At 43.4% G+C, this 246,651-nt stretch overlaps 6 protein-coding genes across 16 annotated transcripts; 4 read left to right on the top strand and 2 right to left on the bottom strand.

Annotated features, from left to right (window-relative positions):
* The first annotated feature begins 8,978 nt into the window (after window positions 1-8,978).
* On the top strand, window positions 8,979-63,812 carry ESRP1 (epithelial splicing regulatory protein 1). Of its 4 annotated transcripts, none has more exons than XM_084864707.1 (15): window positions 8,979-9,173; window positions 9,691-9,819; window positions 11,248-11,361; window positions 14,286-14,400; window positions 27,857-27,955; window positions 28,080-28,134; window positions 29,543-29,653; window positions 29,798-29,930; window positions 30,023-30,065; window positions 34,789-35,090; window positions 36,991-37,212; window positions 39,474-39,660; window positions 43,406-43,574; window positions 54,253-54,403; window positions 62,285-63,806. In XM_084864707.1, the coding sequence occupies exons 1-15, from the start codon at window positions 9,042-9,044 to the stop codon at window positions 62,303-62,305; spliced, it is 1,983 nt and encodes a 660-aa protein (XP_084720833.1). In that variant the 5' UTR covers window positions 8,979-9,041; the 3' UTR covers window positions 62,306-63,806. The 4 variants fall into 4 exon arrangements, with proteins under 4 accessions (XP_084720833.1, XP_084720832.1, XP_084720835.1 ...); XM_084864706.1 differs by having other exon boundaries at window positions 39,474-39,672; XM_084864709.1 differs by lacking the exon at window positions 54,253-54,403 and having other exon boundaries at window positions 62,285-63,812.
* Window positions 63,813-67,464: 3,652 nt separating this feature from the next.
* On the top strand, window positions 67,465-97,599 carry DPY19L4 (dpy-19 like 4). The gene is made up of 19 exons (XM_084864705.1): window positions 67,465-67,699; window positions 71,726-71,836; window positions 73,672-73,796; window positions 74,937-75,027; window positions 75,492-75,613; window positions 75,717-75,862; window positions 76,485-76,608; window positions 78,167-78,301; window positions 79,061-79,192; window positions 79,297-79,395; window positions 79,937-80,010; window positions 82,403-82,561; window positions 83,515-83,634; window positions 85,636-85,756; window positions 87,714-87,770; window positions 88,400-88,482; window positions 89,380-89,512; window positions 91,193-91,351; window positions 93,062-97,599. The coding sequence occupies exons 1-19, from the start codon at window positions 67,537-67,539 to the stop codon at window positions 93,224-93,226; spliced, it is 2,319 nt and encodes a 772-aa protein (XP_084720831.1). The 5' UTR covers window positions 67,465-67,536; the 3' UTR covers window positions 93,227-97,599.
* Window positions 97,600-99,209: 1,610 nt separating this feature from the next.
* On the top strand, window positions 99,210-133,640 carry INTS8 (integrator complex subunit 8). Its single transcript, XM_084864693.1, has 27 exons — window positions 99,210-99,527; window positions 101,490-101,664; window positions 102,563-102,703; window positions 103,400-103,471; window positions 104,428-104,479; window positions 105,071-105,253; window positions 106,697-106,804; window positions 108,499-108,654; window positions 111,310-111,410; window positions 111,841-111,982; window positions 115,927-115,997; window positions 116,371-116,546; window positions 117,689-117,822; window positions 119,753-119,863; window positions 121,770-121,971; window positions 123,683-123,804; window positions 125,565-125,749; window positions 126,116-126,149; window positions 126,766-126,822; window positions 126,903-126,964; window positions 128,643-128,761; window positions 129,758-129,861; window positions 130,542-130,592; window positions 132,140-132,213; window positions 132,292-132,356; window positions 132,737-132,780; window positions 133,435-133,640. The coding sequence occupies exons 1-27, from the start codon at window positions 99,398-99,400 to the stop codon at window positions 133,549-133,551; spliced, it is 2,988 nt and encodes a 995-aa protein (XP_084720819.1). The 5' UTR covers window positions 99,210-99,397; the 3' UTR covers window positions 133,552-133,640.
* Window positions 133,641-134,878: 1,238 nt separating this feature from the next.
* On the bottom strand, window positions 134,879-146,579 carry CCNE2 (cyclin E2). Of its 4 annotated transcripts, none has more exons than XM_084864735.1 (12): window positions 146,558-146,579; window positions 144,791-144,826; window positions 144,579-144,675; window positions 144,429-144,485; window positions 143,418-143,569; window positions 142,468-142,603; window positions 140,177-140,323; window positions 139,406-139,501; window positions 137,914-138,048; window positions 136,332-136,443; window positions 135,675-135,832; window positions 134,879-135,018 (listed from the first exon to the last, which is right to left on the bottom strand). In XM_084864735.1, exons 2-12 carry the CDS (start codon window positions 144,802-144,804, stop codon window positions 134,905-134,907), a joined length of 1,218 nt encoding a protein of 405 aa, XP_084720861.1. In that variant the 5' UTR covers window positions 144,805-144,826; window positions 146,558-146,579; the 3' UTR covers window positions 134,879-134,904. The 4 variants fall into 4 exon arrangements, with proteins under 4 accessions (XP_084720861.1, XP_084720859.1, XP_084720860.1 ...); XM_084864733.1 differs by lacking the exon at window positions 146,558-146,579 and adding an exon at window positions 146,025-146,311; XM_084864734.1 differs by lacking the exon at window positions 146,558-146,579 and adding an exon at window positions 145,701-145,751.
* Window positions 146,367-239,547, top strand: NDUFAF6 (NADH:ubiquinone oxidoreductase complex assembly factor 6). Of its 4 annotated transcripts, XM_084864749.1 has the most exons (10): window positions 146,367-146,446; window positions 191,797-191,926; window positions 220,032-220,135; window positions 220,978-221,100; window positions 226,570-226,626; window positions 229,678-229,780; window positions 231,113-231,246; window positions 232,313-232,414; window positions 234,387-234,443; window positions 235,482-239,547. In XM_084864749.1, the coding sequence occupies exons 3-10, from the start codon at window positions 220,115-220,117 to the stop codon at window positions 235,608-235,610; spliced, it is 726 nt and encodes a 241-aa protein (XP_084720875.1). In that variant the 5' UTR covers window positions 146,367-146,446; window positions 191,797-191,926; window positions 220,032-220,114; the 3' UTR covers window positions 235,611-239,547. The 4 variants fall into 4 exon arrangements, with proteins under 4 accessions (XP_084720875.1, XP_084720873.1, XP_084720874.1 ...); XM_084864747.1 differs by lacking the exons at window positions 146,367-146,446; window positions 191,797-191,926 and adding an exon at window positions 217,493-217,700 and having other exon boundaries at window positions 220,032-220,131; XM_084864748.1 differs by lacking the exons at window positions 146,367-146,446; window positions 191,797-191,926 and adding an exon at window positions 217,561-217,700.
* Window positions 155,832-173,958, bottom strand: TP53INP1 (tumor protein p53 inducible nuclear protein 1). Of its 2 annotated transcripts, XM_084864765.1 has the most exons (5): window positions 173,775-173,946; window positions 166,492-166,748; window positions 165,546-165,903; window positions 161,426-161,463; window positions 155,832-160,368 (listed from the first exon to the last, which is right to left on the bottom strand). In XM_084864765.1, exons 2-4 carry the CDS (start codon window positions 166,601-166,603, stop codon window positions 161,442-161,444), a joined length of 492 nt encoding a protein of 163 aa, XP_084720891.1. In that variant the 5' UTR covers window positions 166,604-166,748; window positions 173,775-173,946; the 3' UTR covers window positions 155,832-160,368; window positions 161,426-161,441. The 2 variants fall into 2 exon arrangements, with proteins under 2 accessions (XP_084720891.1, XP_084720890.1); XM_084864764.1 differs by lacking the exon at window positions 161,426-161,463 and having other exon boundaries at window positions 173,775-173,958.
* Window positions 239,548-246,651: the final 7,104 nt, after the last annotated feature.

Raw genomic sequence — 246,651 nt, 5'->3', positions numbered from 1 at the left:
GGCTCGGTCTTCTGACGGGCCAGGGAGTCATCATCAAACCGTGTGTCACCAACCCAAGGCGGCTATGCAGGCCAACGCTGTCACTGTCCTGACCCCTTCATGGCTAGCAAGGGCTTTGGTGTGGGACCACAGGGAGGGCAGTTGGTCGGGAGAGGAGGAGGGAGCTGACCAGGGCAGAATGGCTGTCACACCAGGAAGGGGGGTGATTCCTTCCCTGCACCCGGGCAGAGGTGTGCCTGGGTGACGTGATGGCAGGGAGGAGGCTCTCGTTAGGGACTAAGTGAAGGACAGAAAAGGTAAATAGAGTGGGAAACGATGAAGAGAAATCGCTCTTCTCAAGACTGATTCCCATGGCAATAATAATACCCTACCTCGAAGTCCTAACAGGTTGGGTTCAAAGTAGAGGAGGAGTTTATCTTTGGGGAGGAATAGACAAAGGTTCACGGTGCTTAGTGCTCAGACCTGCACGTTCAAGGGTGTTATCTCCTGTGATCGTCACGGCAGATTAAATCATCTATAGCCGAAACCGGTTTGGCTCAGTGGATATAGAGCGTCGGCCTGCAGACTGAAGGGTCGCAGGTTCGATTCCGGTCAAGGGCATGTACCTTGGTTGAGGGCACATCCCCAGTAGGGGGTGTGCAGGAGGCAGCTGATGGATGATTCTCTCATATCAACGTTTCTAACTCTCTATCTCTCTCTCTTCCTCTCTGTAAAAAATCAATAAAATATATCTTTAAAAAATCATCTATACAATATCAATATCCCCATTTTATACCTGAGGACACTGAGGCTCGGGGAGGTTAAGTCACAAAGCGGCATGCTGGGCAGAACCAGCTGGGCTCGTCTGAGTTCTTCTTAGCAGCTTCCGAGCCACCCCTTATTCTGAAATCTGTAGCCTCGTATAGGACTCTCTTTCACGGCCCGCGTAGAAAGAGTTCCAATTCAGGGTTCAGGTTCTGGAGAAGGGCCGCACACAAATGAAAAGAGACTTGAAGAAATTCAATTTGGCGATATGGGGGGCCAGGCGGTAGTCCAACTCTAGTGGGAGAACTACTCCTGCTCTGGCCCTGCCATCCCTTTTATTGAGGCTTTGGGGAAAACATCTTAAGCAACATAAACAGAAATTTACATGTAGCCCTTAGGCAGGAAATAACAGAAACTTAAACAGGACAAATAAGGTAGATTCTGCTTCAGCTAACATAATCTCAACTAAAGGTTAGAGCAATTAAGGTTGTTGACCAGCCTTCCTGTCAACATCTCTTTTTCAGTGAAACTGATTTGGTTTCCTGCAGCCTCGCCTTGCCACTGACCATACCGTACACCATCGAGGGCTTGAAGAATGAAGCTTGGTCTTCATTTTGAGTCAGAAAATCCTGAATTTGAATCTGCCCCTGCTACGTCTGTGCCTAAGGGCAAGATACAAAACCTTAAACCTCAATATTTAAATATATATATATATATATATATATATATATATATATATATATACACACATACATATATATATATTCTATTGATTTTTTACAGAAAGGAAGAGGGACAGAGTTAGAAACTGGAATCGAACCCAGGACCTTTCAGTCCACAGGTCGATGCTCTGTGGACTGAGCCAAACTGGTTTCGGCTTAAATCTCAATATTAATGTCTTTAAAGTGCCTCACCCCCCGATCTAAGGCCCAATAACTGTTCCATTCTTTCCCAACCTTAATTTCCTCTAACTGTTGACTTAACAGCTTCCGATATGTCTTATATTTTTATTTTTGTTTAGAAAACTGATGATACTGTGATCTGGATTTGCTTCTTGATGGCAGCCAATTAATAAAATTGATAATACTAGTAAGCACAGTGATGGTTTATCAAAATTTTAAAAAGAGAAAACCTGCCCTGGCTCGTTTGGCTCAGTGGATGGAGCGTTGGCCTGCGCACTGAGGGGTCCCAGGTTCGATTCCGGTCAGGGGCATGTACCTTGGTTGCGGGTACGTCCCTAGTGGGGAGTGTGCAGGAGGCAGCTGATTGATGTTTCTCTCTCATCGATGTTTCTGACTCTCTCTCCCTCTCTCTGTCAAAAATTAATAAAAATAAAAATATATATATATATAAAGAGAGAGAAACCTAACAGCTCTTTGCTGCCTTGATTATGCACAGACAGGGACAGCTGCCCCTAAGACGGCAGATCTTCCTGTTTCAGTAGGGCCATTAGGAAAAATCATCCAATTAGAAGTAACAGCGAGGCTCCCAGCGGTCTTCCTGTAAGCCACGTGAACTGGAAGGAATCTAACCTATTCAAATCTCAGTCTCATCTGCAAAGTGAAGATAACACTTGCCCTTCTTGTTAACAGATTTGAGTATCAAGTCGAATAGTGCATATGAAATCCTTGAATACTGCATAGTTCTATGACATTCAAACGCAAGTCGGTATTCTCACACATTTACTAGGGCCTGCTTTTTAAGCTCTTTCTCAAAATTGTCACCTGGTGCCAACTCAAGGCCAACAGGAATCCCCACATGGTAGCCTCGTGAAGAAGGAAACTTGATTGGGTGCAAAACAGCTCAGTTGTAATACAGCCCAGTGCTACAGCAGGACTGGGAGACAGCTCTGTGGCCAAGCAGCCCTGAGGCCAACTCCTCTCCCTCCAGACAGCTCTGTCCCATGCTGGTGGGTCCAAAAAAAAAACACCAAAAAACAAAACAAAAACAGAACAACTGCCCAGAAACACTCTTTAGTGAAAAGGGAAAGTGCACGCTGAGAGAGGAGAGCTGGCTTATATAGACAAAGGTCCCCGCTCTGTTCCCTGATTGGTCGGTCCTTATGCAAACGAAGGCTCCAAATCCTCACAGTTTGATTGGTCAGAAAAGCACTGATTAAAATCGCTGCTCTCCGGCCAGGCCCGGAGCAGCCAGGTCTGGTGCGGCCAGGCCTGGAGCAGTGGCTGCCAGGCTGGGAGCGGCCAGGCTCGGAGCAGCAGCTGCCAGGCTGGGAGTGGCCAGGCCCGGAGCAGCCGGGTCTGGTGCGGCCAGGCCCGGAGCAGCGGCTGACAGGCTGGGAGCGGCCAGGCCCGGAGCAGCCGGGTCTGGTGCGGCCAGGCCAGGAGCAGCAGCTGCCAGGCTGGGAGCGGCCAGGCCCGGAGCAGCCGGGTCTGGTGCGGCCAGGCCAGGAGCAGCGGCTGCCAGGCTGGGAGCGGCCAGGCCCGGAGCAGCCGGGTCTTGTGTGGCCAGGCCCGGAGCAGTGGCTGCCAGGCTGGGAGCGGCCAGGCCCGGAGCAGCAGCTGCCGGGTTGGGTGCGGCCAGGCCCAGAGCAGCGGCTGCCAGGCTGGGAGCGGCCAGGCCCGGAGCGGCCGGGACCAGAGCAACCGGGCCCAGAGCAGCCGGGTCGGGTGTGGCCAGGCCTGTAGCAGCAACAGCCAAGTCCAGAGCAACTAGGTCGGGAGCGGCAGTGACCAGACCCAGAGCAGCTGGTTGTGGAACGAACCAGAGCAACAGAGGCCAGGCCCGAAACAGCTCGCTCCTCGCCTGTCCCTGCCCACGGCTGCCTCTCAGACATGGCTGGAAACTTTTGCGGGAACTTGAGGGTCTGCTGAATCAAGTGATGAAGGCTTAGATCTGGATGTGTTGAGTTAGTATAGCGCTGGGGTGTTGCTCTGTGAGTGCCTTGGGTGGGGCCTGGATGAGGCTGGTTGACCTATTTGGAAATGTCTTTTGTGTGAAGTGTATCATTGGGCATGTGGAGGTATTATTGATATGAGAAAAATGCTAAGTAACAGATTTACTATCTGAAAAGGGATTTACTATCGGGGAAAGGGAGGGAGGAAGAGACTGAACATAAACTGTGCACCTATGGATGAGGACAATGGGGGATGGGGAGGGGGGCAGAGGGTGGGGTGGGAACCTGGTGGAGGGGGGAAGAAATGAGGAACCTTTGTAATAATATGAACAATAAAGATTGATTTAAAAAAAATAAAATAAAAAATAAAATCGCTGCTCTCGAGTGGTAACTTTCCTGGTTTTCAGGTTTGTTTTAAGGAAAATGCTTTTTTTATACGTGTCCTCTGCCCTTAAAGTGCACATTACCATCATCCCTACTTTTACAGGCGAGAAACTGAGTGCTTAGGAGGTTAGAAGACATACCCAAGGCTGAGAGGCAGTGTAAGTGGCAGGGCGGATTAATAAGCCCATACTTTGTCCACAGACTGTCTTCAATAACTGCTATAATGAAAGCTCAGACCAGCAATTTGTTTAAATATGTAATGCACAGAGCAATTAATAGAAAACTACTAGTGTAGTGTATTTAGTTATCTTGACCATCACTTCTCCCTGCCACCTCGCTTCAAAGAAGCTGGACTTGTAGAATATAAAATGTGATCTCTCTTACAACTGCATCTAATACAAATAACAAAGAAACACCAATGGCTTGTGGCAGCCTCACAATTTTATTTAAAGAAATTTAAAAAGCAAATATAACTTATATACCATAACATCCACCTTTTTGAAGACAACTCAGTGTTGTTGTTTTTTTTTTAAAGTTTTTTATTTTTAAAAAATATATTTTATTGATTTTCCACAGAGAGGAAGGGAGAGGGATAGAGAGTTAGAAACATCGATGAGAGAGAAACATCGATCAGCTGTCTCCTGAACACCCCACACAGGGGATGTGGCCGCAACCAATGTACATGCCCTTGATCGGAATCTAATCTGGGACCCATCAGCCCGTAGATCCATGCTCTATCCACTGAGCCAAACCGGCTAGGGCTGAAGCCTCTTTCCTTCAGGGTACAAGAGAACTACAAGATAGATCCAGAGATCCCAGACACAACTGGAGCCAGCAAGTGTATTGCTGCTACTGTAGTCATAAAAAGGAAACTGCTCTGCAAGTAGTAAGAATGTGACATGTAAGGCCATGGCCGGAGAGCTAAGTTGATGAGAGTGTCATCCCAACATGCCAAAGCTGCAGGTTGGATTCCTGGTCAGGACCAATAAAAAGTCAATCAATGAATGTACACATATATGTACACTTTATCAGAATCATTCGAAAGTGTTAAGGGCATGATTCTCCCTTATTCTTTAATACTGGGTACTGCCTAAAAAAAAGGACAGTCTCCAGCCAAACCACAATATTACAAAATCAAGAAATTAACACTGATATAATACTGTTATCTTTAAAAAAAAAATATATATATATATATATATATATATATTTTATTGATTTTTTTACAGAGAGGAAGGGAGAAGGATAGAGTTAGAAACATCAACGACAGAGATACATCCATCAACAGCCTCCTGCACACCCCCCACTGGGTATGTGCCTGCAACCAAGGTACATGCCCTTGACCGGAATCAAACCCGAGACCTTTCAGTCCACAGACCAACGCTCTATCCACTGAGCCAAACTGGTTTTGGCAATACTGTTATCTTATTCTGGAACTCGTAGAGGTGGTTTCCAATGAAGACCATGGGTGAAGTGAACTCTCTTCTCAAGGTTCCTCTCAGCCACCTCAGACCGATTATTCTAATATGTATTAGAATTACTTACAGGTGGGATAGACAATAAAACATTCTGAATTCAGAATGGATCTGCCTGTACTACATAGATTTTGTTCTTGGCATGCCTGCATCTTACAAGAGTTGAATTTCTTCAAAAGTAGGGTCATCTCAAAGATTGAGCACCTATTCTAAGTAGTGAATTACCTCAGACTCCCATTTTCAGAAGCTCACCTTCAGTAGCTGAACTATGCCCTCAATCAGGAGACAAGAGCTGCAAATTGATGGGCGTTCTTTCTTAAAATCATTCAACAGGTATTTGTTGAGCCCTGACCAGGCAGTTCAGTTGGAGCGCTGCCCCAGTACCTGAAGGTCCCCGGGGTCAGGGCACTTACAAGAATCAACCACTGAATGCATAACCACGTCTCCCTCTCCCCCCTTTCAATAAATAAAAAATAAAAATATATATGTGTTGAGTGCCCAGGGTATGTCAGGCTCTGTTCCAAGCCCTGGGAATGCCTTCGAGAACAGAAGAAAACAAATCAAAACCCTCATCCTTGTAACCTAGCTGGGCAAATTAAAATTTAAATGAGAAGAATCAGACACCCAGGACCTGACTTCCTTAAACAGGAAGCAGGCAAACCCCTGTGAGAGGGGTGGGCGGGGGCCGAGATTGGATTCTAACGTGGACCGCCCTGCGGGATCCCCGGCCAGTGCGCCGATAATGAGGTTCAGTTTCTCCAAATCACCCCGCACGCCCGGGCCTGAGCGGGGGCGAGGCAGGACCCCCGAGCTTTGTGACCACCCTCTCAGCCCCCCGTGCGGTGCGGCCGGCACCTCCGGCTGCGGGGCAGGCACCCGGGCGCGCCCAGCCCGGCCCGCCAGCCCGGCCCGCACCCCACCGGGCGGCACCCCGGCCCGGGGAGGGCCGAGCACCTGGGAACCGGCTCCTCCGGCGGCCGCACCCGCTGCAATGCAATCTGGGTGGTTTTTCCAGGTCCCTCCCAGCCCCCTCGCTCCCTGCCCCCGCCCCAGCCCCCCGCGGCGCCTGCGGGCCCTCGAGGTTGATTAGGCGGGGCCGGGCCGCCGCTGGGAGCCAGCCGAGGGCTGCGGGGACCCTCTCGGACCCCGCACCTTGCAGTCCGGGAGGCGGGAGCACACGCCGCAGCCTGAACTGCAGGCGAGCGTGGTCCCGAGGCACCTCGCCGGGCCGCCCGGCCCCGCAGCGCCCGGCCTCCGCGCTGCAGCCTGGCAGCTAGGAGTTCCATCCGGCTCCCCCCCCCCCCGCCCTCCCCCCCCCAACCCCCTCCGGCCTCCCCCAACCCCCATCCCCACCCCCTCCGGCCTCCCCCGAACCCCCATCCCCACCCCCTCCGCCCTCCCCCCGAACCCACATCCCCCCTCCCCCATCCCCACCCCCTCCGCCCGAACCCCCATCCCCACCCCCTCCGGCCTCCCCCGAACCCCCATCCCCACCCCCTCCGCCCTCCCCCCGAACCCACATCCCCCCTCCCCCATCCCCACCCCCTCCGCCCGAACCCCCATCCCCTCCCCCCATCCCCACCCCCTCCGCCCTCCCCCCGAACCCCCATCCCCACCCCCTCCGCCCTCCCCCCGAACCCCATCCCCCCTCCGCCCTCCGCCCGCGCTCCCTCCCCGTCGGGACCCCGGGCCGCCAGGTCCCCGCACACGCGTCCTGAAAGCCGGTTTCCTGTGGCGATCGCTGTGCGGTTCCTGACTTTTTATCACGACTACAAAGGGACAGGCACCCGGAAAGGTGCTAATAACTTCAGACGGAGTCGTGTTTCCCAAAACTAAGGTGTCCAGACGTCCCGATTTTTAACAATTTGTCCCGCGGCGTTTTAAAAATAAAGTCCCGATTTTTTGGAAAGATTCTTTAAAATCTTTTGGACTTCTTTTTTTTTTTTTTTTTTTAACGCCGCGGGACAAATTGTTAAAATTCGGGGCGTCTGGTCATCTTACCCAAAACAGATCCGCTGGAAACCAGATTCCAGGAAACGTCCCCTCCAGCGCTTTCCTCTCCGAAATGCCCGCGGGACGCACCGCACCGCGCTGCCCGCCGCCCGACGTGGCCGGGCCGGAGCGGGGAGCCGGGCCCGGGGCCGACGGAGGGCGCGGGCCCGAGGGGAGCGAGGGGCAGGGAGGCCGGCACACGGGGCCTCCGGTGGCTGCACCTTAGTCAGGATCCGGGCGAGCCCAGGGAGCCGGCCTGCTCGGCGGGAGGTGTGGGTCTGGGGTAAGGTGACCAGACGTCCCAGTTTTAAACAATCTGTCCCGCGGCGTTTAAAAAAGCCCCGGTTTTTGGAACGCCGCGGGACGAATGGTTAGAAATCGGGACGTCTGGTCGCCTCAGTCTGGATGGGGCAGCCAGAACCTACGAGACCTGGCCATTACGGGAGAAAGGGTGTGTGTGTGGAGGGCGGATGGGGGTCCATGGTGCCCGCACGGCCAGCCGGGACCCCTGCCGCCCGGCGGGGCTCAGAGGCCGGCCGCCGGGACCCCGGGCTTCCCTTCCCGGAGGCGGGCAGCACCGGGGTCCGGCCCCGCCGGAGGGTCCGGCTCCGCTGTGCCCGGGAGGGTCCGCTGTGCCCGGGAAGGCGCGCCGGGCTCCGGGAGTGGCTTCTGGGGCCCGGCCCGGCCCCGCCACCGCGCGGCTGCCCGGGGCGGCCCCTCCCTCCCTCCGTCCGCGGACGCGCCCTCCCCGGGCCCCGCGCCCCGCTTCCCCTCCGGCCCCTTCCGCCTCCCCGCGCCCCCCGCGCCGCTCCTCCTCCTCCCGGACCCTAGAACCTCCGGCTTCGTTCCCCGCCAAATCCCTCCACCTCCCGGTTACCTCCAAAGGCGTGACCCCCGCACCCCCGCGCCCTCTCCCCCTCACCCTGCTCCCTCCAGGCTCAGCCAGCCTCCGGGTGCACAGCCTCTTCCCGCCCAGCGCGTCTCCCTCCCCCACTCCCTCCCCGGCGCCCGGCACCCCTCTCCATTCATCCCGCCATTGTCTCCCCTCCGCCCCTCCCGCGCCCTCCCCGCCGCTGCCACGTCGCGGTTTGAAGGAGCCAATGGGCGGCGCCGCCAGGTGCCTCTCACCTGCACCACGTGGGGGGCGGGGCGGGCAGGTAGGGCCTCCTCCCCCAACAGGGGCTTTCAGCCATTGCCGCCGCCCGGGTGCGCCCGGCTCCGAGCACCCGGCTCCGCGCACCGCGGGCAGGTCCCGGCGCCGCTCCCTGCCTCCGCCCGCCCCTCCCTCCCGCCCGCCCGCGGGGCTGAGCGCCGCCAGGTGTGCGCCGGGCGGCAGGAGCCGGAGCAGCAGCAGGAGGAGGAGGAGGAGGAGGAGGAGGAAGAGGAGCAGCCGCAGCCGGAGGAGGAGAGGAGGAGGAGGAGCAGGAGCAGGAGGAGGAGGAGGAGGAGGAGGAGGAGGAGGAGGAGGAGGAGGAGGAGGGGTGGGGGTGGGCGCACTTTGCTTTTTCCTTTCCGGAGAGGGTTCCGCGCCGGCCCTGCCGTCCGTCCTCCCTTCCGCTCCTCCCGGCCCCCCTCCCCGCTCCCCACCTGCCGTCATGACGGCGTCCCCGGACTACCTGGTGGTGCTGTTCGGAATCACGGCGGGCGCCTCCGGGGCCAAGCTGGGCTCGGACGAGAAGGAGCTGATCCTGCTGCTGTGGAAGGTGGTGGACCTGGCCAACAAGAAGGTGCGCCCCCTCTCCCCCGGCCCCGTGTCCGCCCGCGCGGAGCGGCCCGCCGTCGGCGGTCGGGGAGCCCCGCTCGGTAAACAAGCGCCCTCGTCTGCTCGCCGGCGAGGCGGGACCCGGGGCCCGGGGGCCGCAGGGGAGCCCCGTCCGGCGGCCCCGAACCCGGCGCAGGTGGAGAGGCGGGCGCCGCCGCGCAGGGGGCCCGCCGGCCGGGGGGGCGCCCGGCGGAGCCCTGAGGGACCCCCGGGGGCCCGGGCGCCCGCTTCCGACCTGAGGATCCCCGGTGGGGGTGGTGGGGGTGGGGAGGGCGTAGGATTGGGGGGGAGGTGCGGGGGAGCCGGGCCGACCTCTCCGCCTCCCGAGCCGCCGGCGGCACGTGAGCTTTGATTGGGCGGCGGGGACCCCCCGGAGGCGCCGGCCGCCCCCCGGGGGCGCGGGAAGGGGGCGGGAAGGGGGCGGGTGGGGAAAGGCCCCCCGCCTCGGAGGAGGGGGAACCACTCCGCGGCTTCCCCTCCAGGTGGGCCCGCTGCACGAAGTGCTGGTGCGGCCGGAGCAGCCGGAGCTGACGGAGGAGTGCAAGGAGGAGACCCAGATCGACGCCGACAGCCTGTCCGCGGCGCCGCAGCTGGACCAAGCGCTCCGGCAGGTGACAGCCCCCGCCGCCCCCCTACCCCGGCCAGGCCGCCCCGGGTCCCCGGCCCGCCGTCCCCTACCCCGGCCCGGCCTCCCCCTACCCCGGCCAGGCCGCCCCGGGTCCCCGGCCCCGCCGCCCCCTACCCCGGCCCGGCCGCCCCGAGTCCCCGGCCCCGCCGCCCCCCTGCCCCCGGCCCCGCCGCCCTCCTGCCCCCGGCCCCGCCGCCCTCCTGCCCCCGGCCCGGCCTCCCCCTACCCCGGCCAGGCCGCCCCGGGTCCCCGGCCCCGCCGTCCCCCTGCCCCCGGCCCGGCCGCCCCGAGTCCCCGGCGGCGCCCCCCGCCCGGCCGGCCCCGCGCCGCCGCCCGGCGCCCCCCGGGCGCAGTGACCGCCGCCGGGAGGCCCGGCGGGACCCCTGGGGAGGGAGGAGGCCGTTGTTCCTCTCCTCCCGGGCCCTCAGGGTCTCGGGCCACCATTCGGAGCTGCTTCCTGAGCCCAGTCCGGGGCCGGAGGCACAGGCTTCTCCCCATCGGGTGGGGACGGAGGTGGATCCCAGCGCCCCATCCGGCGGCCCAGCCCCCCGGGCGCCCCTGCCCTCCGCGGGGTTCGGGCCTGCGGCTCGGCCCCGGGTCCGGGGGCGCTGTGGGGGGGCCCCGGGGGAGGCCTCTGAGCTCCCCGAGGCTCGGTTCCGGGTCCGTGATGGCTGCTGAGGGCTGGCAGGCCCGGGCGTGCCGGGCGGGCCGCCTCCCGGGGCCCGGGGAAGGCAGAGGCGGAGGCAGCCCCTTCTGGGATCAATGGGGGGACCTCCCCGCAGGCCGCTCCGGGGTCCCGGCCTCGGAGGGGGAGGCGGGGCGAACACCTGGGCACAGGTGCTGCCCGCACCTCCTGGCCGGCTGCCCGTTAGCAAAGGGGAAGTCATCCTTTCTGAGCTGCGTTTCAGGAAGCGTGCTCCCCGGCTTTCCAGAGGTCTGTCTGTCCATCCACCACCCCCATTGCCCAACTGGCACCCTCCTGAAGCCCTAGCACATCCAACCATTAAAAACAAAACAAAAGAAAGAAAGAAAGAAAGAAAGAAAGAAAGAAAGAAAGAAAGAAAGAAAGAAAAGGAGCACCAGGGAATGATGTAATCGGAAGGCAATCTGCTGATGAAACGAGACTTCTTGATTTAAAAGTCTTGAATTTTCCGCAGACATAGCAAGGGGTCCCTCGGAGGGTAGGAGGCATTGACTGAATTCCCCGGGGAGGAGCCTCAGGTTGACTGGGAAGCTTTCAAGCTTTCCCAGCTAAAGGGGGGGCCGGACAGTGTGTGGGAGCCCTGTCTTCCTCAAGGTGCCCCCCACGCGGCGGCCCCTTTTCATAGGTAGTTGGATCGGCTCTGGTTATTATCGCCAAGGGGGGCCGCAGATCCTGCGTCCGTTGCATCCTGTGTCTTGTTCCTTTCAGTTTAACCAGTCCGTGAGCAATGAGCTCAATATCGGGGTGGGAACCTCTTTCTGCCTCTGCACGGACGGGCAGCTTCACGTGAGGCAGATCCTGCATCCGGAGGCTTCCAAGAAGGTACAAGTGCTGCTGGCTGGTGGCTGGAGGGGTTTTGTTGCTTTTTAATGGTTTTGATTTTGAAGAGATGGATAAAGGGAGTTATTGTTTCAGTTGTTAAAATGTTAAGTATTGTGTTATGTGTGTTTTACCACAATGCGGAATTCACAACACTTTTCATAGAGATAAAATTTGGCGACTCAACGGTATTTTTGTTTATGTGAAGCTTTTGAACCTCTCGACCTTCTCCCTTTTCCAATGCATATTAGCTACGTTTCTGTTTCTGACACTGAAAAGTAGCTACTAGGAAGAGAGAACTGTATTGTAATACTCTGTAACATTCCCATCTACATGACAATTGCTTTGTCTTAGGAAGGAAGGGGCAAAGGAAAAAAGTTCAATTAAACTTTGTAAGTTATAGTTCTCATAATGTCATTTAAAAGGTTGTACATCAAAAGTAAGACTTTACCGTATAACCAGTAAAATGTTAATTGTGGTATACTGAGCTTTCTCTGACTTAAAGTAAATGTTCAGAACTGATTGGACCCCGTATCAAAATAGTAGGGCCAGCCCCATCTTCACCTTTGCTTATCTTTCTGATAATGGAAGAGAGTTTGGGGTGCGAAAAGTACAGTGTTGTTGTAGATATAAGGTGATTTCTCTCCCAGGGAAGAATGAGGGTTTGAGCATAGATAGCCACCCCAGGGTAGTCAATATTTGCTAATACAGTTCAGCTGATCAACCTGATTAGCTTGAGTTCTAACTTGAAAGGATGGAAAGTAATATATTTTTAGGGAAACTGCATGAGGCAATTCTTGCAATGAAAGGTTTAGAATGACAGTTGATGTTGCAAAACTGAGTAGTCAGTGCAGATCTTTCTTTTTACTCCAGTAGGGGAGAGGGAAGAAATAACACGTATAATGATGATTTTTAAAGTTTGAAGGAGAAACTCAAGTTCCTGTATCTTGAGGATTGAGAAAAGCACTCCCTTTGTAGCAACCTTAGTAATTATTGGATTAAAGGGGGGAAGTATTTTTTGTTAATTAAATGCTAGACCAATTGCTATTCCCTTGATCCAGAGACATATATGAGGATTCTACCACTCCCCCCTCCCAACTCATATGAGGAGGGATAAAGCTTAATCCTTTCCCTGTTGGGCTGAAGAAAAACAGCTGGTTTTTTTATTTTAGTTAGGCTGTTTTGGATATGGGGAAAACCTCCAGAGGAAAATCAGACATTTTCCTGAGTCACTTGTATTAGGATTTTGATTAAAGACAGCAGAAACAATTAATTTAGCATAATAAAACAATTTAGAGTCATACTGAACATTATTCTATTTGTTAAGGAAAAGTAGAGAAAATGGTAAAACAAAAAGTAAATAATCCTGCCACTGAGAATATATTAAAGTATTTTTCTCTATTATGAACATATCTGGATATATTCTTTCAGATTTTTGTAAGAAAGCTTCAATTTTACAAGGAGCATTCACACTGCACAAACCTTCTAGCCTACTTTATAAATTCAACACAATATGAGTATTTTCTGTAAGCACTAAATAAAACACTCAGCATCTTAAATGGATGCAACTATTTAAACCGATATTTTATTGTTGAATATGGAAGTCATTGTCATTATAAATAACTTTTAAGTGAGCATTTTTATAAGCAATTGTGAGGATCCATGATTCTTTTGATAACTATTTTGAAAATTGGCCACGATACAGTGACAACCCAATTTCAAATATAGTATGAGCAGGTTACATGTAATAGAATCCAAAAAGGGAAATTTTTTTTTAATATATATATTTTATTGATTTTGTACAGAGAGGGAGAGAGATAGAGAGCTAGAAATATCGATGAGAGAGAGTCATTGATCAGCTGCCTCTTGCACCCCCCCCACTGGGGATGTGCCCGCAACCAAGGTACATGCCCTTGACCGGAATCGAACTCGGGACCCTTCAGTCCCCAAGTCGACGCTCTATCCATTGAGCCAAACTGGTTTCGGCCAAAAAGGGAAATTTATATAGAGACACTCATTATTGCATAAATGTTATGGGTTGCAAACATTAAAAAGGCTTTATTTCGTTGACTTTCTAATGTACAAATGAGAAATTCCTAGTAAGTAAACACAATGAGAGGTCTTGAACTTTTAAAGAAAAATCTAAGTTCAGTTTTAAAAAATCTTCAAGAGTTATTCAGTGAGGGCCCCCTCCCCTGGGGGTGAGAGGTGGGGGAAGAAGAAACAATAGTGTAATATTTGCCCAGACAGTTGCTTTGTATAATAAGCCCAAGAGTGGTGCTAGTGTCTAGGAATAGCAGGTAACTATATCTCCTTTGCCTTTGAAATTTATGATTTTTTAAAGTCTAATTAGTCTTCTTAGGTATAGCCAGAATAATGGTCAGGAAAACTAATGTGGCACTGTAATTTGGCACAAAAATAATTCTTTTCAGGTAATCAGGGATTCACTATCTTCATGTGATTTTGGTACAGAAAATATGCATTATTGGAACCCAGTATTTAAAACTATGTTTTATAACTGAATCCTATGTTTAGTTACACCTTGTGAACTTACGCATTTCTGTCAGAACTGAAGGCTGATTCGCTGTCTGAAAATACACGCGGACTAACATGATTACAAGTCGCAAAAGAGTGTAGTTTTATCAAACAGAGCATGTAAAACACAACCGCCCGAATGTATTACCGCTTCAGATGTAATTGAATGGAATGTAAGCACTGTAACCCATTGCCTTAAACTAAGATGAATTTTTCCCATGTGAGTTGTTTATAAGGTAAAATACTATAAGGGAAAGTAAAAGCACTCTCTAACATTCAATGTAAAAAATTGTGGTGCAATAGATTCACACTCAGTCCTTAGACTTGTGGTTATTAGGGAAACGGTAAACTGAATTCACCTAGTTAACAATGTACACCTTGTCCTTCCTCAGAATGTATTGTTGCCTGAATGCTTCTATTCCTTTTTTGATCTTCGGAAAGAATTCAAGAAGTGTTGCCCGGGCTCACCGGACATTGATAAACTGGATGTTGCAGCAATGACAGAGTGTATCCTTTCGGTGGCTCCCCAACTAGCATTTGAAAAGGTAGCTGCAGGGGGAAAATGGCAACGCAAAAAAAAACACACATTAAAACATTTTTTTTTTTTTTTTTAAATATATTTTATTGATTTTGTACAGAGAGGAAGGGAGAGAGATAGAGAGTTAGAAACATCGATGAGAGAGAGTCATTGATCAGCTGCCTCTTGCACACCCCCTACTGGGGATATGCCCGCAACCAAGGTACATGCCCTTGACCGGAATCGAACCCGGGACCCTTCAGTCCCCAAGCCGACGCTCTATCCATTGAGCCAAACCGGTCCCGGCACATTAAAACATTTTTAACTTCATCAGCGTATGGATGAAAATGGCATGTCCTAACCTTGTCTATGTGCTGTGGGAAATAGTACAATTACAAGCGTCTGTTAAAGTATTTATAACTTGCTGACTTTGAGTAGTGATTTAGTTAGATGGATCTTTGGGAGATGAACACATCCAGAGAAGGATGCAGTTTCATATTGTGGGAGTGGTTTGGGTCTTCTTGGTTGTTGATGGATTGAAGAATGTGAAGACTTGATTTCTTGGATGCCAAGTCCAAGGCCACTTGTTTTTGACTACCTTGAGTAGCCCTACTAGGGGTCATGAGCCATGTTTTGAGATAAAGTGAGGTTGCTTTTTTTACCCCCCAAATTTTGTATTTACCAAGGTAGCGTACCTAATGCATTATGTGTTTAAAAGTAAATCTAATAGTCACAAGTCTTGTAATCATGAGTGACCCATCATCTTTAATCCGGGGAGTCTTTAAAGTGCTAATTAGTAAGCAGTCATGTGCTAACGTATCGGGAATGGAAGACTGAGTAACAGAAGGGTTAGATGACACGCCCAAAGCCACTATGAGAATTGTCATGACGTTGGATTCATGTTGCTTTCAGGAGCTTGTGGGTTATAGATGTTTTTTCTTAAACTTTCTCATTCTTTTTCAGGAGCTAAAGCCTGGTTTTGTTTTGTTTTTCATCTAAAGCCTGGTTTTGTTTTTTTAAAATATATTTTTATTGATTTCATACAGGAGGGGAGTAGGAGAGGGAGAGGGAGAGAGAGAGAAAGAGAGAGAGAGAGAGAGAGAAAATCAATGATGTAAGAATTATTAATCGGCTGCCTCCTGCACACCTCCACCGGGGATCAAGCCTGTAACCTGGGCATGTGCCCTGACCAGGAATTGAACCAGTGTCCTTTTGGTTCATAGGTCAGTGCTCAACCACTGAGCCATGCTGGCTGGGCTAAAGCCTGTTTTTAAATTTATTTTCTTGAGTGAAAAAGGTTTGCATATTTTTCCCAAGCACTTGTAAGTGGGTCAAACTCATTTTTCTTTATTTGCCTTCTTCCTGGAACCAGTTAGCTGCAGTTTTGGTTTAGCTGGTTAGTAGCCAGATGTTGGTTAGCTGGTTTAGTTAGTTCCCTGTAGCGCTGGGAGAAGGGTGGAATAAGCACATTTTGTGGGAATTCTTTGTAAGAATTTCGTTAGAAAGTTGGGACAGCAGGAACATTCTTACTTTTTGTTCTGTTGGTTTGAATGCTTGCATTCGTTAACTCTGGCTGTCATAACAAATACCATAGACAAGGTGACTTAACACAATTCTGGGGTCTGGGGAGCCTAAGATCAGGATGTCAGTTCCTGCCTCCTCACTGTGCCTCACATGGTGCGGGGAGGACAGAGTGGGAAATATTTATTTTCCTCTAAGGCCACAGATCTAACAAATGAAGTCCTCTTCCTGTGGCCTTAACAGCCTCCTGAACACTCTGTCTCCAGGGACAGTCGCATTGGGGGTTAGAGCGCCAACATAGACGTTTTTGGGAGGGACACAGTTCCGTCCGTAGCAAATGCTAACCTACCTAGAGAACCAAAAATTCTAAAAAGCAAATGAACAAATAGTGGAGGGAAACGCTAATAAGTCATCTTAACTTAGAAAAAGACAGTTTGAGTAGGAAAGGCAGTTAAGAATCCTTTATCCCTGACTATTCAGTTTCCTCTTTTAGCAAAGAAATTTTCCCCCTAGTGCGTCTAGGTCAGATACTAGTAATATATTTAGGTATTTTGGTTTTCTTAATGTGTTGACAGTTTAGGGAAAACTTGTTAGAAGTTCATCCATTTTTTCTTCTTCTTGGTTTCTTAAGAGTTTCACATATATAAGATTTGGGTTTATTATTCAACATTTTCAATATGGTAACCTGGGCTTTTTACTTGTCCATGTTACTTTTTAAAATAAAACACTGCATTATCTGACCTTTAGGTGAATGGGTAGGATTCTGTGCCACTTATTTTTTTTGTCATTCCTTTTAATCCTAATTCTATAACTATTTTGTTGGTGGTTCTTTTTCAAATGCCATGGAGATGAAAATTATAACATGAGTTGTGAATGAAGAAGGTAGGGCAGGGAAATCACACCTGATTTCAGGCATGACACACGTGAATTTTTAGGAAGGCTCTCATAGCCATTAAATAATGCTTTCATTGAAAAACTAGGGCCCTGGCTGGTTTGGCTCAGTGGATAGAGCATCAGCCTGGGGACTGAAGGTTATGGGCTTGGTAACTAGTTGGGGATATGCAGGAGGCAGCCAATCAGTGATTCTCATCATTGATGTTTCTATCCCTCTTCCTTTCTAAAATCAATAAAAATATATTAAAAAAACAAACTAGGGACTTTTATATTTGTTTTGAAATAGCTTAATTAAAGCCTAGTTTCTTTTGGCTTACATTGGGAGAGTCTTAGATTTATAGTTTCATTACCAATCAGGAAGTGGATTTTAATCTTACATGTGTTTATTAATGCTTACTTATATGTTCTCTCTCCCCTCCCCTGCATTTAGCAGGTAAGAAATACTATTAAGATTTCCTAGGAGTGGCTTTTGTTTTACTTTGCTCCCTGTGATCAATTATTTTCTTTTCTTTTCTTTTCTTTTTTTTTTTTTAAATATATTTTATTGATTTTGTACAGAGAGGAAGGGAGAGAGAAAGAGAGCCAGAAACATCAATGAGAGAGAGTCATCGATCAGCTGCCTCTTGCACACCCCCTACTGGGGATATGCCCGCAACCAAGGTACATGCCCTTGACCGGAATTGAACCCGGGACCCTTCAGTCCCCAAGCCGATGCTCTATCCATTGAGCCAGATGCTCTATCCATTGAGCCAAACCGGTCCCAGCTGTGATCAATTATTTTCTGATTCCTATTCAGAGGAATCATTATTTCCCTGAGTAAGCCACCAAACCAATTCCTCAGGTCAAAAGCAATTATATTGACTATCAGCTTGCCCTTATCTACGCAAAGGATTTCTACTGAAGAGCTGTCCTGTGCTTTCAGACCATTAACATTCCCCTTTGTAATATGGAATCGGCCCTAAATTGGGAACTGGTAAAGAAGGTCATTACACATCCTTGGTGGTTTTGCCAAGTGGATGGAGAGTCACTTGCTCCTGAAGGATTTACCTGTTCTACCAGGCAAACCAGCAAGGGAGGGCGGCCCTTGCCAACCCTGGAAAGGGACAGCGCATGTGCAGCTTAGCTTTCCTGCGAGAGTCCCTGCCTCAGTTTTATCTCAGGTATTCCCGAATGAAAGCTTGGCGAGCTATCAGGTGCTGTGCAAACAAAAAAAGGGTAACCACTCTGATAAGAGAATGGGTTTTAGGAATTTCCTGAATGCAGTTCTGGCTCTTTTTTTTTTAGCACTTATTTTCCCCCTTTGTTCTGGTTCTAAAGCCACTTCTGGGGTTAGTGTTGGGCCTCTGAGTTTTGGCAGAGTCAGTGTTCCCTGCTCTTTGAGGTGTGCAGTCCCAGGGGGGAGAGAAGACTGACTCAGTAGGTGAGCTGTGGGTGGCGTTTTGTAAGGTTTTTAATTAATCAGGTGAGGTGGTTGAGGGTGTGGTGATAGGGCCTGGGGCCCCTGTGATTTGTTGGTTTTGGGGGAAGAAACTATCTTAGGTCCCTTATGGAAATTAATACTATTTGTCTCCTGATAAAAGGACACTTTGCTTGTGGGACTATTTACATAAATGAGTTACCCAGTTTTCAAAGAGTGGAACTGTACTGTATCCCCCTCATGTTGGATAGAATTAGTTTCTCCTGGTCTCTTGACCTGCTTTTTGTTAGCTTTGTTAATCCGTGAACTGATTTACTCTGGTCAATCCAGACCTCTCCTGTTCTGTTCACTCCACCTTGCCAAGCCTTTACTGAGGACTTGTTTTAATAAAGTGTGGCCTTGTGAGGAGAGCAGGTGAAAGAAGAGAACTGCCTGCTGAGTGCTTACTCTGCCCCATCCAGAGCCTGACAAGCGCCCAGTGGAGGGTGGTATCACTCCTTCCAGCTGGGGAGACAGGCTTAGAGGTTTTATCTTTGGTTACTTAGGAGCGCCTGCATTTGATCCTGAGTCTGATGTAAAAGTCCTACTCGTTAACGAGGGAGTGATATTCTAAAATGTATAAAGATCATTTGAAGGTGGGGCAGGCATTTTAAGTAGATGATCTCCCTTATAAAATTACGTTCTGTGTTTCCCGAGCACATATTAAACTAAGTCAGCAGGAAAAGGAAGTTGATTTTGTAAAAATTCTATCCAGGGGCAGGGTATTGCATCTGTAGGTATTGTTTGACATTATTAGCAAACTAGAGGTCTGGTGCACAGAACCGTGCACTGGTGGGTGGGTTTGGCATGGCCTATGGAGATAGGCCTTCTGTGGGAGAGCACTGACCACCAGGGGGCAGCTCCTGTGTTGAGTGTCTGCCTCCTGTTGGTCAGTGCGCATCATAGCAACTGGTTGGCTCTTCTGGTCATTTTGCCTTTTGGTTGCTGGACTTTTATATTGGATACCATTGTACTAGTGCAGCTTTTCATTATCAGGGTAAAAAAGTCACTAAACCACTCTTAACTGCCCATCCAAGGATTATTGGAGGAGTGAGCCTGTGTTTATATGTGTTTTACCACTTCTCAGTGCGGGTAAAGGATATGTGTGTGTGTGCGCACATGCCACTAACGCAGTGACATTGGCATGTTTTTTTCATATGTTAACAGTGTTCCCATATAGCCGCGTGCTTAAGAACATGAGCTCCAGAGTCGAATTCATAGGGGGCGACTTTACTGCACCTCTCTACCTCGTTTCTCCATCTTGAAATGGGCACGGCTGTGGTAAGGAATGATGAGACGGCGTATGCAGCGGCTTGGCCAGTGCCTGGGCTGCCGCACACCCTCTGAGGTTGACTGTGGCCCCTCAGACCTCACCAGGTTGTTGGGTGTCTCTGATGTAGAAAAACAGCCGCCAAAAACTCTAGAAAAGGACTTCCTTATTGATTTAAGACCATGTCTACATTACGCGGAACACTTCTTTAACTCTGTGTGAGACCGGATATAGACCTTTGAAAGCACCGCCTGCATGTTAATACAGGCGTTATCTGTGTTAACTGGGCCAGTGTCCCCTCTCTGTGTGCAGAATGCTGTGTGTGGTGAGTGTGGCTCACTCCGCCCTCACGTGCCTGTTGGTTCTGACGGATTGAACGGGGCCGTGGTGATCTCCCAAGGCCTCATCGCCCTGCTCGAAAAGTGAGTCCTCCTCAGTGCCTTTCAGCGTATAGGAAAGGGGTTTTTATTTATTTATTTTAATTTATTTAAAAAAAAAACATATTTTATTGGTTTTTTTTTACAGAGAGGAAGGGGGAAAGATAGAGAGTTAGAAACATCGATGAGAGAGAGTCATCGATCAGCTGCCTCCAGCACACCCCCTACTGGGGATGTGCCCGCAACCAAGGTACATGCCCTTGACCGGAATCGAACCCGGGACCTTTCAGTCTGCAGGCCGATGCTCTATCCACTGAGTCAAACCGGTTTCGGCTGAAAAGGGTTTTTAAATATTACCTCGTGCACAGTGAAGCTGGGTCGGTAGTGACCTTGTTAGCTTAGAGAGGGTAGGAAATGATCTTTGGCATCCATCGATACGATGTGAGCCAAATCGGCAAATACTCTGGTTTGTAATCTAATAAGTGAGGGACTAGAAACACTGTATATTCTTGGCCCGCACTCAGAGACATGTTGCTTTCCTGTGGTTTATTATAATTACAATTTACTTGTAAAGCACGAGTTGGGAATTCCAGGGTAATTTTTTTTGTGTTGGCTTTTGAAGGCTTGTTCGCTATCATGGAGTCTCCCTTCCCTAATTTGCCCCATATACACATTGCTTTTTCTTAAGCAAGATGTTCGTCTCTTTCGTTGCATTAGCCCCTATCTCCATGTTATTTCTTCTGGGATGTAATTGACTTGTCAGTTTTGTTAGACATTCACGTGGTGCTTCATTGCCATAACGCCTCCTGAAGAAATATTTATTAGGGTAGATGTCATTGTTTTCTTTCCTCTTGGAAAGAGTAAGCTTCTGACAATAGAATTAAAACTGTGGCGTTAGGTTATTTTCCCAGCATTTATTCTAGGTATAAAGGCATTCTTCTTACCTTGGCTCCTGGTTACTTGTATGTCCTCATACACAGGTACTCGTGATTTACTTCTTTTCAAGGTTCATTTTAAAATATAACAGGTTGTTTATAGAACTTGTTTTTAAAATCCCAGCTCTCGTAAGGGGAATTTGTCACTTGCTTCTCTCCTTTACAGAATGACAGGAAATTCAGTTCTCAGTTGGAGCAGTAGTTCAGCTTTTCTCTCGACATATTTTGTTTGCTATTCTTTTGTTCGCTGCCATAGGCATTTTATTGTGATATGCCTGGCAATAGAGTCAGTTGTGTTATACTACAAATAAATGAGGGGTCTCTCTGGCAGGGCAACATGGCTTGGAGTTGGAATTTTGAATTGGGGCGCAATTATAACGTATGGCATTTAAATTGCAGTATATAATTTAAAACATCATTATTCCACAGGGTGCTATTTTATATGTGTGATTCCCTTAGGTAGTCACTGAACATTTGGTTTAACAAGATATTTAGAAGTAAACCTTGGGTCTTCTGTAAACACATTTGTCTGTTCTCAGGCTGTCGGAGAAGGTAACTTTGGGAGTGGATAAGCTAATGCACTTTGTAAAATCGCTCTCTCCGAATTCTGCCTGGAGCTAATACAAGCGTGGGTTACATCCTGAAATCTGTGTCACTGAAGGTGGCCCTGAAGAAAACAACTCCCTTGTTCAAATACAGGCAAGGCCCCTGGACTGCTAGACTCCGTGTAGACGTGGCCCTGTGCTGGACGTTAGCCTGAGACGCTAGGGGTGTTCCCACCTGCGCGGCTCTGCCCTTCCTCGTTCCCTCCTCCTCCTCGGGGAAGCTGGCCGGGCCTGTTGGTGCTGTCGGAGCTGCCTCAGGGGCAGGATGAGTAAGTTGCATGACGAGCCATAAATCAGGAGGCACAGGCTCATCTCGCCTTCCCTCAAGATCAGACGTGCAGCCGTTCAATGTGTAATTACGCATCGATAGGGGAGAGGCCTGGCACTCAGGCTTCTTCCTCACTTCCTCCCATTTGCTCCTGTTAAATGCTGGTAAGGCTTAGGAATGGAACAGGCCTTCCCAAACTAGGAGGAAATAGCTCTGTGTGTGTGTGTGTGTGTGTGTGTAAGGGGGTAAGCAGGAGGTTAGGTGACTTTTAGAAATTAGGAGCTTAGAGCTGTGTGATGACTTGAGGAGAAACAGGTTGGCACATGCTATGCGGCACCAAGTTGGACAGATGTCTGGGACACGCCCCTCCCCCAATTACATTCTGCACTCAGCGTTATTCTGTTTCAGCTCCACAGCACAGTGGTTAGAAAACCACGTACTTTACAGAGTGGTCTCCCTGACCTTTCAAATGTCCATCTGGCCTCGAACATAGTCACTGCAATTTTTTTTATTTTTTTATTTTATTGATTTTGTACAGAGAGGAAGGGAGAGAGATAGAGAGTTAGAAACATCGATGAGAGAGAGTCATCGATCAGCTTCCTCTTGCACACCCCCTACTGGGGATATGCCTGCAACCAAGGTACATGCCCTTGACCGGAATCGAACCCGGGTCCCTTTAGTCCCCAAGCCAACGCTCTATCCATTGAGCCAAACCCGTTTCGGCGTCACTGCAATATTATCGACTGTATTCCCTGTGCTGTAACGTGCCTCTGAGAACACGCCCTTAATTAAAAAGTAGAATTCAGCAAAATAATTCTGTAGCTGCAAATCCGTGTCTACACAGGATACTTGACATTTTTACGTTTGCTCTCTGTTACTTGGCTCTCACCTGTACGTGTGGAAAGCTGCTCACCACGAAGTATTGCTCAAAACAAATTAGGCCAAGCGTCTTGGTGCAGGGAATCGAGTCCCCACAGTCAGCTCAGAGGAGTGCTGCAGTGCCAGCTCCCTTACTTACCAGCTGGGAGGCTGGGTGAGTTACGGCACATCTCCAAACTCTAGTTGGCTTCTTCACCGGTTTGGTGTTGCTGGTGGCAGGGCTATTGCAAAAATAGGAGGAAATAGCTGGTGTCTGGTCAGTGTTCTTTAAGATCTCTGTCCAGGAATGGCCTCTACCATGAAAGAGCTTTTTCGGACAGTTCAGTCCATGGGGAAGCGGGGAAGGTGGAGGAGCTATTAGGAACTGTTAGCTTTCACCAGAGGTTCTTACCCCGGGGGTGGGTTTTGCCCACCAGAGGATATTCAGCAATGTCTGGAGAAATATTTAATATGAAATATTTAATCATAATCAGCATACTACAGGAAACACTGGGGTACACAGGAAACCCCTTCCCCACAGAAAGGAACCTGTGCCCTACCTGCCAGCAGTGCCAAGGTTGAGAAACTGGCTCATCCAATAGTGTTGGTTTCCATCTCTTGGCTATCTTTCTCTCCATTCATTTCTGACAAAGCTGAAAAGGTGACTGTACTAGAATGGTAGGGTTCCAAATGATTATTCAGCAGTAACGAAGTTTGTGGGATAAACTATGGCTCAGCACAGCTGACCTTGCTTAGTTCTGTGAGAATCCTTCAGGTAGTCCTCCTGACGCACTGTTCCTCCACAGAAAATTGAGTGCTGTCATCACTTTAAAGGATCTTTATCTTTTGATTCTGGTTTTCTGTCCTGTTACCATATTCTTTGAAAGTGGCACAGAATTAATATATATATAGACTAGAGGCCAGTGCATGAAATTCATGCGTAAGTCCAGTCCCTAGGCCTGGCCTGTGATCAGGGTTATCTTCCCCTGCCCCTCACTACCCACCCCCAGTTTCCGTTCGCCATGGGGTGATCAGAGCCTGCCAGCTGGGAGGAGGGGCCAAGAGGTGGTCAGTGTGCCTCATAGTGATTGGTTGAGTGGTGGTTCTGGTCGTTCTGCCATTAGGGTCAATTTGCATATTATCTACCCTTTTATCATATAGGATAGTACAGCCTTTCCACAGTTGACCATTTTAGTGACCCCACTAGGTGGTCATTGCTCTGTTGCTCAGGTATCTCCTGGGATTGATCTTTCTAATCCTTCTATTGTTTCATCACTAGATGATGTAAAGGGAGTGATTGCGCAGGTGTGTGTTGCAGCAATTATTTACCATTTTAACCTGATGATTATCTTAGGAGTGTGCAAATAGGCATCTGGTGAATTCAGATTTTTTAGTCTTAAATGCGACCCTCAAAAAGTGTGATGAAGGAATGGGTTATAATGAGGAAAAGTTAGTTATCTCATGGCTCTAGGAAGAAAGGGGAAAGGTGTCTCTTATTAAATGCCTGCTTTGAGCTCTGGGCTTGCTTTATCTCATTTCACCTTTACCAAAAAAAACAAAAACAAAAACAAAAAAACAACCGCAGGGAACTAAAGATGATAACAATTTATGCTTTACAGATAAGCTGAAACTCAGTGGGGTTAAGGAGCTTGCCAAGACACATGGCTGCATTCGTCCACGTGGCCTATGTGACTGCAGAGGCATGCAGCTGGGGAGGGACAGTGGAAAAATGGATTTGCCCAGCGGGGTGGGACAGTGATGGAAGGTGTCTACTGGAGGAGGGAAGGAAGGAGGACACGGGAGGAGGGTTGAAATGGAAAGGGGATTGTGATTTGAGAACGGAAAAGGGCGTACTCATTGAATTAACTCTAGGTGATTGGTTGGCTCTAACGATTGGTGGAATGGAGCTCTCAGAATTTTTTTTTTTTTTTTTGAAAAAAAATTTTTTTTTATTTCAGAGAAGAAGGAAGAAGGAGAGAGAGATAGAAATATCAATGATGAGAATCATTGATCAGCTGCCTCCTGTTGGGGATCGAACCCACAACTCAGGCGTGTGCCCTTGACTGGAATAGAATCTCCGACCCTTCAGTCTTAGGCTGAAGCTCGAGCCAAACCGGCAAGGGCTCTCTGAATTTTTTTAACATTGTCTATGTCCTCTTCTGAGAACTTTTTCTTAATAGCTGCCTTCATATTTTATCCTTATAAAATACCAGTCAGAAAATGATAAAATAAGGTACATATGCTAATAGCCACCACCCTAAATATAGACTGTCTTCATTTTATTTCTTTTAGTTTTTTTTAATTGTGATAAAATTGGTATATAAGCCTATAATTAGTTCAGCTCTACAGTATTATAATTCCATATTTGTGCACATTATGCACATTGCAAAATGTTTACCACTGTGAGTCTAGTTATCACCCATCACAGTACCATCTATCCCCTTCACTCCCTTTGCCCTCCTCCTAACCCTTTTCCCTCCGGTGTGTTTCCCTGAAATCTATGGTGTTTTGTTTGCTTATTTGTTTTTTTTAAGATTACACAAATGAGTGAAATTGTATGATACTTGTCTTTCTTTGCCTGATTTATTTCACTTAACATGGTACCCTGTGCCCCTCCATGTTGTTGTAGATGGCAGGATTTCCATCATATATTGATTTTCCGAGAGAGGAAGAGAGAAGGGGAGACAGACAGAAACATTAAAGATGAGAGAGTCATTGATTGGCTGCCTCTTGCACTCCCCCTACTGGGAATTGAGGCCACAACCTGGGCATGTGCCCTGACCAGAAATTGAATCAAACCGCGATCTTCTGGTTCATGGGTCATCAATGCTCAGTCACTGAGCAACACCAGCTGGGCAAGATTTCTTTCTTTGTTGTGGCTGAATAATACTATGTACCACATCTTCTTTATCCTTTCATCTAGGTTTCTTCCATATCTTGGCTATTGTAAATAATACTGCAATGAAAATGGGTGCATATATCGTTTTAAATTGCTGTTAGTAGGTTATAGGATGGCTCTATTCTTAATTTTTTAAGAAATTGTCATCTAGTTTTGTATATAGTGGCTGCAAGGATTTACATTCCCACCAACAGTGTATGAGAGAGTTCCCTTATAATAGCTGTTTTGACAGATGTGAGGTGACCGTTATGGTTTTGATTGTTTTTTTACTTCAATTTTTCCAATAGTGATGTTGAATATTTTTTAAAAATATAATAAACTTTTATTGTTCAGATTATTACAGGTGTTCCTCCCCCCCCCCCCCCCCCCCCCATAGCTCCCACCCCACCCAATGGTGAACATTTTTTACATACCTGTTGGTCACTGTTTTCATTTGAAACTTGAAGAAAGATAGAGTCCCATTGTATTAGGGTGTTTTTTGTTTTGTTTTAAAGAATTTGTGCTTTGAGGGGAAGAGGAAGTAAGCAATATAAAAAGAAAAAGCTTATCTGGCTTTAATTGGCTTCTATTTCTCTTATCAAATGGGAGTGGGATTTTATTTGTACATGTCCTAATGGTCCTACATAATTTATTAAATCCTTACAGGGAGGAGCTTCAACCATCTATTGGGGAAAATCTTTTTTTTAAAATACGTTTTTGTTGATTTTTTTTTAAGACAGAGAGCAAGGGAGACATGAGAGCACATTGATTGGCTGCCTCCTGCATGCCCCTTACTAGGATGGAGCCCACGATCTGGGCACGTGTTCTGATGGGGAATCAAACCTAAGACCTTTCAGTGCAGGGGAAGATGCTCAACCAGCTGAGCCATACCGGCCAGGAGTATTAGGAGAAATCGTAATCAGGGAGTAATCGCTCAGTGTCGCCTAATTCTTTCCCTTCTGCTTCATGTGCCCTTCAAAGGAGGCATTGCCTGCGAGGGTGAGCAAGCCCAGCAGTTCGCGAAAAAGAAAGCTTTGTACGCCCACTCTGCCATCTCAGCACCGGTTCAGGTCCATTATTTGGCCACAGCCTTTTTGATTTTCTAAGAAAAGAAAATCCAAGGAATTCCTTTTCCATGAGTACTCTCAGGTTCTCCTTTGTTGAGTGGCCGTGAACCTCAGCAAACTCATGAAATGTGAACATCACAACTTCCATGGCGGGCTCCATTTGGGATGGCATTTCGCCGAAGTCCTGGCTGGAGGCGAGCAGGACTGCTGGGCCGGTTGGAACACGGAGCCAGTCAGTATTATTATTATTATTATATGACTTGCACTGCATTATAACATTGATGCAAATCTATGCATCATACAAGTGTGACTATAGCTTTGAAAAAAGTTAAAAAACCTAAACCCTTCAATGGTTGTTAGCTTCTAAAGGTAACTATCTTAACGATACATGCTCATTTTAGAGAGATTTCAAGTTCATAAAACTTGATTGAACTTTTCATTTGGGTTCCACCTTCAGACCCAAGGTGAGCCACGTATTTCTTTAAAAGCCACGCTTCTTGTCTTACGCAAACAGTCTCCTTTCTGGATCGAGAGCTAAGTCAGCGAGCGTTGGCTCTGAGGGCTTGAATTGTTTCCTGTTTACTCTCCAAGGACAAACATTTGTGGGACCTGCCGGTACCAACCGTGTAAACAAATGAAAAATACCTTTGTCTACACACCGCAGCGATCCTACGTCAACATGGAGGTCTCTGTCTGGCTTAGCACGGCCGTCTAAGTCTGATCTTTCCCCTCCACACAAGCTGGGAAAAAAAGAAAAAGAAAAAAAAGGACAAGCATTTGCTGCCATGCAGGACGGCCATGCTGGGGGACCCTGAAAACCTTTCCGAAGAGAAGTTTGGAGTAGAGGTAGAAATAGTGTCATCTGTAATTTGAGGTGTCTTTTTCCAACATGCGGCTTTAAAAAAAAAGGCAATTATGATCTTCACGGATGTAAGCATATCTTTGAATCGTCATAGTCATTGCCTTGTGTGTGCTGTAACGATAGGATGAGTTCTGTAAATTTTGTTGAGTACTTCATGGTTTGAGAAACTAAACAGAAGTCTCAGTGTTGGAGGCATTTACTATTCCACAAACGAATTTTGTTGCTGGTCGTACCTCAGGACAGGGTTTATTTGGCCATTTTTACGCAGGAGAGCGTGGGCGACTTCAGGAAGTGAGGGTGAAGTCCAGACTGGCGGAATGCAGGTATTCTGAGATTTCAAAGAATTGTCCACCTGGGTACATTTTACTTCGCTTCTCAGCTCTGTGTGTGTCACTTGAAGTTAGAATCAACCTCATTTTACCTCCCCCAAATGTGTCCTTGACTTAATCTGCCAGGTTTAAATTTTGAGAAGAATAGTTCAGCGTCCCGGTATGGAGCCTCTCAAGTTGAAGATATGGGGAATATAATTATAGCGATGATTTCAGAGCCTTATAGTAAGTATCGCTGTCGTCACAACGAACATTTAGAATTTGATCCTCACCTATACGCTTGAATTTCCTTCCACGGCCTTATCTCTCTCATCGCTAAAATGATGACGTGTGTGCTCTCATTTTTTAGATCACAGGTTTTCAGACCCAGAGAGAGTCCATTACAAATTTGAAAGCGGCACTTGGTAAGTGTTTGAGCCATTCGGTTGGTTTTATCATTTTTGTGACATGTAACTCCCTTTATACTTTGGCTGTCCATTTTTCTTTTTTTTTTAAATATATTTTTATTGATTTTGCACAGAGAGGAAGGGAGAGAGATAGTTAGAAACATGGATGAGAGAGAGTCAGCTGCCTCTTGCACACCTCCTAATGGGGATATGCCCGCAACCAGGGTACATGCCCTTGACCAGAATCGAACCTGGGACCCTTCAGGCCTCAGGCCAATGCTCTATCTACTGAGCCAAACCGGTCTCGGCTGGCTGTCCATTTTTTAATAGCAGGTCATTCAGGGAAGAAGGTTTATCGTTAAGTGTGCTTGGATGTCAGGATTGACATGTAATGAAATAAGACCCTGTGTACAGTAGCGTATGTGTGTGCCTGTGACTTTTGTGGCCTCTCTGAACTATCCAGTCTCTCCCTGGAAAACTTCCAAAGCGAGAAATCATAGGCTTTCAGAGAGTTCACAAGGTCTTTCCTGAGATAATTTCAAGTATGTCCTGTCGGCTTCTACTTTAAAGCAAAGGAAATAACCGGGGAGGAGTATGAGACGGCGGTATCTCCTTGCGATCACAGGCAGGCCGACTTAAGCTTGAAATCTTGGCGGTGAATTGTGTGAGATTGCCCGGTGCCCGACAGGAACAGGAACTTCTGGCGTCTCTGCCCACAGAGACACTCTGGAGGCCTATTAAGTTGTAGAGAAAGTGACTCACTAGGAAAATGTCCTAGGAGGACTGAAAGCATGAATGTGGGAGGACTAGAACATCAGAAGATGTCAAAACCTATCCTAGGTGATTTGCAAATGACTCATTAATGGGGTGTGGGCACTCCTAGCCTTTTCTATCGGCACTCTGTGCTCTGTGATGGCTCCCCTGTTTGAGAGAGGAAGTGTCTTAACGGCTGTGACCGTGCACGCATGTCCCAGATGGGGGTTAACTGCCCGCTTTATGGCACACCTTATATTTTGCTATCAAAGCGGGAGCAAAACCCGCTGGGGAACCGGCCAGTTCTGAGAATGAATGGACAAGCCATCAGGATATTGGGAGAGCTCTGCTCTCTGAGAATCGATCCCGGGCCCTTTGGAGCGGACGGCAGGCACGCAGCAACTCCGCGGACGGAGGGTTCACAGGGCGCGCTGGCTGTCTTTCTATAGTGAGCCACCTAGACTTCACTGAATTGTGTGCCTGGATGATTTTTGATTTTACACAGCAAATGAGGCCAAATTAAAAGTCTGTCCAAACTCCAAAAAATAAAAATAAAAATAAATAAAATAATAATTCATGTGTAACTAGGCAAATTGTCTTAATGGGGGGGGGGGGTAATGGATCAGACTCCCTCTCGTTAGTCATGCAACCTGAGGTTTTGCTCGATCCACAGCAGCAAGATGGAACTTGTTGATGACAACACAGTCGTCAGAGCCCGGGGTTTGCCATGGCAGTCTTCGGATCAAGATATTGCAAGATTTTTCAAGGGACTCAATATTGCCAAGTGGGTTTTCTCCAATCTCGGTTTTACTTAACAATCCCAAAGGGATCATGGGCTGCGTATCATCTTCCCCTGGCTGTATTTTTTTTTTTTTTTTTTCTCTCTCTCTCTCTCTCTCTACCGCTCCCTGTTCTGTTCTTTCCAAAGGGGAGGTGCAGCGCTTTGTCTGAATGCCCAGGGCCGGAGGAACGGAGAGGCGCTGGTGAGATTTGTGAGTGAGGAGCACAGAGACCTCGCCCTGCAAAGGCACAAACACCACATGGGGACCCGGTACATAGAGGTACGTCCTCACAGCCTGGGACCCTGACATCCTGAGTACACACACATGAGAAGGCTCAGAAACCACATCTTAATTTCCCTTTCTTTCCCTAGGTTTACAAAGCAACAGGTGAAGATTTTCTTAAAATTGCTGGTGGTGAGTGCCTTTTATAAAACGTGGCTATCATAAGAGTCTAAAACTTTTACCTATATGCCAAGGTTAGATACACAGTGTCTTGAATAGTTTTTAGTTCCCAATGAAACCTAGAAATCAACTTTTTTTTTTTTAATAGGAGGGAGAAAATGTCCAATAGTATCAGCAAGTGTAATGCATAACACTTGCCCTAAGGCTTGAGTCAACCAACTAAGAGTTAAATATCCATTAAAAAGAGGTACACACTGCCCTAACTGGTTTGGCTCAGTGGCTAGGAAATCAATAAAAATATATTTTTAAAAGTCGGTACACAAAATGAATGGGTCATATAAAGTTCATGTAAAAAGGGAAAGAGTAGTTCTTAAATTAGGTAGTCTGAAAACTACTTTATTTTTTTAATATATTTTATTGATTTTTTACAGAGAGGAAGGGAGAGGGATAAAGAGTTAGAAACATCGATGAGAGAGAAACATTGATCAGCTGCCTCTTGCACCCCCTACTAGGGATGTGCCTGCAACCATGGTATAATACATGCTCTTGACCGGAATTGAACCTGGGACCTTTCAGTCTGCAGGCTGACGCTCCATCCACTGAGCCAAACTGGTTTTGGCTGAAAACTACTTTTAAACAGCCAAGTAGAATACCTGCAATTCTTGCATATCTGCTTCTAGTTTTTCTCTAAATTTCCTTATTCATCAATGGCCATGACTATGGTAGATTTCTGGCATCTGGTATTTTAGGATATGTGCTTTAAGTCTTTATCCAATTCTTGGGTGACTTACAACTTTAAAACCTAAAAATAACAGATGCATAAAAAATGTTAACTTTGACTTGTCCAACAGATTTTTTTTCTATATGTATAACTACTCTGTATGTTTCTATTGCTCTGTTCAGATTGCTTTATAACTCCCTTGCTCCTTTTAGTTTAATGAATATTTTCCTGTGTTACTCAGTTTTCTTAAATGTTAATTACTATTCAGTATTATATGTATCATACATTTTTTTAATTTAATAAATCTTTATTGTTCATATTATTACAAAAGTTCCTCATTTCCCCCCCCTCCAACAGGTTCCCTTTCCCCACCCCTCACTGTCCTCATCCATAGGTGCACAGTTTATGTTCAGTCTCTTCCCACACCCCCCACTCCTCTTTTCCCCGAGAATTGTCAGTCCACTCCCCTTCCATACCTCTGATTCTATTATATTCAACAGTTAATATTGTTCATCAGGTTTTTTTTAATTCCCTTGGTTTTTAGATTCACTTGTTGATAGTTACGTATTTGTTGATCATAATTTTTATCTTTATTTTTTTCCTCTTCCTAAAGAACCCCCTTCAGCAATTCATAAATTCTGGTTTGGTGGTGATGAACTCCTTTAGCTCTTTTTTATTAGTGAAGCTCTTTATCTGGCCTTCAATTCTGAGTGATAGCTTTGCTGGGTAGAGTATTTTTGGTTGTAGGTTCTTGTTATTCATCACCTTGAATATTTCTTACCATTCCTGTCTGGCCTGCATGGTTTCTGTTGAGAGATCAGCTGACAATCGGATGGGTGCTCCTTTATAAGTAACTACCTGCTTTTCTCTTGCTGCTTTTAATATTCTCTCTTTGTCTTTTGCTCTTGGGATTTTAATTATGATGTGTCTTGGTGTGGTTCTCTTTGGATTCCTTTTGTTTGGAGTTCTGTGCGCTTCCTGGACTTGTAAGTCTATTTCTTTCCCCAGGTGGGGGAAGTTTTCTGTCACTATTTCTTTCAGTATGTTTTCAATATCTTGCTTTCTCTCATCTTCTGGGAAGCCCATAATTCTGATGTTAGTTCGCTTGAAGTTGTCCCAGAGGTTTCTTACACTATCTTCAACTTTCTGGATTCTCTTTCTCTTCTTGCTTCTGTGGAGGAGTGTCTTCTGGCTCTTCGTGTTCCAAATCTTTGACTTGATTCTTGCGATCTTCCATTCTGTTTTTAGGATTCTGTATAATATTTTTTATTTCAGAGAATGTATTCTTTATTTCTAGTTGATCCTTTATTATTTCTAGTTGATCCCTTTTCATATCTTCATAGGTCTTGTTTATTTTATCGGCCTTTTCTAGGAGATTCTTAAAAAACCTTATAAGCATGGTTTTGAACTCTATATCCAGTCGTTTTTTGTCCTCCATTTCTTTCGTTTGTGATCTGTTTCCTTGTCTCGGCGTTTTCGCTGCTTCCCTGAGTTGGTAGGGTGGGTGGATCAGCTGTATTTATGCCAGGAGACAGCCTTATTCGACTAGACTTGGAAAACTGCAAGAGCCTCAGCTTGGATGGGGTGGAGTTTCAGGGTGGAGCCTACAGCCTTGGCTTCCTGTTAGCTCCGCCCTATGAGGTTCCTGAGTCTCAGTGTTCCTCAGTGTCCTTTGGTACTTGCTGCAAGCACCTCTGAGAGAAAGGTGCCCTAGAGTTTCGCCCGCTACCAGACAGTCTAGTCTGTCCCCCAACGAGCCCCCAACTGGGGTGCAGTGCAGTTGGAAGTGGGGTTAAGAGCAGTGCGGAGCTTATGTCTCCTTCCCGCTAGGGCAATCCAGCGGCTCAATCAACAGTCTGTCCTCTGTGAGAAATGTGCGTGACTTGGGGGCTCTGCCTTTCGCCGCTCCCCTGAGCTTCCGCCTTACAGCGCAGATTCACTCCTTATGTATCTGGGTCCCCAGGGTCTCGCTCAGAACTGGGGTTCAGTGCTGTCAAAACTGGGGTTCAGCACAGTCCGGAGCTTTTATCTCCTTCCCGCTAGGGAATGCCAGCCAGGCACTCAGCAGCCCCTCCTTTCTGGCTCTGTCCTCTCTGTGCACACAACGTGTCTCTGTACCTTAGGCTTTTACAGCTCCTCTGATTTTCCTTCTCGTAGAAATTCCAATCAGTCAACTTTCCTGTAGTTCTGGATAATGTCCACTTTATATTTTAGTTGTATATTTTGAAATTGTTGTGTGAGGCTGCAGTTAGGCGGTTACCTATGCCGCCATCTTGGTTTCTCCGCTCAAGAGATTTTTCTGTATCATACATTTTTATTAAATATTCCTGTTGGGCATCTAGATGTCCAACTCTTCACTCTAAGTATGTTACAGTGAATATTTTTGTGCCTATGTCTGTGCCACTTATCAGGATGAATGTCTAAAAGTAGGACAGCTGAATCAAAGAATGTGGGTGGATTTTTTAAGAGACCTTTGACACCTTTTGACAAAATATAGTAGGGTGACTTTCACTTAAATACAAGAGGACATTTGCATCCCTACATTATGCAGCTCTAATAAATATTTTTGTAATTGTAGAACTTTTAGAAGCAGCATCCTATTTACACCATTTGCTGGTATAAGTCTGTTTTCGAACTTATTTCTTTCTTTTTTTTTTTTTTTAATGTATTTTATTGATTTCTTACAGAGAGGAAGGGAGAGAGATACAGAGTAGAGAGTTAGAAACATTGATGAGAGTCATTGATCAGCTGCCTCTTGCATACCCCCCACTGGGGATGTGCCTGCAACCAAGGTACATGCCCTTGACCGGAATCGAACCCGTGACCTTTCAGTCTGCAGGCCGACACTCTATCCACTGAGCCAAACCGATTTCAGCTCGAACTTATTTCTTGAGATAAACAATGGCTTCCAAATTTAGAGCTTCAAGAGTTTCCAGAGTTTCCAAAGTAATGTTTGATATAGGTTGGGGATAGAGTGTATTTTGAATTGATGTGATGCTGAGGTCCTATGATAGATAACATTGTAAGCTGTTGATGGCAAAGTCATGAATGTTCAATTTAATGCCTAGTATTTCATGGTATGTGAGCAGTATACGTAAGGGAAAATATTGCTAGTGTACGAGCTTGAATGATGTGTATTTGAGTATTTGTTACATGGCCGTATTGTACAAAATGCTCTGTTAGGCAGAACGTTAATAAATGTTGAAACTAACTGCCAAGTGTATTTATTATACTATCCTCTGTACTTGAGTATGTTTTAATTTTTCTTAATAAGTAACCAGAAAATAATAACAAAAATCACTGAAGTACTTTATATATAATAACTCATAATTTATGAGATAGTAATTTTCCCCTCATTTTATAGATGAGGCTCTAAGTCACAGAGATTAAATTTCTGTAAGTCCTATGTACCTTTGTAAAATGGTAAAGCCAAGATTGGACCCAGATATCCTAGCTCCAGGACCTGTGCCCTTGACCATCATGACGATTCATTGCCTCTCCATGAGAAGAATATGGTGGCTGGTCCATAACTGACTTGTCTGTGTGTCCTCCTCCTTGAGAAGGGCTTTATGAAAATGGTAGGGGGGAAAGTTTTAAGACTGTGGGACGAGAATTCTTTCTTCCTGGGTTGTTATTAAAAAGAAACTCAGTTGGGGCCAAAACCGGTTTGACTCAGTGGTAGAGCGTCGGTCCCGGACTGAAGGGTCCCAGGTTCGATTCCGGTCAAGGGCATATACCTGAGTTGCGGGCACATCCCCAGTAGGGGGTGTGCAAGAGGCAGCTGGTCGATGTTTCTCTCTCATTGACGTTTCTAGCTCTCTATCTCTCTACCTTCCTCTCTGTAAAAAATCAATAAAATATATTAAAAAACAAAAAACAAAAACAACTCAGTTGGGAGTGTGGGTCTTAAATTACAAATTCAAGACCTTGCCAAGAAGCTTCGCATTTCAGATTTGGTGAAGTTGACGTCTTAATCATTTCTCTCCCTTGCTTCCTAATATGTGTGTTCCCTAGGGACGTCCAACGAGGTAGCCCAGTTTCTCTCCAAGGAAAACCAGGTCATTGTCCGCATGCGCGGGCTCCCGTTCACGGCCACGGCGGACGAGGTGGTGGCCTTCTTCGGACAGCACTGCCCCATCACGGGGGGCAAAGAGGGCATCCTGTTCGTCACCTACCCGGACGGCAGGCCCACCGGGGACGCCTTCGTGCTCTTCGCCTGCGAGGAGTACGCGCAGAACGCCCTGAGGAAGCATAAGGACCTGTTGGGTAAACGTTACATTGAACTCTTCAGGAGCACGGCGGCTGAAGTTCAGCAGGTTGGTGTTTGAGAGCGTGGTGGTGGTTTTGCATTACTATTTCTACTTATTTCCGAAACCAACCCCACTCTGTTCGTTGTTAAAATAAAATCGTACTCTATAACGAAATGATAGCCACTGTTAGCTTGTGTGTACACACACACACACACACACACACACACACACACAGAGACAAATACCAGGTGTTTTTATGTAACTGGAATACTGCTATAGATATTCTTTTTTTTTATTTTTATTTTTTAATATATTTTATTGATTTTTTTTACAGAGAGGAAGAGAGAGGGATAGAGAGTTAGAAACATCGATGAGAGAGAATCTTCGATCAGCTGCCTCTTGCATACCCCCCACTGGGGAAGTGCCCGCAACTAAGGTACATGCTTTTTTTTTTTTTTTTTTTTTAATATTTTATTGATTTTGTACAGAGAGGAAGGGAGTGAGATAGAGAGTTAGAAACATCGATGAGAAAGAGTCATCGATCAGCTGCCTCTTGCACACCCCCTACCGGGGATGCGCCCGCAACCAAGGTACATGCCCTTGACCGGAATCGAACCCGGGTCCCTTCAGTCCCCAAGCCGACGCTCTATCCATTGAGTCAAACCGGTCCCGGCTAAGGTACATACTTTTGACTGGAATCAAACCCGGGACCTTTCAGTCCACAGGCCGACGCTCTATCCACTGAGCCAAACCAGTTTCGGCTAGATATTCTTTTGTATTCTGTTTCAAAAGCATCTATCTTGCCCGGTTGGTGTGGCTCAGTGGTTGAGCATCAATCCCTGTACCACGAGATCATCAGTTCAGTTCCTGGTCAGGGCACATGCCCGGGTGGCAGGGTCAGTCCCTGGTGGGGGGCTGTGCAGGAGGCAGCTGATCTTTTGCTGTGTTTATGCTTTGATTTTTGTTTGTTTGTTGGTCACCTCTTACTCGGCAACTATGACGGGTGAGTGAGGAAATTAGGGCAAAATTTCAGGAGTGTCTTGATTGCTATATTTTCAGTATATAGGATGATTAAGTTTGCAATGGTAAATTGTTCAGAAAACCCAGGGATGCCACACATGGCATCTGCACAGTATTACCAGATAATGGGCATGTTCTAAACCAAGACAAAAATAGGCAAGAGCTTTGAAGTTTGCGTGGGACCAGTTTTTCCCCTCCAAAATGAACTTGACATGATTCATTCTCAAGATAGCTAAATTTCATGTGTTAAAGGTCAAGATCCTCTGTCATCCCATGTGTAAATTTCACGTGGAAGCTAAATGGTTACTTTTATGGTCACTAATTTTTTTTTTTCTTTTCAGTTTTACACTGCCATCTATCTTTTGGCTTTATATATTATTTGCTTTGTAAGTGTGGCATTGTATTTTATTATAATCCAGAGTCACTGTTTTACCTGTGGTTCCATTACTGGGTTATTCTTATTATACTTCTTGGATTTGGAGCAATGTGAAGCAGTATTAAGGGGAATATTGTCCTTAATAAAATGAAACTAATGGATTGCTACAGTAGTCCATGATTAGCCATTCCGGATACTTACAAAAGTGATAGGCTTTAAGGGTATTTGTCCCAAGGCAGATAGAGATGTGTTTGTCGAGTAGACAAGTCCTTAATCCAAGCAGATTTGTGCTGTGTGCGGTATATACCTCAGCACACTTTTGCACAAGTGGGTCTCACACTGGCCCAGATGCAAAGCACGAAGCCCTTTCTCCTTGATTGCGTCTCAAACGTTAGTACGCTGTGAATTACCTGGGGACCTTGTTAAAGTGCAGATTTATATTTAGTACGTTCGGGTTAGAGCTGAGATCATGCATCTCTCACAGGCTCCTCCCCCCGCGATGCCAGTGCTGGTCTGCAGGCAGCATTGGCAAAGCGAGACTGAGCGCCTTCTGCTTTGCCTTGCGCACAGGTGCTGAATCGGTTCTCCTCGGCTGCTCCTCTCATTCCACTGCCAACCCCGCCCATTATTCCGGTTCTACCTCAGCAGTTTGTGCCACCCACCAACGTCAGAGACTGCGTCCGCCTCCGAGGGCTTCCCTACGCCGCCACCATCGAGGACATCCTGGACTTCCTGGGCGAGTTTTCCACAGACATCCGGACGCATGGCGTTCACATGGTGCTGAACCACCAGGTGAGGACGGCACTTGCTTATTTTTTATCATCACAGAGTCTCCATAAGAGAGTACAAATGTTTTTCAGGTTTACAGTTAGTCTCGCAGGGAAGATGTAACTATACATGGGAGAGGTCTTGAGGACGAACTCCAGAGAGGGTGCGGTCATCGTTATGGAAATACAAATTTGGGTCTGATTCAGCATCATCACGTAGTACGTACCAGTCTAATGCAACATCTTACTGTTGCAACTTCTGAGCTCTGCAGCTCTGCTTAGTTAGTGTGAAAGCAATCATAGACAATGCCTGCCCAGGAGCTTGTCTGTTCAGGAGGATTTTGCACAGCGCTGTTCGTGACCTGTGGCCGTGCTGTGGCTGACGGGTTCCATTCCAGTGCGACAGCAGCCCCACGGCCCCCACACTGACTGACTGATGGTGGCTGTCAGTTTCAGGTCTTGGAGACAAGCATGGGGGGTGGAAAAAGAGTATTTTGTATCCGTAGACTGCTTAGAAAACGTGTGTGTTTGTGTGTGTGTGTGTGTGTGTGTGTGTGTGAGATAACAAATTACATTCAGTAATGTACAAACTCAATAAAGACTAGTATCTGTACCACCTAGAATAGGATGTGCTCATAATAGGCACTCAAATATATTAATGAATTGATTATTTAATAGAAACTTATCAAAATCTAACCAAATTCTATGATATGCAAGTATACGTTCTAAGCACATTAAAAATCATTCCTGGCTTAGTGTCCCTTAATTTTGGGTTTAAATAAAATTAATCATCTTCGTTGCTGGACAGTATGCCAGTATTTTCTGTGCTGTCATAAGCAGGACAGAATCCTCAAAACCTATAAACCCAATAGTCCTAATTAAAAATTTTGCAGCTCTTCATTAAAAGCAAAGGTGTATTCATTTTTGAAAATGAGATGTTTCTGATTTCAGTGATGGGTGGAATCTAGGTTTGCATTGGAAATACCAACGTTCTGCTAGTGTCCCACTTTCTCCTTTCACATGGAGATTTGGTCATATTTAAACCATATCCTGCCTCCCTGGGAGGTGCATGCCACTGGGTCCAGGCAGTCAGAAAGTCCTGAACCCCAGCTAGGTGTTCACACCAGCTCACACTAGGTAGGCCCCTCTCATTGTGTTTCACGGGAGAGTCCTTTTGAAGAAAATTCCCCACAATTGCCCATAAATCACATCAGTGATTGGTTTGGTTTTTCTTTGAGTTGCCATTTCTAATAACCTAGGGGCTCTTATTACTTTTGAACTAATAACAGTAGAATTACCTGTCATTGACCCCCATGACCTATTGTGATTGTGCTGCTGAGATGGTGGACAGGCTCTTAGCGGTCTCGAGGATGGTGGGTTTCCCTCTCGGACTGGGTGTCCCTGGCTTCCCTGGTATGGCAGCTCGTAGGGTGACTTGCATGGTAAAGCATTGGCATGAAATAGTCCCTGGGAGGCTTGCAAAGACATCCATCTCTGTGACAGAATTCCTAGGAGCTGATTTTACCTTTTTTTCTCCCCTTGTAAAATGTCCATGCTAAATGTAACCGAGGCATTCCAGTTCTGAGGAACACATCTTACCAGCTTGGTTCTAAATAGGAGATTTTTAGCAAGCTATTTGTAATGGAGAAAATTACGATCCAGCACCTGTTTGACCAAGATTTCAGATGGAGATGGGTGGGCAGAGGCGAGAGAAGGGCTTCTGTGCAAGGCTGGCGACACTGCCGTCCCCAGCCTGTCCCGTGCTTGGCAGCTGCCCATTTCCTGTCTCCCTTCCTGGCCCCAGGCCGCATTCCAGCCTCAGGTGCAGGGGGCAGGGAAGGGGTGTGGCGGTCAGTGATGGACAGAGCACTCGTTCCTCCAGTTTCTGAAGGAGGACACAGAAAGCTCTAGTGGACACAGAAAGCTCTAGTACGGGTTCCGTTATCAGCTTTTCTCAATCAGACGTTGTCATTGGACTTTCCAGAAGGGCAGGACCCAATACCAGTGCACAGTCCTGTACTCTCAAACCGCGGTCCCAAGGAGGACCTGTTCACGCCTTCGCAAATCTGATCCTCATCAGAAACCAGGGGGGACCACTGTCTCCCCACAGACCCTCAGCACCGTTTCTCCCGTGTTCTGGGGGCCCCTCCGGTAATCAGGGGGTGACATGCAGGCCAGACTTCAGCCCCTCACACGGCCACCCGCATGCGGATGCCTGCAGTGTCTGTGCTCTGGGTGACGGTCGCTTTGTTTTTATCCTCCCTCCTCCCTCCCCCCCTCGCTCAGGGCCGCCCCTCCGGAGACGCCTTCATCCAGATGAAGTCGGCGGACAGAGCGTTCCTGGCCGCACAGAAGTGCCATAAAAAGACCATGAAGGACCGATACGTGGAAGTCTTCCAGTGTTCAGCTGAGGAGATGAACTTTGTGTTAATGGGGGGCACTTTAAATCGAAATGGCTTATCCCCGCCGCCATGTAAGTTACCATGTAAGTTTTTCTTGGGTCTTGGCGCTCCTCTACGCTGCGTGCTGGTAGGTGCTTGAGCTGCTTTCTGCGGGCCTGGTTCTCCCCGAGGCCGGCGAGGGTCACACAGGCTTTCCCAGGCTGGCGGCAGGATCTGGGAATCCCTGCAGACCTTGGTTGCGGACACCCATGATTAGAGATGGCTACAGACACCTCCTTTCCAATTATATTCTTGCTTTTCCAGTGATAAGCCCTTGATTTCTGAAGCTTAGTGTGCTCCAGATAAGCACTGACTCTGGGAGGCAACCTGGCTTATGTAGATATTTTAATACGCATTTAAAGGTAAAATAAGTGTGGCCGGATCTTTATTTTTTATTTTTTCTCCTGTAACCCACGAAGCTTTCTGTAGAAGGGTCATTGGATGCCCACTTTGCATTTCTAAGTTATGGAGCATTAAGCGTTTTTTTGGATAGGATAGTCTGGGGAGCATTTCTCTTGCTCTCCAGGGTATCTGGCATGAGCAAGTTAGCAAAAAAATAAAAATAAAAATAAATGTAAATGCGTAAATAAATTGGCCAAAGTTTCCATCGGATCGCAGGATCAGTGCTTAATGTCAAGCCGTGCTCTTGCTCATGGGTCCCGGGGTGCAAGCCATTTGGAATCCTGTTTTGAGAGGAATAAGCCCTTTAGTCTGAAGACCAAGTTCTGGTTAGTTAAGAATGTTAAAACTTGAATCTTTGGACGGTTTTCACTTTTGAGTAAAACATACCCGTCAGGAGGCTTGTCGGGTATGTTGAAAGCATGTAGCACTTGGAATACGGTCCAGAGGTAACGGAGATAGTAGAGTGGATTATGTGCTCGATTCCAATAAAATGGGGAGTGTTAGAGAACAGTACTCTCTAATACAGAGAAATCTGTATCAAGAAACCCATTTCAATAAGTAAGTGTTATTCATAGAATATTCAGTGGGGCTTAATCCTTTTTTTCCCTTGGAATTTCTAAATGCTAATATTCCATGTATCTGCTGCTTGCTGTTGGTGAAGAGCTAAGAGTTGATCTACTGACCATCGAGTTTTGAAAGTTTATGATTGGGTTTGAGTAGTTACATATATATAAAATATATTTCTATTGGTTTCAGAGGGTGAGGGAGAGGGAGAGAGAAATAGAAACATCAATGATGAGAGAGAATTATTGATTGGGTGCCTCCTGCATGCCCCACACTGGAGACCAAGCCTGCAACCCAAACATGTGCCCTTGACCGGAAACAAACGCGGGACCCTTCAGTCCGCAGGCCAATGCTCTATGTTCCTGCTTCTTTCTGAGGCAGGCAAGGTGGTTATATAGGCTGAGCCAAACCAACTAGGGCTAAGTAGTTATCTCAAAGTAATCTTAGTGATATGTACTCTGACCATAAACCACTGATTATGTCGGTAACTTTTGCAATTTCTCATAGTGATAATCTATCGAGCGTTATGAGATAAGGGAATTTCTCCTTCATGTGTAACCCAGTTTCTGCTGTGATGTCATTTATTTCTCTCTTCCTGGAGCAAAACTGGTCATTACACTTTCTTCATCAGACTTTCCGTTTCTTCCCTTTCTCCGTCACAAGCCCTAAAATAATAAACATGTTAAATATATTTTTTACATCTTTACTATTAATACTTTCCCAACATTTTAACTAAAATTTGGCCATTTGCCATTTTAGCAAAAGAGTTCACTTATTTTTTCGTTCAAGTTAGAATTTCAGTTTATGCTAATGTCATGCCTGTTCTTCTGGACTGTTCTTTTCCTGCCGACTTACTTTAGGTGATTGCCTATTTATACAGCAACCAAAAGATTGACAGGAATTGCATTGTTTTCTATATAATCTCAAGGACTAATACAGTTAAAATAGTGATCAGTTGGGCCTCACTGAGGAGTTTCTTACTGACCTTGTGAAAGAAGTGCTGCTAAAATATCATTGTTTCAAAGTTGCAAACTTTAATTTGTTTGTAAAAATTTAACTTTTCAAAAAGTTGAGCATTTTAATTTCACCTCCATTCTTTAGTCTATGAAAATATACTCCTCATTCTCTTTTAGGTATATGAGAATAGCTGTCCTTTCATTTGAGGGATACCCAAATCTGATGTTTAGTTATTAGAAATTACTACGTTTATTTGTTTTAAGGCAGAAAAGACTTATACCTACTACGTATATATGTCTTATTGGTTTGAGACACTGTCGTTAATGAATTGCTTGATAGTTTTGAAAGCAGGAAGTACACACAGGCTTTATAATTTTTCATATGACTGGTGCCTTAACTTGTCCTTTTAAGGCAAGGCATCTTCATTTTCAAATTCATCTACATGTAGCTCGATTTTCAGTGAGTATGAAGGAGCTATCCAAAACGTGAATATGCGGTTGATATGGGTACCAATATGACAGCTGCCCTACTCCTCTCCATACACATGTGGAAACACAAGACTTGCAGAAGACGAGAGAGATTTTCATGTGAAAAGGTTATCCCTTATGCCTCTGATATTTGCAAAAATTGAATAGGTTGTTCTAGGCGTTCAAATTAAATTTAGGAACATTGCCCTAGCCAGTTTGGCTCAGTGGATAGAACATCGGCCTGAGGACTGAAGGGTCCTGGGTTCCATTCCAGTCAAGGGCATGTGTCTCAGTTGCAGGCTCGATCCCCGGCCCTGGTTGGGGTCCTGCGTGCGGTAGGTGACCAACTGATGTGTCTCTGTCTCCCACCTCCCTTCCACTTTCTTTAAAAACCAATGGAAAAATATCCTCGTGAGGATTAACAAAAAACATAGTTTGGAACCCTAAATTCAGGCAACCTCTCAGTTACCTCTCTGCTGGGTACAGGTGGCCTGGATGGTGTTCATCTTCCTTAGTGAGTTGGGTAACCAGAAAAAAAAGGAATTTCATTCTTTCTATTTTCTATATGATCTGAGTTCACTTTTTATTGCTGAGTCTCAGGAAGACATACACTTCTATTTCTCAGGGCTAATTCCCAGGTTGGATTTTTTAAAAAACGTGTTTTTATTGATTTGAGTGAGTGAGAGAGAGAGAGAGAGAGAGAGAGAGAGAAGGGAGAGGGATAGACTGATAGAAATATTGATGATAGAGAAACATGTATCGATTGGCTGCCTCCTGCACGCCCCCCCTACCAGGGGTCGAGGCCACAAACCAGGCATGTGCCCTGACCAGGAAGCCATCTGTGACCTCTTGGTTCATAGGGTGACGCTCAACCACTGAGCCACATTGGCTGTGCCCAGGTTGGGGTTTTTTTTTTCTTTTTTTTTTTTCTTTACAAGTTTGAAAGTGTTGATTAGCTTCAAACCCCATCATCTGAGTTACCTTTAAAAGGTGGAAATCATGCCAAGTTAACCCAGCTTTTAGTTTGAAATGATATTAAATGTCAGCCCTGTGTTTCTTTCTTCAAACTTTTTGCCGTAACTGGCACTCGATCGTAGGGAGAAAATAAATAATCCCATGTCCAGAAATGGTTGAGCTGATGTTTGATGATACTGGCTTTCCCAACTTTTAGACCAAGAACGGTTCCGTAGGCTGATTGAGTGTGAGAACGGAGGTGACTTCTGAGTTTTGTCTGCATAACCCAAAGGAGGTTGCATGGGGTGGCGTAAGGATTTGCTCTCTGACTTTACCACGTGTAGATGCCATAGTAACCTCATGGCCTGAGGGCTAAGCACACGGGTGTCAGTCGTTAACCAGTGTCTCAAAGTGTCTCTCTCTGCTTATGCAGGCCTGTCTCCTCCCTCCTACACATTTCCAGCTCCCGCCGCGGTCATTCCCACCGAGGCCGCCATCTACCAGCCCTCGCTGCTGTTGAACCCGCGGGCCCTGCAGCCCTCCCCGGCGTACTACCCGGCGGGCACGCAGCTCTTCATGAACTACACGGCCTACTACCCCAGGTGAGGCTGCGAGGGGCGGGACCGGGGCAGGAACAAATGGCTCCTTTGACGGTGGGGCCTGGGCTCACAAAAGACCATTGTCTGCCCCGGGAAGGTGAGGTGACCTTGGGCGGCAGGAGCTTCTGGTCATCTCTGAGCAAGAAGGTCGTTTCAAGACAAACCAAAATAAGTTTGTTTTTTGTGTGTGTGTGTTTTTTTTTTTCTTTTTTCAAAACTATATATAAACAACATCTTTTAGGCTATTTTTGTATACAACTTCGATTTTCCCCCCCCTTCTCTATTCTTAGGGCCCTAAGTGAGGGGCACTGTGATCATGGCAATAGAGTGGCAATATCTTGTGACTGAATGAAAAACAAACAAACAAAAAAACACCAAGAAAATCCTTAAAGACAAAAATTATATTTTTAAATAGCATTAATTCCTGCTACCCCTCAATAAATAAAAACTGTTTTTTTCTCCCTCCCTCCTTTCCTCTCTCCCATCTAAAAACAGTTCTTTGAAGCTGTACGCAACTTGTATTCTTTCACCCCTAAGTCTTGACTAATAAGTCCAAAGTGAGATTTATTTAGAATTTTCACAGAATCAAATTTTTAATTTTTTTCTGGGTTCTAGGGAAAATTTTTAAAAGATTAGAGTTGATACACAATATTTTTCATTTCTTATGTACACCATCGTGATTAGACATTTGTAAAACTTAGAGTGTTCATCCTGATATGTCTAGTACCCACCTGAGACATAGGGGATTTATTACAAATTTATTGACTGTATTATAACAGCCAACATGTACTTCCTAATTCCTTCATGGTTTTCACCCACCCCTTCAAACCTCCTCCCATCTGGTAACCGTCAATTTATTCTCTGTATCTGTGAGTTTCTGTTTTGTTGGATCATGTACTTTGTTCCATACATGAATGAAATCATGCCATATTTGTCTTATGCTCAGTGAAATAAGTTAGACAAAGTCAAATATGGCATGATTTCAGCCATGCTGTTATAAATGGCAAGGCATTTTCTTTTTATGGTCAAGGACTATTTTATTATCCAAGTACAAATTTTTTATCCAGTCATCTATTGATGTACATTTGGGTTACTTCCATAAGTTGGCTCTTGTAAATAATGCTGCAATGAACCTAGGGCTGCATATATCTTTTTGAATTAGTGTTTTTATTTTCTTTGGATAAATATCCAGAGGTGGAATTGCTTGGGTATATGGTAGCTCAATTTTTTAAATATTTTGAATACCCTCCATACTGTTTTCTATAGTGATAACCACCAACTTGTAATCCCACCTTACAATTCATGAGGGTTCCTTTTTGTGCAAATTCTCATCAATACTTGCTGTTTGATGGTTTATTGATAATAACCATTCTGATAGATGTGAGGTGATGACCAATTGTGGTTTTAATTTGTATTTACCTACTGGCTAGTGATGGTGAGCATCTTTTCATATAGTACCTATTTACCTTCTGTATGTCATCTTTGGAGAAATGTTTGTTCAGGTCCTCCATTTTTAAAAAGATATTTTATTGATTTTATAGAGGAAGGGAGAAATAGATGATGAGAGAGAATCATTGGTTGGCTGCTACCTCCTGCATACTCACCTACCCCCACTCAGGATTGAGCCCAGAACCTGGGTATGTACCCTGATTGGGAATCAAATCATGACCTCCACGTTCATAGGTCAGTGGTCAACCACTGAGTCACACCAGCCAAGCTGTCCAATTTTTTAATTGGATTGTTCGTTTGTTTTTGATGTTGAGTTATATGAGGTCTTTCTAAAGTTTTTTAAAATATAAATTTTGGATAGTAACCCTTTATTAAATGTAACAGTGGTGAATATCTTCATTCAGTAGATTGTCTTTTTGTTTTGTTGCTAGTTTCCTTCCTTGTGCATAAGCTCTTTAGTTTGATGTAGTTCCCTCGCCCTAGGAGACCTATCCCAAAAAATATTGCTATGTAAGATGATGGGTGTTATAAATTTTCCTGCATATGTTTTCTTCTAGGAGTGCTATCGTTTAAGGTATTATATTTAAATCTTTAATCATTTTTATGGCTCTGGTCATTTTATGGTTCTTGGATATGATGGAGGAAAGTGTTTGAGTTCCTTTTTATTTTATTTTATTTGTTTGTATCTGTCTAGTTTTCCCAACGCCATTTATTGAAGAGACTGCTTTTACTATATCATTCAATACTTGTTTTATATATTTATGTCCTTTTGGTACTCCTTGGATGTGAATGTTGGCACACTTGATGGTTTCCCAAAAGTCCCTTAAACTATTCTCATTATGTAAATTCTTCCTTTTTCTCTTTTGATATTCTAGTTGGGTGTTTTCCACTCCCTTATATTATAGATCACTTGTACTATTGTTGTTCCATGTTAATTATTATTGATTTGAGAGAGAGATAAACATTGATTTGTTGTATGCATTCTTATATGTACCCTGACTTGGGATCAAACCAGTAACCTTGGAGTTTTGGGATGACCCATTATGTTTAATTCTTTTATAGGGTTTTTGGGATCCCTGCCAGGTCTAATTGCCCATGATTCTCACTTGAATATATAAGGACCTCTCATTCTTAATTTTATGTTTATAAAATTTATTAAAAACCTTTTTTAATTCAATAATCAGTTAAATTTGTTAAAATAAAAATTTACTTTAACACAAGCAATACTGCTCAGAATTTAAAAACTTACACCAGGTCTTATTTTTTTCTTTCCCAGCTATTAAATGTTTCGAGTGACTTTTAAAAAAAAAAAAGTGACTTTTTAAAAAAGTGGCCTGGAATGAACACATCTGATTCCTACAGTTGATGTGTTGAGTTGTATTTTTCTCTCCTCTCCATCTATAATATTTTAGTAGGAAGGAAGAACTTTGGAATCTCAGTAGCAGTGAAGCTTGTAGCCACATTATTGAAAATATTCTTTATTCTACTGGGGGGGAAAAAAGAATAAGGAGATAGCTATGATAATTGCTAGCTGGTCAGCTTTTAAAGGGTTGAAAAGACAGAGAAGCACATGTAATTAATTTTTCATCGTTGAGTACTGTGTCAGGCACCTCTCCCAGCTCCAATCTGTCACCTTCTGTGGACTCTGTGACAATCACTTGTCGGCAGTGGTTATAAAAAGATCTTTGTTTACCTTCCTTACATCATTAGAATGTCAGGAGTGGAATGCATTGTTTCAGTGCATACCTGGTGCAGTTTCTCATGCCTACGATACATTTATTTGCAGAATATCCAGTTCCTCCATTGACTTGCTCTCTGGGCGCTATTAAAAGAAGAGAATCCCTTAGAAATAGTTTTCCATCAAAGTGAGATGGGAAACTCTTGAATTGAAACCCCAAATGCAGGAGGAACTGACATGGATGGCTTAATAGCTCCTGTAATTCGGGGCCCCTGACTACGTTATTTTTTTTCCCCTTTACTAGTTTTAAAGTTTGTAATATCCTCATTATTAATTTTTTTTTTTTCCTAAAAATATATTTTATTGCTTTTGTACAGAGAGGAAGAGAGAGAGATAGTTAGAAACATCGATGAGAGAGAGTCATCGATCAGCCGCCTCCTGCACATCCCCTATTGGGGATATGCCCGCAACCAAGGTACATGCCCTTGACCAGAATCGAACCCGGGTCCCTTCAGTCCCCAAGCCGACGCTCTATCCATTGAGCCAAACCAGTCTCGGCCCTCATTATTAACTCTTAAAAGAGTATAAAATATAATGAGGAGAAAGATATTCCCATTTACACACTTCAAAATCTAGATGAACCACTATTATTAGTTTGGAAACATACACATTTGTATGTGCTTCGAAATAATGTGGCATATTTACACCTGTACCGTCTATCTGTTCTGTTCTATATTAACTTTCCAAAATGTCATTGGAGTTCTCCCTATTTATCTCATTCTTCTAACTTCCACATGATGTTAATATAATTGTAATTTAGCAATTTCTTTATTTTTAGACATCTAATTTTATTTTCTCTAGTAAATAAAAGTTTCTGTTGATCTTTTAGTACTTATATTTCTGCAGGACGGCTTAATGATAATTTATAAAATAAAGATAATTTGTAGGAATAATATAACCTATATAAATAAGATAAGCAAATTCCCAAAACAAGAATATATTTTACAGTTTTGGTAGAACACCAGTAATTTCTAACCTCACATGATTATTAAGGCATTTGAGGCTATTGGAAAACTCTGTTGTGTACATATACAAGCTATTTTGGCCAATTCTTTGATACATAGGCAAGTTTGAGATTGCACTCTCTAAGCTAAAAAGATATTAAATCAGAAGATTTGGAGTTTGTCTCTGAAAGTAACATTTTTTGTAATTCCCTCCATTTAAAAAAAATGATATGTGTCCGTTTGATTTCAGATTAATGCAGTGTATTAATCTGAAATCAAACCAGAACACTTCAAAAGCTAGGGATTGCTTCTTTGTATTGCTGTTTATTATGTGCCAAATATATCTTTAAATGTAATGCTTTCAGAGTAAGCAAGCACCTTACTCTTAAAGAATTAACATTCTAATTAAAAGAAAAGGAACTTAGCTAAAATACATGTGCCAACCTTGATAAAGAAAGTAACCCTGCCATGGCTGGTGTGGCACAGTTGGAGTGACCTCTTGTATGCTGAAAGGTCACAGGTTCAATTCCCTGGTTGGGGCATCTGTGGGAGGCAAACAATCCATATTGATGTTTTTCACATTGATGTGTCTGTCTGTCTGTCTGTCTGTCTCTCTCTCTCTCCCTCTCCCTCTCCCCCCTCCCCCCCTTCTTTTTCTCTTTTCCTTCTCCCCCCCACCAGAAAACAAATAAAAAATAAAATAAATAAAAAATAGTAAAAAATCAAAAGAAAATAACCCTATTTTGCATCTACTTTCCTATTTAAGCATTTCCTTGGTGTATCTTTAAGGGATTAAAGTAGGCCCAGTGGAAGAACTGACATTTGTATATGAATTTTACTTAACAATATAGGCTGACTTTTGATTTTCTTTATGCGTCAAGTATTTTCTTAAATACCTCTTTTTAAAATATTTTCCACTGAAAGCAAAACGTTGTATTAGCAATGTTTTTTATTTGCATACAAAATAATCAATCAGGTATCCCTGGAAACGTAGACCATAAATACTGCTAACCAAGGAGCTATAACAGGTTGCTCCTACAGAGTGGTTCCGGTTTGTTGGGGGAAGGAGTATGATGGAGTCATACCTGTGCCTTCCATACTGTACAATATTCCTATTCTAAAAAGGCAAAACTGTATTTTTTAAATGACCATTTTTTTTTCAAAAGTAACTTGTGAATGGACAGTGTCTTCTGCTGCTTTGCCAAGAAGCACAGATTCCCATGTATCACAGTGTTTTGCTGGTTTCTTCGTTCTAGTATTTAGCATTCTGTTACTTTTTTAAATGCATTTTTGTAAACATGTATCAGGATCAGTGGTGTTATGATTTTGTGCTTTCAGTCAAACAGCAAGATTACTTTCATAATAACACCTGGTGTAGGATTCAGTTTTCACAATTAAACATGGGGCGTGCCCCAGCCTGGCGGCTCAGTTGGTTGGAGTGATGCCCTGACAAAAAAAAGGGTTTCTGGTTCGATTCCCCGTCAGGAGGCACACGAGAGCGCGCGATCTGTGTTTCTCTCTCTATCTCCCCCTTCCTCTCTCTAAAGTGAGTAAAAACATATCCTCGGGTGAGAAATATTTTTTTTAATGGGGCTTCCTGGAGGCTCTTTGTTTTGAGTAACTAGCCTGTCACTTCACGATGCTACTTGAAACATGATAACTGCAGTGGCGGGCTGTATTCTATACCCTTTAACGTGGTTGGATTAAATGTAAGTGTAGTCACCGAACCATTTTGACAGTACATAAATTAGCTGACGAGGTGAAATAGATCCTTAGAAGATGTCTTGAAGCATTCTAAAATGTTTTCATATCCATTGGTTATTTCACGTTTCTTTGAAAGGTGGATGCATGTACATAAAGAAGTTTATACAGTCATGGCGCCACATTAAGGATGCTTCGGTGAGAAGTGGCAGTGATGGATTGCATATAGAGAGGCAGTTCCACAAGTTATAAGAGAGCTGAACGTTTCCCAACCCCTTCTCACATCCATCATAACCTCACTGCAGATACTTGTCACGCTGTTACACTTGTCTACAGCAGGGGTGGGGGACATCCAGTCTGCGGGCCCCATAGAAGGCCCATGAAATCATTCCGCGGGGCCCTGCCAGGGCATTAGGGGTAAGTTAATTAGACCTTTGAGCAAACAGAGCAGGCCAGTTTCTAAGTTGATTATGTTGTATGGCCCTCAAATGATGTTATACGTATGCAAATGTCCCATGGCAGAAAAAACGGTTCCTCACCCCTGAGAGTATTTAGCACTGTAACCACCTGCACAGGTTTGTAGCGTAAAAGATGCATGGGAACCGAATGTCACCCCAAAACGTGTCTTTGGCATTGGGATTAGTGTAGGCTGAGGAAGACACAGCACACAAGCTTTGTGCAGAGGCAGTGTCGTAGCCAATGAGGTTTATTCCAGGCGTGATTATTGCTGTTTTTTTTTGTGTGTGTGTGTGTGTTTTTGTTTGTTTGTTTTTAAAGAAATAGCACACAGGGAGACTCTCTGAAAACCAAGGTGAAGTTACTCTTTGTAAAAGCTATTTATGATTGTTAGGAAAATCTCTCTTAGTAAGAAGATCCCTTCTTGTGAAGAAGGGAATGATTTTTATGACAAAAAGAAACTCTTGGTGCTGAATACAACCATATTAAACCTGCAGGACAAGCTTAACCTTGTTTACTTTGCTTTTCCTGGTAACCTATTCCCCCCCGCCCCATGTGATACTTAGGTTGGTGGCTGCAGCCATTCTGGGGCATTATTCAGATCTCCTAAATCTCTTCTATGCTTACAGAAAGTATACATGTCATTAAGCTTTTGTTTTTCTCCTGCTAATCTTTTTTTTAAATTTTAGTATCCAGTTATATCGATAGTAACCAGTCCATGAGAAGTCAGGGAATTAAATTTCCAAAGAGTACTGAAAAGTTAACCTTGCTGAAATGTTTGATTTCAGATAAAAATTTAGAGTTAGTTCAAAAAATTTTTTTATAACACCCCGCCTGTATAGCTCAGTGTTTGAGCGTCTTATCTGTGAATCAGGAGATCATGACTCAATTCCAGTCAGGGCACCTGCCCGGGTTGCAGGCTTGATCCCCAGTGGGGGACGTGCAGGAGGCAGCCAATCAATATTCATTCTACTTGATGTTTCCATCGCTCTCTCTCTCTCCTTCTCCCTTCCTATCTGGAAAAAAAAATTATAATAATTTTTTTAAAAATTTCCTATATGAAAACAGTCATTTTCCAACTAAAAGGTCTTTATAACCCTTTGGGATTTAACGAATCTTAATCCACAAGGATCTGTGTAGTAATTTTGTAAGGCAGTGGGAACCAGGTGTCTTTCTGCAGGACTTCTCATGTTTCCTAAGCTAATGTGTTATGCACATCCGGAGGGGAGAATTTGTTCTCTAATCTTTTTACTTAACCTATTTCTTTATCTGATAGATAACGTTGTGGATCCTCTCTTCTCTAGAGAAATATGGCAAGTCCTCAAATGATGAATACTGTCATGCTATGACTGTACATTTTAGAATGCCACCCGATAACATTAATCAGTGTCACCAATGTTTAGTAATTTGTAATCCTTTGTAATAAAAGGGTAATATGCAAATAGACCAAACAGCAGAACAACTAAAGTGTAATATGCTAATGACATGCTAAGGCTGCTTAACTGCTTGCTATGACGTGCACTGACCATTAGGGGGCAGACAGCCGACCAGTCACTATGATGTTCACTGACCACCAGGATTGATGCTCTGACCAGTTAGGTTAGCTTGTTGCTGGGGTCCAGCCAATAGGGACTGAGCAAGATGGGCTCGACACGCCCTGGAGCCTCTTCCGTGGTCCTTCCCCTGCCCGATCATGCTCCGGTGGGGTCCCTCCGCCTGACCTGTACCCTCTTGCAATCCAGGACCCCTTGGGGAATGTCCGAGTGCGGGTTTCAGCCCAGTCCGTAGGCCACTCCCCTTGGGCTCATGGCTGGCAAGGAGTTTCTCCTGATCTGGATTGATTGGGTGTGAGCCTGCTACAGGCATGGTGGGGTCAGGATGAGTGGGAGCAGCAGGTCAGAGCTGCAGGCCAGCCAGAGGGACCCACCTGTGCACAAATTCGTGCACCAGGCCTCTAGTATTAAATAAATGAATAAAGGGTATGTGACATACCCTTCTTTTTCTTAGAGTGTGTAAGTGTCTTGGAATCCTAGCCCTCAATTCACAGAATTTTGAATGACTCATTAGGATACATTGAACATTATGAAATTAAATGATATAAATTAGTATCTGGGAAAATGTAGGATGGGAAGCATGATTGAATGGTCTCACAGTAGACTCTCAAGCAACTAAATTAGAATTTCAAAACTTTAAAGGAAACAGTTTTTCTCTACTTTGGGGGGGTTCAAAAAAAATTTTTTTTTTTCCTCCTAAATATGTATAAAGGACGTGGAATACTGCAGAGGAGGAAATCTGGGACAACTTTATGATACATGCATTTGTGCGTTAAATTCAGTGATTTCTTGACACGTGTGGCTTGTGAAGGAGCCTCAGCCACGTCATAAGGACTGTCTGTACGGCAGCAATGCTCCATGGTGCTCCCGACGCAAACCTTTGGTAAAGCCCCTCGCCTGCTGTTTTCGCTTCATTTCCTCTCACCCCACCTCAGTTCTTTGTTCAGGCAGCTCAACAAGGTTTTCTACCCTCTCAAGTGCAGTGCCCTGGTTAATTTACACGATGCGGTGTGATCTTCCAGCACGCGAGACCTTTGAATTCATTGCTATATTGACTTGTGGAAGTTACATTATTGACACTGTGCACGAGAGACACTGATAAATATTGACACTTGAGAATCTGAGACCTAACTAAAAAGACAATGGATGTAAGCAAGAACCAAAAACAGTGACTAACAATTGAGCATAAAGATTAGGATGAGCTTCTGGTATGGTCTGGCTTTGATGGACAACTCTTACATGTGTTTTTGCTGGTTTTTTTATTTTTTATTTTTTATTGATTTCAGAGAGAGAGAGGGAGAGTGAGAGAGAGACTTTCAGTGATGAGAGAGACTCATTGTTTGGTTGTCTCCTGCACGCTACCCACTAGGGATCCAGCTTGCAACCCACGCATGTGTTCTGACTGAGAATCAAACCGTGACCTTCTGGTTTAAAGGTGGACACTCGACCACGGAGCCACGCTGGCAAAAAATATATATTCTTTTTTTCAATGTTTGGTAAAAGTCACCTGTGGAGCAGTGTCTCCAGCTGACTCTAATAGGCAGACAAGTTGAGGATCACTGCTTTAGACACTGGAGCTGGTAAAGGCAGCTTGATGTCCAGTACTACTTTCCGGCTCTCCCATATTTTCAAGATAGTGAAATAGAACGATGGTTATGGGAATAGCAAAGGTGAAATAACAAATGATTGCATCTTATGGTTTATGGAATAACTTGGTATGTTTGATCACTGAATCTGCAGAATGAGTCTGTGGAACTCGGGAGGTGCCATCATCCCCATTTACCAACTGATTTAATTGACGTTAAAAGAAATCAAGTGACTTGCTCAGGGCTACTGCGCCAATAGGGAAACTGAGTCTGGAACCAGATGCACATCTGATATCATTCCTATTGATCATCAGTTAGGATCATGTAGGCTACAGACTCTCAAAGATTTTTAGTCCCTTTCATTTTTGTGTTTGCTTGTCTTTGAAATGGGATAATCATCTCCTTAGAAAGATTTATAAAGGTTAATAATCGAAAACGGTGGGTCTTTAAGCTAATAACAACTTATTTTAAAATTTCTCCATGGTCACTGACTGTGGTGGAAAACCGGTTGGTGGTGAATCGGATGGAGCTTATTTTATGATATGGCGGTTACTGAAGTTGCCATCCAAAGAATGAGGTGTTCACTGGGTCTGTGCTCCCTGGGGGTGACGGCAGAGGGTCTACCTGGAGGAACCGGTGCGCCAGCTCTCCTGTTGTGCTCATGGTGATTGACTTTCCTTTGCTGGCAATCTTTTCCAGCTCACCTGCCACCTCTCCTCCTGCTTTTCAGTCAAGTGGGAAGGGATGTCTCCAAAGTGCCGTAGTATTTTTGTGTTACTGTGCTCACTTCCTGTGCTGCACCTTGGCTTGTGTGTACGGGTAAATTGGGAAAATCACTTCAAGTGCTTTCTTTCGGTGGCTGTGGCTATGGCTGTGGCTCCTGTTAGTCCTGCATATTCTAGCCTTAGTATTCCTGACGACGAGCCAGTTAATCATCAATGAGCGGGTTGTGGCGGTGGTGCTTTGTGCTTGAGTGACCTTACAGGCTTACCTCTCTCCTTCCTGTCGCTTTAAGAATCTCAGCGAGAACTGAGTCTGAGGAAGCCCTGCACTGAACTCTCTGCGCTAACCCTTCTACCTTTTACCTTTAGGCTTTTCTGGAAATACGGTGTTCTTGCCTGGCTTGGGGGAGAGAGCTCGGGTGATTCTGAGATCACCTTGAGAGAGCCTGTTACCTTATGTGACTCATGTTTTTGGGGTGAATATTCAACGTTGTCTGTTCCTATTGGTTCACTGTACTTTCTCTTCCTTTAGCCCCCCAGGTTCGCCCAATAATCTTGGCTACTTCCCTACAGCTGCTAATCTTAGCGGTGTCCCAGCACAGCCTGGCACGGTGGTCAGAATGCAGGGCCTGGCCTACAATACTGGAGTTAAGGAAATTCTTAACTTCTTCCAAGGTTACCAGGTCAGTAGCTTGAAGAAGAAAACTATTCAGTGCCCTTGATACTTGAGTTGATTTGCCTAAAGAATGCAGCGAGGAAAGAAACCTATTCGCTAAAGTTCATGTGTGTACAAGTGCTATTCGATTGCTGATGGAGGCAACACACAACCCAAGTCTGTCAGTCAGTCCGTCGGGAGGACCAGTGTGCGTGCTGACTTCAAGCTCATCCCTCTGACAAGATGAGGGCTTTTCCACGCTATGTTTATTCTATTTAATCTGTTGGTGTTTTTTTTTTGGCACATAAGCAGCGTGATTCTATCCATCTAGGATAGGACTGCCTTTTTTTTTTTTTTTTTAAATATATTTTATTGATTTTTTACAGAGAGGAAGAGAGAGGGATAGAGAGTTAGAAACTCGATGAGAGAGAGTCATCTATCAGCTGCCTCTTGCACACCCCCCATTGGGGATGTGCCCGCAACCAAGGTACATGCCCTGGCCGGAATCGAACCGGGATCCTTCAGTCCACAGGCCGACGCTCTATCCACTGAGCCAAACCGGTTTTGGCAAAGGACTGACTAAAGAGTTTTCCTTGAAGTCAAATTCTTTTTTTTTTTTTAATCCTCACCTGAGGATATATCTGTCCTTTATGTGTTCATTTCTTTGTTTTTATTGGAGAGAGAGGACAGAGAGAATCGTGAATCTGTTCCTCCTTCTGGGGATTGAACCTGCAACCTTTTGGTGTACAGGAAGACACTGTCACCAGCTGGCCACCTGGGGGGGCCAAAGTCAAATTCTTGATTAACAAAAAAAAATAAAAAAATAAAAAAATATTTAAACGTGGTGTTGAAATGGAATATTTACAAAGTTGTCAGAGGGCTCTACGCCTATCCTGAAAAGACAACAACAAAGGAAGCTCAATGAATCTTTCGTTAAGAACCCCTTAAAATGAGCTATAGGATATTCATTGAGCCTTTTGTGTAATCATCCGCAGTTAATTCTTGTGAAACTAGTATTACTCTTGTCACTCTACCACGGCCTGTGTCCATCGTTGTTTTCCAACTTCACCTAAAGATTGAGCTTTTTCTTGGTAAGATCTCTTTAACATTGAGCAAAATCCCCTCATTGCCATCTCATCTGAGCAGGTATCTTTCCTTAAGTCACATAATACTTAGAAGTGAACTTTTCTTTCTTGCAGTAATTAAAAATCATTATCCGACGGCCTTTTAATTGCATTAAGAGCAAAAATTGTCTTTCTTTATGAAGTTGAACTTCAGTCTTTAGAGTTGGGAAGCCTTTATAGGCATGATTGTCAAATCCTAAAATAGCCCTTGATCATTTATAGCATGGCATTTTAAGGGTTGTGCCTATGGGGGGGTTTTTTGTGTGTATGTTTTGTCAGATAGCAGTAGATGCTTTGGTTTTCCCCCTAAACGATGAAGCTGCCTAACAGAAGCCCTAGCAGAGATGACTCAGTAGTTGAGCTTCAACCTATGACAACCTATGAGCCAGGAGGTCAGGGATCAGTCCCCTGTAGGAGGGCTTGCAGGAGGCAGCCGATCAATGATTCTCTGTCATCATTAAACTGATGTTTAAAAGTTACTTTCTGGCCGGGACCGGTTTGGCTCAGTGGTAGAGCGTCGGCCTGCGGACTGAAAGGTCCCGGGTTTGATTCCGGTCAAGGGCATGTACCTTGGTTGCGGGCACATCCCCAGTAGGGGGTGTGCAAGAGGCAGCTGGTCGATGTTTCTCTTTCACCGATGTTTCTAACTCTCTGTCCCTCTCAATTCCTCTCTGTGTAAAATCAATAAAATATTTTAAAAATAAATAAATAAAAGTTACTTTCTGAATTTCATATCTGATTCATTAGGTTATGTAAAGAATAGAGAATTTTATCAAAGGTTATTACAAAGGTTGCCTAGCCCTGGCTGGTGGTTTTCAGTGGTTAGAGCTTCAGCCCACACACCAAAAGGTCTCGGGATCGGTTTCCAATCAAGGGCAAGTACCTGGGTTGCAGATTTGTTCCCAGGCCTCAAGTCAAGGTGCATGGGGGAGGCAACCAATCCATGTCTCTCTCTCTCTCTCTCTCTCTCTCTCTCTCTCTCTCTTTCCCCATCCCCTTCCATTCCATCGAAAAGCAATGGAAAATCCTCAGATAAAAATATATTTATTTTTTTGCTTAATCTCATGGAGTAAACATTTGAGTTTTGTATTTCCCCCCATTGTTTTTCAATTCTAGAAAGTAACAAGCTTCGGGTAAAGTTTTAGGTTTTAGTGGTCAGCTGAATTAATTTGTTATTTTGACTGATCAACTTTTTACATTCACACTGAATAGAATTAAGCAGTCATACACATACGTTGGTTATGAGATTAAGCAAAATTGCTGCTATTTTGAAGAGTGCTCTGGCTGGCTTTTGTGGGTATTTATTCTACCACAAATAAGTAATAACAATCATTTCTAGATTTTTGGCTGAAATACTGGTGTGCTTCTGAGTTGTGATAAAATAACTTCAGTCTTCAGCAGTTTGTCATCAAGATTGGGGTAGAATTATCTGATATCAAAAGCAGAATGGTTGCGCAAAATGAATTCATCTCTAGGCATTTTGGCCTTCATTTGTGAAGTGCCTGGAATTTACGATCTGGCCCAATGAATGAGGAGTATGCAGGGACCTGGATTTTTCAATTCAGTATATCAAATTATTGCAGTGTCTTTCTTTAGTAGTAATTTGAGTTCTAAGATAGTTTCAATGCATCCTTCAAAATCTTTTCTATTTAACCTAAGTTCTTATCACTCTCACATAAAAGCTCCTATTTTCTACTTTCTCTTAGACTTCATAATTTTTAAAAATAAATTATTTTTATCTCAATTAAGAACTGAAAATAACAGCCATGCTTTTGAGCAGCTGTGAAGCTTGGGAGATCGGGCCGGGCTGAGTACATAGGATCGCATTATCCTCTCAGCGATTCCACCCTCCTGCGAAGGCCGTCCATAAAAGAGATTGATCCTAAGAAAAAGTAATAGCCACTAGCTAGGGGATTTCAGATTCTTTTTTTAAAATGTATTTTATTGATTTTTTTACAGAGAGAAAGGGAGAGGGATAGAGTTAGAAACATTGATGAGAGAGAAACATCGATCAGCTGCCTCCTGCACACCCCCTACTGGGGATGTGTCTGAAACCAAGATACATGCCCTTGACCGGAATCGAACCCGGGACCCTTCGGTCCGCAGGCCGACGCTCTATCCACTGAGCCAAACAGGTTTCGGTGGATTTCAGATTCTTTAGATACCATTTTGTCACAAGACCAATCAATCAGAGGATGACTTATTTTATCTTTAATTACAGTGTATTTCTTGCTGGTTGCTGATTTAATAGTTATTCATTTGATTTCTGGTTATTTAGCATTTATTATATGTAATTATATAATTTACTTATATTAAGTAAATACTTGATAATAATTGGTTGAGAGAATGAAATCTCTCCATAGCTTGATTTTAGTTTTAAAAAAATCATATATCTGCCAAAACCGGTTTGGCTCAGTGGTAGAGCATCGGTTTGCCGGCTAAAAGGTCCCAGGTTCGATTCCGGTCAAGGGCATGTACGTTGGTTGCCGGCACATCCCCGGTAGGGGATTTGCAGGAGGCAGCTGGTCGATGTTTCTCTCTCATCGACGTTTCTAGCTCTCTATCTCTTTCCCTTCCTCTCTGTAAAAAATTAATCAAAATATATTTTTAAAAAAATAAAAAAATAAAAAAATCATATATCTTGCCCAGCCGGTGTGGATCAGTGGTTGAGTTGTCGACCCATGAACCAAGAGGTCTCTGGTTTGATCTCAGCCCAGGCACATGCCTGGGTGTCGGTTGTGGGCTCAATCCCCAGTGGGGTCTGTGCAGGAGGCAGCTGATCAATCTTTCTCTCTCATTGATGTTTCTATCTTGCTCCCTTCCTCTCTAAAATCAGTAAAAATATATTTGAGCCCTGGCCTGTGTTTCTCAGTGGATAGAGCGCCCACCTGGAGATGGAAGGATCCCAGGTTTGATTCCGGCCAAGGGCACATGCTCAGGTTGTGGGCTCGATCCCCAGGAGGGAACGTTCAGGAGGCAGCTGATCAGTGATTTTCATCATTAATATTTCTCCCTTTCTCCCTGCCTCCCTCCCTCTCTTCTTCTTTCCCTCTTTCTTCCTCTCTGAAATAAAAATATATTTAAGATATATGTTTTTGAAAATACGTATGTCTTGATATAATAACGGCATATATCATTCTCTATACATACATTATTTTTAAATACAGTTTTTTGAATTATGTTTCACCCATTCAGCAAAATTCCTTCTATAAAACTACTCCAACTTTTCCATACTTCATTAAGGGGGATGGGGGAATGTAAGGCTGGAAAAGGCAGGGTTTCCACAAAAGACGGGATTCTGACGGCCTCGGCAAGATGCAGGGTGCGGGTTCTGCTATGGAATTTGAGTCTCATAAAGTTAAAGTTCCCGAGTTAGGCCCATTCTGAGGAATGAGATTAATAGAATGAGGGCTGCATTTATGAAAATAAAACATTTGATGATGAGAATGTCATTCTGACAATGAAAACAAGCCTGTATTTATATTTTAGTTGATGTGTCTATTGTTCTGAATGGACTCTTGAGAATTCTTATATTAATTCCTTTTAAGTTTTTCATTTGCTCTTTGCATGATCTTTTACTGTCCATGATTTTGCATTTCCAGCAAATGCTAGACTTTTTTCATGATCTCTTTGGGCCTTTCACTGCTAAGATTTTTACTTGCTGTCTTACTGAGGGATTAGAGCAGTATTACAAATACATGGAATACTATTTAAAGTTGACAGGGTTGTTAGGACACGTTTGGTTTATTTTAGAATATGTTGCAAATAGTTGGTGCTCAAATATTTGCTATCGAGTGGTATCATGGAAACTGTACTGTTAGCAGGCATGAAGTATTTGGAGATGTTTACTGTGCGGTGGTGGTGGTGGCGGTGGTGTGTGTGTTTAATCTATGTGTTCAATCAAACTTCCCTCCCAGAAGGGATTTTTAAGGTATTCAGACATGTTAAGTAACAAATGAAGACTTGGGATTAACAGTTATGTATATGGCTGTACCAGTTTTAACTTGTTTTCTGTCGTCTAAATGCCCAATAATTCGGTTGGTGGATCTCTTCAGTTGAAATACTAAGCATTCGTAGTGACAGTGTGTCCATCTTTTGATCCTGTTTGTTTTAACTTGCATTTTAGTATGCAACCGAGGATGGACTTGTACACACAAATGACCAGGCCAGGACTCTACCCAAAGAATGGGTTTGCATTTAAGGGTCCCAGCAGGTAGACCGCCCTCAGAAGAGAAGGTAAGGCTCTGTGATATGAAAGGTCAATTATAAAGGGCTAAACAAACAGAGGTCAGGAATCAGAACGTGTTTTCTTAGGAATCAGGTGAGAAGTTTCCTCTTCCCCCTAGTGTGATGGAAGCGAGTCAGAAACACGGGAAGGGATGGAGACCACAGTTAAGATTGTCATCTCAGTAGGTGGTACCTAAGCAACATTTGTGGATAATAGTAGGTTGCTTGGGATAACGGGAAACCTTCCCATTGGGAAATTCTCTTGCTGTATCTCATGTGGACTATTGGTTAGCATTTGCCTCTTCTGGGTATTTCGTATAAGTGGAATTCTATGTGACCTTTTGTACCTGGCTTCTTTCACGTCACATGTTTTCGAGGTTCATCTACATTGTCGCATGTATCATTACTTGATTCCTTTCTGTGGCTGAATAATACTTCATTGTACAGATATAACACATTTTGTTTATGCATTTATCCACTGATGGACATTTGTGCTGTTTCCATCTTCTGGCTGTTGTGCATACTAGCATTTTTTCTAGCATTTATTTACACGTATTTAAGTATTTGTTTTTCCTTTTGGGACATATGTGTCTAAGAGTAGAATCGTTGAGTCATTCTATTAAGTGGTAAAATATAACATAAAATTTACCATTTTTAAAGTTTATAGTTCTGTGGCATTTAAGTACATTTCACATTGTTGTGTAAACATCGCTACTACCGTGTTTCCCTGAAAATAAGACATCCTCCAAAAATAAGACCTAGTGCATGGAAAGATAAGACATCCCCTGAAAATAAGTCCTAGCGCAACTTTGGAAGAAAAAATTAATATAAGACACTGTCTTATTTTCAGGGAAACAGGGTATCTAACCCCTAACTTTTTTCTTTTCTCCAACTCTGTTTACACTAAATAATAAATTCCCATTTCTCTCTTTCCCCTGGCTTCTCCCACTCTTTCTATTTTAATGCAATAGACTGTTTTGGTTACTTCATAAGTGGAATGACACAATATCTGTCCTTTCATAACTCGCTTTTCACTTAGCATAATATTTTAAGGTTCATCTAGGTATAATTTAAATGTGATTTATTCCAAAGTGATTGCAAGGTTTTTGTTGCACATCTTTTCTCCTTTTCTAAAACTAAATCTAGAGGGAAGGAACCCTGATAAAGTTCCTTTGAAATTAATTGGGATTTTTTGTTTGTTTGCTTTTTTGTTTGTTTTCTATTAACAGATAGCCTTTTCTTGAAGGGTGATGCATTCTGGGTGAGGCTCCTGAAGAGGTGGAGTTGTAGGAATATGCTCAGGCATTGGGGTGGTTTATTTCTTTTTTATCATTATGTTTGCTGAAATTGGCTTGCTGACATGTTGTTTTCAAATTTTGTCAACATTTTCATGGTTGAGGACACTGTGGGCTTCAACCATATGGATTATAAATTGAAATTGATGTTGCCAATAAAATGTTGTCCTTGAGAAACCACAATTGGGGACCTATACTCTCATTCTGAAGTTGTAGAGACTCCAGTTCTGAGTTGGAAGTGATGGATTCTCTGTCATTTTCGGTGAGGTTTCAGAAAGCATCATGCCTAAATGCTTAGCAGTGGGACTATGGAGGATTTTCTAGTGTGGTTCAGAGTGGTAGGAACCCATTCGTCTAGCCTCTTGGTACTCATTTTGGTTCATACTTTGTCTTTCCAAATGTTCTTAATTCAAGCCCTTAATGCTGTCTATGAATTTGGTAAGTCTAATATCTTGTAAAATGAGTATATTGAATAAGAGATGATTATAAAAGGAACCTTTTGATATTACATTAGAAATGTTCTAAATTGACTTGGTATATAGGAGGATCCTCTCACCAGCTGAGCCACACCAGCCACACAGTGCTTTTATTTTAAAGTTTCTGTGTGGTGTATAACTGAAATAGTATAGTGGAACCAATACTGTTTTCGGATTTTGAATCTGCCAATTATTCAGCATCTATAGGATTAATTGCTCTGTGCCTCAATTTTCTCATCTGTGAAATAGGGAAAACATGGTAATCTAAAAGGGTAGTTGTGAGGGTGAAATAACCAAACTAAAGGTTCCTAATCAACTACATGCTAGTCTTTGGCATGTAGAGCTCATGTTTGCTGCAGTGTCATGCTTCCGTGCTTCTTATTGATTCAGTTATTTTTGTTTGAAATTAATGGTTTTATTTCTTTTAATAATGATATTAATGTCTAAAATCAGAGGGATGCTATCATAACTTGGGGGCCCAGGCTAAGGAATGAATAGAATAGTCTCTTCACAAAGGAGTTGAGTCAAGTAGGGAAATGGAAACATACAGTACTCTATGCATGATAATACAAAGGGTAGGTAATGGTTGAAATTCAAATTATTGCATAACTTTCATTTGCCTATGCTGTACTCGCCAAGAATTTGCTGTATAAATGCCAACTATGTGAACTACCTTAAGGCTTTTTTTAGAGCTTTTAAAATTGAAAATTATTACATTTTTATGGCTGCTAAGAATTTAAGATTTTCGAGACTATAATATTTCCTTTTATTCATTTCCCCACCTCAGTGTTTGAAAGATGTATGGTGATCCTGAAACCATCAGACACCTCATCAACTTCAAGCAATGTCAGGGGAAGCTCGTCTACACTCAGGCTGCAGTATTTTCAGCAAACATGATTGGACAGTGGGCCTGCGCCCTGTCTTTTGGTGGAGTGGAAAATTTGAGCCAGTGAAGCCAAATCCTTCTAGAAGCAGAATGCCTGGCTCCTTGCTGATTGCATTTAAAATGTGAAATGGAAATTGGATGTCTCCATTACTTCCAGCCGATGTGGCATCATAGGTATTCCTTAAGTTTTACGTCTTGGGAGGAAAAATACTCCACTTACATGTCTACTATCTCCACCAAAAACTGTTATGGCAACTTCATTTTTGTGTGTTCACACTCTTCTCTCCATCTCCCTACTTGATACCCAATTATGTCCTCTTATGAAGTAATTCAAGAAAAAGGTCTTGGAATACTTAAGTCACAAACTTAGAAATAAAACTAATATTTTCTTAGTTTCTTTGCCATCATGACATAGTTAAAAAAAACACACACACAATGAAAACATTTTAAAAATACCTTGGGGGAAAAAAAAATCAGAAATGGCGCATCCACCACAAAACATACATAGTTTAAAAGTTGGATCTTTCCCCCCCAGCAGATATCAGATGTAAATAAGAATGAACTCTAGGGGCCAAAATGCGAAACCAAAAATGAAGCAGCTACATGTAGTTTGTAATTTCTAGTTTGATCTGTAACTGAACAATGTGGCTTTCTATGTATTATTTTATACTGTACTTTTCTCATTACTAATGGCCTGGACTTGAATAAGAGTAATTCCATAGTTTTAAATATGACAAAAACGAGAATATTTGGACTGTGTGTTCTGAAAAGCAATGTACTAACTGAAGTGAATGCTTGTGTATATATTAAGATAGCCTTAAACCTTCTCTAATGCCTTAACTGTCAAATAATAAAACTTTTAAAGCCTAGGATTATTATAGTCAGCATGCTAGACTGAGAGGTCAACACTGGTGTGATTAGAGCAGGTACTGATGCTGTCAGTGTTTAGCTGTGTTTATGCTAGCTACAAAAGTGCAATATTAGACACTAGCTAGCTAGTACTGCTGCCTCGTGGAACTCCAGAGAGGAAAACAGGATTTGATTAATCCCAGTGCACGTTTCTTTAAGTTACTCACATTGTCCTTTGCTTGAATGCAACGCCATGCAGATTCTCGTGGCTGCTAATTGTTATTTACTTTGCATTACGTTGACTAACGCTTACAGAACCAAACAGCCCCTCTTCAGCTGGACAGGATTAGCCCTTTAACTGCAGTAAGAAAATAAAAAACAAAAAACAAAAACCATTTTGTGTGAATATTGGTGATAACTGGCACTTAAGATCAGAAAAAAAGGTCTTTATACTTGATGCCTTAAGATGCTGTCTGTCCAAAGTTCTGAAAGACTTTGATAGGCAAGTAATATTACAATGCTACTGAGTTTTTGTAGAATAATGCTTACATTTGATAATAAAACTCACCTGTTTAATCTCAATGTTTCCATTCTTTTTTGGTTTTTAGAAGAGCTACTAGTATAATGGTTGAAGGGCATTGGGTCAGCCATCTTTTCCTGAGGTGGTAAGATTTTCCCTTAAGTTTACTATCATAAGTATTTGTAAAAGCGATTATACATGCACTCCAGATAGAGTACAACCATCCCTAGAAGGTTAGTTATTGGAACTTTGTGACATGTTTAACTTGTGGAAGTTAGAGATATTAATATTTGGTCCCTCCTGCGTTTACTGGAATTCTGTTTGCTTGACAACTGGAAAACCTGTTTAAGCCACATAAAGTAACACAATTAGAACTTCAGTGTTTCTGAATTCCACATAGTTTCTTTTTCTAATCACTCCTCTTGCTGATGTTAAGTTCTCCAATATTGCCTAGTCCAAATTCTACCCATTTTTGGGGGGAGGTATGGTATAGTCTTTCGCCTGACTTCTTCCATTTCAGAGCTACATATATATATATATATATATTTTTTATTTTTTTATTTTTTTTTAATATATTTTATTGATTTTCTTACAGAGAGGAAGGGAGAGAGATAGAGAGCTAGATCGACCAGCTGCCTTTTGCACACCCCCCACCGGGGATGTGCCCGCAACCAATGTACATGCCCTTGACCGGAATCGAACCCGGGACCCTTCAGTCCGCAGACCGACGCTCTATCCACTGAGCCAAACCGGTTTCGGCCAGAGCTACATATATTGTCATTATTACTTATTTGACATAAAATCTTTTAAAAAAATATTTTTATTGATTTCACAGAGGAAGGGAGAGAGGGATAGAGACATCAATGATAGGATCATTGATCAAAACAAAAGTCATTGGAACTAAACAAAGCCAGCGCCATCATTTTGCAGTGTCCAACCAAACTTCTTTTTGTGGAGATTTATAGTCGAGAGTACATTGCAGTTTTTTGGTGGATGACCAGAAAATTTAAAATCAAGTATCTACTGGCCTTCTGGACTCTGGGCACACCCTATTAATCTCCTACATTTGTTCTTCCTGGGAATGTCTGCATCTCTCTACATTAATGCAATTTCCCTCTCAAAATTAAAGATAGACACTACTGTTTCTGATACTTAGACATCCCGCGCAAAGCCTCATTGGACTTTTTTTATAATATATTTTATCGGTTTTTTTAGACAGGAAGGGAAGGGATAGTTAGAAACATCTATGAGAGAAAAACATTGATCAGCTGCCTCTTGCACACCTCCTACTGGGATGTGCCTGCAATAGAGGTACATGCTCTTGATCGGAATCCACTGAGCCAAACCGGTCAGGGCCTCATGGGACTTTTTTCCTTTTTTTTTTTTTTTTTTCCCAAATGAAAAAAGCATCCAACAATCAAGTTTCTAAGAAGGTGTCAAGTGGGGAATGATAATGTTTAATAATCCAGAAATGAATTTACTAAAAGGAAGCGGAAGCATTGTCCATTTTTCCCCCCTGAGGAAGGAGTAGAAATCTGTGGTGACCAAAACAGATTATGAAGCCTTAAAAAGCAGTATTCTCATAAAGGAATCATATTTTTTTTAAGCCCTCAGACTTTAGAGAAACGGAAAGATTTTATATGTTGTGGGTTGTTTTTTTTTAACCTAAAGATTGAATAAGATCTCATATTTCTGTAAGAAGCTATTTTCTTCACTTGATCCAATACTGTATAGAGCAGGCAAATTTATAATTAAGTCTATCAGTCACCCTGGTGATCTTGAAGGAACAACAGAAGGAATAGACATCACCTCAACAGTGGTCCTCATGGTCACTGTATTGTTATTCTCTGAAGTGGAGCTTTTGCAGAAGTTCCTCTAGTCATCAGGACACTGGTATCTTCTGCCCACGGATTCATCCTGCCATAGCTTGAAGTTTTCAAGGTCCACACATTGTGTTTTTTCTGTTTTGACCCAGGTCTTTTCTGGCCCACTAGTACCTGCCATGGTATTTCTAACTTGTGTCCAATGTTGCTTGACACCAAGACATGTTCAGGCAGCCAAAAGCATAAAGAGTTCCTGGAACTGTTTTTTGCACAGTACTGAAAACTGACAGCTGCTCCCCAAACAGCCTCACATGACAAAGGTGCTATTAGGAGATTCTTGCTGCCTGCTAAGAATGGGGCATCCATAATTACCTCATGACTTCAGTGAATTCGAATGCTTTTTTTACTCTTGCTGTAAAACTGGCGTTTTGTCAGTCCTCAGGAAAGTTCCTGGTGTTTAAGAACGTCATCTATATACATAAAAGCCTAAGCCACTGAACTACTGAACCACCGGTGGACTGGTCGCTATGACATGCACAGACCACCAAGGGGCAGAGACTCACACAAGAGCTGCCCACTGGTGGTCAGTGCCTCCACAGTGGGGGTGCTGCTCAGCTGACCTGGATGAGAGGGGCGGGATGAGCGGAGGTGCTCCCAGGCCGCCTGCCAATCGTGCACCAGGTCTCTAGCACCTAATAAAATTGAAGACATAAACAGTTTGACGAGTTAAAAATATGTTCAATTGTGAATACCCCATCATGCACAAGGACCCCATCATGCACCAGGCCTCTAGCAACTAATAAAATTGAAGACATAAACAGTGACGAGTTAAAAGTATGTTCCATTGCTGTGGAATACCTTCTAAGTGCATTTTGCCCCCTGCATAGATGATAGTATGATTGTTTTTAAAAATATCATGAGCCTGGCCAGTGGCTCAGTGGTTGAGCCATCGACCTGTGAACCATGGTTCCATTTCTGGTCAGGGCACATGCCTGAGTTGCTGGATGGGTCCCCAGTAGGGGGCATGCAGGAGGCAGCTGATCAATTGATGTTTCTATCTCACTTCCTTTCTGAAATCAATAAAAAAAATATTAAAAATAATATCATGAAATACAGCTTTACTTGGTTAACTAGTTTGGGTGGTTGGACACACTGAGCTCCAAGTACAAGCTTTTTCTTTCTTTTTTTTTTTCTAAATATTTTATTGATTTTTTAGAGAGGAAGGGAGAGGAACAGAGTCAGAAACATCGATGAGAGAGAAACATCGATCAGCTGCCTCCTGCACACCCCCTACTGGGGATGTGCCCGTAACCAAGGTACATGCCCTTGACCGGAATCGAACCTGGGACCTTTCAGTCCGCAGGCAGACGCTCTATCCACGGAGCCAAACCGGTTAGGGCCAAGCTTCTTTCTTGTCACGGTCCAGAGGCTTACTACACCCAAGCTCTCACCCCTGTGGGTGTTCTGCGCTCTGAAAACACGAGCATGCAGACGGGCGGCCCAGGTCAGGCCCAGGGGTCCCTCTGCCCCGCTTCCCTTCTGCCAAATGGGCGGGGGACCGGGTCCGGGACCGGATCTGGAAGGTGTACCTGACGGTACCCTCGAGCTCCCTGAGTCGAAACTCAAAAGTCACGAAAAGCACGCTCCACCTCCCGCCTTCTCCGTCCGGACGGCCCTGGGGAGGGGCTGCCGCGGGGCCATCAGCCCTGTCTCCCTCCCCCCCCCCCCCCCGAGGGGGCGGCGCCCGGGCTCCCAGCCGCTTCCCTGCCGGCGCACCCGCCTAACGCGCCCGCCGCTCCCCGCTCCCCGCACTCTGGTTCCGGGCCGCCCGGGGACGCGATTGGCGGAGACGCCGGAGGGGGCGGGCCCGGAAGTGGGGGCGCGGCGGCGCGCGCAGGGAAGGCGGAGCCTGCCCGCCGCGCGGGAGCCGCAGGGAGCCCGGCCTCTGCTCCGCGGGAGCGATGGCGGAGGAAGGCGGTGACGGCCCGGGGCCCAGCGCTCCGGCGGGCGCCCCCGGTCGCGGGCAGGAGGGCCCGGGGCGCGCGGCGCCGGCGGCCTGGGCTGCGGACGGCGGGGCGGCTGCCGAGGGAGCGGAGCGGACGGCCCGAAGTTTGGCGGGCGGAGGTGGGACGCTCGGGGGGCGCGGGAAGTTGGGAGCCGAGCAGGAAAAGCCAAGCGGCGGGGGAGTGGCCGAGGGCGGGCGGGGAGCAGAGGATGCTTGGGTCTCAGTAAATTACATCTGTAAAGGGTTTGTTTTAGAAGCTTAGGAGCGTCCGTCCACCCATGAACCCGGAGGTCACGGTTAGATTCCCGGACCGGGCACAGGCCCGCGGTGCGGCTCCGTCCCCGGTAGGGGGCGTGCAGGAGGCAGCCGGTCAGTGATTCTCATCATGGATGCTTCCCTCTCCCTCTCGGAAATCAACAAAAATTTATTAAAAGTAAAAAAAGAGAATGGCGTTACGAAAAGTAGCACAGCCGTTCCCTGGCTGGTGTTGCTAAAAAATAAAATAAAATAAATAAAAAATTTAAAAAGTGTAGGTAGGCACTCAGTGGCTGTTTGAAAGCGATCATTTAAAAAAATATATATGTATTTTATTGATTTTTTACGGAGAGTAAGTGAGAATCAGAAACATCGATGAGAGAGAAACATCCATCAGCTGCCTCCTGCACACCCCCTACTGGGAATGTCCCCTTGACTGGAATCGAACCTGGGACCCTTCAGTCCGCAGGCCAACGCTCTATCCACTGAGCCAGACCGGCTAGGGCTGAAAGAGAGAGTTCTTTGACCAGGTGCGCAGGTGAGAGGCGGTGGAGGGGGAGAGGGGCCTCCGACCACGGCCCCCAACAGAGACAGGAGTTTGGGAGGCGGTGAACTAGCGGAAACTGAACTAGGCCAAGTTCACCTTACAGGGTCGGAGCGGATGGCTAAGGTCGTTGGAGATTAGGAGGGAGAGCCGGGAAGAGGGATGTGGGTGGGGTGGAGACCGCGTCCCCCGGCCCCGCAGGGGGAATGCCGGTAAGTTAGTTCTCTGCAGTGTTGAAGCTTAGGAAAGGACCGGTATGGGAGAAATGGGGAGCTGGGAGGCATGATCGGAAACATGCACGCCATCATAACTTCACGATGCCATACTAGCTTCAGGAACAGGTGTGTAATAGGATGGTGTCACTTGATGGAGCGGTTTTCATTTTGGTGGCAAACATGACCTTTTTTTTACCCTATTGGCTGGAGCTGGTATTGTGATCTATTTAGAGTTAAGTCTTATTGGCCCAAGAAGTGCAAGGAGGGCGCGTCAAGAAATCAGTGAAAAGCATTTTTTAAGACATAAATTGTAAGACTTGTCTGCTGTCCTGTGTCTTGCTGTTGGTCCCTGTGCTCACAATTGGCTTTCATCGTTGCCTTCTCTTCCTTGAGTTTCCAGAGTGTTAAAACTGATCTAAATGTAAGACAAGACACTCTACTTAAAAACAGCTTCAGAAGCAAGACTATTTGTGGTCGGTGAGGAAGAATCTAATTTCATTTGTTGCCTTGGTTTATTTTATCTTCGGCTGCAGTATATTTAAAGCATGTCTTGACTTTTTTTTCCTTTTCCTTTTCTGACTAATTGCAAAGCTGTGGGGGTAGGTTGATGAGCTAGTTTATCAGTTTCCTTGAGCAGGTTCACGCTCGAGTTCAAGCAGCAATTTTCACCTGGTGTGCTGCAAGAATTTTTAAAACGTGCAATAGCTGACCTTCTTAGTCAGCGGCACTGACTGCTTTCCCCCTTAGGTTGTCAAGGAAAAAGAATGACAACAGCCCACACAATAATAGCCGTCTGGTGTGAATGAATCAAAATTATACCTATTTTTTGTCAGATCAGCAAAAATATGTATTTTTGTGTGCGCCACAGAATTTTAGTAATTAGTTTGTGTGTGGCATGAGGTGAAAAGGGTTGAAAATCGCTGAGTTAATACTCGAGGGAAGGGTGGGAGGGAAGGGGTCAGTGGAGGGAGAAGCGGGGGGGGGGGGGGAGTCTGTTAATACTTTCAACAATAAAGATAAATTAAAAAAACTAATACAGGGTACTAAAAGTCTTTAATATTATGCATCACATAAAATGACAATATAGTCACACAATTAAAAAGACCATACTGCCCTGCTGGTGTGGCTCAGTGGTTGGGCACGGACCTGTGAACCAGGAGGTCATGGTTTGATTCCGTGTCAGGGCACATGCCCAGGTTGTGGGCTAGATCTCCATTTGGGGGCATGCAGAAGGCAGGTGGTTGATGATTCTCTGTAATCATTGATATTTCTATCACTCTCTCCCTCTCCATCTCTCTGGGGGAAAACAAAAAACAAAAAACACCATACCATTTTGTAAAAATTAACTTATGTGATATAAAGTAAAAAATGATTTTTGGTTATAGAATTACAGGTATTTCAAAGCAATACATCTTATATGAAACAATCGATGCAGTTTATTTAGAATATAGTTTCACTCAACACATTGTTTTTAAAGGGTTGCTTCTCTTTTTAAATTTTTATTTTATTTTATTGATTTCAGAGAGGTAGGGAGAGGAAGAGAGAAAGAAACATCAGTGATGAGAGAGAACCACCAATAAGCTGCCTCCTGCATGTTTCCCACTGGGGATCGAGTCCGCCACCCAGGGATGTGTCCCTGACCGGAATCAAACCCGGGACCCTTCAGTCCTCAGGTGTCAGACTCTATCCATGGAGCCAAACCAGCCAGGGTAACACATTTTTAAGTTACAGAAATAATTGGATCCTTATTGTGGTAGGTGCTGGGGTAAAATGGTCACCGGTGAATAATTGAATTCTTATTTATTATAGTAATGCTATTTATAGCAGGCATGTCTGTATGCCAGGCATTCTGAGTGTTTTACATTTACTTAGGACTCAGTCCTTTTCCTCCCCCAAAACACATGCTATTTTGTATTCACTTGTGTTAAAATTAGACTAAGTTTTCTTGTATCCCCATGTACTCTATATCTTCTTTTTTTTTTTTTCTTTTTTTCTTATTCACTTGGATCCTCTTCGTTGTCCCACTTTTTCTCTAAATAAATTCTATTTAGGAATCTCATCTTCCAAAAGGTGTCTTCTTTGCTGCTAGGGGTCAGGGTGTTTATGCTTCCTGAACAAAATGTCAGAGCAAAGAAAGAAGTGACAGCCTTGAGTAGAGCAGTATGAACACCTCACGTGGAAATTGCTATATTCTGGATGGACATTTGCAGGCCTCTTTGTATTCCTACTATCTCATGTAAAGATCACTGCACCAGAAATAGCAGGTTATTTTTGTGGCTGTTACTTTCATTTTTTTTCTTCGCAATGCGCCACCGGTGCCTCAGTTGGTTAGAGCATTGTCCTATGCACCAAGGTTGTGGGTTTGTTTCCCGGTCAGGGTACATGCAAGAAAGCAACCGATGATACATAAGTGGAACAACAATTCCACATTTCTCACTGTAGAAATCAATTAATAAAAAGTAAAAAAATAAGATGCCCAACTGGCATGGCTCAGTGGTTGAGCGTTGACCTATGAGGTTGGCCAAGATATCATAGTTCAATTTCCGGTAAGGGCACATGCCTGGGTTGTGGGCTCAATTCCAGTGTGGGGTATACAAGAGACAGCCGATCAATGACTCTCTCATCATTGATGTTCTTATTTCTCTCTCCTCTGAAATCAGTAAAAATACATTAAAAATATAAATAAAAAATGAGCCAGGACCGGTTTGGCTCGGTGGATAGAGCATCGGCCTGCAGACTGAAAGGTCCGGGGTTCGATTCCGGTCAAGGGCATGTGCCTTGGTTGCGGGCACATCCCCAGTAGGGGGTGTGCAAGAGGCAGCTGGTCGATGTTTCTCTTTCATCGACGTTTCTAGCTCTCTGTCCCTCTCAATTCCTCTGTGTAAAATCAATAAAATTAAAAAAAAAAAAAAAAGACTCTGAAAGCACTTGTTGAAGGTGGAACCGATACTGTCCTTTTTGTTTGGAGGAAAAACAGTTTCGTGATGAGTGTTAAAATAATTATTAAAACGTTATCTTTGGTACTGATAGGTGTTCGTGTGACTTTCACCTTAGTATAATGAAAGTTAATCATTTGGGATACAGTCAGAATAATTTGATACACATTGCAATAACTTTTCAAATATTTTAAGGACCAGCTATAGAACTGCGCCAAAGAAAAAAGCCAAAATCTTCAGAAAATAAAGAATCTGCCAAAGAAGAGAAAATCAATGACACTCCAGTTCCTGAAAAAGCTCCAAAACGTAAGTTAGATAGATTTGGAGTTTTTGCACTATTACAAAAATACAGTTATAGTAGGTAGTATTTTTTTACATTAATATTTTAAATGTAGAAACATTTTGTGATTAAGATGTGGTGGTACCAGTCAATTTCCATTAGGTTTTACTATAGAACAACCTCTAAAGCTCACTCATTTACAACACACTTTAATACAGGAAATTTAAGGTAGAAACACTGTAAGTCAGGGAGTGTCTGTATAAGATTTGGTTGAATGTATTGTTTCTAATAGTACTTGATAGGATTAGCTTGCTATTGTCTAAGACTTAATAAAAAATAAAAAACACACAGGAAAAGATCCACGTTTAGAAACTTTGAAGAACTTTTGCCAAACTGCCACAATAAATAAATTTTTTTTATGTGTTTCCATTGAGTTCTTACTATCTGCCAGGTGCTTTACACATACTATTGTAAACAGTAATGTTAAAATAATTGTATCATACAGATACTAATATTTGGATTACTGGCTATGGTTTTTCAAGCATTTTTATTATAATTCAAAATAATTTAGTGATATCTAAATAGGCTTTAATGTCTCTAATATCCTGTGCAAATTAACATTTATGAAATAATATATTGAAAATAGCTATGATTTTAGTTTATCTAAACAAATAAATCAACAAGTTGATTTTTATAAATTTCCAGTCATTCAGTAGCAGACCACTAGGCTTTGGGCCTTAGGCCCATGCTTATATTTAATCTTAATAGCTATAGCAGGACTAAACCATCCTGTGTGTAGGAAATCCAAATATATTTTATGTGATCTCATCAAGAAGTTGTTACATATACATAACAGTTGTATATGAAGTTTTAAATACATAATCATCAAAAGTTATTGAATTGTACATTTTATTTTCTTTTTTTACAATTTGAATCTATTTTTTTCTTTAGATATTTGGTATGGTAGTACATTCTATTTATTTCTCTTTTAAATGAATTGAATTGAATTTTTAAAAATATGTTAAATTTATAGAAGAAATGAGCAGCCAGTATAGAATTCCCAATGGAGTTTTCCTTATTATTATTTAACTAAAGGCCTGTTGCATGAAATTTGTGCACAGGGAGGGGTTCCCCTCAGCTCAGCCTGAACCCTCTTACAATCTGGGACATCCCTATCGCAACCCGGGACCGCTGGCTCCTAACTGCTGGCCTGCCTGTCTGCCTGATCGCCCGTAACCACTCTACTTGCCTGCCTCATTGCTCCTAACCACTCGCCTGCCTGCCTGATCACCCCTAACCACCTCTACCTCAGCCCTTGCCACCGTGGCTTCATCCGGAAGGACATCCAGAAAGTCGTTCGGCTGTTTGGTCTAATTAGCATATTAGCTCCTTATTATATAGGGCATTAGTAAGGTATGTTTGTTACAATTAATGAACAAGTAATGATACATTATTTTAAACTAAAGTCCATATTTTATTCAGATTTTTTTGAGTTTTACATAACGTCCTCTTTCTGTTCCAGGATCCCATCCAGGATATATTACATTTAGTTGTCACGTCTCTCTAGGCTCCTCTCGGCTGGGACTGTTTCACAGGCCTTGTTTTTGATGACCTTGGCAGTTTAGAGGAATAGTGGTCAGGTGTATTGTAGGATGCCCCTCTGTTGGGATTTGTCTGCTGTTTTTCTCAGAATTGCACTGGGGCAATGGGTTTTGGGAAGGATGACCGTAGAGTTAGAATGCCATTTTTATCACATCATATCCAGGGTGCATACTAACTTTTGATTACTTTTTCTTTTTTAATAGAAGTTCATAAATAAAAGTATCATCTACATCTAATTACTTTTACTATGCTTTTTCAGATGTATTATTTCAGCGCTTTGCAAAGATTTTCATTGGCTGTCTTGCAGCAGTTACTAGTGGTATGATGTATGCTCTCTATTTGTCAGCATACCATGAGCGGAAATTCTGGTTTTCCAACAGGCAGGTAAGAAGAAAGAATTTTGAGCATATGCGAGTTATTTTAGTATTTAATATTAATTTAACTAATTTGCTTTTCCAGGGAGCCCAAATCGTGTGATAATTATGACAGACAAGTGTTTTCTTATTTATAGCCATTAGAAACAAAATGGTGTAAAAGCTGTTTTGAAAAAACTCACAGTATCAACCTTGAAATTTTTTTTTAATTTTATTAAAAAATATATTTTATTGATTTTTTTACAGAGAAGCAGGAAGAGGGATAGAGAGTTAGAAACATCGATGAGAGAGAATCATCGATCAGCTCCCTCTTGCACACCTCCTACTGGGGATGTGCCCGCAACCAAGGCACATGCCCTTAACCGGAATCGAACCTGGGAGCTTTCAGTCTGCAGGCCGACGCTCTATCCACTGAGCCAAACGGGTTTCGGCTCAACCTTGAAAATTTTAATGTAACATATTTTAAGGCCATAGAATAGAAATATGAAGATGCTTTCCTTCATGCAATTAATTTATCAGAGACTTTTGGTGGCAGTGAAATGATGAGGCGTTTACTCAGCTTTTTAGTTTTCAGAAACAATCTGAAAATTTCAGGATCAAAATATATTTTTAGCCTGACCAGTATGGGTCAGTGGTGAGCGTCGACCCATGAACCAAGAGGTCATGATTTGATTCCTAGTCAGGGAACAGGCCCAGGTTGCTGGCTAGATCCCCAGGTTGCTGTTTAGAGCCAATCAGTGATTCTCATCATTGATGTTTCCACCCCACTACCCCTCTCTTCCTGTCTCTGAGATCAATAAAAACATTAAAAAAAACCAAACAGAAAAACAGCAGTAATTCAAAGGTCAAAGCTGATGTCTGTGGGAAGAGCAGGACAGATTGATTTATGGGGCCTGGAACTGAAAATGTGGTTTAAGAATGACAATGAATAATAAAACAATGTGGCTTTGTTGACTGTAAAAAAAAAAAAATAAAATAAAAAAAATAAAAAAAACCAAACACCCAAAACTTTGACCTACTTAAAGGAAAATTCAAACATATCTTTGAATAAATGGATAAATAAGTACTATTAGTTTAGAAGATGAGAGAGAAGGAAGATAGCGGTTGAAATTTAGGACACTGGTATTTAAATAATCATATTTTCTTTTAGGAGCTTGAACGAGAAATCACATTCCAGGGTGACAGTGCCATTTATTACTCTTATTATAAAGATATGTTAAAGGCACCTTCATTTGGAAGAGGTATGATAACTACATTTATATTTTTAATAACAATATTTTTATAAAATAAAAGATCTTTTTTTCCCAGCCAAAGTGGCTCAGTTGGTTGAGCATCATCATTCTCACCGAAGGGTTGCCGGTTCAGTTCCTGGTCAGGGCACATACCCAGATTTTGGGTTCTGTCCTGAGTTGGGGCATGTACAGAAGGCAACCACTTGGTGTTAATCTCATGTCAATCTCTCTCTCTCTTCCTCCTTCTTCTCTCTAAGCATGTCCTTAGTGAGGTTAAATAAATAAATATAAAGTAAAACATTGTTCTTCTGAATTGTAGCCTTTGATTGTAGAGATTTGCCTCAGAATATAGATATTGTTCTTCCTTGTACTTAATAAAATAATTGGAAAAATGAGACACATGTTTCATTTGGCATGTTTAGTTATCATAAAAACACAATAAATAACCTAGAGAAAAATGTTTCTGTCCTTAGGTGTTTACGAACTGACACATAATAACAAAACTGTATCTCTGAGGACTATAAATGCAGTGCAACAAATGTCTCTATATCCGGAACTTATAGCCAGTGTTTTATATCAAGCAACTGGTAGCAACGTATGTGCTTTTCTTTTTATTATAATGTTTATTATCTCACATACTTATGGATCCTCAAAATTAATTGATGGAATTTTGTTCTTCTCTATTTTCTTTCAATTAGGAGATTATTGAGCCAGTATACTTCTATATTGGTATTGTTTTTGGATTGCAAGGAATATATGTTACTGCTTTATTTGTTACAAGTTGGCTTATGAGTGGAACCTGGCTAGCAGGAATGCTTACTGTTGCATGGTTCATTATTAACAGGTAAGAAAGGTGTTTTTAATTAAGTTTTACAACTTTCTGTGTCTGTGGTAGTCAGTTCTAGAAATGCTCTCCCCCTGACCCTTATATTTTTATATGCACTGTTGACCTTAAGGAGGAAGATTACCCAGTGGGCTTGATCTAATGGTGTGAACCCCTAAAAGTGGAGAGCTTTTTCCTACTAGTGCAAAGATAGTTTGAAGCATGAGAAGGGTTTGCTGTTCTGTTGCTGGATTGAAATGAGGAGGAAGTGATTTTTCCCAATAACCACTGAGCTCATAAAAGGCTATAAATACGGATGAGAACTGCAGCCCTAGCTGATGGTTTGATTTTAGCTTAGGGAGCCTCTGAGGAGAGAATCCAGCCAACTGCTTCTCTGGAGCAGAGTGTTAAAGATTTTACGCACTAATTTGTGAGTTGAGGGACAGTGGTAGAACCTTTGGAACAGGGATTGCTGGATTAAGCTTCCCAATTTTGGGCTGATGGAGTGGTTGGCTCTGTCTGTGTCTATGTCACAGGATTGTTATGGAGAACAATGAGATGTGTGTGAAATTATTTTGAAAAGTATAGTTTTACACAAATATAATGTCTTGCTATTTTGCTCTTTATCTGTGGTTTATTTTAGGGTAGATACAACAAGAATTGAATACTCCATTCCTTTAAGAGAAAACTGGGCACTACCATATTTTGCATGTCAAATCGCTGCACTTACCGGCTATTTAAAAAGCAACTTAAATACTTATGGAGAGGTAAGATAGAATTTTGCTGTTTTTGGTCATAAGTTGGGATTTATTTTCATTAATCATACAAATAATTTTGGGGGGGTAAGATACAAATTTATTTCTCACAATTTTGACATATTACAAATCTGGTACATACTTTAAAGCTAATGATGAGTTAAATTCAAGGAAGCTTAGCTACTACATAATAAATGATATAGTTAGATAGTCTTGATATAAATTACACTGTTATTCTGCATTCTAATTGACAATAAATTATTTTTAGGCAAAAGGAGATATATTGTTTTAGTGCAGTTACTTGACAAATATATGAATAATATCTTATTTTGAAAATCGCATTGTTATTTTACAATTTCTCTCACCTCTGGAGCACTAATGGCCTTTGGTCATCACAAGTTAAAGAAATATTAATGAAATATAAAAAGTGTCTACAAATGACAACAACATTAGCTGTTATGGTAGCTCTGCACATCTCTGTTTACCTTGGTTTTCTGTGATGGGGTGTAGGTGGGTTAGTGAGTTTCAGGAGTCTGTCCCAGACAGTTCAGGTTTTTTCTTTTGTTGTTGTTGCCATAAACCCTTTTGGCAGCCAGAGGAAGCTTACAGACTCACACAGTAAAGATTTTAGTGCATAGACTGACAACCTGCCTGTCTTGGGTTAGAATTCCTACGTGGAAAAAGAAATCATAAGGACCAAGGAAAGGCCTCTATTGAACCTGATTGGCTGGGAAATAAGATGCACTCTTTCTAAGATTTCAAAAAGAAGTAAAGTTTCTCTGAGATTTCTTTTTGAAATCTCAGGAAAATGTACTGTGTTCTCTTCCACGTTCAATGATGACAAATATTCTGAGCACAGGAAACTTCTAATTTCTTTTTTTTAACTATAGCATTTTCTTTTTTATGTAAAACCAGAAGCCTGATGCACGAAATTTGTGCACAGGCCTCAGCCCTCACAGCTTTGTCTGGAAGGTTGTCCAGAAATTCGTTCTGCCCTTTGATACTTAGCATATTAGCTCTTTATTATATAGGATAACACTAACGCATTTCAGATTTGTACGTTTTGTTTTGCTGTGTTTGTATAAATAGCTCTCTGAGCAACAGTATTCTTTCTTCTTTATGTTATTTTTTTTAATGCAAAGTCAGTGTTTATTAACATACAACTCATTTTCAAAAATTAAAAGAATCTACAGAAGAAAAAAACATATTCCCTGAGGTTTTGCTTTAAAATATTACATAATAAAGAAATTCAGTACAACTTTCTTTCATCAAAGAGGTAAGGTAATGATGAAAGAAAGTTGTACTGAATTTTATTTTATTTTTCCCTTTGTCTTCTGAAATTCTCAGTGTGGTGTTGAGCTTTGAAGGACTGTCATTGATTTTTCTCTCCAGTGCTTTAAGATCTTACTGTTTATGTAAGGATTTACTGATAATTACGTTTAGAAACAAAATTTCAAGAATGAGCTTAAAGTTGAACCAGTAACAGAGCCCCACTTTGAGGTAACAACCTCAGAGATATTTATAGCAATAGTGCTATTGATGTTTAGTTTCTTTCTTTTGTTTTCCCTAGAGGTTTTGCTACTTACTGATGAGTGCTTCAACTTACATGTTCATGATGATGTGGGAGTACAGCCACTACCTCTTATTTCTTCAAGCAATAGCTCTGTTCTTGCTAGATAATTTTTCACTGGAGCAAAGTGACAAGGTATTAATGGCATTTTGAAATTGTGATTTTATAATCAGAGGAATAAATGTTTTTATAGTGTTGTATCTAAAACCATCAAATATGCAGGAGGCAACCGATCGATGAATTTTTCTCATGGGTATTTCTCTCTGTCTTTCCCTGTCTCTAAAAATCAATGGAAAAAATATCCTTGTATGATGATTAAAATAATAATAAAAAAAATAAAGTGAATTAACTTTAGTTAAATTATTATACTATTGAATTTTAGAATTAAATCTATTAAGACATATAACTTTCTTGCAAGATCTTCTATTAAAACACTGAATTTAACTTTCTTATGCTCATGGTTAAGTAGACCAAATGCAAAAATACTTTTCTCTGGTCCTGCATGCTATGGCTGTATATTTTCATTAGGTACATTTTGGGAACTGCTGCTAAAGGTTTGTGCAGTTCGATGTTGCATTGACGTATTTTAACAACAAGGTAAGCCATGTCAAATTAAGTCAAAGCTTGGGACTGCAGAAGGTTCTTCCAGCAGATTTAGATGTCCTTAGTTTTAAAACTTTTAGCTTTGTTTGCAAGAATTCTTTCCAGAAGGATGTGATAAATTAATTACATAGCATAACCTTAAAAAATGGGTAGAACATTTGCACAATATTGTCCTAAATGATAATAGAGTACTTATCTTGTGATTATATTAGTAAAATCTAAACAAAACTAATGAAAATGTGGACAATAAAATTCATTTTGCTTTTATTCATTTTATTTTTGTCCCTACAGATTCATGAAGTTTATAAAATCTATATATTTTCTCTGTTTCTGGGATATTTACTGCAGTTTGAGAATTCAGCTTTATTGGTGTCGCCTTTATTAAGTTTAATAGTAGTCTTAATGCTTGTTAAGTGCCTTCAGGTAATTAAAATGGCCTTTTTATCATTCTTATGGTGAATTTTTAAAATGTTAATTTTTTTATGCCTCACTTCTTTGTTCATTTTATTCCCTTCCTCCCCCCACAGCCAAATGTGAAGAAAAGAACTTTTGTAGCTAAAATAATGAAAGTTATTAATTTTCATTTGGTGTGTACTCTGACAGTGACATTGAATATTATGATGAAGGTAAGTAACTCTGTGTCTTTATGTAGCAGAATAAATGAAGTAATGAAATAGAGTAGACCTAAATTTTAATGAGGATAATGAGATAGCAGGATAATTGTACAGTAAAATTTTGAGTTGACCAATGATCATGCCTAGCATATTAAGTTAGAAAATAGGATTATGGTTATTTTCCGGCTGTACTTTAAAAATTACATCTACTTTATTTTCCATTTAGTTTGAAGAGTCATTGTTATGCAGTTAACATTAAGTAATACATGGAATCAATTGAGATGAGTCAAAATATTTGGAAGAGTAGGTAAATTACTTAAGCCAGATGGGATAAGGTTGAAAACTTATATTTCATTTTAGGCTTGAGTGTTAAGTAATGTGGTAAACCTATGCCAGTGGATCTCCTTGCTTCACAGTTACACCATGTATTATTTCATTCCTGTTTATTGTTTTGTAGTCTTGCTGTGTTTTCTGTGTGTAATATTGGACAATAGCATATTACTGTAAGTATAGCAAATTGTTTTTTGTGGTAACTTGTATTTTTCTCCTCCAGGCGTTTGTCCCACACAAAGAAAATGAGCACATGCTGAAATTCCTTGAAGTGAAACTTGGACTAAATATGACTAAGTAAGTTTTAGATTATTTAAGTTTATCTAACTTTATACCACTCAGAAGATAAAGAACAAAAATAATCAAAGGAGGAAGTACACACCTAACTAATACCACTTAGAAAAATAAATAATTTGGGATATTATATCTAGAAAATAATCTGAAAATAATCTGACATTAATCTTTTCTCTCATTAAAAAAATTCTCATTTAGGTCTTCTTGAAATTAGAATCACTTCAACCTCAATATCTTCAAAGTATTTAGAGGTTACTTTCTCCCCTGCTAAGGAACAATGATGTCATCTAAGGTCAGAATAAATGAAAGATTATAAAGAACCACAGTAATTTTAACTACTATATTGGCAAAATGCTTACATGAAAAAGGGTATGGGGCCCAGCCGCATGGCTCAATGGTTAGCCTGTGAGCCAGTTAGCGCACATGCTGGGCTGCGATCTGTCTCCTGTGTGGGGTGTGCAGGAGGCAGCCGGTCAGTGATTCTCCTTATCATAAATATTTCTCCCTCTCTACCCCTCTCCCTTCCTCTCCGAAATCAGTGAAAAAGATAGGTTTTTTAAAAGGGTATGGGCACAAAAAGGGGTTAGACAGTAAGATATTTATTTCATAACGAAGAATCTCATCTTGGTGTTAAAATGGGATTGGAGGAGAAGCTGACTTTTTAGGAGTCTGACAGGCTGCCTGCTCCAATAAGAGGACAGCTAAGAAGCTGATGTTTTTTAAAATTCAAGAATAGTGTTTTGCCTTTTTTTGTTTTTTGTTTTTTTGTTTATCAAATGCATTTTTAAAGCCTAAAATGAAATACATGCGTTTACATATTTACAGAGTATTTGCTTAACAGGAAATTATTTTTACCTGCACATTTCTCTAATTCATATAATATTCCTCAGAACTCTATTATCATTTGCTGCAATTACATGGGATTTTAGATACTATGCGTGTAATTTCATGTTGTGATATATCACAGTTAATAAAATATTTGACATGGTTTAAACTGGAGAAATCTTCTGAAGTGTAAGACATATATGTATGTATAAGATAAAATGATCTTTTAAAAGGCTATGTTCTATATTAGAAAGCCCTGATTCATATTGGTATTTATGGGCCTTATACATAGCAAGCAATTAGTAAAAATTGGTTGTAGACATTTGTAATTTTCTGCCAGTTTCACTGACTTTCTTTCCTTTTAACCTTGGAAAACTCTAGAATGATCTTAAGATTAAGGGCTGCTTTTGTCATTGTTTCTTAGTTGATATTATGTCAGCCCCTTAATTTAGCATGTCAGCTTCTAGACTTACTTCACAAGGTAATATATTATATGTTTTAAGAAAAATACATGGCCCTAGCTGGTTTGGCTCAGAGTGTCGGCCTGTGGACTGAAGGATCCCAGGTTCGATTCCGGTCAAGAGCATGTATCTTGGTTGCAGGCACATCCCTAGTAGGGTGTGTGCAGGAGGCAGCTGATAGATGTTTCTAACTCTCTATCCCTCTCTCTTTCTCTCTATAAAAATCAATAAAATATATTAAAAAAAAAAAAAAAGAGGTTGCAGTTGAGTTACTTTTGTTAAACTCAGGCTGTCTAATAATGTGAGCTACATAAATAATTTTCTAGTAGTCATATTTAAAAAGTAAAAAGAAAAAAGTAAATTTAATTTTAGTAATGTATTTTATTTAATCCAATATACCAAAATATTATTTTAATGTATAAACAATTAAAAATTAATATATCTTGTATTTTAAAATTCTTTTTTTTTTAAAAATATATTTTATTGATTTTTGTACAGAGAGGAAGGGAGAGAGATAGAAAGCTAGACACATTGATGAGAGAGAGTCATCGATCAGCTGCCTCTTACACACCCCCCAATGGGGATATGCCCGCAACCAAGGTACATGCCCCTGACCGGAATCGAACCCGGGTCCCTTCAGTCCCCAAGCCGACGCTCCATCCATTGAGCCAAACCGGTCTTGGCTTAAAATTCTTTTTTGTCTTTGAAATCCAGAGTGTATATTGGCCACATTTCAAAAGCTAATACCCACATGTACTAGTCGTTAGCATAGTGGATAGTGCAGATGTAGAGGTAAACAGCTGAGTTTTTTACTGTCTTCAAGATGAAAATGGAAAGTGAAACTCCCTGAGAACTGTTTTGTGCTCTACAGATGGTAGCATTCCTTGGGAACAGGAAGCCGCAGTTTTACATTGATTGGAGCAGTTTGTAGCGGAGAGGTCAAATGCTATTGTCTTCACTTGTAGAGGGTGGGGTCAGGCTGTTATAAGTGAGTGGATTTAGGAAATGTGTTTTGTCTTATCTAAGTTTCTACCGAGATAAAAAAAAATACTCTTATGGTCAGTAGTTTAAAACACCTGTTATTTTAATGTGCTTTGTGTCTTCTATAGGAATTTCACAATGAATTGGCTCCTATGTCAAGAATCCCTACAGGCACCATCTCAAGAATTTTTTTTGCGATTGACACAGTCTTCTTTACTACCTTTCTATGTTTTAGTGTTAATTATTTGTTTTCTTTCTATGGTGCAAGTTATTTTTAGGAGATTTAAGTAAGTACCAATGAGAATCAATCACATTTCTAATATATTATGGGAATATAGTATATAAAACACTTATTTTTAATATTCTTCCAATATTTGTGTATTTGTTTTAGAGCTTCTAATTCCATTCTCTCTTCATTAGTATATAAAAAAATAACTATAACTATAAGTTAACCAGATAAAATTTAAGTTTTTAAATCTAAACATGTAATATCCAGATTTAGTATATGAGGAATATTTAAGTAATCAGGTAAGCTTTCACAAACTTGATAATTTACTCAGATTTTTACTTAACATAAGAATAATTTTTTTCTATTTAACTTCAATGAAGCTAGTAGTATAAGTGATTTTAATTATAAAGTTTGATGATTTTTTAAAATGTTTTTCATGTTTAAAAGGGGACTGTGTGTGGCATCTTGATTTTGAGAGTTGAGTTGTTTAAATTACAACTTACTATATTGTTTTAGCAGTGATAACTGATCTTGGAAAGGATCCTAAAACACTTTTAAAAATATATATATATTTTATTGATTTTTTACAGAGAGGAAGAGAGAGGGATAGAGAGTTAGAAACATCTATGAGAGAGAATCATCGATCAGCTGCCTCTTGCACACCCCCTACTGGGGATGTGCCCACAACCCAGGTACATACCCTTGACTGGAATCGAACCCGGGACCTTTCAGTCCGCAGGCTGATGCTCCATCCACTGAGCCAAACCGGTTTCGGCCTAAAACACTTTTTACATTACATTTCTGAACTTTCATTTTTAGTCTTCTTTGAGTTGATTACATTGAGGTTCTAAAAGCCATTTTTCAAAGATTTGGAGATAGAAAATTAGTATTCAACTAGCAGAATATACTTAAAAATGATCAGAAATACCGATATTTCTTTTTATGAGGAAATTTAAGATCATTTATTTTTCAAATATATGTTTTAGTAAAGAACACATTTTCTTCCTGTAGTGGCGAGTCCCTGGAAGAAACTGTTACTCTTGAAGACGGACGAATTGGAGAAAGGCCAGAAGTAATTTATCATGTGATTCACACCATCTTTTTTGGTTCTCTTGCAATGATTATAGAAGGGTAAGTGTACTTTATTTTACCTGTTTAAAAAATGTATGTTTTTATTTTCTGGCCGATGTGACTCAGTGGTTGAGCATCAACCTATGAACCAGAAGGTCTTGGCTTTATTTCTGGTCAGTGCAAATGCTCTGGTTGCTGGCTTGATCCCGAGGAGGAGGCATGCAAGCGGCAGCCAATCAATGATTCTCTCTCTCTCTCTCTCTCTCTTTCTCTATCTCCCTCTCTCCTTTTCCCTCTCTCTCCTTCTCTTTTTCTCTCCTCCCTCTCTCTCTTTCCCCCTCCCCCTCCCTTCCTGTCTGAAATCAATAAAAATATATTTTAAAAAGTTTTAAAAGTATATTCTTATTGAGTTTTTAGAGAGAGAGGAAGGGGGAAAGAGAGAGAGAGAAGAAACATCCTTGTGAAACCAAGACGTTGTTTGGCTGCCTCCTGCATGCCCCTTACCGGGGATCGAGCTTGCAATCTGGGCATGTGCCCTGACCAGGAATAAAACCGGCCAACTTTCAATACATGGATGATGCCCAACCAACTGTGCCAGAGCATCCAGGGCTGACCTATTTTCTTAAATAAAGAAGTGTGCTTTCCAGTGGTAATAGGTGGATACTTTCAAGAATACATTTGCAAAACTTTATATAATAAACTCAAAGTCTATAAACTTTCAAAAAATATTTTATTGATTTTTTTACAGAGAGGAAGAGAGAGGGATAGAGAGTTAGAAACATCAATGAGAGAGAATCATCGATCGGCTGCCTCCTGCACACCCCCTACTGGGGATGTGCCCGCAACCAAAGTACATGCCCTTGACTGGAATCGAACCTGGGACCCTTGAGTCCGCAGGCCAACGCTCTGTCCACTGAGCCAAACTGGTTTCGGCTCTATAAATTTTTCTAACCTCACTGGAGTTCACAAAGGCATTTACTGTTAGTTGTGGAGGTGGGGAGGAGAGGGCAGTTTCAGGAACATTTCCTAAATGGGGTGACAGTATTGAGAGAGAAATAGAGATTGGCCCGGCTGTCACTCTCCTTGTGTATATGTAATTTGGGAAGAAGTATTTTTTGGGAATTATAAGAGATAAGTAGTAAGAGATAATGTCTAGAAAAAGAAACAGAGACCAGATTAGGTGGTTTAAAGCCAAAATTTGACAGGATCAGATTTTAGTAAGATCTCTCTGGCAGCAAAAATTGAGAAAGATTTGAGCAAAACAAGATTAGGAGAAAAGAAACTATTAAGAAGGTATCACAGTAGAATTTAGAGGAGAGTAACAATGGAGGAAAGGGGCTAAAAACTAAAGTATTTAGGAATTGGAAACTACATGAATAGTAGTAGGGACGGTGGTGGAGGGACCATAGGAAGAGCTGCAACTCAGAGCCAAAGGAGGACTTTTTAAAGGAAGATGTGATCAGATAGAGTAGAAGATGAGAAAAGAAAGGTGAGTGTGGATTTCAACAAGTCCGGCTGTAATGGGAATCAGAGTCTAAGGCAGAGGGGTACATTTGTACATATAAGGGCAACACATATGCATTATGGGATTGCAGCATTAAGAGTGTTCTGCAAATTGTCTGGAACACTAATCATATTTAGAGATGTAGTAGGAGAAAAAACTGGAAAGACGAGTCAAGGCCATATTTTAGAGGGTCCTAAAAACTATTTAGGTGAGTTTTCACTTATTTCAGTAGGCACTGGGGAGCCATGAGAATTTTGAAAAGGAAGTCATAGTTATGTTTCAAGAAGATTCATTTGGCATTTGGTTGAGCTGGAGGAGAGTCTAAAGGTAGAGATTTTAATTGATAGGCTCTTGCAATAAAATAGTGAGCAAGGGTTGGATTCAGAGAAATCCGTGGATTTGCATAATGGTCTAATCTCTAGAGCAGAGAGTTTGTGTTTGAGGGGATATTCTATACATATAATTCAATGTGCATGATATCTCCTGGAGTTAGAAACCAGATTGTAATATTGATGTTCATGTGATATTTCATATGTAACTCCTTTTGTCTTTTCCAGCTTGAAATACCTCTGGACTCCTTATGTATGCATGTTAGCAGCATTTGGTGTGTGTTCTCCTGAACTTTGGGCGACACTTTTCAGGTGGCTTCGATTACGGACTGTCCACCCCGTGTTGTTGGTGAGTCATTATTATTTCAGGTTCAGTACTTGTTTCTCTTGTAGTTAATGTAGATGGAAACCACATTGAATACCATTGAAATAGCATGAGTAAATCACACTATAACTTATGGGCAGGAAGAGATCCTGTAAATACATTTTTAAAATAATTTCTAAGTATGAAAGAAATGCATTTTAATGCAGACAACTTAACACATAAAGAAAGTAAACCAGTAATGTGACAGGCGATCAAGAATTAATTTTTATCTCTCTCTCGGTTTGATTGAGATCTCTGGTATGTTTTCAGTGTGAATGGAGCATTTATACTGCCTGCTGTGTGCAATGTGCTTGGAGTACAAAGATAAGAAAAACATAATAATTTCATCATGTAGATTATGGTCTCCTGATCATAAAAGTAGGTAATAAAAAATGTTGATGCACCTGCCTGGTATAGCTCAGTGGGTTGAGTGTCATCTCATGGACCAAGAGATCCCAGGTTCAATTCCCGGTCAGGAGCATATACGTGGGTTGTGGGCTCGATCCCCAGTAGGGACATGCAGGAGGCAGCTGATTGATGTGTCTCTCTCATTGATTTTTCTTTCTCTCTCTCCTTTTCCCTTCCTCAATAGAAACATTTTTTAAAAAGTATTGATGTTATTGGAACATAGAGAAGGGATACTTATTTCAGTTTTTAAGACTTCCCAGTATGACATTTGAAAGATGCTAAGTTATTAATTAAATGAAGGGGGAAGAAAGGTTATTTGTGGTAGAAGGAATAAACACAGATAGGCAAAAAATGATGTAATCAAAGGGTATGAAAACAGGAAAAGAAAGAGCATGATACATTCAGTTTTGTTAGCACATAAGATGTGAGGTGAGGTAGGGCTGGTCAGGAGATGATCCCGGGGAAGTTGAAGAGGGTCCTGCTGTGCACCAGGTCTCGTCCTATAGGTAGTAGGAAGGCATTAAGATTGCAGGCAGGGGTATGAGACAGACCTACAGTTTTCTCTCCGCTCACCCTTACAGTTCTGTGAATGACAGACTTCCGGGTGACAGATTGGAGCCAGGAAAGATGCTGTCACTCAGGTACAGGCAGTTGTAGGTGAAAGTAATGGAAGCTTGAATTCACTGAGTGCTCAACATGTGGCAGGTATTTTTCAAAGCATGTCACATGCTACTCAACCCCTACAGACACCTGTTAGCTAAGTTTTATTATCAGTGTTTTATAGGCAACTAAATAAAGCCTAAACTTATAAGGCTGGAAATAAAGATTCACATCTAGGTTTTTGTTATTGCAAAGTCCATTCAATTCATACTGTGCTATATTGGAGGGAAAATAATAGGTAGAAGATTAATAAGATTTGGTGCCTGTTAAGTGTGGGAGAATGAGGAAAAGGGAGAAATTATCATTGTTTTCTATGTTGCTGGTTTATGACTGGATCAAGGGGTCACCAATGAACATGGGACAATAAGGAGAAAGACAATGAATAATTACCTTTAATATTAGTCAAGTTGTAATTTGCCAGTTTTTTCCCAAGAAATTTATACATTCTTATTTTAGCATACTAGTATATTGATGTTTATTAGCTATTTTGTCTGTGTTATGTATGTCATTGTCTTTTTGTTGTTATTAGTGTTTTAGGTGGCAGTTCAGGAACCTTTTTGTACTCTTCATAACTTAAATTCCTGTCACAATTGCCAAATATTGATCTGCTATTTGAAATACATCTGTGTTACTGTTTTTATGTTCTGCCTCAAAATTATATAGTAAATGTATATGTTTCACTTTACACTTCAAGTTTGATATGTCTTAAATTTATCCTTGGTCTTCAGCCATCTCATTTCATGAGCTAGGCTTCATGCAAACTTAAATTTGTATAACTATATTGATAATGTGCTTTGTCACAGAGTAGTGTCTAGTACTTTAAAGTACACTCTGAAATAGATTTATTCATAACCCTTTTGCTTTCATATTTTAGGCTCTTATTCTGAGCATGGCTGTGCCCACTATAATAGGTATCAGCTTATGGAAGGAGGTAAGAAAATCAGATTTTTGTATTAAAACTTTATAAGGTAGATATGTGTGTAGGATATTTATATTGAAATACTATCCTAACAAAATAAAGTCTGTTATTAGTAATGCTTAATTTTTTTTTATCATTAAGAACATGATAGAAAAGCTAAAATATGTTTAGAATGCTATCTGATGCAATTTTCTGTTGTATAATACTGTCATTAATTCAATTTATAATTGGCAAAGGAAATTGCTGAATAAACCAGTCTTTATATTAAAAAGTATTTTGGCAACTCCAAATGTAAATATTTATAAAATAATATAAATTCTTTGGATTATAATATAGCATGAAACTAATCACCAATAAACATGTGAACTATTTGACTTCAGATTAATTAATTAAACTATTTATGATGTGTGTGCATAAAAGACACAACTAGTAATTACTTTGGTAATTATAAAATTACTTATTGAATCTAGACAATAAATTAACCATAAAATAGTTGATTTGGGTTGAGAAGATTGAGCAGGTCCCTGTCAGAACAGTGTTCTAAAATTGTTTGTTAAAAAAGTCTCTTTTCAAATACTCTGGGAAAGTTTTAAACTTTCTAGATACTTATACTTTGGGTGGGTTTTGTTTTTGCATTTTAGTTTTTTCCAAGATTAATGACAGAATTAACTGAACTACAAGAATTCTATGACCCAGATACAGTGGAACTTATGACCTGGATAAAGTAAGAACTGAACTGCCCAATATTGTTGTTAAACTATTAATTAATCATTGTGTACTATCTTATGGATTCAGGGTATATAATAATGTTTTTGTCAGATTCTCATAAAATTTTACATTGTATTTTTAGGGATATTTAATTTTTTTATTGGACTTATAATACTAATTTTCTGTCAGTCGACTACCTGTAGCTCTGGGCAATGTCCACTCTACATTTTAGTTGTATTCCCTTGAAATTGTTGTGAGCTGCTGCGGCTAGGTGTATACCCGAGCAGCCATCTTGGATCCTCCTATAATACTAATTTTCTAATTGAACTCATCTCCTTTGAAAATATAGCATTGATAAGTCTGAAATTTCAGACTCTGCCATCAAACACCTAGAAATATGAAATAAAAGGGACAAATACTCCACGCTTCACCACCAACAGGCCCAACACCTTCTTTTATTTTTTTTAACTTTTTATTTCTTTAGATGTATTTATTGATTTTTTACAGAGAGGAAGGGAGAGGAATAGAGAGTTAGAAACATCGATCAGCTGCCTCCTGACACCCCTTACTGGGGATGCGCCCACAACCAAGGAACATGCCCTTGACTGGAATTGAACCTGGGACCTTTCAGTCTGTAGGCTGACGCTCTCCACTGAGCCAAACCAGTTCGGCAATAAAATATATTTTAAAAATATAATAAAATAGCTGAAACCGATGTTTCTCTCTCATCGATGTTTCTAACTCTCTATCCCTCTCTCTTCCTCTCTGTAAAAAAATCAATAAAAATATATTAAAAAAATAAAAACATAATAAAATAAAATGTAAGTTGCCTGGTATTTCAGAGTTTATATAAATGAGTGATCTAAGTAATATATTTACCTTTCAGTGTCTAAATCTCTATGGTTCTTTGCAGAAGGCAAGCTCCAGTTGCAGCTGTGTTTGCAGGGAGTCCACAGTTGATGGGTGTGATTAAATTATGCACTGGATGGATGGTGACAAGCTTGCCTCTTTACAATGATGATGATCTTCTCAAGAGGAATGAAAATGTAAGGCATTTTAGATTCTATATTTGGATCTCTTTTGACATCACTCCATTTTAGTATAGTTTTGTAATGATGCATATGTTCCTGATTAACTGGGGAAATCCAAATAATTTTTAAAAGGTTAATTAGCTTTAAATTTTAAAAAGCTGCATAATATCATTGTTCTCAGATTATTGAAAGAAAGAAGTCAATTAATTTCTTGATACACTTTGTATTTCCAAGCTAAAAATCTATTACACTGTGGTTTATGTTTCAGTGTGGGCTATTATACTTAGTATAACGTTAGAATGGTATCTAGTTACTTAATGTTCAGAGACCATATCATTTGAATTAGACACATATCTATAATTCATGACATGTGACTGATTTTTGTCTGATCCCCTGTGCCACTGATTTTCAAACCTGGGACAACTATGCCCGTAGGGGGCATTTTTCAATGTCTGGAGACATGATCTAATTAGAGCAGGTCCCCAGTCAGGGCTCATGGAGGAATCAACTAATGAATGCCTGAATAAGTGAAACAACAAATCAATGTCATCTATCTATCTATCTGTCTGTCTGTCCATCTATCTATCCATCCATCCATTCATCCATCTATCCCTTCCTTTCTCTCTCAGATAAATTTTTTTTTTTTAATTCAAAAGAAAAATTGAAAAATGCATAGTAATCAAAACTTGAGTTTTAGGCATTCTTGGCTCATTCAGTATTTTGTGACAATGGTCAAGTTATTTTTAACCTTGCTGTCTTTATTTTATGTATAGAATGAGTATAAAATACTCTGATATATAATAATATAAAAGATTAAAGGAACTATTGCAACTCAATGATAGAAAGATGAATTAATTTAAAAGTGGACAAAGGCCATTTGCAACAAAAGGGATGAATCTTGAGTGCACCATGTTAAGTGAAAAAGTCAGATAAAGACAATATTGTATTATTTCACTTATATATTGAATTTTTAAAAGCCAAATTCATAGAATCGTGGAGTGCTTACTAGGGTCTAGAGGGTAGGAAATTGGGAGATGTTGGTCAAAGGATACAAACTTCCAGTTATAGGATGAGTAAGTTCTAGGGATCTAATGTACAAAATGGTGAGTATAGTTATTAATGCTGTATTTTATTCATACTTGAAAGTTGCTAAGGGAGTAGGTATTAAATCTACCACAAAAAAAGGAATGGTAGTTATGTGACATAATGGAGGCTAACATGATGGTGGCAATCATTTTGCCATATTTAATATATTAAATTAGCGCATTGTATACTTTAAATGTATGTGATGTTATGTGTTAATTATATTTCAGTAAAGCTGGGGGGAAATGGGCTAAGGACTTGAATGTAGCCCTAGTTGAGTAGAGCATCATTCTTATATGAAAGGGGTGGGTTTGATCCTGGTCAGGGCAACCAATGAATGAATAAATAAGTGGAACAACAAATCAATGTTTCTTTAAGAATATAAAAAGACTTGAATGTACATTTCTCCAAAGGAGATATACAAACGGCTAATTGCATAGGAATACTTTTATAAACTTCCTGAGGGCAGGAATCACGTTTCAGTGAATATCTTTATTTCCCACAGAGAGTACTCGGTACTAAGAACATAGTAGAGAAAAATTAATGTGTAGTTTTGATTAACAAAAGTTTTAAATGTCCTTTAAAATAACTGTTTTAATTATATTCTTTCAGATCTATCAAATCTATTCAAAGCGATCTGCAGAGGATATTTATAAAATACTGACGTCTTACAAAGCAAATTACCTAATTGTAGAGGATGCTATCTGCAATGAGGTGGGAACCAGGAGAGGCTGTAGGGTTAAAGATTTATTAGACATTGCAAATGGCCATGTAAGTAACCATTTGGAAATGAATTCTTTTTAATAAAAATGGCTTTATTTAAACTTGTAATCTTCAAACATAATTTGGGAACTTAGCTAAGAATATAACGAAAAGTTATATAACAACTAGAGGTCCGGTGCATGGAGTTCAGGCACTGGGGGCCAGTCCCTCAGCCCGGCCTGCACCCTCTCACAATCCAGGATCCTTCGCTCCTTACCGCCCGCCTGCTCACTGCTTCTTACCACTCAGCTTGTCGCTCCTTAGTGCTGCCTGGAGAGGCTCCCCCACCACTGCTGCGTTCGCAGCTCTGAGCCTGGCTTCTGGCTGAGTGGCCTGTGGGGGCACGCTGAGCACCAGGGGCAGCTCCTGCGTTGAGCGTCTGCCCCCTCGTGGTCAGTGCACGTCATCATCATAATTCCGCCATAATGGTTGCTTGGGCTTTTATTATATAGACTAGAGGCCCAGTGCCCACATTCATACATGGGTGGGATCCAGTTCCAATCAGAAGACTGGGGCAGGGCCTGCCAGGAGGGGGAGACAGTGGGAGATTGGCTGGTGGGCCTGCCTGACTGGGCCCCAATCTTTCTCTTTCTTCATGACCCCTTAAATTTATAATACAAACTTACTCTGTTTTCTGCTGCATGTATTTTGAATTTTCTCTGTTTGTGCCTGATGTCTGAGGTCTTTTGCTTAATTGATGACAAAATGAAATTTTAGTAAACATCACAGGTATTCAGAAATTATTGTATTGCTATCTGCTATCTGAAGCCTTTTTATTCTGCTTTTAGCTACTTTATGCTCCCTTTCAAAGATCAGGTTACTTGCATATAATGCCAGGCATGGACTTAAAGCTAATCTATCATTTTACTCTGAAAGTTGGCTCTCTGACATCTTTCGTTGGCATTAAAAGAACATTTAGTGTTTTAGTATAGAAAATCCTTCAAGCTAGCTAAGCTATCTGAGTGAACATCATTAAGGTGGGAATGTAAAGGTGTGCACTGGATAAGTCACGAAAATTTACTTGTTTACTAGATAATTGTAAGTCAGTTCTATACCAGGAGGAATGTTTGAATATACATTAAGAACATATCCCTGAGCAGTGTGGCTCAGTTGGTTAGAGTGTCGCCCTCTGAACCAAAACACAGTCGGTTCAGTATTTGGTCAGGGCACATGCCCAGGCTGCAGCCCAGTCCCCAGTTGGGTACGTGTTGGAAGGAGCTGATAGACATTTCTCTCTCACAGTGATGTTTCTCTCTCACATCAAAATTTTAAAAATACAGGACTAAGCAAAAGTAGTTTATACTTGTGAGTATGGAGAAACGAAGTTTATTCTTTTATTACTTATTAGCATATTATTTTCTATATGAACAACTGTAAACCTATTTTTGCCCCACCCTGATGTTCATTTCTCAGCCATGATAAGGTTCTCGGTGGACTATGGAGATACAGCCTTCTACATTTTAGGATTAAATATTTTAAAAATTAGAAACACTTTATACTGGTTTCTCAGTCTCAATGGGAAGCTCAGAAATTTAGTGTATATGGTTACTCTTAATGAAGAGGCTTCTCTTCACTGAACAATATGAGATGTTCACTGAACAATGTGAGATAGTTCATGTTTAGCCTACTATATTCCCAAATGTGGTCATTTGTAGCTTGACTTTATTTATCCTGTAACCTTAATAAGCTTTTAATATTATGTTTCATATCTCTTGATAGGTGGTTTGTGAAGAGGGTGACAAGTTAACCTACTCAAAATACGGGCGATTTTGTCACGAGGTCAAAATTAACTATTCTCCATATGTGAATTATTTCACTAGAGTGTATTGGAACAGATCCTATTTTGTATATAAAATCAACACTGTGATATCCTTTCAGTCTTGAAAATAGCAGAGACTTGGTCCATCTGAAGTAAAACGTTAATTTTCTTCTGCCAATGGGGCTTCTTTCCGGAACCCGGAGCACGGACACTCAAAGTGCTGCTGCTGCTTTTCCTCTCCTGCCGGGAGCTGGACCCAGAGATCGTGGGAACAGAAGGTGAACATCCTGGCCTTTGGTAAATGTTAAAGATCACCACTCCGCAGTATTCCAGCCAGCGGTTCTTCTTACTGTTACATGGTCTTTAAAGATTTCACCTTCCAAACTACTATAAAAACTTCCTCAGAAATCTTTATTTTATCATAACAGTGATCTTGAATTTGACTGTATTCAAGGTCTGAGTATAGTTCTCAAACATAACATTTAATGTATACTTAATATGATATAATTATACAATAGAAGAAGAGAATTATTCTCACATTCAAGGCAGTTTCTTAAGGTGTTTTATGCTTTATAATAGGACTGAAATATTACAATAAAAAGCTAACGTAATGTTAGCTGGAAATATGTGGCGCTTAAATGAAAATGGAAATGGCATAAAGGAAAGTGATTTTTAAGGATATATATATATAAAGATATATCCAGATTTTCCGTGATACTGCTCTCATCTGCTGCTTATCCAAGTGAGCACTTTCTTAGTAATTAACATAGTGCATGATATTGCATTTTATTGCTTTATGACTTTTGTCACTTATGCTCATAAACTTGATATGAATTTGTTATATAGTAACTTGTTAAATAGTTACTTGATAAATAGTAACCCTTTTTACCTACATATTTTTTAAAACAGAATGTTGATCAGGTTTTTAAAAAATACAAATATGGGATTTATAACCTATTCACATGTTTTATACTAGAATATTAGGTAAAAAATTGCTGTCAGAATAAAAATATGTACACTAAAACGAGCTACAGTTTCTGGAGATATGTGCAGATGCTGTTAAATATACCTCTTTACAGATAGGCGTATTATAAAACAAAAGTGCTATTATTGTGAAACTGTGAGGCAGTCTTCAACATTAAGAACAAAATGGCAATCATAAAATTCCCAGCACTTAGTTCCTCTAAGTTAAATATTTTCATATTTTAATCATTTGTTAAAAGAAAACTAAAATGACTTATTTGGCCAGGATGGGATGTCTGTTTAATGGCCAGGTTTTCAAAGCGCTGTAAAAATTACAGTTTCACTACTCTACATTAAAAGGGAACATCTTTCCATTATCTTTATTTTCTGTAATATATTTTAAAAGTACAAAGGCACATGCATTCTTAGACTAGCTCTAGGACGCTTTGCTCTTTAGGAGCTTAAGAATTGTTTAATGGCTGTGTCATATCTGGTGTGTTAATTTTATTAGTTCTCATGCTTTTATGTAATTTTTAACAATTAAGATAGCTGTAGACAGGGTATTTCAGGTTCTCTGTACATCTTTTATTTTTTTTAAAATATATTTTATTGATTTTGTACAGAGAGGAAGGGAGAGAGATAGAGTTAGAAACATCAATGAGAGAGAGTCATCGATCAGCTGCCTCTTGCACACCCCCTACCGGGGATGTGCCTGCAACCAAGGTACATGCCCTTGACCGGAATCGAACCCGGGACCCTTCAGTCCCCAAGCTGACGCTCTATCCATTGAGCCAAACAGGTCCCGGCTCTCTGTACATCTTAATAGTGAGTCACTAATATTTAGCCTCAAGCCTTATGAAAATATTTCCATAGTTAACCTAATTACGTAGAACATGTAAAACACGGTGATTTAAAAGTCAGCTTGCATATTGTGAAAGGAAAATAAAGCAGCCTATTTTCTATGCAGCATGAAATATTTTATTGAATTTTTAATGATTTACATTACGATCAAATGTGCAGAATTAGTTTGTTGTGTTTTTGTTGTTTTATTTTTGTTTGTGGCATATCAATAAGTTGCTTTTTCTTCTGTCAACTTATTTCTTAAATAAAACAGATTTGGAGAAATTTTAATTGAATTTTCAAAATAATGAAAATTTTAAAAATATTTTTTATTGATTTTTTACAGAGAGGAGGAGAGAGGGATAGAGAGCTAGAAATGTCGATGTGAGAGAAACATCGACCAGCTGCCTCTTGCACACCCCATACTGGGGATGTGCCCGCAACCAATGTACATGCCCTTGACTGGAATCGAACCTGGGACCTTTCAGTCCGCAGACCGACGCTCTACCACTGAGCCAAACCGGTTTCGGCAAAATAATGAATTTTTCATTCAGCATGTTAAAAAGGAAAATGTGATCTTCAATATAAAAATAATAATACTGGATATGAGAAGTAAGCTTATTTGTTTCTATTTTAACTGTAGTTAAAACAATAGTACTGAAAAACTGAGTGCATTTAATTAATTTCTTTATTTGTAGAGTAACAAATGATTAAACATTCTGTAAGTAATCCTGTCTGGGTAACTCACAGTTGTTAGGTTTGACAATAAAGATCTATTATGTGCCCTCGCTGGTCAGGGGCACGTTCCTGGCTTGCAGGCTCCTGCCGGCCCTGGCCCGGCCCTGGTTGGGGCACGTACAGGAGGCAACCAATCAATGTGTTTCTGTCACATTGATATTTCTGCCTGTCTTTCCCTTTCTCTTCGACTCTCTAAAAATCTATGGAAAAATATTCTTGGATGAGGATTAAAAAAAATCTATTATGTGAGGAGCAAAGTTTGTGGTATTTGTGTGGAAGGAATTTCTTCAAGAAACATAAAAATACTTTGCCCTTAAAAACATTGAAATAAGTGCCTTAACTTCATTTCAAAGTTTACTTTTTATTTTTGAAAAGAAAAATATTATCCATTTCTTTTTTCTCCATAAGAGGAATTTGCTAACTTTTTCCTTATTAAGCACAACCTCACTTTTCTATTTACACTATTAAACAAATTTTTGTTAAGGGCAGAGATGAGATTGCTAAATTCATTTATTTATTTGCATTTGTGAAGTTAACTAGTTGATTCTATTTTGTCTCCCATATGCAAAACAATCCAACAAATAAAACTTATTTGATAAGGTCTGTGACATTGACTCTGCTGGTTTCTATTTTTTCTTCCTTTGACATCTGTATCTTGGTGCTTTTTGTTAGACTGGTGGGTTTTACAACCTCAGGAGTATGCGTTGTACTTTGGAACTTTTTTCTTTATTACTTGTATATAGACGGTATGTTTTTCAGGAAATTAACCCACATTGCCGATGCCTCTATGTCGGGACACTCTGCACAGTCCAGAATGATTCAAGGAAAAGCAGAAATGGAGGTCAAAGTATGTTACAAATTAGGGCTGAAAAATATGCTTTAAAAAACTATGAATTTTTTGAAGGACACAGTGAATATGTACTGTTTTGTTTTTGAAAAATTGTTTTTTGGCCCGTTTATTTTGAACTTAAAACATTTTGATGCCTTTTGTGGGTAAAACTGGTGCCTCTCTTTATAAAATTGGTGGGGTTTCTAAAAGTTGTATGCCAGTTGAATTTTTTTGGTATGTTTATTTTAAATGCATGAGTATTTAGAGGGCATATGTTATGAATTATTCTGTATATTTAAGAACATTCTGTAAAGCAAATCACTGCTTCCTGATTTGCATCTCAATGTATTCTCTCTTTATTGGTCCACTTTTAAAAATAGTTTTTGCTATTTGCTAATAGTTTTATATCCCAATATGTATTAAAAGGATAGCTCTAAAAAAGTTGAAAGTGAAATTGAACAATTCCTTATTGAAAAATGGCTTATTTTTAATTTTTTTTAATGTATAGAGTTAACAGTTTAAATAAAATTAGAGGACAAAATTGCAAAGGAATATATTGGAGTCAACTAAGTTTCATCCATTAAGATTTCTAAACATTAAACTTGTTTTTCATAATACAAAAGATTTGCTGGGTTTAGTATAAAGGCTTCTTGGAACCATATCTGTTTATGAGTTTATTAGAATTTGAAATGATTTAATCTCAGCATATATAATCCTACGTGCAGTTCTATAGGAAGTACACTGAACATCTGACCGTTGTAATTAGTGGAATAATAGTATCAGAAAAAACATGCATTCCAGACTTATGGTTTGAAATATTTCCTAAAGAATCCTTTCGTATTTTATTTTGTACAGCTGTTTAACAAAGATAACTACAACTGGTTTTATGTATGTTGACTTATGAATTATATCGATTACATTGAATATTTAGATTAAATGTGTTCCTCCTATAACTAAGGTTATGTCTTTGCAAAAGAATAAAAATTTCAATATGTATAAATCCTTTGAAAGAGTTAGGATGTCAACTACTTTACTTCACATTTTTATAATGTGTATCTATTATCATGAATGAAATTATTTCATGCTTAATTACACTCCCTTGTGTTTCCATAATAAAATTCTTTAAAGATGTTTTAAGTTGTTTTTTATTTACATATAATCCTTGAGTTCTCGTAACTAGTGTTTTTCCAATACATATTTTTTATATTGAACATAGCTGGTGCTTTCACATCATACCAATCTTTCCTAGAAAATGGATCAACCACTTAATTCCTGGCCCCCTTCTTGTTGACCACCATGGTACTGCTCAGAGAGCCCAAGGCACCTGAACTGATGTTTTTCCCCCGAGGGGTGAGAGAAAACTTAAAAACTGACTTTTAGAGAGGAAAAGAGAGCAAGTGAGCGGGAAACATCAATCTGAGAGCCAAACATCAAGCGGCTGCCTCCTGCACGCCCCTCCCAGGGATCCCCTGCAGCCCAGGCCTGTGCTCTGCCTGGGAATGGAACCAGCAAACCTTTCTGCGCACAGGACGCCCCCAACCGACTCACACTGGCCAGGGCTGTACCGACTTCTTAAACCTTAGTGACATACATGATTAGTTATCTTTTGAACATACTTCCTTTGTAAAATGGGGTTAACCATATCCACAGCGGGTACATAGGAGCTCAGTATTGAGAGCTAGACCTGAGAAGTGTGCCTCTCGCCGAAGGCGGTCATTGGCAAGAGGCCACGTCCAGGGGTCCTCAAACTTTTTAAAGTGGGGACCAGATCACGGTCCCTCAGAGAGCTGGAGGGCCGGACTATATGAACTACTAATTCCTACTGTAACACCTCGGCTGCGCTCACTGCCCAAAAAACCTGGCGGGCCGGATCAGACTCCTCTGCGGGCCGCATGTGGCCCGCGGGCCGTAGTTTGAAGACCCCTTTGAGATGACCCAGGTGGGAGGCAACCTCAGGAACGGAACTGAGGGAATTGAAAGCACCCAAGACAAACTGCCAGCTCACTATTTTTAAAAAATTTAATAAAGTTTTATTTGGTGGGACCTGTTGTTCACGCATCTTCACCAACACCTGGGGCATCGAGGTCTTGGGTGTTTCTGGTGTAAATCACGAGCTCTGTGCTGTGAAACTCGTGGAACCGAGGATCTCGTCTCAGAGGCCATAGCTGGGCACTTCCTAACAGTCTGCCGCGTTGCTCTGCCAAACAAGACGGCTACTGAGCTTGTCCTGCACTTTGACTTAGGACCACCCGATTCTTCACAGGGTCTTTGTCTTTTTTTCTTTTTTTATTGATTTTTTTTTTTTTTTTTTTTACAGAGAGTAAGAGGGATAGAGAGTTAGAAACATCGATCAGCTGCCTCCTGCACTCTCCCCACTGGGGATGTGCCTGCTACCAAGGTACATGCCCTTGACCGGAATAGAATCTGGGACCTTTCAGTCCACAGACCGACGCTCTATCCACTGAGCCACAGCGGTTAGGGCCGGGTCTTTGTCTTTCTTGGCGGGCTTCCCAGCATCTTTCTCCCCGTTGTCCTCGGGCAGCACCGCGGAACGCGAAGAGCGGCGGCCGCACGTCAAGGCTCCTAGCAACCGTCCTCAGGGAAACGCGAAAAGCCCGCTGGGATCCAGCTTCCCCCAATCCTCTCCCGCGGGAACCCGGAGGGGGGCGTGGTCTGCGGATAGGTCCCGCCTTCCCTTCCAACCCGAGCCGCGATTGGCCGGGGGCGCGCCGGCGCAGGGAGGCGGGTCCAGGGGGCTCCGCCACCGCCGGGGCCGCCGCCATCTTGAGCCGTGCGGGGGTTCCGGGAGGGACTGAGCGCACCCCCTTTCCCAGGGGTCCCGCGGGGCGCAGTCCCGGGCCCGCGTCCGAGCGTCAGGTTGGAGCCGGGCGGCGTCCCTGCGGGCGGCGGCGGCGGCGGGGGCAGGATGAGCGCGGAGGCGGCGGACCGGGAGGCGGCCACCTCCAGCCGGCCCTGCACCCCGCCGCAGACCTGCTGGTTCGAGTTCCTGCTGGAGGAGTCGCTGCTGGAGAAACACCTCCGCAAGCCCTGCCCGGGTGAGCGCGGCGCCCGCGGCCCGAGGGGAGCGGGCCCGGCGGGCTCCCCGGCCCCGCGGGCTCCCCGGCCCCGCGCTCTCCGGGCCCCGCGCCCAGCAGGCGGCGCCCGGCGCTGGGCCCCGCGGCGGCCGGAGAGCAGCGCGGAGCGGCCCTGGGATCCCCGGCTGTCGGTCCTTTCCCTGCGGGGGGCGTTAGCTCCTGCGCCCTGGTCCTCGGAGATGGCTCCCGGGGAGCCTGGCTTTTCGGGGAACCCCGGCCCGGATCAGTCGTGGGGGGCGTTGGCGAGAAATCAACGGTCCCGGTGCTGATCCTGACGCCGGTGATGCCTTCGGTTCTTCCTTAACTGTTTTGTTCCTCAGCGAGAGGGTTTTTACTGAGTCCTAATTATTTTTAAAAATATATTTTGTTGATTTAAAATATATATTATTTTTATTGGTTTTTTTTTTACAAAGAGGAAGGGAGAGAGAGAGAGAGAGAGAGAGCTAGAAACATCGATGAGAGAGAAACATCGATCAGCTGCCTCCTGCACACCTCCTACTGGGGATGTGCCCGCAACCAAGGTACATGCCCTTGACCGGAATCGAACCTGGGACCTTTCAGTCCGCAGGCCGACGCTCTATCCACTGAGCCACACCGGTTTTGGCCTGAGTCTTAATTATATATTACAAAGTTGGGCTACACGTTACAAGGAGAAAACCTTTGAAAACAGGACATGCCATCCTTCTGCAAGATGGCTCTTGTGTAAGGCGGATAACGATCCATACCCCAGGCGATGCGGGCTGCCCCGGGAGGAAGGTTGGCTTGCTGGGTTTTTCTGGAAAGGTGCTGGTAGGAAAGGGGACATTTTTTCGGGGGGACTTTGCTGGTTCAAGTTGGAATCCAGATGTGGTTGGTTCAGCCTCAGAGACTGGCTTTCACGGATGGAAAACTACTGTGTACTGGAGTTGGTGTGCATTTTTACCTGCGATTTCACCACCTGTGTTACATTCTTTCCGTTCATTGCTTTTGACAAACACCAATTCAAGTGCCTTCTGGGTGCCAGGCGCCGTGCTTAATGCTTCTGAGGTTTCTCATTGAATTCGTTCTCCCTAACATCCCTGTGAGGGCAGTGGTGTTAGCTCTGTTGTGCAGGTGCAGAGAGGGCGTTGGTGCAAGTCAGGCGAGTTAAGTTTTAACACAGCCATGCTGGTGGTCTCATCCCTCCTCCAGTGTGGACAGTGACTATTGGCTGGATTGGAAATCTGTGGCCGTGCTCTTCTTACCTGGCCATCGCTTTCTTCTGCATGTGCATACTCCTTAAAAATATATATATTTGTTGATTTCAGAGAGGAAGGGAGAGGGAGAGAGAGAGAAACATCAATGATGAGAGAGAATCATTGATCAGCTGCCTCCATCCGGCACACCCCCAAATGGGGATGGAGCCCCCAACTCCAGCATGTGCCCTTGACAAATTGAGCCCGGGACCCTTTAGTCCGCAAGCTGGTGCTCTATCCAGTGAGACAAACAGGCTAGGGCTGAATACTCCTTTTGTGTGTGTGTGTGTGTGTATGTGTGTGTATTATTATACATTTTTTACAGAGGAAGGGAAAGGGATAGAGAGCTAGAAACATCGATGAGCTGCCTCCTGCACACCCCTACCAGGGATGTGCCCATAACCTAGGTACCTGGCCTTGACCGGAATCGAACCTGGGACCCTTCAGTCCGCAGGCCGACTAGCTCTATCCACTGAGCCAAACTGGTTTCGACCTGAATACTCCTCTTTATCCCTTCCTCTTCACTCCTCTTCCTGAACTCCCCCCGTCCCCTTTCCTCAGGAACAATTCTTATATATCATACCCCGCAGTCATTGCAACTACACAGCTGCTTGCGTTTCTTTTGTTGCCATAAACCAAAACGGTAAACCCCTTTGCATCTTCCTAATTTCAACTTAATTTTAAGAGTTTATTTTCTTTTAAATCCTAGATCCTGCGCCAGTTCAACTTATAGTTCAGTTTTTGGAACAGGCTTCCAAACCTTCAGTTAATGAGCAAAACCAAGTTCAGCCGCCACCTGATAACAAGAGAAATCGCATTTTGAAACTACTTGCTCTTAAAGTTGCTGCACATTTGAAGTGGGACTTGGACATATTAGAGAAAAGGTATGCGAGATTCAAACCAAGTTTATTGCTTTGGTGGCTCTGAAGCTGGGGAGATTCTGGCCAGGCTGAGGATGTCAGATTGGCTTGTCCTCCCAGCCCTTAACCCTCACCTGAAGGCCCTCAATAAAATAGTGGGATCCAAAAATATTTTACAAATGAGTAAAAAGGAAGAAATTTATTTTGAAGTATTATTTAGATAGCTTGGTTTATTTGTATATATGCTTTTATACTAGCCTTTAAAATGAAAGTTATTTTTCTGTATGTTTTTGATAAAATATGCAAGTATTTTATAAGAAAGTGTTTGAGTGTTCGATGAATTTAAATCACCTTTTATTTATTTTTATTTTTATTTATTTATTTTTAAAATATTTTTTATTGATTTTTTACAGAGAGGAAGGGAGAGAGATACAGTAGAGAGTTAGAAACATTGATGAGAGTCATCGATTAGCTGCCTCTTGCACACCCCCCACTGGGGATGTGCCCGCAACCAAGGTACATGCCCTTGACCGGAATCAAACCTGGGACCTTTCAGTCCGCAGGCGGACGCTCTATCCACAGCCAAACCGGTTTCGGCTTAAATCACCCTTTAGAGTAAAAACTATTAATATCAAGGCAGTTAATGGTGATAATGATTTGATGTCTCTAAATTAAATTCTCACTGATAAGGTTTTAAGTGTTTCAATTTTTCTTTTGTTTCTAAAAAATATATATATATATTTTATTGATATTTTTACACAGAGGAAGGGAGAGGGCTAGAGAGCTAGAAACATCAGTGAGAGAGAAACATCCCTGTAGATTTAGTCCTTTTAACAATGTAATTCTTTGCAGTGAAGACACTCAGTTGTATATTTCGCGCTTTTTATGCAGCCAACGTGTACCTTTGCTGCTTTCTTTTAAGTTTGTCTGTTCCAGTATTGAATATGCTGCTGAATGAACTACTGTGCGTCAGTAAAGTTCCTCCCGGGACAAAGCATGTAGACATGGATCTGGCCACTTTACCTCCAACCACTGCCATGGCTATCCTTCTCTACAATAGATGGTAATAAATAAATAAATAAATAAATAAATAAATAAATAAATAAATAAAAGTGGTTTTTTTTGAGAGTACATTTATTAAAGCTGGGACAAGAAAGGGCTTAGGATAGAAGCAACAGGCGAGAGCCTATCCAGGATTGCTTTGTTTCTTTAAAAATGTTATAGGAAAGAAATGAAACTAGGTGGGGCTGCTTCGGCTCCCTGAGAAGTCAGAGAAAAGGGGGCCTTGGAGACAGGATCCCGGGGTGAGCCCAGGTGGAGCTGCTGCTGCCCGTTGCTCCCTTGGTTTCAAGTCTCACATTGACCTTAGAGTTCAGGAGATGCATGCCTCTGGGGGAAAAGAAGGGACGGGAAGGTTCAGGTGTGCCCCCAGGATGGAGAGCATAATCTTTTTTATAAACCTAAAATGTGCGGGGCAGCCTTGCTTAATTTCTCTTAGCTTTCAGTGTGTGCATGGGAGGGTTCCTTTTACCTCATAGCTCTCGCAGAGGACCTTGGGAAATGAGTCTAATGGAAAACACTTGTGACAGCTTAGGTGGAAAGCATTCTGATGTAAAATGATTGTGGATGATTTAGAAAGTTTTAATGTTAATTCAAACTCCTGGTAATTTACACTACGAATCTTCTAAGAAATACTTGAAGAAATAATTGAAGTGACATTATAATATATTAAATTTTCTCTTTCCTGTGTTTTCTTCAGGGCAATTAGGACAATCGTTCAAAGTAGTTTTCCTGTCAAACAGGCAAAACCTGGACCTCCTCAATTAAGTGTGTAAGTTGGCAGATATAATTCTTACTTGGCACTTTTTTCATATAATCCTTACTTGGAAATGTTTTTATGAGATTAAAAAAATTTTGCAAATTTTTAATAACTTCTACATAAGTGGTAGAGGGCAGGAGGCCTTCCTCAGAAGCTGGAGGTGGAGGAGTTAGAGAGAGAGTCATGCAGTGTTCTGGATATTAGTGTAGAGCACTCTGAAAGAGGAGGAGTGCTTTGTGAATTATGCCTTTCATCTTAATAAGGATTAGCTGACCTTCACAATACTGGTTTTTTTTTTTCATTTAATTAAACTTACTTGAAGATATATTTGTTTTTATGGGGGGAACTATTTCAGTGTATGTAAATATTATTTTAGAGTGCAAGAGTTACTACAAAAGTTTGATCATATCTGTAATTTAAAAAAATATATATTTTATTGATTTTTTTACAGAGAGGAAGGGAGGAAGGGAGAGGAATAGAGAGTTAGAAACAGTAAAGAGAGAAACATTGATCAGCTGCCTCCTGCATACCCCCTACTGGGGATGTGCCCGCAACCAAGGTACATGCCCTTGACCAGAATCGAACCCAGGACCTTTTAGTCCTCAGGCCGACGCTCTGTCTACTGAGCCAAACCAATTAGGGCCATTTCTATAATTTTAAGCCAAATTCTTAAATCCTAGGTGGCAGCTTATTAAAATTGGAGCTAGAGACCATAGTTTCTTACTTGAAATAAATAAGCTTTTGCTGCCAGTAAGTTTTATTCTTTAATTGTGGTGTGTTTTTTTAATGTGAAACATATGAGAAAATAATGGTAAATGAACATTTTAATTGAGTTTTTTTTTAAGCATGAAAAGAAATAGCATGAAAACATTTTTATTAAAATCTTGTTTTCAAGGATGATGCTTTTAAGTTTTGAATTTTCAGTTCTTTGAGTAACGTTTGTTATTCTGCAATTATATCTCTTTTAGTATGAATCAGATGCAACAGGAGAAAGAGCTAACAGAAAATATTTTGAAAGTGGTGAGTGTTGGCATCAGTTCTGCTTTAACATTCTGGGACATGTAGAGCATATTTAGATGCTTCTCCTAACCTCAGGCATGTGAGAGTTGGCAAGGTCTAGGTGCAGGGACATTTAGGTTTTCAGTGTTGGAACACAGCTCGCTAATATGGTAACTTGTACAGATTTTCAGTGTTAATGATAGAGTGCTTTACTACCAGTTCTGTTGTATATTTTTTAATACTTTAGCAGAGATGACATCTTTATATACTCTAAAATTTTTACAATAAACATTACTTATATTTTTTAAGTTATTTTTGTAGTTAGAAAAATACAACAGATATACTTTTTAATTAATCTAGTAATATAAAAGAAATGTGGGAGTTGCCATAATTTAAAAATGATCTCTGTAATTCTGTCTTTAGCATCTACAGAAAGTTTTTTTAAACTTTAAGATAACTATTTTAACAAATTTAATTGCATTTCTCCTGAGTTAAAAATTGTTTTAATAGCTTAGTACATTAAGCTAATAAGTATCCTATAAATGTATTTTGATTAACATAGTCCATTGCTGCATTTTGTATTTCAATAATTTGGTTTTTGAATGTTTATAGCTGAAAGAACAAGCTTCTGATTCTATTTTGGTACTGGAGGCAGCCCTTAAACTGAACAAGGATCTTTACGTCCACACGATGAGAACGTTGGATCTGTTGGCCATGGCGCCAGGCATGGTGAATGGAGAAACCGAGAGCTCCACGGCTGGGTTGAAAATCAAAACCGAGGAGATGCAGTGTCAGGTATATTTCAGTGTTTAATTAGTGCATGTCAGATTTTTGGAAATCTTACGGAATCATCCCATTATTTATTATTTTGTTGTTAATTCTCACCCAAGGATATTTTTCCATTGATTATTTTAGAGAGAGTGGCGGGTGGGGAGAGAAAGAAACATCAATGTGAAAGAGACAGATTGATTTGTTGCCTCCTATATGAGCCACAGCCAGTAAGGCCGAGGATTGAGCCTGCAGCTGGGCTGCCAGCATTGAACCTGGCGCCCTTCAGTCTGTTGGCTGATGCTCTATGTACTGAGGCAAACTGGCTAGGGCTTTAGAAAATATGTGTATTTTTATTGATTTTAGAGAGAGGAAAGGAGAGGGAGAAAGAGAAACATTGATGAGAGACAATCATCAATTGGCTGACTCCTGCAGGCTCTTACTGGGGATTGAGCCTGCAACCTGGGCATGTGCTCTGATTGAGAATCGAACCGTGACCTTCTGGTTCATAGGTTGATACTCAGCCACTGAGCCACTTTGGCTGGGCAATCGTGTTAGACTTTAAAAAAAAGAAAGTAGGCCTTATTTATTTATGCTGTTATTTTTAACATACTTTTATTGATTTTAGAGAGAGAGAAACATCAATGTGAGAAAGAAACATTGATGGGTTGCCTCCTGCACGCCCCCACTGGGGACTGAGCCTGCAACCGGACATGTGCTCTGGTAACGAATCCAACGGTGACCTGGTTGATAGATCGATGCTCAACCACTGAGCCACACCAGCGGGGCCCCTCCTCACACTTTTGGAGTGATTCCCCAATATCTCCTCCCCTCTTCTACTTTAGAAGAACTCTCTACCCCACATGTGTCAAACACAAGGCCCACGGGCCAAATCCAGCCCGCCAGGCCTTGCAATGTGGCCCGCACCGCGCTGTCATCACTGCACTCCGCTGTCAGTTTATGACATTGTCAGTTTATGACTGTTCAGTAAACCATTTGGCTCGCGATTTAGGCTGGATTTTAGATTTTGGCCCCTTCTCTGCTTGAGTTCGACACCCCTACTGAGTCTACTCTCTGAAATTTGATGGGAGGAGGCAGAGCTTGCTTCTAGTAATAGAGCTAAAAATTCCAAAAGCTAGCGCTCTCCATCCTTACCCTGCTTGAATATATTAGACCAGTGTGGTTCTTGTCCTGACTGCTTGCCTCCCTTGCCTCTTTGCTTTTCAAGCCTGAAGCTTTGACCTTATCAATAATTCTGTTGGCCACTTGAAATCTTACTGGTAAATCTATTTTCTGCTTCATCAGAGTTGGTTTCTGTTGCTTGTGACGAAAGTAATTAATTCACTTCTCGTTGAAATGTTTTCTTATGGATGTACCTGTGTTTTGCTGACATAAAGATAATTTTGGATTTTGTCAGCCTTTAAGTACTTGAAAAATGACTAAGCAAATTGGTGTTCACTACCATTTCAGGTGTGCTATGATCTGGGTGCAGCATACTTCCAGCAAGGCTCTACAAACTCAGCTGCCTATGAAAATGCCAGAGAAAAATTTTTTAGAACCAAAGAACTAATTGCAGAGGTAAATACCGTCATTCCAGACACATAATATTCAATCCTTTACAATATTGTACATTTTTTGGCTTTAATTTTTTTTGATAAACCGTAAGTGTTTATTGTAGTAACTCTGCCAAGTTAAAAAAAAAATACTGAAAACAGTTGTTAAAATCTATACCACTACTGACTGGAAGTAACCCCTGTTGTCATTTTAGCTTATTTTCTTCTGCTTTTTATTCTTTCTATATGTTTTTATATAATTAAGCTTATTCTGTATATACTACTTTGTGTCTTGCTTACATCTTTGAGTAGACATTTAAAATGTATTCTATTCTGTGATTTGCTTCATTTCCCTGATGTTAGGGCATTTAGGTTGTTTACTGGTTTTATTTATTACAAAGCAATTTTATATCTCCAAGCATAAATTTTTTCTTTGGATTTTAGATGCTTTCAAGTTAAATTCTTGCAGGTAGAATTGCCGCTTCCAGTGGTTACTTTATTTTTCCCAATCCTCACCCAAGTACATGCTTAGAGAGAGAGAGAGAGAGAGAGAGAGAGAGAGAGAGAGAGAGAGAGAGAGAGAACTGATCGGTTGCCTTCTCTAAGTGCCCCAACTGGCGATGGAACCCAGAGCCGAGGTACCTGCCTCGACCGGGAATCAAACTGACAACTGTTAGTGCACAGGAGGACACTCAGCTAACCGAGCCGCTCTGGGCCCACTGATATCTTATAGGCTGTAAACCACATTGCTTTGCAAGATACCTTTCTCTAAGAGTACTCTAATCAGCAGTGAGGTTTCTTTTATAAATTGCTAATTTGATGAGTTGAATATAGAATCTTTAAAATTTTTGTGTTTTCTTAGTTCTTAATAAGGATAAACTTTTCAAGTGTTTATCATTTGCATTTTTCTTTTTATGGTTCAGACAACTGAAATTTTTAGTGTATAACTGTTTTTGCATGCCTGGTGCCTAGAAAATGTCCCACTTCAGTCTCCTTTCCTCACCAGAGAAAACATTTAAATTCACCAGTGATCTATGTTAATTCTAATCTGGACTCATTGGGAATCCCCATTTTACTTTGCCTGGGGAACTCTTCGAATTTCTAATTTTACGGTATTTAGGGAGAGTAATTTAAAGCTTTAAATTTTTTTTAAAAAAGTCTTTAAAACAATTTTTTTGTTTTGATAGAAGCATTCCTGTCCTTTTTAGTTGAGTGAAGAGTGAGCTTTCTCTGTTCTGTAAATTTCTGCCAAATATTATGAATTTTTAAATATTTTAAGTTTCTAACAACATTTACTCTGTTAATCAGATTCTTAATTGTCATACCTTAGAGTTATAATGTCTACCTGTATATTGGCCTGAAAACTAAGCCAGGAGTCAGCAAACTTTTTTTGTAAATGGCCACATAGTAGATATTTTAGATTTTGCCCACCTTGCACAGTATTTGTTGCATATTCTCATTTGTTGTTTTTCCCCTTTAAGACACAAAGAATCATTCTTAGCTCAAGGGTTATACAAAAATAGTCGGCAGACTTGATTTGGCTCATGAGCAATCGTTTTTTTGACCCCTGATGTAAACTTTTAACCTTTATAGTTTCTGTTTTCTCCAGCCCCGAAGCTTTCTTTAGTGTTTTCTTGTGTTGTTCAGATGCACTAAGTGGTGTTAGACTGTTGTTTCTGTTACCCTGATGGGTAATGACATATACCTCTTACTTCACAGATGGGTTCATTATCTCTTCATTGTACCATAGACGAGAAGCGCCTCGCTGGCTACTGTCAAGCATGTGATGTTCTCGTACCTTCTTCTGACATTACATCTCAACAGTTAACTCCATATAGTCAAGTCCATATTTGTTTGAGATCTGGCAACTATAAGGTAAGTCTTAACGATGGAGTTGCATTAGCGTAGTTGAAAAATTTTGGAAGCTAGATAGAACTGAATTTGAATCCTGGCACTATCATTTACTCTTTATGTGATTTGTAGCAAGTCAAACTGTGAGATTGGCCTATAAAATAGTGGTAGTAATTATTTAATTTCATAGGCTTCTTGTGGGAATTAAGTGAGAAGTTACTGCTTATAGACTCTGAGGCAAAGCACTATATAAATGCTGACTATTATTGATATTATCCTCTCTTGAAGTTATACAGTTTGCCCATTTTAAGTGAGTTCTGTAAGAAACCATATGCAGAACTTTTAACTTTTTAAATTACAGGTAGAGAACTTTTAGTGCTATGCAGCCTAAAGTTTTTTAAAATTTAAATTAGAGTTGACATTCAGTCTTGTATTCATTTCAGCTATACCGCATAGTGGTTATACATTTATATAACCACAAAGTGATTCCCCCAGTAAATCTTGCACCCACCTGACACCATGTATAGTTCTTAGAATATTATTGAGTATATTCCTTAAGCTGTACTTTACATCCCATAACTATTTTATAACTGTCTGTACTCCTTAATCCCTTCACCTTGTCACCTAGCCCCCCTCTCACCGTTTGTATGCCTGGTGTCTAGAAAATGTCTCACCAGAGGAAAGCCGGCTGAAGTGTCCTCTGTATCTATGAGTTTGCTTCTGTCTTGCTTGTTTATTTTGCTTTTTAGATGCCACATATGCGTGAAATCATATGGTATTTGTCTTGTTCTGACTTACTTCATTTAGCAAATATTCTCTATGTGGAGACTGAAGTTTTGTGTCTGATTGAAAGTGTAACCTATAGCCTAGCCTTACTGTAGCCACTGCAGATATTCAGACTGGAGGAGGAGGAGAGCAAGGCGGTTCTGGTAGGTGTGGGTGGTAGGTTGCAGAACCCACTTTGCCATCGAGCCTGGTCATTATTTTAATGTTACTCATGCAAAGGGCTTAAGTAGGCTGTTGAGATTTTTTATCCCCACCCCCCGGCATGCCCCCTGTGGGTATATATTTAGTTGTGTAATGAAAATCACTGGGAATTAGAATTTGTACTTTAAAATCTTCTATTGGAAAGCCTTTGTTCTCAAAGGTGAACAGTGCCTTCATGTTTAACCAAAACCGGAATCATGAAATGAAATAGCTATAGCATACCTTTAGTTTTGTGTCTCCAAATGTGCTTTAGTCCAACTTTTTTGTACATTCTTCTCAACTAGAATTATCCCTTCCGCGCGCCCCCTCCCCCCCCCCCAAAATAGAAGAAAAGAGTGGCTAATACTTTCTTCCCCTCCCTCTGGCCATTAAAAAAAAATTGTTGTGCTTTAATCTAGGGAAGAAAAACTTTCTTTAGGATGAATTAGATGCAGACGAATTTATTAAAGACTGGAGGTCTTGTATACATGAATATAAGCCTGACCAGTGGACATGAGCACCAGGGGGTGAGGACATGAGTGGAAGGACGGGGTTGGGGGTTAATGGAGGGATGAAGACACATATATAATACCTTAATCAATAAAGAAATTAAAATTTTAAAAAAAAGAGAAGAAAAAGGACTGGAGGTCTTTCAGTTGTATTTCCCTAGTAAGGCTTATGGAGGGTGGGGACTAAATATGGTTAAGATAGAGAATCTTCAAGAAGCTACCTGTGCAAATAAGACCTTAGAAATATTACTCATAGATAGTTACAAGTTACTGTGAATATAACAAAGTGCCAAAATGTGTAAATCAAAGTAGCAACTAGTTGGCTAGGAAGAGGAAATCGCAATTTTGTTGTAACTAAAATTTGTCCCTTTAGTTATTTATCACTCTAATTAGAAATCATATTTCATCTTTTACTACTTGAATAGGAGTCTCTGTATGAACATCTTGTGTGTGTTTTGTGCTGATCAGGCAGTTGGTGAACAACTGTAACAAATGAGTCCTCTCCCCGTGGCCAGGGCTTGACTGTGGAGGTGCAGCAGTGGTTGCCCTGGACTTTGGAAACCACTTTTGTCAGTACTTTCCGGGTAACAGTTGATCAGCGTTAATGGTTTCTAAAATCTTCCCCATCTCCTCACACTGTCACCCCTTCTTTCTCTCCTCTTCCATTGCTTGATAAAGAGCTGAAAAAGTCTGGATGTAACAATGTGGGTATTTTCTGTAATTTTAAACCACTTAAATTTATTAGGATAGTATTTTGGCATGTATTTTTCCAGCTGAATTATTTTAAGTTATTATTTTTTAAAGTCTGTTGTATTAATTTGTGTTTAAAGTGAATGAGAAGAATTTTTTAAAACTTCTGATAATGTAGCGGCACTGCCACTTACTAATGGATTCTTTTCTCACCTCTCATTTTTGGCCCGTGATCTTTAATTTAAAAACCATGAGGGAGGGAGCATTTGAGATCTTGTTCCCCAGCAAGTGTTGTCAGTTGGCTCAAATATCTCTTACACAAGTTTTCATTCATAAATAAATAAGTGTAACATTTTATGATTTTTCTTCAATGTGTGTTTTTATTATAGAAAGGCTTATTTTAAAATTTATTTTTAAATTTAGTATTTCTTGGAGAAAGGCTTTATTTTTTGGGGGGAGGGAGACTTTAAAGCATGATTTTTTAAATGGATACAATTTTATGTCTATGTTCTAGGAGGTAATAAAGATTTTCATTGAAGATAACTCAACCTTCCGTTTACCTGTCCAGTTCCGACAGTCAGTACAAAGAGAACTCTTTCAGAAAGCTCAACAGGGGTAAGTAAGTAAATCCAAGAATTGCTTTTTGATTTTTGAATGAAAGAGCAAGTGCGCATTTCAGGTTTATCTGAAACAAACCTCCAAGTTACCTATAAGTCTGTGACAATACTTTCACATTTGTTAGTATATGGAAATTAGCATAATCAGAGGAACCCTTAAATGTTCTATTAAAAAGTGCTTGGGAGAAAAGATTATACATAGCAGAATAATGATTCTGTTAACTAATCTGTAACTAACTTGTCCATTGATAAATTCAAAACTTTTCTGTTATGCTTTCCCCCCTGACTCGGGTATTTACTAGTGTGCCTGCATAACCTAAAATCTTAATCTCTCAAGAATAAATGGCTCATTCTTGTGAATTTAGTTTTGTAATGTAAACCTTTTTTCATTTAAAAAATATTAGTGGATCTACTTTTGTATTCTACAGAAATGAAGCTCTAGATGAAATCTGTTTTAAAGTCTGTGCCTGTAACACAGTCCGTGATATATTGGAAGGTAGAACAATTAGTGTTCAATTTAACCAGCTATTTCTTAGACCTAATAAAGAGAAAATAGACTTTCTCCTTGAGGTAAGACATTATTTCCCCTTTTGACTTACAGTTTTGCTTTAAGACCAATGACATCTTAGTTGCCAATTCCAGTGCCCTCTTTTCTGTCTTCATCTGACCTGATAATTGATACTACTGACAGACTACACTCTTACCTTCCCTTTTTCCTAGTTCTCCTACATTATTGGGCTTTCCTTAGTTCTTCATTGACTTCTGTTTTACTCTCCCTTTAGTGTTTTTGTTTTACAAAAGTTTTGTCCTTGACTATTCCATCTTCTCAGGTCATTTTTATTCTCATCCGAAATAAAGTGTCAGTCACCTTTTCTATCACCTGTTTACTAAAAACTCTCAAATCACACCTTTGCCTCCTCTCATGTCAGTTCTATTGTCTGCTTCTATGGGATCTTCCAGCCTCTTTCTTTTACTGTTTGATTCTAATAGATATTGAGAGAAGTACATAAAGCATAACTAACACCACTTAGTTCCAAAGTGCAGCATTACCAGCACTGTAAAAGCCCTCCTCATGCTCTATTTCCAATCCCTCTGCCTCTTTGAGGAAATTGCTGTCCTGCCTTCGATGATAATCATTTCCTTGCTTTTCTTCACCATTGTATTACCTTTATATGCACCCTTACAGAATATTCTGTAATTTTCCTGTTTAGAGCTTTTGTATAAATCATACAAAATGTATCCACTTTCTTTGATTAAACATATATTTGTGAGATTTTTTTTCCTCAAGTTGCTGAATGCAGATACAGGTTTTCTTTTAATCTTCACTTGATACTTTTTCTATTATTTTTTTATTTTTTATTTATTTTTTTTTTGAGAGAGAGAGTGGTTGGGAAGGATGGGGTTGTGGGGGAGAGAAACATCGAGTGTGAAAGACAGATTGATTGGTTGCTTCCTGCATGCACCCCAAGTGGGGCCAGCAATCCACCCTGCAACTGAGGTACATAATGTTTTTCAAAAAAATTTCTTTATTGATTAAGGTATCAAATATTTTGAGGTACATAATCTTTACTGGGAATGGAACCCAAAACACTGAGCAAAACCTGCCTGGGACAGACACAAGGTTTTTTGTTTTTCTTCACATTGCTGTAAAGTGTTTTTTTCCAAGTGGAATTATATTTTATATATCCAGCATACTATCATTTCAACATGAAATTAGTGTAAAAAGTTGAGAGATTTTACAATCTTTTTCATACTAAGTTTTTGAAATCTGTATTTTTAGAGATCTCAATCTGTACTAGTGTTATTTCAAAGAATCAGTAGCTGTATGACTTCTATATTGGACAGTGCAGATCTGCAATATGGCAAGTGGCAGGTGTTTTAATACTAATGGTGAAATATGTTCCATTGCTATAAGGTGTTTTTAACATCATATGCCAATGCCACATTTTATTCATTCTTATGATGATAAACGTTTGTGTTGTTTATAGTTTTTTGCTATTGTGCTAGTTGGAATACATACTACCTCTTTATACACTTAGAGAAAGTGTATATTAAATATTACTTTTATAATAAAGTTTTTTTGCCGAAGCCGGTTTGGCTCAATGGTAGAGCATCGGTCTGCTGACTGAAAGGTCCCGGGTTCAATTCTGGCCAAGGGCATGTACATAGGTTGCGGGCACATCCCCGATAGGGGGTGCGCAAGAGGCAGCTGGTCAATGTTTCTCTCTCATCGACGTTTCTAGCTCTCTATCTCTCTCCCTTCCTCTCTGTAAAAAATCAATAAAATATATTAAAAAAAAAAAAAAAAGAGGAAAAAAAAAAAGTTTTTTTTTTTGCCACCAGCATGCATGAGAATTCTCGTTGGTCAGCATCTTGAGATTTTTTTTATTTGCCTGTCAGATCATTGTAATGGTTATCTCATTGAGTTTTAAGTTTCCATTCCCCTCTAAGGAATTTACCAGCTTTTCATTTACTTTTTGCTTACATAGATTTCTTCTTTTGAGGTATCTTTTTTCAAGTGGTATGCCTTATTTTTCTATTGGATTTTATTGTTTTTTTTGCAGACATTTGGGTGGTTCTTTATAGCCTTTGTCCTTTACCATTTTTATATATTACAGGTATCTTCTTTGAGTTTGACTTCTCCTTTAACTTTCTTTTTATTGTTTTAAAAGCTCTTAATTTTAATATAAAGTTTATAAAGGTTTCATGATTACTGTGTGTTACTTAAGAAAGCTTTTCCTATCCTGTAGTCATGAAGATAGTCTGATACTTTATTTTCTAAAAGCCTTATAGCATAGCCTTCTTTTCACATTTGGATCTTTAATTAATCTATAATTGATTTTTTGATGTCATGTGAAGTGGGGGTCCAGTATAAAAATTTTTTTTTCATTATATGACTTGATTTGTTCCTGTACCATTTACTGAATGGTCCATTTTATTCTTCCAGTCCCCGTGCTGCCTGTATAGAACACCCAATGTGTATAGCCTGTTTCTGGGCTCTATTCTGTACCACTTTTCTGTTTGCCTATGTCTTGATAACTAAACCACAAATGTTGTTCCATGACACATGTACAATGCCTCTCTATATGTGAATAAATAATCTTATATGAAACGACACTCACGTGTTACTTATCATAAGATCTTACATATGATAGCAAGTTTAATACTAGTTTTAATATAAAAATTTTTTATCCTTATCTGAGGATATTTTCCCATTGATTCTTAGAGATAGTAGAAGGGAGAGAGACACACACAGAGATAGAGGGACATCAGTGTGAGAGAGATACATTGATTGGTTGCCTCCTGCACATGCCCTGACGAGGCATGGGGATCAAATTTGCACACAAGGTACATGCCCTTGATCGAAATTAAACCCAGGTTGTACATCAGTCTGCAGGCTGATGTACAACCACTGAGCCACATCGGCCAGGCCACTTAATGTTGTCATTGTTCATTCATGTGGTAGCTTGTGTTAATACTTTAATCCAGCGGTCGCCAACCTTTCAGACCTCATGGACCATCCGTTGATGACCTCTGCTTTAATCTTTTATTTTTTTTAAAATATATTTTTTATTGATTTTTTTACAGAGAAGAAGGGAGAGGTACAGAGAGCCAGAAACATTGATGAGAGAGAAACATTGATCAGCTGCCTCCTGCACCCCCCCTGGGGATGTGCCAGCAACCAAGGTACATGCCCCTGACCAGAATCGAACCTGAGACCTCTCAGTCTGCAGGCTAATGCTCTATCCACTGAGCCAAACTGGTCTTGGCTGCTTTAATCCTTTTAATGGCTGAATACTATTCCATTGAATGGGTATACTACTGAATGTCTCGTTTGTGTGTCCATTCATCTGGGTATGCTATTCAGTGTCCATTTGTGTCTCCACTTTTTTGCTGTTATGAACAGTGTAGCTACAAATATTCTATATCTTATTAGAGAATATTAGTTTCTTGAGGATAGGGACTTTTATACTAATTATGTTTTATTTTGGCTTGTAAATGTATGGGAGGAATTCTAATCTAATGAATAAACTCAGAATAATATTAGAATATTTGTAGATAAATATTTTTTTAACTGGTTTTTGTAATTATTTTTATTGTTTATTTTTTTCAATCTTGGTTAATTTTTTAAGCATTAGTTTTAGAGCTATTAGTTTAGTTATTACTGATACTTCGCAACTAAGATGAATCTTCTCTTGCTTTTCTGACAATAGCTATTGATTCTCATAGTTTATTACTACATGTAATTGGTAACAATTCATAAATTCTGGGAGAACTTTATACCATGCTAAACAGACTATTCTTATTAATACCTGCAGTTAGTGAAATGATTAGATTTTACTCCCTCTCCTCATTATGGATTTTAATTTTTTGATATAATTTTTAATTTAATCAGATTTGAGATTGACATATGCCTGAAAAAGGAAAATTCAGTTGTTTTTAAATTGTAACTTTTCATACCTAGTGTATATTTTTTAAAGCCCATACTCAAATGAAAATATTCACACTTCTAGGTATGTTCAAGATCAATAAACTTGGAAAAATCTTCAGATTCTTTGAAAGAAAACATGGCTTCTTTTCTAAAGTAAGTTACCTTTCTTTTTTTCTTTTTTTTAACTTTCAACTTAGTCTTGTGAGAAAAGTACCTTTTATTATTTTTTTGTATTTGAACTGCATATCTTATAAACCAGCAGTAACTAATATTTGAGAACCAAATATGGTTGAGATTAGTGCAGCCTCACCATACGTATGATTGTATAATTACTCTTATATTGTCATTGATGTCACAGTTTTAAATAAGGACCAAAGTGGAATTTTAAAATCTATTTCAAAATATTGTTAATGTGGTTTATGAAATGGTGATTTGTTAACTGGTTTGTTAACAAAATTGGCTAATATTGTTTTTCCCAAACTAAATCATGTCCTTTTTTGTTCTATAATATTTCTTACTGATCTAGGAATGTGTGTCTGGGGTTGGAAGACCTGCAGTATGTTTTCATGATTTCTTCACATGAGCTTTTCATTACATTGCTGAAAGATGAAGAACGGAAACTCCTTGTGGATCAGATGAGGAAGAGATCTCCTCGAGTGAACCTGTGCATTAAGCCCGTGACGTCCTTTTATGACATCCCAGGTTAGCTCTCCAGTCTGCTAGCTAATGTTGGCACATTTGCCCCTCAGTATATTTGAGGATGCCCTCTTAATTGTTTTAATTTGCACTTATGTTGGTAATAGAAGTCTACCTGTCTTCCATTATTATATTTCTGTTTAGGCCATTAAGTGCTGAGATTCTGCTGAGTCTGTGGTTAGTGGAGAGTTAGGCCTATATACATATAAGATTGTAGCTAGGGTAATGGACCAAGGTAACTCTGCTGCTAATGTGCTCTTGGGAGGTAACAAAAGAGGTGGGAGAGGACTGGTAAAATGTGCTAAGACCATAAAAAATACAGGCTTCCATTTCAGCCTATGTCACTGTGATTCTACCTATTGGCTAGGCATTTAGCTTTGGCAATACTATTGTCTTTTTTGTCTTATTTATGTGATTTTTTAAAAGTTTTTAACTTCAATTTATAAATATAACTAGAAAATATAGCCCTGTTAATTAATTAAAAAAAAAAAAAGGCTTCAAAACTTAGTATGGGTGAGGTAGAGAATTCAGTTGGTTTAACAAAAAGGCAAAACTTTAGCAGCTTTGAAACTCACTGGATTTAAACTGATTAACTGTTGTAAAGGAAAGGAATAACATTAACACATAAAATGCTGGAAATTGAGGACTGTCTCAAAGGTGAGTTGTAATTAAGGGTTTTAATGATCATTTCATGGTTGAGAAGGCAATATTTCCTCCTCTTCCTCTCCCTTCAATAAACATACATTTTAAATATTTGTTATTTAAAATTAACCTTTTATTTATACATGTTCTTATTAACACGTTATGTTAAAGAAGTAGAAGACTGTCTATATAAGTTAGTTTTTATCCATATTGATTTTTACCTCTGTTTATATTTTCTTCATCCTTATTAAATGCTTTTTTAAATGCAGACATAATACAAATTATATTAAATTTTCTCTGAGGATAAAGCTAATATGTAAATTACCTTCTGTTGGTGAATCAGTTCTGAAGATGAGAGCTGTGTTTAGAATAGATATATACTAAGAATAAAAACCCCGTAAATATAATAGTTACATACACAATTTCAGTAAATTATCACTCGTACTTACATGATTATTTATACCCTTGAATTAAATCATTAAAATAGGAATCTCTTCCTTTCTTAGCCTCAGCAAGTGTCAACATTGGCCAGTTGGAGCATCAGCTGATACTGTCAGTGGATCCCTGGAGGATTCGGCAGATTTTAATTGAATTACATGGAATGACATCAGAGCGCCAATTCTGGACAGTATCCAATAAGGTAAGAAACCCTCTGTGAAGAACAGGAAATAAAATTACCCTTCTTTTCTAAGGTAAGTTAATCGGAGAGTTGTTACCTGACCGTTTTGAGAATAAGGACCCCTTTTATTTGCCAATAATTTAGGACCTTCACATGATAATAATTGTGTACTTTGAACATCCATTGACAGGAATAAAAAATACTAGAAAAGATACTATTAAACCAGTAGCTTCTAACAAGTTTATATCCCACTTATTATTATAGCATCTACATGCACCTTATTTTATTTTATGGGTTTTAGGTAAAATTGGAGAAGATGCAGAAGATGAGCCATTGGGGTTGTTTATTCATGGTGGTTACTGCCAAGATATCTGATTTCCCCAATGAACCTTGGCTGATCTGTTCTGTCCAATGTGGCAAATGGCAGAGACCATTTATAATGATGAGAATCCTGAGGAAGCATGGACCCGAGGACAGGGGTCTTAGATGACATCTGCACTATGTGTGATTTTAGACTCTTTCCCTCTCTCATCCCTGACATTGGTTTCGCACTGGCTTAGAGACATGGACTTTGCCCAGCTATCCCTCTAGAGTAGTTCCCATCAATAAACTGAGGGTGTTTAGAACTACATGTTTATCTTCCTTATATTTTCGCTTCTTAATGTATTTTTTAAGCTCTTTTTCTAAAATATACTTTTTAAAATTGATTTGAGAGAGAGAAGAAGGGAGGGGGGAGAGAGAGAGGGTAACATTGTTCCTTTGCCTTGCTTACATGCCCCCAGTGGGGGGTCGAACCTGCAACCTGGGTATGTGCCTTTACTGGGAATAGAACTGGCAACCTTTTGGTGCACAGGGTGATGTTCAGCCAATTGAACCATGGCGTTCAGGGCCTTCAGCTCTTTTATATCCTTTTTTCTTCCTGTGAAATGGTTTTTTCAAAAAGCTTGGGGACCACCAAGTTGTAAAGATGTATGTTTTTACTGGGCAGTTATACCCTGGGAAGACTGTCTAGTTAAGTTGAAAAGAGTAAGTCAATAGCTGTATTTGTTTTTAAAATTAAATTAATCCTGGATTTAAAAAAAGAACCCAAACACACAGGTAATGTATATACCTGTTTCTGAGGTTATTTACTTAACAACTTTCCTTCATGGAAGTGCAAATCAAAATAGCTATTTTATGGGACTTGAACATGTAAGTGCAGTGAAATGGAAATTGCTGTGAACATTAATTGGGCCTCATTAGTATTGACATGGTTATTAGTGTTCATTTTTATAGATGAGGAAGTATAACATAATATTTGAGAGGGAGTTCTGACACTTAACTACCCGAGTTTATATTCAACTTCCATACTTTTACTAGCTATATAACCTTGAGGAAATTATTTAACATCTGTGTGCCTCAGCTTTCTCATCTGTAAAAGGGGGATTACTATCTACTTCATAGTACTGTTGTGACGACTGCATAAGTTAATACATATACTCTTTTTGTCTATAACCTTCAATATGTTCCAGTCAATTTAATTATTTATTACTGACTCATTATAGTGATTATGTTCATTTTTATTTTTTTATTATTTTTTTTTTAATATATTTTATTGATTTTGTACAGAGAAGAAGGGAGAGATAGAGAGTTAGAAACATCGACGAGAGAGAGTCATCGATCAGTTGCCTCTTGCACACCCCCTACTGGGGATATGCCAGCAACCAAGGTACATGCCCTTGACCGGAATCCAACCCGGGTCCCTTCAGTCCCCAAGCCGACACTCTATCCATTGAGCTAAACCGGTTTTGGCGATGATGTTCATTTTTAATAGCATTTTATTCTGGCTGTTATTTTTTTTAAAGATGACCTTTGTATGATTTTTTAAATGTGATTGAGGATTATTGAAAGATTCTTATCTAGATTTGACTTTCTCTAAGTGTGTGTATTTACATATTTTTATTTCTTCTAGTGGGAAGTACCTTCTGTTTATAGTGGTGTTATCCTGGGCATTAAAGACAGTTTAACAAGGGATTTGGTATACATTCTCATGGCCAAAGGTTTACACTGCAGTGCTGTTAAGGTGAGTAAAAGCGTACATTAACTACTGGTTAAGACTATGCTTTACTATTGTAATTTTAACATGAAAGCCAGGAATCAGAATTTTCTATTTTCCTGATCTTAAAATGATAGCCATTGGCCTAAAAGGATTTTTAAAAGATAATATTTTTTATATTGATTACTAAGAGAGGAAGAAGAAAGTGGGGGGGAAGAGAGAGAGAGAGAGAGATCTATGATGAGAGAGAATTACCAATTGTCTGCCTTCTGCACACCCCTCATCGGGGATCAAGCCCGCAACCCAGCCATGTGCCCCTTGACTGGAATCGAACCCGGGACCCTTCAGGCCACAGGCCAATTCTCTATTCACTGAGCCAAACCAGCCAGGGCCATATACATTGTTCTTAAAAAACAACTGTGCCGAGGGTGTTATTTCAGTTTTTAGGTGAGAAATCAGAGACTCAAAGGTATTAAATTGTCCAAGGTCACACAGCTAGTAAGTGGCATCAGTGCTAGAAAGGACAGAGAGACGAGAACATATTAGAGAAACCTTGAAGAGGTAAAGACTGGAATTGATTGCTGATTTGCTGCGGAGGGCAAGAAGGAGAAAAGGATCACGGATGATGCTCAAGTTTCTGTTTTGGGTGTCAGGGAACAGGTGGCAGTGCCAACAACTGAATTTAAAGAGAAAATCATTTTTGAAGGGCAGATTATGAATTCATTTTTACAGTGTTTAATTTGGGCCTGCAATTGGACACATGAGCTTGGGAATGGTCTGGGCTGAAGACAGAGATTTGGGAGTCATCAAAGATCACTCAGGGAGAATGTACAGAGCTTGGGGGGTGCAACATTGGGTCCCAGAAAGGGTGGTGTGATGGATATGAGGACCAGGTACATGTGGAGTTTCAGTAGAAAATGTCCAGTTCAGTAGATTGGACAATTAGAAGATATTTTTAAAAATATATTTTATTGATTTTTTTACAGAGAGGAATGGAGAGAGGGATAGAGAGTTAGAAACATCTAAAGAGAAACATCTAGAGAGAAACATCAATTAGCTGCCTCCTGCACGCCCCCTACTGGGGATGAACCTGCAACGAAGGTACATGCCCTTGACCAGAATTGAACCTGGGACCCTTCAGTCCGCAAGCCTAAGTTCTATCCACTGAGCCATACCAGTCAGGGCCAATTAGAAGATCTTGGTTTAATTCTGACTGGGTGGCTCAATGGAAGCATCATTCTATATACCAGTAGGTTGTGGGTTTGATCTCTCAGAGAGGCAGCCAATTGATGTTTCTCTCTCAAATCAATAAAAACATCCTTGGTGATGATAAAAAGTAAAAAGGTGAAGATCTTTGTTTAGTGAACTGTTTCTTTATCATGATGGGGGTGGAAGGGAGAAGAAGCCCGACTGGACGGAAGGGGTCCTGGGAGAGAGATGGAAGACTACTCTTTGGAAAAATTAGGAGATATGTAGCAAAGGGCTTGGATTATAGCTGATTTGATTTACAAGTCAACTATGTAGATTAATAGTGTTGTATGCAAAGATTTTAGAATATGGAATCTTGTTGAAGAAGGGTGTAAGGTGTATGGAGAAGGCTGTTAGGAATTTTACACCCATATAATGTATATAACGTATAATTTATGTAAAATTTTTTATTCTTGTTTTATAATTTATGTAAAAATTATTTAGTAATATGGCATGTAATTTATATTGATTGATTATTGGATCTTTTTAAAAAGTTGCAAAAGGATTAAATATTTATTGGAATAAATCACCAATGCAGAGATAATGATAATTTAGCCTCATTTCCTGAGATAGTGAATGTCCATCATTTAAGTTCATCTTTCTCTTTGCTCTGTACTCATAAAGTTACATATTTTTGGATTGCAAGGAAAGATAATCCAGACTATTCTGTTATTTCTTTTCATAGGACTTCTCCCATGCTAAGCAGCTGTTTGCTGCTTGTTTGGAGTTGGTAACAGAGTTCTCACCAAAACTTCGTCAGGTCACGCTGAATGAGATGCTGCTGTTGGATATTTATACCCACGAAGCTGGAACAGGGCAGTCAGGAGAGAGACCTCCTTCTGATCTCATCAGTCGGGTGCGGGGATATCTGGAGATGAGGCTTCCCGGTAAGACTTGCACAAAGCCACATTTCAGAAATTCATTACCAAGTAATCGTGGGAGAGTCTAAGGATGTTTCCTTGACTTTTTACTTTCTGAAAAAGGTTATTTTTCTCCGAAAATAGAATTCAGATGTGGACTTCACTTGAGAACATTGGGAAAATGTAGGAAACAAGTCATTTCCTAAGATTGCTGTAACAAAGTACCACAAACCAGATGATTAAAAATGATAGAAAATTATTCTCTCATAGTTTGGAGACTAGGAATCTGAAACCAAGGTGTCTGCCTGCAGGGCCAGGCTCCTCCTGAAGGTTCCAGGGAAGAATCCTTTCTTGCCTCTTCTTAGCTTATGGCTGTGTCACTCATTTACCGCCTGTTTTTCTTCCCTCTGTTTTCGTTTTTCCTCCTCCCTTATATGGCAGTGTGTGTGTGTGTGTGTGTGTGTGTGTGTGTGTGTGTGAGTGTGTGTGTGATCTTCTTATAAGGGAACAGGCATTGTAATTCAGGATGACCTGCAAAGACCCTATTTCTCTGCCAGGCACATTATGAGGTTTCAGGTGGACATGGATTTTGAGGGGACTCTACACAATAGAAACTAGTTGCAATTTGAAGATACTCTGTTAAAACAGTCAGTGTCCTTAAAGGTACATTTTGAAGGTTTATTTCCCCATTACCATCATAATCATAGAAAGGCCTCAGAATGATTGCCACTGAGTCAGGAACTCGCTGTGATCACTTTAGGAACAGTCCTCTTCGGCCCCATTCTAAATGTAAATATCTCAGAAAAGGGGCACTGCCTCTCAGGCTGTACAGGACTCCACTCTCGGTTCTGATTCAGCTTTGAGAGCCAGGCCATCTGACAGAGGGACCGCTGACTGAGTAACGGAAGCAGTGGAGCCCATTCTGGTGTGGGCTTCCTTTGGCAGACTGTACAGCACTCAGTGACATGCAGCATTTGGGATGCTAACTTCACTTCTGTCTTCATTCTTCTTTAAGAAGATAAATCAAATAATGTATTTTTTACTTTGCTGTGCTCCTATGCTGTTTTTCGTCATTTCAGATTCTTTTTTGAAAGAAGATGAGATATAAATTAAATAGCCACAGGCAATCTTTTTAGAAAGACTGAATATAATTACTTAAGTTTAATATCTCTTTCCATTTAGAGTTTTAACCTTGTTCTTCAGCATTCATTGGGGTTTCTTTTTCCTGCAGTACATTAAAACCCGACTGTTAATATACTAAGGAAGTGTTCAAAACAATTGCTTCTGGTACAGTGATATTTTTTGAAAGAGTGAATGAATTGTCTCAGGAATATTTATTACATTTTAATCAGAAAAATAATAAAAATGATATATTAACTCAGATTTATTACAGTTTTATATGGTTTATCTATTTCTCTTTAAAGTTTATTTCATATCATTTTGTACTTGTTTCATTTGTGTGTTCATTCTCTGCTCATTCGAATTATAAATTTCCGCAGTAGAGTGTTGGGTATCTGAGGTGTTCTTAAGTGCGTACTTTTTTGATAATAGTGGGGACCATGGCAGACTGTTAGGAAACCTTTAAGCTTTCTAGAGAAAAGTACAAAATGTTAATATTTTTCTGTTTTTTATCTGTAACTGTTGTTTTTAATATGTTTAACTGAAATCTGAGCAAATTTTGCTTTGTTCTCATTATAATGTTATGATGGTAATTCCAAATATTTTCTTGGCTTTTTAGATATTCCTCTTCGTCAAGTTATTGCTGAGGAATGTGTTGCTTTTATGTTAAACTGGAAGGAAAACGAATACCTTACACTGCAAGTTCCTGCCTTTCTGCTCCAGAGTAATCCATATGTAAAGGTAATTCATGTTTAATCTAAATAAAATAATTATTAGGATGGAATTATTGTACCTATTTTTTTTTAGGTTTGTACTACTTAGGGAACTTGTCCAATTTTTATGATACAATGTAAGGTTGGACAAATGTTTGTTGGTTTATAGTTTTTGATAATTCAGGCGCTTAGTTTGCCTTCTCTAATGCTTTTTTCTAGTACCCTATAGTTCCATGATAATGCAAGGAAAAATAATGTAGTTCAAAGATAAACTTTTGGTATAATCCTAAACTGGTGAGAGGTGGGTCAGCTTTTATTGCTTTGGATGATAAAGTCAAACCCGGCCCGCAAGGCCCAGTGGTGAGCATCAGCCTGTGAACCAGAAGGTCATGGCTTGGTTCCTTGTCAGGGCACATGTCTGGGTGTGCAGGCTCGATCCCCAGTGTGGGTCGTGCAGGAGGCAGCCAGTTAATGATTCTCTCTCATCATTGATATTTCTCTCCCTTCCTCTCTGAAATCAATAAAAATATAATTTAAAAAATCAGACTCTAGTTTTAAGCTCGGGAATACACAGGTATACATGGGTGTACACTGGTGGGAGCCGTAAGGAGTGTGTAGTTCCACCATTTTCCATTTGAGCACCTTACTTTTTTTTTTTTTTTTTTTTTTTAACTCTCACCAGAGGATATGAGAGAGAAACTCTGATGTTAGAGAGGAACATTGATCAGTTAGTTGCCTCCGTTATGCCCTGACCAGGAATCGAACCTGCAACCTTTTGGTGTACAGATGCTCAACCACTGAGCCACTCAGCCAGGGTGGACCTTACCTTTCTTTAGAGTCTGTTTACTTATCTAAATGTAATGTGCTGGATTGTTGTTAGTGTACTTGTTTGTTATCAGTAGTGACACCCCTGAACTGACAATAAGTTGTTCATTCTTTTTTCCTTTAGTTTAATCTTTATTTTTTTCATTTATCCCTTCTTCCACCTCCACCCACACATTCTCCTCTTTTAATTATCTTCACTGTGCTGAATTTGCTATAAGAATTTGATTATCTTTTTCTACATTTAGGGTCTGTCTTTTCTCTGCCTTTTGCTTTCAGCTCTTCCACTTTTTATTCTTTCTGGGTCCTTCCTCCATCTTTGGTCTGTACACTCTCTTAATTTAGGGCAATCATTTTCCGTAATCTTTCCTTTCCTAATTCTGCCCCTTCACATAGCAGTATCCCCAGTTGCTACTGTTTCTTAGAGAACAGTTGCTTTGAATCTTGTTCTATCAACTACAATTTCCATATATTTTTCTCAAGAAATATTTTTTAATTATTAAAATGTGTGTGTGTGTAAAACTTAAGCACTATTTTAATCTCATCCATGGGATTTTAACCCCGTTAACATTGTATTGTATACATTTCTTTGCAAACCTTTATTTATTTATTTTTTTAAAGCAGGATCATACTATATATATTTGGAAATTTGTTTTTCCTCCCACTTAACAAGTCACATACATCTTTGCATCATCGCAATTTGTTCTCATTAGACTATACTTGTTTGGAGCAGTGAGGTTTATAATATACGAAGACCAGAGGTTTCTTTCCTGAGCAGATACAGATCTGTCCGCAGATAATGAGGTCTAAGATTCTCAGTTGTTGGGGAGAAGGCACAGCATAGAATAACTGCTTGGTGTACTGGGACAGTTGTCCATTTTGCTTTTGTGCCTTAATAATAGAACTCACATGTGTGGCATTACAGATGATCTCTTGTGTATTTTCTGTTTGTTTTCCGTGTTACAGCTTGGACAGCTTTTAGCAGCTACAATCAAAGAGCTTCCGGGCCCTAAAGAGAGTAGACGGACTGCGAAAGACCTGTGGGAAGTTGTTGTTCAGATCTGTAGTGTGTCCAGCCAACACAAACGAGGAAATGATGGCAGAGTTAGTTTAATAAAGCAGAGGGAATCCACATTAGGCATAATGTATAGGTATGTTTTGATCAGTTTATTTATTTCTTAGTTATTATTTATGCTATTTGTACTATTTCCAGAACATCTACCGTTATCCTTATATATCATAAAGATAGACAATGTAAGAATTTGCTGGTGCTGACATCTCATGGACTTGTCTGACATGATCACCTTTGGAAATATCTTGTTTATTTTAAGAAACTATCATTTAATATAATCAATGGAAGCTTACAGTTGGATAGTAATATAGAAATTATATTGTTATGGCAATAAAATATATTCTTACACATGCAGAACTGGAGAGTTTGGAATAAATCTTCACCTATAATTTATTTTCATTGTATATATAATGTTTTTTTTGTTTGTTTGTTTGTTTTTTTGTAGGAGTGAACTGCTTTCTTTTATAAAAAAATTACGGGTATGTTTTCTTAAAAGTCAATTACTATTGATGATTTTTTTATAAACTATAACTAAAAAATATTGAGTGCTTAATGATTATTTAGGTGAACTGTTAATGTGCTTCAGTGTTGAGGATAGGATAGTCTAAAAGGAGAAATTTATTTTGCATTTACCTAACATGTTCTAGTGACTACAAACAGGCATTTTTTTAAATGACAAAGAAGTCTTTCTAATAGGGCTAGATGTGTGAAGCCTAGCTTTGACTTTTGTTTGATCAGGTTAATGTCATACTAATTTACTGGACATAACCTAGATTCCATCCTTTATTATTTTAAGGAATAAAAGTCAGTTTGTTTAAGGTAGCTGAAAGTACTTGTGGAATGTTATCTGTTTACTCAGTTTCAAAAATCATGAGGATTCGTATATTCTAAACCAGACTCCTAAATAGGATTAGTTTTTGCCAGGATTTCTTTCATGACATTAAAGATAAAGTTGATCTTTAGTGTGTTTTAAACTAAAGTAGATAGTAAATTCCAAAGAGTAAGAAAAGTCCCAAAAAAATACTTGGTATCCTTGATGTTGATTCAAGAAATATTAACATATAATATTTAAGGATTCTGTTTTCTTTCTCATAGGAACCATTGGTTTTGACTATTATTTTATCACTCTTTGTCAAACTTCACAATGTTCGGGTGAGTATTTCATAATTTCATTGTTTTAAAGATGTTTGAAATACTCTTCCTTTTAAATCACCTTTTCTTTTTTCTTTAAGGAAGATATTGTGAATGATATCACAGCCGAGCACATCTCTATTTGGCCATCCTCCATCCCCAAGTAAGAAGTATTACAGCTTACATTTTAGTAAATTACTTATATATTTAGGTCCATCCTGACTGGTATAGGTAGCTCTTGAATAGTTTGATTTAAAAGGCTGCAGTGTCAGGATTCTATAGCTAAGTTTGTGTTTCTCTATAATAGTAATTGTCTTTCTAATAGCGATGACTAAGGCATAACTCTTAAGAGCGGAGGTACACCAACCTTAGATAGAACAGAAGAGCTCTAAGTAGTTCTGATTACTTGTCAGTGAAAATCGAAGCTAAAAGAATGGCTTTCTATCAGGTTTTCGGAATCTTACCTCTTTTACAAGTATCTATTTGAAAATGTTTATTTTTTTATTTTTTTCTAAGTAATTCTTTGTACATCTTCTCTAGCTGTGATTATCAGAGGCTCCAAATCCCTTTTAGTTGCCTTTCTAAGCTCTTTAATTACTTTAAAAAACTTCCCTCTTACTTTCATCACCTGAGAATCACAATAAGATGATGGGGGAATTTTTTTAGGGGAGAAAAACTATTTTTTTTTTTCTGGAAGAAGAAACCATTTACATTTTTCTCTTCATACACACACACACACACACACACACACACACACACACTCTCTCACACTCACACACTCAGAAGAGTCCATATTTGTTTCCTCACCAATGTTACTTTCCTTCCCTCCTTTCCCCCCAGTCTCCTTACTTTGTGCCTGAAGGGTATGTCCTAAGCCTTATTTTATTGCTCTTAGTAGCATCTGCGAAGAAGAAAAGATTTCAGTAGGTAGGGAAGCAATCAGTAGAATGAGTAATTTGCTTCCATCTCAGCCTTTGAGACTGGAGACAGTTTTATTGATTTTTTAGAGAGGAAGGGAGAGAGATAGCCAGAAACGTGGATGAGAGAGAAACATCGACCAGCTGCCTCTTGCACACCCCCTACTGGGGATGTGCCCGCAACCAACGTACATGCCCCTGACCAGAATCGAACCTGGGACCTTTGGGTCCGCAGACCGACTCTCTACCGCTGAGCCAAACTGGCTTCGGCTGGAGACAGTTTTATATCTCATAAGGAGATTGGAGGGTCAGAAATGGGTTTGGGGCCCTTCTCTCCACTTACTGGGGCTTGTTTCCCAAAGCAGTACCCTGCTTTATTTTCAGTGTGGGTATTGTTAATGAACAAAAAGAGTGGTTTGCCTAGAGGCTCTTAGCCAGACTCCTAGGACCGGAGTCTCAACCACTCCACTTACCTGTTATATAGGCAAGTTGCTTTCTGTGCCAATTTTTGCATCTGTAAAATGGGTATATGAATAGTACCTCTGTCAGAATTGTGAGGATTAATTTAATTTTGTTACTGGTAAATTGTGCCTAAAAAGTGGAGCTAAGGTGTTTATCCTGACTTTTATATGCTTTATATTGTAAAATATTTAAAGAGACCTATTTAGAGTGGTCTAGTCAACCTTCTTTGGCATTTTGAGGAAAAGGAAACAAAATCAGATGGTTTTCAACTGTTTATAAAAAATTAGCTTATCACACTTTTGCTGACTTAGATGTTTTGATAGTTTTTATATATTTACAACTAGTAATACTTAGATTATGGTCACCTAAATTTTGGGTAAGTCTTTGTTTTTAGTAAATGTGTGTATGGAATTTGAAATTGTTTCTTAAAATGGAGCTTACTGGTCATTGTCTTCTCTTAAGCCTCCAGTCAGTGGACTTTGAAGCTGTGGCAGTCACCGTGAAAGAGCTGGTTCGGTACGGCCGCAGCATCAACCCGAACAACCATTCCTGGTTAATCATCCAGGCGGACATTTATTTTGGTGAGTGAGATGTGTGCGTGCTTTGTGTTTTGTTTTTGTAGTATTTTTAGAAGTGAAAATAAATATGTTATAATTGATAATTACTTATTTTGGGGAATACATTGATATTCTTCCATTTTATGTGATAGATTTTTTTCAACTTGTTAAGAATATTTTTGTTAGTGTACAAATCAAATAAAATTTCTGACTGGTATCATTTCCTGATCAATGTTTTAGTAGTGGAGTTTTTTAAAGAGAAGATTTCAGATATTATAATAGGATACTATAATGAAACCACATTTATGTGCCACCCAGCTCTAGCAGTAACTTTTGGCCAGTCTCGTTTTATCTCTACACACTCACTACATTATTTTGCTGTCTCCTATGTTATTTTTGAAGCAAATAGTTGATGATTTAAAAAAATAGATATTTTTGTTGATTTCACATAGGAAGGTAGAGGGAGAGAGAGAAACATCAAAGATGAGAATCATTGATTAGCTGCCTCCTTCTGGGGATTGAGTTTGCAATCCAGCTACGTGCCCTGACTGGGAATCAAACCTGGTTCATAGATCAATGTTCTACCACTGAGACACACTGGCCAGGCTGGTTGACTGCTTATTTTCACCCCTTGCCCTCCCCCCCATCCAAGAATTTATTATCAGTATCTTATTATCTATTCAGAAAAGATTTACTGGTTCTAAACGACCTCAGAAAATTAAGTACGACATTTGGGAAATAAGTACCTCCAAATACTAAGTTCTGTATACTAGTAAGTTTGACAAGAAATCTGAAACAAATCTTCGTGTAGTCATTTTTAGAAGGCAAAAACTATTATTTTGCTTCTTTAAAGTAGTTTTTTAAAAAGGCAATATTTTGCAGTATTTTCTTGAATAAGTGTTATCTCTAAGTCTGTGGCTTGAATCTGCTTTTGTCACCTGACTTCACCAAGGAGGCCATCTGTTTTTCCAACGGATAATTTGTGATAGGTAATTTCTTGATCTCTGTTTTCTACTCCAGCGACAAATCAGTATTCAGCAGCTCTTCACTATTACCTCCAGGCGGGAGCTGTGTGTTCTGATTTCTTTAATAAAGCGGTACCCCCTGATGTGTATACAGACCAGGTAGGTTGTTTTTATTGGCGTTTTTCCTTCTTGACTGTCTGCCTTTAAATGCTCTTCCTGGGTCCCTTGTGGGTGAGTTTTCATTTCTCTGTTGTGATTACTCTCAAATTGATTGCTTTAGATCAGTTTGCTGTCCAATATTTAAAATTTTTCAATAACTATTTTTTTTAAATTAATAGTTTTTTAGAACAGTTTCATTTTTTTTTTTTTAATTTTTAAAAAATACTCTTTTATTGATTTCAGAGAGGAAGGGAGAGGGGAGAAAAAGATAGAAACATCAATGATGAGAATCATTGATTGGCTGCCTCCTGCACGCCTCCTGCTGGGAATTGAGCCCTCAACCTGGGCATGTGACCTTGACGAATTGAACCCGGGACCTTTTCGTCTGCAGTCCGACACTCTGTCCATGGAGCCAAACTGGCTAGGTGCTGGAACAGTTTTAGATTCATAGCAAAGAGAGAGAAAAAATTAGAGTTCTCATATACCTGCTTTGTATCAGCTATCACATATATCTTAGTAAATGTTCCCTGTATACTTTAAAAAACAAACGTGTACTCTGCTGTGGCTGGGAGTTTTATAAAAATGTATAACCTCTCCTGTTCACATCCCATATCATAACAGTGCATTTATTATAATTGATGTTAATTAGTTTCTTAAAATAATCCACATTGTTTTTATAGGTAATAAAAAGAATGATAAAGTGTTGTTCTTTGCTGAATTGCCACACGCAGGTTAGTTTAATATTTTGATTTTTGATTTTCCTGTATATTAGAGTTTATAGTAAATATAAAGCGTTGGACTGGGAAATAGCTTGTATTTTCCTTGCTATTGCTTAAGTTTATGGTATTTAAGAATTTGACATATTTAAGTTTTTTAGTTCTTTATAGCAGCGGTCGCCAACCTTTCAGAACTTACAGACCACCAGTGGTCCACGGACCACTGGTTGGCGACTGCTGCTCCCAAGGTTTCCTTAAACCAGCAACCACCAACCTTTCAGACCTCACGGACCACCAGTTGAAGTCCTGGCTCCTTTATAGAATTTAATTAAAATGAAAGAATATTGGTCTTTAAAGTGGAAAAGAAACATTCTCAAGTGTGGTTTTTTTTATATTTAAGAGTAGATATATACATTAGTTATTAGGAAAATGCCGATCAATACCACGGTAAGATATCACTTCATACTAATATGGCCGTTATTCAAAGACAGATAGGAACAATTGTTGGTAAAGATGTGAAGAAATGATGCTGGTAGGAATATAAAATAGGGCAACCTTTTGGGAAAAGTTTGGCATTTCCTCAAAAATTAAAAGTGCAATTACCATATGACCCAGCACTTCCTTTCCTGTGTATGGCCAAGAACATAGAAAACCTATGTTCACAGAAAAATCTGTACATGAATGTTCACAGCAGCATTGTCTATCGTATATTATTTCCAGAAACTTAGAAACAGCCCAGTGTTTGTTAGATGAAGAATGGATAAACGGAATTGATGTCTATACAATGGACATTATTCTGTCATAAAAGGGGGATGATGTATTGATACATGCTAAAACAGGGATGAATCTTAGAAGTATTATGTTGAGTGAAAAAAGTCAGCTACTAAAGGCTGTTGTATAATTCCATTAAGATGAAATGTTTAGCAGAGGCACATGCACACAGTCAGAATGTAGAGTGGTGGTTGGCAGAGACTGGGGGAAGAAGAATGGAAAGTGATGTCAGTGGGTGCGGAGTTTTTGCAGAGTGAGGGGAGGGAAAAGACTGGAAGGGAGGATATTTGATAGTTGTGATGGTTGCACGACTTTGTAAATACACTAAAAACCACTGAATTGTGCATTATAAAAGGGTGAATTTCATGTTATATAAATTATATTTTTTTAAATTAATAATTAAGCATTATGACCTACATACTTTTAGATCTGCTTTAGGTTAAACAGACTGGCAGCCTAAATTTTGCCAAAATGAGCTCTGTGTCTGCCATCTGTCAAGGTTTAAGCATGTTCTTATGTCCTTGAATATCATGACAGTTTGGCAGTTTTCCATTCCCTTCAATTTTTGAATTGGCTTTTCGCTAGTTTCTCATTCAAATAAACCTCTAAAAACTGTAGATATTGGGCAGGCAGTTGTTTGTAAAAGGTTTTTGCAATTGAAATTGAATAGAATCCATCAATATGAGCTAATATTGTTGATATAAGAATAAAAAATGTCCCCTCTAAAGTCAGGAGTTATTGTTCACACTAGTTACCTTAAACCATTTTCAAATCCTTATTTGTTCATGTAGGTGGCAATTTTATGTCAGTTCCTCAGAGAAATTGACTACAAAACAGCCTTTAAATCACTGCAGGAGCAAAACAGGTATGCATGATTTTAAAAAAAGAAATGAAGCTACTATTTTTCTGCTTAAGAGGAAGTAACTGAATTCTATTTTTTCAGTCATGATGCTATGGACTCCTACTATGACTACATATGGGATGTTACCATTTTGGAATACTTGACTTGTATCCTTTCATCTAATGTACGTGATACTAGTACAGTTCATTTCTATAAATTAAAGAAGTATTTAATAGTGTGTATCTTCTAAACCCGTGGTTGGCAAACTGTGGCTCACAAGCCACACAAGTCTCTTTGGCCCCTTGAGTGTGGCTCGTCCACAAAATACCACATCCTGGGTGAGTCTATTTTGAAGAAGTGGCATTAGAAGAAGTTTAAGTTTTAAAAAGTTGGCTCAAAAGAAATGTCAATCGTTGTACTGTTGATATTTGGCTCTGTTGACTAAGAGGTTTGCCGACCACTGTTCTAAACCAAACCTAAAACAGAGTTGAGATTCTGCTGTAGTTTTAATAGTATTAGACTTATTATTCTTAACTGATTCATTTAGATCTTCATCACAAGAGAGGAGAAACAGATAAAAGACAAATTGCGGTAAGTAATTTTGTGTTTTGTTTCAGTAATATAGTTAAGAATTGTATCAACAACAAAAAAAGATTTTGTGTGTGTGTTATTTCCAAAAGTTGGTTATTAGTGTTTTGTTTTTTCTGCCTATTAGTGGTTTTTTTTGTGTGTGTGTGGTTTTTTTTAAAATATATTTTATTGAATTTTCACAGAGAGGAAGGGAGAGAGTGAGCGAGCTAGAAACGTTGATGAGAGAGAAACATCGACCAGCTGCCTCCTGCACACCCCCCACTGGGAATGCACCCACAACCGAAGTACATGCCCTTGACCGGAATTGAACCCGGGACCCTTCAGTCCGCAGACTGTCGCTCTACCACTGAGCCAAACCGGTTTCGGCTATTAGTGTTCTTTTTAAAGATCCTATTTTGATAATGAGCATTTGCATCTAGTTTATTTCACATTAAAATATTAGATCGTGGCATCTCTCTACTCTAGACCTTTAAATGGCTTCTCATTTCACAGTGGTTAAGACCATACAGTGGTCTGTAAGGCCACATATGATTTGCCCATCTGACCCCCACCTTCTGTAACTTCTATACCAGTAAGTAGTTTCATGTATGTGTATGTTAGCAAGACTTTACTTTTTGCCATATCTCTAATAACATCACTTTTCTGTTTTGGAAGATCAAAGCCATTGGTCAAACAGAATTGAACGCAAGCAACCCAGAAGAAGTGTTACAGCTGGCAGCGCAGAGGAGGAAAAAAAAGTTCCTACAAGCAATGGCGAAACTTTACTTTTAAGCAGTTAAAGTTTTTTAACTTTATTTTTTAAACAATAGGCTAAATATAAACAGTATTAAAAGATTAAGTTTATATATAATACAAATATACACATTTAGTGGTGTTTTCTTTCCAGACAAAATACCGAAACAATTTAAAAACAAACTATACAGATTTCATGCCATAATAGCTTAAATTTTATAATTTCTTCAAAGAAGAGATTCACATGTCTAGTGACAATCTAGAATTTGTTTTCTAATTAAATCCATTTTTGATGCTGAAATTACATTTTCCCAAAAACATTCATGTAGAACTAGTCTATATACCAACTTCTTATGTGAAGTTTACTTGTTTTTTAAATAAATAGATTGCTGGGAATTGGTATACATTTAATACTTTTCTGCCTTAATAGAAGTTTAGGTCAGGTGTTAAGGACATTGTCAAAGTGATCAAGCTTAACTCTTGTCGGAGTTAAGGACCTTAGCACTTTTGCAAATGTAAATAAAGCCTTAGTCACACGAAAAAAAAAAAAATCTTTAAGGATACCTTAGAGCAGCGGTTGTCAACCACTGGTCCATGAGGTCCGAAAGATTGGCAACCGCTGCCTTAGCGTAATAAAGTGACTTTCTCATATAAATAGTTTGAAAGGGTAATTAATTCTCACTCAAATTGTAATGTACAAAAAAAGTTACTATAAAGCAACCTGTATGTGGAAGCCCTACCTAGGAGCCCCCGCATTTACATTGTTTATAATTTCTTTGGTATTCCCACTGTTTAGAGCGCAGTTTTAAACACCATGTTCTTAGCCTTTCTGGTTCAAAATGTTATGTATGGCAAGGCAAATAAAACTAGCTAAAAAATACTTTAAAGTTCACCATTAATAAAAATTCAAGTTTTACAATAGCTTGCTACAGCAGCTATAGATAAATTAGTCACATTACAAAACTAAACCTTTGTAAACATGCTTAAATTTTATTTTCAAGAACCAAATTGCACTAAGCAAAATAATTTGACTTTTGAGAATCTAAAAACTAGATTCCAAGTACTGTATCACTTAACGTATCTTTTAGGTAGCACTTATCTAGTCTAAGATTTTAATGATAAAATTCCTGGTCCATCAAAATAATAACACTGGATCAAAAAGTTTTTATGGCATAAATTGTGGCTGGCTTCTATCCAGTCACCTTGGGAATTATTTTTTTTGTAAACAAGGCCTGCTGTTTCTTTAAACAGCTGACAATGAAATACATAGTGCCAATTTTACGTGATTTTTTAAATCAAAGAATAACATTAAAATTTCTGAACTGGCTGGGGTAGTCCTGCCACTATTTTCCTGTAAAACTCAGTGAATACTTGTCAGCTTAGGTAACTTCTTTAGTGTTTTCCTGATGGTTTTTCAGTGCTCTTCGGTGGTGTCATGATGCCTCCATTGCACACTGGTGACAGTTGTCCCCCGTTCCTGAGGGTGTTTACGTAATTGACTTCCTCCTACACATGTGAAGAAGTGCAGATTAGCCGCTAAGGTAAAGTATTGACATAGTAAAATAAAATCAAGCCAGATTTCTGGATACTAATATAATGGCCTTTTTTATTTTTCCATTTATGAAAAATTTTACTTTATATATAAAAAACAGATATACAGATGATAGATGCAGAGATATGTATAAAGGAAATAAGCATGTCTTTTTAGTATAGAAAGTATTGCATATGCCCCCCTTGCTCCCCACACCAGGCCTTCACTATCCTATGTCTGTGTCTATGGGTTATGCACATAGGAATTAATTGATTGATTTCCCACCCCCCATGCCTTCCCTCTGAGGTTTGATAATCTGTTGGATGCTTCTAGTCTCTGGGTCTGTTTACAATGGTCTTTTTATCTCTTTGCAACTTGATGTCATATTCTAAGATTTAGCAATTTGAACTGCTGTAATTGTTTTTTTTTAAAGTCTTAAAGTAGACTATTGGCATTGATCTTAAGAAACTTCACAAATCTTGCTTTGACTTCAAAGTCATTAACACTTCCACATTTTGAAATCACTGTGCCCATTTAGAACTTTCTATCCCTTTATTCTGTAGCCTCCTTCCAGTCATCGTTTTGGTGACTTAATAGACAGCAAGACCAAAAAACCCCACAAGAAACATACCAGCATAGGCAGATAATTTGTGTGTGTCTGGATATTGTGTCTGTCTTCCATAGAAATCTTCTTAAACATCTTCAGCTTCACTGGACTAGTCCTTTTTACTACACTCGCAAAAGGTACCATCCACTCTACACATTCAGAAATACTGTCCCATTCCAAACCTAGGAAGAGAAAAGTTAGCAAAATGTAAGGTGACATCAGAAAGTACTAATATATGCCTAATGAGTTTGTTCCTGCTTCCAAATTTAAGGATAGCTATATTAAAACTCATTTTTAAAAAGCTCAAATCAATAAGTTTTAGCAAGTCAAAACAGATTATGACTTTCAAACTATATGAGACTATTTTGAGGGAGGAAAAAGACTTTGAGCTTCTTAACCAGTACCTTCTACATAGGAAATTAAAATGATCAAAACCCAAAGAACTCTTAAAGCAGAACTATAATCATGTTGATTAACTTCAAATGGATTTAAATTACATTTGACCTTATTTTTGTTTGTGGATAGACACTGAGGGTTTGAACCAGCAGACGGAAGATAATCACTACACTGCTAAATGTTTCCCATTAAAATTTTAGTTTCTGTTTAGCAGCATGCTAAAGTTCACAAATTAATAGTCCTCTAAAAGCTGTGAACCGCTAAGAAGGTAAAATAACGGCTTACCTGTGGCTTTCTTAACGACCTCAATAGAGGTAAAATGGCACAAGGCGGCAGCAGCCAGTACTCGGTACTGGAACTCTAACGAATCAATGGCTAGAATGCACAGATCTAAAAGCTGACAAAGGAAAAGGCAAAAGTACAAAGTATTTAGGAGACATAAAATATCAAAACTCAGTAACACTTTTGAATACATAGCACCTATTTTACACATTAGAATTAAAATCACCTTAACATTTTTAACAATTTCAGTTCTCTACTTCTCAGTATCTTAAGGCTGCTGTGCCATATATAAGAAAATCTACAGTCTTATACTCCATGTAGGATGTGAAAATTAATAAATATCAGTCATCTAAAATAAGCCACCACCCTGGAGAAAGTGGAGTCTTGGGGATTGTTACATAGTGTGACCTGTGCGAGGAAACGGTGTGGGGAAGACCTTTTGCTTCAATGACAGATACAAGGTAGCCAGGGAAGTACAGTGCTGTAGCTATAGAAAACGGCATTTGTGAAGATCAAGGAGAAAGCATTTCCTTTGGAACTCAAGTAGTAGTTCAGAACATCTATAGTAAAAAAAGAGTACCTTTATTCCTTTTTTTTTTTTTTTTTTTTTTTTAAATGGAGGGGGCAGTTGCAGAAGCATAACCTAGATTAGATCATAAAGGGTCTTTAAGAGGCCAGAACTTATAGAGTTCTGATTACTGGAACATTTTGATACTGGAAAGTTACATTTTAAGAACCATTAACTAAGACTAAGGTAAAGTAGATACAAAAAGAGAAAACATGTTTCCAAACAGATTAGATAAAAAGCAGTATATTCCAGGCAATAAGCTGTAAAAGGACTAGATTTCAAAGGCCTGAAGTGATATCAGTCCAGTGAACAAAACATAAATTATGCCCTAGCCGGTTTGCCCAGTGGATAAAGCATAGACCTGCAGACTGTCCATTTACTAGTTATCCAGTTTTAGTGCTCATGAAGTGTTTACTAGATTTTCACATCCTACATAGAATTAAGCATAGATTTCTCTCTCTCCATTTCTCACCCCCATCCCCCACCCCCCCACTCCCTCACAGAGAGGAAGTTAGAAAATGTCATTTGTGCCGAAGCCGGTTTGGCTCAGTGGTAGAGCTTCGGCCTGGGACTGAAAGGTCCCAGGTTCGATTCCAGTCAAGGGCATGTACATTGGTTGCGGGCACATCCCCGGTAGAGGGTGTGCAAGAGGCAGCTGGTTGATGTTTCTCTCATCGACGTTTCTAACTCTCTATCTCCCTTTCTCTCTGTAAAAAAAAAAATCAATAAAATATATTAAAAGAAAAGAAAATGTCATTTGTTGGATAGCTTATTTATGACTATAAATACACTAAGGCCCCGGCGCCTGGCTCCACTGAAGCAGCATCCCAGTGCGCCAGGGCTCTGCTGGCTCGAGTCCTGGTTGGGGGAATTGGTTGGGGTCCAGGCAGGAATCGACCTGGGAATGCATGGGTGGGTGGAACAACTAATTGATGATTCTCAAATCCATCAGTTTTTTAAAAGGCTGAACAAAACCTGTAGTTAACATTGGCATATATTCAATAACAATGTCAGTACCTGAGCTATCTGGATGAACTTTTCCTGAGAATACTGAGGTAGGAGAACTTTAGGAGCATCCGTAAGAGCATCGACTTGAAGGAAGAGGTTGAGCCAGGAGATGACTGTTACGGGACAAAGTTCCCATTTTAAAGCCTGTTAAATGAAATGAAAATGCCTGTTACTAAATATAGGTACAGAGATACCACATCGTATAGATACTTTCTAAACTAGCCATTTAAGAGACTTTGTCTTTAGGCTTATTTTTTCCTAGAAGTCTTATTATTCTGGACCCTATTTTCAAGATATTTATTGATACCTCACTATCAAAAGCTGCTTGTGTGTTATAGACTATTGACATAGACCCTCTTATTCTCTAATTGTCTGTATTTACAAAGTTCATTCAGCCTATTATTACTGCTTTTCTCATTTCTTGCAGTCGCTGGTCTTCCAAATCTGTTCTCTACTTTATTAATACTATTTTAACCCTTTGCACTCTGCTGTCCCCTCTCAGGGGACATCGGAATTCTAGCATATCACTCGGATGTCCCCTCTCAGGGGACATTGCAGTTTATTAGTGATTACGGGGAATTGAGTTAATTCGACGCACGTTTCGCAAAGTAGCGTCGAGTAGCTGGTAGCCAATGTCCAGAATGGTTCGGAGTGCAAAGGGTTAACTGTATTCAATGTCTCCACGACAAATTCCATTCAGATCGTCTTAAGAATTGATTCTAAATTTTTCTTTATTATTGTAATCTCCAATGACATCGTTCCCTCCGTGAAGCCCTGAGACTTTACCATTTATAAGAAGTCCAAAATAATTAGGAGAAAGCAGAGGGTCCGACACCCACAGAACTGCGCAGAGAATGCCATCTTCCCTTTACATCCTTGTACTACAAGTCTGGATCTGGATAATTTTATTATTAAAACAGTACCAACATGCCAACAAGATCCCATTCTATCACAGCTACCTGAATGTTTACAGTTTGTAAACATAACATGATAATTTGTAAATGAAAGTCATATTGATTGTTTCCTTGTATATCCTATTAATAAACCCATGATGTCCAAATTTAATAACATACTTTCCAGTAGTTTACACTTACTCTTTAATCTCTAATCTCTCCTCCATTTTCCTATTAATAGCCCTTTCTCTACGTATAGAAAAAGGCAGTGAAATAATTCTATTTTCTGTCTGCTGGAAGAAGGGGAGAATGACCAAGGTCTGGGAATCGTTGCAATTCATTTATATATATTATATGCTAACTACTAACTACCTATGTTTTGAAAATGTCCATAATTACTTTAAGTAGTATATTCTCAATATAATAGAAACTTGAAAGTTATAGAAAAAAAGAATTTAATAGGTTGTTAATATTTTGCATTAGCCTTTTAGAACTGGATCCTAATACTAAAACCTCAGTTTTGATTACTTACATTGTAGTATTTGAGATTCAGTAATAATTAGTTATTAGATTGCAACTAGAATAATAAAATATATAATTATTATTACCTTTAATATAATGAGTTCCATTCTTAAGATATCGTCTTCACTGCAAGCACCATCAGTGACATAAGCAAACTCTTGGAGTTTAGGAGCATAGATTTCCTTTAAAATGGATTTTAAAATTAGGGTTAAGCACAGATGAGATTGAGGTGAAAACAAAAGAATTATATACAAACTACCTACAGGTTTCATTTTATATATATATATGTGTGTGTATTTCAGAGAGGAGGGAGGGAGAGAAACATCAATGATGAGAGAATCATCCGTTGGCTGCCTCCTGCACACCCCACACTAGGGATGGAGCCCGCAACCCAGACATGTGCCCTTGACCGGAATTGAGATTGAAGGAAAATCTCAAGCAGGAAAGGAGTGCTTTCAATCCTGGCACCACCATCAGATACAAAAATATTATTTTAACCCAAAAAGTATTTCATTTGATTGGTTAATCAGTTTTCAAAGACCATTCTATTGAGTCTTTATGTCGCCATAATTCTGTATACAGGGACAGCATCAGTATACTGGTATTCTGTTTGGCAGAATGAGCCATGTAATATTTGACCTAGATATTAATTCCAGAATTTAAACCAGGCACTTATCCAGGTTTGGAAACTAAAAGGGATCTATGATATTTATCCAAATCATAATGTTCAGAAAATATTGACAAACCCACCCATCTTCTCTAAGGAGTTAACATCAAAGTAGTAGTGTTTCTGGAATTATGTGCTGATTTTAAAAACTGGATTGGTAAGTATGTCTGGATAAACTTTGAGAACTTACCTCAAGTTTGGAAGCAATGAACAATGAGGTAATTCCGATGAGTTGGAGCATATTTTTATTTATATCCTTTTGTGTCAACATAAATCTATCAAAAAAGTCTTGCGCAAGGTAAAATGTTTCCCTATGCAGTGTGTAGACTTCACATACCTAGACAAGAACGCCAAGGTTTAAATATTACAATATTACTCCATGAATTTCTCCAAATTAGAAAGTTGTATCTTAGTATACTAGACCTTACAATACTTTCTTAAACCCAACTTTGCCTTTTAGGATACCAAAGTTAAGATTGGGGAGAAAAATAACATGCACTAACAGGATAAACAAATCTGTTGTCTGCATTTACTCCTATAGTTTTTTTTCATATGGACTTAAAAAATGTATTTATTCCCAGATACATTTATTTTTTACTATGAATAAGAACTTGGTTCTACTCATTTCCTAATTATTTATTGCTGACAAATAGGTAAATTTTCATGTTTCGTTTATATTCTTATTCCAATAGTTCCAACTGATTCTCTTCTCACTTTTAATAGAGATTTAACTAAAAAATGACAATGGTGTTTCAATGTTTTCATGTCATTTATTTTTCATGTTTTATGGTACTGGGTAAAATTATAGAAGAAAACTGAAATTAACATTAATGATAAACTTTTGTCATATCTTGTTTAGGACTATAATGGGAATTCCCCTGTAAATTATTGTTATTAATAAATAGTATCTTTCATTTCCACATTTATCATAGGGGAAGCTTTTAAGGGCCGTTATCCCCATTTTGAAGATAAGAAAACAGAGGGATAGAGGTTATGATAAACAATGTATCAAGGAAATTTATTACTACATGTTTTAAAATCAGAGATGGATACTGAATTTCAAAAAATATCTTCCACATATAGTGAGATTTATGATTTAAACTATTTAGGTAATAAACAGATTTTCAAATGCTGAACCATCTTTCAAATGCTGAAAGGATATAGGGTTGGGCAAAAGTAGGTTTAGAGTTGTGATTACTCAATAGTTATGTTCCATATGAACAACTTTAAACCTACTCTAATCATACTTTTGCCCCACTCTGTATCCTAAGACAAAGTAGAATTTAACACTGTTGGATTTGTCTTTTTTTAAAAAAAATATTTTACTGATTTTTTACAGAGAGGAAGGAAAAGAGATAGAGTTAGAAACATTGACCAGCTGCCTCTTGCACATCCCCTACTGGGGATGTGCCCGCAACCAAGGCACATGCCCTTGACTGGAATGCAGGCCAACACTATCCACTGAGCCAAACCGGTTTCAGCTGTTGGATTTGTCTTAATATATTCTGTACAGTTTTGCATACCTAATCATATACGTAAGGGAAAATAGGAATACATTTCATAGACCATCACTAGATAAAAATCAATGAAACGTAAAAAGGAAAATAAAGCAAAATCAACATAATTGTGCTTCAATTGCTTCCATGATCACAAGACACTTAGAAAAAATAAAAAACCACCACCTTACAACTTCATGGCTGGAATACAATCTTCCTTTCTGGTCAGAATAAGGAATTAAGATAATCTGACTCAAAACATTTTGTAGTCCTAAAGACTTTTTTGAGTAGCTTCTGGCAGATCTACTTTACCATGTGTTACTCCAGACTATAGCCAGAAAAGCTATAGTTTTTCTCCCTTATGATATATCATTTCTATCTATTAGGGAAATTACAGAGCAAAAATTTGTCTTCAATGTAAGTAATCATTTCCTCAGTAATAATGAGTGGGCTTAAACAAGTTAGTCTGACACACATCTGTAGGGACTTCAAGATCACACATTCCTTTAGATCAGTGGTCAGCAAACTACAGCTCGCGAGCAAGGTTTGCTGCTCTATGGACTAATGAGTTTGCTGACCACTGATTTAGGACATAGAAATCAGGATTACAAATTATACCTTGATTTTGATGATACAGAAAGGACTTTGAAAGCTCTGAAGCCTAGTCTTTTCACTTTGCATAGCAGAATTCAAAAACTATATATATTCTATTCATCTTGAATACCCTCAGCACCTTGAATGGCGTCTGGTACACAGCAATACCCCAATAGCAAGAATTCTGAATTGGGTTTGGGCTGTGTGAGATTGAGATGTAGTGGCTGTGTCCTCATGATTTTCCATTTCGGTACTATAAACTATAGTAAATAGCCCCAAACAAGGTGGCTGCTAGCCATGGATAATACATCGTGAGGGCATATGAAAAGCACCTTTACGTCTAAATATTTCCATCATACAGAGACAGGAAATTTGTACTGCTGGAACATACCTCTAAGAGCCAGTCTAGAAGTATTGACCTCATCTGTGGTTCCAAGTCTGAATGCAGAACTTCAAAATGTTTGTCATGAACATATCGGGTCTCTTTCTTTAGCATGTTTAGCCAAACATCATTTGAACATCCCCAGCTATGGAAAAAGGGAAAAAGACATAATTGTGTGGTTTACATAATATACAAGCTGTGTTTTACATAGGAAAAATTCAACTTTAAGACACTGAAATCCAACTTTCAATTTAGAACTTGGCAGGAGACACTCTTAAGGTAGTTTTATCTAACTTTTAGCATGAAAAAGTAGAAACCTGAAATTATACAGCAAAAACTTTGATTATGATCATCTAAATTGACTGATTTCAAAAGGTTTTTTGTTCCAATTTACTTATAATCCTATATAAGATGGCCATGTTTTCTCAAGAGCAATACTAAAAAGGCAAATATTTAAAGCATATGATCCCAGTAGAGTCAAGTTTCAATTGCCTCCAACTATTTTACCAATAGTAGAGTCACTAACAGTGACTCTAAATTACTAGAGGTTTTGTATAAGCTGTACTTCCTAGTCCTGTTCATTAACTAGAAAAAAGTGTAGACCTTACTAAACTTGGTAAGAAATAAATGGGATTGATATATCAAATTATACATGTTAAAATGTTCCCATCTTAACCATTTAGATAAATTATTTAAACTCCATTAAAAATGTGATTCATTTCTGATAAGGCTTACCGTACTCAGCAAGCAAATGAAAATAACCTTATGGAATCAATGTTTAAATTTTCTCTATCATTTGCAAACAGCACTAGTTAGATTATATATCCTTAAATATCAGTAAAGAAAGTAATTTTTTTACAGGTTTTTCTATCTTATAATGAAGGTAAAAAATAAAGTAATGCCATTTATGAAATCCATACAATTTTAATCTGATATTAAATTATTGAAAATTTTCTTACCTTAAATCAGGCAAAGGTGAAGGATTAATAAAAAGATTTTTAAATCTGTAATTTGTAAATCTGGAGAAGTCGCTTGTTTCTATTTCTTTGTGGGGTGTTTCAATGATAATGCAAGGACTGACCCCTCCAGATAATACAGGTGGCCAACAATTCTGTCATTTAAAAGAAAAAAAGAATGTGTGTGCAATAGGAAACCAGCTTTTATCTGAGATCTTTCATAAATGGAAGCTAATATTTCTAAACAGTCTACAGTTTCCCCCAAAACACCATTGCTAGCTAACATGCTGACTGTAGTTTAGTAAGCTGGCAGTTCTACTTATATTTCATAAATAAGTCGTATAGCTCATATCAGTCTTCATAAAGAGTAACTGGTATTCTGGAAATACAAGACATTGCGTATTGGGGGAATGGAGGAATAACAATGCATCTGTAGTCAGATACTAATAACTTACAGATTTATAAAATTGCTGTTAATAGTGGCAAGGGCACCTTGTTGTATAAAAAGCTTACCCACAAGTCGCCCCCCCCCCCCCACTCCAGTTAATCTTGCTCTGACACCTTAGATTACTTTCAGGCAAAACCTTAAGAATGGCAGCAAGAGGAATCAATTACTTAAGTCCTACTTAAAGGACCCTTTCCCCAATGAATGTTGGTTTCAAAGAGCGCCACTGTCAAGTGTTTTCCTGACAACACAGGAGGGCTTCGGTGGCCGGGGCTGCCAGCGTGCCAGTGACCCCGCATCCTCTGCGCCGCCAGGAGCGGCTCTAGGACCTCCCCTCCAGCCAGAGGGGAACAAAGAGCGGGGCACGGGACAGATGAGGCGGGCCCCGGTGCGCCCTCCGAGAGGGAGGAATTCACAAAGAGGAACCAGCTGCTTGGACGCAAACTTGCGCAGGATTCGGGCTCTTGGCCACCCTTCAGAGAAGCGCCTCCCTGCCGACCCCTAGGGGCGCCGAGGAGAAGTGTCCGGGCGCCCACGGCCAAGCCCAGCCACCAGCCCCGTCTGCCTACCCTGATCTCATACTGCTGTTTCTGGGCCGCCTTCTCCTCTCTCCGCTTCCTCACATCCTGAGAACAGAAGAGGCTGCTGTTACCCCGAGGTCCCGCCAGCGGCCTCCTCCCCTCTCCCCTCCGCCCCCTCCTCCCTCTCCCCCGTCTCACCTCGGCGGTCCTCCTCCTCTTGGCCTGAATTATCTGGGCTTCCTGCGGGGAATCCGTCTGGCTGGGCTGGGGCTGCTGCTTCGCTTGTAAACGGCTACTATGGAGGATTAAAAAAAGAAGAAGAACGTTTAATCAGCAAAGCATGCGTTTCCAAGGCCCGCAGCTAACACATTGAAACACATCTCCAAGACAAAAAAAAAAAAAAAAGTTACCTGCGTCTTGACATTCTCTCCAGGTGCAAGGAACCTCTGGGGGGGGGAGGGGGAGAAAGAGTCAGACACGTCGCCATCCCCGTTCTCCTCCGGGTGCCCAGAGGACGCTGACCGGAGGTCCCAGCCCAGCCCCCCCAGGTGGCCCGACACCCCCCTGCTGCCCGGCACCACGTTCGCTATCCATGGCGTTCGCTGTGGACACAGCCTGCATTTCCTGCACTGGCTGTGCAGCCGGGGTGCGGGTCACATATTTAATATTGACAAAGCACCCCCCCCCGCGCCCCGAAAGCGCGGGAAGGAAGATCGCCCCCAAAGGGGTCTCCTCCGCACCCCCATCGCCCCGCGGGTGGGGGAGACAGCGCCCCCCCGCCCCGGGCTGTGGAGCCGCCGGTTCCGCGCCAATTTGGACCCGCGATGGCGGGAGCAGGGGCGGCGGGCGCGGGCTGGCGGCGCCCGGCAGCGCCCTCCGCGCCTTCCCGCCCCTCCGGCCCGGCCCGGCCCGCCCGTGGCTCAGGGGGCGCCGGGACCCCGCTCCGCCCGGGGTGACAGGGCGAGGAGGAGGGTTCCATCCAAGGCGGGGGGACTGCTGTCCGGGGGCTTTCCTCCCCGTGACGGGGACCCGGACACCCATCCTCCCGCGGGACGGCCCCCCAAATGGGGGCGGGAGAGCAGCCCGTAGGACGAGGGGGAAAGGGGGTTCTCCGTGGCCTGGCACCCAGGGCAGCCCCCCGCCCCGCCGCTCCCCCGACCCCCGGCCCCCGGTCCCGACAGGAGCCGGCCCACCAGCCGCCCGGCCCTCCGCCCTCCGCGCCGCCCGCCTCAGCCTCCCGCCGGGAACGGGGCACCCGAGGAGCCCGGGCTTCGTCCCTCCCGCGCCCGCGCCCCGCGCCCGCCGCCCGCACCTCCTCACCGCCCGACCGCCGCTCGGCTCAGCTGGCGCCGGCGCCAACCCCATATATAGGCCCGCCCCGCGCGCATGCGCCGCGCACTGACACTCCGGCCCGCGCGCCCCGCCCCCGCGCCCGCCCGCCCGCCCGCCCGCGGGGCGCCCGCAGCCCACGCGCCGGCCTCGGCCCGCCTCCGCCCGCCGCGAGGGGCCGCGGGGCGTCTCCGGCCGCGCAGCCCGCGGCCGCCCGCGCCCCCGCCACCTGCCCGCGCGGCCCGCCGGCGGGAGGCAGCGCGCCGAAGCCCCTCCTCCTCCGGACCCCGCTCCCCGCTCCGCTGGCTTCCGCACCGCCCGCCAATCGGCTCCGTTCCCTCCCGCCCCGGAGCCCGGGCCCTGAGGGGGTCAGGCTCGGCCCGGCGTGCGGCCCGGCGGCGGGGGCGACTCCGGGAGGCAAAGGGCGGCCGCGAAGGGGCCACCCCGGGGCGCGCCCTCCCTCGCCGCCCCGCCGAGGCCCGGGGGAGCCGGGCTCTCTCAGCAGAGGCGCGCGGAGCGGGCGGCCCGCCCCTCGGGGGCGGGGCCGGCGAGCGGGCCAATGGGAGGCGAGCGCCGAGCACCACGTGCAGCCGCTGCGGAATGTAAACAGCTCGGCGCGCTGCGGGCCACGTGGGCCCTGCGCCTGGCGTCCGGCGCCGGCTGCCGCGGGAGCCGCCTCGGAAGAAGCCGCGCTCCGGGACGCCGACCCTGCCCGTGGCTCCAGCCCGCCGACCGAGGTACGGTTCAGCCCTGCGTCCCGCCCTCCCCCGTGTCCCTGCTCCGCGGCTTCCCACGCTGTGGTCCCCGCGCTGGAGAGGTTCGCGCCCTCCCTCCCTCTTCTCCCCAACCTGCGACGTCAGGGCGCCCCGGGGGAAACACCCTCCGGAGCGGGGCCGGGGTGGCTTCTCCCGGGGCGGGGCGGCGGGGAGAGCGGTCCCGCCACGTGCAGGCCCCGGGCCCGCCCCTCCGCCCCGCCCCGCCGCCAGCGCGCCTTGCGGAGCCCGCGCGAGCTGCCCGCGCGGGAGGCAGCGGCCCGCCTTCCAGTCCTCCCGGGCGGAGGCCGGCCCAGTGCCTGTCCTCCCCGCCGCCCCCATATGCAAACGGCACCAGTCCCTCTGTGGTGGGCCCCTTCGGTCCCCTCGCTGCCCGTTCACGATCCCGCCCCAGCGCGCCCCGCGTCCGGGCGCCTCCCGGGAGGACCTGCCGGCGGTGCCCCGCGGACCGGTTTCGCGGCGGGAGCGGTGGGGAAGGGGCTGCCGCCGGAACAAAGCCTCCGGGGGCGAGGGCCGTGCGGCGCAGGCTCCCTGCAGCCCGGTAGCTCCGTCCGGACGCGGCGGGCGAGCGCGTCTCCCCGCCCCGCCGGCGGCGTGCGCGCGGGAGAGGCCGGGGGCCGAGGCCCGGGCGCTGCCGGAGATGCACCCGGAGGCGGCGGCCGGGGACCCCCCCTCCACGCCCCCCGATTGTCCTTCCCAGGTCCCCTCCCCACGCCTTTTTGTGCTTCGCGGCCCGTGCGGGCCTCTGAGCCTGGAGATGAGGAGTGCGCTTTGGGCTTTGCGGCCACTGGAGTCCTTTTCCCCCACTTTCTCTTGCGTGTCTGACCACAGTCTCGTGACGCTGGCAAAGAGGTTGTTTTTGCCCCAAATATAAGGTGACCAGACGTCCCGCTTTCTAACAGTTCTGTCCCGCTGCGTTTTTAAAAAGTCCCGATAAGGCGACCAGACGTCCCGCTTCTGGCGGGACAGTCCCGATTTTTAAACAATTTGTCCCGCAGCGGCGTTTTAAAAAAAAAGTCCCGCCGAAACCGGTTTGGCTCAGTGGATAGAGCGTCGGCCTGCGGACTGAAGGGTCCCAGGTTCAACTCCGGTCAAGGGCACGTACCCTGGTTGCGGGCACATCCCTGGTGGGGGATGTGCAGGAGGCAGCTGGTTGATGTTTCTCTCTATCCCTCTCTTTCTCTCTGTTAAAAAATCAATAAAATATATTTTTACAAAAAAGTCCCAATTTCTTTTCTGCGGGACACATTGTTAAAAATCGGGACGTCTGGTCACCTTACCCCACATATGCACAGGAGGACATAGGAAAGAGTCTTGCCCGGACAGAATCAGAAGAGACCCAGCATCTTGTCAGCCCCAAGGAGCGCCGTAGCCTTTGCAGTGCTGGCCCTGGCGCTGGGGGGGCGGGGCGGGGGGCAGTGCGCGGTGCTGGGGTGAGTGTGCAGCCTGCAGAGCTCGCAGGATGCCGTTAGGGAAAGGGAGGCCTCCACCCGAGCATACCAGAACTGGTCACCTGACCATCACGGTACCCTGGACAGCAGGGGTGTCGGTGACCAGCTGCAGCACTATTCCTGGAGGACTGGGTGCCCAGCGCTGGGCTAACTAGGAAGTTACTTGAAAACAATCAGAGTTGCCCTCTGGCCCATGCCCTTGACTGTGAAGTGAGGAGAGAAGTTACAAACACCCCACCACGGAGGGCCTTGTGCCGTCTGCGTGCACCTGGTCAGCGGTCACCAGAGACTGAGCAGGTCGTGGGCTTTCCCTGTCAGCTGCCTGAGGTTAAAACCCTGGGCTTCTCTGAGAAAGGGTTTCCTCCCCAAAAGGTAAAATGACACACTGTTTCAAAGCTGGCATTTCAGAGTGTGCATAGAGACTCTCGCATGGGCCGTGCTAGCTCTTGGCTCTGCGGCCCTTCCCTCTCCTCCTTTATACCCATAGATAGAAATTAGGATGTGATTGGAAGGGTCCTGAATAAAACAGGAAGGTGAGTCATAAAATCGCAGTTTCTCAGAACTGTGTTCCTGTAGTCGTCCTTTCGGGTCTCTTTCAGGCATCACCATTCAGTGTTGTCTTTGTTTTCTATTTTTTAAAATATATTTTATTGCTGAAACCGGTGTGGCTCAGTGGTAGAGCGTCGGTCTGCAGACTGAAAGGTCCCGGGTTCGATTCAGGTCAAGGGCATGTACCTTGGTTGCGGGAACATCCCCGGTGAGGGGTGTGCAGGAGGCAGCTGGTCAATGTTTCTCTCTCATCGACGTTTCTAGCTCTCTCTCCCTCTCCCTTCCTCTCTGTAAAAAATCAATAAAATATATATATATATATATATTTTTTTTTTTTTTTTTTTTTTTTTTTTTTTTTTACCGAGAGGAAGAGAGAGGGACAGAGAGTTAGAAACATCGATGAGAGAGAATCTTCGATCAGCTGCCGCCTGCACAATCCCCCATTGGGGATGTGCCCGCAACCGAGGTACATGCCCTTGACCGGAATCGAACCCGGGACCTTTCAGTCTGCTGTCCACTGAGCCACATCGATTTCGGCATTGTTTCCAATTTATATATGTTCATGCCCGGCTCCTTCTTTTACCACTCACCCCACTTCAAAAATTCACTGACTTTGAAATGTATGAAATGCCTATGTAGTTGTAATCATTTTAGAAATCTGGGCATTTTCTGAAGTATATATTTCCCTACTGTCCATGCAGCATCAGACACACGGTAGAGAAACTCTTGGTGTACTCAGTGCTTTCGCTTTCAGAAGTCAGGGGGAGGGAACCCGGAACGTTCTTAGAGGCTCAGGCTTTTTTTTTAAATTAGGGCCAATCCATTATTTCTTGCTTCCCTGCATTGTCGCCTCCTCTGTGGAGCCTTCCCAGGTCCCTCCCTCTGCAGTTACGCTCACCTCACAAGGACAAGAATCACCTGGTGAAATGGCTTTTATTTCCTGCGAGGCCTTGGCCTCCGGGCAGTCATCTCCCTATCACCAGGGCCCTGCCGCTCAGAGGCATCCTAGGCCAGTGTTTCCCAACCTTCTCTCATGATGAGAATCACCTGGTGGAGTTGTTAAAACACAGATTCCTGAATCCCAACTAAGAAGTGCTAAACTAGAATTTTTGAGAACATATAGGTAAAATTGCATACCTAACTTAGTGCTCTGTATATAACATCTGTGTTAGAGCACTAGTTAAGTATACAGTTTTACCTATATGTTCCCAAAAATTCTAGTTTAGCACTTCTTAGTTGGGATTCAGGAATCTGTGTTTTAACAACTCCACCAGGTGATTCTCATCATGAGAGAAGGTTGGGAAACACTGGCCTAGGCAGAGCTGGAGGCCCTGCTGCACCGAACGATGCCCAGTCTGTCCCAGCGGTCGGCACACTCATCCGTCCACCGAGCCACATATCCACAGCACCACGATTGACAGTTCTTTGGAGAGCCACGTTTTTTAAGACGTAAACGTCTTCTAACGCCACTTCTTCAGCACGGACTCGCCCAGGCCGCGGTGTTTTGTGGAAGAGCCACGCTCTAGGGCAGGGGTCCTCAAACTTTTTAAAGTGGGGGCCAGATCACGGTCCCTCAGAGAGCTGGAGGGCCGGACTATATGAACTACTAATTCCTACTGTAACACCTTGGCTGCGCTCACTGCCCAAAAAACCTGGCGGGCCGGATCAGACTCCCCTGGGGGCTGCATGTGGCCCGCGGGCTGTAGTTTGAAGACCCCTGCTCTAGGGGCTGTTGGCGTGCTGCCCCTCTAATCTGCCTCCGATGAAACGTGTTGCCAGAGCTCGCTAGGATTTCTGAAGCGCAGGCCTGCCAGGCGGCCACCGCCCTGCCGTGGATCCCCTTGGGTTAGAGGCCAGACCCCTCACCCACAAGCCGCTCACACCCAGGAAGTCCACCCGCGTGCAGTTTGCCACACGCCTGCCCTCGCAGGGACCTTTGCACCTGCACCGCCCCCCTCGCCCCCATCTGACTCCCAACTCCATTAACTCTCGGGTAACACCACCTCCTCTGGAGCTGCCCTGCCCTGCCCTGCCCTGCCCTGCCCTGCGATGGGGCTCTTTCTTCTATGCCTCCCTCCCCCCTGCTCCCTTCCCCCGCCACCCAGGCCTCTCCCCTCGCCCTGACCGGGCAGGGGCGTGCCCACTGACTCCGGGGAGCACTTCCTTAGAGGAGCTTTGCAGCTGGCACCGCACCAGCTTTGCAGAGGGCTCAGCAGGTCCCAGCGGAGTGCTGCCCTCTGGAGTCGGAGCGGAGAGTGCCTGGCCTGCCAGGGCTGCACACGGCCAGGAGGGAGGGGCAGGGAGGCGCTGCCGATGGCGGGCATCTGTCTTTGGGTGTGCGTGCCAGAGCACACCCTGGCCCTGGCCGGTCCAGCGCCCTCAGGGTCTGTGATAGTGAGCAGGGCCAGGCAGGGCAGTTCTGGAAACCCCAGGCCCCGGGTAGAGGTTGGACTAGACAGGAGGGTGTGTGCTGGGTCAGTCTGCTCCGGGCCTGGAGCTGTGGTGGTTCATTGGAGGGTGTGTCCTTTAACAAGAAAAGGGCCCTGGGCCGAAACCGGTGTGGCTCAGTGGATAGAGCATCAACCTGTGGACTGAAGGGTCCCGGGTTTGATTCCGGTCAAGGGCATGTACCTTGGTTGCAGGCACATCCCCAGTAGGGAGTGTGCAAGAGGCAGCTGATCCGATGATTCTCTCTCATCAATGTTTCTAACTCTCTGTCCCTCTCTCTTCCTCTCTGTAAAAAAATCAATAAAATATATTAACAAAAAAGAAAAAGGAAAAGAAACGGGCCCTGTCCACCAGACCACGAGGTGGGGCCGGGGAACACTGGCTCTCAGGGGCGCTGTGGAGAGTGAGGTCGTATGGCAGAGGGCGCTGCTGTAGCCGCAGTGGGCTGGGAGGTGGCATTTCAGTTAGTTCACTCAGTCATTCTGCACACACCAGCGCACCGCACCGGGTGAAGCACACAGGAATTCCTGCCCTCAGAGCTTGGTTCCAGTGGGAGGGCGTAGGAGACCAATACAGGTGGTGTAGGGGAGTGGTGAGGAGGAGGAGGACACAGGAAAGCAGCCTGGGGCGGGCTGGGAGGCGATGGACCAGATGGAGCGCAGGGGGAGCAGAGGGGAGCAGGCAGGCGGGGCAGGCTCGGAGGAAGAGCCCTCCAGCAGGACGGGCCAGTCCAGGGGCCTTGGCGCAGCTGGCGAACAGGAGGTCAGTCCGGCTGGGGTGTGGTGGACGGGAGAGGAGGAGAGGCTGGGGTGTGGTGGACGGGAGAGGAGAGGCTGGGGGGTGGTGGACGGGGGAGGAGAGGAAGAGAGGCTGGGGTGGTGGACGGGAGAGGAGGAGAGGCTGGGGTGGTGGACGGGAGAGGAGGAGAGGCTGGGGTGGTGGACGGGAGAGGAGAGGCTGGGGTGTGGTGGACGGGAGAGGAGAGGCTGGGGGGTGGTGGACGGGGGAGGAGAGGAGGAGAGGCTGGGGTGGTGGACGGGAGAGGAGGAGAGGCTGGGGTGTGGTGGACGGGAGAGGAGAGGCTGGGGGGTGGTGGACGGGAGAGGAGGAGAGGCTGGGGTGGTGGACGGGAGAGGAGAGGCTGGGGTGTGGTGGACGGGAGAGGAGAGGCTGGGGGGTGGTGGACGGGGGAGGAGAGGAGGAGAGGCTGGGGTGGTGGACGGGAGAGGAGGAGAGGCTGGGGTGGTGGACGGGAGAGGAGGAGAGGCTGGGGTGGTGGACGGGAGAGGAGAGGCTGGGGTGGTGGACGGGAGAGGAGAGGCTGGGGTGTGGTGGACGGGAGAGGAGAGGCTGGGGTGGTGGACGGGAGAGGAGAGGCTGGGGGGTGGTGGACGGGAGAGGAGAGGCTGGGGTGTGGTGGACGGGAGAGGAGAGGCTGGGGTGTGGTGGATGGGAGAGGAGAGGCTGGGGTGTGGTGGACGGGAGAGGAGAGGCTGGGGGGTGGTGGACGGGAGAGGAGAGGCTGGGGGGTGGTGGACGGGAGAGGAGAGGCTGGGGGGTGGTGGACGGGGGAGGAGAGGAGGAGAGGCTGGGGTGGTGGACGGGAGAGGAGAGGCTGGGGTGTGGTGGACGGGAGAGGAGAGGCTGGGGGGTGGTGGACGGGAGAGGAGAGGCTGGGGTGGTGGACGGGAGAGGAGGAGAGGCTGGGGTGTGGTGGACGGGAGAGGAGAGGCTGGGGGGTGGTGGACGGGAGAGGAGAGGCTGGGGTGTGGTGGACGGGGGAGGAGAGGCTGGGGGGTGGTGGACGGGAGAGGAGAGGCTGGGGTGTGGTGGACGGGGGAGGAGAGGCTGGGGTGTGGTGGACGGGAGAGGAGAGGCTGGGGTGTGGTGGACGGGAGAGGAGAGGCTGGGGGGTGGTGGACGGGAGAGGAGAGGCTGGGGTGTGGTGGACGGGGGAGGAGAGGCTGGGGGGTGGTGGACGGGAGAGGAGAGGCTGGGGGGTGGTGGACGGGAGAGGAGAGGCTGGGGGGTGGTGGACGGGAGAGGAGAGGCTGGGGGGTGGTGGACGGGAGAGGAGAGGCTGGGGTGGTGGACGGGAGAGGAGGAGAGGCTGGGGGGTGGTGGACGGGAGAGGAGAGGCTGGGGTGTGGTGGACGGGAGAGGAGGAGAGGCTGGGGTGTGGTGGACGGGAGAGGAGGAGAGGCTGGGGTGTGGTGGACGGGAGAGGAGGAGAGGCTGGGGGGTGGTGGACGGGAGAGGAGAGGCTGGGGTGTGGTGGACGGGAGAGGAGAGGCTGGGGGGTGGTGGACGGGAGAGGAGAGGCTGGGGTGGTGGACGGGAGAGGAGGAGAGGCTGGGGGGTGGTGGACGGGAGAGGAGAGGCTGGGGGGTGGTGGACGGGAGAGGAGGAGAGGCTGGGGGGTGGTGGACGGGAGAGGAGAGGCTGGGGGGTGGTGGACGGGGGAGGAGAGGCTGGGGGGTGGTGGACGGGAGAGGAGAGGCTGGGGGGTGGTGGACGGGAGAGGAGAGGCTGGGGTGTGGTGGACGGGAGAGGAGAGGCTGGGGGGTGGTGGACGGGAGAGGAGAGGCTGGGGTGGTGGACGGGAGAGGAGGAGAGGCTGGGGTGTGGTGGACGGGAGAGGAGAGGCTGGGGGGTGGTGGACGGGAGAGGAGAGGCTGGGGTGTGGTGGACGGGGGAGGAGAGGAAGAGAGGCTGGGGTGGTGGACGGGAGAGGAGAGGCTGGGGGGTGGTGGACGGGAGAGGAGAGGCGGGATTGTCACACAGCGGGACCTATGTGAGTAGGAAGGGCCCCTAATCCCGTGTGGGGACCTTTTGCTTCAATGACAAATCCAGGGGAGCGTGGGCAGTAGAGTGCTGTGGGTAGAGAAACCAGCATTTGTGGAGATGAATGAGTGTCCGGAGAGCAGCGGGGAGGCCAGTGCGGACCAGGGAGCCTGGAGCCGATGGGCCGGGGCTGGTGAGCAGGGCCGCTCCCGGCGTGTGTGTGGGAGGGAGAGCGGAGGGTGTGCTGACGGGGGGTGTTTGGGGCAGAGACCACTCCGAGCGGAGCAGCTGGGCGGCCAGTGTCACTCCCTGGGACGGGGAAGGTGCAAGGAGGAGGGGCCCTCTCCAGCCCTCCCCCTCTTCCTAACCGTCAGTGGGAAGCTACCCTCGGAGGAGGCTTCACAAACAGAAAGACCAGTTTCGGGACAGTGGTGTCTGGCGGTGCTGGGGGAGATGAATGGGCTCTGAGGGATTCCGTGATGGGCTTCAGCATTGTATTTCCTTAAAAGCGTCTGAAGCAAATAATGGAAAAACGTTCAGATTCTCACGTTGGCGGGCGGGTCCATGTTCACTGATTAACTCTCTGAAGTTGTGGTTCTCTGATTGCAAACGTGTCTACTTACTTCATGTATTCACGTGGCCTCGGGCCCCACTTCCGTAGGGAACTGAGACTGGGATGAGCCTCCCTTCTGGCTGCCGCAGGTCAGGGGAGGCTCCTTAGACTAGATGACCAGTCGTCCCGCTTTGGCGGGACAGTCCCGATTTTCAACCATTTTCCCGCGTCCAAAATCGGGACTTCTTTAAAACGCCGCGGGACACGGGACAAATTGTAAAAAATCAGGACATCTGGTCGCCTTACCTTAGACACCCGGGGAGGAGGGTGGGGCAGAGAGCACCTCTGACCTGCCATCGGTTACCTCAGCCCAGCCTTCCTTCCCCGCCGCGTTCCTAAACTGAGTCTGTGATCGAGGCCACATTCTCCCACCTCCGTTGTGAGTAGGGGTTGCAAGCCCTACTTAAAATTGAGCTGTATTTTAACATGTTTGTTCCGTCTCGTTGCTCTGGGTTTTTTCTTCAGGGACATGAACCTTACATGTGTGCGATTTCCTTTGCTTATTACCTTCTCTCTCACTCCCTAATGATTTTCATTCATTTTTTTTTAATCTTCATGTTTATTTCTGTTCTTTATATATCCCAGAGGCCCTTACAGTGGTGTCTCCTCTCGTTTCGTTCCTTGTTGTTGTTTCCGTATTTTTTTTTATATACTTATTTTCTAAATCTGCCCGTTTCTGTCCTGTGTCCTGCTGCCTGACCATTGCTTCCTTGAGTTCTTTAGTTCTGCTTCGTCAGCTTCCTGCCCAGCCACCACGGCCTCCGTGTATTTCTGTAAGTTACAATAGGATGTTGTGTTAGCATGTCCTTCTGCTTTGCATCACTTTCCTCTGGTGAGTTTTTTGGGTTTTTTAAAATATATTTTATTGATTTTTTACAGAGAGGAAGGGAGAGGGATAGAGAACTAGAAATGTCAATGAGAGAAACATCGACCAGCTGCCTCCTGCAAACCCCCCACTGGGGATGTGCCCACCGGAATCGAACCTGGGACCCTTCAATCCGCAGGCCGACGCTCTATCCACTGAGCCAAACCGGTTTCGGCTATACTAGCCTGTTTAGAGCAGAGCCACATAATATGGGTCATTAATGGACATGGCTTTGTCCAAACTGCCCCTAAAATGCTTTTGAAGATTGTATGTGCCTTTCTGTGGGAAAAAGAGCCATTGAGAATTCAGTAAGCTAGCTTGGAAAAGTCTAAAAACCAATGTATTAAGTTCCATATTTGAGGGTGTGGTTTTTTTTTTGTGTTTTTTTTATTAAATCACAGATTGGTTGGAGGGAAAAAGTACTGGCTGGGAGTTTCCTTCGAATTCATATTCACTTAGCGGTTATTTTAATATACTAATTTTAGTATACTATTCCAATTTTACACCATGTTTTTAAAGCACTTAAAGTGTATGTTAAACACATCTGTGGACAAGTAAAACTCAACAGCAAATGTTTTAAGATATATCTAGTTTTAAGACTAACAAACACTAAGGGGAAAAAAGAGAATCTGGCAGAAGTGAAGTTAGAGGACATTTTATTTACTGAAGATGAAGAACATAACTCCAGGTGGTACAGAATGCACCGCTGACCCCATTACAAACAACTGGTGTTAATACACAACCTTTAAGCAATGCTACACTTATTTTTGGCAAAGTGCTGTATTGTTTAGTCTGTGTATAAAACTGACCAGCTACGAACTAATCAGTATAAAAAATTTCTATAAAAACCGAAACATTTAGACAGTGGCTCAAGAAAACAAGCTGCCATTTATGCATAGATTGATATACAGTATAACCTAACCACATGTCCCTTTTTTAGATTTCAAGTTGTTGAAAAAGTTGTGTGTCCAGAAACACATCAAGAAGGCACATAGTACAATCTACAATACTCTTCAGTTTCTATAACTGATGCCCTGCCCTTGAAAAGCAAATGTGTTCACAATTTTACTTGAAGGGGGGGGAAAAAGCCACTTTTTTTTTTTTTTTTTAAATAACATACACAGAATTATTGATTAAATTTCCAAACCTCTGGAGGAAAATACAACCAAAAGCAAGCAAAACCACTCACACACACACACACACCAAACCTGGAAACATACACATCTCATCTCCCCAAGTACTGGTTTTCAGAAGTCCATCCGGAAAACGAATACTAAAGCTTCAGGCAAATACAGAGCAAAACTGGGCATTTAACAATTATACAATTTAAAAAAGTGTAAGAAAAATGCTCAATAATATACAAAACATCATCCACGTGAGCTGCCTTCCTCTGAACAGTAACTTCTCCCGCATACAGGATACTGTTGCAAATAGAAAAATATATCCTTACCGGTATGCTTTCCAGTACCTCTTTCTCCACCTTCACCCACTGTGATTGGTGTCATATTTCAAGTGAAATTGGTACATGGCAAGGCTGACACCAAACATTATGTTGGTTTTCTAAATAAAGCATTTTAAATAAAAATTTAAGCAATAAAGTAAGTAGATAAGGATGCCACTGATAACACATCAGCCTGGCTAATGGCAGTGAAACATCCATGATAGTAGCCCCTTTTAAAAGAATTTAATCTATGTATGGGCCGTCTATAATAAGGTAACTTTACGGTAACATTACAAACATGCTAGTGTCTCCAGTACAAGGAGCAGTCTCTTAACTGATTCTAAAAACAAAAACTAATACTTGGAAACTCTTTCTCCATTAACCTAATATTTAAGCTTAAATGTCTATCTTCTAGTTGGAGTCCTTCATTTTTGTTAGTTTGTTTCCATCTCAAAGAAAATGAGGATAAGAAAGATATTCTTCTTTGCTCTTTTCTCCTAAAAACATAAGAGGCATTACATGTCCTTGGGGAGGAAGAGAAATAGCAAAGACAGATTCCACGAAGATGTAAGGTTCCCAACCATGTGCTCACAGATCTGAGAAGTGGGAACAGCAGGCAATGCTGAATGGCCCTCTCACGTTGTAAGTCAACTGTCTTCTCACTAGAATCAAAGTACCGACACAACAGAGAAGGCATGGAAAAGAGGAGCGATTTGCATGGAAACTGGAAAAATGAACAGGAAATAAATGTCAAAAAAAGATCCCTGGATAGGAAATCAGGAAATTCAAACACTTTGCACCTTCCGTAAAAAAATTCCCCCTCCGCCAACGATATAAATGCATTGCCACAGAAGACAATGACTGGCTAATCTTCAACTTACAGTGCAGTGCATGATCCAACTAGCTAAGGAAGAAGAAGTAATAAACAGGATATACATTATACAGCGTTTTAGTAACAAAAACAAACTGAGAAACGTGGTGCATTATAAGAACTAAGAAACTCATCCATAGCACTGCTGTGTACACCACCTATCCCAGACTTTCTCCAAGGAACATTCTGTATTATCAGTTTAGAAACAGTCAGAGCACTAAATTCAAAGGTGTCTTATTTCTCACTGGGTGCATTTTTAAGAAATATGCATTAAAGCACATTGTAAACCATTAATATTTACAACAGCAAAAATAATTTATAATAAATTGCATTTTGGCCGTGTCTCAGAGAATACTTAACTTGTCAACATCATTACTGGTGTGTCTTGTACATAATGGATGCCTAACAAACATCTAATGACCAAGAACCTCCACCGAATGATGTAACTAGTTTCTTCACTTCTTATATGTGCCAATTTTAGATAAAAACCACAATATATCACAGATGGTGTGGTAGCCCTTATCCTGAAAAGATATCCCAAAGACTAAAATCATTTGTCTTCCAGGAACAATGCATTAAAAAAAAAAAGGTCCAGATAAGGAAAACAAAAATACAATAACTGATAGAAATATAAATGTGTTTAAAGTGTCAGGAGATCTGAAAAAATAATAAAGGTTTTATATAGAAATCTGTCATGCTGCCCTGCTATAGCTTGTGAGGTACTAACAACTTGCATGTAACATGTGGAGAGATGCCCATGTGCTCAGAGGCATACACCAGGAAACATTTAGCTGGTCTTTTTTCAAGTTACCAATACATGGCCCTATAACAGACATCATATGAAAACACACACACCCTCATGAACACTCTACCTCATCTCCCAACTCAGGTAAACACAAATAGGAACAAATAACTCTAGCTCAGTTCGACAAAACTTGACAGACTTGGCCCCTGTTGGAAAGCAAATAAATAAAGGGGTCGTGGAAATGGAAAGGAAAAAGGAGAGAAGGGGCCCTAGATTCTTGCTCTAGAGACATTCCTGGCCCTTCATCAACGCCAAGGAGGAACAGCCTCCCGCCACCACCTGCTACCCGCCCTGACCAGTCCTGAGCGCCCCAGGCTGGTCAGAAAGGGCACAGCTCTCCCAGAAGGAGAGGTCGCTGAGAGACAGAGTAATACTTCACACGACCACAGGCTGCTTTTCCCGAGGAACGTTGGAGAGACGTGTACTTTAGGTTTGCAGAGGAGGCGGGAAAAGACGCGGTTTGATTTTGAAGGTGATACTCCTGTCTGTCAGCAGAACGTGCTTTGGATTGTAAATGTGCTTAACTTAGTTTCCGAAGACCTCAGCGAGCGCGGGTGGCTCAGCAGAACCCATCGCAGCTGCTGGACAGCAAAGGGCCCGGCCAGCGGCCAGAACTAGGTCTCCCTGGGCCTGGGCGCTGCACTCGGCCTCCCAGCACCAGCTCTGAGAACGGCTGTTCCCATCACCCGTCACAGACTCAGAATTCCTGTCTGAGCCACTTCCCCTCAGCTGGGAGGGAGGCGGCTGTGCCTGCCCTCTGCTGGTGGAGGAAACAGCCAAAGTGGTTGAAGATTCTGCCTGCAGCCAGGCGTGAGAGAGGAGAAGGAAGGAAGCCACCCTGTCACTCTCCCTTGGACGCCGGGAGAAATTTCCCAAGAACCCTTCGCCCTCGCGGCCCCCGCACCAGACCACAGCCCAGCGGAGCCCCCTGCGGCGGGCCTAACGGGTCACTCGGTGCCGGGACACGGACTTGTGAGCGCACAGCTGGTGTGGGTGTGACGGGGCAGAGCTGAAAGTGTGCACTAAGGGGTTAGCTATGGACACACGTTTTCCAACAACAGCTTCACAGGTCTGCTTCAATCCTCTGCGTGTGCGACAAGTGCTTTCGTCCCACAAGGCCTGCTAAGGTCTGGACCACATCACAGTCACCGGAATTACTGAACGCACTGTTCACTAACACTCAATGTACCTGAATTCCAAAATGAACTGCATGGCTAGTCTGGAAAAACAAAACACCACACACAGAGAAATATATCAAGTTTTCTTTCAAAAAGACAATTCAGCCATAATTCCATTATAACTATGGCAACTATAACCTGTTAATGCTCATGTTAGTGTGTAAAAATGTATTCGTTATATACAGAAAAGATTATCAAGTACTGGTCAATAAAGTGTATGGCTGACCCTGAGAATAAGTTTTTGTTTACTCAAAAGATTAAGTAATACAAAATAAAATGAAATTGAAAGATGCCTATTCTCACACTTGAGAAGAAATGTCTTTAAAATGCTAATTCATGTACATTTCAATAGATTTAAAGACATCACCAAACACTGTAATTGTATTGATATGTTTCCAAAAATATTCTGAAAATATTTACCAAAAAGTAAATGTTAAGAGCAAGGTATTATGTGATACACAGCATGTAAATCTGGTTTTCAAGATAGTGTCTAAATGCACTAATAAAACGACTATGTGATTGGTCACCAAGTGGCTGTAAAGAGACTTCACATCCAGACACACACACCCACACACATATGTACAGACCAAGAACAACCAACCAACCAACCACCCACCCACACTTGAAGTTCTCAGTAATTGTACTGCCGTGGGCAGGGCTGGTGGACCGCCCAGCCGCTGTGCTTGGCCTGCCGGGGGTGGCCGTCCCTGGCCAGGTTTTGGCGGCGCAGGCCGTTTCTGTTCAGAGCCTGCCTCTCACTGCGCTCCTTTACCCACGGCGTGGGGCGGCAGCTCCGGGGCTGGTCCAGGAAAGCCGCGTGCGCAGCCACGGCCGCCACGTAGCAGTGGATGTGCGGCCCCACTTCGTCCTGGGCGTCCCCTCTGAAACACAAACAGTGGGCATGCGTCACACAGCAGCACGTTGGCAATTCCATTTTCCACACTCGTTTATGGTCCAATGAGAACTTAATGTCTCATGGCTGACAGACAAGTTTATATGTTGTGATCATTCTGACAGTGGTAGAAAGCAGCAGCCAACTTTTAATAGAAATGGGCCGTATAATTGACAGGTGGTTAATTAGGTAGATTGTTTTGTGTGTGTGTGTGTGTGTGTGTGTGTTTTTTAATAATAAATGCTTTACACTTTGAATAAATTTCAATTGCAAAGCAAATGCATTTGCATACGCTTTTCTAGGAGGGAAGCTAACATTTACTGAATATCTGCATTTGCCAACTATTTTGCAAATATTCTGTATTTTAATTCTTGCCATGATCTTAAGAGGAAAATATTTTCACTTTTAAGTTATACTGACAGACATCCAAGGCACTGAGATGTGTTGAGGTCATGACGATTAACCAGGATTCTAACAGATTTCACTGTAAAGGACCATGGTTATTGACTACTGAGGTCCGGGAGCAAAGCACCTTCACAGTGCTTTCTGTCTGTCTATAAGTAAAATGTTCTAGGAGACAAGGTTTACACCTGTATTTAACAGAAATGTGCACAAGGAAAATCTACTCAACACCTTTCTTGTAAGAAGCAGCCCACTTATTATTTATATCATACAGGGCACATTATGGAACAATATTTGTATAACAGTATTATAAAGACCCTTGGCTACAAACCACATGATTATGCTTTCTATATTAAAAGCTAATAGGGTATATATAAACTACATTGAAGAGTTTTAAGATTTTTAAGTGTTCTTTTACACAGAGAAGGCAGTTACTAGTATACTGTTTGTAATAACTAGAGGAAAACACTATTATTTTTTAATATCGCGTTTTTAAAAAACAGAATCGAAGCAGGTCCCGTTAAGAAACGAGTAAAGAGAAGTTAAAATGAAGACTGGTTTTTAAAAGGTGGCACCTCGAGTCCTTAACCTCCCTGCTCAGACTGATAACGCATATCACACAGGCTCCAAGCGAAAGTACTTACTCTGTGCCAGTGAGTCTTACAAGCAGCTTTTCCTGGCCCTACAATGTTAAATGTGAGCTATTAAATCACTAGTAAGATTCAGAATGCGATTTAACTTTACTGTTAGGATGTAGTCAACTTTTCTTTATTTCAACTGGTTTACTATGGATCATTAAAGGTACATATATTACTTAAAGATTATAATAATTGTAAAGATTAAAACACAATAAAACACACACTCTGAAGCTCATCTGTAATTATAAAGCACCTTTTACGTGCTTTGCACTAAAATTTTCAAGGATAAATAGAATGGAAATGACCTAACTTTTGAAAAATGATTTCCTACTCAGAAAACACAGGTAATTACTATATAGCCATTCTCCTAATTTTGGTAACACGTCATTTCTATCTTGATTTAGTAGGCCGTACAAGAATTTTCACTTCCAAAAATAAGGATATTAAAAAATACTTTAGCCCAAACCGGTTTGACTCAGTGGATAGAGTGTCGGCCTGAGGACTGAAGGGTCCCAGGTTGAATTCCGGTCAAGGGCATGTACCTTGGTTGTGGGCACATCCCCGGAAGGGGGGGTGCAGGAGGCAGCTGGTCAATGTTTCTCTCTCATCGATGTTCCTCTCCCTTCCTCTCTGTAAAAAATCAATAAAATATATATATACAAAATATTTTAGTTATAACAACTTACAGTACTTCATGTTCAGAAAGAATTTATATAAAGTTAAATGTTTTTTTGAACTGTTACATATGGAAAAGTACATATTTTACTTCCCTATTGTCATTATGAAAGAATAAAAAGATACAAGAACAAGACATAAGAAATGACAGTCTCACTGCTTCAAAACTACAAACATATAACTAAATGCAGTGCAAGGCCTAGGCTGGATGCTGCTTTGTGCAAACTGGATGAAATACTCCGGGCTCCAGTGAGGAAAGCTGAGCACATGGTTTCTGGCAGATGAAGTGAAATTTTACTTTAAAAAAAAAAAAAAAAAAAAAATGGAGATCATTGCCTAAAGAAGCAGATTATCAAACAGCACATGCAGCGTGATCCCGTTCAGGGTAAAAGTGGGGCATGGTGTGTGCGCACGGCACAGAGAACACGCAGGAAAGACAATCCGGGAGGCTAATTATGCCCTGGGCTCACAACAGCAGTCATCTTGGGCAGGAAGAGTGTCATTCAAAGTTTTGCACATTTGCATTTTCTATTTTCTGCAATACATATGTACTGCTTCTATGACATTATTTATAAAGCTGCTGAATATATGTATATATACTTACAGATAACATATATCCTCATACATACACACATACTTTAAAATACAGGAGAATAGCCGAAACCGGTTTGGCTCAGTAGAATGAGCGTCAGCCTGTGGACTGAAAGGTCCCGGGTTCGATTCCGGTCAAGGGCATGTACCTGGGTTGCGGGCACATCCCCAGTGGGGAGTGTGCAAGCGGCAGCTGGTTTCTCTCTCATCGATGTTTCTAACTCTCTATCACTCTCCTTTCCTCTCTGTAAAAATTCAATAAAATCTTGAAAAATAAAAAATAAAAACTATCCTGAAAATTTTAAAAATAATTTCTTTAAAAAAAATAAATAGCCGAAACCGGTTTGGCTCAGTGGTAGAGCGTCGGTCTGCGGACTGAAAGGTCCCAGGTTCGATTCCGGTCAGGGGCATGTACGTTGGTTGCGGGCACATCCCCGGTAGGGGGTGTGCAGGAGGCAGCTGGTCGATGTTTCTCTCTCATCGACGTTTCTAGCTCTATCTCTCTCTCTCCCTTTCTCTCTGTAAAAAAATCAATAAAAATATTAAATAAATAAATAAAGAAAACAAAATACTGGAAAACACACACACACACACACAAAAACAAACAAACAAATAACTAGTGGCCCTACGCACAGATCCGTGCCGCTTGCTCAGCTGGCTGCCCCACCCACCACCACTAGTTCTCTGCTGCAGGAGCTCGCTGCCCGCCCTCCCTGTAGCTCTCCCCAGTTTGTAGCTCACTTCCCTGCCCGCCTGGTGATCGGTCATTATGCATGCATAACGACCATTTGCGTATTACCTCTTTATTATATGAGGATGACAGTAAGTTTAAAGTGACTATTAATCATGCTAGCCGAAACTGGTTTGGCTCAGTGGATAGAGCATTGGCCTGTGGACTGAAGGGTCCCAGGTTCAATTCTGGTCAAGGGCATGTACCTTGGTTGCGGGCACATCCCCAGTAGGGGGTGTGCAAGAGGCAGCTGATCGATGATTCTCTCTCATCGATGTTTCTCTCTATCCCTCTCTCTTCCTCTCTGTAAAAAAAATCAATAAAATATATTTTTAAAAATCATGCTAAATTCTTGAATATAATTTCTCAAAAGGTGAGATCAGAATCAGGAAGAATTTTTAAGAACTGAAGAAATTAATTTGAATTAGTATGATGCAATTATATCAGTATCGCCTCCAAAAAAATATTTGGAATTTTTGTTGTAATGCCCGAAACACTGACCTCTTAATAAACTTATGGCACTGAATAAAAGTGCCAGTTATAGTCACATTTCCCATCAAAGGTCTTACCTAGTAGAAAGCCTAGGTAACTATAGAAGCAAATTGTTTTTCAATTTGGTACAAGCATATGTTTATCTTCCTTCAAGATAATCTACAATATCAAGACTTAAGAGTACAGCAAACTCTGATAAAGTTAACAAATCAGTGAGCTGCTGGGGCTTTGTTTATATTTGGCAAACAGGAAATGGAAGATATATACAATGGTCTAGTTTGCAGTCAGAGCTTGGAGGATCCAAAAAGAAGCCCTGTGGATGGTAACACTAACTACAGGAATACTCTGAACCGCCCCGAAGATTCAGGCTCACCCTGCCCTTGCCAGGTGCTAAGGGGATCAACAGTCCCCCTGCCCACAGGGAGCCTTCCTCCAATGCACATCATGGACCAGCCGGGCTTGGAGCTAATTAACTCTGCCATGAATCTTGAGTATATTCCCTGGAAAAAGGCCACACAATGTCTACAGGTTTGCTTTGGAACATATCAAACGTCACTGGCCAGCCACTCTCCTGGAACCCTTCTAGGCCTCAACCCACCTGGCATTGAGACAGCCTGCCAGACCACTTGGCTCCCCACCCGTCTTATCAACAAACGCTGGGTATGAAATCTTCCTCTCTAAGGCAGAAAACAACTCTTGAGCAAAATATTTTAGTAAAACAACCATTTTACTTCATGCTTAAGATTGCTCATGCTTTCAAGGTTAAGAGCCATTTGAAGTGACCTCGCCAAGACTACTTGGACGAAAAGAAGTGTCTTAAGACATTATTCTTGTCAAACTTGTCACCCTCAAATAATCCGGTCTGTACAGTGCCAGGGTTAGATTCTGGCAGAAATGCCAGTCTTTTTCCCATGAGTTACCCAAATATTGTAAATAGAATGGCTCTCCATTACATAACGAGCATACTACAATGCTTTTCTCCCACTCCCCCCAATTGTATCTTATACTTGAAATGTGATTCCTACAAAATCATCCTCTTCCTTTAAGACTCCGTGGTTCTCAACCTTCCTAATGCCGCGACCCTTTAATACAGTTCCTCATGTTGTGACCCCCAACCATAAAATTATTTTCGTTGCTACTTCATCACTGTAATTTTTCTACTGTTAATGAATCGCTATGTACTACTCTATCATAACAACAGTAGCAAAATTACAGTGATGAAGTAGCAATGAAAATAATTTTATGGTTGGGGGTCACCACAACATGAGGAGCTGTTTAAAGGGTGGGGGCATTAGGAAGGTTGAGGACCACTGCCTTGTTTACTACTGAAAATTACTCAGCATGTCAGGTGTGTGCTTTCTGCAAAATAACAAATATATGTTTGTGTAGGTCAGAAATGTTAACATGTGCACTGAAGACAATGAAAAAACAGATTAAGAGGATATATAACTTTTTTAAAAAATCTAAATTGAACACATTTTTTATACCATCAGCTGCCTTGTGCACTTTGCACATACTTCCATAAATCTCTAACAAAACTAGTCTTGTGCCTTGTAAAAACTTAGCTTTGAACTGCAGTAAAAATGAATAAAATACACGCTGACCAGATGCCTGTGGAGAGAAGCACGTACGCCGTACCTGGGACTGCCCGGGCGGTGAAGCTCGTCAGCCCCGCAGCCGGCCTCGCTGAGCGCGGGGCAGGAGTTGTGCACGGCGTACACGGACATGCTGGGGTGCTCGATGAGCAGGTTCTCCATGGGGCTGGTCTCCACCTTGATGGCGGTCAGCCCTCCGGCGGTGAAGCACGGCGGAGGGGTGATGAACCAGCTCTCCTCCAGGGGGCAGGACTCAAACTGGAGGAAGCAGGAGTCGCTTGGGTCAGCCAAGCATTCGAGAGATGCGGGTAAACAGGAAAAGACGGAAGGGTGGTCGGTGGGTGACTCTTCGATGATGTCTTCTTCCTCGTCCTCTGCTGCCGACAGCCCGGTGCAAGTGTCTGGACCGAGACCACGTGCCGTTGAAGCCACAGGAGGAGGCGTGTCACAATGACACCACGTCAAGAACAGAAAAAGGAGAGAGATTCTATTAGCTCACATTCCTCCATTTTATTTTTTTTAAATTTATTTTTGTGATTTTAGAGAGACAGGGAGAGAAACATCAATCTGTTGTTCCACTTATGTATGCATGAGTTGGTTGAGTCTTGATGTACCCTGATGAGGGCTGAACTCATATTGGGATGATGCTCTAACCAAAGGAGCAATGCTGGCCAAGGCACATTCTTCTCTTTTAAAAAAAAATATATGTTTTTATTGATTTTAGAGAGGAAGAAAGAAATAAAAATATTAATGAGAGAAAAACCTAGCCATGTGCCCTGGTCAGGAATTGAACTGTGACCTCCTGGTTCATAGGTCAACACTCAACCACTGAGCCACACTGGCTGGGCCGTTTCAACAATTTTTTTAACACAAATTTTTGTTTCTTTTAAGTCTTAAAAACCTTCAAAGTAATTTATTTACTTATGCAAAAACTAAGATGTAAGTGTTTCCACTTTTGCTGTGAGGATCAGCGGCAGAAGATACCTTACCTATGAAGTCGACAAGAATCCATTCATCATCTTCTTTCTCACTGAATTCTGGTTCTTGGTTGGAAGAAGTATTGCCTTCACCCACAAACATTTTGTTCAGTCTCTGGAACATTGTTAAGGCAAGATTGAGACTTTGGCTGGATGCCTATATAGCTGAGATTTCAAAACCCTGTCTTCAGTCAGCCCGATGGCTCCGACAGGAGCTTAAAGTGCACACGGTGCTTATTCAGTTTAGGCGGGGAGGAGAGTCATTATCCCTAAAACAAAACAAAAATAAGGTTATTTCAAACCAGCCTCTCTTTATAGAACATGTGTGTGGTTTCGAAAGTGGGCACAGGCCTGGCCAGGCGGTTCGGTTGGTTGGAGCATTGCCCCATGAGCATCAAAAGGCTCCGGGCTACGCTTCCAGTCAGGGAGGCAACGGATTCATGTTTTTCTCTCTCCCTCCCTCCCTCCGTCCCTCCTCTGCCTCCCTCACTCTCTCTGTAAAAATCAATTAGAAAAACAAACATCCCTGTGTGAGGATTTAAAATTTAAATAAAAGTGCACACACACTTTCTTAGAAGAAAGCACACGCCTTAGCCTTGTTATAGCTGTTCCTTTCCTGCCAGAGCCAAACGTACAAACGGCAATAGCCATTATTTACAAAACAAAATGAGTACTCAAACACAACCTTTAAGTATCAGAATGTGAAATGAAAAGGAAAGAGTTGGCATAGATACAGGGAATAGACTAATGGTTGCCAGAGGGGAAGAGGGCAGGAGGGCTGGGTAAAAAGTTGAAGGGTTTTAGAAGTACAACTTGGTAGTTACAAGATACTTACGGGGATGCACAGTACAACGTAGGGAATATAGTCTGTAATATTGTAATAACCATGCATAGTACTACTTGAATTATGTGGGGGAACACTTTGTAAAGTACATGACTGACTACCCACTCTGATACACACCTGAAACCAACAGCATATGGAATGTAAACTGTAATTAAAGGACAAAAGATTTTAAAAACTGTGATTCAGTGATTGTAGAATTTACTTCCACAGCCCGCTGCAGGCTGTGCCCCGGCCTTGGCGCACGCCCAGCCCGCCCCGGTGTGGAGGGCACTGCCGCCCACAGGGCCTGGGCCGCTGCGACCAGTGCCGGCTCCTTCAGGGTAGGGCCGAGGCCCTTGATTTCAGCTGCCTCAGCTCTCAGTGCAGCACCCAATCCAAAACAGAAATTTAGCTGTTTATCGTATGAATTAGGAACAGTTTCTTGTAAATAAAATTGTAATTCATTCTACAATAGAATTCATTTTTTAAATAAGAGCATTAATTTTAAACTGCAATACTGCTTTTCTGTAAGTAGAGGAGCAAAAACTATATGTTACAGTCTTGCAATAGGATAGTCAGGTGCCCAAGAGCTGCCAAATGAGCCCAGCAGCAGTGCCCAGTGCCCTCCCTGTGCCAGGCCTCACCTTCCCCTGTGCTCTGTATTTCTGTATGCGACTGTAAGCATCCCTAACTGCATTTAAAGCCTGCAAGTTCTGCACTTTACCCGCCAGAACCATTCCTACAGCTGGCTGGAAAAACTGAGTAGGAAACACGGTGGAGACAGCCATCAGGGCAGTGGCAGCGGAGGGCTGTGAGCCGGCTCAGCGCTGGCTCCGGCCTCCGCCTGGGAGGTGGGAAATGACACTGTGGCCACTGGCAGCAGCCCCACCTCAGGGAGTCTGGTGAGTTCTAAATGAGGGCCTCCAGCCTTGTCTGTCTTATTCCAGATTTATATGTTCATGTCTCCTGGCTACCTGAAGAGCATATCAAAGCTAACCCACCCCAAAGAGAACTTTTTAACACCCCCCCCCCTCCCCCAGACAAACTCAGGCCCTGCCCTTCATCGGTTCTCAGGCCCCAAACCAGCAGTTCCCCGTGGCTTCCTTCCGCTCGGCCATCCCCCCTTTCCCCCATCCCCTACTCCTCCCAGCTATCAGCAAGTGCTCCGGACTCCAGCTGCCTGTGTGGCCCAATCCGCCTACTTCCTCCACCACGCTCATCCTAGGGGAAGACCACCTTCCTGTTGTCCCCCCCACCCTGCCAAGCACCAAGAATCCCTGATCCTACTCTAGTAAAATGAGATAACGGCCTGGCGGGTGAGGCTCAGTGGTTGAGCATCATCCTATGAACCAGGAGGGCATGGTTTGATTCACAGTCAGGGTGCATGCCAGGGTTACAGGCTCGATCCCCAGAGGGGCGCACATTCAGCAGGCGGCCCATCAATGATCCTTTCTCATCATTGATGTTTCTCTCTCCCTCTCCCTTCCTTTCTGAAGTCTATAATGAAATGAGATAATGCAGGCAACCTACTTGGCAAGGCATTGGGCACAAAGTCCTGTCAATGTCAACTATTCTACAAATACTTATTGAGCACTTACTATGCATCAGATGAAGCGTTAAATGCAGGGAAGACAGGAGTAAATAAAGCCCTCCGGGGCGAGTGGAACAGTCAGTGTGATGTATGCCATGGAAGAAGTACTGGTTGTCCACAGGACAGATCCACACAGCAGGTGGTCAGGAAAAGAACTTCAAAAGTGACTTTAACCTTGAGTGGTTGAAATGATCAAGAATGGAGGAAGGAAATGCCAAAACCGGTTTGGCTCAGTGGTAGAGCGTCAGTCTGCGGACTGAAAGGTCCCAGGTTCGATCCCGGTCAAGGGCATGGACACTGGTTGCGGGCACATCCCCGTTGGGAGGTGTGGGAGGCAGCTGGATGATGTTTCTAACTCTCTATCCCTCTCCCTTCCTCTCTGTGAAAAATCAATAAAATATATTTTTTTTAAAAAAGAAGAATGGAGGAAGGGGAGAAGGGACACTGGAAACCTGCCCCTGAGTGAGCAGGAGGCACCTTCAGTATGCCTAAGGTTCGGACGGACAGTTGTGAGGACAGGCTGGACGGGGCGAGTCAGAGGTTAAAGGGAAGGAAGGCCAAGGATGAGCCAGGTTTGGCCAACTGGAGGACAGAGAGACCACTTCCCGGAACAGGAGTGCTGCGTATGGTGCAGGGTGCGCATTTCGGACGGGCTGAATCTGGGAGACCTCAGGCCCGCACCTGGAGGTGTCTGCGGGCAGCTGAATGTAGGGCTTTGGAGTTCAAGAGTTGTCAACGCAAAATGGGTGACAGAAGCGGTAGGAGTGGATGGGACCACCTGGGGGGGTGAAAAGGGACTAAATGACACTTCTGTTTCACATGAGCATGAGCCTTGAATCCATAACTTCAGATTGTTGACATTTTTCACTTAAAAAAAAATCCTCATCCGAGGATGTTATTCATTGATTCTAGAGAGAGGAAGGGATGGGGTTTTCGAGCAAGAGAGAAACATCGATGTGAGAAACACTGATTGGTTGCGTCACGCATGTATCCCGACTGGGGATCGAACCTGCAACCTGGATATGTGCCCTGACTGGGAATTGAACCCACAGCACTCTACCCACTGACAAACATCAGCCAGGGCTCCCTTCTCTTCCAAAGCAATCACCTTTAGCTGTCAATGTAATTAGAATCTCTAGCTCATGTGAGTCCTGGTTCATGCTATTACATCCAAATTGGACTGTTACAATTGTCTGGCATGCTATTACAACTACTGCGAATTTGTGGTCACAGCCCAGCACCCTAAGCCATTAAATATGAAAAGCAGGTAAACAGGAAGTGTCACTTGCCTAACAGTCTTCCTGAAACCCTTCTGGAAAGCAACGTGGCGGATGGAGAGGGCTGGAGCTCTGAGAACAAGCCAGCGGAAAAGTGGGCTGTGCAGTTTGCCTGACACATGTCCCAAAGATGGCAGTCACTAGCTCTGGTGTAAATAAAGGTTTGCATGTATAAACTAGAAGGGGGAAAAGTTACTTTAAACATCTTTTCTCCATTTCTTTTCCATTACGGAGGCGGACTGTGGCCCAAGTGTATGTTTGTCTGCTGAGCCAGCCAGGACTGACTCCCAGGCCCGGGGCTTTGGGCTGGATGCAGGCTCCACACCAAACAGGAAGCTGGAGGTCTGGGTGGATGGCAGAGGACACACCCACAGGGAGCCCTTGCTCATCCTAAAGGAACTGTGTGCCCCAACTGCTGCTGTATGGGCCCAGACCGGACAGATGGCGGCTGTAAGGCAGGAAACACTGCCGGGGCCACTGTGGCTGGGCAGCTGTGGGTTCCCCAGTGCAAGCGGCCCCTCTGCCTGCAGCTCCAAGCGGACGCGATGGAAGCCAGCTTGTCCCGGAGCATACACAGCCCTGTCCCGGGAGAGGGTCCCTGCCTCCGTGGGGCGGCACAGCCAGCCTTCTTGCCTTCCTGCCGGCAGAGCCGCCGCCCAGTGTCCCAGGCCCTGCAGGGGCACCCAGTCCGGGGGCGCCGTGCTCAGGAGCACAGCCAGCAAGAGAGGGCTCCCCTCTCCCCCGTCACCGCTGGCTCCCACGGGTCACCTGGGGAAGGGTACAGAATGGAGTCCTGCCTACCCTCCCGGTACCCGGGACTCTGCCCAGTCACTGCCACCCCTGACCTCGGCCCCGCCGGGTCCCAGTGCTCTCCGCCCGGCTGGGTGCACCTGGAGCCCAAGAGAAAGCAGAACGGGCCTCACTCCTCACTACGTGCCACCCATTTCTTGATGATGGTCACAGCTCGAGGGCAATGACGAAATGCAGTGAAAGTTCCCAGGAGGACCAGCTCTGGGTTCAGGAAGGAGACCGGCGGGTGGCGCTGCTTTTCCCTGGGGCACCCCGGCCTTCAGCCCCACCCAGCCTCACCCAGCCCCAGCGGAGCGGCTCACCCCGCAGTCCCCCCGCCTTCCCCCTCAGAGAGGAAACAGTCTGTGGGGCCCCAGCATTGCAAGGCAGCTCTGTCCCTGTCACCCTGGCTCAAAACACCTCCCTTAAAGTGTCCTTTTCATCAAAAAATGAATGAAACCGCATTATGGAGAGTTTAGGAGAGTTATTCTTCCCTGTCTTGTAACCATTAGTATAGTGTACATTTTGCTCCATCCTTTCCTTCTCCGTGTTTCTTTTTATCATTAGTGCCAGTCTAGTGAAAGCACAGCCTTGCGCCCTGCTGTTACTTCCCATTTCATCACCGGTGTTTTGCATGTGACATCGGTGTTTTGCATGTGACATGGGCGGAAACGCTCTGTGAGCGGAGAGAGGGCTGCGGTGATCCTTCTGGGAAGAGCATTCCGGCTGAGAAGGGGCTGCCGGTCTGGAAGAGCTTGTTTGTTTCTCACCGAGACGGCACCAGCCCACAGGACGAGGCTCCGGTGTCCGCCCGCGGTGTTTGTATCTTGGCTCTGCTATTTGCATCTTGCCTGAATTTAGGATAGTGACTTCTTTATGTCTCAGTTTTCTTACCTCTAAAACGGGATTAAGGGTAAACCACTTAAAATACCCACCTGGCATATAGAAGTTACCCGGTTAATACTAACAAGTTCATGCCAGTTGTTGACTGTGTCTTTATCTGCAAGATATTTATATAACAGTATCCGAGTGTCTTTGTCTGCAAAATATATAATAATTTGAGCTGCAAATGTACTGCGTGCTGATGGTATGTGACAGGGGCCTGAGGTACCTGTGGGTCACACTGCACCAATAAGAAAACGGAGGCTCAGAAATTAAGGAACTTGCTCAAAAGTGACAGCCGGTGTGGGTGGAGCTGGCACGGGAGCCCAGGTCTGTCCGGTTCCAAACGCATTGCTTTTCGCTGCACATGACCTCCCAGGCCCCTCCCAGCCCCCGCTCCGGCTCTGGGAACCAGAGCACAGCGCTTCTCAGTTGGTTTTGGCTGCCAGTAGGCGGCTCCAAAAACAACATTAAAAAATAAAACCCTCCCAGCTTTGATGATCTAACTTCTGTGTATGTACAGATGCGGCTGCTTGACAGTTTCTAATTACCAGGTGGCTAAACTAACACATCCTCACTGAAAAGCAGCCTCAGAATTAATGTTTCTCTGTACATCCTGTCCCCCTCGCCGGTTTAGAAAAATAAACATGCTGACTCCAGTCGTTTAAAACCCATTTTGAACTTCAGGAAACTCAAGCAAGAAAGTTGTTTTTGCTCGTTCCCCTTATTCACCCAGCCCTTGTGCCAGGGGCTTCTTCTCCCAGGGACCCCTCAGAGTGGGCCGGGAGGCTGAATGACAGTGGACAAAGACAGCGAGAGGTGGTAAATCATGGCCTGTTAGCCTTGAATGTAGGGCCATTCCCAAAAAGAACTAGAAAGGAGCACTCCCAGAAAAGAACAAAAGATAGAATGGGGGGTGGGGGAGTGGGAAACGAAACAGAACAAGATGCCTTGGTCCTAGAAATTAGTTAAGTCCCTGTTCCAGGCAGGGACCTTTGAAAAATGATGCTGCCAATCCAGAGAACTACGGTGGCTGCAACCTCAAATCACAAGCTTTCCGAGTGCTTTTCACTTCTGCAGTGAAACGTGTGTTTCAATAACCAAGCCATGTCAGGATCGTCCTGACTTCCCTCCCATGACCCCCACAGGTCACTGCCCCTCCCCTTTCCCCCCAAAAAACTACTTTGTATTCAGAAAAGGGTTACTTTTAGCAACAGATGCGCCAAGTCCTCCTGAGTTACAGACGGAAAGGGGATCTTTACAAGTGGCACGAACAGAAGATGATGAGCAGACATGTTGGGCCGTGTACAGTGAACACAAGAAAGCCTCACTTAAAAGTTCATCTCCGTCTTTGAAAGAGGAAACACCGTGCCCTTTTAACGGGCCTTGTGTTACGTTTCTCTCTCGGGGCCTCGGGTTTCCTGTCCATAAAGTAAGATAAAGAAAGCGTGTGTGGCCCATCGTGAACCCGCACCCGGAGCGGGTGACGATGCCCGGGATTGGAACTCTGATGGCGGAGCGCGCTTTGCACAGGTGCAGCCCCCGGCGGGGCTGGTAGGAACCGGCGGGGACCGGGGGGCGGGCGCCCAGGAGCCCCCGGCGGGCGGTCCCAGCCCAACGGCCGGGCGCCGGAGGCGGCGGAGGGGCCGGAGGAGGAGGTCCCGCCGCGGCCCGGAGAACAGGGCACGCTCGGGGGAGGAGGGAGAAACCAAACACCCAACCGCCACCCCGCACCCGGCCCGGCCCGGCCCAGGCCCGCGAGGTGGCCTCCGCCGCACCGGCTCGCGGGCCCGCCGCCGAGGGAGGGGCGGCCCGGCGGCGAGGGGCTGGAGACCGGGGTCCCGGAGCGCCGGGCGGCGGCCCACGGAGGGGCAGGGCGCGCGGGCCGGACGGCGCCGCGGGGGCGGCCGGGGCCCCGTCCCCCCGCACTTACGTGGGCCCGGGCGGCGGAGCAGCGGCGCCTCGCTCCGCGCGCGGGAGCCGGAGCGGGACCGGGGGGCGCGGGCGGGGGAGCCGGGATCGGGGAGAGCGCGGCGCCGGCCTCCGGAGCTGCCGCGGCCCCCGGCCCGTCTGCGCCTTTTGTTGTTGTGCGGCGCAGGCAACAGCTGATCGCCGCCCCGCCCCCCGGCCGCCTCGGCCAATGGGCGGCGCGGGGCCCGCGGGGCCGCCCTGCGACTGGCTGTCTCCAACGCACGTGACCTGGCGCCCGGCTCGCGTTAGAAACAAGCCCGGGCAACAAAGCGGCGGCGGCGGTGGGCGCGAGCGGAGCGGGTGCCCGGGGTGCGGGGGGCCCGGCGCGGGCCACGCGGGCCGCCCAGGAGGGCCGGGGTGCAAAGGGGACACCCCAAGAAGGCGGAGGCCACAGAGGACCTCCTTTGGCCCAGGGCCGTGGGTGCAAAGCCTTTGTTGTTGTTGTTGTTGTTGTGAGGGGAAAGTTGAAGGGCGTGGAGCGGGTTGGGGGCCTAAAGACCCCCCAAAGGCTCACCCAGGCCCATGCATGGAGGCCGAAACCCGGAGCGGAGGCCCTAGCTGGTGTTGCTCAGTGGGTAGAGCGTGGTCTGCTGACAGAGGGGTCCCGGATTGGATTCCCGGTTAGGGTACATGCCCGGGTTGTCGGCTCAGGCCCCGGGAGGCAGGCCATCTGTGATTTGCTCTCATCCCTCATGTTCCTCTCTCTCTTGCCCTCTCCCTTCCTCTCTGAAATATATAAAAACATATTTTAAAAAAATGAAATAAACCTGGAGATGTGGCAGGTCCGGCAGGCTCACTTCTTGGAAGGAAAGTCTGGCTCCAGATACAGAGGATGCCGGCCACCCGCCCTCCCTTTGAAGGTAGGGACCAGGCCTCACCTGGGGAAGGTGCTTGATACCAGATGCTGACATCTGGCCCACGGGCTCAGCATTCAGCCTGGGGGAGGCGAGGCAGAGGCGGCGGCAGATGGGCCTGGGCTGGAGGCCCTGGGCTGTGGAGACCGGGATCCCAGGGAGACCCTGGAGGAAGGAGGGTTAGGAGACACACACACACACACACCCGCCACCCCCCCCAGGCTCTGCATCTAAGCTCTCCAATGACCAGGGAGATTATATCTCTATTCCACCATCATACATGCGAACTGTGGGCAGCCCCGAGTGGCCTACCTGCTCACAGGTATAGCACACATCGCTGTATATGAAAGATGAGCACATTCTGATGCTCACAAGAACCCCGTGTTCAGTCCTCTTCCAACAATACTGGTTTTAAAGGATGCAAGTCAAAGTGCAGAAGGTTATCTGACACCCAGAAATAGTAACCAAAATGTGGCCTGTGACTTGTGGACTGGACAGCCTCACAGCATTGAGCATGCTTTGGATTTCAGGCAAACCAGGCGCATCCTAATATTTTTGTATGTTTGGAGTCTTAGAATCTCTTGTTCCATAGGAATCTATGAAGAAAGAAACCCTGTTTCCATTCAGAACCAAGACATCTACACCAATAAAAGAGAAATGTACAAATTGATGTACCTCCATGACACCCACCAGCCAATCAGGAACGAGTATGCAAATTATCACAACAAAGATGGAAGGTTAATTTGCATATGCAGGCACAGAGCAAAGCGGCTTGGCCTCTCGGCTGAGGCCGGAGCAAAGGCCTGGGTCCCAGGTGCCGGCAGCCAGGGGAAGGAAGGCCTATTGCACGAATCTTCACACAACAGGCCTCTACTGATCACTATAAGGGTCTAATTTTTAAAAGTCAAACTAGACTTACCTTTTCCAATTCGGTAAGTTTTATCACCAGTAAGGCAAAACGCGGAAGCACACAGTACCTCGTTGCGACGGAGAAAACAACGTGAGGCAGACAATGTCTTCAAAAACGGTCACAGCTATATCTCCTTCGTGGTGAAGCGGAGTCTGCTTTTCCTCTCCTTGAATCTGCATGGGCCCTGCGACCGATTTAACCAACAGAAGGTGGCAGAACTAACGTGCTAGGCCCTCCGAGAGCAGGCAGGGAGAAAGCCCCACAACTGCTTTGCACCAAGAAGAGAGCGCCATGCTGTGAGGAAGCCCAGTGGGAAAAGCAAGATGTGTGGCCAGCCCCTGGCTAGTCAGCCCATTCCAGCTGAGACACTGGACTCAGGAGTGAGAAAGCCCGCCAGGGAGTGCCAGCCCTCGCATGGGAAAGGGGTAAGGCGTCCTCACCGAGACCCGCCGACATGGCAGAATCGGCAGCGAATACATGGCTGTTGCTATACGGCACTAACTATTGGGGTGGTATTAAAAGTGGCAATCGGCAGCCGAAAGACAAAGCTGAACAGCAGAAAGCCTCCCAGCACAAAGCGGGGTGCTAGGGATAAAAGCATTTCTTATCTTATCTGAGGCATCATTTGCATTCTGTTTACTCTCTGACTGGTTTAGAATTTTCTCACCTGGTGCTTGTTTATCCCAGGGGGCTTACGAAGGTGGTGGTTGGTGGGGGGCCTGGGAAAGTCTGCCCCTGGGAGGGATGAGCATTTTACCACTGATATTTTGGGGGAACACTTTGAGCATGAATATAATTAAAAAAAACAAACTGACTTTTCGTCCATTTTAAAATTCTCTACACACACACACACATACACACACACATACACACACAGAAATTCCCTGCTTGTTGCCTGTACCTGGGGCCAGTCGTTCCCTCCGCATCCCTTTTGGTCTGCCACTGGTTTACAGACAGACACACACACACACACACACACACACACACACACACACACGCACGCAGCCAAAGCGAGACCCAGGAGTGATGCCATCTCCACAGCAGAGAGCTGTCTGAACACAACCCAACTGTCACACCGCACAGCTGCCAGCCAGCCAGGCTCCCCGCCCGGGCAGACCCAGTGAAGCCAACCATCCTTTAACGCTCAGGATCATTCCGCGTGGGTTGCTATAGTACCCACCGCCAGGCCCACCCCCTGCGGTGGGGAGCGACCTTCCCCATCTGTCAGAGTCCTCCCGTCTGTTTTCCACGGGGCTCGGTGCATCCCTCATCTAACCGCGCAGAAGGGATCCAGCCTCCAGTGCTATTGTCCCCCGAAGGACCGCAGGGCAGGCCCACACTTATGCCGACACCAGACACAATACGCGGGCGCCCCTGCCTCTGCGGATACAGGCAGGTGTGGCCATGGCCCTGCCAGCTGCATGATGGCTGCTAAAGGCTGTTGTTTCCTACCGAGCTGCAGGTGGGGCCCCACAGGGGGGCTGCTCAGCACAACGTTGGGGCCACGAACAAGTCTTCCAGTCTGTTTTGAATCTATCTGCCAATAACGACGGTCTTCTGAGCTTCTGCCGTCTCGTCAGCATGTTGTCAAGTGTCTGAAAAGGACAGGATAATCTTTTATTGGAGTTGCATTTTGGGAGAACAATCCTTGGTATTCCAGCAAAACCTATAATCCTAAGAAAGGGAAGAAGGCGGGCCAAAGCCAGTTTGGCTCAGTGGATAGAGCATCAGCCTGCGGACTGAAAGGTCCCGGGTTCGATTTCGGTCAAGGGCATGTACCTTAGTTGCGGGCACATCCCCAGTAGGGGGTGTGCAGGAGGCAGCTGATCGATGTTTCTCTTTCATCGATGTTTCTAACTATCTCTCTCCTTTCCTCTCTGTAAAAAAATCAATAAAATATATGTATATATATTTAAAAAAAAAAAAAAAGAAAAGAAAAGAAAGAAAGAAAGAAAAGAAAGGGAAGAAGGTGGTCCGATTTGGTCTCCAGAGAGCCTGGAGCAGGAGGAAGCTGAAGGTTTGTGAACTCCACTTTGTGAAATGAAGCAGAAATTGAACTTGGCTGCCTGTTAGCATCTCTGAAAGAGGGGGTTAAGTCTACTAGCTTTTGAAGGTCCTGGGACCTTTCTAGGCCCACATTTTAGTTTGTGTAGCCCTATTCCACCTGGGGATGAGGAATAAAACCTGAAAATGAAAAGGCTCTGTGCTGGCGGGGACACCAGGAAGGAGAAGGGGAATGGACCACCCCACAGCGGCCAGGGTGTAGGGACAGGAGCCCTCAGAGCTGGGTAACGGATGCTGGATGATGAGGGATCCGTGAGTTTTGCAGAATGAGCGCTTCCTCCAGTTTCTGTAGCACCCCGACTTTAAAGGCTGTAGAACACCAGCTTGCACACTGAACACACTGGGTTCAATTCTCGGTCAAGGGCATGTACGTCCAAGATCTTGGCTGGACGTCCAAGATCAAGGTGTCAGCAGGGCTGGTTTCTCCTGAGGCCTCTCCTTGGCTTGCAGATGGCTGCCTTCTCTCTGTGCCCTCCCCTAGTCTGTGCTGTCGTGTTCTAATTTTCTCTTCTGGGAAGGATTAGGGCCCACTCAAACTGCTCAGTTTAACTTCATCGCTCCCTCAAGGGCCCTGTCTTCAAATACAGTCACATTCTCTGAGGTCCTAGGGATTAGACTGCAATATATGAATTGGGATTGGGGGGGGCGGGGAGGGGAGCGGGACAATTCAGCCCATAACACTAAGCAATGCTGTGTTGGGAACTTTGCTGTGAGGAGAACAGAGGGTTGCGATGGAACTAGAGGTGAATGGGGAGACAGGGAGGCTTGTCTTTATTCTGAATATTTACTGGGCAAGAAACTTCAGCTGCGGAGATTACTGTGAGAATGGCATGTAGAGAAGCTGAGACGGTGGCTGCAGGAGAAAGAGGAGGCATTCAAGTAGCCAAGTCCTCAAGTACATGAAATAGGCTGGGACCAAGAGGTGTTAAATGTGACCAGGGGTGCCCTAGCCGGCTTGGCTCAGTGGATAGAGCATCAGCCTGCAGACTGAAGGGTCCCAGGTTCAATTCTGGCCAAGGGCACAGGCCTGGGTTTGGGCTCGATCCCCAGTAAGGGGTGTGCAGGAGGCAGCCGATCAATGATTCTGATTCTCATCATTAATGTTTCTAACTCTCTCCTTCTCCCTTCCTCTCTGAACTCATTAAAGAAATATATATATCTCTGTGTGTGTGTGTGTGTGTGTGTGTGTGTGTGTGTGAGAGAGAGAGAGAGAGAGAGAGAGAGAGAGAGAGTGAGTCCTGGGTCACTAACTGGGGAGTGGTAGGTCTCGCATTTGACCCTGAAATTCTCACTCGGAGCCTCTCTATCCCACCAACCACATTTCAATGCCTGTCCCTGGGAGCAGTAATAACCCTAACGATTCCTCAGGAAGGGAGAAGAGGACAGGTGCTCTCATGTGGAGTTACAGCTGTCCTGGAGGCCTACCCCCACGGCACTTGGGAGGGGTGAGGGACAGGGGTGGTGGTTCCTGGAAGAGGAAGGAAGAGAAATAGATGAGGCTCTGTGTGACAAGAAAGGGATGGACAGAAACACCCCCGGGAAGCTCAGTCCGAAAGGGGTTCACCTTCTGAACCTGAAACCCAGCCTTGGCCTATTTATTTGAACTGCGCTTGGCTTCCGGTCACCGCCAGGTTCAGACTTTTCACGTGTGGACTGCTAACCTCTTTCCCCAGTGCCAAGACTCACGTGACTTTACGGCTTCATGATTTTGCTTCTACAAACTCTCTTATCACAGCAGTTACGTGTCGGAGCCCAAATCAATCAATAAATAAACCTTGGCGTCACATTTTGTACAGACAAATTTAACGGACAGACACAGTCTCCTAGCTGCCCCACAGCCCCTGAATCATGGGTCTTTGCCTGCAGACCCTCCCTTCTTCTCTTCCTTTTTGTAACAGCTTTATTGAGATATAATTCACATGCCATACTGTCCCATTTAAAGTGTACTATTCGTTGGCTTTTCGTGTCTTCATAGAATTTTAAACACTTTCTCAAAGCTGCGGTTTTCACTTGAGTAGACAGGCCAATTTCCCAGCGTCAGAATGGCTCTCTGTCAGTCCTGGCCATTTCCAAGCCTGAGAGGGCTACCTGAGGGCCCAGGCAGACCCGACTGTGACTTTCCTGGTGCCTAGTGAGCAGCTGACGAACTGCCCAAGTTCACCGGTGAAAACCTCTCAGTGCCTGTTATGTGGGTGACTGTTACAGAATGAATGAACAGAATTGAGAGAGCAGGTTTTGCCAAAACCGGTTTGGCTCATTGGATAGAGCATCAGCCTGCGGACTGAAGGGTCCCAGGTTCGATTCCGGTTAAGGGCATGTACCTGGGTTGTGAACACATCTCCAGTGGGAGGTGTGCAGGAGGCAGCTGATTGATGATTCTCTCTCATCGATGTTTCTAACTCTCCATCCCTCTCCCTTCCTTTCTGCAAAAAAAAAAAAAAAAAAAAAAAAAAAAAAAATCAATAAAAATATATTTTAAAAAAAGAGAGAGAGAGAGCAGGTTTTACCACAGTGAGGGATGGACACTCTACTTGGTACCCAGACAATGGTGTCTCCATATTTTTTAAGTATTATATTAAATATATATGTGTGTGTGTATTGATTTGAGAGAGATCGAGGGAGAGGGAGCGATGGAAACATTAATGATCATCAATTGGTTGCCTCCTGCGTGCCCCCCTACTGACCATCGAACACGCAGCCCAGGCCTGTGCCCTGACTGGGAATCGAACCGTGACCTCCTGGTCCCTGGGTTGACACTCAACCCCTGAGCCACACTCGCTGGGCGGTGCCTCAGTATTTTTAATCCAAATGGCAGAACACCAAATCCCTTCCATTTGTTGTTTCACGTCTTCTCACCAGCCCTCCCCCGACATGCTCCATTTCATTATCCTCTGAAGTGTTTGTTTTGAAACCACGTATGTCCTCCTTCCTCTCATGGAAACCACCTGTAGCAGCCACCACTAGGCTGGTACAAACATTTGTTTTTGATAACAGTGTATTTTGAAAGTTTGTGGTTTCCACTTCTATTTTTGTCCCTTACTGTCGTAACATTCTGATCTCTTTATATCTTTTACGGGTAAGTTTTGCTTTTCCCAGGCATTCTGCCCTCTGCTCAATGTGTTGGCTTCATAACTGTGACAAGACTACTACACGTTTCCTGTATCATCATCATCTCCAGAAAACGTCTTAGGAAAGACATCTAGGTGCTAAGAGGCCAACACATACAGCATGTTTTTAATCTTGTATTGATTATATACAATCATCCCCAAACGCTAGAAACTATGCCAAGAGAATATCTTTCTGAAATGCTGGCCTACAAACACAGACGAGCACAATGAAATAAAGCATTCAGTCCCAGTGAGAGAATGTCCCCTTGATTAGTCAGGGCTCCCCAAGAAACACATGAAATGAACCATCACACTCCTCTTAAGTTTTATTTTGTCTTTGAACTCCAGGAGTCACCTCACACAGACTTTTTCCAGCCAACTTTTTGTTTATTCAATGGAAACTTTTACAGCTTTAAAATCAGTGCAATTGTCCAATGACTTACATTATTAAAATGTTTTTATTTGATGTTAGAGAGAGAGGAAGGGAGAGGGAGAGAAAGAGAGAAAGAGACACACCTATGGGTTGCCTCCTATATGCACCCTGAGCCAGGAACCAAACCCACAACCTGGGCATGTGCCCTGACAGGGAATTGAACCACCAACCTTTTGGTGCATGGGATGACCCTCAACCAACTGAGCCACACTGGCCAGCATCAATGACTTAAATTTTCTTTAGTCATATGTAGTGGCCAGTATTATGGTAGGGAAAAGTCCTAGACTAGAATTTAATAATTTATATTATTTAAATTGGTCCTCACAGCAATCCATTGAATAAAGTCAGGGCAACCACTAATATTCCATTTTAGAAATCAGAAAACTAAGTTGTCCTGGCTAGCAAGTAATAACACTTGTATTGAAAAGTACATGATTTAGCCCTTGCTGGTGTCACTCAGTTGGTTTAGTCTTTGTCTTATGCAACGAAAAGCTGCAGGTTCAATTCCTGGTCGGGGCACATGCCTTGGTTGTAGGCTCGATCCCTGGTTGGGGGGCATGCACGAGGCAGCCGATTAACGTGTCACATCAGTGTTTCTCTTTCTCTCTTCCTCTCCCTTCCTCTCTCTCTCTAAAAGATCACTAAAACATATTTTTTTTAAAAATACATAATTTGAATTCTAGACTAGGATTTTTCCTTACCATAATACTGGCCATTACATATGACTATGATTTTTTCCTCTTATAATAATGGCTATGATTCTCCAACTTCAGATGAAACAGAATCATTTAGACTCTAAATTTTAGAGGGCTTATTATAGCATAGATCACTGGGCCCTACCCCCAGCATTTCTGATTTAGTAGATTCGGGGTGGGGCCCAATAATATTCGCACTCACACCCATGCTCCAACATTTTCTCCCTTGTCTTCCCCTTTTCAGCTTTCCTTGCAGCTAGGGATGTTCATGTGACATAATTCCAACAATGAGATGTAAGCAGAGTATGGCGGCAAAAATCTATTCTTTCCCAGTGATGAGGGAGAAATGTGACTCAACCCTTCCTCCTTCTTCCTGCCTAGTACTTACATGTACTTATAAGTGCACATGGGAACTTAAAAGTAGGGCAGCCGTCATACGACCAACACATTAAAACTGGAAGGAATGAAAGGTAGGAAGAGTGGATCTCTCATAGCCCAGGGGGTTGCTTACCTCCAAACTTCTTCTTGTGTGAGAAAAGTAAGTCTCTATGGAAGCCACTATAGTCAGGTTCTCTGCCACTCATAACCAAATGCATTTCCACCTGATACAGAGAGAGTCTGGGGGACTGTTGGGGAGATGGCAATTAACAAGCATTTGTGAGGCCCTACCATGATCCTGGCCATTACATATGACTATGATTTCCCCCTCTCTTAATAATGGCTATGATTCTCCAACTTCAGATCAAGTTCTGTAGCTGACATGGTGCCAGGTGAGTGACACAGGGTTCCCCACCTCCAAGGCGTTCATTGTCAAGGTGGAAAGGCCACCATATAAGTACACAGTGATACATTGCGATAAGCACAGGGGTCTAAGCAAAATGCTGTGGAAACCCAGAGAAGGGACCCTCCCTAGGGAGGCCAAGGATGACCCCAGGAGGTAACATTTGAGCAAGGTCCCGGGGAAGAACGAAGCGCTGTCAGATAGAGAAGAGGGAAAAGCTTTCTGCACTCTGTCTCTTCTCACCCCTGCCCTCGGGGCTAGTGGCTGGCCCAGCGGGGGGGGGGGGCGGGGGGGGGGGCGTGTGGGACAAGGGCTGTATAGGGCTTCTACTCTTACAATGGAGGATTCCCAAGCCCAAGCTGCCAGCAGAGTCAACAGCTCTGGCGGAAACCCGAGGTCCAAAGAACCAGGAGGGACGTGGTGAGGGCTGGCCCATGATCCTGACAGCAGGTCTGGGGAGCCGGAAATCTGGGGCCGGAAGACAAGAGCAAGAGCTCAGAAGGCACATGGGGCAGGGGGGGCGCAGGTAAAAAACCCAGTGCCCTCAACACCCGTGTCCTTATCCCTTCTCATTCCATTCCGTTTCCACCCTCAGCCCCCATCCTGTCAGGTGTGAAATCCAGTCTTAGTCCTTCCTGGGGCTTCCCCCTGCACTGAGGGCTGTGCTAAACGCCTGGTGTGATGCTCAGCTCAGAGAGCCCCTCGGTCCTCTGCTGCTGCTGCTTCTGTGATACAGGGACCCGGCTCCCGTCTCTCCAGTGTTTCTGTACAAAAAAGATCTTTTTAACATTAAAGCACCGTGTGGAGCAGTGAAAGGAGAGTGTTTAACCTTTGAGGTTAGCTCTGTAGTGTACTCCCCTCCATCCCTCCAAACACTACGCTCTAGGAAGGGAAGCCTGCTTCCCATTACGCTCCATTCTGTAGCCCAAAGGCGAGATGACTCAGTGTCACTCCCACACTCGCTGAGCCGTTGGGATCCTGGGCTGGGCTATGGGGGACCAGAGGGAGGAGCTGCGAAGTCTGGCCAGCTTTTCGGAAGGCTTTGTGGAGACAGGGGTGCCTGTGTGGCATCTTTGAGAGCGAGCGCCGTGGCTAAAAGAGATGTGGAAGGGGCCCGAGCCTCAGGCTGAGGACCTGCATGTAAAAGGCGGGAGGCAGGAAGGCAGAGGGTGCGTTCGGGGTGTGGCTACGTTATATTGTTTGGGAAGGAAAGGCGGTGTCAGAGCTGGGAGAATCTTCAAGGTGACGTCATGGAGCAGAGGTGAAAGGCGTAGGGTCTGTCTGGACAGACCTGTCTGGTGACCTGCCGCCTGGGCTGACCCAGAGCCTCTCCCCATGGGCTCCCCTGGCTGGAAGAGCGGCCTCTCTCTTCAAAGGCAGGGGATGTCAGATACCCTCTCACCAGCCTCTCTTGCATTTAACGCATGGCAGTGTGATCCCACGCTGGCCAAAGGCAGTCCACAGGGTACTTCTGGAAAGAGTTTTCTCCCTAAAAATAATAAAATAAAATAAAATTAATTAATTAATTAATTAAAATAATAAAAAAGCCTCGAAAGCCAGAACTTCCTTTTGCCTTTGAGCACAGCTGTATGACAGTCAGAGCTCTGGGGCTATGACAGCCATACTGTAACACGAGGACACGAGCTGAGGATGGCCGAGGAGGAAGACAGAAGGCCAGCTCATCACTGAAGGCGTCATCCAGTGCCACACATGCCCTCCACGACTGGAGCTTTCTGTTACATGAAATACACTTTTCTTACCGTGTAAGCCACTGTGATTTGCTAAATTCCTGCGTTAACATCAGCCCAGCCCCTACCCATGCACGGATTTCGTGCGCCAGGCCTCCAGTTCAACCACAAAAAGGAATGAAGTGCTGACACATGCTACAGCATGGATAAGCCATAAAAATTTTATGCTAAGTGAAAGAAGGTCATGTATGTTATGATTTCACTTACGTGAAATGTACAGATTAGCTAAATCTGTAAGGACAGGAAGTAGATGAATATATGAGCTAACGGGTATGGATGGGGTTTCTCTCTGGGGTGATGATAATGTTCTGAAATTGATTGTGGTATGGCTATCGCAGACTCACAACTCTGTGAGTATTCTAAACACCACTGACTTGTACACTTTGAATGGTAAGTTGTAGGGTGATGGAATTATATCTCAATCAAGCTGTGATTAAGAAAATAAACTCTAGTTTCTTCCGAGCTCAGGTATGCTGTGACTTTCACATAAGTCACTTTTCAATTAAGAGACACATTTCACACCACACAATGGTAATTATTTTTAGCTTTCATTACTTGCCTACATTGGAAGCTGATATACTGAGAGTTCTCCAATGAGAACTGGCATTCGTATAGACCAGAGGAGCAAGGCTGCTCACAGCTATGCGCATGAAGGCCAGACAGGAGGGAGCGTCTAAAAGGCCCCGAGCATGAGGAGGGGAGGGGAAACAGCTGGACTGCCAACAGCTCCTCGAGGCCCGGGATGGTTTCTGTCTGGTTCTCTTTTGTCCTCCCAGCGCCTAACACAATGCCCGCCTTCAGTCCGTGGCAATGAATAATGAATGGACAAGTGGTGAAACCAATGGACCGCGGATCAACCAGGAAAAATGATGAGACGCCTTCACTCGGCCAATAAACCATTTTACCGGCCAGCACGGTCAGGCCGCGCTTTGATGCTAACCGTCCCTGGGGATCTGGGTGTCTTGCTTACTTAGAGGAAAAGTTTTACTCCGTATTGGCTTTCTCAGAGCCGTGGCTCACACGCGCTTCGGTGTCTGTGGGTTGTGATGCACCGAGGAGAGGGTTGGTCTAGAATAGGGGTGTCGAACTCAATCAGAGAAGGGGCCAAAATCTAAAATCCAGCCTAAATCGCGGGCCAAATGGTTTACTGAACAGTCATAAACTGACAATGTCATAAACTGACAGCGGAGTGCAGTGATGACAGCGCGGTGCGGGCCACATTGCAAGGCCTGGCGGGCTGGATTTGGCCCGCGGGCCTTGTGTTTGACACATGTGGTCTAGAACAAAAGCATCGTCCAGTGCGGCCTGGCCGTGCCGGGAGCACTGAGGGCCTGTGGGACAGACCGCTGGGAGGTCAGCTTTGCTGCAAGGCAGAGGCAAAGCATTCCGAAGGCGCTCTGATGGTGTGTGGCCCTGGCACTGTGAGGGACTGGGATGGGGACAGGAGCCCCTAGCCTCGGGAAGAAGCAGCCGCTCTCTGGGTTTCCATTTGGAAAACGTCCTGGGGAAGGCCTTGTGACTTCGGCCCACGTTGGCATCGTGGCAAACCAGGGCCACGGCAGCTGCGATGGCAGGGGAGCACCATCCAAGGGGAAGACTCTCTACTTCCTACTCTGAAATAGCCACATGATAGGAAATTAGGACACTCCCTCTCTTTCATTAAACTTAAAAAAAAAAAATCCGCCCTAGCTCGTTTGGCTCAATGGATAGAGCATCGGCCTGAAGGGTCCCGGTTCAGTTCAGGTCAAGGGCACATCCCCAGGTTGCAGGCTCGATCCCCAGTGTGGGGCGTGCGGGAGGCAGCCGCTCGACGATTCTCTGTCATCATTGATGTTTCTATCTCTCTCTCCCCCTCTCTCTCCTTCTCTGAAGTCAATAAAACATATTAAAATAAATAAATGAAATGTAAAAATAATAATAATAATAATAAAAATCCTTGCCATCCATAGACCTCCGATGAGAACCCCTCTGAAGGACACAGCAGTAACAGCCATGTCAGAGAGGTGGATGTTGGGATCTGGACTGCCCAGAGCAAGAGCTGCTTCTTCAGCCCAGGCCTGGATATTTCCACTTCGAAAACCAGTCTGGCTGAGAAGAGACTTCCTCATGACAGGGAGAAACACGGTTAGTTAAGAGAAGATCTAGAACACACGGTGTCATGTAGCCGCTGCAGTGGAGAAGCTCCAGGTTTTTCTGCTCATGCTCAGACAGCCAGGCCTCCCGGCCCGCAGACTTGGCAGCAGGGCCAGCCGCAGCCTCCTCCAGGAAGGGACTCCGCGTCACCTTCCATTCCCCTTTCTCTATCTCTCGTCACTTTCTTGGACAACATGGCTTGGAGCTAAACAGCATACACTCCAAACTTCAAAAGCCTCCATAAAACAATTACTAAGAGAACGGTATGTACCTTGTAAAGTCTCCTCATCCCCTCCTCCGCTCATTTCTTCCAAAACAGACATCGGAAAAGCCAGCAAGTCAACAAAGGAACAGATAAACAGGAACAGCCAGTCACACCAGCCCGTTTTCACTAAAAAAAAAAAATATCTCCCAGTCTCTCGCCCCTTGTATTTGTATAAACACCTGAAGGTATGTTTGGCTACGACTTTTGATGGTTCTGCCTCGGATGCTGTTTGTTGTAGATCATAAATCTGAACGCCAGGGCCCGTAGTTCTCCCGGGGGCGGTTCGAAGGACGCCCCGGGGTGGACTTTGGGGTTGGGCAAACCGAGGCCGGACCCTGGCTCCACACTCACCAGCTGTGTACATGGGTGAGGTGGACAGCCGATGGCCTCAGCTTCTGATCTTCGTCTGTAGAACGGGAAAGAGAATACTTGCCTCACCTTTGCAATGGATCTAAGGACACGGTGTATATGAGTAAATAAAAATGTATAGACTGATCCACCCTCTCTTCACCCTTCTCCCCAGACAACCAACTTTGTTTCTTATCCCTCTCTTTTCTTTATACAAATATAAGCAAATTATATATATATATCAGTGTGTGGATTTTTTTCCCCTCCTTGTTTACGCAGACAGAGCATACAACCGCTCTGTACTTCATTTGTTTCACGTAATCTGCCTTGGAATCTCTCCATATCAAGCACCAGGAGAGCTTCCTCGTTCTTTTTTTTTTTTTTTTAACAGCAGCACAAGATTCCATTGTGTGGCTGTGGCCCAGTTTATTTAACCACCCCAAATTATGAGACACTTGGATTCTTTCCGGATTCCTTTCCATAACAAATGAAGCTGCAGTGTCATTTTGCATGTGTGTACATATAGCAAAAGGGTTTGTGCACTGGTGATATTTTTAAAGCAACTTTATTGAGATATGATGGACTGCATTTGTAATTTCGATAGTTTTTTTTGCCAAATTGCCTCTAATGGGGTTGTGGCATTTTGTATTCCCCAGCAATATATGAGGGCATGCACTGAACTCCTAGAAGTGGGTACTTCCAAAGGAGAGCCCAGAGAGGTCTTTGACTTTATTGCTTTAAAAATTACTATAAACAAAATTTAAAAAATACTTCTTTTTAAAAATATATATTTTATTGATTTTAGAGAGGATGGGAGAGGGAGAGAGAGAGAGAAACATTGATGATGAGAGAGAATCATTGATTGACTGCCTCCTGCACGCCCCCCACTGGGGATCGAGCCTGCAACTCAGGCATATGCCCTGGGCCAGAATTGAACCCGGGACCCCTCGTCTACAGGCTGACACTGTATCCACTGAACAAACCAGCTAGAGCAAAAGAAAAAAAAATTATTTCTTGATTTGAGAGAGAGAGAGAAACATCAATTCCACTTATTGATACATTCATTGGTTGATCTTTGTACGTGCCCTGATAGGGGATCGAACCCATAACCTTGGCGTATCAGGATGATGCTCTAACAACTGAGCTACCCAGCCGGAGCATGTTAACAACATTTTTACATGTGGATGTATCTTACAGTAAAATATTTCAAAGCGGCAGAAATACATGGTAAGAATGTAAAGATCTCCTTGATCAATGCTGTTTCTTTCCCTGCAGCCAATCCCAGCCCTCCCCGTTGGGCGTGTCAATCACCGTTGTCAAATCCATTCTCAGTCCCCATCCTCCTAGAGATCTGAGATCTCCAAAGGCATATTTCCCAAGTCTCTCTCTTCCGTTGGCTTCCACTGAAACAAGCTAACAAGCCAGGACAAGTGGAACAGGGAAACCGAGGCAGATAGTTGGGTGGCCAAGCAGTTGACAGCCACCTAGTGAAGTGCAAAATCCTGTCTTCCCTAACCTGGGACAGTGAAGAGAAAGTGGTTTACCCTTCTCTTCCCACCGAGAGGGCCAATAGCTTAAAACACCTCTCTCATACTCGGAGAGATGCTAGAAGGTAATAATAGTGTCATTGGTGCCGATCGCAGCCCAGAGTGGATGAAGGCAGGGGAATAGATCTCATTTCAGGGCATCGGCACAACTCTGATGACTATTCTATTGAGCTCCTCCCCTAAGACCTCCCTCAAACCCCAGCCTTCAGAGCCCTCAGGAAGGACCCAGCGCGCATTCTCCTCGGCCCCCTCTGGGGAGCATGCCTGCGCCTTTCCGTCCCCTCTCCCTCCCCGGGTACCTCGCCTCGGCCTCGCCCCTCCTAAGTCCGAGGGCCCTTCTTTGCTTCCCTAACTTGTGTCCTGAGCCTACGAAGCCCGCGGCTCGCCGGTGCCGCCGCTGTAACTTCCTCAGCTTTCTCTTATCGCTGGAGTTCTTGGCTCTAAGTCTTCCTTCGCCAAACTCCAGAACCGAGGTCCAATTTCACAGCCAACACCGCGGGTAACGCCATGACATACACGTTCGTCTGGTTCTCCCGTATTCCTCTGATCCTTCACCATCTTCTCTGGCTTCTCTCGCCTTGAAAAACAGGCAATATGCATGTATGTATGTATTTAAAACTACCTTAAAGTTTTTTTTTTAATCCTCACCCAAAGATATATATATATAATATATATATAGTTATATACAGTTATATATAGTTATATACAGTTATATACAGTTATATATAGTTATATATAGTTATATATTTTTTATATATAGATTTTTAGAGAGGAAGAGAGAGAGAAATATCGATTGGTTGTCTCCTATACACGTCTGACCGGGGATCAAACCCACAACCTTGGTATGCGCCCTGAACCACGGATTGAGCCCACAGCCTTTTACTGTACTCAATTCCGGTCAAGGGCACATCCACTGAGCCACCGGGCCAGGACAGGCAATATTTATTGAATGCTGAAGAACAATAAAACCCCAAACCACAAGGGACTTAAGGTCTTGGGGTGTGGCAGGTTGTGAGAAAAGGTAGCTGCAATCACGTCTCCCGTCTCCCTCAGTGTATTAGATTGCTCGGGCAGCCACAACAAAATACCGCCGGCTTCAACAAACAGAAATCTTTTTCTCCTGGTTCTGGAGGGGTTAAGTCCTAGACCAAGGTGTTGGCGAGACTGGTTTCTTCTCGGGCCTCCCCTGCTCCTGGGCTGGTGGATGGGAGCTCCCTCCTCCCTCCGGGTGTGTCTGAGTCCTAACCCCTCCTCCCATAGAGGCCCGGGTCCTGCTGGGCGGTGCTCACCTTGCGGGGGAAGGCCAACAAAGTCCTATTGTAAAGGAGCTGCTTCCTGTTCTGAGCTGAATTGTCCCCACCCTTCCAACGCGTGTGTTGACGTCCTAACGCCTGGCACGTCAGAAGGCAGCTATGTACAGGGATGGGGTCTTTAAGGAGGTAATTTAGTTAAAATGAGGTCCTTAGAGTGGGTCCTAATCCAACATGACTTGTGTCTTTTTAAAAATATATATATATTTTATTGATTTTTTACAGAGAGGAAGAGAGAGGGATAGAGAGTTAGAAACATCGATAAGAGAGAATCATCCATCAGCTGCCTCCTGCACACCCCCGACTGGGGATGTGCCTGCAACCCAGGTACATGTCCTTGACTGGAATCGAACTCGGGACCTTTCAGTCCGCAGGCTGACGGTCCATCCACTGAGCCAAACTGGTTTCTGCATGACTTGTGTCTTTATAAGAAGAGATTAGGTGAATGTCAAAGATGTGTGGGTTGTTGTGAATGAAAGGTAACTTTAGAACTGAGACAATCCGGGTGGGGGGGGAGGGAGTAATTTTAGCTTCGAGCTCGAGAGAAACTTTTGCCCCTTGAGCTTAAATTAGGGACCTTGCCCATAATAAATGATGGGAGAGAACCTTTTTTTAAAAAATATATTTAACCAAGGATATGTTTCCATTGACTTTTAGAAAGTGTGGAAGGGAGGGAGGAGGGGGAGGGAAAGCATTGAGGTGAGAGAGACACGTGATTGGTTGCCCCTCACGGGACCCACGACCCCAGCAGATGATAACAGGGATCACGCCTGCCACGGAGGTACTGACGTGCCCTTGACCAGGAATTGAACCCATGACGACCCTTTGGTCTGAGGCCCAGTGCTCTAATTACTGAGCCAAATCAGCCAGGGCGAGATAACCTTTTTGACCTATCTGTAGCGCAGGGCCAACGACTGATTCCTGAACTTGTGCTCTCCGTCTGGGCAGTGACCTCCTGGAGCCCAGGATGCATTCCCCCAGGACCCAGCTCAGAATGTTATAGAAACCTGGTGTAGGTGTTGGGAATGGCACTGGGTATTAGAGCCAGAGGGTCAGACAGGGCCTGGGTTCACAGCCTCTGGACCTCCCGGTCTGGGAAGGAGGAGGAGGAGGAGGAGGAGGAGGAGGAGGAGGAGGAGGGGGAGGAGGAAGAGGAGGGGGAAGGGGAAGGCACAGCATGCTCCAGGAGGCAGAGCACACGGGGTGCTCCATCCCCAGGGCTTTGAGGGCAGAGGTCTCAGGGGCGGCTCCGGGGGAGAGCTCGGTAGAAGATGTAGCAGGTTTCCAGGTGTGTCCTCTCAGGGTTGGTTGGCCAGCCCCGGGGCAGGGGGCCATTATTCCATGCAGCTGGCCCTGAGGTCCGCTGGGGCTGGTTCTGTGGATTTTCTGGCCTGAGCTGAGATACACCTGACCCTGGATGTTGTCTCTAAGGATTCTCTCCCTGTCAGGGGGTCCAAACCGTCATATCGATATGCCAGCGATATGCCAGGGGAGGTAAGGCTATGGGGGGGGGGGAGTAAAAGGGGGAGGGAAGGTCCCACCTTACAATGGTCCTTCCCTAGGCACCCGGGGCTCTCCCCCCGGGTGACCTTCTGTACCTGGTCCATCGCCCTTGCTCTGCTCACGTCCTTCTAGCTGCCCACCACACACCCATTTCCCTTCCTGTCTCCGAACCGCTCCTGCACTGGGGGTCTTTGGCTCTCTCTCTACGCAGGGCTCCCATATATGCGTGCAGCTCAATGTGGTTATTTTCTCTCACTGATCTGCTTCATGTCTATTTGGTTATTAGACCGGCAGAAAGAACACTAGAGGGACGTGAATTCCTCCCCGGCCGTGGCCATCAACAAGCCAAAGAGAGAGGCTTCCGAAGAAACCGGCCCTGCCAGCAACTGGATCTTGGACGTTCAGCCCCCAGAACTGTGAGTAAATACATTTCTGTTGTTTACGCCACCCCGTCCGTGGCACTTGGCTACGGCAGTTCTGGCCAACGACCGCAAAGGGCTATGCCGTTTGCTTTACATTAAGCCAAGAAAAGAACCTACCGGTATCTCAGGAGATAACTGACGTTTGGAAACATGAACGGGAAAGGACTCATCTTAGGGCACCCTGTTTGGAGTTCATCCTCTGTGGCCGGCGCAGCAGAAGGAAGCAAGTTCCCGGCTTCTGAGGGAGCCACAGGGCAGGTCCTGGCTGGGCCAAGGTCACTCCTGCCAGGGTTTCAGGAGGCACTTAAGAGAGGGAGGGATGCCGGGACCGGTGTGGCTCAGTGGATAGAGCGTCGGCTTGGGGACTGAAGGGCCCCGGGTTCGATTCTGGTCAAGGGCATGTACCTTGGTTGCGGGCACATCCCCGGTGGGGGGTGTGCAAGAGGCAGCTGATCGATGACTCTCTCTCTCTCATTGATGTTTCTAACTATCTCCCTTCCTCTCTGTACAAAAATCAATAAAATATATATTAAAAAGAGAGAGAGAGAGAGAGGGAGGAGAGAGAGAAGAGAGAGGTGGGGAGGGGAGGTAGGGAATTCAAGAGACAGATTTTGAGCATGTAACATAAAAGAGAAAATATTTTATTTTACTAACAGACGTGATTAGAACATCCCCATGGTACTCCTAAAGTCACCATGAACATTATTTTTGACCCAGAATCATTTCAGTGATTATAACAGGAGATATTTTGCTGTTTTTCGGTGTTTTGTTTTTTTTTTAAGTTTGCAGATTTCCTCAGCCATTCTTGTCACAACACGTGGAGTCGCTGCCCTCAATGGGTTGGTTTATGAAAGGATTCGCAGGGCTGCCTATTATTTAGTGCACATTATTTTTCTCAATGCTTTCAGACGCTTTGGCATTTATTTTGCTGTTGCCGTAGAAACCCAGGTCTGTAATAAGCAGCTCTTTTCATTCCTACCATTAGGCTTATATAAAAGGATATTTTGATGGAAGCGAAGTATTTGGAGAGCCCAGCCAGAGGGCTGTCGGGACAAGAGCCTTGTTCTCCAGACAGTGACAAAAGTAGCTTCTCCTTTGTTACAGCTGCCTTCTCTGACCACGGCCCAGCGTCCCTTCGCCAGGCCTTCCTAAGGACTGTGGTTTTCCACGAGGACTGGAGGTCTGCTTATTTCTGAGACACTGCAGTCCCACCCGCACCCGCTTCTCACTCCCAGGCTGCTCTCCTGGGTACAGGAGATGCCACTTCCCCTTTGTGCTGGAAACCAGAAAAGGTCTATGTTTTCATAGACAATAAAGGCTTTTTCTAAAAAAAAAACCATGACTAGGCCTGGCCCAGGTAGTTCAGCTGGCTAGACTGTTGTCCCCATACACCAAGGTTGTGGGTTCGAACCCCAGTCAGGATACGTACAAGAATCAACCAATGAGCCAAAACCAGTCTGGTTCAGTGGTTAGAGCACATGTGTCAAACACAAGGCCCGCGGGCCAAATCCAGCCCACCAGGCCTTGCAATGTGGCCCGCACCGCGCTGTCATCACTGCACTCCGCTGTCAGTTTATGACATTGTCAGTTTATGACTGTTCAGTAAACCATTCGGCCCGCGATTTAGGCTAGATTTTAGATTTTGGCTCCTTCTCTGATTGAGTTCGACACCCCTAGGTTAGAGCGTCGGCCTGCGGACTGAAAAGTCCCAGGTTCGATTCCGGTCAAGGGCATGTACCTTAGTTGTGGGCACGTGTCCCCAGTAGGGGATGTGCAAGAGGCAGTTGATCGATGTTTCTAACTCTCTATCCCTCTCTCTTCCTCTCTGTAAAAAAAAAATCAATAAAATATATTGGGGGGGGGGGGGGAAGAATCAACCAACGAGTGCATAAAAAAAGTGGAAAACAAATTGATCTCTCTTTCTCAATACATTTTAAAAAGGCGGTTAATAGAAAACAGCTATCTACGTCTTTCCTCATACGGGATATCTGAAAGCCATAAATCTTGTCTTTCTTATATTCAATTGCCTATAAAAATATTTTGGAGAAATAGTTACTAATTAATTTTAGGGATAGGTTACCCCTGCAAATAGCACACACACACCAAGAGGCAGACAGTGAAATATTAGGCTCTGCTAAGCATGCGAGGGTGGCAGCCATTGTGAGCCGTTTCCTTTGTATTCTTCCAAAGTACTCCCCACCATCAGATGCAAGGGGACACCCAGACAGGACGGCAGCCACTCTGCACCTTGCTGTTTCTCACTTACTGCCGAAAAATGTGGATGCTATTCTACTTCATTAACAAAGAGATGCTTTCTTTTTGTTTTAACATTTTTTTGTTGTTGTTGGTTTCAAAAAGGAAGGGAGAGGGAGATAGAAATATCAAATAGTGAGAGAGAATCATTGATCGGCTGCCTCCTGCACCTCCCCTACTGGGGATCGAGCCTGCAACCCGGCATGCACCCTTGACTGGAATCGAACCTGGGACCCTTCGGTCTGCAGGCTGACGAAGAGCTGCTTTTTTCATTGCAAGGCTGGCTTTCCCCTGTAATTATTGCGTGCCACAGGCACCCTGTGGGGGCTGGCAACACTGAGGTGAGGACACGGCGGGTCCTCGCTCTCGGGAGCCACACGGGTGGAGAGCCAGCCGCCTGGGGATGGACCGCTGTCCGGGCCCAGCAGTGCCGGGAATCAGGAGGAAGGAAGGGGAGACGGAAGCACACGGAGGGAGGCTGGCTGTGCTCAGCAGGGTCCCAGAGGGTTCATAAGCAGGTCCCGGAGAAGCATCTAGAAGAGTGCGCTAGCCCCTGCCCCTCCCAGCAGACGGTGGGGCAAGTACATTTCGGGTCAAGGGAACAGGAAGTGGCAAGTCCTCTGCAGCAGAAAATGGCACGGCGTTCTGGGGAACGGAAAGCAGTTTGTTATCTGGTGGAGAGCCGGGATGTGTGTGTGTGTGAGTGTGAGTGTGAGTGAGTGTGTGTGTGTGTGAGTGAGTGTGTGAGTGTGTGTGTGTGAGTGTGAGTGTAAGTGTGAGTGTGTGTGTGAGTGTGTGAGTGAGTGTGAGTGTGAGTGTGAGTGAGAGTGAGTGTGTGTGTGAGTGTGAGTGTGTGTGAGTGTGTGTGAGTGTGTGTGTGTGTGAGTGTGTGTGAGAGTGTGTGTGTGTGTGTGTGTGTGTGCAAGCGCGCATATTAGACGAGTGTATTAGAGTGTGTATTAGATGAGATCAGTGGCTCTCAAACTTTTTTTTTTTTTTTTTTTTTTTTTTACCACCACCCAGAGTTAAGAAATACATTTTGCATCACCACACAGTGTATGCAAAACAGAAACAAAATTTCATGAAACAAAACCCTTATTAAATGTACTCTGGTTTCTTTCCTACTGAATCTGTTTTTAAAAAGGCCAGTCACGACTCACTACACTGATTTCACAAACCACTAACAGGCACTGTTTGCAAGTTGGAAAACGATGGCCTGTCTACTGTCTTACAACCCCGATAGTCTATGAACTAGTTGGCCTTTTCCAGATTAACACGAAGGTGACCACTTTTTAGATTAGAATGGATTGACAAATGGAGCTTATCTGGATATTTATTCAGCACCCACCATGGCTTACATGCCAGAGGCACAGTGGCAGAGCAAAAAAACATGATTTTACCTTCACAGAACCAAAAATTGGTCTCACAGATGAACTGTTTGATACGATAATTAAAAATGCACATTTTAGCCAAAACCAGTTTGGCTCAGTGGATAGAGTGTTGGCCTGCGGACTGAAAGGTCCCGGGTTCGATTCCAGTCAAGGGTATGTACCTGGTTGGGGGCATATCCATGGTGGGGGGTGTGTAGGAGGCAGCTGATCAATGTTTCTCTCTCATCGATGTTTCTAACTATCTATGTCTACAACTCTCCCTCTCTGTAAAAAAATCAATAATATATATATTAAATAAATAAATAAAAATGCACATTGTAATATAAAAGTAAAATATACTTATTTTAACAAAATTTAAGCTATGTGAGTATAACTAATCCCTTCTTTTTAAAAAAAAAATGTTCTTTATTGCTTTCAGAGAGAAAGGGAGACAGAGAAACATTAATGATGAGAGAGACTCACTAGTTGGTTGAGGGTGTGAGTGTGTGTGTGTGTGGGGAATAAGAAGGGTCCAGGAGGCAGCTGATCAGTGAGCCTCTCTCATCATTGAAGTTTCTCCCTTTCCCTTCTCTCTGTATTTATTTCACTAGGATAGAAGGACTGAGCTACAGGTTGGTTGAGTCTCTGACCCCTGGGCAGTGTTTTTAAGGAGAGTCAGCTCAGTCTCCCAGAGTCTGATTGCACCTACTATGATGGTTCGTTTATGTATCAGCTGGATTGGGTAAGGGATGCCCAGGTACCTGGCTTAAAGCACACACGGTTTCCGGGTGTGTCTGTGAGGTGTCTCTGGAGGAGGTCGCATGGGGACTGGCAGGCTGAGTAAAGAAGGCCCTCCCCCAGGAGGTGGGCATCTCCGGTCAGTTGGGGGCCGGACTAGAACACAGAGGTGGCGGAGGAGGGGTGAATTTGCTCTCTCCGCTTCAGCTGTGCCGTTCACCTTCCCACACCCTGGGGTATGGAGGGTTCTGACTCACGTCATCCCTGTCCAGCCCCGTTCTCAGGCTCCTGGTGTGGGCAGGACCACACAGCAGCTCTCCTGGCCCTCCAGCCTGCGGGCTGTGGCACTCCTCGGCCTCCACAGCCACACTGGCCAGTTCCTATAGTGAACCTCCTCTTAGGAGTCTCTCTCTGTATCCCACTGGTTCTGTTTCTCTGGGACACGCTGACCAAATACACCTATCTCAGGAGAGTAGGTCTTATCAGGTTTCCGACCCGGACATGTTGGAGTCCGAGCCTTGGGAATGCTGCTTGGAGATGACACAGTCCTGAGCAGCCAGTCAGCTGGTCTCTCTGTATCTTTTTTTTTTTTTTTTTTAATATATTTTATTGATTTTTTTTTACAGAGAGAAAGAGAGAGGGATAGAGAGTTAGAAACATCGATGAGAGAGAATCATCGATCAGCTGCCTCTTGCACACCCCCCCACTGGGGATGTGCCCGCAACCAAGGTACATGCGCTTGACCAGAATCGAACCCGGGACCTTTCAGTCTGCAGGCCGACGCTCTATCCACTGAGCCAAACCGGTTTTGGCAGGACTGGACTCTTAAACTTGGGAAGGGGGTGAGGAGGAAACCGTGTGATGGAGTTGGATTATTCACACCCTCAGGGACAGTTGGTTGGAGTCGTTCACCATTCATCCAACAGCTGTTCCCAGATTATCTGCCATCTCATGTGCCACGTGTGGGTGGCACCCGGGGCCTTGGCGTGGACCCCGGTGGCGTGGGAACAGCTTCCTGCGTGTTCTCTGGGGAAACAGGGCGTTTCAGAGCCATCATGGTTACCCAGGGGCTGGACACAGGCAGGAGATGGAATTCACTGACCCTCTTTAGTTGGAAAGCAACGCGGAGACAATGAGAAGAGATTTGGTGGCTCCTACTGCTGCTAACTTGTGTCCGGGCAAACGTGTGTGATGGTGCGTAGGAGGGGTTTTCTATTTCCAGGGCATGGGTTCCTGGTCTATTTATAAAATGTTTCTGAGCTTGTGTTCCGCATTCTTCCGAAACTTCCTGATAAAAATATCTTTTGCTCTCTGTTGTTCCTCCAAAGGGGATAGGAGATACTTTCTTTCTCCTGTATTCGTTCTCTGTTCAGACCAAGGCAGAGCACGTGTGGGGCAAATACCTCAAGAGCATGCTCGGCCTCGCCTCCTGTTTTCCTCCGCAGACAACTGGCGCGTAGGCGTACGATCCAGCACAGCTAGCTTTTACTGAATACCTACAGCGCAGATGTAAGCCCTGCCTCCTGATTACTCATTGCCCGGGAGGAAGAGAGGGCCAGGAACACAAAACAATAATACGAGGAGCAGGGTCTATGAAGTGCCACCGGAGCCACAGGCCGAGGAAGGGAGAGGGATAGAGAGTTAGAAACATTGTTGAGAGAGAAACATCGATCAGCTGCCTCCTGCACCCTCCCCACCGGGGATGTGCCCGCAACCAAGGTACATGCCCTTGACCGGAATCGAACCTGGGACCCTTCAGTCCGCAGGCCGACGCTCTATCCACTGAGCCAAACCGGTTAGGGCTCAGTACAGATTTTTATGGAAGTAAATGAAATGGGACCTGGAGTCACGGTTAGGGGGTTCCAGCCTTTATCTCACAGCACTGGGCACCCGTGAGGCCAGATGCTGGGAGGCCACGTCTCTGCACAGTCACGGACTCAGAGTTTCTCAGAGGAGACGACCTGTGTGCTCCCTGAGAACTCTTTCGGGGACAAGTAAGCAAAACCAGCTGGTGCTGGCTGAAGCAGACGAGTCACTTACATGGCTGGTACGACTGTGAGGTGCAGGAAGGTAGGCAATATCGGGCAGGAGTGGATCTCAGGGCCAAATCATGTGACCCCTGTTTCCGTCTCCTCCCCCCCCCCGCCCCCCCCCCCCCCCCGCCATTCCCGGGGAATGTAAGTTCCATGGGATACATGTGGATATAATGCTCAAATATGTGCTAAATGAGTTGAATGCTAAATAGGAAACGAGGCTCTCCTATTTTTAAATACTAAAGTCTGAAACTTATTTTTGCATAATCAACTATTTGAAGAAACTAAGGTTTCTCAGATGTCTTGCATGTCTGTATTCAGAGTCTCAAGATGCACTAGAGATCTATCCAGAATCTCTATAACTCCATTCCTGTGAAAATAGAAGGCGGGGTAGAAACACTCTCAAGAAGTAGAAACACATCTTCTCTGTGGGAGTGGTCAGCATCGTGGAGTGGAAACGGCCCACAGACAGCTTCCGGCTCACAGCATCTCAGGGAGCAGACCTGAAGCAAGAGAGATCTTCTTTCTTTCCCCCTGTGGGATGCCGAGAAGAGATGCCGATTGGCCGGATTTGGGTCCTGTGCCCGTAATGATAGCATCATTCGGGAGTCAAACCAGATCCACAATGAGTGAAGGAGGGGCAATTCTTTAAATGTACGGGGGTAGGGATGTTGGGTAGATGAATAAAACAGATACCCTCTATAAATGCAAAAAAAAAAAAAAAAAAAATCACAACAAAATGTGACGAGGGCCGTAACAGTGATGTGCACTAAGTACCGTAAGAACACTGGAAAAGGAGAGATTCCGTGTCATGGAGAGGGCGTTCCTGGGGGAGCACAGTACATAAGCAATGGCGATGTGAAGGTCCGGTTTGGCCTAGGTTGGTAGATCAAGAGGAACAGAAGGAGAGAAGACACGAGAGAAGGGTTTGGAGATGTGTCCTGTGTCTGTTACTCTCCTTCCTGGAGTCCCACTGCAGGTGTCTAAGCCTGCCCTGTGGAATCCCAGGCGGTTAGAACTTGGGCCATAGACAGTATTTCAGCTTTGAGAACTCGGGGCTCCTTAGGGTGGACGGATGATACGAGCCTTCCTCCTTTATGATTCTTGTAAGCACTTGAGTTAAGATAATTAGGAATCACCCTGACCGGTTTGGTTCAGTGGCTAGAGCATTGACCTGCGAACTGAGGGGTCCCAGGTTCGATTCCGGCCAAGGGCATGTACCTTGGTTGCAGGCACATCCCCAGTGGGGAGAGTGCAGGAGGCAGCTGATGGATGTTTCTCTCTCTCTCATTGGTGTTTCTAACTCTCTATCCCTCTCCCTTCCTCTCTGTAAAAAAAAATCAATAAAACATTAAAAAAAAAAAAAAAAAAAAAAAGATCATTAGGAGTACACTAACCCCATAGGGAATTCAGACTCAAACCCTCCTTTCACCTTTGGCGCCCATGGCAGCCTTTGCTCCCCTATTCTGCTCTGAATGCCCTTAGGCCACCCTGTTAGTCTCAGAGATTATAACTTCCCCACCCCAATTGCACAGCTGGCTTCCTATTTCAGTCTGTGAAGAGGAACCAAAATAGTTGTCTCCAACATGCTGCACTGGATTTGCTGGGCTCGCCATGAATGCTTTCCCAGGAGGCAATGCGGCATGGGGGCTGGGCAAGAGGCCCCTTTAAGGTATCAATAATTCAAACAGTGACCTCTGCAACCTGCTGCCCAGAATTAACCTTCCCTTCTGGGCATGCGAGTGGGCTGTCCTATTGTTTCCGTTGCACTCCTTTCTCTTTTAAAACATCTCCGTAAGACTTGTCTTTCAAAGAATCTTTGTATATCAGGCTTTTTTAAAATTTATTTTAAAAATATATATATTTTATTGATTTTCTACAGAGAGGAAGGGAGAGGGATAGAGAGCTAGAAATATTGATGAGAGAGAAACATTGATCAGCTGCCTCCTGCACACCCTCTACTGGGGATGTGCCCGCAACCAAGGTACATGCCCTTGACCTGAATCGAACCTGGGACCTTCCAGTCCGCAGACCGACACTCTATCCACTGAGCCACATGGGCTTCGGCTGTGTATCAGGCTTTATTTTAGTGCTCCAGGCCTTGGGTGTCCAAAAGCCCTTGTTCTTCATGCAGTCCACTCTGTAGTGTAGTAACTTCACACACGTGCCATTTCTATCAGGTTACCAAGGCAGGTGAGTGACTTCAGATTGAGAAAGCATGCTTTCAAGATACAAATATTGCATCGTTTAAATATGCATCGACATTTTGGAATAGTAAGACTCCTGGAAGTGCATAAAACCCAGGATGGGGGTGAGGGTGGGGGAATGAATGGAGTTTTCATTTGGAAAATACAATTCATTCTTTCCTACAATTTCCTTTTTTTTTTTTTATGGCTGTCTTAGTCTATAGTTCCTTATGCAAAGACGCTCCTGTTACCTCAGGAAAATACTTCCATTCTAATCAAGTAATTTCGGGGCTTCTCGAAGGTGGCAAGAGATCCAGGCTGCCTCCATTATTGTGGAGGTTTCCAGAATATATTAAACATTTTTTAACCCTAAAATGAGATTTTTAAAAAATTGTAGTGTTTCAAAAGTTTTCATTTCAACAATCGATGCCGTTAACACAAGAAAATCACAACATAAAATAGCCCTAGCCAGTTTAGCTCAGTGGATAGAGCGTCAGCCTGTGGAGTGAAGGGTCCCGGGTTCGGTTCTGGCCAAGGGTGCATGCCTCGTTTGCGGGCTCAATCCTCAGTAAGGGGGAGAGGGGGGAGAGGGGGGAGAGGGGGGAGGGGGGAGGGGGGAGGGGGAGGGGGGAGGGGGAGGGGTGGGGAGGCAGCTGATCAATGATCCTGATGTTTCTGTCTCATTCTCCCTCCCTCTCTGAAATCAATAAAGAAATATATATATAACAAATATTTTTAAAATAAAATAAAATAGTTGTGCTAGTTAGAAGATAATTCAAAGATTTAACATGGAAGTCCGGAGTATGCTAAAGGTGATACTTTAGCCACAGAACTCAGTTTTACATTTGGATAGGAACGTTTTCTTTCAGTCCTATTGGAATCTCTCTGTGTTGCCTCCTTTGGAAGTCAAAAGCCTTCATAAATTCAAAGCCCCTTGTGAATAGGGGGCTGAGGCCAGATGGCCTCTGGCTCTCTCACTCCCCTCCCCCTCCCACCATAGGGCAGAGATGTTTAGTTAATAATTGAGAGGGCCATTGCAATTTAGTAACACATAATGAATTAAAGATAATCATCATCAAGTCTTAGCCATCCCTGCTGTGTAAAGAAGAACTCTGGGTAATCCTTGGTTAAGTGCAAAAGGCAGATTCTAAGGCCAGTTTCTCCCCCAACTGCTAACGCCTAGGTTTCCCTAAGCTGATTTTTATAGGTGTCGGTGTGACCTGTCTTTTTTTCAGTCACAAGCTCCTTATCAAGGAACTAAATTTATCTTGAGCTATTACTAAAAATGGTCATTTATATTTTTGGGTAACTCCCATTTCAACCGTTTATTTTCCGATTGAAATAGGAAAACAATTTTCCTATGTATGTCATGGGATACCTATTTATGCACATATATTTACAGATGTAGAAATGTCCTGAATTCCCATGCTTATGAACACGATGCCACTGTTAGCCACCACATAACACACGCAGAGGCACGCCTACATAAGTACATGTCACTCATTCAGCATGATTGCCTTGGACTGGGGAACACCGTCTCAGCTTTAGTCGCACAAAAGATGCTCAGCCATCGGCCTGTCATTTGTCGCCGAAACCACCCTTTTGTGTAGACACGTTGGCGGTTCCATGGTGCCGATGAAACTGGATCTAGTTGGACGTAGATCATCGTTCATCTTGCTCTGGGAGCGGCGGGGTCAGCGGGTCAGGGGAGAAAGGCAGCGGGTGGTGCAGCAGAGACGGGAAGCGATGAAGAGACTGGGGTCTTCCTATAAGGCCGAGGGGTCGCCCTCTGACCTCACCTGCCCCAGGCCGGCCTGGGCGGAAAGTGGATCAGGGAGGGAAGGCTGGGCAGCCTCCTTTTTATAAAGCAGAAAGAGCCAAGGAGAGATGTAATTTCAGCAGAGATCGAAAAAGAGGGCAGAGAAAGGAGTGTTTAGAGAATAAAAGGAAGGACGACTTTATTGCCTCCTGAACACAGAAAAACAATTCTGAACGTCAGCCTTCAACTTCAATAGACTTAAAAACTTATTAAACAAGTAATAGTTATTAACATTTCTTTTAAAAGTCATACATTTTAGCCCTAGCTGGTGTGGCTCAGCGGATAGAGCGTCAGCCTGCGGACTGAAGGGTCCCGGGTTCAATTCCGGTCAAGGGCACATGCCCAAGTTGTGGGCTCCATCCCCAGTGTAGGGTGTGTAGGAGGCAGCCAACCAATGATTCTCCATCATCCTTGTTTCTATCTCTCTCGCTCTCCCTTCTTCTCCGAAATCAATAAAATATATATATTTAAAATAATAAGTTATACATTTTAAAGTCATTTTTCTTCTTAACAAAACGCAGAATGCCCCTTTCCCTCCAAAAATACTACCCGGAATTAATATGCTTGCAAATTCTCCAAGGGGCCTTCTGTGTTGATTTTCTGAAAAAGAAAACTGAATTGTCCTCCTAAGAACTACAATTGGTAAGTTTAATAAACAATGAAAACAAAAATATATCCAAATGAAAAAAAAAAAGTATATCAGATCTTAAAGATTAAACTTTATCTTCTCCCTAATAACTTACATACTAGTTTCTCTAGGTGGGGATACTGCCAGACTTCTGAATAAGGCAAACACAAGTTATAATCCTTGGGAAATGAACTCTTTTTACTGAGACAGTGGCAGTTGTTTTTTTGTTTGTTTGCTTTTATAACCAGAGATCTAGATGGCACTTCTCAGGGGCTCTCTGGATACGAGCTCTGATGCAAAACGAGGGTCTCCCCTGAAAATAAACTTCAAGATCCTTTCTTATTCTGAGATTAAGATTGCTCGTAAAAATTAGGAAGTTTTATAGCAATGTCTGCAGCCCATCCCCTCTCTTATTTCACTTCTCTGTAATGTCAAAAAAAAAAAAAAAAAAAAAAAAGCATATGTTCCTGAGAGGATTTGTAATGGTTCACCCAGACAAAGCCACCCATCAGCTAACCTTAAGCTGTGCCTGTGTGGCCGAGAACAAACTGGCCATTATTTGGCTCTAATTCCCGAACTTGAAATCAAAATGAGAAACCATTACTGTAGGGGTCTTTTTAAAATCCCGCTGATGTGAAACTGCAGTACAGTAGTTGCAAATGAGGGTTTTTTGTTTTTTTTTTAAAAATAGTATATATTTTGTTGTTTTTTTACAGAGAAGAAAGGAGAGGGATAGAGAGCCAGAAACATAGATGAGAGAGAAACATCGACCAGCTGCCTCCTGCACACCCCCCACGAGGGATGTGCCCACAACCAAGGTACATGCCCTTGACCGGAATCGAACCTGGGACCTTCCAGTCCGCAGACCGATGCTCTATCCACTGAGCCAAACCGGTTTAGGCAATTCTGCTATTTTTTAATCTGCATTTCCCTGGCTACTGGCAAGATTGATCAACTTTTCACGTGTTGGCATCTGTACTTCCTTTGATCCAATGGGTCGTTTGTTTTATCTGTGATAATTCTATAATAATAAAAGAATAATATGCTAATTATACCTGATGTCCTTTGGGACAAAGCCGGGGCTGGAGAGAAGCCAGCCTGGGTCCGAGTGCCGGCAGGAAGCTGGGGCTAGCAGCCAGGGGAAGGAAGGCCTTCTCTTGCACAAATTTCGTGCACCGGGCCTCTAGTTGATTTATAAAAGCCTGAGGTAAAATAAGGGCTCTTAACTCTTTCTTACATGTGTATGCTGCAAATATTTTAATTTATTGCTGGTCTTTTGACTGCCTGTAGGAGAGCAAAGACACAGCCCCTGGGCCCCTCAGCTCATGTTCTAATGGGGACATCAGATGAAAGACAGATAATGATAATACAACTTGATCAAGTTACACGTGGATAATACAATAAATAAATGCCAGAGGGGTAACATATCTGCAGCCGTAAAATTTGTTTTCACATTAAAAGTACTTTTTAAAAAATATATATATTTTTATTGATTTTGTACAGAGAGAAGGGAGAGAGATAGTTAGAAACATCGATGAGATAGAATCATCGATCAGCTGCCTCTTGCACACCCCCAACTAAAGATATGCCCACAACCAAGGTACATGCCCTTGACCGAAATCGAACCCGGGACCTTTCAGTCCCCAAGCTGACGCTCTATCCATTGAGCCAAACCGGCCCCGGCTAAAAGTACTTTTTAAGGGGTAATGAAAACAATGGAACGCCACTGAAGGCCACTGGCATGTTTCTCTCTCCTTCCCTCTCCGTTCCTCTCTTAAACCCAGATCACTCCTTGTAGATTTTGCCAGAGCTTGGCCACTCTTGACCTCACTCAACTTTTGCCACTTCTCACGTGCCCTCTTCTCCACCTACCACTCCCACATTCCATTCTTCTTCAGAGTGTTTCTGCCCTCCCTTCTATTTTCACAGGAATGGAGTTATAGAGATTCTGGTTAGATCTCTAGTGCGTCTTGAGACTCTGAATATAGACATCAAGACATCTGAGAAACCTTAGTTTCTTCAAATAGTTGATTATGCAAAAATAAGTTTCAGACTTTAGTATTTAAAAATAGGAGAGCCTCGTTTCCTATTTAGCATTCAATTCATTTAGCACATATTTGAGCATTATATCCACATGTATCCCATGGAACTTACATCCTAACTGGGGGAGAGACATTACGTTGGTAAAAACGTAAGTTTACATGCCAGATGGTGATACACACTGCAAAGAAAAACAAGGCAGCGTAAGAGAAGTGTTATGGGTTAAATGTGTCCCCGAAAAGATGTTGGAAGTCCTGTGACTGTCATTTTATTTGAAAATAGGATCTTTGAAGAGGATCAAGCCAAGGTCATTAGGGTGGGGTCCTAATCCAATATGACTGGTGTCTTAATTTGGACAGAGAGAGAGAGAGGGAAAGAGAGGGAGAGAGAGGGAGAGGGAGGGGGAGAGGGAGAGGAAGAGAGAGGGGGAGGGGGAGGGAGAAAGAGAGGGGAGGGAAGGAGGGAGGGAGGGAGAGGGAGAAAGAGAGAGAGAGAAAGGGAGGGAGGGATAGAGAAACTCCATGTGAAGATAAAGGCAGAGATCTGTGTGATGCTTCTACAAGCTAAGGAACATAAAAAATGACCAGGAAACTACTCAGAAGCTCTTGAGAGGTATGGAACAGACTCTCCTTCCCAGCACCTTGATCTCAGACTTTTTTAGCCTCTAGAACTGTGAGGCAATAAATTTCTGTTGTGTATGCCACCCATTTGGTGGTATTTTATTGAGGCAGCTCTAGGAAACAATGCTGAGAGGGAAAGGAAGATTTTAGATGGGTTAATGAGGGAGTTCACATATGGACAGAGAACAAAGTCAGCAGAGGAAACAGCAAGTGTGCTTGGCAAGTGTAAGGATCACCAGGGTCAGGGTTCCAGACTCATAGTCAGCAAATGGGGGGACGTGGGAGGAGAGAAAGCCTGATGATGTAGGGACCTGCTGGCCATATGTGGACAGTTGGCTTTTTCTCTGGGAAAGATGAGAAGCCATTGGAGGGCTGTGGGCAGAGAAATGACATCACCATTGTTATAAGCAGAGTTTTCTGTGAAGCAGAAAACAAGTGCCAAGCTCCTGATTGATGGTTTTGTTTATGCGTCCTTATTAGCCAAAACTCTTGGGGTTCAAGTGACAGAGACCCAATTGAAACTCTCCTAAACAAGGGAGGGGACTTGTTAGCTCACATAACCCAAATTCTCAAGGTAGTTTAGGCAGAGCAAGGGGATTAACCGTATCGTCAAGAATCTGTCCCTGCCTTGGCTGGTTTGGCTCAGTTGGCTTGCAGACTGAAGGGTCCCAGTTCTATTCTGATCAAGGGCACATGCCCAGGTTGAAGGCTCGATCACCCGTAGCAGGCGTACAGGAGGCAGCTGATCAATGATCCTCTCCCATCATTGGTGTTTCTATTTCTCTCTCCTTCTCCCTTCCTCTATGAAATCGATGAAAAAGAATCTGCCCCTTTTCATCTTTCTTTCAGTTTTGCTTTCCTCTGTGTTGACTTTATTTGCAGGTAGGCTTTTATCGTTGTGTTAAAAAAAGGACCCCTGGCAGCTTTCGGCGTTCGTGCTTCTTGGTATTGGAAACCTCAGGATTCCTTTTCTCCTACCGTCCACATAATTCCCAGAAGTGGTACTGGCTGGTTTCCTCAGGTCACGTGTCTATACCTACAACAATCAGGGGTGATTTCTAGAGATAACTGCCTGATTGACTGGCTTCGATCATATGTCCACTTTTTTTTTTTTAATATATTTTATTGATTTTTTACAGAGAGGAAGGAGAGAGAGATAGCTAGAAACATCAATGAGAGAGAAACATCGACCAGCTGCCTCTTGCACACCCCCTACTGGGGATGTGCCCACAACCAATGTACATGCCCTTGACTGGAATCGAACCTGGGACCTTTCAGTCCGCAGACCGACACTCTACCACTGAGCTAAACTGGCTTCGGCCATATGTCCACTTCTGTGGCAAGGGAGCAGACCCAAATCCGCATGGTGGATTATGTAGGTGGATGAAGAAAATTTACCAAGAATTCTGTATGTCAGCGCCATCACGTTGTACAGCTTTGAAACTCTAATTCATGTTGTACTCTATGTGAATGGGATCCCTTGAGAGGCCATCCATGATAGTCATTGGCTCTGCAGCCCAAGGAAGGCAGAAAGGAAGTGCACAAGCAAAAACAGTAGGCATCCCCTAGTGTATCTAATTACAAAGCTAGGTTAGTCATTTGTAACTTTTAGAAAGCACTTGTTTTTAAAGACTATTTATGGCAAGTTATTGGCTGAGCTTTTGGCTTCCTGGAGTAAGATATAACTCATAAAATAGAAATCTATAGTAGATATATAAAAATATTTATTTTATTTAGGGAACAATATTTAATATCCCTGATGTAGGCATACTCTTAAACTTAAGGCAAGCAAAGGGACTACTGTGCATGCATATCTGCATAACCAATGGACACAGACACTGGGGCAGTAGGATTTTTAATTCTGATCCAAAACAATTTGTGCAGAGGCAACCCATCATAACCACATGGCAACTATGATAGGTCTTGCTGTGTCTTGTGTAGGAGCCACCATCAATCTTCCTTCCTCACACATATGATTTTGTGTAAGTCTATGGGACATTTAGTAGTGATGTTCCTGAGAACGGTTGATGGTCTATTTTCAGTAGGTGGGTGGGAACATATAAAGAAAAAAAACCTAAAGAAAAGATAGCTTCAGCATTGAAAAATTGGCAATATATGATCACAGTGGAAGCAAAAAAGTGAAATGGACAAAGCTGATATGGCACTAACTAGAGAGACCACTTTGCCTCTTCTTGTTTCTCACAGAATTGTATGGTGGGCACCCTTTTAACAAATGAAAAACCTGCCACTTTGTAGGTATTTGACACTGGCCAATTTTATTACAGTTTCTAGTGCCTAGTCCATTCAAGCACATAGGCAATATTAAATGCTAAAAAAAAAAATCAATAGATAACCTTTAGGTCTACAAAATATATAATTGTGTGTATTAAAAAAAAAAAAAATAGTAGCCCTGGCTGGTGTGGCTTAGTTGGTTGGAGCATCATCTTGTATACCAGAAGGTGGTGGGTTCAATTCCTAGTCAGGGCACATACCCAGGTTGCAGGTTTGATCCAGTTGGCAACTGATTGATGTTTCTCACAACCATGTTTCTCTCCCACATCCATGTTTCTCTCCCTTCCCCCATCTCTCTCAAATCAATAAAAAATGCAAAAAAAAATAATAATAATAATTGGGGATAAGTACATTATATTGAAAAGCATTATGCATTCAAGTTCCTCTTACTCATGATTGACAATAAGTTCTCTAAAATCAGATTACTCTTGGATGAATACTGAAAACTTTCAGAAAGATAACTATTCCTTTCAAGCTTTAAGTTCTTTACATTTTGCTGGGTCTGGTTTGCTCTTCCAGTCAGGAAGACTGAAAGCCTAGATAGCATCTTGTTGCTAATTAGGAGGTGCCTCTTCTGGCTCATGCAACCTTGCAAGTTCGTGCCTCTTTGTGAAGAGAAAGGCTCCCCTTCCTCAGAGACAACCCCACAGCAGCCCACACCAGTCCCACCTATGCCCCTGGCTGGGCACATTTGTGCAAGCATAAACTGTACAACCAGGTGCCTGGTTGGTAGTGCCCAAAGAACTCGGCTTTCAGAACAATACACCCAACGTTTCCCAATGTTGGGCACTGGGCCAGGCGCTGGCAGCGAAAAGAGGAGCAATCCAGAGTCGACCTTTGGAATCTGGGAAGAGGGCCATCTACACAGGTCATCACCTAGGGAAGTGATCAACGAGAAGCACACACATCGCGATAGGATCACACATGAAGGAATTATTCAGTTTTCTTGGATGGGGGCTGTGGTCGAGGAAAATCCAGAGAGGAGGAGACATGTGACGTGGGGGTCATAAGATGACTGAAAATTAATTAAGTGGGCCAAACCAGTTTGGCCCAGTGGATAGAGCGTTGTCTGCGGACTGAAGGGTCCCAGGTTCGATTCCGATCAAGGGCATGTACCTTGGTTGCGGACACATCCCCAGTAGGGGGTGTGCAGGAGGCAGCTGGTTGATGTTTCTCTCTCATCGATGTTTCTGGCTCTCTATCCCTCTCCCTTCCTCTCTGTGAAAAATCAATATATATATATAAAATTAAAATAAAAAAATTAAAAAACAAAAATGAATGAAGTGGGAAAGGGCATGAAGACTCTTGGTGATCAGGACACACTCAGGAGCCTCTTCCCATAACCCCGGGTCCTAAGAGAGCCCTGGGTGGAAGCTTTGCCACTTGGGTCTAGTCTTGGGTCCCCCTGTTTTTTACGAGGTTCGCCTTTCTTTGTCTCTTTCTGCCTGCGAAGCCGTCCAGACGGGCTCAGCACCGGGGTTTGTGTAAACAGTGCAATAAGCTCGGGTTCCCGTGCCAGGCTGTCCCCCTGCAGGCTCTCCTGGGAGTCTGCGGGGCAGTAGGTGGCCGGTCAAAGGCCAGGGAGTCGGGAGTCTTGCCCAACGGCCGCCTTGAAGATACAGCACCCAGCACGTTCCAGGAAGTGGGAGCAGCATAATCCGACCGTCTTTTGTTTGCCCGATGAAAATACCCTTTGGTGGCAAACATGTTTAATCTGCTGTAGGTGTGACTTCTGATTACGCAATCAGGGTGGTGACTCAGAATGTACTTTTTCCGAGAGACCCACGCTGCTCATTTCCCTGGAAGGACCAGTTCGTTTTCTGCAGGAAAGCTGTTCCCAGACCACAGACTACATTCCTGACTCAAGCGAACCTTTTCCCCTGGTTGGCATGGGCTGCTGGGTTGCCAAAAGCTGAGGGGAGCATGTACACACAGCACAGCTCCACACAGGCCACCGTGACTCCCGGAAAAACAACTCTGTGTGCGTCCTCTCAGCAGGAAACCAGGAGGGAGAGTAGTCTGTCCCCGGCATCAGGCTGATGGTGGGGGCGGGGGTGGGGGTCAGGGTGGGGGCAGTAATGGCTTTTCTTTCTCTCCCTGTGGTAGGTGGAGTGGGTGCTGTAGCTGGTGTCCTTGGGAGCCGTTAATGGAGTTCCAGGAAGACTGGAAGCTTCACTGAGCATTGTTCTGCACGACCCACATCCCCAAGGAGCCAGCTGACTGTGTTTTTACTGATCCGAAGAGCTCTCCCAGGCCGCACACTCCTCCGCCAGGTTCTCCTTCGGTGACCCCGGTGTTGAAATGAAAGGTGGGGGTGAGCTAAGCAGCCCAGCCCTCAGAAACTGCCTCAGGGCCCCGGTTGCGACAATCTGATAACCACAGGGAGCTCCGAGGAGCAGCTCCCTGCCCTTGTTTACGATCTTCCAGCCCAGGACACACTGGGGAAGGGAAGCCCTCCTCCACACCAGTACCAGGAAGAAGCCATCCAGGAGAACGTGAGACAGATCCCGAGAACACTTTGTAAACATGAAAAGAACATTCCTCCGAAGGAGGCAAGCACATTCAAACATGTCGGGTCAAAGAATCAAGACCAAGGGGCAGCCACAGAGAGAGAGGGGCGAGGGCTGTGTACATAAGGACCTGCCAAAGGGGAATTACAGGGCCATCGCTGGGAAAGGAGCATGCACCAGGGTATCCTCAGATGCCCTGTAAAGACTGCACATTCTTCAGCTCAGGGATGTGAGAGAGAGAGCCTCGCTATGCCATCATCGAGGAACCATCACTCACTTCTCTGTTTTCTCATGACCTTCTTCCCACCACAACATCCATCCATCAGCAAGTGAACCTCCAAATTATATACTGATCTATCCTTTCTTTTTAATCTCTGACGCCACCATCCCAGCCCAAGCCACAATAACTCATGCCCAGGCAACCCACAGCCCACCTGCTGGTTTCTGCATCCTCTTCTCTGGCTCCTCTCCGCCTCGGATTTCTCTATAGAGGAGGCCTTTCTAAGCATAACTATATGGGAAAAAATTATCCAAGAAAAAGTTCTATAGATTTGGCATAAAAAAAAAAAGCTTAAAAATTTAAATGTAAAATATATATATTCCTGCCAAAACTGGTTTGGCTCAGTGGATAGAGCGTTGGTCTGCGGACTGAAAGGTCCCAGGTTCGATTCCTGTCAAAGGCATGTACCTTGGTTGTGGGCACATCCCCAGTGGGAGTGTGCAGAAGGCAGCTGATTGGTGTTTCTCTCTCATCAATGTTTCTAACTCTCTATCCCTTTTCCCTTCCTCTCTGTTAATATTGTAGAAAAACTGATCCTAACAGTCAAATGAAAAAATAAACAAGAATGACCAGGAAAACTCTGGGAAGGGAAAAGAACAACTAGAAAGGCCTAGTACTACCAGATATATGTATGAAAATATATTTTAAACCCATAATACTTAAAAGCTTGTAGCACTGGAACATTGAGAGACAGATAGAACAGTATAGAATGAAATACATACATGAATTTATTTGATGAAAATAGAAGAATCTCAGCTGAAACCGGTTTGGCTCAGTGGATAGAGTGTCGGCTTGGAGACTGAAAGGTCCCGGGTTCGATTCCGGCCAAGGGCATGTGCCTTGGTTGCGGGCATATCCCCAGTAGGGGGTGTGCAAGAGGCAGCTAATCGATGACTCTCTTTGTTTCTAACTCTCTATCTCCCTTCCTCTCTGTACAAAATCAATAAAATATATTAAAAAAAAAAAAAAGAAAATGGAAGAATCTCAAATCAAAAGGGAAAAGGTAGACTAATGAATAAATGTTGGTAAGACAATGGTAGATATCCATGCCTTTGTTGTAACATTTATCCCCTCAAGAAAAGAAAGTAAAAATTGAAACTATAGAAGTACTCTAGAGGAAAACAGAAGTACTAGAAGAAAATAATTATTAAAAAAATATTTTAGCCAAAACCGGTTTGGCTCAATGGATACAGCGTCGGCTTGGGGACTGAAAGGTCCCGGGTTCGATTCTGGTCAAGGGCATGTACCTTGGTTGTGGGCATATCCCCAGTAGGGGGTGTACAGGAGGCAGCTGATCGATGACTCTCTCTCATCGATGTTTCTAACTCTCTATCTCTCTCCCTTCCTCTCTGTACAAAATCAATAAAATATATTAAAAAAATATTTTAATGAGATTGCCTTTTAAAAAAATATATATATATATACTTTATTGATTTTTTTTTACAGAGAGGAAGGGAGAGGAACAGAGAGTTAGAAACATTGATCAGCTGCCTCCTGCATGTCCCACAACCAAGATACATGCCCTTGGCTGGAATCGAACCTGGGACCTTTCAGTTCACAGGCCGACACTGTATCCACGGAGCCAAACTGGTTAGGGCTATGAAGTTGCCTTTTTAATGATGACTCAAATTCCAGGAAGTGTAAATATTGATGTTTGACTATATAAACATATATTACAAAATTTCTTCATGGCAAGATTCCACAAAGCAAAAACAGACTGGGAAGAAAACTTGTAACCTGTAACACAAAGGTCTAATCTCCCTCTGGAAATCAGTATGGAAGACCTGTACACTCACACTGCTGTGTGACCATCAACAACAGAATTCTTAAAGCTCTACCGGTTAAACAAAAACCCCCATTCCTCCTTCCTCTTGGACCGTGGCAGCCACCATTCTCATTCCTTTATCTATGAATTTGATTGCTCCAGGCCTACCTTCTGTAAGAGAGATCAGACAGTATGCATCTTTTTGTGACTGGTCTATAGCACTTAACGTAATGTCCTCAAGTTTCATCCATTTTGTAGCATGTATCAGAAGTTCCTTTCTTTTTTTTTTTCTTTTTCTTTTTTTTTTTATATATATATATTTTTTTTTTAATTTTTTTTTTTTATTGATTTTTCACAGAGAGGAAGAGAGAGGGATAGAGAGTTAGAAACATCGATGAGAGAGAATCATCGACCAGCTGCCTCTTGCACACCCCCTACTGGGGATGTGCCCGAAACCCAGGTACATGCCCTTAACCGGAATCGAACCCAGGACCTTTCAGTCCGCAGGCCGACGCTCTATCCACTGAGCCAAACCGGTCCTGACAGAAGTTCCTTTCTTTTCTTTTCTTTTTTAAAAAAAAAAAAAAAATATATATATATATATATATATATATATATATATATATATATATATATATATATTATTGATTTTGTACAGAGAGGAAGTGAGAGAGATAGAGAGTTAGAAACATTGATGAGAGAGAGTCATCGATCAGCTGCCTCTTGCACACCCCTTACTGGGGATATGCCCGCAACCAAGGTACATGCCATTGACCAGAATCGAACCCGGGTCCCTTCAGTCCCCAAGCTGACGCTCTATCCATTGAGCCAAACTGGTCTCGGCAGAAGTTCCTTTCTTGATAAGACTGAATAATATTCCACTTAGGTATGTCCCACATGGTTTATCCATTCTCCAGTCAGTGAATGTGTGTGTTGCTTCTTTAAAAAAAAAAAAAAAAAAAAAAGATTTTATTTTATTTATTATTATTTTTTAAAAATACATTTTTATTGATTTTTTACAGAGAGGAAGGGAGAGAGATATCTAGAAACATTGATGAGAGAGAAACATCGATCAGCTGCCTCCTGCACACCCCCTACCGGGGATGTGCCCGCAACCAACATACATGCCCCTGACCGGAATCGAACCTGGGGCCTTTCAGTCCACAGACCGACGCTCTACCACTGAGCCAAACCGGTTTCGGCTACTTCTATCCCTCGGCTATTGTGAATGATGCTGCTATGAGCGTGGGTGTACAAGCATCTGAGTCCTCACGCGCATATTTTTATATTTAAATTTTGTGTTGGAAAAGTTGCATTAGTAATGGAAAGTTGCCTTAGTAATCAGTTTCTGCACAATACATCCGTTGCCCTAAACGTCGATGGCTTATCACAACCATGACTTATTATTCCCCCTGGTTCTGTGAGTTGGCTGGATGGTTCTTTCTTTCCCTTGTTTGCCTGGCCTCGGTCACACAGCGCCTTCCGCTGGGAGATGGGGTGGGCCCACAGGGCCACGTTGGCTTCATTCACGTGTCTAGCAGCTGTCTTGGTTCTTGCCTGGTTCTCCTCCATGTGGCTTCTTATCCTCTAGAGCACATGTGTCAAACACAAGGCCCGCGGGCCAAATCCATTCCTCCAGGCCTTGCAATGTGGCCCGCACTGCGCTGTCATCACTGCACTCTGCTGTCAGTTTATGACATTGTCAGTTTATGACTGTTCAGTAAACCATTCGGCCCGCGATTTAGGCTGGATTTTAGATTTTGGCCCCTTCTCTGATTGAGTTCGACACCCCTACTCTAGAGCCTTGGTCGGCAAACTGTGGCTCGCGAGCCACATGCTGCTCTTTGGCACCTTGAGTGTGGCTCTTCCACAAAACACCACGGCCTGGGCCAGCCTATGTTGAAGAAGTGGCGTTAGAAGAAGTTGAAGTTTAAAGAATGTGGCTCTCCAAAGAGATCTCCATCGCTGTCCTGTTGCTATTTGGCTCTGTGGACTTATGAGTTTGCCAGCCACCGCTCCAGTGGGTTCGGCCAATGTTCTTACCTGGCAGCCTCAGAGGCATCGGAGAGGGGAAAGCAGGAACTGCAAGCTTTCTGAGGCACAGGCTCCGGCACTTGCTCCGTGTCACTTCAGTTACCTTCGACCGGTCAGAGCAGATGTCAAAGCCAGGTCCTGGCCAGTGGGAAATACAGTCCACCTCTTGATAAGAGTAGCTGCAAAAAAAAATAATAATAATCATCATCATCATCAGTGGCCACATTTAATCCACCACAGAAATATATTACCTATTCAAAAATATTCAATAAGCCGAAACTGGTTTGGCTCAGTGGATAGAGCATCAATCGGTCTGCGGATTGAAAGGTCCCAGGTTCGATTCTGGTCAGGGGCATGTACCTTGGTTGTGGGCACATCCCCAATAGGGGGTGTGCAAGAGGCAGCTGGTCGATGATGTTTCTCTCTCATCGATGTTTCTAACTCTCTATTCCTCTCCCTTCCTCTCTGTAAAAATTCAATAAAACATATTTAAAAGTAAAATAAAATAAACCCAAAACCTAATATTAAATATATATATATATATTAAATAAAAAAATGTTTATCGCGAGCCTTGACTGGGTGGCTTAGCAGGTTGGAGCATCGTCCCGTACGGACATCAACAGGCCGCAGGTTCCATGTCCAGTCAGGACACAGCGATGTTGCAGGTTTGATTCCCAGTCAGGGTGCGTACTGGAGGGAACTGATCAATGTCTCTCTCGCTCTCTCCCTCTCTCTCTCTCTCTCTCCCCCCCCTCTCTCATCTCTCTCTCTCTCTCTCTCTCTCTCTCTCTCTCTCTCTCTCCTTCTCTCTCTTTCTCTCTCTCTCTCTCTCTCTCTCTCTCTCTCTCTCTCTCTCCTTCTCTCTCCTTCTCTCTCTCTCTCTCTCTCTTTCTCTCTCTCTTTGTCTCTCTCTCGCGCGCTCTCTCTCTCTCTCTCATCTATCTCTCTCTCTCTCTCTTTCTCTCTCTCTTTGTCTCTCTCTCGCGCGCTCTCTCTCTCTCTCTCATCTATCTCTCTCTCTCTCTCTTTGTCTCTCTCTCTCTTTATCTCTCTCTCTCTTTCTCTCTCTCTCTCTCTCTCATCTATCTCTCTCTCTCTCTTTGTCTCTCTCTCTCTTTATCTCTCTCTCTCTCTCTCTCTTTCTCTCTCTCATCTCTCTCTCTCTCTCTCTCTCTCTCTCTCTCTCTCTCTCTCTCTCCCCGTTCTTTGAATGTGCTGAACCCTTTACCGATGCAGGGCTTTTGGACATGCCGCTCCCTCGTGTGGAACACTAATCCTACCTTTGTCTGGCAGCAAGACGTAGGAGTTGTTGTGGACTAAATTGTGCCCCCCCCCCTTCTTATGTTGAAATCCTAACCTTCAGTGCCTTAGAATATGACTGTTATTTAGAAATGGAGCCTTTAGAGACGCAACTAAGGTAACATGAGGTCATCAGGGTAGGCCCTTATCCACTGTGACACACACACTCACGGAGGGGAGAGCATGTGAGGACACGGGGAGAAGGCAAGCGACCAGCCGAGGCAAGAGGCCTCAGAGGAATCAGTCCTGCTGATCTCCATGCCAGATAGGTGGCCTTCAGAGCTGTGAGGAGAGAGGTGGCCACGGCTGCCCTCGCACACCGTACAGCGGTGAAGCAGCTGGGTTCTGAAGCAGCCTTCCTCGTTGTAAAACCTGCCACTATCGCCGAAACCGGTGTGGCTCAGTGGATAGAGCGTCAGCCTGCGGACTGAAGGGTCCCAGGTTCGATTCTGGTCAAGGGCATGTACCTTGGTTGCAGGCACATCCCCAGTGGGGGGTGTGCGGGAGGCAGCTGGTCGATGTTTCTCTCTCATCAACGTTTCTAGTTCTCTATCCCTCTCCCTTCCTCTCTGTAAAAAGTCAATAAAATATATTTAAAAAAAACAGCACCCGCCGCTGTCAGTTACCAGCTGTGTGACTTTGGGCAAACGACTTACCCTTTTTCTGTGACACGGGGATGACAGCCGTCATCCCAGCACAGAGACAGCCCCCGTCTGGGGGGTTTTCTGGGATGCAGGACTTTTTGTGCTAAACTCTGACGACTCACCCTACACTGACTATGGCTGCTGTGAAACTGAATGAAGAACCCCTAGAACATGGTAAACACTCTGGCCATTACTTCAAAGGTCACATGTCTGAAAACCAAACTGAACAGGCTCCTCTCCGGACTCTCTCTGCGTACCTGGACCGTGTCCCCCTTCTCACCGCCCAGGGAAACGCTTTGGAGTCCTCAGTGCCTCTTCCACATGAGGGGACAAAAGGGCAAGAGGCAAGACAGGAAGGGGTCCCTCGCCATTTTTGTGCCATGACCTATAGCAGTACTGGGCCATGTGCTGCTGTAAGCATTAACTAATGTCTAGCTGTGAGTCTAATTTCAGATTTCATAGTGCCCTAATTAAGTTAATAACGAAGTACCTACCTATATAGTTGAAGTTTAAAAAATGTGGCTCTCAAAAAAGAAATTTCAACTGTTGTGCTGTTGGCATTTGGCTCTGTTGACTGATGAGCTTGCCCACCACTGGTCTAGGCGATTCGGGAGCCAATGGGGATCCAGATGCAGGCAGTTGCTGGCTTGCACGAGGTCAGATCATGGCAACTAGACTCTCAGCTCGAATAGTTAAGGGGCCTGAGGATAAGAGAATAGCAAAGGAGGCTCACCTACTGTGGAAATAACTATTTCAAAGTTATACATCAAGCTAGTCATCTGTCCAAATATCCTCTATCCTCCCGCCTGGGTAAATGCATCTTTCGAAGGACCTGGACGGGAGCAGGGGTGTGTGTGGGGGCTGCAGGATGGGTTGCCTTCACGCAGAGCTTTCCTGGAATCCCGCAGCAGGGAGCGGAGGGCGGCCGGGTGTAGGGAGAGCCACAGCGCCACCTGCCGGCTCTCCGAGGGACGACGTCCCGGCGCCGCTTCCGGCCGCGGCGAGGAGCGCGCGGGGCCGGCCGGGGGCGTGGCCTGCGTGGCCGTGGGCGGCGGCGCGGGGTCGAAGGGCACGCGGCGTGCGTGTCATGGCGGCCTCCATGCGGGGCTGGGCCTGGGGCCCGCTGCGGCCCGGCGTGCCCGGCGTGTGGGCGCGCGGGCGGCGGCTCCCGGGGCCCGCGGGCTCGGGGCGGACCGTGGCTGCAGCCAGCGGGCCGGGCGGCGCGGGCGCTGAGCGCTACTGCCTGGAGCTGCTGCGGTGAGCGCCCGGCGCCGCGGAGGCCGGGCGGGAGGCCGGGCGGGGGCCCCGCGGGAGGGCGGGCGGGGAGGCCGGGGCGGAGGGCGGGGGGCGGGGGCCCCGGGGAGGCCGGGGCGGAGGGCGGGCGGGGGCCCCGGGGAGGCCGGGCGGCCGGGAGAGCGGACCCGCCCCTTCCGGTGTCGTCGTCCGTCCCCCCCCCCCCCCCCCCCCCCCCCCCCGCGTGAGGGCTCCGGGTGCGGGACGTGGGGCGGGAGGCAATGCCGGGGATTTGTACGGGGCACAGGATTCTCTCCCATATGGCCATGGTGCACCTGTCAGAACGAGGACATTGAAATGGATCTGAGCCTAAACCGGTGTGGCTCAGTGGATGGAGCGTCGGTCTGCGGACTGAAAGGTCCCAGGTTCGATTCCGGTCAAGGACATGTACCTGGGTTGCAGGCACATCCCCGGTAGGGGGCGTGCAGGAGGCAGCTGGTCCATGATTCTCTCTCATCGACGTTTCTAGCTCTCCCTTCTTGTAAAAAAATCAATAAAATATATTTTAAAAAATAATTTATGAAATGGATCCAATATTACCATCTAACCCACGGAATCGGTTTGCATTTTGCTAATCATTCTATGATGTCCTTCATTACACTTGGGATCATGTGCTACCTTTCGTTGTTATATCTCTTTCATTTTTTCTTTTTTTAAAACATTTTATTGATTTTTTTTGCAGAGAGGAAGAGAGAGAGAAGAAACGGCAATGAGAGAGAATCATCGATCAGCTGCCTCCTGCACACCCGCCACTGGGGATGTGCCTTCAACCAAGGTACATGTCCTTGACCAGAATCAAACCTGGGACCCTTCAGTCCGCAGGCCGCGCTCTATCCACTGAGCCAAACCAGTTTCCGCTATGTCTTTCGTTTTCTCCAATCTGGAATGGGTTTTTAGTCTTTGCTTATGTTTCATGAGCTTGACTTTTTTTTTTTAGGTTTATGTCAATTTTTTTTTCAAATTTATTTTTTAATTGATTTTTCATAGAGAGGAAGAGAGAGGGATAGAGAGGTAGAAACGATGAGAGACAATCATCCATCAGCTGCCTCTTGCACACCCCCTACCGGGGATGTGCCTGCAACCAAGGTACACGCCCTTGACCAGAATCGAACCTGGGACGTGTCAGTCCGCAGGCTGACGCTCTATCCACTGAGCCAAATCGGTTTCGGCTCCCCTTTATTCTTTTTTGTTGTTGTTAACCCTCACTCTTAAGGATATTTTTTCCATTGATTTCTTGAGAGAGTGGAAGAGAGGGAAGAAGGGAGGAGAGAGAGAGAGAGAGAGACATGGATCTGAGAGAGACACATCTATTGGTTGCCTCCTCCTGCATGTACGCTGAGTGGGACTGGGGATCGAACCTACAACCCAGGTACTAGTACATGTCCTTGACCTGGAATTGAGCCCATAATCCTCCCGAGCCTAGGCTGATGCTCATAACCGCTGAACCACACCAGCCAGGGCTATTTATTCTTTCATTTCTATTGATAGAGGCTCATGGGGCCCTGTTACAGCCTGTTAACTGCCCTTATGTCTTGATGCTCAAATTGTCCCAGACGTGGCCAAAGGGAACCTGATCGTGTCCATTTCTTTGTCCTTTTGACAAACCCCTTCATTCTTTGAACGTTTCTTTCTCCTCAAGATGATGTTTCGGGCTTACCTTGTATTTTCCCTGCCCCAGTTCTGGAGTCAGTCTTTCCTCCAAGGACCCCTAGCATTTATTTGTGTGTTTGTTTTCAGTGGCGAAAGGTATTTAGAAACCAAGATCTGGGTGTCGGGTGTGTTCACTGATCCTGGGGCCAGCGTGAGAGGAGTGGCATGCTTCCAGGCTCGCTCAGCAGTATGGCTGGGAAACATACGTACAGTATGTGCTAGTGGGTGTGCATACGTGTAAGCAGCCCACGCCACTCTATTGTTTTCTGTCTTTATGTCTTATCTGTTTATTTATCTATGTATTAAAAACTGCGAGTTCATACCAGGACTTGCTGGAACTACCTTGGTAACTCATTTGAATTCTTACAAAGTGGTTGTGAAACAACTAAAATTATAAGTACTATATAAGTCAAAATAAATTAATGGAGATTAATTATTTCTTATTTTTAACTGGTCTTGGATCGTGGGCTGATACATTTTTAGTAACTTTAGAGAAATTGGTATAGACTATAAGAAATTTCAGGCCTTTTTTTGAATTGAAGCCTCATTTTTTTCAGGTAATTCTGGTTAGTATTTTTTTGTGTGCAGTTTGGAAGTCAAAAGTAACTGTCTTTTTAAAATTTTAATCTTGCCTATTTGTTACAGGAAACGAGATTATGAAGGTTATTTATGCTCCCTGCTGCTTCCTACAGAATCCAGAAGCTCTGCTTTTGCACTGAGAGCCTTCAATGTGGAACTGGCTCAGGCTGGTATTAAAATTATTTGCAAAAATGTTGATATAACATGTTTAATGCTGAACAAAAAAGAAATATAATTGAAATTCTTATATGTTAGATGTGTTTAAGGTGTCTGCTGGTGATTTTTTTTTTTTTCCTATTTATGCTTAACAATTCAATTCCAAAAATAAAACTAGCCAAAGAACTTGCTGTTTCTGGAAATAACATTCTGGAATTTATTTTTACAATGCAGGATATTGTAAAACTATGCACTTAACATTGCACATTTGTGTTTATTGGAAGAAACCCAAAACAAAAAGACATATGCATCCTATGTTCCCTGCAACATTATAGGCAGGATATGGAAGCAACTTAAGTGCCCATCAGGAGATGAATGGACAGCGCTGGCTGATGTGCTCAGTGGTTAGAGCATTTTCAGTGGGCTGAAAAGTTGGCCAGGTTTCAGGGAATCACCAGGATGGGGCACAGTATCAGCTAGATACTTATAAATAATTGAGCCCTAACCGGTTAGGCCTGTGGGCTGAAAGGTCCCGGGTTCTATTCCGGTCAAGGGCATGTACCTTGACTGCGGGCACATCTCCAGTAGGAGGTCTGCAAGAGGCAGCTGATTGATGTTTCTCTCTCATCGATATTTCTAACTCTCTATCCCTCTGTCTTCCTCTCTGTAAAAAATCAATAAAATATATTTTAAAAAAAGTTCATAATGACAACAGTTTAACTTTAAGGAAAAATTAAAACAATTATATAGAATTATACTTAGTTTTTGGCTGAATTATGTGATTATGTAGTCATAAATATTGATATTTTAGACTGTAAACAGTGCATTTATTAAAGTTTTTAAACCCTATTTATAGGTGAAGGATTCAGTTTCTGAGAAAACAATTGGACTGATGCGAATGCAGTTTTGGAAGAAAACTGTGGATGACATATACAGTGACAATCCACCACATCAGCCTGTGGCCGTTGAACTGTGGAAGGTAAAAAAAAAAACATTGTAAGAATTATATTTGAGCATATTTTTATTTATTTATGATTTATTTTTTTAATATATTTTATTGATTTTTGTACAGAGAGGAAGGGAGAGAGATAGAGAGTTAGAAGTATTGATGAGAGAGAGTCATCGATCAGCTGCCTCTTGCACACCCCCTACTGGGGATGTGCCTGCAACCAAGGTACATGCCCTTGACCAGAATCGAACCCGGGACCTTTCAGTCCCCAAGCCGACACTCTATCCACTGAGCCAAACCGGTTTCGGCTTTTTTTATCTTTTATATATATATTTTATTGATATTTCACGGAGAGGAGGAAGGGAGAGAGACAGAGAGCTAGAAACACCGATGAGAGAGAAATATCGACCAGCTGCCTCTTGCACATCCCCCACCGGGGACGTGCCCGCAACCAATGTACATGCCCTTGACCGGAATTGAACCTGGGACCTTTCAGTCCGCAGACCGACGCTCTATCCACTGAGCCAAACCGGCTTCGGCAATTTAAGCATATTTTTGATGCATATAATTTGGATAATAGCGATGGGCAGTCTGTCCTAAATTATTCTTAGGCTCATGTAATGTTCTGATACATGTTAGTTTGGGCAGAAGAATTTAAAATTATCCACTAATAAATTGCACAGATTTTTTATGTATTTCTTTATTAAAGGGAGAAAGAGGGATCTGGTCACTTTTTGTTATACATTATTTTCCTCATATTTGGTTGCAGAATTTAAACCCTACACATTTGAAGCAATGGCAGGTAAATACCCTGTTCTATCTCTGAAGGGAGACATGCTCTCAATATCGTCTACACACAGACTGCCTTTCTGGTTTGATAGAATTGCCTATTCATTGATGAATTTTAGATATTAGAGAATAGAAACTGAAGGGCTAGAAAATTATTTGTATAGATAGATGTATGTAATATTTAGTTTTACATTAAAGCAGCTGTATGAAACCTCATTCATAAACAGCTATGCAGTTTAGAAATATGCTAAGTTATGAACCGAATTAATTCCCTTAATTCCGAGGAAGGGAATTCGGTGCTCTTGCCACTGACCTGTGTCCCATTGTCATACGATGAGTGAGTGCCGAGAGACAGTTCCTGTGACAGCAGCCCCACACAGGCCTGACAGCGGTGCGCCTCTCCTCAGGTCTGCGCCAGCAGAGGCAGCCCCGTCTCTGGGCCCAGGTTGACTTCACAGCCCTGTAAGGATGGAGAGCCAGGCCCCTCCGTCAGGGACTGAAGAAAAAGTGGATGGGAAGCTGTGAGTATTAGATTAGTGTTCACCTCTGTTCGTCCCACTTCAGTCATTTCAACCTAGGTGACTCAGTTTAGAGAAAAGTTTCTCTAAAATCCAGAAACTTTCTGCTGATGATTATTATTTAAATACATAGTTATTGATTTCAGAGAGGAAGGGAAAAGGAAAGAGAGATAGAAACATCAATGATGAGAGAGAATCATTGACCGGCTGCCCCTTGCATACTCCCTACTGGGGATTGAGCCAGCAACTCGGGCATGAGCCCTTGACCAGAATTGAACCCAGGACCCTTCAGTCCGCAGGCCGACACTCTAGCTACAGGCGAACTGGCTAGGGCTGTTTATTATTTTATACGCAAACCTGACTGCAGTAGAGGTTTATGCTAAGACTTGCATGAAAAGTTCTGGCCTTAGGAAATATCATGAAGAGTCAAAATTCTTTTAACACAAATTGATCTTGCTTTGGCTTTTCTTAAACAAAAGACACATCTGAATTACAGAATATTTAAATGTGTGCCAGTTTGTCCAGTTTTATAATAGCAGCTTAAATTTTGATGACTAATGTTGGCCAGCTCTTTTGTATGACCAGGGCTGAAGGTTAAATCGGATATTTGAAAGGAGCAGGTGGTGCTCAGAGCCTTTGCCCTCCTTGTATGTTCTTTCCCTCCTCGTTCTGCAGGAGCACGTGCTTATATCACCATTGTCCATAACACCTCCCTTTGGTTCTTCGAAGGGTCTCAGGTTCCTTAAGAGCAAAGTAGAGAAACAGTTCCTGCTGCACTCTCTCATTGGTGCTTTTATTATTTTCTTTTAACTTTTTATTGCTTTTTTACAGAGAGGAAGGGAGAGGGATAGAGAGTTAGAAACATTGATGAGAGAGAAACATCGATCAGCTGCCTCCTGCACACCCCCTACTGGGGAAGTGCCCACAACCAAGGTACATGCCCTTGATCAGAACCGAACTTGGGACCTTTCAGTCCGCAGGCCAATGCTCTATCCACTGAGCCAAACTGGCTAGGACATCATTGGTGCTTTTAGAGTACAAAGTAGTTGAATATCTATAATTTCTCAGACATTTCTCCATTTTTTCTGTTTATTAATATTGTAGTTTAAATGTATGTTTTTAGCCAAGGTTTTTATTCTGTTCGACTTCTGTTTTCAAAGTCTTTTTTTTTTTTTTTTTTAATATATTTTATTGATTTTGTACAAAGAGGAAGGGAGAGAGATAGAGAGTTAGAAACATCGATGAGAGAGAGTCATCGATCAGCTGCCTCTTGCACACCCCCTACTGGGGATGTGCCTGCAACCAAGGTACATGCCCTTGACCAGAATCGAACCCGGGACCTTTCAGTCCCCAAGCCGATGCTCTATCCATTGAGCCAAACTGGTTTCGGCTGTTTTCAAAGTCTTAATGCTTTATTCAGCTGCTTTTCAACTTTCTACAGATAAGTTGTTTTTTACCTTGATCTCGGATTTCCCTCAGAATGAGCTAGAAGAACTATATTTTGTGGTCAAGGAAGTGCAGCCATTATAACTTCATCCTTGAGAAAATAGGAGTATGACTTCTCAGTGGTTAAACAGTTAGTACTTTTGTGTTCCAGGAATGGGTGTTTAATGGCATGGCTACAAAGATCAGACATGCCCTGCCCCACTCAGGCATGTACCAAATCAAACAAGAGCAGGACTTTGTAAAGACCGAGGAACCCCCGCTGGTTCCTGGGCTGTGGACAGAGGCTAGTGGGAGTCCTGCTGTGTAACAGGAGCAGTGCTGAGGGAACTGGGGAGCTGACTGTGTGCAGCCTGTTAGCTTCTTTAGGTTCCTGTGAGCTCTGCTCCATACTTTCACCCTGTGCGTACTGAGGAGCATGCTGGCTGGCCTTGACATTTTGTTGTCAATGACATCTTAGAGTCTTAGTTGAAATATGGGATATTCCAAAGACTTTATGTGTTACTACTGTTACTATAGTGAAAATATATCATAGTTAGTGTTGATTTGGCAGGAAAACAATGTTTTTAAGATATATCAAACTTTCAGAAAAGTTTCCAGTATAAGAACACCTCTATACCCTTTACCCAGATTTACCTGTTAACATTTTAAAACATTTTATCCCATTTGTTAATCATTTGTACTGTTCACTCACGTGGGTGCATGAACTTGTTCTCTGTTTTTTTTCTGAATCATTTTTTAGTGTAAGTTATATATTATACATTGTGGCCCTTTATCCTTAAATACTTTAGTGAGTGTTTCCTAAGAATAGGGACATTCTATTACATAACCAAAACAGTTATGACTTTAGTAAATTTAACTTTGATACAACACTTTTTATCTAATTTTCCACTAATATTCCAGTTCTGCCAGTTGATTCATTAATGTCCACTGTATGTTTCTCGCCTCCAGTATAGGATCCAGTCTAAGGTCAGGTGGTGTTTGTCTTATCTGGTAAGGCTATTTTAACCTGGAACATTTCCACAGCCTTCTTTTCCTTGCTATGACGTTACCTTTTTGAAGATGATAGCCCCTCCGATTGTTTTTAATAGAACATTACTCATTTTGGATTCATCTGATGTTTTCCCAGGTTGTGCATTCTTGGCCATAATACTGCACAGACAATGTCTTCTTCTTTAGGGTGTCATATCTGGAGGCATATATTTTTAAAAATATTTTATTGATTTTTACAGAGATGAAGGGAGATAGATAGTTAGAAACATCGATGAGAGAGAATCATCAATCAGCTGCCTCCTGCACTGGTGATGTGTCCGCTATCAAGGTACATGCCCTTGACCGGAATTGAACCTGGGACCTTTCAGTCTGCAGACTGATGCTCTATCCACTGAGCCAAACCAGTTAGGACTGGAGGCATATTTTGTACATCTGTACCTTATGGACATTGTTAATTTTCATCATCCTGACAAGATGTTGCCTGGTTTGCTCACTGTATAATTATAATTCTCCTGGCAACTATAAGACAATGCAAATATCCTATTTCTCATTAATTTCCCCTGAAGTGTAGCATTCATTGATGGTTCTTGTCTGATTCAGTCTTTGCTATTATGATTGCAAAATGCTCATTTTCTAATTCTAATACTCTGAGTACATTTACCACTTGACAGTAACCAAGATATCCCACTCTCCTATATTTATTTTATTTTATTTTTTAAAATATCTTTTATTGATATTTTATAGAGATGAAGGGAGAGGGATAGAGAGTTAGAAACATCAATGAGAGAGAAACATCGACCAGCTGCCTCCTGCACACCCCCCACTGGGGATGTGCCTGCAACTGAGGTACATGCCCTTGACCGGAATCGAACTTGGGACCTTGGTCGACGCTTTATCCATTGCGCCAAACCAGCCAGGGCTCTCCTATATTTATTTATTTGTCTATTAATTATTATTATAAATTCATGAAATCCTTTTTTTTTTTTTTTCAGTAGTCTATAGTTCATTACTAAACTTAATGATTTTGGTGTTCAAATAGTCCCAGATTTGGATAGTAGGAGGTTCTTTCAAACTGCCTCCCATACTTTTTTGAGTGTTTTCTATTTTCTGGAACAATAAGATACTCTAGGGAGCATATTAACTCTCCTTTGCCCAACTCTGGAAATTGCTCATTTCTCTGGACCCCTGTTTCTTGAGAGAAATGCTTTTAGAGACTGAGATGTGGCCCTAGGTGTGCTCTTTTCTACTAGAGTGTCTTCACTTGCTAAAGTAGCACTGTGCCTTGTAGATATTTCCTCTGGAGTTTGAGTTACTCTTCTCCTTTTGGTTAAGTGGTTATTTTTATTAAATAGAAACTTCATCCTATGGAAAGAAGTTTGCATGTAATAAGTAAGGATAGACATCAGGGTACATCATATAACAGTAGCTTGGATATTTAATTTTTGTTTTCCTTTGGAAATGCAATCATTAAATTACTAATAGTATAATAAAAAAGACAGATTAGTGGAAAAGTTTTAGACATATTATCTTTACTTGGAAATATTTTCTAGGGACATTTTCTTTTTTCCTGGTATTTCTTTAATACAGCTGCATTTTTTTGTTCTTTCTTTCTTTCTTTCTTTTTTTTCTTTTGTGGTGAGTTATTACAAATGTTCCCTTACCAAGTTTTGCATTTGGTTTGTTTATTTTTATACAGGTCTGCAGAAGTCATTTCTAGTGCTTTCTAAAAATTCATAATACTCTTCTTTTTTTTTAGGCTGTCAAAAGACATAATCTGACTAAAAGATGGCTTATGAAAATCATTGATGAAAGAGTAAGTTGAAATTGCTCCAGTCTTAAATTTTTCTTTCTTTTTAATCTTTAATTTTTCATCAGAATTTGAGTAGTCATACACATACCTTTATCTTTACCCAGTATTTATTTATTTATTTTATTTATTTATTTTTTTTAAAATATATTTTATTGATTTTGTACAGAGAGGAAGGGAGAGAGATAGAGAGTCAGAAACATCGATGAGAGAGAGTCATTGATCAGCTGCCTCTTGCACACCCCCTACTGGGGATATGCCCGCAACCAAGGTACATGCCCTTGACCGGAATCGAACCCGGGACCCTTCAGTCCCCAAGCCGATGCTCTATCCATTGAGCCAAACCGGTCTTGGCTTTACCCAGTATTTAGATCTTTGTCCAAAGAGTACAGGGAATGAGGAAAGTTCGATGGTTCTAGTGGATAGAATCCTATGCTAAGTTCTTAGAACTGAGTTCTATTCTAGTTCCCACAAATTGCTCAATGACCTGAGCCAGTGGTCGGCAAACCCATTAGTCAACAGAGCGGCAAACCGCGGCTCGTGAGCTGCATGTAGCTTGAGAGCCGCGGTTTGCCAACCACTGACCTGGGTTAACCTGTGTGATCTTCCTGATATATTGTTGGCTCAGTGTCCTCATTGGCCTGATGTTTATAATGCACTGTTGCCATTTCAGTGCAAGTTTACTTAACTTTATGTGGATATAATTTATGAATAACCATAAGCTATAGTAATAATAATATAAGCCAAAATGAGATGGCTTCAACATTAAGAAAAATTGCTCATTTGACCTATAGAGTTAATTAGCACTAAGAAAATAATTTTTTCAGATGTCCTGGTTTTATGACAATCAGAAAATTGGAGAACTTAAGACAGAGATAGCTTTCCTGTTTAATGGAATAATAATACTTGGCATTTGTAGGGAGAGATATTTAAAAGTAAAGGACTGGGCTTAATCTCCCCTCATAGATTCAGTGCAGTGCCTATAAAAATTCCAGCTAGCTTTTTTAAAGAAACTGATAAGCTGATCCTAAAATTCTTATGCAAATGCAAGGGGCCCAGGATCACCAAAACAATCTTGAAAAAAAAGAACAAAGTTCCAGGACTCATATTTCTTGATTTTGAAACTTAACTACAAAGTTAGAGGAATCAAACTGTGTGATATTGATATAGCATAAACATATAGATCAATAGAATAGAATTGAGAGTCCAACAATAAACCCATATACAATATTTATAGTCAGTTGATTTTTGACAAGAGTGTGAAGATAATTCAATGGGGAAAGAATTTGTTTCAATAAATGTTGTTGGAACAACTGGATAGCCACATACAAAAGAATGAATGTGGACTGCTACCTCACACCGTATACAAAAACTTACTCAAAATGGTTCAGAAACCTAAATGTAAGACTTATAATTGTAAAACTCTTAGGAGAAAGCATAGGCATAAGTTTATGTGACTTTAGGATGGGCAGTGATTTCTTAGATATGATGAAAGCACAATAAATTAAATATACAATTGGACTTTGTCAAAATTAAAAAATTTAAGGAAGTTAAAAGACCGTTCATAAAATGGGAAAAAATATTTGCCAGTTATATATTTGATAAGAGACTAGTATCTAGAATATGTAAAGAATTCTTAGACCTAACACTAAAAAGATAATCCAGTTTAAAAATAGGCAAAGGATCTGAGTAAATACTCTTTAAGGAGATATACCAGTGACCAATAAGCACCTGAAAAGATGTTCAGTATGTTTTCATTAGGGAGATGTAAATAAAAAACACAATGAGATACTGCCTCACACTCACTGGGATATATGTAGATTATAAAAAAGATACTGGTGAGAATGTGGAGAAATTGGTATCCTTATACATTCCTCATGGAATGTAAAATGGTACAGCTGCTTTGGAAAAACAGTTTTTCAAAAATTAAACAGAATTTACTATAGTCCTAGCATTTTACTCCTCGGTTATATACCAAGGGAAATGAGAATATATGTCCACACAAAATTTGTACACAATGTTTATAGCAGTATAGTCCAAAAATGGGAACAGCTCATAGTCTATCAGTGAATGAACAAACAAAATGTTATATATCCGTACCATGGAATATTGTTTATAATTTCTTCAGTTAAAATAATGAAGTACTGATAGAAGCTTAGACATCTATGAACCTTGGTAACCTGCTAATTGAAAGAAGCCAGATACAAAAAGCCACATATTGTGTCATTGTGTTTTTATAAAATGTCCATAACAGACAAATCCATGGAAACAGAAGGTAGATTTATGGCCTGTCAGGAGATGTAGGGGAAGGGAAATGGGAAGTGACTGCTTCACGGATATGGATTTCTTTTTGGTGATGGAAACATTCCGGGATTCACCGTAGCTGGTTTGGCTCAGTGGATAGAACCTCGGCCCACACACTGAAGGGTCCCAAGTTCAATTCAAGTCAAGAGCACGTACCTTGGTTGCAGGCTCAAACCCCAGCCCTCGTTAGGGCCTGTGCAGGAGACAGCCAGTCGATGTGTCTCTCTCTGTCTCTTCCCCTCCCTTCCACTCTGTAAAAACCAGTGGGAAAAAAATCCTCAAGTGAGGGTTACAAAAAGAAAAAAAGGAAAACATTCCGGAATTAGGTAGTGGTGATAATTGCATAACTTGTTGAATATACTAAAAACCACTAACATAATATATTTTTAAAAGATAAATTTTATGGTATACGAGTTATGTCATTTTTTTTTAATATAAAAGATTTTAACATAATTTCTTTTAAAGTCAGTTTTTCATGATAACTTGGGCTTTCAAAGGAATTAAAAATTAAACCAACCTATGATGATGGTGATTTGTACATTGAGATTAATCCTGCGGTATTTATTTTGAGGGATGATTTGTAAGATTGTATGTGTAGAACTTTCATATCTTAATTTTATTTTAAGCTTATTTTACTTTGTATTAAAGAGGATATACTTAATATTTTTATTATTCAGTTTTTTGGGGGCAAAAAATCGTCTTTATAAATTTTGATAATTCAGCAAACTTGATTTGCCTTTTGTTTGATTATAGGAAAAAAATTTGGATGACAAAGCATATCGTAATATCCAGGAACTGGAAAATTATGCCGAAAACACACAGAGTTCCCTTCTTTATTTAACACTAGAAATATTGGGTAAGTTGTGCGTGTTTTTTTAATTTCATACTTCTCTTTTTCTGAATAAAATACGCTTCAGGCTTCATGCTTTCATAATTTTACAATCTAACCACTTTAACAATGGGGTTTTTTTTGTATCATTTGTAAAGGAAAAGCCATATATATGTATATATGTGTATATACACACACACACACACACACACACACACACACATATATATATATATATATATATATTTCTTTTTTTTTTTTTGAGCATGTCTGTCTTTGGAGTACAGACTAATCACAGTACTTAGGCTCTAATAAAAATACTTTAACCATGGCCGGTTTTGCTCAGTGGATAGAGCGTTAGCCTGCAGGTTTGATTCGGTCAGGGGCACATCCCTAGGTTGCGGGCTCAGTCCCCAATGGGGGATGTGCAGGAGGCAGCTAATCGGTGATTCTCTCTCATCATTAATACTTCTATCTCTCTTCCTCTCTATAATCAATAAAAGTATATTTTTAAAAAGTACTTTAGCTATCTCGTGGGACTATCATAATTAATAATCTGGTAATTGCTGATGTTTATTTTATTTTATATTAGTTAATTCTCACCTGAAAATATTTTTTCCATTGTTTTTTTTGTTTGTTTGTTTGTTTTTGAGAGAGAGTGGAAGGGAAGGGGAGAGACAGGGAGAGAGAGAGAGAAAAAAATTGATGTAAAAGAGGCACATCGATTGGTTGCCTCCCACACATTCCCTGACCAGGAATCGAACCCGAGATCTTTTGGTCACAGGCCGACATTCCAACCTCTGAGCCAAATAGGCCAGGGCTGATGGTTTTTTAAGCCTCTAAGCTGGGAAGGTCTGATTGTAATGAGGAAATTGCTTGGCACGAGGACAATAACAGCCATTTGAAGAAGGTAATATATTTTTATGGCACCCTAGAGGAATAAATGTTATTTCATCCTATGCATATTGCGTTTCCCAGGCCTGGTCTGCCTGCACATTCGGTGACATGTTTGCCAGCACAGTGAGCGGAATGGAGGGAGCAAAGAGCGAAGAGCAGAGTACACTTAAAGTGAGGTTGTATGGACATTGAGAAGAAAGGAAAGATTGTGATGTTTTTCCATGATAGCTGATTACAATTCCAAATGTGCTCTTAGTGTGACGCCATCTGAGGAAAACTGGTTTAAACGTTCAAGTTCAGAAACCTGCTTAGCAGTCAGCTTGTTTTTGTGCCTGTTTTTTCAGATGTTGAAAGCATTAGGATAAACAATTAGTTTTATCTGTGTAGGTGATTTCTCTTTGCTATTTTTGTGGGCGTATGCATTTGAAGAGCAGCCCTATTGATTACTTATCACAATCATAGGTATAAGGGATCTTCATGCAGATCATGCTGCCAGTCACATCGGAAAGGCACAAGGCATTGTCACCTGCTTGAGAGCGACGCCCTATCACAGCAGCAGAAGGAGGGTGTTCCTCCCCATGGACATCTGCATGCTGGTAAGGCCGTGGTTTGTACTCTGAATGATTTTCCTCAGGAATATGGGGAGGGTGTGATTTCTCGGCTCTTTGCTTAGTCTATTCAAGTCACTGCTGTGAAATGGATGCATATGTCTTTTTGGCTCCTTGGTTATCGAGTGAGAATTTTTGTCAGTCAGGCATTTTAGTTCTCTGGTGGAGCTGAGAGTAAGAAAATCCGGAGACCCTCACTTTGTGTAGCCTCCTGTGGATGCTTAATCCCTTCCAAGCAATTACAGTAATTATTCCTACTGTAGCTTAGCCTTTGTTTTATTTTTTAATTGAGGAGAGAGAGAGAGAGAGAGAGAGAAAGAAACATTGGTTTGTTGTTTCACTTACTTAAGCACTCATTGGTTGATTCTTGTATGTGCCCTGACCGGGGATCAAACCTGCAACCTTGGCATATTGGGAAGAGGCTCCCACCAACTGAGCTACCTGGCCAGGGCCAGCCTGTTCTTTATTTAAGAGGAGGAAAAAATCCTTAAGACAAGACTATTGTTTATGAGAACTTTTATTTTCTGTATGAGATTCATTATTGTCTGTGCTTTTAAAATGTCTTATATGTTTGTTTTCTTGCTTGTGTATTTTTAAAAAATATATTTTTATTGATTTCAGAGAGGAAGGGAGAGGGAGAAGGAGAGAGAAACATCAATGATGGGAATCCTTGATTGGCTATCTCATGCACATCCCCTACTGGGAATCAAGCCTGCAACTTGGACGTGCTCTTGACTGAAATCAAACCCAGGACTCTTCAGTCCACAGGCTAAAGCTCTATCCATTAAGCCAAACCAGCTAGGACTATTGCTTGTGTGTTTTTGTTCTACTGCAACCATTGTTATTTACCATCCTGTTGCATATTCTTCCAGGAAGGGGGGCGGGGAGGGGACTGAGTATATATACACAGCCACACATACACATATATGTAAACATCCATATATTTTTTTTAAATAGACATTATATTGTACTTACTGTTCTCTTACCTGTTTTCTTGAGCTAAGTTAGTTTTAAGTATGCTTTTTAATTGCTAATACAATATTTTTCTACACAGCATGGTGTTTCACAAGAGGATTTTCTACGGAAGAACCTAGATAAAAATGTAAGAGATGTGGTATATGACATTGCCAGCCAGGCACACCTGCACTTGAAGCATGTAAGTAGCCTTTCTCCCCACCTCCCACCCCAAATCATTTAGGAAACTATCCTTTCTAGGTGTGGCTACTCCTAGAGCACGGTCATACTGTTCCCTACTTGGCAGGCTGTATTCCGACTTCCATTGGAATCCCAGTGGATTTCCCTCAGGGACTACTGTAAACTGTCCCCACTTTTAAAGAACACCGCTTTCTCCCTTTCAGCAAACGTGTGCCCCTTTGCTGGGCTTCCTCAGGGAGGTTCCACTCTGACCACCACTCGCCATTTCTGTCTCTAGGGCAGTGTGTCTTTCTGCCTTGCAAGGCAGATGCCTCTCCTCCCTTCCCAGGACCTTGCATCCTCAGCAGTCCCGGCTGGTTTTCAGTTGGCCTCTCCGATACCTTCTTTCTCTTCTCTTCTGGTTTGTTGCTGCTGCCTTCTGAAATTATCGGCATCCTGTGGGCCCTCCTGTTGCTGATTTCCCCTCACAATTAACCTTCTTTGAATAAGTGACCCACCCGGCTCTGACACTGTTCATGCTGTAGTTTGGCTTATTATTGGAGTAGCAGGATGTAATCTCATCCTACTACTCTAATAATCACTAGTGAATAATCTCCTTTTGCCACATTTGAGAGTATCTGATTTGAGAAGGTGGATGTTATGTATGTACACACACACACACACATCAGAGGTAGAATCAGCTAGACTTGATAACTGATTGGATTGTGGTAGGATCAGGATGAAGGAAGTTGAAGGCTGCACAGAGTTCAGGTAGAGATAGTGAAGGGGCCATTCAAAGACTGTAGTTTAAAAGCAGTGGTACACTCAGATCAGTAGACAGACTAGCTGCTGGACATCATTGAATGGAAGGGGATTAGAAGGCATTTAGGGAGATGGGCTGATAAAGAATGCAGGATTGTGACTTTGAAAGGAGATGAGAACTGAAGAGAGACTCGATTTGGGAGCCATCCACATGGAGGAACTGGTTAAAGCTCTGAGTTTGGATGTCATTGCCCAAGGAGAATGTACATCTGGATAAGAGGACCGAGGGCCGAACCTTGTGAGCCACCTCCATTCCTCACGTGGAAGGAGAAAGGGCCGTTTATTAGGAAGAAGAAGAAAAGAATGATCAAAGAGGTAGGAAAACAGAATCAGTGTGTTAGAAACCAAGGGAGGAACAAATTCCAAGAAGGGGGAGTAGGAAAATGTGCATGCTGCAGGGAGATGAAGAGGAAAGAGGTAGGCAAATAGCAAATCATGTATGGTTTGGAAGAGAGCAATTTTAGTAGACGGGTAAAACGGGGCAGGGGTGAAGATGTGAGTCAGGAAGCAGAGATGGTGTCACACAAAGGCTTGGGAACGGGTGGGCTTGGTGAGAGCAGGTGGGCATTACCCCGAAAGCCTCAGGGACTCCTAGTCCAGAGAAGTAGGGAGGTGAGTCAGATGAGGTTAGTCAAGGTGCGGAGGTCTCTGAATCCCAAGATGCATAGTTGAGACTTGACCTATCAGGGCCTCATGTTAAAGAAAATAAAAATAAAACAGCGACCTAGGAACATTAAATTGGCTGGCTGTGCGGAATGAATGAAAGCTTGGGGAAGACAGAGGCAGACGATCGGCTAGAGGATCTTACATTCCTCTGAACAGGAGATATGACCATCTGAGCTTGGAGGTGCTGGGACTTGTTAACACCAGGCTGTCTTCATTTACCCCTAACCACAGAGCTAGAGGGTCAAAGGTACAGGATATTGTAAGGCAACCGGAAAATGCCTAAGTCAACTTGTAAGGAAGAATGGAATTTTTAATATAGTACTTTTCCCCGAGTGCTTTAGGCTTAAGAAGGTGATTGTAATCTGCAGGAGTGAGAGCTATTTTCTTGCTTTTGAGAGAGGCCCTGGCTGTGCTGTTAAACGGCTAGTGTTCACTTTCTGAGGGAGAGTGTTTATTTCCAGAAGTATTTCTATTTCAAACCAGTTTCCTTTTGTCTCCCTTCTTAGGCTAGGTCCCTCCACAAAAGTGTTCCCGTGAAGGCATTTCCTGCCTTTCTTCAGACGGTAAGTAGATTAACAGGGAAGGCTGCCTAATGAACGAAGCAGGTGTGTGAGACCTCTTTCTGTCCAAATGGTAAATTAATTGAGGCTCAAATGCATGTCTTTAGTTTGGAGGCTTTATTTTTGTTTCTCTTCCGCGTGATGGGTTTCTGAGTTGCCTTCCACCTTAGGCAGTGGCCATGCCTGTATTTAGCAGCAGTTTGAATCTGCTTTGCCTTTTACTATCCATGGGGGTTTAAGGTCCCTAACCACCACATTCCTCAGTATACTCGTGGGTAAATGGGAATCACATAGGACGCTGTCTTGTAGGATTGTTAGGTTACTTGTAGCTATATAAGTATTACTTATTATTCTGGTAATATTTTCTCCTCTGGGACCATATTGTAGCACTGGCTTCTGGACCCGTACTGAGCTGCCACATCAGGATAACCTGGGAAAGCTTTGAAAACATAGACTCCCGGGGTCTTCTTTCTAAATAAGACTTGGATTGAGGAGGGGGGATTCCTAAGAGAAACTGTGATTTTAAATTAATAAGTTCCCCAGATGCTTCTGATTGTAGCCAGATTAGGGAATTATTATTGAAAAATATATAAAGAAATTAAAACAGCTTCTAATTTTTTTTTTAGCAACTATTACAGGTCAGGCTCTTAATTAGGTCATTTCATACATTATTCTAATAATCCTTAGGTATGGTTTACTTCATTTCATAGGTCAAAACCAAAGTTCAAAATTTGAGATCTTTAAAAATTGAAAACTCATGCATTTTCTACAATACCAAACATATATTCTACCTTTTCCCCAAAAATATATTTAAAGATTCATTTTTATTCTTGTAGATCTTCTATCCTAGGTCTAATGGAAACTTCTTAGAAGATGTCTTTATTTTTATCTCTCCCTTTTAAAATTCTCATTTAAATTCTTAGTATATTAAAGATCACCTCAGGGAAACTAAAGTAGCCTTAATACTGATAATGTTTCTTTAGTTTATTTTTAAAGACTTAATCATCCTATGATCTAGTGAACATTTTTCTCTTTTTTCAGGTTGCTCTGGAGGACTATTTAAAGAAAATCCAAAAAGTGAATTTTGATATATTCCACCCATCTCTACAGCAGAAGAATACGTTACTTCCGTTGTCTTTGTATATTCAATCATGGAGAAGAAGATACTAAAAATAACCTCATGGCACTGATAGTAATTTATTTTTATTAGTTTTACAGAAGTATACTAGTTAGGGTTCTTGTTTATAAGCAGCAGGTACTGACTGTTTACTTGAGGCAAAAATAGATTTATTGGATGGGTATGAATAGCTTACAGAATTGATGAGAAATTACTGCGGGGCTTGGGGGCCAAAACATTATTGAGATTCTGCCTCAGGCACTGCCGTTGTCTCCACCAGCCCGGACGGTGTCTACTGTCCCATCCCTGTCCCGGGGAGCCATGCTGCACCACCAGGGGGCAGAGAGGAGTCTCCTCCCTCCCTCACCTGGGTGACTGCTAGTGCTGGCTCTGCATTTGGAGAGCCAGAGCTCAGTGCCCGCACAGGTGTGAATGAGTGTGTTTGGGGGTCCAGAGAGTGCAGTTAATACGTGAGGAGTGTCAGTCACTGTGTTGAGGGTTTTATCCCTAATCCCAGAGGCCCTGTGCGTGGAATTCGAGTAAGAGTAGGCCTTCACAGCCCCGGCTTCGTCTGAAAGGACGTCCGGATGGTCGTTCTGCTGTTTGGCCATCGGTCGATTTGCATATTACACTTTTTTTATAGAGTTCATCCTTACAGCCCTGTGCAATTTTATCCATGATGATAAAGTAACTTCTGTAAGGTAAGACAGTGGGCTGTCAAGAGCTGGAACCCTATTTCAACTTTTATGTCTGGCTGATTTGAAAGTTTTTACTTTTTTGCTAACCCCACTGCTTCCCTTCTCTCATTCTGTATTGTGGTCACGAACAAAGTTGTATTCATAAAGTGTATTAATGTGAAGTGTATTAGCGCAATTATATTGAACATTCATTAGGGAATACTGCACTTTTAAAAACGTGTGTACTAGTTGATCTTCCCACTGACAAGCTCTGGGCTACATACTTTCATCAGCGCTCTCATTTGATCTTTAAAACACTATGAAAGAAAGAATTTTTTGGTATTTAAGAGTCTCATGCTCTACTGACTGAGCTAGCCGGGCACTCGCGAATTTTTTGGTATTTAAAATATAAAATACACACTAGCTGCAAAACAAAATGGTTTGTATTGCTGGTAATGGCAGATCTAGACTCTGAGCGAGTCCCTGACTCCCAAGGCCAGGATTATGCCACAGTTTCCTTTTCCTTTCTTCAGTGGTCTTGTCTCCTCTCCGTTCACACCTCCCGTGTTCTGTTCCATATCCCATCTCTCTTAAGCCTTTGGTTTCCGCTATGGATTAGTGCCTACTGCAACTGTGAGTTAATGATGGCTTGTTTTTTGGCCCGGCGAGCATGGCTCAGTGGTTAAGCATCAGACTGTGAACCAGGAGGTCACATGCCCAGCTTGTGGGCTCGATCCCCTGTGTGGGACATGCAGGAGGCAGCCAATCAATGATCCTCATTATTGATGTTTCTATCCCTCTTCCCTTCTCTGAAATCAATAAAAATATATATTTTTAAAAAATGCTTTTTTTTTTTTTTTCCCCAAAAATAAAACTTAAACTGAGAGCTGCTTATGGGTAAGAATACATTGTTTTGTTCATCTTGGGACCCCCAGCACCTAGAATGGCTTCTGATTTAGAGCAACTAGAGGTTAATAAATGTATAATTGAATGAATGTGCAATGTGATTGTGCTAAGTAGATTCTAAGTTGATCCTGATGCTGAAAGAATATCCTTGTGTTTAAGTCTGTGGCTTATAGAGCTTTTTAGCTTATCTGAGAAAGGCAAGTACAAGGAAATGGGACACATTTCCTCTTGGGATTCTGAGTGATCCAGGGTTGAAGAGTTGGTTAGAGATAGTCTTTGTTAGCATTGTCTGTGGGTCTTCCTAGGTTCAACGTGGCAGCAATTGGCTGCTACGCATCTTGGTTCTTATCTGAGGACCTGAAAAAGAAGGGTTTAAACTCTGTTGGATCACTGGATTTTTTCGCTGGCTCAGAAGCCAGTTTACTAGTAAGTAAATTTCAAAGTACTTTCTAAGCCTTTTTAAATTTGATGCTTAGGGATTTGAATGAACTGAAGTTTCCAGTCTCCTAGAGATTAAGATGGGATCTTATTCAGAGACATTTACTCTTCTATTCATTTCCTGGCATAAGAGATACTCCCTTAGATGGTGCCAACATTCTTTTTCATTTTTCACATCTCGGGATTTTTTATTGAGCATTTTAAAGGGGTCAGATACATTTTCAAACCATCTAAGATGTGTTTTGATACTGATTATGTGGAATGTAATAAATTACAAATGTTAACTACAAATTGCAGGTTAATCTCAATGTAGGTCAAGTTGCATATTATTATAAAATATGTTTTGGGTCGTTCCCAAACAACTGACATTATTATTTACCTCCTTTTGGTTAAATCTCTCCTTTTGATGAAATTAAATTACTCTTGAGAACTTCCACAGCAGCTAACACCGAGCATGAGTTTGGACAGGTGGTGTGCTCTGCACTCTTACGTATTAATCTTCACAGAGAAGTAGGCCTTTATTTTCGAAATGATAAAACTGCCTCAAGAGATGTTCAGTTCAAAGTCACACAGCCTTCAGAACCAGAGCTGGATGCCAAACCCACGTTACCTTAACGCCAAAGCCCACAACCCATGTATCTTTACCATTCTTGAGATGGTAACATAAATTGCCAAGTTGAAGAGTTCAAGGGCATAACTAATTTCAGAAAAATTCATGACATAAATTTTAGGTACAAGTTAGGTTTTTAAAAGTATGGTTACTACATAAATTCCAACTACAAATTAGGCGGGAGGGAACTAGGCAAAAGAAATAGACATTACGTGCTGGTCACTGGGTGGCATATGCAGGAGGGGCATAGCACCCCTTTGGAGGAGAAAGGTTTCCGGAGGAGATGGCATGTGGGAAGTGTCAGGAAAGTTGGGTGGGAGCCAGGTTACAGGACCCAAGCCTTCCCACTGGGGCTTGTAGGAGGCACACACACACCCTTGGAGTTGAGTTCTACTTATGCCTAACCACCCCACGTCTACCGTCTCATCTCCAAAGCATGTCCTATAATAAAGCATCTGCAAGTGATCATGGATGCTTTCTTTGGTCTCCTTTCACGGCTCCAGGCTTGCTTAGGAGAACATCACAAATATGCTTTCCTTCAGCTGGACAGTGTTGGGGCTCTTCTGTGATGGTCTGGGCAGCGGACGATGACCCCTAAGTCATACCCGAGGCTTTGGAGTGACTTGAACATGGGTGGATCCATGTGCTCTAGAACCTGATCTTAACGGACCAGACTCGGAAGGCTTACTTCTGGGGCAGTCCCGGCCTTCTTGCCTCTAACCAGTTCCTGCCTTTCCTCAGCCTGGGCGAGGAGTAAAGAAGCAATCACACAGCGTTCCTGGGCTGAGGATATCCGTAAGGATTGGGTTTAAAAATGGCTTCCCCTTCAGCATGAGGTCTGCATACAAAAAATAAATAGAACAAGCGCAAATAGAAGGACAGAGCAAGTGATTAAACTTGAAAGCAAGTTTTGCTCCACGAAGCCTGTGATGGAGCCGTGGTTGGACATTTTCCTCTTACTGGAAAGGAAAACATGATTGATAGTGAAAAGGAATGATCTGATTGGCTGAAATGTTTGGTCTAGAGGACTACTCCATGTAAAGTTGCCTCGGACTTCCTGAGTCCTTTGTGCCTTTGAGTCCTCTGTGACTGATTTTCTGTAGATATCAGTTTCACTTGCTATGGTGTTTTTGTTTGTGTTTGTTTTTATATATGTTAAACCAACTTATCCTGTGTGTTAGCACTAGCTAGTTTTTAATGGGATGTCTTTAAAAGTTATATTAATTCAGAGGGTGTCGGGAAATAATTGGCTCAATAATGCAGCTTTCAGTATAACTTATGCCCCAAAACCTTTGTCTGAGAAGATTCTGACTAAAAATACCGATTATGTTCATAATGAATACATTGTTTTCTATTTTTGTAGACGTTTCCTGTTTAACTTTCACAAACTCTGTGATGTGGGTGTGACTATTGTTTTTTTGTTTTGTTTTGTTTTTTAATTCTTGTACTGGGATAAGCCAAAGCTCAGCAAAATCAAGTTCTTTTTCTTCTTCCCCTCCACCCCACCCCCTTGTCCCAAGGTCACCATAAAAAGCAGGAACAGAATCAATGTTGGCTGCCTTCCAGCTTAATGCTCCATACCTTGTGTGAAGCTGGGATCTTGGAACTCTTTCTATTTACCTAGTCATTTAAGCAACCTAATTCTGAGTCGGGTAAATATGCTTAAGCCAAATGGAAATTAAGTGTTTAAATATGCTTATTTTCGCCCAAGACCCTGCCCGCAAGGATGAAGGGAGATGGCAGCAGGGTGTTCTCCAATGAAGAAGACCTGCAGGGAGGACGGGGGTAAAAACACTGAGAGGTCTTTTAGGAGGGGGAAGAAGAGGGAGAGAAACTGAGAAAGCTTCAGTATGGACTGATAGGTGTCATAAGGGCAAAATAAAGGGTTGCTGTAATCCAAAATAATAACAATCGTAATATGCCTATTTTCAGGATGATTTTATTTACAGTAATTGCTTTCCTGTTTTTCATGCAAAACATTGTGTTCTTAGCAGGGCCAAGAAGTCTTATTTAAACATGCCTATCTGGTGTCTGGTGACTTCGTCCTTTTTCTTTGCATCTTAACGATAACATCCGGCCGTACCCAAAGTTCCAATCCCGAGGGATTCACATGATACACAGTGTAGTCCTTGTCTGATTTTCTCTTAACTGGGACTGTCGAATGCGGTTTGGGCTAAGGAATTTCCACAAACCGAATAGTAGAATGTTAGATCTGGGAGGAACTTAGTAGGTCATTTGGTTGCATTTCCCACCCAATGCAATGATCTTTTTCATAGCATCCCTGAGTGTGACTGTCCCCCCTTGTCCCCAACACCACCAGGGACAGGGCCCTCGCCGTGGAAAAGGCAGTTCATTCCACTGAATTGCTGGAAAGTTCTTCCTCCTGCTTTCACAATGAACTGAGATCATGTCTCTCACCCCTTGGTTCCATTTGCCATAGTATGGTCCTACAACTCAAATTGGCCATAACATTCAAATTTCTCCTTCACACAATGAAAATGTAAATAGTTCTCATACTGCCCCCTAAGTAGATGTCTTTTTAAAAAAATGTGTTGCTGTGAAAACGTTCTGACTGAATCCCGTTTTCCTGCGGGTTGGGAAAGAACCTGTAACTTCTCCAGGCAATGTGTTTCCGGAAGGGAATGATCCTCGGATCTCTCTGCTCCCCTCCTTGGAGGTGAGGCCTGTGGGGCGGGCCTGGCTTGTCTGACCCTGAGTGGCCTGGCGGGGAGCCCCAGGTTCTTACCCACCGCCCCGAAAGGGGAACCAGTGAACTTGGAAGTCTGTCCTATCAGGTCAATGAAACAAGATGGCCGTGAGGTAGGTAAAGAGAGCTGAAGCCAGGTGCAGTTGGATTAGAGACCCAGTGAAGACAGGGGAAGGAGAGGAAGCCCAAAGGCAGCCGCTGGAGGGCATTGTGGACAGTTTTGAGCACCTCTGTGCAAGGTGAGAGACGGAGCTGTTGGCAGAAGCACAAGCTGTTGGCAGAAGCACAAGCTTCACAAACATTAGAGAGAAAACTTACTTTACCGTGCCTGACAGAACATGGCACCAGTATGAACGTTTTTGTGCCTTCTTTCTACTTAGTGTTGGGAGTAGTGCCTTTCCAGAAATCAGCATAGTCTACGTCCTTAGCGTCCTGGGAGTTGTATGACATTTCTTCCTATTACCAATTGGCCATTTCCTTATTCTTGAATTGGTTCTAGGACCTGCTCCTTCTGGGCCGTGCTTTGGTAAGGTGCTGTAGGTCTGTACCTGCTAAAATGACAGTCCCGCCCTACCCAGTTTGGCTCAGTGGATAGAGCGTCAGCCTGCGGACTGAAAGGTCCCAGGTTCTATTCCGGTCAAGGGCACGTACCTTGGTTGCGGGCACATCCCCAGTGGGGGGTGTGCAAGAGGCAGCTGATGGATGTTTCTCTCTCATCGATGTTTCTAACTCTCTATCCTCTCCCTTCCTCTCTGTAAAAATATCAATAAAATATATTTAAGTAAATAAATAAAATGACAGTCCCCCTGGCCTGCTCATTGTGGGCATAGAATCTTGGCCAAAATAGTCATCCTTTTTTCCACTTTGCCCAGGTTTTCACCTGTAACCATAACCATAGGTGTCCTGGGACTCGGGGCTTCGCAGAAACCTCAAAGGATGAATTGAGAAAGACCAAACAAACACAGACTATGAAAAAATATATTCTATACTAGCTGCCCTACACATGACCAGATATGCCATCAGTTCTTCTAGGATCTTCTAGGTTAACTTTTACATCCCCTGGCCATGACTAACCCTTGTGTGTCTGCTGTCCTGTACGATTCTTCCTCTGCTTTGTAATTCTTCTGCTGGTTTCACTTCCTTGCTCTTAGGATAAAAACCTAAGTTTCCAACTGTGGTCAACAGAGTAAGAGCCCCCCAAAATTATGTTGCCGTACACAGCAAAACAGACTTGGCAGGTATGATTAAACTAAGGGCCTTCTATGGGAAGATTATTCTGGATTATCTGTGTGGGCCTACTGTCATCATGGGAGTCCTTACAAGAGGGAAGCAGGTGGGCCCGAGTCAGAGAAGGAAGACGTGGTGATAGAAGTAGAGATGGGAGGAAGGTGAGGCCATGATCCAAGGAATGCAAACGGATTTTAAAAGCTGAAAAATGCAGCTGAAGGGCGCTGAGGAACATTCTGGGTAAAAACCAAGGCTACTCCATTATACTCTTCGATGTAGAATCAGCTTTCTGAAAATCTATGAAGACATATCAGCCGCTGCTTTTGCATATCATTGTATTGGGCTGATCGTACAAACTAGTGGGTTCCCCCAAAAGATATGGTCAAACCTTCAGCCCAGAACTTGTGAATGTGATCTTATTTGGAAAAAAAAAAAATTATTATTATTTTTTTTTTGCAGATGTAATTAAAGATCTCAAGATGATATAATCTTGAACTTAGAATGGACCCTAACTCCAATGACAGGTGTTCATGAAGGAGAAAGGCAGGGGTGCACTTGAGGCACAGAAACCCACAGGGGCAAGGCCTTGTGAAGAGGGAGGCGGGGTCTGAAGCCATGCTGCCAGAGCCCATGGGCCCCCCGGGCCACCAGATGCTGGAAGAGGGAAGGAGGGATTCCCTCCTGGAGTTTACAAAGGGAATGAGGCCCGGACAACTCCTTCAGGGGTGGAGGGAGGTAGGGGGTGAGGCCCAGACTTCTGGTCACTTGAATTGCGGGAACATAAATTTCTTTTGCTTTTAAGCCAGTTTGTGGCATTGTGATGGCACCACAGAAGACTCACACAGCCATCTTCCTCACAGTTGTCCTCTCTGCTGAAAGCCAGTAAGATCCTGTTTGCCTATCGTGTTGCAAACAAAAGACACCTGGCCCCCGCTGCCCTCCCATTCCTCCATGCTTCTACTTCTGCTTCTCGCCTCACCCCTCCTATGCTTTGATGACCCAGCAGCACACGTGTCTCTGCCTTTGCTTCCAGCACGCATGGTACAGCCAGGGACAGATGAAAAATGTTCAGCGACCAGGAAGGCACAGGTGCTGAGCAATCGGAATGGATGCTGGCTGCAGGGATGGAGCCATGCCAGGCAGGCCCTCTTCAGGCGCTGGGTCGTGGCTACCAGATTTGGGCCAGAGTCCTCAAGGTAATGCTCACCGTGTACCCGCACTGCGCTGAGGGGACTATCTTCCTGAAACCTCACGGCCGCCGGAGGGGTGAGAAAACAGGCTCAAGGGGGCTCAGAGATGTGCCCAAGGCTGCACAAGTGGCCCAGCAAGTGCCAGGAGAGGTGAGCGCTGTGCTCATGGCACCATCTAGAACAGAGAACTCAGAGTGTGCAGAGGCCCAGGGGCTTCCGGGAGTCAGGGGTTTTAGCTGTTTCTGGAAAGGGGACCCGGCCCTGAGGGGGTCTGCCTGGAGCCAGCAGTAGTGTGTGGGTTCTCGACTTCACGCAGGAGAAAGCTCACAGCGGGAGTCCAGGTGGAGGGCGGCTGTGAAAGCTGGGGACATGACACTGGGAAGGGCTGGGGGCTGGGCCCAGGCTGGGCTGCTCTGGCTGAGGAGTCAGAGAGAAGGGGGCCGTGGGGCAGGCTCAGGGGGGTAGGCTGGGATGACCTGCTACTGCCCATTGCTGCCCTGGCCGCAAGCCTCATGGGGTCCCTTAGAGTCTAGGAGGTGTGTGCCTGTGGGGGGAGTGGGGGGAGCAGGAGAGTGCTCCTGGGCGGGAAAGGGCTCACTAGCCCTTTGTTTGGAGGGGTTTTAAATGCTGGACAGAGGTCTTAGGAGAGGATCTCAGTAGAACATTCATCAGCTTTATGCTGATGGACCAAAATGCGGTTTATTCTCTTAGCTTCATCTGTCCTTGGGTGTGGTTGGCAAATGGCACTCGTTGGATTTCTGTATCTGTCTCCCTGAATAGGAGCTTTAAGCCGTTCACCCTCTGGCTGGGGAGGAGAAGTGCAAACCATTTTACTCTGAAGTGTCCGGGGTTTAGGGCAGACAGGATTTACTAGGTGGCTGAAACCTGTCTCAGTTGCCCTATTCCACTCTCCTCACTGACTAGCCGCCCTGCCTCACAGCCGGGCCCAGGAGCTGAGAAGCTGGTAAGACTTCCTGAGCCCCCAGGCTCCCCCACACGTGCTGTTCTCTCCCTGCCTGCTTCCCGGAACTGGTCTGCAGGGAGCTGTCGGCGGGGAGAGGACAGGCACCCGTGTGAGGTGGGAGCAGAGACCAGGGGAAGCAAGCACACCTGCCTGACTAGGCTGGGAAGGGAAGGGGGAAGCCACAGAGGAAAGGGGCGGGGCCTGAGGTGAGAAAGAGGAACCAGAGAGACCACCTCCGCAGAGGCGTGGCCCCTGGGGCTAACCACTGAGCACCTGTGCTCCCCAGACAGGCGGGGGGTGGGGGGTGGGGGGGGTGGGGGGGGGGTGGAGCGGGGGGAGAATCAAGAAAGGGGGCTGGTGCCAGGGAACTTACCAGCAGCTGACCTTCTTTCCCGTTCCCCAGGATGCTGAGGGTCGTGGCATTTCTGGTTCTACACATGTAGGTGCACTTTCCCGGAGCTTTTACATCCAGTCCCCAGTGATTCACTGTTCTATTTCACGAGTTAGCAGATCTATCTATCACACATATGCAAAGCCGAGCTATTTCAGGGCTCGTCCTTATGAGTCACTTGCTGACTTTTTATTTTCTGCCACTGCTCTAGAATTGCATCCTCTGCTTCAGAGTACACAAGTGATAGCTATGTCCCGACCTTTCCCCGTGTTCTTCTTTTTTTCAGTGAAGATCAAAAACGGCATCCGCAAGCAACGAGGCACATGGTTTTCTTTAATATTTCATGGAGACTTATACAGCTGACACGCTTCAACTTCCATCTGAAACAGCAAATACGCGGATAATATAAATGCTCTTCTGAGATGTGCGACAGGGAAAAGCCTATAGCAAGGTAGCCTTGCCTTTGAAGGGATCATCCCATTGTGGGCCCATCTTGCCAAATTGCCAACTCTTCAATTTAAAAAAAAAAAAATGTTTAATAGATCTACTTCACCCATCGTTGCTACGAAAGTCTAAACACCTTCCTCAGTTTTTGTCAACACCAAGAGGGCTGAAGGAGACAAGAAGAAACTATCTAGTGACCAAAGAAAGGATGAATTGGTCATGACTGAGAAGACCATGTGTTGCATTCGCCACACTGCTTCTAGAAGGTCTCCCCTGGGCAACGTTTAAATGTTGTTCTGTCCCTTGGCATGGGGGCTTCTCCAGCGGTGTCAGTGTGGCTGGAGAATGAGGGAATCGTCATACGAAGGGAGTGAGAGTCTGTCTCCCCTGACCAAAAATGCTTCTCCATTTCCCCTTCTGACAGTAGCTTTCTACTTGACTCAGCCACCCTGGCTGGAGCTGTGTGGCACCCACCAGGCCGACACACACTTCCCCATTCATCTGACCACATCAGGAAGTCAGAAGCACAACTCGGACTCCCCAGGAGCCTTTCCGCCCACGTGCTTTCCATACAGGAGTCGCAGGCCCCGCATGAGGGTCTTTACCCTGTGCCCGGGTTTCTCCTCATAGCATCCTACCTGGTTGCTCAGCAGCTAGTTTTGGGAGAAGCGTGGGCCTCAGAGAGCAGCCCACGGCTATTGATCCAGGTGGATGCCCTAAAATGACCGATATATCGACACGGTAACACTAAAGGAATGGTACTTCCCCATAGCTGCCATGTTCTCAGTTTTATTTTTATTATTTTTTTATTATTATTTTTTAATATATTTTATTGGTTTTTTTACAGAGAGGAAGAGAGAGGGATAGAGAGTTAGAAACATCCATCAGCTGCCTCTTGCACACCCCCTATTGGGGATGTGCCCGCAACCAAGGTACATGCCCTTGACCGGAATCGAACTTGGGACCTTTCAGTCTGCAGTCCGATGCTCTATCCATTGAGCCAAACCGGTTTCGGCCATGTTCTCAGTTTTTTAAAAAGCTTTCCTAGATGTCGCCGATGGTCATTTTGCTCATCAGTTGTGACAACAAGGGCCCAGATCATGCTTTTTATGTTGATTATGTTCAATTCATTTGGGCTTATCTACAATAATAAAAGTGTAATATGCTAATTAGACTGGACGTGCTTCAGGACGAAGCTGGGGCTGTGAGGGAAGCTCGGGCCCTGGGTGCCAGAGGGAAGCTGGTGCCAGCAGCTGGGGGAAGGGAGGCCTGCTCTTGCACGAATTTCATGCGCCGGGCCTCTAGTTTTGAAATAAAAATAAATTATTTTAGAGAACCAAAAGTGACTGAGGGTGGCTGAACAGAGGGTTGGTATGATGAATTAGGAGTCTCTGTTGAAATCGACAGAAAACCCAACGTACACTGACTTAAACACCAGAGGGAATGCCTCTTTTCACCTAACAAGACCAGGCACTCGGTTCAGACTGTACATAAGGCTTGATGATGTCAGGGTCTGGTTTCTCTTCCTCTCTCTGTTCGG

Source organism: Pipistrellus hanaki (assembly GCF_964339955.1).
Source record: "Pipistrellus hanaki genome assembly, chromosome: 17".
Classification (NCBI taxonomy): Eukaryota; Metazoa; Chordata; class Mammalia; order Chiroptera; family Vespertilionidae; genus Pipistrellus; species Pipistrellus hanaki.
The sequence above is the reverse complement of the archived record's forward strand: the minus strand, read 5'-3'. Positions and strand labels throughout refer to the sequence as shown.

Excerpts from the sequence above, each read along its gene's own strand:
- ESRP1 (XM_084864706.1), top strand. The coding sequence starts at position 9,042 with ATGACGGCGTCCCCGGACTACCTGGTGGTGCTGTTCGGAATCACGGCG. Across the intron at positions 29,931-30,022 it reads TGGGGACCCGGTACATAGAG|GTTTACAAAGCAACAGGTGA; the intron begins GTACGTCCTCAC and ends TTCTTTCCCTAG. Across the intron at positions 35,091-36,990 it reads CGGCGGCTGAAGTTCAGCAG|GTGCTGAATCGGTTCTCCTC; the intron begins GTTGGTGTTTGA and ends CCTTGCGCACAG.
- DPY19L4 (XM_084864705.1), top strand. The coding sequence starts at position 67,537 with ATGGCGGAGGAAGGCGGTGACGGCCCGGGGCCCAGCGCTCCGGCGGGC. Across the intron at positions 75,028-75,491 it reads GGCACCTTCATTTGGAAGAG|GTGTTTACGAACTGACACAT; the intron begins GTATGATAACTA and ends TTCTGTCCTTAG. Across the intron at positions 79,193-79,296 it reads TGCTTGTTAAGTGCCTTCAG|CCAAATGTGAAGAAAAGAAC; the intron begins GTAATTAAAATG and ends CTCCCCCCACAG.
- INTS8 (XM_084864693.1), top strand. The coding sequence starts at position 99,398 with ATGAGCGCGGAGGCGGCGGACCGGGAGGCGGCCACCTCCAGCCGGCCC. Across the intron at positions 115,998-116,370 it reads AACATGGCTTCTTTTCTAAA|GAATGTGTGTCTGGGGTTGG; the intron begins GTAAGTTACCTT and ends TTACTGATCTAG. Across the intron at positions 125,750-126,115 it reads ACATTAGGCATAATGTATAG|GAGTGAACTGCTTTCTTTTA; the intron begins GTATGTTTTGAT and ends GTTTTTTTGTAG.
- CCNE2 (XM_084864735.1), bottom strand. Across the intron at positions 143,570-144,428 it reads AACAGCAGTATGAGATCAGG|AATTGTTGGCCACCTGTATT; the intron begins GTAGGCAGACGG and ends TTTAAATGACAG. Across the intron at positions 142,604-143,417 it reads TCACCTTTGCCTGATTTAAG|CTGGGGATGTTCAAATGATG; the intron begins GTAAGAAAATTT and ends CTTTTTCCATAG.
- TP53INP1 (XM_084864764.1), bottom strand. The coding sequence starts at position 166,603 with ATGTTCCAGAGACTGAACAAAATGTTTGTGGGTGAAGGCAATACTTCT. Across the intron at positions 165,904-166,491 it reads GATTCTTGTCGACTTCATAG|ACACTTGCACCGGGCTGTCG; the intron begins GTAAGGTATCTT and ends GTCTCGGTCCAG. Across the intron at positions 160,369-165,545 it reads CACCGCCCGGGCAGTCCCAG|AGGGGACGCCCAGGACGAAG; the intron begins GTACGGCGTACG and ends TTTGTGTTTCAG.
- NDUFAF6 (XM_084864747.1), top strand. The coding sequence starts at position 217,531 with ATGGCGGCCTCCATGCGGGGCTGGGCCTGGGGCCCGCTGCGGCCCGGC. Across the intron at positions 232,415-234,386 it reads CACACCTGCACTTGAAGCAT|GCTAGGTCCCTCCACAAAAG; the intron begins GTAAGTAGCCTT and ends CTCCCTTCTTAG. Across the intron at positions 234,444-235,481 it reads TTCCTGCCTTTCTTCAGACG|GTTGCTCTGGAGGACTATTT; the intron begins GTAAGTAGATTA and ends CTCTTTTTTCAG.